At 41.9% G+C, this 270,000-nt stretch overlaps 2 protein-coding genes and 1 pseudogene across 7 annotated transcripts; 2 read left to right on the plus strand and 1 right to left on the minus strand.

Moving 5' to 3' along the window:
* Positions 1-21,106: 21,106 nt before the first annotated feature.
* Positions 21,107-160,854, minus strand: LOC139749163 (polycomb protein EED-like). Of its 5 annotated transcripts, XM_071662815.1 has the most exons (9): positions 159,829-159,950; positions 144,404-144,472; positions 139,703-139,839; positions 107,641-107,812; positions 88,689-88,824; positions 75,158-75,321; positions 50,753-50,992; positions 32,066-32,218; positions 21,107-21,563 (listed from the first exon to the last, which is right to left on the minus strand). In XM_071662815.1, exons 1-9 carry the CDS (start codon positions 159,883-159,885, stop codon positions 21,357-21,359), a joined length of 1,335 nt encoding a protein of 444 aa, XP_071518916.1. In that variant the 5' UTR covers positions 159,886-159,950; the 3' UTR covers positions 21,107-21,356. The 5 variants fall into 5 exon arrangements, with proteins under 5 accessions (XP_071518916.1, XP_071518918.1, XP_071518919.1 ...); XM_071662817.1 differs by lacking the exons at positions 144,404-144,472; positions 159,829-159,950 and adding an exon at positions 160,747-160,854; XM_071662818.1 differs by lacking the exons at positions 144,404-144,472; positions 159,829-159,950 and adding an exon at positions 160,751-160,770.
* Positions 71,095-72,288, plus strand: LOC139748950 (atrial natriuretic peptide receptor 2 pseudogene; annotated as a pseudogene).
* A 50,020-nt stretch (positions 160,855-210,874) lies between the features above and the next one.
* Positions 210,875-248,249, plus strand: LOC139749164 (multiple coagulation factor deficiency protein 2 homolog). Of its 2 annotated transcripts, none has more exons than XM_071662820.1 (3): positions 210,875-210,973; positions 244,933-245,111; positions 246,029-248,249. In XM_071662820.1, the coding sequence occupies exons 2-3, from the start codon at positions 244,955-244,957 to the stop codon at positions 246,148-246,150; spliced, it is 279 nt and encodes a 92-aa protein (XP_071518921.1). In that variant the 5' UTR covers positions 210,875-210,973; positions 244,933-244,954; the 3' UTR covers positions 246,151-248,249. The 2 variants fall into 2 exon arrangements, with proteins under 2 accessions (XP_071518921.1, XP_071518920.1); XM_071662819.1 differs by lacking the exon at positions 210,875-210,973 and adding an exon at positions 236,979-237,118.
* Positions 248,250-270,000: the final 21,751 nt, after the last annotated feature.

Below are 270,000 nucleotides of genomic sequence, written 5' to 3' on the forward strand. Positions count from 1 at the left end.
TTACGTCGCAAAATATATTCCTCTCTCTAGCTCTTACGTCGCAAAGTGAAGTATATCCCTCTCTATATTCCTCTCTCTAGTTCTTACGTCGCAAAATATATTCCTCTCTCTAGTTTTTACGTCGCAAAGTAAAGTATATCCCTCTCTATATTCCTCTCTCTAGTTCTTACGTCGCAAAATATATTCCTCTCTCTAGTTTTTACGTCGCAAAGTAAAGTATATCCCTCTCTATATTCCTCTCTCTAGTTTTTACGTCGCAAAGTATATTCCTCTCTCTAGTTCTTACGTCGCAAAGTGAAGTATATCCCTCTCTATATTCCTCTCTCTAGTTCTTACGTCGCAAAGTGAAGTATATCCCTCTCTATATTCCTCTCTCTAGTTCTTACGTCGCAAAGTATATTCCTCTCTCTAGTTCTTACGTCGCAAAGTGAAGTATATCCCTCTCTATATTCCTCTCTCTAGTTCTTACGTCGCAAAATATATTCCTCTCTCTAGTTCTTACGTCGCAAAGTGAAGTATATCCCTCTCTATATTCCTCTCTCTAGTTCTTACGTCGCAAAATATATTCCTCTCTCTAGTTCTTACGTCGCAAAATATATTCCTCTCTCTAGTTCTTACGTCGCAAAGTATATTCCTCTCTCTAGTTCTTACGTCGCAAAATATATTCCTCTCTCTAGTTCTTACGTCGCAAAATATATTCCTCTCTCTAGTTCTTACGTCGCAAAGTATATTCCTCTCTCTAGTTTTTACGTCGCAAAGTAAAGTATATCCCTCTCTATATTCCTCTCTCTAGTTCTTACGTCGCAAAATATATTCCTCTCTCTAGTTCTTACGTCGCAAAGTATATTCCTCTCTCTAGTTTTTACGTCGCAAAGTATATTCCTCTCTCTAGTTCTTACGTCGCAAAATATATTCCTCTCTCTAGTTCTTACGTCGCAAAATATATTCCTCTCTCTAGTTCTTACGTCGCAAAATATATTCCTCTCTCTAGTTCTTACGTCGCAAAGTGAAGTATATCCCTCTCTATATTCCTCTCTCTAGTTCTTACGTCGCAAAATATATTCCTCTCTCTAGTTTTTACGTCGCAAAGTATATTCCTCTCTCTAGTTCTTACGTCGCAAAATATATTCCTCTCTCTAGTTCTTACGTCGCAAAGTGAAGTATATCCCTCTCTATATTCCTCTCTCTAGTTTTTACGTCGCAAAGTAAAGTATATCCCTCTCTATATTCCTCTCTCTAGTTCTTACGTCGCAAAGTGAAGTATATCCCTCTCTATATTCCTCTCTCTAGTTCTTACGTCGCAAAGTGAAGTATATCCCTCTCTATATTCCTCTCTCTAGTTCTTACGTCGCAAAATATATTCCTCTCTCTAGTTCTTACGTCGCAAAATATATTCCTCTCTCTAGTTCTTACGTCGCAAAGTATATTCCTCTCTCTAGTTCTTACGTCGCAAAGTATATTCCTCTCTCTAGTTCTTACGTCGCAAAATATATTCCTCTCTCTAGTTCTTACGTCGCAAAATATATTCCTCTCTCTAGTTCTTACGTCGCAAAGTATATTCCTCTCTCTAGTTCTTACGTCGCAAAGTAAAGTATATCCCTCTCTATATTCCTCTCTCTAGTTCTTACGTCGCAAAGTAAAGTATATCCCTCTCTATATTCCTCTCTCTAGTTCTTACGTCGCAAAGTGAAGTATATCCCTCTCTATATTCCTCTCTCTAGTTCTTACGTCGCAAAGTAAAGTATATCCCTCTCTATATTCCTCTCTCTAGTTCTTACGTCGCAAAATATATTCCTCTCTCTAGTTCTTACGTCGCAAAATATATTCCTCTCTCTAGTTCTTACGTCGCAAAGTGAAGTATATCCCTCTCTATATTCCTCTCTCTAGTTCTTACGTCGCAAAGTAAAGTATATCCCTCTCTATATTCCTCTCTCTAGTTCTTACGTCGCAAAATATATTCCTCTCTCTAGTTCTTACGTCGCAAAGTGAAGTATATCCCTCTCTATATTCCTCTCTCTAGTTCTTACGTCGCAAAATATATTCCTCTCTCTAGTTCTTACGTCGCAAAGTATATTCCTCTCTCTAGTTCTTACGTCGCAAAGTAAAGTATATCCCTCTCTATATTCCTCTCTCTAGTTCTTACGTCGCAAAATATATTCCTCTCTCTAGTTTTTACGTCGCAAAGTAAAGTATATCCCTCTCTATATTCCTCTCTCTAGTTCTTACGTCGCAAAATATATTCCTCTCTCTAGTTCTTACGTCGCAAAGTATATTCCTCTCTCTAGTTCTTACGTCGCAAAGTATATTCCTCTCTCTAGTTTTTACGTCGCAAAGTATATTCCTCTCTCTAGTTCTTACGTCGCAAAATATATTCCTCTCTCTAGTTCTTACGTCGCAAAATATATTCCTCTCTCTAGTTCTTACGTCGCAAAGTAAAGTATATCCCTCTCTATATTCCTCTCTCTAGTTCTTACGTCGCAAAGTGAAGTATATCCCTCTCTATATTCCTCTCTCTAGTTTTTACGTCGCAAAGTATATTCCTCTCTCTAGTTCTTACGTCGCAAAGTATATTCCTCTCTCTAGTTCTTACGTCGCAAAGTAAAGTATATCCCTCTCTATATTCCTCTCTCTAGTTCTTACGTCGCAAAATATATTCCTCTCTCTAGTTTTTACGTCGCAAAGTATATTCCTCTCTCTAGTTCTTACGTCGCAAAGTGAAGTATATCCCTCTCTATATTCCTCTCTCTAGTTCTTACGTCGCAAAGTAAAGTATATCCCTCTCTATATTCCTCTCTCTAGTTCTTACGTCGCAAAGTATATTCCTCTCTCTAGTTTTTACGTCGCAAAGTAAAGTATATCCCTCTCTATATTCCTCTCTCTAGTTCTTACGTCGCAAAATATATTCCTCTCTCTAGTTTTTACGTCGCAAAGTATATTCCTCTCTCTAGTTCTTACGTCGCAAAGTGAAGTATATCCCTCTCTATATTCCTCTCTCTAGTTCTTACGTCGCAAAATATATTCCTCTCTCTAGTTCTTACGTCGCAAAGTAAAGTATATCCCTCTCTATATTCCTCTCTCTAGTTCTTACGTCGCAAAGTAAAGTATATCCCTCTCTATATTCCTCTCTCTAGTTCTTACGTCGCAAAATATATTCCTCTCTCTAGTTCTTACGTCGCAAAATATATTCCTCTCTCTAGTTTTTACGTCGCAAAGTAAAGTATATCCCTCTCTACTTACGTCGCAAAATATATTCCTCTCTCTAGTTCTTACGTCGCAAAGTGAAGTATATCCCTCTCTATATTCCTCTCTCTAGTTTTTACGTCGCAAAGTATATTCCTCTCTCTAGTTTTTACGTCGCAAAGTATATTCCTCTCTCTAGTTTTTACGTCGCAAAGTAAAGTATATCCCTCTCAATATTCCTCTCCCTAGTTCTTACGTCGCAAAGTAAAGTATATCCCTCTCTATATTCCTCTCTCTAGTTCTTACGTCGCAAAATATATTCCTCTCTCTAGTTTTTACGTCGCAAAGTATATTCCTCTCTCTAGCTCTTACGTCGCAAAGTAAAGTATATTCCTCTATATATTCCTCTCTCTAGTTCTTACGTCGCAAAGTGAAGTATATCCCTCTCTATATTCCCCTCCCTAGTTCTCACGCAGCCAATTATATTCCTCTATATACTCCTATATTCCTCTCTTTGCCTTAACACACACTCCATACCCCTCCTCACTTGCCTCACAGTCAAATGGAACACAGGCACACACTAGCTCACTGGACAAGCAAGATCTCACTAAATTACCTCATACTTTGACGAGCGAATATAATAAAGCTTAGGCGTTCGTCGCACGGGTCCAAAACTTGAGCTGCGTCAAACTGTATTGAAAGGAGCTGCGATGACAGTTAAGCTTAATGTGTTATCTGCCACTACCAGCACATATAAAGCTGACTTCTACTTCACAAGAAAGGCGAAAGTAACGGGTTGGTGGAGGAAACATCTTGGAAGCACAAAAAGTCACTCTACGCACGAAATCCGTCAACATTCCTAGTTAATCTCGAATTTCTTCTAGAAAAAAGAAAAAAATCTAAATGAAAATGTTTGATTTTTTTTCAAAGTTTTAACTCGGTCCATGTTAACTGTTTATGACTAGTTTCAAACTCAACCCAACAACTGTAAGTCTTAATTCAGTCTCTCCCATTCCCCAAGAGTCTCTCCCATTCTCAACACTCCCATTCCCTAAGAGTCTCTCCCATTCTCAACACTCCCATTCCCTAAGAGTCTCTCCCATTCCCCAACAGTCTCTACTATTATCTAACAGTCTCTCCATTCCCCAATAGTCTCTCCATCCCCAACAGTCTCTCCCATTCCCCAACAATCTCTCCCATTCCCCAAACAGTCTCTCCCATTCCCCAACAATCTCTCCCATTCCCCAACAGTCTCTCCCATTCCCCAACAGTCTCTCCCATCCCTATACAGTCTCTCCCATTCCCAACAGTCTCTCCCATCCCTATACAGTCTCTCCCATTCCCAATAGTCTCTCCCATTCCCCTAACAGTCTCTCCATCCCCACCCCCCCCCCCATCACCAAAAAAAATGGACCAATCCACATAATATAATCTCCCACGAGATCATTACAGAGAAAAAAGTATGTAATGAATGAATCAATCAACAATGGATATACAGGAGAAACTAACCTTGTACGATCGTAGCTGGTCAAGTCTCGAAACTTCCACCTGGGTTATGGACTTCATTGTGCCACTTCCAAACTCGGTTTCTATTCCGCCTCCATAAACGCACTGACGTCTCGCGCACCTGCGTCTTTTAATGCACTATTTCACATACATCACACTTGTGCAGAATTTCTCGCATGATACACAAAAATACGGATAAGTCATTCATAATGTTTTATTGTTATCCACGGGAACACTGGCATGGTGCAAGGGGATGTTTACGTACAGTTATTTAAACAAGTATGGAGTATTTACACTATCATTCATAAACACTTACACTAATAATCCGGTTCTACATCATCTATAGCATAATCATGTTCTGATAGTAAGTTAATATCCATGAAACCACTAAAAACCGAGGCCGGAACACACGCGATATCAGAGACCAATATGTCACATTATCACCTTGGTGTTGTACGGGTCACTAAAGACTCGTTTCTTGTCATTTTCATCACCGACGGTAATTATAGTTGCTTGTGACATTAGGCATCTCATCTACAAAATCCAAAAACTGCTACTTCATTTAAGATGGAGACGGTTAAAAGACGAACTATACAATTTCTTCACTAATAACGACATTGGTAATTTCAGTCCCATCACAAGAGAGATAATGTATAAAAAGAAGACAGTAATAAAGGCCATGTTGGTGTCTGCTTCGTTGCCATACATTACACTAATTTTGACTCCGCGAAATCGTATAGCCTAAAATACAAGTACGAATTGTGAAGTCCTCTTTACCGTATCTCTCTATAGACAAACTCAACATAAATCTACAATAATAATCCCATATTACAAAGTACAGTCAAGATACAAGTACATTTTCTCCTCTATGAAACGTCGGAAATATTAAAAAAGATGAAGGTTTGTATGTTTGATCAAATTTAAAGCGAGCATTGTTATTGTGTGGCTTTAAGATGTTACCAGGTTGTTAATAGCGAGGGAGGAGTAGATTGGCTGGCAGAAGAGAGGAGAATGTTACCTCTCATCACATACATCTTGTCTAGAAGACACAGACATACAGACATATACCACAGACTTTAATTCTGTGCCTGTTGACTGAATGTCAAGAGAGATTAAACGTGTTTGGTCACCTTGATAGTAATTATATATTGTAATGTAAGGTTATCCATCCTGGCACCTATAACCATTTGGTTATTGAATGTATAATCTGGTAAAAACAATTATCGTTTTTCAAGTTGCTATCATATGGTATTTTAGACTTTACGTGAAGTTTTATGATACAAGTTTAATCTTGCGAATCTTCCACGGTTGATGGTCGAATGCGACCACCACCGCACGTAAACAAACATTGTTAGGAATTGCTTTGAAGTAGTTCTATTTGAAGTTCAAACGCCTCTTCGTATCGAGTGGTGACATGATTTCATTTTTTATAGTCTCTGAACAATTGTATTTAAAGTAAAGGAAAATCTTACCTCATTATACAAGCAATAACACAAAAATTAGGTTCCCCGTCGTTTTTATTATGTCATTCGTTCTTGATTGCGTCTTACTATCAATCATATATATATATATATATATATATATATATATATATATATATATATATATATATATATTTTTTTTTTTTTTTCATACTATTCGCCATTTCCCGCATTAGCGAGGTAGCGCTAAGAACAGAGGACTGGGCCTTTGAGGGAATATCCTCACCTGGCCCCCTTCTCTGTTCCTTCTTTTGGAAAAAAAAAAAAAAAAACGAGAGGGAAGGATTTCCAGCCCCCCGCTCCCTTCCCTTTTAGTCGCCTTCTACGACACGCAGGGAATACGTGGGAAGTATTCTTTCTCCCCTATCCCCAGGGATAATATATATATATATAAATATATATAAATATATATATATTTATCCCTGGGGATAGGGGAGAAAGAATACTTCCCACGTATTCCCTGCGTGTCGTAGAAGGCGACTAAAAGGGAAGGGAGCGGGGGGCTGGAAATCCTCCCCTCTCAATTTTTTTTTTAATTTTCCAAAAGAAGGAACAGAGAAGGGGGCCAGGTGAGGATATTCCCTCAATGGCCCAGCTCTCTGTTCTTAACGCTACCTCGCTAACGCGGGAAATGGCGAATAGTTTGAAAAAAAAAAAAAAAAAAAAATATATATATATTATCCCTGGGGATAGGGGAGAAAGAATACTTCCCACGTATTCCTTGCGTGTCGTAGAAAGCGACTAAAAGGGAAGGGAGCGGGGGGCTGGAAATCCTCCCCTCTCAGTTTTTTTTTTTGTTTTTTTTTTCCGAGAAAGAACAGAGAAGGGGGCCAGGTGAGGATATTCCCTCAAAGGTCCAGTCCTCTGTTCTTAACGCTACCTTGCTAACGCGGGATATGGCGAATAGTGTGAAATATATATATATATATATATATATATATATATATATATATATATATATATATATATATATATATATATTATCCCTGGGGATAGGGGAGAAAGAATACTTCCCACATATTCCCTGCATGTCGTAGAAGGCGACTAAAAGGGGAGGGAGCGGGGGGCTGGATATCCTCCCCTCGTTTTTTTTTTTAATTTTCCAAAAGAAGGAACAGAGAAGGGGACCAGGTGAGGATATTCCCTCAGAGGCCCAGTCCTCTGTTCTTAACGCTACCTTGCTAATGCGGGAAATGGCGAATAGTTTGAAAGAAAAAAAAATACGTATGTGAGAAATACTTAGAAAAGCAAATGGATTTGTATGTAGCATTTATGGATCTGGAGAAGGCATATGATAGAGTTGATAGAGATGCTGTGTGGAAGGTATTAAGAATATATGGTGTGGGAGGCAAGTTGTTAGAAGCAGTGAAAAGTTTTTATCGAGGATGTAAGGCATGTGTACGTGTAGGAAGAGAGGAAAGTGATTGGTTCTCAGTGAATGTAGGTTTGCGGCAGGGGTGTGTGATGTCTCCATGGTTGTTTGATTTGTTTATGGATGGGGTTGTTAGGGAGGTGAATGCAAGAGTTTTGGAAAGAGGGGCAAGTATGAAGTCTGTTGGGGATGAGAGAGCTTGGGAAGTGAGTCAGTTGTTGTTCGCTGATGATACAGCGCTGGTGGCTGATTCATGTGAGAAACTGCAGAAGCTGGTGACTGAGTTTGGTAAAGTGTGTGAAAGAAGAAAGTTAAGAGTAAATGTGAATAAGAGCAAGGTAATTAGGTACAGTAGGGTTGAGGGTCAAGTCAACTGGCAGGTAAGTTTGAATGGAGAAAAACTGGAGGAAGTAAAGTGTTTTAGATATTTGGGAGTGGATCTGGCAGCGGATGGAACCATGGAAGCGGAAGTGGATCATAGGGTGGGGGAGGGGGCGAAAATCCTGGGAGCCTTGAAGAATGTGTGGAAGTCGAGAACATTATCTCGGAAAGCAAAAATGGGTATGTTTGAAGGAATAGTGGTTCCAACAATGTTGTATGGTTGCGAGGCGTGGGCTATGGATAGAGTTGTGCGCAGGAGGATGGATGTGCTGGAAATGAGATGTTTGAGGACAATGTGTGGTGTGAGGTGGTTTGATCGAGTAAGTAACGTAAGGGTAAGAGAGATGTGTGGAAATAAAAAGAGCGTGGTTGAGAGAGCAGAAGAGGGTGTTTTGAAATGGTTTGGGCACATGGAGAGAATGAGTGAGGAAAGATTGACCAAGAGGATATATGTGTCGGAGGTGGAGGGAACGAGGAGAAGTGGGAGACCAAATTGGAGGTGGAAAGATGGAGTGAAAAAGATTTTGTGTGATCGGGGCCTGAACATGCAGGAGGGTGAAAGGAGGGCAAGGAATAGAGTGAATTGGATCGATGTGGTATACCGGGGTTGACGTGCTGTCAGTGGATTGAATCAAGGCATGTGAAGCGTCTGGGGTAAACCATGGAAAGCTGTGTAGGTATGTATATTTGCGTGTGTGGACGTATGTATATATATGTGTATGGGGGTGGGTTGGGCCATTTCTTTCGTCTGTTTCCTTTCGCTACCTCGCAAACGCGGGAGACAGCGACAAAAAAAAAAAGAATATATATATATATATATATATATATATATATATATATATATATATATATATATGTGTGTGTGTGTGTGTGTGTGTGTGTGTGTGTCACTAGGCTACGCTCGAAAGAGGTTACACCGCAATTTGAATGCCACTTTGGCTCCCAGAATTTTCGCCCCCTCCCCCACCCTATGATCCACTTCCGCTTCCATGGTTCCATCCGCTGCCAGATCCACTCCCAGATATCTAAAACACTTCACTTCCTCCAGTTTTTCTCCATTCAAACTCACCTCCCAATTGACTTGACCCTCAACCCTACTGTACCTAATAACATTGCTCTTATTCACATTTACTCTCAACTTTCTTCTTTCATACACTTTATCCTTTAAAACTATATTCACTGTAAATTTTTCATATCACTATTGATGTACGAAACATGAAAAATTAAAAGTTCTGTTTCCATTTTATTACTGATGACAGATTTTTAATATTGAAATAACAACACCAATCACTTGTATTTCGGGAATAATACTTTTTTTATTTCTTTGTGAATGGAATTTGAACTTGACAAAGCAAAACAAACAGGGATTGAGACCTGGAATCAATACAAAACAAAAATGTAGATTAAATTGTCGTGTTTTCGAATGAATTTTTGATACAGTCATGCATGACCCAACCATTTGCCTTCTACCCTCAACCGACGATATTGTTAATTACTCTACGACCAACACCAGCCTCTTGCTCTCGTCGTAATCTCCATGTGACGTCTCGCCAGTCACCACAGTCTGGTCTCTCACTCCCCCATCTCTCATTGTCTCTCATTCTCCCATCTCGCATTGTCTCTCATTCTCCCATCTCTCATTGTTTCTCATTCTCCCATCTCTCATTGTCTCTCATTCTCCCATCTCGCATTGTCCCTCTTTCTTTCCCATCTCTCACCATCTCTCATTGTCTCTCATTCTTTCCCATCTCTTACCATCTCTCATTTCCCCATCTCTCACTGTCTCTCAATCTCCCCATCTCTCATTGTCTCTCATTCTCCCATCTCTCATTGTCTCTCATTCCCCCATCCCTCATTGTCTCTTATTCTCTCCCATCTCTCACCATCTCTCACTCGCTGGCCTCATCAAGCCGTCCGCGTTGGACATCATCAGAGACTCCGTCTTGCCGCCATCCATCAGTCTGAGCCTTGTGTCTGACCTTCATGATAAAGGAACTTGACGTCAACCAGTTCTTTAACCTTCCCTCTGATGACCTTTTCCCATCTCCTTCCCGCCTGAACTTTCCTCGTTTCTCTCAAGTCATTTTTTTTTCCTCTTCCTCTGCCAGACCTTCCCTCCCTCCTTCCCACCTCAGTGGGGAAAGCGTCATCGCTTCCCGCCGATCATTCTCCATCTAGGTCGCTCCTTCTTCATTTCCTTCCAGAGTTTTCTTGTGTTTCCTTCGTCACATTCCATCTTGTTCTTGGTCACATAGACGTCTTCCATCTTGTCTCCCGCCTCAGTGACCAGGAACCTTAGACTTTGTCATCGTTTTATTCCCTACTAAACATCTCGGATCCTCTGGCTCTCGTCTCCTCCTCCTCCTCCTCATCGTCTGTCATCTCCCTCCCTCCCCCTCAATACTGCCTGCCCCACCTTCACTCCCTCCTGCTCCACCCACACCACCACCACACACACACACACACACCCGCCAGCGCCCCTCCTCCTCGACACACACACACACACTCGCCCATCAAATGGATCATCATCGTCTGTCAGGCTTGACCCCAGTCCTGCGACCCTGACCTCTCCTCATCCTGACCTCTCCTCCTCATCTCCGTCCTTGCACCTCTTACCACTCCATTACCCCGAAGTGATTATGATTGCTACACCTTTCATCATGTCCTCTCACACTTTACAGTCTAGTGTGCGTCCGGTGATGTGTGTGTGTGTGTGTGTGTGTGTGTGTGTGTGTGTGTGCGCGCGTCCCTCACTTAGGGCTTGCCTCGTAGCTATCACAATAATGAGAAACCTGGAACTCACACAAGAATATGAGGGAGATGAGGTCACTCCCTCGCTCTAGGGGGATGAGTGTAAGTAGGAGGGACGAGTTGGACCAGAGGCGAGGGGGAAAGTGCTCAGGGTGTGGCTGGAGTCGGTCTTCCAGTCTCGCATCCACGTAGGATCAGTGAACACGGGAGGTCACACCAGCGTCAGAACACAGGAGAGAGCGCGTCAGAACATGGGAGAGAGGAGGAGGAGGAGGAGAAGGATTGGAAGATAGAGAGAAAGAGATTTGTCCAACGTCGGCAGATTGTGGTGATGATGGTGGAGGAAAATTGATAATATCTGGGATATATACACAAGGGAGAGGAGAGGAGAGGAGAGAGAGAGAGAGAGAGAGAGAGAGAGAGAGAGAGAGAGAGAGAGAGAGAGTTGTCTGGGAGAGGGATCGTGGGAAGGATGTGTGTGTGTGTGGTGATGGTGGGGGAAGGGGGTGGGATTACATGACAGATTTTGTGGCGAATTTATTGTGGTGTTGTGCCCAAGTGTAAGGAGCGGGACTGAAAGACTGGATGATGACAAGTTAGATAGTGAGAGAAATGGGTGCAAGAACTGAGCCATAAATCTTGATATCAAATAATCTACTGACTAAGTGAACTGTTCAATAAATTTAAAAAAAGAAGGTTGAACAACAGTGACTGGATCATATAACAAAGTATACGAAAAATAGTCTCTTTAGACAATCAGTAAATTTAGATTAGTTTTCATGTCACTGAGGTGGAACATTGTTAAGATGGCTACACACACACACACACACACACACACACACATATATCTTGTGATGTAAAGTATATCATGTGGCATGAGAGTGAGATTTAGTTTAGAGGCAAAGTTTACATTTTAGGTCTATTGACTTGCAACCGGAGGAGTAAACTCATATGAGTATCCACAACCCCATCTTACACATGCGTTAGCAATATCAAGGTTTCCATTTTTTTTTTTTTTTTTTTTTCCCAAAAGAAGGAACAGAGAAGAGGGCCAGGTGAGGATATTTCCTCAAAGGCCCAGTCCTCTGTTCTTAACGCTACCTCGCTGTCGCGGGAAATGGCGGATAGTATGAAAAAAAAAAAAAAAAAAAAAAAATATATATATATATATATATATATATATATATATATATATATATATATATATATCCCTGGGGATAGGGGATTAAGAATACTTCCCACGTATTCCCTGCGTGTCGTAGAAGGAGACTAAAAGGGGGGGGAGCGGGGGGGCTGGAAATCCTCCCCTCTCGTTTTTTTTTTTTAATTTTCCAAAAGAAGGAACAGAGGGGGCCAGGTGAGGATATTCCAAAAAAGGCCCAGTCCTCTGTTCTTAACGCTACCTCGCTAACGCGGGAAATGGCGAATAGTTTGAAAGAAAGAAAAAAGATATATATATATATATATATATATATATATATATATATATATATATATATATATATATATATATATTATCCCTGGGGATAGGGGAGGAAGAATACTTCCCATGTATTCCCTGCGTGTCGTAGAAGGCGACTAAAAGGGAAGGGAGCGGGGGGCTGGAAATCCTCCCCTCTCGTTTTTTTTTTTTTATTTTTTTTTTTTTTATTTTCCAAAAGAAGGAACAGAGAAGGGGGCCAGGTGAGGATATTCCCTTAAAGGTCCAGTCCTCTGTTCTTAACGCTACCTCGCTAACGCGGGAAATGGCGAATAGTATGAAAGAAAGAAATATATATATATATATATATATATATACATATATATATATATATATATATATATATATATATATATATATATATATATATATGTATATATATATATATATATATATATATATATATATATATATATATATATATATATATAATATTTCATTATTTATTATACTTTGTCGCTGTCTCCCGCGTTTGCGAGGTAGCGCAAGGAAACAGACGAAAGAAATGGCCCAACCCCCCCCCCCATACACATGTGTATACATACGTCCACACACGCAAATATACATACCTACACAGCTTTCCATGGTTTACCCCAGACGCTTCACATGCCTTGCTTCAATCCACTGACAGCACGTCAACCCCGGTATACCACATCGCTCCAATTCACTCTATTCCTTGCCCTCCTTTCACCCTCCTGCATGTTCAGGCCCCGATCACACAAAATCTTTTTCACTCCATCTTTCCACCTCCAATTTGGTCTCCCTCTTCTCCTTGTTCCCTCCACCTCCGACACATATATCCTCTTGGTCAATCTTTCCTCACTCATCCTCTCCATGTGCCCAAACCACTTCAAAACACCCTCTTCTGCTCTCTCAACCACGCTCTTTTTATTTCCACACATCTCTCTTACCCTTACGTTACTCACTCGATCAAACCACCTCACACCACACATTGTCCTCAAACATCTCATTTCCAGCACATCCATCCTCCTGCGCACAACTCTATCCATAGCCTACGCCTCGCAACCATACAACATTGTTGGAACCACTATTCCTTCAAACATACCCATTTTTGCTTTCCGAGATAATGTTCTCGACTTCCACACATTCTTCAAGGCCCCCAGGATTTTCGCCCCCTCCCCCACCCTATGATCCACTTCCGCTTCCATGGTTCCATCCGCTGCCAGATCCACTCCCAGATATCTAAAACACTTCACTTCCTCCAGTTTTTCTCCATTCAAACTCACCTCCCAATTGACTTGACCCTCAACCCTACTGTACCTAATAACCTTGCTCTTATTCACATTTACTCTTACCTTTCTTCTTCCACACACTTTTCCAAACTCAGTCACCAGCTTCTGCAGTTTCTCACATGAATCAGCCACCAGCGCTGTATCATCAGCGAACAACAACTGACTCACTTCCCAAGCTCTCTCATCCCCAACAGACTTCATACTTGCCCCTCTTTCCAAAACTCTTGCATTTACCTCCCTAACAACCCCATCCATAAACAAATTAAACAGCCATGGAGACATCACACACCCCTGCCGCAAACCTACATTCACTGAGAACCAATCACTTTCCTCTCTCCCTACACGTACACATGCCTTACATCCTCGATAAAAACTTTTCACTGCTTCTAACAACTTTCCTCCCACACCATATATTCTTAATACCTTCCACAGAGCATCTCTATCAACTCTATCATATGCCTTCTCCAGATCCATAAATGCTACATACAAATCCATTTGCTTTTCTAAGTATTTCTCACATACATTCTTCAAAGCAGACACCTGATCCACACATCCTCTACCACTTCTGAAACCACACTGCTCTTCCCCAATCTGATGTTCTGTACATCATATATATATATATATATATATATATATATATATATATATATATATATATATATATATATATATATATATATAAACAACTTGTGTGGAGATTATGTTCGCTCGTAATGGTGTCAGCTTGGCTTTGAGCTGAGTCGTATTTGGCTCACACACGCTAAGCTCAGGCTGTGATCTGAGGAAGGAATCTGTGGGTGGGGAGGCAAGGACTCTGGGGGAGGAGGAAGGGAGTGTGATATCAGGGGAACTAATTTCCCATGAGGGGCTGGGTGGGTGGGTGTAGAGGAGGAGGGTGTATGTTTTCTCGAGTGGTAAAGTTCATGCATGTGTTGCTATATCTATATCTATCTTACTATCTATCTATCTATTTATCTATCTATCTGTCTGCCTATCTATCTATCTGTCTGTCTGTCTGTCTATCTATCTATTTATATATCCAGATACCAATTTACCAACCAACCCCCGGGAGGAAGATGAACAGCAGGGCAGACTGCAGACAGACTGCCCGGGCCAGGGTTCGAACTCTTACGGGGCCCCGACCCTAGGTAGGCCTTAAGCATCCATCGCGCTCAGTAAACTCAGACAGCCACCTCTAGGATATCTCGTTTGTTTTAGTAGTGGGAAAAAAAGGGAGAGAGGAGACAGTGATGAACAGCTAGACCGGGCTGTGGGCGGAGTGGATGGTTCTCTTTGGCAAGAGAGACAGAGGAATAAACAGTGGTTGTGGTGGGGGTCTGAGACAGTGACAGACGGGTGACCTGAAATATCCCCATAATAGACAGACAATGACGTCATGTGTACAAATAGACAGACAGTGTCGTCATGTGTGCAAACAGACAGTGTAGTTATGTGTTGCAAACAGACAGACAGTGTAGTTATGTGTTGCAAACAGACAGACAGTGTAGTTATGTGCGCAAACAGACAGACAGTGTAGTTATATGTTGCAAACAGACAGACAGTGTAGTCACGTGTGCAAACAGACAGACAGTGTAGTCACATGTGCAAAGAGACAGACAGTATAGTTATGTGTTGCAAACAGACAGACAGTGTAGTTATGTGTTGCAAACAGACAGGTGCTGTTTTATGTGTTGCAAACAGACAGACAGTGTAGTCACATGTGCAAACAGACAGACAGTGTAGTTATGTGTTGCAAACAGACAGACAGTGTAGTTATGTGTTGCAAACAGACAGGCGGTGTTGTTATGTGTTGCAAACAGACAGATAGTGTAGTCACATGTGCAAACAGACAGACAGTGTAGCTATGTGTTGCAGACAGACAGGCAGTGTAGTTATGTGTTGCAGACAGACAGACAGTGTAGTCACGTGTGCAAAGAGACGGACAGTGTAGCAATGTGTTGCGGACAGACAGGCAGTGTAGCCACGTGTGCAAAGAGACGGACAGTGTAGCTATGTGTTGCAAACATACAGACAGTGTAGTCACGTGTGCAAACAGACAGACAATGTAGCTATGTGTTGCAGACAGACAGACAGTGTAGTTATGTGTTGCAAACAAACAGACAGTGTAGTCACGTGTGCAAACAGACAGACAGTGTAGTTATGTGTTGCAGACAGACAGACAGTGTAGTTATATGTTGCAAACAGACAGTGTAGTCACGTGTGCAAACAGACATACAGTGTAGTTGTGTGTTGCAAACAGACAGACAGTGTAGTCACGTGTGCAAACAGATGGACAATGTAGCTATGTGTTCCAAACAGACAGACAGTGTAGTCACGTATGCAAACAGACGGACAGTGTAGCTATGTGTTGCAAACAGACAGACAGTGTAGTCATGTGTGCAAACAGACAGTGTAGCTATGTGTTGCAGACAGACAGGCGGTGTTGTTATGTGTTGCATTCAGACAGACAGTGTAGCTATGTGTTGCAGACAGACAGGCAGTGTTGTTATGTGTTGCAGACACATAACATAACAACTCACCTTCAGTCCTCCTCTTTCAGGGATAATGGCAAAACAGTTGTAGCTTTCAACATCTCCAAAGCATTTGATAGGATGTGGCATCAGTCTTTGCTTCACATGGAACTACTCATTCTCCTCTCTTCCTACTCCTACACATGCTTTACAACCTTGATAAAAACCTATCACTGTTTTAAGCAGCTTTCCTCCTACACCATATAATACCTTCCACAAGGTCCCCCGAATCAACTATATCATATGCTTTCTCAAGATCCAGAAATGCCACATAAAAATCCTTCTTATTTCTCTAAGTATTTCTCACACTGTATTCAAAGCAAACAACTGATCCACACATTCACTACTTCTTCTGAAGCCACATTGTTTATCCCCAGTCTAGTGCTCTGTACATGCCCTCATCCTTCTAACCATCTCTCTCCCATACAACTTACCAGTTGCACTCAACAAAATTATACTTCTGTAGCTTGAACACTCACCTTTGTCCCCCTTGCCTTTGTGCAGTGGCACTATACATGCATTCTGCCAATCCTTGGGCACCACATCATGATCCATACATACAATGAAAATCCTAACTAACAAACCAACGACACACTCACCCACTTTCTGAGGACATTCAGGTGCAGTACCATGCCTTCCAGTTGCCTTACCATATACCTTCTTGCCCAAGGCTTTCACCACTTCTCTCTTCATGAAACCTCTTTTGATGACATTCTTCCATTTTGATTATTGTTTTACCTAGATTTTTATAACATTTTGCAGAAAAGCATATGAAATATAAGTGAAAGATGTACACTTTTATACATATAAAGTCACTATAATGTTAGGTGTGTGACTTAGCTCTTACAATAGCCAGTCATGACTGAACTCATCACGATCTCTTCTTTGATTACACAATGCTAATCTATTTTTCTTAGTATCTTAGTATTACTAAGTGTTTTATATACTGTTTTCTAACATTTAGCAGTAGATTACAGGAACCATAAGCATAAAGTAAGGCAAGTGAACTTGCTGTTACAATGGCTTACTGCAGCTGTACTTGTGAAGTGATTTCTTCTTCAATTATGCAAGTATTCTCTATTTTATGCCATTTCTCATTCTAATAATCATTTCATAAAGTCTTCTATTACATTTTACAGTAAATTATATGAACCGTATGTGTAAGTGAAAATGAAAGTGCACGTACGTATATACAAAAATAAGTCACTATACTGACCACGTGCCCATGCTGTTACAATGGCTGGCCACTGCTAAACTCTTCATGAGGAAGCAATCTCTTCTTGATTCTATTAAATTCTCTATCTTTAACATGCTTAGTTTCTTTGTTGTAAAAATTTCTCATACATTATTCTATTACATCTTGAAGTAAATTACATGAGCCTTAATTGTAAGATAAACACTTACATACAGAAATGTCTCTCTTTGTCAGGTGTGAACTCGTACAGTTAAAGTAGGCGACTGTGGCTGAACTCGTGAGGATGTAATCTCTTCTTTGATTTTTTACAATAATATTCGCTATTTTTCTTAGTTTTCTAGTCTATTATTTTGTATCTTGTTTTATTATATTTAGCAGTGAATCACTCAAAAATGATGCAAAAGTGTATGAATATGTACACATGTACTAGGTACAGTGAGTGACTGACAGCACCCGAGAATTTTCCAAACCATAAAAATTTTGTGAAGAAGGTTAAACTTTTTTCCAAACCATGGAAGTTTCTGAATTATAGGTCAACAGATTAAAGACACTTTGCTGTATACAAAATTTTCCTGTGACGAAACCTCTAGATTTACATGACAATTACACTCTTGAAAATAAATCAATAATGCGAAAATCAAATGATGTAACTAATGGAGATCAGGGAGTTTCATTACGAGTAAAGACAGTACTGAATATCACATCAATGAAGAACTTAAGTGTACATGTACCAGGAAATATAAAATACTATAATATATATGCTGTACTATGAATTCTATTAACAAAAACATAAAATAAACTTTGAATCCTAGCCTAGTCTTTTCTTCACTGGAAATGTATGCTCTCGAAGGCATTCTCTTTCAAGACGATCTAGTCACTGCCTTCCTCAATACGGGTTAGGAATCCAAAATCTCTGGGGCCAGATGTTTTGGAATTAGAATTTGTATACTTTTTTTTGATTTGATACAAATGTGGTAGCTCATCCAGCAGGATCTGGGCCAAATCTAACCCTACGATGGGTACAAATGCCTATTGCACACTTACCTTGGAAGGTTTGATGACCCATTCACTTGACCCCTATACCACTCCATCAACATCTACCTCAATCTCTCATCATCAGCATTCTTTGTAAAAAGTATTTCTATTTGAGTTATTAATGGAGAACTATACTTCAAGAAAACAACAGGCTCATAGCTGGGGAGACAGCAGTGTTCCTTGGAGGAAGCACTATTTCTTCATGGTAAGCAAAAAAGCATTCTCCACTCTGCAAACACTTAGTGTGTGTGATGACTGACGCCAAGGGGTAGGTAAAATCTATATAACTCAACAGAAAAAATAAATGAACGTCTTTCCAAGTTTCCTTCTACTTTCAAAGACCTCTTTAGGGGTAATAAGTATATTACATGAAGGTACATGAACAAATCTTAAAGGAACAGGGATCCTAGCCTGACCCACCTAGAAACATGGTACTCAACCTGAGGTCACATGAATTAAGTTCTAGACTACAGTGAGCTATGCTGCACATGAGTGAAGTGAGTTATGGTAATGTTGACAAAACAGCATCCATTTTTTCTCCAAAGCTTATGGATAAATTTACCATGAACATTATTGAAACATTGCAAACTTCGAGTTGTTAGCTGAAAATCATAATTCAGGAAAACAATGGACTCTGAGTAAGGGAGGAAGCTGTGTTCTCCATGACGAATAGTATTGTTTGAATGGGCCATCTTCCAGTACATCTTGTCCCTGCTTTATGTTGGGTAAGTGTTCCTAGAAACCACAACTACATGGAAACACAGCATAGAGGATCACATTTTACTGCAGGATTCATTGGAATAATGGGGTTACATTCCTGAAGAAGACTTCTCACTCTTATTCAGCCTTATAATGCTTTAGGACAGATACTTATAATAGCTGAGCAAAGCCTCTATAAAGATATCTATGCATCAAGTTTTATGCCCCAATTTCAAGGCCACACACTAAAACTGGTAGCAGAGAGCAATTTCTCCAAAGTCATCCTTCAGCCTTATCAATTAGAGCACATTTTCATGAGTTTTCTAAGAAAAAAACTGAGTGGCTTTTAGTTGGATTTGGTGGAACCGGCATAAGATTATCCTAAATAATTTTACAATATTCTGTTTTTGCATCATGAAGACTGATTTTATGGACATGGACTTTTCCAGCACTAACAGTTGTCTAAGATGAGGCAGGACATTCAACAGCAAAAGTGGAGATAGTGCTGTCTTTGTCCACCTGACTTTGACAACAACTTTTCTGACTTGTGCGGCTGGTAATTTTACAAACTTATATAGTTTTGCCGTTATGAAAGTGATATCAATGAGTCACTATAAGAAATCATTTATATAAAATCCCTGGGGATAGGGGAGAAAGAATACTTCCCACGTATTCCCTGCGCGTCGTAGAAGGCGACTAAAAGGGGAGGGAGCGGGTGGCTGGAAATCCTCCCCTCTCGCTTTTTTTTTTTTTTTTTCCAAAAGAGGGAACAGAGAAGGGGGCCAGGTGAGGATATTCCCTCAAAGGCCCAGTCCTCTGTTCTCAACGCTACCTCACTAATGCGGGAAATGGCGAATAGTGTGAAAGAAAAGAAAGATATAACGATAAACATTATATTTTTCAGTGGAGGTAAATTACATTATAATATGTGCAACAGCAACTCACTGGACACTTAGGCCTTTTTAATGTGTTGTGCTGAAAAACTACATATTTTTCAAATGAAAGTACTGGATAAAATGTATTTCAGAGTCAATGTTTTTCTCTGAAATTATATGGTTAGACACTTTTTTAAACAATTTGAAAATGAAATTTGAGGGCTAGAAAGGAAAACTTAGCGAGATGTTTCAGAGTTAAATGAAGGACATACAAACTGTATTACGGTACTGTAAAATACTGCAGGAATAACACTAGTGTGAAGTTGCTCTGGATTTGTCAAGTGGAGGCATTGTGATATCACCACTATGTTGACCAACATGGCAGAAAACTTCTAACTTTACCTCTGATCTTCTATTCTTCCCAGATGCACAAAACTCTGGTTGCTTTCCACTTTTGGGATGATGTAGATACAGAAGTTTATAAATGCAATATTACAATCTAGTGCAGGTTGTACATAAACACCAATTTGTAATCACTTGTATGTACTGTATTATATTCCCTACTGTCGTACAACTTCTCAAATCTGAATATGCTGTCTGGACTAACCATGTTTTCAGTTATTTCGTTACATTCATCCACCACTCTCTAGTACTATAAAAGTCCTTCTATACATTAATTTAACAAAATTTCTTGCTTAATTTCATATTGTTCTCTGGTTGCTCTATCCTTACATCTCTTGTAGAACTTTTTACTCTCTGCATCACTGATATGTTTTAAAAGTTCAATAGGTTGTGATCAGGTCACCTCTCACTCTGCTCTCTTCCAAGGTGAGCAAATTAAAAGCCTTTCCCTGTAACTCAGCTATCTTAATCATATTACTGTCTGTGTTGCCTTCCTCTGAAACTTCTCTTATAGCTCTTTGTGGCTCTGAAGTGCTGTAACCCACCTGGGGAAGCAGATTTTAGTTTTGGCCTTATGACATGAACAGCTTTCTAAATATTTCTTTATCCATATATTTGAAAACTATTCTGATATTTGCTATCAAAGTTTGGCTCCTTAACTATTCTCCTCATGTGGGGCTCTGGTGACAGGTTAGGGATGATGTCGACTCCCAAGTACTTCTAACACACACAATGCTGAAGTTTATTTCCAGCTTGATAATAATCAAGTTGAGTGCCTCTTTCACTTTGTCTCCTCATTATTTTGCCTTTGCTTGGGTTGAAGAATTGGGTGACATATATGAAATATAATGGCAAAGCTACAGAGGGCTGAGCAATTTTGAACCTTATAGTAATTTGTTTTCCTTTTTCTATCATTTGTATCTACAGAGAAACCAAATCATAGAGGATGTTAATGAAATTACTGATACTGTAGTAAAAACGTTTAATATGAATGCCATGACCACTGGTAAAAAACAGGACTTATGAACTAATTACAAAATACCACTTAATACACTTCTCGTAGATGATGGTAACTAAATGAACACCCAAATAAGAGTCTATGCATCATTTCTCCAACATGTCAAAGACATATGAAGGAACACACTATTGCTAAATAGAACTTTACAATAAAATACTTATCAGCCTTATCATTTCTTAACAATTCTAATATACTTTTTACTGTTGTGCTACTCTATCCCATCGCCAGATAGTAGCATCATCACATACTGTTATCAAAATATCTCCATTACGTGAAAAGGCTGTCTGTCTAATCGGTGCAACACACTTTGGATGAGTGAGAGTTGAACAACGGGCCTGGGCTGGATCAGAGATATCCAAATCCCAAACATAAGTGCGCCCTAATTGGTTCCCAACTGCTAGTACCTGAAACATTTCAAGCTGTTAATATTCATGTTTATGAAGAATAAAGGTGCATCATATATAAGGTGCAACTGGAGGGATGTCTGATCATTATCTTGTGGAGGCTAAGGTGAAGATTTGTATGGGTTTTCAGAAAAGAAGAGTGAATGTTGGGGTGAAGAGGGTGGTGAGAGTAAGTGAGCTTGGGAAGGAGACTTGTGTGAGGAAGTACCAGGAGAGACTGAGTACAGAAAGGAAAAAGGTGAGAACAAAGGAAGTAAGGGGAGTGGGGGAGGAATGGGATGTATTTAGGGAATCAGTGATGGATTGCGCAAAAGATGCTTGTGGCATGAGAAGCGTGGGAGGCGGGTTGATTAGAAAGGGTAGTGAGTGGTGGGATGAAGAAGTAAAATTATTAGTGAAAGAGAAGAGAGTGGCATTTGGACGATTTTTGCAGGGAAAAAATGCAATTGAGTGGGAGATGTATAAAAGAAAGAGACAGGAGGTCAAGAGAAAGGTGCAAGAGGTGAAAAAGAGGGCAAATGAGAGTTGGGGTGAGAGAGTATCATTAGATTTTAGGGAGAATAAAAAGATGTTCTGGAAGGAGGTAAATAAAGTGCGTAAGACAAGGGAGCAAATGGGAACTTCAGTGAAGGGCGCTAATGGGGAGGTGATAACAAGTAGTGATGATGTGAGAAAGAGATAAAGTGAGTATTTTTAAGGTTTGTTGAATGTGTTTGATGATAGAGTGGCAGATGTAGGGTGTCTTGGTCGAGGTGGTGTTCAAAGTGAGAGGGTTGGGGAAAATGATTTGGTAACAGAGAAGAGGTAGTAAAAGCTTTGCGGAAGATGAAAGCCGGCAAGGCAGCAGGTTTGGATGGTATTGCAGTGGAATTTATTAAAAAAGGGGGTGACTGTATTGTTGACTGGTTGGTAAGGTTATTTAATGTATGTATGACTCATGGTGAGGTACCTGAGGATTGGCGGAATGCGTGCATAGTGCCATTGTACAAAGGCAAAGGGGATAAGAGTGAGTGCTCAAATTACAGAGGTATAAGTTTGTTGAGTATTCCTGGTAAATTATATGGGAAGGTATTGATTGAGAGGGTGAAGGCATGTACAGAGCATCAGATTGGGGAAGAGCAGTGTGGTTTCAGAAGTGGTAGAGGATGTGTGGATCAGGTGTTTGCTTTGAAGAATGTATGTGAGAAATACTTAGAAAAGCAAATGGATTTGTATGTAGCATTTATGGATCTGGCGAAGGCATATGATAGAGTTGATAGGGATGCTCTGTGGAAGGTATCAAGAATATACGGTGTGGGTGGCAAGTTGTTAGAAGCAGTGAAAAGTTTTTATCGAGGATGTAAGGCATGTGTACGTGTAGGAAGAGAGGAAAGTGATTGGTTCTCAGTGAATGTAGGTTTGTGGCAGGGGTGTGTGATGTCTCCATGGTTGTTTAATTTGTTTATGGATGGGGTTGTTAGGGAGGTGAATGCAAGAGTTTTGGAAAGAGGGGCAAGAATGAAGTCTCTTGTGGATGAGAGAGCTTGGGAAGTGAGTCAGTTGTTGTTCGCTGATGATACAGCGCTGGTGGCTGATTCATGTGAGAAACTGCAGAAGCTGGTGACTGAGTTTGGTAAAGTGTGTGAAAGAAGAAAGTTAAGAGTAAATGTGAATAAGAGCAAGGTTATTAGGTACAGTAGGGTTGAGGGTCAAGTCAATTGGAGGTAAGTTTGAATGGAGAAAAACTGGAGGAAGTAAAGTGTTTTAGATATCTGGGAGTGGATCTGGCAGCGGATGGAACCATGGAAGCGGAGGTGAATCATAGGGTGGGGGAGGGGGTGAAAATCCTGGGAGCCTTGAAGAATGTGTGGAAGTCGAGAACATTATCTCGGAAAGCAAAAATGGGTATGTTTGAAGGAATAGTGGTTCCAACAATGTTGTATGGTTGCGAGGCGTGGGCTATGGATAGAGTTGTGCACAGGAGGGTGGATGTGCTGGAAATGAGATGTTTGAGGACAATGTGTGGTGTGAGGTGGTTTGATCGAGTAAGTAATGTAAGGGTAAGAGATATGTGTGGAAATAAAAAGAGCGTGGTTGAGAGAGCAGAAGAGGGTGTTTTGAAATGGTTTGGGCACATGGAGAGAATGAGTGAGGAAAGATTGACCAAGAGGATATATGTGTTGGAGGTGGAGGGAACGAGGAGAAGTGGGAGACCAAATTGGAGGTGGAAAGATGGAGTGAAAAAGATTTTGAGTGATCGGGGCCTGAACATGCAGGAGGGTGAAAGGCAGGCAAGGAATAGAGTGAATTGGATCGATGTGGTATACCGGGGTTGACGTGCTGTCAATGGATTGAATCGGGGCATGTGAAGCGTCTGGGGTAAACCATGGAAAGCTGTGTGGGGCTTGGATGTGGAAAGGGAGCTGTGGTTTCGGGCATTATTGCATGACAGCTAGAGACTGAGTGTGAATGAATGAGGCCTTTGTTGTCTTTTCCTAGCACTACCCCGCACACATGAGGGGGGAGGGGGATGGTATTCCATGTGTGGCGAGGTGGCGATGGGAATGAATAAAGGCAGACAGTGTGAATTGTGTGCATGGGTATATATGTATGTGTCTGTGTGTGTATATATATGTGTACATTGAGATGTATAGGTATGTATATTTACGTGTGTGGACGTGTGTGTATATTCATGTGTATGGGGGTGGGTTGGGCCATTTCTTTCGTCTGTTTCCTTGAGCTACCTCGCAAACGCGGGAGACAGCGACAAAGCAAAATAAATATAAATTTTTTTTTTTTTTTGCTTTGTCGCTGTCTCCCGCGTTTGCGAGGTAGCGCAAGGAAACAGACGAAAGAAATGGCCCAACCCACCCCCATACACATGTATATACATACGTCCACACACACAAATATACATACCTACACAGCTTTCCATGGTTTACCCGACGCTTCACATGCCCTGATTCAATCCACTGACAGCACGTCAACCCCGGTATACCACATTGATCCAATTCACTTTATTCCTTGCCTGCCTTTCACCCTCCTGCATGTTCAGGCCCCGATCACACAAAATCTTTTTCACTCCATCTTTCCACCTCCAATTTGGTCTCCCACTTCTCCTTGTTCCCTCCACCTCCGACACATATATCCTCTTGGTCAATCTTCCCTCACTCATTCTCTCCATGTGCCCAAACCATTTCAAAACACCCTCTTCTGCTCTCTCAACCACGCTCTTTTTATTTCTACACATCTCTCTTACCCTTATATTACTTACTCGATCAAACCACCTCACACCACATATTGTCCTCAAACATCTCATTTCCAGCACATCCATCCTCCTGCGCACAACTCTATCCATAGCCCACGCCTCGCAACCATACAACATTGTTTGAACCACTATTCCTTCAAACATAGCCATTTTTGCTTTCCGAGATAATGTTCTCGACTTCCACACATTCTTCAAGGCTCCCAGGATTTTCACCCCCTCCCCCACCCTATGATCCACTTCCGCTTCCATGGCTCCATCCGCTGCCAGATCCACTCCCAGATATCTAAAACACTTTACTTCCTCCAGTTTTTCTCCATTCACACTTACCTCCCAATTGACTTGACCCTCAACCCTACTGTACCTAATAACCTTGCTCTTATTCACATTTACTCTTAACTTTCTTCTTTCACACACTTTACCAAACTCAGTCACCAGCTTCTGCAGTTTCTCACATGAATCAGCCACCAGCGCTGTATCATCAGCGAACAACAACTGACTCACTTCCCAAGCTCTCTCATCCACAACAGACTTCATACTTGCCCCTCTTTCCAAAACTCTTGCATTTACCTCTCTAACAACCCCATCCATAAACAAATTAAACAACCATGGAGACATCACACACCCCTGCCGCAAACCTACATTCACTGAGAACCAATTACTTTCCTCTCTTCCTACACGTACACATGCCTTACATCCTCGATAAAAACTTTTCACTGCTTCTAACAACTTGCCTCCCACACCATATATTCTTAATACCTTCCACACAGCATCTCTATCAACTCTATCATATGACTTCGCCAGATCCATAAATGCTACATACAAATCCATTTGCTTTTCTAAGTATTTCTCACATACATTCTTCAAAACAAACACCTGATCCACACATCCTCTACCATTTCTGAAACCACACTGCTCTTCCCCAATCTGATGCTCTGTACATGCCTTCACCCTCTCAATCAATACCCTCCCATATAATTTACCAGGAATACTCAACAAACTTATACCTCTGTAATTTGAGCACTCACTCTCATCCCCTTTGTCTTTGTACAATGGCACTATGCACGCATTCCGCCAATCCTCAGGCACCTCACCATGAGTCATACATACATTAAATAACCTTACCAACCAGTCAATAATACAGTCACCCCCTTTTTTAATAAATTCCACTGCAATACCATCCAAACCTGCTGCCTTGCCGGCTTTCAACTTCTGCAAAGCTTTTACTACCTCTTCTCTGTTTACCAAATCATTTTCCCTAACCCTCTCACTCTGCACACCACCTTGACCAAAACACCCTATATCTGCCACTCTATCATCAAACACATTCAACAAACCTTCAAAATACTCACTCCATCTCCCTCTCACATCACCACTACTTGTTATCACCTCCCCATTTGCGCCCTTCACTGAAGTTCCCATTTGCTCCCTTGTCTTACGCACTTTATTTACCTCCTTCCAGAACATCTTTTTATTCTCCCTAAGATTTAATGATACTCTCTCACCCCAACTCTCATTTGCCCTCTTTTTCACCTCTTGCACCTTTCTCTTGACCTCCTGTCTCTTTCTTTTATACATCTCCCACTCAATTGCATTTTTTCCCCTGCAAAAATCGTCCAAATGCCTCTCTCTTCTCTTTCACTAATAATCTTACTTCTTCATCCCACCACTCACTACCCTTTCTAATCAACCCACCTCCCACTCTTCTCATGCCACAAGCATCTTTTGCGCAATCCATCACTGATTCCCTAAATACATCCCATTCCTCCCCCACTCCCCTTACTTCCACTGTTCTCACCTTTTTCCATTCTGTACTCAGTTTCTCCTGGTACTTCCTCACACAAGTCTCCTTCCCCAGCTCACTTATATAAATATAAATAAATATATAAGATATTAATATGACTGATTTCAAGCATTAAGATAAAAACGTTTTCTTTGTATGTACTCTTTGGACAAGTAGGTAGCAGTTGGTAGGCTGCCAACAATCAGGGAGGTACATTACCAGCACACCCCACCTATGTTAGTGACGGCTGCATAGCAAGCCATTACTTCAGTGACTTTCAAGTTGCACTCCTTTGACCCAGGCAGCTGTCTTTTCTTTCCAGCTCACCCACACATGGACTACTGGCATTCTGTCTACAAACATGCACTCTCTCCTCGAACATAATACGAAGATACTAAACTTACACAACACATTCATCGTAACTCTGGATTTTCCTGCAGGAAGCACCGCACTTGCCTTTTGACAAAATGGTAGGAGCACTAGATAAAAGTAGTATGCAGGAACATTTAGGGAGGAGTGTTAGGTAGAAAAAGGTAGTAGTAGTAGGTAAGAATGTTAGGCAGCAGTTATCACTGCACTAGAGTTGCCCTCTGCCAGTGCCCTGTTAAGGGTGAGACATGAAAGAAGCGGCAATGAAGTTCACTAGCTATGGAAACTCTATTGCCGTGGCCACTCCCTTAAGGGAGTTCCAATTGGGAACAGGCATCAGAGGTATAGACAGAGAGAACAGACTCTTTCAACAATTTCATCAACTATCTAGAACTGAATATTATAAAAAATTTTCATAAAAGGGAAATACTCCTGGGAAATCACAATGGCACTGGTGAACATGAAGGAAATGAAAAACAATCTGATCTATGAAAAAAGTGCGAGAGAGCACAAAAGTAATGTTTGCAACCATAAAATAGGTATGCAAAAGGGTTATCTGCAAGAGAATGGTTGCTGAATTAGTGTTTATATATCTATAAATAAACATCATTGTTTATTATATTATTATTATAACACATAATTGCTGTTTCCTGCATCAGCGAGTAAGCACCAGGAAACAGACGAAGAATGGCCTATCCATATATACATATATATAAACACCCACATACACACATATACATATCAACACATACATACATATACATGCACATACACAAACATTACATACATACACCTTAACAGTGCCCTGTTTAGGGTGAGATACGAAAGAAGCGGTAATGAAGTTCACTAGCTATGGAAACTCTATTGCCGTGGCCACTCCCTTAAGGGAGTTCCAATTGGGAACAGGCATCAGAGGTATAGACAGAGAGAACAGACCCTTTCAACAATTTCATCAACTATTTAGAACTCCTGAATATTGCAAAAAATTTTCATAAAAGGGAAATACTCCTGGGAAATTACAAATGGCACTGGTGATCATGAAGGAAATGAAAAACAATCTGATCTATGAAAAAGTGCGAGAGAGCACAAAAGTAATGTTTGCAACCATAAAATAGATATGCAAAAGGGTTATCTGCAAGAGAATGGTTGCTGAATCAGTGTTTATATATCTATAAATCAACATCATTGTTTATTATATTATTATTATAACACATAATTGCTGTTTCCTGCATCAGCGAGTAAGCACCAGGAAACAGACGAAGAATGGCCTATCCATATATACATATAAATAAACACCCACATACACACATATACATATCAACACATACATACATATACATGCACATACGCAAACATTACATACATACACATGTTCATAGTCATACTTGCTTGCCTTCATCCATTCCTGATGGTACCCAGCCACACAGGAAAACAGCATCGCTATCCCCTACTTCACCGAGGTAGTGCCAAGAAATCAGACAAAAAAAGGCCACATACATTCACACTCAGTCTCTAGCTGTCATGTGTAATGCACCAAAACTACAGCTCCCTATCCACATCCAGGCCCCACAGACCTTTCCATGGTTCACCCCAGATGCTTCACTTGCCCTGGTTCAGTCCACTGACAGCACATTGACCCTGGTATACCACATTGTTCCAATTCACTCTATTCTTTGCACGCCTCTCACCCACCTGTATGTTCAGGCTCTGATTGCTCCAAATCTTTTTCCTCCATCCTTCCACCTCCAATCTGGTCTCCTACCTCTCCTTTTCCATCCACCACTGACACATATATCCTCTTTATCAATCTTTTTTCACTCACTCTCTCCATAGGTCCAAACCATTTCAAGACACCCTCTTCTGCTCTCCTAACCACACACTTTTCATTTCCACACATCTCTCTTAATCTTACATTACTTACTTGATCAAACCATCTAACACCACATATTGTCCTCAAACATTTCATTTCCAACACATCCACCCTTTTCCGTACAACCCTATCTATAGCCCATGCCTCGCAACAGTATATCACTGTAGGAACTACTATTTCTTCAAACATACCCATTTTTGCTCTGAGATAACATTCCCTCCTTCCACTTATTCTTCATCGCTCCCAGAAACTTCACCCCTTCCCTCATCCTGTGACTCACTTCCGCTTCCATCCACAGATAAGTCCACTCCCAGATATCTAAAACACTTCACTTCCACCAATTTTCCTCCATTCAAACTTACATCCCAATTAACTTGTCCCTCAACACTACTGAACCTAATAACCTTGCTCATATCCACATTTACTTTCACCTTCCTCCTTTCACACACTTTTCCAAACTCGATCACCAACCTCTGCAGTTTCTCACATGAATTAACCACTAGACCTGTATCATCGGCAAACAACAACTGACTCACTTCCCATACCCTCTCATCCACAACAGACTGTATACTCACCCCTCTCTCCAAAACTCTTGGATTTACCTCCCTAACCACACCATCCATAAACAAATTAAACACCTACGGGGCATCACACACCCCTGCTGCAAACCAACATTTACTGGGAACCAATCACTCTCCTCTCTTACTACTCATACACATGCCTTATATTCTTGGTAAAAACTTTTCACTGCTTCTAGCAATTTACCTCCCACACCATATACTTTTAAAACCTTCCACAAAGCATCTCTATCAACCCTATCATATCCCTTCTCCAGATCCATAAATGCTACATACAAATCCATTTGATTTTCGAAGTATTTCTCACATACATTCTGAAACCCAATCTGATGCGCTGTACATGCCTTGACCCTCTCAATCAATACCCTCCCATACAAATTCCCAGGGATACTCAACAAACTTATGCCTCTGTAGTTTGAACACCCACCTCTATCCCATCTGCCTTTGTACAATGGCACTATGGATGCATTCTGCCAATCCTCAGGCACTTCACCATGGTCCATACATACACTGAATATCCTTACCAACCAATCAACAACACTCTTTTAATAAATTCCACTGCAATACCATCCAAACCCACTGCCTTGCTGGATTTCATCTTCTGCAAAGCTTTCACTACCTCTTCTCTCTTCACCAAATCATTCTTCCTAACCCTCTCACTTCACACACCACCTCAACCCAAACACCCTATATCTGCTACTCTATCATCATCAAACACATTCATCAAACCTTCAAAATACTTGAATAGTACCTGTCATCGCTTCCCATTTGTTCTCGTCTTACGCACGTTATTTCCCTCCTTCTAAAACATGTTTATTCTTCCTAAAATTTAATGATACTGCCTCACCCCTACTCTCATTTGCTCTCTTTTTAAACTCTTGCACCTTTTTCTTGACCTCTTGCCACTTTCTTTTATTCTTCTCCCAGTCAATTGCACTACTTCCCAGCAAATACCATCCAAATGCCTCTCTTTTCTCTTTCACTAACAATCTTTCTTCTTCATCCCACCACTCACTACCCTTTCCAATTTACCCACCTTCCACCATTCTCATACCACATGCATCTTTTGCGCAAGCCATCACTGCTTCGCTAAATGAATCCCATTCCTAATCCACTCCCCTCACGTCATTTGCTCTCAACTTTTGTCATTCTACACTCAATCTCTCTTGACACTTCCTCACACAAGTCTCCTTTCCAAGCTCTCTTACTGTCACCACTCTTACCCAAACATGCTCTTCACCTTCACCTCCTACAAGATATTGATCAGACATCCCTCCAGCTGCCCCTCTCAGCACGTGAACATCCAAAATTCTCACATTTATACGCCTATCAATTAACACGTAATCCAATTATGCCCTTTGACCATGATACCTACTCACATACGAATACTTATGTATATCTCTTTTTAAACCAAGTATTCCCGAACACTATTTTTTTTCAGCACACAAATCCATAAGCTCTTCACCATTTCCATTTACTTTTTTTTCAGCACACAATTCCACAAGCTCTTCACCATTTTCCATTTACAACACTGAACACACCATGTACACCAGTCATACCCTCAACTGCCACAATACTCACCTTCACACTTAAATCACCCATCACTATAACCAGGTCTCGTACATCAAAGCTGCTAATACACTCACTCAACTGCTCCCAAAACATTTGCCTCTCATGATCTTTCTTCTCATGACCAAGTGCATAGGCACTCATCTCTCTCCATCCACTTTCAGTTTTACCCACAACAATCTAGAAAGTACTTTCTTACACTCTATCACATACTCCCACAACTCCTGCTTCAGGAGTATTGCTACTCCTTCCTTAGCTCTTGTCCTCTCACCAACCCCTGACTTTACATCCAAGACTTTCCTAAACCACTCTTACCCTTAACCCTTGAGCTTTGTTTCACTCGGAGCCAGAGCATCCAGGTTTCTTTCCTCAAACATACTACCTATCTCTCCTTTCTTCTCATCTTGGTTTCATCCACACACATTCAGACATCCCAATCTGAGCCTTCGAGAAGGATGAGCACTTTCTGCTTGTCTTCTTCTTTCATTTCCCTTTATAGATATTCAAATACAAGGAGGAGGGAGGGGGGGAGGTTTCCAGCCCCCTGCTTCCATCCCCTTTAGTCGCCTTCCACAATATGCAAGGAATATGTGAGAAAATTCTTTCTCCCCTAACCCTTTTGTAAGGTCCTGATGTTACCCTAGGATCCCTTTTCCAGGGTCTCCTGCAGCCCAAGGATATACTACACTCAGCAGAAGTGACAAGATGGACTCCTCTGAAGAACTGTCCTTTACTGAAAATGTACTTTTGTCAGCTGACAATGATAAAGCCCTGCTAAAGGTGACTTTTCATTCAAATTGTAACCTCATGCAAGCACACTCTGACAACACCTGAAGAGAAATGAAGGAAAATATCAACTTAAATTAAGGTGTTTTAATTTGGTAATGGAGTATGTACAAAAAAGTGGACTGAAGTGCTCAAGATAAGGGTAATTTCATCAAAAATTTCTTCATGCAAATCTATACTTGCAAGTTACGGAAAGAAGAAATATACTACCAAACACCATTCCTCCCACATTAGTTGTCTAGGACAAATGAGAAATGAACATAGGAAAAAACAAAGGAATGTACATATACACACAATGATTACCTTCTGCCAGTAGTCCAAAGCAAACCTCATGAACCAGATTTCACATTCCTTGTAGTCAAACTTGTGTATAATTGTAACATTTGTGTCATTGTGCTTCAGCTCTGTCTGATTGAGAAGTCCAGGCTTCCAACACACTATGGTATTCTCACAGCTCTGCAATGGCAAAGATAATAAACAATAAGTTTAAAGCCCTGTACATTCACACACACACATACACATTCATAAAGCATGATAGAATAAGGAAAGAGAGCAGAAAAAGGAGATATGGTTAAAGGCCATAAAATGAGGATCAACCAAGCCTGTCAGTGTTGCAGAGAGGTCAGGAAATTTAGACAATGGTAAAGGGAGACAAAGAATTGTATACAAATGCTGATGGATTATCAGTACATGGTAAAGAGATGGAGTTTAAGGATTGGATAAGGGAATATGCACCGAATATTATAAGGGTTGTGGAAACAAAGTTAAAGAAAGAGATAACATCTTTTCTGTCCAGTATTACATGATAGTATGGAGAGAAAGATATGATAAAGGCTGAGGAGTTTCAGCTCTCCTAGTAAGAGATAGCTTTAAGTTTCAGAAGACAGTCATATATGGCCCATTCACGCAATGGGAAGGATAACTGTAGGAAAGAAGAGCAAAGTTGTGGTGATGATATATAATCCTCCAAAGGATCTTAAAAAATCCAAAACCAATATACGACAACATTGGAGGAACAACTAGGATGGTACACGAGGCAAAAAACAAATGACTGTGACTGTGCACAGTCACTTGTTTACCAAATGGCGTCCTAGCTAAGTCTCTTCGTTGTATATCAACTGACAATTCTTTCCTGTATCTCCCCTGATGATGTAATTATTATACGAAAGTGCAATTGGGAACTTATCGTGTTTCATTTCCCCAAGGACTCATAGGAATGTACATGTATCTATTATACTTTGTCGCTGTCTCCCGCGTTAGTGAGGTAGCGCAAGGAAACAGACGAAAGAATGGCCCAACCCACCCACATACACATGTATATACATACACGTCCACACACGCATATATTCATACCTATACATTTCAACGCACATATATATATACATACACAGACATATACATATATACACATGTACATAATTCATACTTGCTGCCTTCATTCATTCCTGTCACCACCGCGCCACACAAGAAATAGCATCCCCCTTCCCCCGAGAGGTAGTGCTAGGAAAGGACAAAAGACCATATCCATTCACACCTAGTGTCTAGCTGTCATGTGTAATGCACCGAAACTACAACTCCCTTTCCACATCAAGGCTCCACAAAACTCTCCATGGTTTACCCCAGATGCTCCACATGCCCTGGTTCAATCTACTGACAGCACGTCAACCCCGGTAAACCACATCATTCCAATTCAAGCTATTCCTTGCACGCCTTTCACCCTCCCGTATGTTCAGGACCCGATCGCTCAAAATCTTTTTCACTCCATCCTTCCACCTCCAATTTGGTCTCCCACTTATCCTCATTCCCTCCACCTTTGACACATATATCCTCTTTGTCTATATGTCTGTGTATGTATATATATGTACATGCTGAAATGTATAGGTATGTATGTGTGTGTGTGTGTGGGCATTTACGTATGTATACATGTGTACGTGGGTGGGTTGGGCCATTCTCTCATCTGTTCCCTTGTGCTACCTCGCTAACGCTGCGGGAGATGGAGATTAAGTACAATAAAAAAATAATATAAATGAAAGCATGAAATCATGTTCAGGAGTGATACAAAGTCAATGCGTAATGGTATTAGAAATTAACTGGTATGGAAAAGACCTCAGCTAGTCATGATGCACACAAAGTTAAAGAATTTTGCAATGACCTTAATGTTTTCTATGCAAGATTTGATACCTTTGTCTCTTCTACTTAACATTCTTGTATTATTGATTTTCACCATAAAAAACAATCATCATGCTGTTATCTCAAATGATGAGGTATTTAAAAGTTTGCAGTCTATCAAGACTGGTAAAAGCCTGATAAAATACATGGGAAAGTAGTGAAGTGTGGAGAACTATTAGTATCTATACAGTGTAAGATATTTTAAAAACTGCTAGATAATGCTCATATACCAACGTATGGGAAATTTTGGAACCATTACCAGTATCTAAGAAATCTTCACCTACTCACAAAATTAATCATTATTGTCTGGTAGCTCTGACTTTCATCAAGACGAAAAGTCCACTGAAAATTTTTCCTACATTTGTAATCAATGTGTTGAGGATGTAATGTTGTCTCTTACTGATTTGAAAAACATGTGGATGAACCTGATACTAGTGATTACATAAATTTTGTGAAGATACCTTTTTTTGAATGCAAAGGTGAGTAATGTGGCAGCTGAGGGTATAATTGGTGTACATGGGGTGTTCAGAGTTGTAAATGAAAATGAAGAGCTTTTAGATTTGTGTACTGAAAAAGGACTGGTGATTGGGAATACCTTTTTTGAAAAGAGAGATATACATGAGTATACGTATGTAAGCAGGAGAGATGGCCAAAGAGCATTATTGGATTATGTGTTAATTGATAGGCGTGTGAAAGAGAGACTTTTGGATGTTAATGTTCTAAGAGGGGCACCTGAAGGGATGTCTGATCATTATCTTGTGGAGGCGAAGGTGAGGATTTGTAAAAGGTTTTCAGAAAAGAAGACTTGTGTGAGGAAGTACCAGGAGCGATTGAGTGAAGAATGAAAAAATGTCAGAGCAAATGGCATAAGGGGAGTGGAGGAGGAATGGGAGGTATTTAGGGAACCAGTGATGGCTTATGCAAAAGATGCCTCAGCCATGAGAAAGGTGGGAGGTGGGCAGAGGAGAAAGGGTAGTGAGTTGTGGGATGAAGAAGTAAGAGTGTTAGTGAGAGAAGAGAGAGGCGTTTGGATGATTTTTGGACAGAAGTAGTGCAAATAATTGGGAGATGTATACAAGGAAGAGGCAGGAGGTCAAAAGAAACGTGCAAGAGGTGAAAAAGAGGGCAAATGAGAGTTGGGGTGAGAGAGTATCATTAAATTTTAGGGAGAATAAAAAGAAGTTTTGGAAGTACGCAAATAAAGTGTGTAAGAGAAGAAAACAAATGGGAACACTGGTGAAGGGGGCTAATGGGGAAGTAATAATAAGTAATGGCAAAGTGAGAAGGGAGATGAAGTGAGTGTTTTGAAGGTTTGTTGAATGTGTTTGATGATAGAGTGGCAGATATATTGAGTTTTGGTTGAGGTGGTGTGTGAAGTGAGAGTAAGGGAGAATGGTTTGGTGAACAGAGAAGAGGTAGTGAAAGCTTTGCAGAAGATAAAAGCTGGCAAGGCAGCGGGTTTGGATGGTAATGCGGTGAAATCTATTAAAAAAGGGGGTGACTGTGTTGTTGACTGGTTGGTGAGGATATTCAGTGTATGTAAGGTTCAACATGAAGTGCTTGAGGATTGGCAGAATGCATGTACAGTGCCACTGTACAAAGGCAAAGGGGATAAAGGTGAGTGTTCAAATTACAGAGGTATAAGTTTATTGAGTATTCCTGGGAAATTATATGGGAGGGTATTGATGAGAGGGTAAAAGCATGTACAGAGCATCAGATTGGGGAAGAGCAGTGTGGTTTCAGAAGTGGTAGAGGATGTGTGATTCAGATGTTGGCTTTGAAGAATGTTTGCGAGAAATACTTAGAAAAACAGATCGATTTGTATGTAGCATTTTTGGTTAAGTCAACTGGGAGGTAAGTTTGAATGGAGAAAAACTGGAGGAAGTAAAGTGTTTTAGATATCTGGGAAAGGATCTGGCAGCGGATGGAACCATGGAAGCGGAAGTGAATCATAGGGTGGGGGAGGGGGTGAAAATCCTGGGAGCCTTGAAGAATGTGTGGAAGTCGAGAAGATTATCTCGGAAAGCAAAAATGGGTATGTTTGAAGGAATAGTGGTTCCAACAATGTTGTGTGGTTGCGAGGCGTGGGCTATGGATAGAGTTGTGTGCAGGAGGGTGGATGTGCTGGAAATGAGATGTTTGAGGACAATGTGCGGTGTGAGGTGGTTTGATCAAGTAAGTAACGTAAGGGTAAGAGAGATGTGTGGAAATAAAAAGAGCGTGGTTGAGAGAGCAGAAGAGGGTGTTCTGAAATGGTTTGGGCACATGGAGAGAATGAGTGAGGAAAGATTGACCAAGAGGATATATGTGTCGGAGGTGGAGGGAACGAGGAGAAGTGGGAGACCAAATTGGAGGTGGAAAGATGGAGTGAAAAAGATTTTGAGTGATCGGGGCCTGAACTTGCAGGAGGGTGAAAGGCGGGCAAGGAATAGAGTGAATTGGATCGATGTGGTATACTCAGGTTGACGTGCGGTCAGTGGATTGAATCAGGGCATGTGAAGTGTCTGGGGTAAACCATGGAAAGCTGTGTAGGTATGTATATTTGCGTGTGTGGACGTATGCATATACAAGTGTATGGGGGTGGGTTGGGCCATTTCTTTCGTCTGTTTCCTTGCACTACCTCGCAAACGCAGGAGACAGCGACAAAGCAAAAAAAAAAAAAAATATATATGTATATATATATATGGATCTGGAGAAGGCATATGATAGAGTTGATAGAGATGCTCTGTGGAAGGTATTAAGAATATATGGTGTGGGAGGCAAGTTGTTAGAAGCAGTGAAAAGTTTTCATCGAGGATGTAAGGCATGTGTACATGTAGGAAGAGAGGAAAGTGATTGGTTCTCAGTGAATGTAGGTTTGCGGCAGGGGTGTGTGATGTCTCCATGGTTGTTTAATTTGTTTATGGATGGGGTTGTTAGGGAGGTGAATGCAAGAGTTTTGGAAAGAGGGGCAAGTATGAAGTCTGTTGGGGATGAGAGAACTTGGGAAGTGAGTCAGTTGTTGTTCGCTGATGATACAGCGCTGGTGGCTGATTCATGTGAGAAACTGCAGAAGCTGGTGACTGAGTTTGGTAAAGTGTGTGAAAGAAGAAAGTGGAGAGAAAATGTGAATAAGAGCAAGGTTATTAGGTACAGTAGGGTTGAGGGTCAAGTCAATTGGGAGGTGAGTTTGAATGGAGAAACACTGGAGGAAGTGAAGTGTGTTAGATATCTGGGAGTGGATCTGGCAGCAGATGGAACCATGGAAGCGGAAGTGGATCATAGAGTGGGGGAGGGGGCGAAAATTCTGGGAGCCTTAAAGAATGTGTGGAAGTCGAGAACATTATCTCGGAAAGCAAAAATGGGTATGTTTGAAGGAATAGTGGTTCCAACAATGTTGTATGGTTGCGAGGCGTGGGCTATGGATAGAGTTGTGCGCAGGAAGATGGATGTGCTGGAAATGAGATGTTTGAGGACAATGTGTGGTGTGAGGTGGTTTGATCGAGTAAGTAATGTAAGGGTAAGAGAGATGTGTGGAAATAAAAAGAGCATGGTTGAGAGAGCAGAAGAGGGTGTTTTGAAATGGTTTGGGCACATGGAGAGAATGAGTGAGGAAAGATTGACCAAGAGGATATATGTGTCGGAGGTGGAGGGAACGAGGAGAAGAGGGAGACCAAATTGGAGGTGGAAAGATGGAGTGAAAAAGATTTTGTGTGATCAGGGCCTGAACATGCAGGAGGGTGAAAGGAGGGCAAGGAATAGAGTGAATTGGAGCGATGTGGTATACCGGGGTTGACGTGCTGTCAGTGGATTGAATCAAGGCATGTGAAGCGTCTGGGGTAAACCATGGAAAGCTGTGTAGGTATGTATATTTGCGTGTGTGGACGTATGTATATACATGTGTATGGGGGTGGGTTGGGCCATTTCTTTCGTCTGTTTCCTTGCGCTACCTCGCAAACGCGGGAGACAGCGACAAAGCAAAAAAAAAAAAAAAAAAAAAAAAAATATATATATATATATTGCATGACAGCTGGAGACTGAGTGTGAGCGAATGGGGCCTTTGTTGTCTTTTCCTGGCGCTGCCTCGCGCACATGAGGGGGGAGGGGGATGTTATTCTGTGTGTGGTGGGGTGGGGATGGGGGTGAGTAGGGGCAGACAGCGTGAATTGTGTGCATGTGTGTATATGTGTGTGTCTCTGTGTATATATATGAGTGTATGTTGGGATGTGTGGGTGTGTATGTTTGCGTGTGTGGACGTGTGTGTGTGTGCATGTGTGTGGGGTTGGGTTTGGCCATTTCTTTTGTCTGTTTTCGTTGTGCTACCTCGCAGGTGCGGGAGACAGCGACAAAGCAAAATAAATAAATATAAATAATTTTTGGATCTGGAGAAGACATATGATAAGAGTTGATAGAGATGCTCTGTGGAAGATATTAAGAGTATATGGTGTAGGAGGTAACTTGCTAGAAGCAGTGAAAAGTTTTTAACATGGATGTAAGTCATGTGTAGGAGTAGGAAGAGAGGAAAGAGATTGGTTCCTAGTGAATGTCGGTTTGCAGCAGGGGTGCGTGATGTCTCCATGGCTGTTTAATCTGTTTATGGATGGGGTTGTTTGGGAGGTGAATGCACGAGTTTTGGAGAGAAGGGCAAGTTTGCAGTCTGATGTGGATGAGAGGGCTTGGGAAGCAAGTCAGTTGTTGTTTGCTGATGATACAGCACTGGTGGCTGATTTGGGTGAGAAACTGCAGAAGTTGGTGACTGAGTTTGGTACAGAGTGTAAAAGAAGAAAGTGGAGAGAAAATGTGAATAAGAGCAAGGTAATTATTTGGTTCAGTAGGGTTGAGGGACAAGTTAATTGGAAGGTAAGTTTGAATGGAGAAAAACCGGAGGAAGTGAAGTTTTAGATATCTGGGAGAGGATTTAGCAGCAGATGGAACCATGGAAGCAGAAGTGAGTCACAGGATGGGGGAGAGGGCGAAGGTACTGGGAGCGTTGAAGAATATGTGGAGGGCGAGAATGTTATCTCGGAGCAAAAATGGGTATGTCTGAAGGAATAGTGGTTCCAACAATGTTATATGGTTGCGAGGCATGGGCTATAGATAGGGTTGTGTGGAGGATGGTGGATGTGTTGGAAATGAAATGTTTGAGGACTACATGTGGTGTGAAGTGGTTTAAATCGATTAAGTAATGAAAGGGTAAGAGAGATGAATGTAATAAAAATAATGTGGTTGAGAGAGCAGAAGAGGGTGTATTGAAATGGTTTGGTCACATGGACAGAATAAGTGAGGATAGATTGACAAAGACTGGTGATTGGGAATACCTGTTTTTAAAAGGAGATATGCATCAGTATACGTATGTAAGCAGGAGAGATGGCCAAGAGCGTTATTGGATTACTGTTAATTGATAGGCGTGTAAAAGAGAGACTTTTGGATGTTAATGTTGCTAGAGGTGCACTGAGGGATGTCTGATCATTAGGGGCTAGTGGATTGAGGCGAAAAGGAGGATTTGGGTAAAAGGTGTGAGAAAAGGAAGACTTGTGTGAGGAAGTACCAGGAACGATTGAGTGAAGAATGGAAAAAGGTGAGAACAATGGAAGTAAGGGGAGTGGGGGAGGAATGGGATGTATTTAGGGAATCAGTGATGGATTGCGCAAAAGATGCTTGTGGCATGAGAAGAGTGGGAGGTGGGTTGATCAGAAAGGGTAGTGAGTGGTGGGATGAAGAAGTAAGATTATTAGTGAAAGAGAAGAGAGAGGCATTTGGACGATTTTTGCAGGGAAAAAATGCAATTGAGTGGGAGATGTATAAAAGAAAGAGACAGGAGGTCAATAGAAAGGTGCAAGAGGTGAAAAAGAGGGCAAATGAGAGTTGGGGTGAGAGAGTATCATTAAATTTTAGGGAGAATAAAAAGATGTTCTGGAAGGAGGTAAATAAAGTGCGTAAGACAAGGGAGCAAATGGGAACTTCAGTGAAGGGCGCAAATGGGGAGGTGATAACAAGTAGTGGTGATGTGAGAAGGAGATGGAGTGAGTATTTTGAAGGTTTGTTGAATGTGTTTGATGATAGAGTGGCAGATATATTGAGTTTTGGTTGAGGTGGTGTGTGAAGTGAGAGAGTAAGGGAGAATGGTTTGGTGAACAGAGAAGAGGTAGTGAAAGCTTTGCAGAAGATAAAAGCTGGCAAGGCAGCGGGTTTGGATGGTAATGCGGTGAAATCTATTAAAAAAGGGGGTGACTGTGTTGTTGACTGGTTGGTGAGGATATTCAATGTATGTAAGGTTCAACGTGAAGTGCTTGAGGATTGGCAGAATGCATGTACAGTGCCACTGTACAAAGGCAAAGGGGATAAAGGTGAGTGTTCAAATTACAGAGGTATAAGTTTATTGAGTATTCCTGGGAAATTATATGGGAGGGTATTGATGAGAGGGTAAAAGCATGTACAGAGCATCAGATTGGGGAAGAGCAGTGTGGTTTCAGAAGTGGTAGAGGATGTGTGATTCAGATGTTTGCTTTGAAGAATGTTTGCGAGAAATACTTAGAAAAACAGATCGATTTGTATGTAGCATTTTTGGTTAAGTCAATTGGGAGGTAAGTTTGAATGGAGAAAAACTGGAGGAAGTAAAGTGTTTTAGATATCTGGGAAAGGATCTGGCAGCGGATGGAACCATGGAAGTGGAAGTGAATCATAGGGTGGGGGAGGGGGTGAAAATCCTGGGAGCCTTGAAGAATGTGTGGAAGTCGAGAACATTATCTCGGAAAGCAAAAATGGGTATGTTTGAAGGAATAGTGGTTCCAACAATGTTGTGTGGTTGCGAGGCGTGGGCTATGGATAGAGTTGTGTGCAGGAGGGTGGATGTGCTGGAAATGAGATGTTTGAGGACAATGTGTGGTGTGAGGTGGTTTGATCAAGTAAGTAATGTAAGGGTAAGAGAGATGTGTGGAAATAAAAAGAGCGTGGTTGAGAGAGCAGAAGAGGGTGTTTTGAAATGGTTTGGGCACATGGAGAGAATGAGTGAGGAAAGATTGACCAAGAGGGTATATGTGTCGGAGGTGGAGGGAACGAGGAGAAGTGGGAGACCAAATTGGAGGTGGAAAGATGGAGTGAAAAAGATTTTGAGTGATCGGGGCCTGAACTTGCAGGAGGGTGAAAGGCGGGCAAGGAATAGAGTGAATTGGATCGATGTGGTATACTGGGGTTGACGTGCTGTCAGTGGATTGAATCAGGGCATGTGAAGCGTCTGGGGTAAACCATGGAAAGCTGTGTAGGTATGTATATTTGCGTGTGTGGACGTATGCATATACATGTGTATGGGGGTGGGTTGGGCCATTTCTTTCGTCTGTTTCCTTGCACTACCTCGCAAACGCGGGAGACAGCGACAAAGCAAAAAAAAAAATATATATATATGTATATATATATATGGATCTGGAGAAGGCATATGATAGAGTTGATAGAGATGCTCTGTGGAAGGTATTAAGAATATATGGTGTGGGAGGCAAGTTGTTAGAAGCAGTGAAAAGTTTTCATCGAGGATGTAAGGCATGTGTACATGTAGGAAGAGAGGAAAGTGATTGGTTCTCAGTGAATGTAGGTTTGCGGCAGGGGTGTGTGATGTCTCCATGGTTGTTTAATTTGTTTATGGATGGGGTTGTTAGGGAGGTGAATGCAAGAGTTTTGGAAAGAGGGGCAAGTATGAAGTCTGTTGGGGATGAGAGAGCTTGGGAAGTGAGTCAGTTGTTGTTCGCTGATGATACAGCGCTGGTGGCTGATTCATGTGAGAAACTGCAGAAGCTGGTGACTGAGTTTGGTAAAGTGTGTGAAAGAAGAAAGTTAAGAGTAAATGTGAATAAGAGCAAGGTTATTAGGTACAGTAGGTTGAGGGTCAAGTCAATTGGGAGGTGAGTTTGAATGGAGAAACACTGGAGGAAGTGAAGTGTGTTAGATATCTGGGAGTGGATCTGGCAGCAGATGGAACCATGGAAGCGAAGTGGATCATAGGGTGGGGGAGGGGGCGAAAATTCTGGGAGCCTTGAAGAATGTGTGGAAGTCGAGAACATTATCTCGGAAAGCAAAAATGGGTATGTTTGAAGGAATAGTGGTTCCAACAATGTTGTATGGTTGCGAGGCGTGGGCTATGGATAGAGTTGTGCGCAGGAGGATGGATGTGCTGGAAATGAGATGTTTGAGGACAATGTGTGGTGTGAGGTGGTTTGATCGAGTAAGTAATGTAAGGGTAAGAGAGATGTGTGGAAATAAAAAGAGCGTGGTTGAGAGAGCAGAAGAGGGTGTTTTGAAATGGTTTGGGCACATGGAGAGAATGAGTGAGGAAAGATTGACCAAGAGGATATATGTGTCGGAGGTGGAGGGAACGAGGAGAAGAGGGAGACCAAATTGGAGGTGGAAAGATGGAGTGAAAAAGATTTTGTGTGATCAGGGCCTGAACATGCAGGAGGGTGAAAGGAGGGCAAGGAATAGAGTGAATTGGAGCGATGTGGTATACCGGGGTCGACGTGCTGTCAGTGGATTGAATCAAGGCATGTGAAGCGTCTCGGGTAAACCATGGAAAGCTGTGTAGGTATGTATATTTGCGTGTGTGGACGTATGTATATACATGTGTATGGGGGTGGGTTGGGCCATTTCTTTCGTCTGTTTCCTTGCGCTACCTCGCAAACGCGGGAGACAGCGACAAAGCAAAAAAAGAAAAAAAAAAAATATATATATATATTGCATGACAGCTGGAGACTGAGTGTGAGCGAATGGGGCCTTTGTTGTCTTTTCCTGGCGCTGCCTCGCACACATGAGGGGGGAGGGGGATGTTATTCCGTGTGTGGTGGGGTGGGGATGGGGGCGAGTAGGGGCAGACAGTGTGAATTGTGTGCATGTGTGTATATGTGTGTGTCTGTGTGTGTATATATGTGTGTATGTTGGGATGTGTGGGTGTGTATGTTTGCGTGTGTGGACGTGTGTGTGTGTGTGAATGTGTGTGGGGTTGGGTTTGGACATTTCTTTTGTCTGTTTTCCTTGTGCTACCTCGCAGGCGCGGAAGACAGCGACAAAGCAAAATAAATAAATATAAATAATTTTTGGATCTGGAGAAGACATGATAGAGTTGATAGAGATGCTGTGTGGAAGATATTAAGAGTATATGGTGTAGGAGGTAACTTGCTAGAAGCAGTGAAAAGTTTTTAACTTGGATGTAAGTCATGTGTAGGAGTAGGAGGAGAGGAAAGTGATTGGTTCCTAGTGAATGTCGGTTTGCAGCAGGGGTGCGTGATGTCTCCATGGCTGTTTAATCTGTTTATGGATGGGGTTGTTTGGGAGGTGAATGCACGAGTTTTGGAGAGAAGGGCAAGTTTGCAGTCTGATGTGGATGAGAGGGCTTGGGAAGCAAGTCAGTTGTTGTTTGCTGATGATACAGCACTGGTGGCTGATTTGGGTGAGAAACTGCAGAAGTTGGTGACTGAGTTTGGTACAGAGTGTAAAAGAAGAAAGTGGAGAGAAAATGTGAATAAGAGCAAGGTAATTATTTGGTTCAGTAGGGTTGAGGGACAAGTTAATTGGAAGGTAAGTTTGAATGGAGAAAAACCGGAGGAAGTGAAGTTTTAGATATCTGGGAGAGGATTTAGCAGCAGATGGAACCATGGAAGCAGAAGTGAGTCACAGGATGGGGGAGAGGGCGAAGGTACTGGGAGCGTTGAAGAATATGTGGAGGGCGAGAATGTTATCTCGGAGCAAAAATGGGTATGTCTGAAGGAATAGTGGTTCCAACAATGTTATATGGTTGCGAGGCATGGGCTATAGATAGGGTTGTGTGGAGGATGGTGGATGTGTTGGAAATGAAATGTTTGAGGACTACATGTGGTGTGAAGTGGTTTAAATCGATTAAGTAATGAAAGGGTAAGAGAGATGAATGGTAATAAAAATAATGTGGTTGAGAGAGCAGAAGAGGGTGTATTGAAATGGTTTGGTCACATGGACAGAATAAGTGAGGATAGATTGACAAAGACTGGTGATTGGGAATACCTGGTTTAAAAGCGAGATATGCATCAGTATACGTATGTAAGTAGGAGAGATGGCCAGAGAGCGTTATTGGATTACATGTTAATCGACAGGCGCGCAAAAGAGAGACTTTTGGATGTGAATGTGCTGAGAGGTGCAACTGGAGGGATGTCTGATCATTAACTTGTGGAGGCTAAGGTGAAGATTTGTATGGGTTTTCAGAAAAGAAGAGTGAATGTTGGGGTAAAGAGGGTGGTGAGAGTAAGTGAGCTTGGGAAGGAGACTTGTGTGAGGAAGTACCAGGAGAGACTGAGTACAGAATGGAAAAAGGTGAGAACAATGGAAGTAAGGGGAGTGGGGGAGGAATGGGATGTATTTAGGGAATCAGTGATGGATTGCGCAAAAGATGCTTGTGGCATGAGAAGAGTGGGAGGTGGGTTGATCAGAAAGGGTAGTGAGTGGTGGGATGAAGAAGTAAGATTATTAGTGAAAGAGAAGAGAGAGGCATTTGGACGATTTTTGCAGGGAAAAAATGCAATTGAGTGGGAGATGTATAAAAGAAAGAGACAGGAGGTCAATAGAAAGGTGCAAGAGGTGAAAAAGAGGGCAAATGAGAGTTGGGGTGAGAGAGTATCATTAAATTTTAGGGAGAATAAAAAGATGTTCTGGAAGGAGGTAAATAAAGTGCGTAAGACAAGGGAGCAAATGGGAACTTCAGTGAAGGGCGCAAATGGGGAGGTGATAACAAGTAGTGGTGATGTGAGAAGGAGATGGAGTGAGTATTTTGAAGGTTTGTTGAATGTGTTTGATGATAGAGTGGCAGATATAGGGTGTTTTGGTCGAGGTGGTGTGCAAAGTGAGAGGGTTAGGGAAAATGATTTGGTAAACAGAGAAGAGGTAGTAAAAGCTTTGCGGAAGATGAAAGCCGGCAAGGCAGTGGGTTTGGATGGTATTGCAGTGGAATTTATTAAAAAAGGGGGTGACTGTATTACTGACTGGTTGGTAAGGTTATTCAATGTATGTATGACTCATGGTGAGGTGCCTGAGGATTGGCGGAAGGCGTGCATAGTGCCATTGTACAAAGGCAAAGGGGATAAGAGTGAGTGCTCAAATTACAAAGGTATAAGTTTGTTGAGTATTCCTGGTAAATTATATGGGAGGGTATTGATTGAGAGGGTGAAGGCATGTACAGAGCATCAGATTGGGGAAGAGCAGTGTGGTTTCAGAAGTGGTAGAGGATGTGTGGATCAGGTGTTTGCTTTGAAGAATGTATGTGAGAAATACTTAGAAAAGCAAATGGATTTGTATGTAGCATTTATGGATCTGGAGAAGGCATATGATAGAGTTGATAGAGATGCTGTGTGGAAGGTATTAAGAATATATGGTGTGGGAGGCAAGTTGTTAGAAGCAGTGAAAAGTTTTTATCGAGGATGTAAGGCATGTGTACGTGTAGGAAGAGAGGAGAGTGATTGGTTCTCAGTGAATGTAGGTTTGTGGCAGGGGTGTGTGATGTCTCCATGGTTGTTTAATTTGTTTATGGATGGGGTTGTTAGGCAGGTGAATGCAAGAGTTTTGGAAAGAGGGGCAAGTATGAAGTCTGTTGGGGATGAGAGAGCTTGGGAAGTGAGTCAGTTGTTGTTCGCTGATGATACAGCGCTGGTGGCTGATTCATGTGAGAAACTGCAGAAGCTGGTGACTGAGTTTGGTAAAGTGTGTGAAAGAAGAAAAATAAGAGTAAATGTGAATAAGAGCAGGGTTATTAGGTACAGTAGGGTTGAGGGTCAAGTCAATTGGGAGGTAAGTTTGAATGGAGAAAAACTGGAGGAAGTAAAGTGTTTTAGATATCTGGGAGTGGATCTGGCAGCGGATGGAACCATGGAAGCGGAAGTGGATCATAGGGTGGGGGAGGGGGCGAAAATCCTGGGAGCCTTGAAGAATGTGTGGAAGTCGAGAACATTATCTCGGAAAGCAAAAATGGGTATGTTTGAAGGAATAGTGGTTCTAACAATGTTGTATGGTTGCGAGGCGTGGGCTATGGATAGAGCTGTGCGCAGGAGGATGGATGTGCTGGAAATGAGATGTTTGAGGACAATGTGTGGTGTGAGGTGGTTTGATCGAGTAAGTAACGTAAGAGTAAGAGAGATGTGTGGAAATAAAAAGAGCGTGGTTGAGAGAGCAGAAGAGGGTGTTTTGAAATGGTTTGGGCACATGGAGAGAATGAGTGAAGAAAGATTGAAGAAAAGGATATATGTGTCGGAGGTGGAGGGAACGAGGAGAAGTGGGAGACCAAATTGGAGGTGGAAAGATGGAGTGAAAAAGATTTTGTGTGATCGGGGCCTGAACATGCAGGAGGGTGAAAGGAAGGCAAGGAATAGAGTGAATTGGTTCGATGTGGTATACTGGGGTTGACGTGCTGTCAGTGGATTGAATCAGGGCATGTGAAGCGTCTGGGGTAAACCATGGAAAGCTGTGTAGGTATGTATATTTGAGTGTGTGGACGTATGTATATATATGTGTATGGGGGTGGGTTGGGCCATTTCTTTCGTCTGTTTCCTGCCGCTACCTCGTAAACGCGGGAGACAGCGGCAAAAAAAAAAGAAAAAAAAAAAAAAAAGTGACAAAGAGGATATATGTGTCAGAGGTGGAGGGAATGAGGAGAAGTGGGAAACCAAACTGGAGGTGGAAGGATGGAATGAAAAAGATTTTGAGCGATCAGGGCCTGAACATGCAGGAAGGTGAAAGGCGTGCAAGGAATAGAATGAATTGGAACGATGTGGTATACCAGGGTCAACATGCCGTCAATGGATTGAACCAGGGCATGTGAAGTGTCTGGGGTAAACCATGAAATGTTTTGTGGGGCTTGGATGTGGAAAGGGAGCTGCAGTTTTGGTGCATTACACCTGACAGCGAGAAACTGAAAGTGAACAAATGTGGCCTTTCCTGAGACACTACCTCATGCGCACGCGGGGGGAGAGGACGCAGTTTCATGTGCGGTTGCGTGGCGATGGGGATGGATGGGGGCAGCAAGTATGAGTGTGTACATGTGTATAAATGTATATGTGCATGTATGTGTGCGTATGTGGGAGTTTATGTATATACATGTGTATGTGGGTGGGTTGGGCCATTCTTTTGTCTAATTCCTTGTGCTACCTCGCAAACACAGGAGACAGCGAACAAGTATAATAAAGAAAATAAAAAATACCTTTTGTAGATTTCTTGAGTATTTTCAATACCATCCAACCTAACACAATGATCCAAAATTAAGTAACATGAATGTAAATGCCAATCTACTCTTATGGATAAATGATTTTCTTAAATGTAGAGCACAACGTCAAATTTCTTGATGCTATACTATGTCAAATTTCTTGATGTTAAATCACATGTTAATATTAAAAACAAAGGCACTCCATAAAGCTTTATACTCACTTTATACACAAGTGACTGTCAAGAATATGCAAATAATTGTAAACTTTTCACCTATGCAGATGATACTGCTCTTGTCAGTCAGTGCATCAATCATGATGTCATTTGCAGAGAAGTGAAAAATTTTAGAGTAAGGTGTATCAATTACTACACCTATCTTAAATTCAATGTTAAGAAAACAAAAGAGATGGTTGTTGACTTTAGTTTTTTACCAGCAGTTCAATCCTCTTTGTATATGAATGGAGAACCTCTGGAACATGTCAAGGAATATAAATACTTATGTATGATTATTGATGACAATTTCTGTTTTACTCAGAATGTAGAGGCAGTGTATAAATAAAATCAACTCAAAAATGTGTTTTGTAAGGAAGGTATACAAAAAATAAAATCAACTCAAAAATGTGTTTTGTAAGGAAGCTATACAAACTTAGAATCAACACCAGAATTATGGATTTATTCTATATTGCTGTAATACAGTCAGTCATATCATTTCTTGTTACTTGCTGGTATGAAAATTGTATTTCAAACTTTAAGTGTAAATTGACCAAATTAATCAATAATTATGTAAAACTTGGGGTTAGGAATATCACATCATTGTTTGAACTATACTAAAATTATACTATTCAAAGATGTAAAGTAATTCAGAAAGACTCAACACATCCATTAAACCATAATTATCAAAGGTTACTAACTAAAAAACAATTAAAACCATCAAATTGTAGAACAAAGTATGCAAGATCTACACCAGCTAGCATACAACTTATCAATAATTTAGGACTGAACTTACATAACCCTAACTCCTTAAGGCCTGAAGACTTAAATAGTTATATTGAGTGGGAGATGTATAAAAGAAAGACACAGGAGGTCAAGAGAAAGGTGCTAGAGGTGAAAAAGAGGGCAAATGAGGGTTGGGGTGAGAGAGTATCATTAAATTTTAGGGAGAATAAAAAGATGTTCTGGAAGGAGGTAAATAAAGTGCGTAAGACAAGGGAGCAAATGGGAACTTCAGTGAAGGGCGCAAATGGGGAGGTGATAACAAGTAGTGGTGATGTGAGAAAGAGATAAAGTGAGTATTTTGAAGGTTTGTTGAATGTGTTTGATGATAGAGTGGCAGATATAGGGTGTTTTGGTCGAGGTGGTGTGCAAAGTGAGAGGGTTAGGGAAAATGATTTGGTAAACAGAGAAGAGGTGGTAAAAGCTTTGCGGAAGATGAAAGCCGGCAAGGCAGCAGGTTTGGATGGTATAGCAGTGGAATTTATTAAAAAAGGGGGTGACTGTATTACTGACTGGTTGGTAAGGTTATTTAATGTATGTATGACTCACAGTGAGGTGCCTGAGGATTGGCGGAATGCGTGCATAGTGCCATTGTACAAAGGCAAAGGGGATAAGAGTGAGTGCTCAAATTTCAGAGGTATAAGTTTGTTGAGTATTCCTGGTAAATTATATGGGAGGGTATTGACTGACAGGGTGAAGGCATGTACAGAGCATCAGATTGGGGAAGAGCAGTGTGGTTTCAGAAGTAGTAGAGGATGTGTGGATCAGGTGTTTGCTTTGAAGAATGTATGCGAGAAATACTTAGAAAAGCAAATGGATTTGTATGTAGCATTTATGGATCTGGAGAAGGCATATGATAGAGTTGATAGAGATGCTGTGTGGGAGGTATTAAGAATATATGGTGTGGGAGGCAAGTTGTTAGAAGCAGTGAAAAGTTTTTATCGAGGTTGTAAGGCATGTGTACGTGTAGGAAGAGAGGAAAGTGACTGGTTCTCAGTGAATGTAGGTTTGCGGCAGGGGTGTGTGATGTCTCCATGGTTGTTTAATTTGTTTATGGATGGGGTTGTTAGGCAGGTGAATGCAAGAGTTTTGGAGAGAGGGGCAAGTATGAAGTCTGTTGTGGATGAGAGAGCTTGGGAAGTGAGTCAGTTGTTGTTCGCTGATGATACAGCGCTGGTGGCTGATTCATGTGAGAAACTACAGAAGCTAGTGACTGAGTTTGGTAAAGTGTGTGAAAGAAGAACGGTAAGAGTAAATGTGAATAAGAGCAGGGTTATTAGGTACAGTAGGGTTGAGGGTCAAGTCAATTGGGAGGTAAGTTTGAATGGAGAAAAACTGGAGGAAGTGAAGTGTTTTAGATATCTGGGAGTGGATCAGGCAGCGGATGGAACCATGGAAGCGGAAGTGGATCATAGGGTGGGGGAGGGGGCGAAAATCCTGGGAGCCTTGAAGAATGTGTGGAAGTCGAGAACATTATCTCGGAAAGCAAAAGTGGGTATGTTTGAAGGAATAGTGGTTCCAACAATATTGTATGGTTGCGAGGCGTGGGCTATGGATAGAGTTGTGCGCAGGAGGGTGGATGTGCTGGAAATGAGATGTTTGAGGACAATGTGTGGTGTGAGGTAGTTTGATTGAGTAAGTAACGAAAGGGTAAGAGAGATGTGTGGAAATAAAAAGAGCATGGTTGAGAGAGCAGAAGAGGGTGTTTTGAAATGGTTTGGGCACATGGAGAGAATGAGTGAGGAAAGATTGACCAAGAGGATTTATGTGTCGGAGGTGGAGGGAATGAGGAGAAGAGGGAGACCAAATTGGAGGTGGAAAGATGGAGTGAAAAAGATTTTGTGTGATCGGGGCCTGAACATGCAGGAGGGTGAAAGGCAGGCAAGGAATAGAGTGAAGTGGATCGATGTGGTATACTGGGGTTGACGTGCTGTCAGTGGATTGAATCAGGGCATGTGAAGCATCTGGGGTAAACCATGGAAAGCTGTGTAGGTATGTATATTTGCATGTGTGGACGTGTATGTATATACATGCGTATGGGGGTGGGTTGGGCCATTTCTTTCGTTTGTTTCCTTGCGCTACCTCGCAAACGCGGGAGACAGTGACAAAGCAAAAAAAAAAAAAGAAAAAAAAATTACTTATATCTGTGATAATCTTATCCATTGAGGTATGTGATAAATAATGAAGATAACTATATGAATAAGATAATGCTGAATAAATTTTATTGAATATGTGCAAATGCTCAAAAAAAATTTCATGACCAATAAAGTATTATCATCATCATGATTATGATTATGATTATCATTTCTTTTTTCAAACATATTTGCCATTTCCCGCATTAGCGAGGTAGCGTTAAGAACAAAGGAAAGAGCCTTAGAGGGAATATCCTCCCTTGGCCTCTTTCTCTGCTCTTCTTTTGGAAAATTAAAAAAACGGGAGGGGAAGATTTCCAGCCCCCTGCACCCTACCCTTTTAGTCACCTTTTACGACACACAGGGAATACGTGGGAAGTATTCTTTCTCCCCTATCCCCAGGGATATCATTATCATTATTATTAGTTATTATCATGACAGTATTTGTGCCCCTAATTTTGTCCAAAATGATTAATCAAAACTAAAGAGAGATAAGAAAAGGCAAAAAGAACTAAAATACCTTGGAGAGGATGAATCTTCCCAACCAACGCACACAGTCAACATAATTTCTATGGATATCCCTTGTAGAGAAGTCTGGGAAATTTTGTTGTACAGTGGGAAATGGACGCACTGCACGGCTTGGATTGAATGTGTATGACTGGTTGATGGTTGAGACCATGATGTCTGTTGTTAGCTTCCATATCTTCAAAGAATGATCCATTCCACAAGATACAATACATGTACCTTCTACATCTATGTCCTATAAGAAGAACAAGTTACTAAATTACAATAATTTAGTGGTCGCTACCAAAATTTCAAAGAAAATTTATCTGCATGCCCTCAATTATGTAATTCTTCAGCAGATATATTAAGGTTTTCCTTGTTCAAATGACATAAATCTAATTCAAAAGTAATTGACCTAAAAGTAGCTATTACAGAGAGGTTTATTTTATCAGTGCGAGACCATCAGATGTTCAACTACAAATTTTTGCATGTCCAATGCTCATCTCTTGGATAAAATGCATCTAAATGCAAGAATTACAACATGGTAAAAATGTTTATGACAGAGTATGTACTGTCAGTGAGTGCAATGTACATGCAAAGCCCAGAATGTACCACTTCTCTCTCTATTCTGGAAAAAGAAAAACTTATGATCAAACAAATAGAATATGCATTATCCATAAAAGCTGTATTCCCACAGAAAAATTGGTTAGGAGCAAAGCAAATGGAATGAAATATCAAACATAAGACATAACAGCACTTGCAAAGGAACTGTCACTTCTTCCAAAACCTATTCACATATCCCAAACTGTCATGGTATACATCTAACCTACAATGTGACTATTCCAGGATCATGCTCCCTAATTCTAAGCTAGTAAGCTTAAACACTAAATGTGACAATATATAGTAAGATGCAGAAGTGATATCTCTTGCCTCCAATGACTTTGCACAGTGAGGTTAATCCTGCTAAGAAACCATAACACACTACTCAACAAGGACTCAGTGGAGTTCAAGAAAACATAAATATCAATCACTGGTTCTTAAAGGAAGAAAGGATATAAGAAGAGATAAAGAAGAAAGGAGTAAACGAATTCAACAACTTAGCTAGCAGGGAGGGAAGGTTTCATAACAGCCAATCCTCATGTGGTCCATCTCCACACAGAAACTATGGAAAGTAGCCAGATGAATGCCCCAGATCCAAGCCTCAGAGGCAAGGACATATACAAATAGCTCAAGATAACATTGATCAAAATAATTCCTCTAGAAAAGAGAGAAAACAGCAACATCATGGTGCACAGGAATGAATTGATGAAGAGAAAAGATGTTAAGCAAATTCATGATATGGAAACCTATAGAAAACCTATAGATTCCAATCTGGTTAATAAAGATGCAGAGGAGAGCCACCCCAGAAGTGTAACAAGCACTCCATACTAGGGCAAATAAAACCCCTGTAGATATGAAACAGCAGAATTTGTGATGATCGTGTGGGATTTCCCAACACTAGGTCTTACAGTGCACTAAGATATTGAGAAAAGACATTAAAAGAAGACTAAAGGGTTTTGATCCATACAAGGATGATGGCACTGATGAAATTGCATAATATGTGCCGCAGACGTGTGCAGATATAATTGATACACAACTTGAAATTCTGTTCAAGATATCGCTGGAGAAAGGAAAAGTGAGTTGGGAGTGAGAGAGGCCAAACATATACCTATCTAATACAAAGGAGACTGGGAAGAAGTGTTGAACTACAGATTGAACTCCGTGATGAGTATGGTCTGTAAGGTACTGGAAAAGATAATCAGAAACCAAACAGATGACTTCCTACAAAGGAAAAATTACCTACATGAGAGACAATATGGTCTTAAGGAAAGGAAGTTATATGCCACAAACCGCTTGGATTTCTCAGAGAGACTGAGCTATGTCTTAGACAAAAGAGAAGGTTAAGTGGATTGTTTGTATCTGGACTGTCAGAAAGCACTTGATTGGGAGGCCGATTAAAAAGCTGGGTCACCAGGCACGAATATGGAGGCTCCTTCAATGGGTAGAGGATTATCTCAATGGAACTGAATAAGGGATGCATGTCAGAGAAGCCTTTTTAAAATGGGAGGAAATCACAAGTGGAGGGCCAAAATGCTTTGTTTTGCGACTGTTACTCTTGTCTTACTTGCATATGTTTGCAGATGATGAAAAGATCATGGGGAAATGATAAAAGAGGACTGCATCAACTTACAAAATCTCCAAAGTTATGATGAAAAGATCATGAAGAAAGTGATACAGGAGAAGGACAGCACCAATTTACAAAAGCTCCAAAGCTATTCTGATTCAAGGTTGATGATATTCAACCCAAGTATATGTACAGTAATGAGGATGGGACACAGTGAAAGAAAGCCTCAGTATGAATATTCTCTAGCAGGATATTTGCTGTAAGAATCTGTGTTTTCTCCATTCAAACTTACATACCAACTTGTCCCTCAACCCTGATAAACCTAATAACCTTGCTTTTATTCACATTCACTCTCAAGTTTCTCCTTTCACACACTATCAAACAGTCACCAACTTCAGCAGTTTCTCACTCCAATCAACCACCAGTGCTGTTTAATTAGCAGACAACAATTGATACACTTCCCAGGCCCCTCAACCTCAACAGACTGCACACTGGCCACTTTCTCCAAGACTCTTGCATTTATTTCCATTAACACCCCATCTACAAACAAATTAAACAACCATGGTGACATCATACACCCCTACCACAGACTATCCTTCACTTGAAACTATTCACTCATCTCTCTTCCTACTTGTACACACAGCCTTACACACCTGATAAAAACTCACTGCTTCTAGTAGCTTACCTCCCACACCATATATTCTTACACATGACAACTTGCATTTCAATTTCTACAAGGGGAAACAGGAGGAGGAGTCAATTGGGGAGTGCTCATCCTCCTCAAAGGCACAGACTGTGGTGTCTGAATGCGTGTGGATGTAACAAAGATGAGAAGAAAGGAGAGATAGGTAGTATGTTTGAGGAAAGAAACCTGGATGTTCTGGCTCTAACTGAAGCAGGAGTTGTGGGCATATGTGATAGAGACTAAGAAAGTAAATTCTAGCCTGATGTGGGTAAAACAGATAAAGGATGAGGAGAGAGAGGTGATTATTGGCGCTTATGCAGCTCGTCATGAGAAAAAAGATCACGAGAGGCAATTGTTTTGTGAGCAGCTGAGTGAGTGCACAAGACCCGATGTTAGTGATGGGTGATTTAAATGCAAAGATGAGTAATGTGGCAGTTAAGGGTATAATTGGTGTACATGAGGTATTCAGTGTTGTGAATGGAAATGGTGAAGAGCTTGTGGATTTGTGTGGAAAAAAGGCTGGTGATTGGGAATACCTGGTTTAAAAAGAGAGATATACATAAGTTTACATATATGAGAAGGAGACATGGTTAAAGGGCATTATTAGATTAAATGTTAATTGATATGCATGAAAAAGAAGAGACTTTAGGATGTTAATGTGCTGAGAGGGGCAGTTCCTGGATGTCTGATAACTACTTTGTGGAGGTGAAGGTGAAGATTTATAGAGGTATTCAAAAAAGAAGGGAAAATGTCAGGGAGAAGAGAGTGGTGAGTAAATGATCTTGGAAAGGAGACTTGTATGAAGTACCAGGAGAGATCAAATGTAGAATAGCAAAAGGTGAGAGCAAATGACAAGAAGGGAGCGGGAGAGCAATGGGATCTATTTAGGGAAGCAGTGATGGCATGAGCAAAAGATGCATGTGGCTTGAGAAGGTGGGAGGAGGGCAGATTAGAAAGGGTAGCGAGTGGTGGAATGAAGAAGTTAACTTGTTAGTGAAAGAGAAAAGAGAGGCATTTGGATGATACTTACAACGAAAGAGTGCAAATGGCTGAGAGATGTATATAAGAATGCAGCAAGAGGTCAAGAAGGTGCAAGGGTAGAAAAAGAAGGCAAATGAGAAATAGGGTGAGAGAGTATAATTAAACTTCAGGGATAATATAAAGATGTTTTGGAAGGAGGTAAATAACGTGTGCTAAGCAAGACAAAAAATGAGAATTGTGCAGAGGTGCGTGGATGTGTTGGAAATGGAAAGGAAATGAAATGAAATGGAAATGAAATATATGAGGACAATATGTGGTGCGAGGTGGTTTGAAGGAGTAAATAATGAAAGGGTAAGAGAGACGTGTGGTGACAAAAATAGTGTGGTTGAGAGAGCAGAAGAGGGTGTGTTGAAATGGTTTGGACACATGGAGAGAATGAGTGAGGAAAGACTGACAAAGAGGATACATGTGTCAGAGGTTGAGGGAACAAAAAGAAGTGAGACACCAAACCAGAGGTAGAAGGATGGAGTGAAAAAGATTTTGAGCGAATGGGGTCTGAACATACAGGAGGGTGAAAGGCATGCAAGGAATAGAGTGAATTGAACAATGTGGTATACTGGGGTCGATGTACTTTCAATATCCGGATTGAACCAGAGCATGTAAAGCATTGGGGGTGAACCATGGAAAGATCTGTGGGTCCTGGATGTGGAGAGGGAGACGCTATTTCATGTGTGGCGGGGTGTCCCCCTCCCCCATCATGTGACTCACTTCCACCCACTTCCATGGTTCCATCTACTGCTAGGTCCACTCCCGGATATCAGAAACACTTCCTTCCAGTTTTTCTCCATATATATATATATATATATATATATATATATATATATATATATATATATATATATATATATATATATATATATATGGGGAGGTGATAACAAGTAGTGGTGATGTGAGAAGAAGATGGAGTGAGTATTTTGAAGGTTTGTTGAATGTGTTTGATGATAGAGTGGCAGATATAGGGTGTTTTGGTCGAGGTGGTGTGCAAAGTGAGAGGGTTAGGGAAAATGATTTGGTAAACAGAGAAGAGGTAGTGAAAGCTTTGCGGAAGATGAAAGCCGGCAAGGCAGCAGGTTTGGATGGTATTGCAGTGGAATTTATTAAAAAAGGGGGTGACTGTATTGTTGACTGGTTGGTAAGGTTATTTAATGTATGTATGACTCATGGTGAGGTGCCTGAGGATTGGCGGAATGCATGCATAGTGCCATTGTACAAAGGCAAAGGGGATAAGAGTGAGTGCTCAAATTACAGAGGTATAAGTTTGTTGAGTATTCCTGGTAAATTATATGGGAGGGTATTGATTGAGAGGGTGAAGGCATGTACAGAGCATCAGATTGGGGAAGAGCAGTGTGGTTTCAGAAGTGGTAGAGGATGTGTGGATCAGGTGTTTGCTTTGAAGAATGTATGTGAGAAATACTTAGAAAAGCAAATGGATTTGTATGTAGCATTTATGGATCTGGAGAAGGCATATGATAGAGTTGATAGAGATGCTCTGTGGAAAGTATTAAGAATATATGGTGTGGGAGGAAAGTTGTTAGAAGCAGTGAAAAGTTTTTATCGAGGATGTAAGGCATGTGTACGTGTAGGAAGAGAGGAAAGTGATTGGTTCTCAGTGAATGTAGGTTTGCGGCAGGGGTGTGTGATGTCTCCATGGTTGTTTAATTTGTTTATGGATGGGGTTGTTAGGGAGGTAAATGCAAGAGTTTTGGAAAGAGGGGCAAGTATGAAGTCTGTTGGGGATGAGAGAGCTTGGGAAGTGAGTCAGTTGTTGTTCGCTGATGATACAGCGCTGGTGGCTGATTCATGTGAGAAACTGCAGAAGCTGGTGACTGAGTTTGGTAAAGTGTGTGGAAGAAGAAAGTTAAGAGTAAATGTGAATAAGAGCAAGGTTATTAGGTACAGTAGGGTTGAGGGTCAAGTCAATTGGGAGGTGAGTTTGAATGGAGAAAAACTGGAGGAAGTGAAGTGTTTTAGATATCTGGGAGTGGATCTGGCAGCGGAAGTGGATCATAGGGTGGGGGAGGGGGCGAAAATTCTGGGGGCCTTGAAGAATGTGTGGAAGTCGAGAACATTATCTCGGAAAGCAAAAATGGGTATGTTTGAAGGAATAGTGGTTCCAACAATGTTGTATGGTTGCGAGGCGTGGGCTATGGATAGAGTTGTGCGCAGGAGGATGGATGTGCTGGAAATGAGATGTTTGAGGACAATGTGTGGTGTGAGGTGGTTTGATCGAGTGAGTAACGTAAGGGTAAGAGAGATGTGTGGAAATAAAAAGAGCGTGGTTAAGAGAGCAGAAGAGGGTGTTTTGAAGTGGTTTGGTCACATGGAGAGAATGAGTGAGGAAAGATTGACCAAGAGGATATATGTGTCGGAGGTGGAGGGAACGAGGAGAAGAGGGAGACCAAATTGGAGGTGGAAAGATGGAGTGAAAAAGATTTTGTGTGATCAGGGCCTGAACATGCAGGAGGGTGAAAGAAGGGCAAGGAATAGAGTGAATTGGAGCGATGTGGTATACCGGGGTTGATGTGCTGTCAGTGGATTGAATCAAGGCATGTGAAGCGTCTGGGGTAAACCATGGAAAGCTGTGTAAGTATGTATATTTGCGTGTGTGAACGTATGTATATACATGTGTATGGGGGGGTTGGGCCATTTCTTTCGTCTGTTTCCTTGCGCTACCTCGCAAACGCGGGAGACAGTGACAAAGTATAATAAATAAAATAAATAAATATATATATATATATATATATATATATATATATATATATATATATATATATATATATATATATATATATATATATATATATATATTTCTTTTCTTTCATACTATTCGCCATTTCCCGCATTAGCGAGGTAGCGTTAAGAACAGAGGACTGGGCCTTTGAGGGATTATCCTCACTTGACCCCCTTCTCTGTTCCTTCTTTTGGAAAATTAAAAAAAAAAAAAGAAAAAAAAAAAAATGAGAGGGGAGGATTTCCAGCCACCCGCTCCCTTCCCTTTTAGTCGCCTTCTACGACACGCAGGGAATACGTGGGAAGTATTCTTTCCCCTATCCCCAGGGATAATATATATATATATATGTATATATATATATATATAATATGTTATCCTGGGGATAGGGGAGAAAGAATACTTCCCACGTATTCCCTGCGTGTCGTAGAAGGCGACTAAAAGGGAAGGGAGCGGGGGGCTGAAAATCCTCCCCTCTCATTTTTTTTTTTTTTTTCCAAAAGAAGGAACAGAGAAGGGGGCCAGGTGAGGATATTTCCTCAAAGGCCCAGTCCTCTGTTCTTAACGCTACCTCGCTAATGCGGGAAATGGCGAATAGTACGAAAGAAAAAAGAATATATAATATGTATATATATTATCCCTGGGGATAGGGGAGAAAGAATACTTCTCACGTATTCCCTGCGTGTCGTAGAAGGCGACTAAAAGGGAAGGGAGCGGGGGGCTGGAAATCCTCCCCTCTCGTTTTTGATTTTCCAAAAGAAGGAACAGAGAAGGGGGCCAAGTGAGGATATTCCCTCAAAGTCTCAGTCCTCTGATCTTAATGTTACCTCACTAACGCGGGAGACAGCGACAAAGTAAAATAAATAGAATATATATATATATATATATATATATATATATATATATATATATATATATATATATATATATATATATATATATTTTTTTTTTTTTTTTTTGCTTTGTCGCTGTCTCCCGCGTTTGCGAGGTAGCGCAAGGAAACAGACGAAAGAAATGGCCCAACCCACACCCATACACATGCCTTGATTCAATCCACTGACAGCACGTCAACCCCGGTATACCACATCGCTCCAATTCACTCTATTCTTTGCCCTCCTTTCACCCTCCTGCATGTTCAGGCCCCGATCACACAAAATCTTTTTCACTCCATCTTTCCACCTCCAATTTGGTCTCCCTCTTCTCCTCGTTCCCTCCACCTCCGACACATATATCCTCTTGGTCAATCTTTCCTCACTCATTCTCTCCATGTGACCAAACCATTTCAAAACACCCTCTTCTGCTCTCTCAACCATGCTCTTTTATTTCCACACATCTCTCTTACCCTTTCGTTACTTACTCGATCAAACCACCTCACACCACACATTGTCCTCAAACCTCTCATTTCCAGCACATCCATCCTCCTGCGCACAGCTCTATCCATAGTCCACGCCTCGCAACCATACAACATTGTTGGAACCAATATTCCTTCAAACATACCCATTTTTGCTTTCCGAGATAATGTTCTCGACTTCCACACATTCTTCAAGGCTCCCAGAATTTTTGCCCCCTCCCCCACCCTATGATCCACTTCCGCTTCCATGGTTCCATCCGCTGCCAGATCCACTCCCAGATATCTAAAACACTTCACTTCCTCCAGTTTTTCTCCATTCAAACTCACCTCCCAATTGAATTGACCCTCAACCCTACTGTACCTAATAACCTTGCTCTTATTCACATTTACTCTTAACTTTCTTCTTTCACACACTTTACCAAACTCAGTCACCAGCTTCTGCAGTTTCTCACATGAATCAGCCACCAGCGCTGTATCATCAGCGAACAACAACTGACTCACTTCCCAAGCTCTCTCATCCCCAACAGACTTCATACTTGCCCCTCTCTCCAAAACTCTTGCATTCACCTCCCTAACAACCCCATCCATAAACAAATTAAACAACCATGGAGACATCACACACCCCTGCCGCAAACCTACATTCACTGAGAACCAATCACTTTCCTCTCTTCCTACACGTACACATGCCTTACATCCTCGATAAAAACTTTTCACTACTTCTAACAACTTGCCTCCCACACCATATATTCTTAATACCTTCCACAGAGCATCTCTATCAACTCTATCATATGCCTTCTCCAGATCCATAAATGCTACATACAAATCCATTTGCTTTTCTAAGTATTTCTCACATACATTTTTCAAAGCAAACACCTGATCCACACATCCTCTACCACTTCTGAAACCACACTGCTCTTCCCCAATCTGATGCTCTGTACATGCCTTCACCCTCTCAATCAATACCCTCCCATATAATTTGCCAGGAATACTCAACAAACTTATACCTCTGTAATTTGAGCACTCACTCTTATCCCCTTTGCCTTTGTACAATGGCACTATGCACGCATTCCGCCAATCCTCAGGCACCTCACCATGAGTCATACATACATTAAATAACCTTACCAACCAGTCAACAATACAGTCACCCCCTTTTTTAATAAATTCCACTGCTATACCATCCAAACCTGCTGCCTTGCCGGCTTTCATCTTCCGCAAAGCTTTTACTACCTCTTCTCTGTTTACCAACTCATTTTCCCTAACCCTCGCACTTTGCACACCACCTCGACCAAAACACCCTATATCTGCCACTCTATCATCAAACACATTCAACAAACCTTCAAAATACTCCATCTCCTTCTCACATCACCACTACTTGTTATCACCTCCCCATTTGCGCCCTTCACTGAAGTTCCCATTTGCTCCCTTGTCTTACGCACTTTATTTACCTCCTTCCAGAACGTCTTTTTATTCTCCCTAAAATTTAATGATACTCTCTCACCCCAACTCTCATTTGCCCTTTTTTCACCTCTTGCACCTTTCTCTTGACCTCCTGTCTCTTTCTTTTATACGTCTCCCACTCAATTTCATTTTTTCCCTGCAAAAATCGTCCAAATGCCTCTCTCTTCTCTTTCACTAATACTCTTACTTCTTCATCCCACCACTCACTACCCTTTCTAATCAACCCACCTCCCACTCTTCTCATGCCACATACATATATATATATGTATATGTATATATGGGTATGTTTGAAGGAATAGTGGTTCCAACAATGTTGTATGGTTGCGAGGCGTGGGCTATGGATAGAGTTGTGCGCAGGAGGATGGATGTGCTGGAAATGAGATGTTTGAGGACAATGTGTGGTGTGAGGTGGTTTGATCGAGTAAGTAATGTAAGGGTAAGAGAGATGTGTGGAAATAAAAAGAGCGTGGTTGAGAGAGCAGAAGAGGGTGTTTTGAAATGGTTTGGGCACATGGAGAGAATGAGTGAGGAAAGATTGACCAAGAGGATATATGTGTCGGAGGTGGAGGGAACGAGGAGAAGAGGGAGACCAAATTGGAGGTGGAAAGATGGAGTGAAAAAGATTTTGTGTGATCGGGGCCTGAACATGCAGGAGGGTGAAAGGAGGGCAAGGAATAGAGTGAATTGGAGCGATGTGGTATACCAGGGTTGACGTGCTGTCAGTGGATTGAATCAAGGCATGTGAAGCGTCTGGGGTAAACCATGGAAAGCTGTGTAGGTATGTATATTTGCGTGTGTGGACATATGTATATACATGTGTATGGGGGTGGGTTGGGCCATTTCTTTCGTCTGTTTCCTTGCGCTACCTCGCAAACGCGGGAGACAGCGACAAAGCAAAAAAAAAAAAAAAAAATATATATTTTCATATTTCATTTATCATACTTTGACGGTCTCCCGCATTAGCAAGGTAGTGCAATGAAACAGACAAAAGAATGACCCAACCCACCCACATACACATGTATATACATAAACACCTACACATGCAAATATACATACCTATACATTTCAATGTATACATATATATATACACACACAGACATATACATATATACATATGTACCTATTCATACATGCTACCTTCATCCGTTCCCGCCGCCATCCCACCCCACACGAAATGACACCCTCCTCCCCTGTGTGCGCGTGAAGTAGCGCTAGGAAAGGACAAAAAAGGCCACATTCGTTCACACTCAGTCTCTAGTTGTCATGTGCAATGTACCGAAACCATAGATCCCTTTCCAAATCAAGGCCTCACAAAACTTTCCATGGTTTACCACATACGCTTCACATGCCCTGGTTCAATCCACTGACAGCACGCTGACCCCGGCATACCACATCGTTTCAATTCACTTTATTCCTTGCACGCCCTTCACTCTCCTCTATGTTCAGGTCCCAATCGTTCAAAATCTTTTTCACTCCATCCTTCCGCCTCCAATTTGGTCTCACACTTACCCTCGTTCCCTCCACCTCTGACACATATATCCTCTTTGTCAACCTTTCCTCACTCATTCACTCCATGTGACCAAACCATTTCAAAACACCCTCTTCTACTCTCTCAACCACACTCTTTTTATTACCTCACATCTCTCTTACCCTTTCATTACTTACTCGATCAAACCATCTCACATCACATATTGTCCTGAAACATCTCATTTCCAATACATCCACCCTCCTCCGCACAAACCTATCTACTGCCCATGCCTCACAACCATATAACATTGTCTGAACCACTATTCCTTCAAACAAACACATTTTTGCTCTCTGAGATAACGTTCTTGCCTTCCACACATTCTTCAACACTCCCAGAACCTATGCCCCCTCCCCCACCCTGTGACTCACTTCTGCTTCCATGGTTACATCCACTGCCAAATCCACTCCCAGATATCTAAAACACTTCACTTCCTCCAGTTTTTCTCCATTCAAACTCACCTCCCAATTGAATTGACCCTCAACCCTACTGTACCTAATAACCTTGCTCTTATTCACATTTACTCTTAACTTTCTTCTTTCACACACTTTACCAAACTCAGTCACCAGCTTCTGCAGTTTCTCACATGAATCAGCCACCAGCGCTGTATCATCAGCGAACAACAACTGACTCACTTCCCAAGCTCTCTCATCCCCAACAGACTTCATACTTGCCCCTCTCTCCAAAACTCTTGCATTCACCTCCCTAACAACCCCATCTATAAACAAATTAAACAACCATGGAGACATCACACACCCCTGCCGCAAACCTACATTCACTGAGAACCAATCACTTTCCTCTCTTCCCACACGTACACATGCCTTACATCCTCGATAAAAACTTTTCACTACTTCTAACAACTTGCCTCCCACACCATATATTCTTAATACCTTCCACAGAGCATCTCTATCAACTCTATCATATGCCTTCTCCAGATCCATAAATGCTACATACAAATCCATTTGCTTTTCTAAGTATTTCTCACATACATTTTTCAAAGCAAACACCTGATCCACACATCCTCTACCACTTCTGAAACCACACTGCTCTTCCCCAATCTGATGCTCTGTACATGCCTTCACCCTCTCAATCAATACCCTCCCATATAATTTGCCAGGAATACTCAACAAACTTATACCTCTGTAATTTGAGCACTCACTCTTATCCCCTTTGCCTTTGTACAATGGCACTATGCACGCATTCCGCCAATCCTCAGGCACCTCACCATGAGTCATACATACATTAAATAACCTTACCAACCAGTCAACAATACAGTCACCCCCTTTTTTAATAAATTCCACTGCTATACCATCCAAACCTGCTGCCTTGCCGGCTTTCATCTTCCGCAAAGCTTTTACTACCTCTTCTCTGTTTACCAACTCATTTTCCCTAACCCTCGCACTTTGCACACCACCTCGACCAAAACACCCTATATCTGCCACTCTATCATCAAACACATTCAACAAACCTTCAAAATACTCCATCTCCTTCTCACATCACCACTACTTGTTATCACCTCCCCATTTGCGCCCTTCACTGAAGTTCCCATTTGCTCCCTTGTCTTACGCACTTTATTTACCTCCTTCCAGAACGTCTTTTTATTCTCCCTAAAATTTAATGATACTCTCTCACCCCAACTCTCATTTGCCCTTTTTTCACCTCTTGCACCTTTCTCTTGACCTCCTGTCTCTTTCTTTTATACGTCTCCCACTCAATTTCATTTTTTCCCTGCAAAAATCGTCCAAATGCCTCTCTCTTCTCTTTCACTAATACTCTTACTTCTTCATCCCACCACTCACTACCCTTTCTAATCAACCCACCTCCCACTCTTCTCATGCCACATACATATATATATATGTATATGTATATATGGGTATGTTTGAAGGAATAGTGGTTCCAACAATGTTGTATGGTTGCGAGGCGTGGGCTATGGATAGAGTTGTGCGCAGGAGGATGGATGTGCTGGAAATGAGATGTTTGAGGACAATGTGTGGTGTGAGGTGGTTTGATCGAGTAAGTAATGTAAGGGTAAGAGAGATGTGTGGAAATAAAAAGAGCGTGGTTGAGAGAGCAGAAGAGGGTGTTTTGAAATGGTTTGGGCACATGGAGAGAATGAGTGAGGAAAGATTGACCAAGAGGATATATGTGTCGGAGGTGGAGGGAACGAGGAGAAGAGGGAGACCAAATTGGAGGTGGAAAGATGGAGTGAAAAAGATTTTGTGTGATCGGGGCCTGAACATGCAGGAGGGTGAAAGGAGGGCAAGGAATAGAGTGAATTGGAGCGATGTGGTATACCAGGGTTGACGTGCTGTCAGTGGATTGAATCAAGGCATGTGAAGCGTCTGGGGTAAACCATGGAAAGCTGTGTAGGTATGTATATTTGCGTGTGTGGACATATGTATATACATGTGTATGGGGGTGGGTTGGGCCATTTCTTTCGTCTGTTTCCTTGCGCTACCTCGCAAACGCGGGAGACAGCGACAAAGCAAAAAAAAAAAAAAAAATATATATTTTCATATTTCATTTATCATACTTTGACGGTCTCCCGCATTAGCAAGGTAGTGCAATGAAACAGACAAAAGAATGACCCAACCCACCCACATACACATGTATATACATAAACACCTACACATGCAAATATACATACCTATACATTTCAATGTATACATATATATATACACACACAGACATATACATATATACATATGTACCTATTCATACATGCTACCTTCATCCGTTCCCGCCGCCATCCCACCCCACACGAAATGACACCCTCCTCCCCTGTGTGCGCGTGAAGTAGCGCTAGGAAAGGACAAAAAAGGCCACATTCGTTCACACTCAGTCTCTAGTTGTCATGTGCAATGTACCGAAACCATAGATCCCTTTCCAAATCAAGGCCTCACAAAACTTTCCATGGTTTACCACATACGCTTCACATGCCCTGGTTCAATCCACTGACAGCACGCTGACCCCGGCATACCACATCGTTTCAATTCACTTTATTCCTTGCACGCCCTTCACTCTCCTCTATGTTCAGGTCCCAATCGTTCAAAATCTTTTTCACTCCATCCTTCCGCCTCCAATTTGGTCTCACACTTACCCTCGTTCCCTCCACCTCTGACACATATATCCTCTTTGTCAACCTTTCCTCACTCATTCACTCCATGTGACCAAACCATTTCAAAACACCCTCTTCTACTCTCTCAACCACACTCTTTTTATTACCTCACATCTCTCTTACCCTTTCATTACTTACTCGATCAAACCATCTCACATCACATATTGTCCTGAAACATCTCATTTCCAATACATCCACCCTCCTCCGCACAAACCTATCTACTGCCCATGCCTCACAACCATATAACATTGTCTGAACCACTATTCCTTCAAACAAACACATTTTTGCTCTCTGAGATAACGTTCTTGCCTTCCACACATTCTTCAACACTCCCAGAACCTATGCCCCCTCCCCCACCCTGTGACTCACTTCTGCTTCCATGGTTACATCCACTGCCAAATCCACTCCCAGATATCTAAAACACTTCACTTCCTCCAGTTTTTCTCCATTCAAACTTGCCTCCCAACCTACTAACCTTGCTCTTATTCACATTTACTCTCGGCTTTCTTCTTTCACACACTTTACCAAGCTCAGTCACCAACTTCTGCAGTTTCTCACCCAAATCAGCCACCAGCACTGTATCATCAGCAAACAACAACTCACTCACTTCCCAAACCCTCTCATCTACAACAGACTGCATACATGCCCCTCTCTCCAAAACTCTTGCATTCACCTCCCTGACAACCCCATCCATAAACAAATCAAACAGCCATTGAGACATCACACACCCCTGCTGCAAACTGACCTTCACTGGATACCACTCACTTTCCTCTCTTCCTACTCATACAAATGCCTTACATCCTCAATAAAATCTTTTCACTGCTAATAGTAGCTTACCTCCCACACCACATACTCTTAATACCTTCCACAGAGCATCTCTATAAACTCTATCATATGCCTTCTCCAGATCCATAAATGCTACATACAAATCCATTTGCTTTTCTAAGTATTTCTCACATACGTTCTTCAAGGCAAACACCTGATCCACACATCCTCTACCTCTTCTGAAACCATATATATTCATTTATTCATTATACTTTGTCACTGTCTCCAGCGTTACTGCAGTAGCACAAGGAAACAGACGAAAGAATGGACCAACCTATCCACATACACATGTTTATACATACACATCCACACATGCACATATACATACCTATACATCTCATCGTATACATATATATTCACACAGAGACGTATACATATATACACATGTACATAATTCATACTGTCTGCTCTTATTCATACTCGTCGCCAACCCACCACACATGAAGTGACAAACCCCTCCCCCTGCAGGTGCGCGAGGTAGCGCTAGGAAAAGACAACAAAGGCCATATTCATTCACACTCAGTCTCTAGCTGTCATGTAATAATGAACTGAAGCCACACCTCCCTTTCCACATCCAGGCCCTACAGAACTTTCTATGGTTTACCCCAGACGCTTCACATGCTCTGGTTCAATCCATTGACAGCACATAGACCCCGATATACCACATCGTTCCAATTTACTCTATTCCTTGCACACCTTTCACCCTCCTGCATGTTCAGGCCCCGATCACTCAAAATCTTTTTCACTCCATCTTTCCACCTCCAATTTGGTCTCCCACTTCTCCTCGTTCCCTCCACCTCTGACACATATATCCTCTTGGTCAATCTTTCCTCACTCATTTCTCCATGTGCCCAAACCATTTCAAAACACCCTCTTCTTCTCTCTCAACCACACTCTTTTTATTACCACACATCTCTCTTACTTTTTCATTACTTACTCGAACAAACCACCTCACACCAGATATTGTCCTAAAACATCTAATTTCCAACACATCCACCCTCCTCCGCACAACTCTACCTATAGCCCATGCCTCGCAACCATATAACATTGTTGGAACCACTATTCCTTCGAACATACCCAGTTTTGCTCTCCGAGATAACGTTCTCACCTTCCACACGTTTTTCAACGCTCCCAGAACTTTTGCCCCCTCCCACCCTATGACTCACTTCCGCTTCCATGGTTCCATCCGCTGCCAAATCCACTCCCAGATATCTAAAACACTTCAGTTCCTCCAGTTTTTCTCCATTCAAACGTACCTCCCAATTGACTTGTCCCTCAACCCTACTCCCTACTGTACCTAATAACCTGTGCTGAAAAAGCACTGGTGATTTGGAATTCCTGGTTTAAAAAGAGATATACATAAGTATATGTATGTAAGTAGGAGATATGGCCAGAGAGCATTATTGGATTACGTGTTAATTGATAGGCGCGCAAAAGAGCGACTTTTGGATGTTAATGTGCCGAGAGGTGCAACTGGAGGGATGTCTGATCATTATCTTGTGGAGGCGAAGGTGAAGATTTGTAGAGGTTTTCAGAAAAGAAGATTGTTGGGGTGAAGAGAGTGGTGAGAGTAAGTGAGCCTGGGAAGGAGACTTGTGTGAGGAAGTACCAGGCGAGACTGAGTACAGACTGGAAAAAGGTGAGAACACAGGACATAAGGGGAGTGGGGGAGGAATGGGATGTATTTAGGGAAGCTGTGATGGCTTGCGCAAAAAATGCTTGTGGCATGAGAAGCGTGGGAGGTGGGCAGATTAGAAAGGGTAGAGTGGTGGAATGAAGAAATAAGTTCATTAGTGAAAGAGAAGACAGAGGCATTGGGACAATTTTTGCAGGGAAATAATGCAAATGACTGGGAGATGTATAAAAGAAAGAGGAAGGAGGTCAAGAGAAAGGTGCAAGAGGTGCAAAAGAGGGCAAATGAGAGTTGGGGTGTCAGAGTATCATTAAATTTTGGGGAGAATAAAAAGATGTTTTGGAGGGAGGTAAATAAAGTGCATAAGACAAGGGAACAAATGGGAACTTCAGTGAAGGGGGCTAATAGGGAGGTGATAACAAGTAGTGGTGATGTGAGGAGATGAAGTGAGTATTTTGAAGGTTTGTTGAATGTTTGATGATAGAGTGGCAGATGTAGGGTGTTTTGGTCGAGGTGGTGTGCAAAGTGAGAGGGTTAGGGAGAATGATTTGATAAACAGAGAAGAGGTACTAAAAGCTTTATGGAAGATGAAAGCCGGCAAGGCAGTGGGTTTGGATGGTATTGCAGTGGAATTTATTAAAAAAGGGGGTGACTGTATTGTTGACTGGTTGGTAAGGTTATTTAATGTATGTATGACTCAAGGTGAGGTGCCTGAAGAATGGCGGAATGCTTCCATAGTGCCATTGTACAAAGGCAAAGGGGATAAAAGTGAGTGCTTAAATTACAGAGGTATAAGTTTGTTGAATATTCCTGGGAAATTATATAGGAGGGTATTAACTGAAAGGGTGAAGGCATGTACAGAGCATCAGACTGGGGAAGAGTGGTAGAGGATGTGTGGATCAGGTGCTTGCTTTGAAGAATATATGCGAGAAATACTTAGAAAAGCAAATGTATTTGTATGTACCATTTATGGATCTGGAGAAGGCACACGACAGAGTTGACAGAGATGCTCTGTGGAAGGTATCAAGAATATATGGTGTGGGAGGCAAGTTGTTAGAAGCAGTGAAAAGTTTTTATCGAGGATGTAAGGCATGTGTACATGTAGGAAGAAAGAAAAGTGATTGGTTCTCAGTGAATGTTGGTTTGCAGCAGAGGTGTGTGATGTCTCCATGATTGTTTAATTTGTTTATGGATGGGGTTGTTAGGGAGGTGAATGCAAGAGTTTTGGAAAAAGGGGCAAGTATGCAGTCTGTTGTGGATGAGAGAGCTTGGGAAGTGATTCAGTTGTTGTTCGCTGATGGTACAGCGCTGGTGACTGATTCGTGTGAGAAACTGCAGAAGCTGGTGACTGACTTTGGTACAGCGAGTGAAAGAAGAAAGCTGAGAGTAAATGTGAATAAGAGCAAGGTTATTAGGTACAGTAGGGTTGAGGGACAAGTCAATTGGGAGGCAAGTTTAATTGGAGTAAAACTGGAGGAAGTGAAGTGTTTTAGATATCTGGGAGTGGATTTGGCAGTGGATGGAATCATGGAAGCGGAAGTGAATCATAAGGTGGGGGAGGGGGAGAAAATTCTGGACGCGTTGAAGAATGACTTCAGGGGGCAAATGGGGAGGTGATAAGTAGTGACAATGTTAGAAGGGGATGAAGTGAGCATTTTGAAGGTTTGTTGAATGTGTTTGATGATAGAGTGGCAGATATCGGGTGTTTTGGTCGAGGTGGTGTGCAAAGTGAGAGGGTTTGGGAGAATGACTTGGTAAACAGAGAAGAGGTAGTAAAAGCTTTACGGAAGATGAAAGCCGGCAAGGCAGCGGGTTTGGATGGTATTGCAGTGGAATTTATCAAAAAAGGGGGTGACTGTGTTGTTGACTGGTTGATAAGGTTATTTAATGTATGTATACCTCATGGTGAGGTGCCTGAGGATTGGCGGAATGCTTGCATAGTGCCATTGTACAAAGGCAACGGGGATAAAGGCGAGTGCTCAAACTACAAAGATATAAGTGTCGAGTATTCCTGGGAAATTATATTGGAGAGTACTGATTGACAGGTTGAAGGCATGTACACAGCATCAGACTGGGGAAGAGCAGTGTGGTTTCAGAAGTGGTAGAGGATGTGTGAATCAGGTGTTTGCTTTGAAGAATATATGTGAAAAATACTTAGAAAATCAATGGATTTAATTTGTTTATAGATGGGGTTGTTAGGGATGTGAATGCAAGAGTTTTGAAGAGAGGGGCAAGTATGCAGTCTGTTGTGGATGAGAGAGCTTGGGAAGTGAGTCAGTTGTTGTTTGCTGATGATACAGCGTTGGTGGCTGATTCGGTTGAGAAACTGAAGAAGCTGGTAACTGAGTTTGGTAAAGTGTGTGAAAGAAGAAAGCTGAGAGTAAATGTGAATAAGAGCAAGGTTATTAGGTACAGTAGGGTTGAGGGATGAGTCAATTGGGAGGTAAGTTTGAATGGAGAAAAACTGGAGGAAGTGAAGTGTTCTAGATATCTGGGAGTGGATTTGGCAGCGGATGGAAACATGGAAGTGAGTCATAGGATGGGAGAAGGGGCGAAAGTTCTGGGAGCGTTGAAAAATGTGTGGAAGGCGAGAATGTTATTCAGAAAGCAAAAATGGGTATGTTTGAAGGAATAGTGGCTACGACGATGTTATATGGTTGCGAAGCATGGGCTACAGATAGAGTTGTGCGGAGGAGGGTGAATGTGATGGAAAACAGATGTTTGAGGAAAATATGTGGTGTGATGTGGTTTGATCGAGTAAGTAATGAAAGGGTAAGAGATGTGTGGTAATAAAAAGAGTGTGGTTGAGAGAGCAGAAGAAGGTGTTTTGAAATGGTTTGGTCACAGAGAAAATGAGCGAGGAAAGATTGATTAAGAGGATATATGTGTGGAGGGAACGAGGAGAAGTGGGAGACCAAATTGGAGGTGGAAAGATGGAGTGAAAAAGATTTTGAGTGATTGGGGTCTAAACATGCAGGAGGGTGAAAGGCGTGCAAGGAATAGAGTGAACTGGAACGATGTGATATACTGGGGTCGATGTGCTGTCAATGGATTGAACCAGGGAATGTGAAGTGTCTGGGGTAAACCACTGAAAGTTTTGTGGGGCCTGGATGTGGAAAGGGAGCTGTGGTTTCGGTGCATTATAAATGACAGCTAGAGACTGACTGTGAACGAATGTGGCCTTTGTTGTCTTTTCCTAGCGCTACCTCAAGCACATGTGGGGGGAGGGGGGTTGTCATTTCATGTGTGGCGAGGTAACAACGGGAATGAATAAGGGCAGACAGTATGAATTATGTACATGTGTACATATGTATATGTCTGTGTGTATATATATGTACACATCGAGATGTATAGTTATGTATATGTGCTATGTGTGGATGTGTAAGTATATAAATGTGTATGTGGGTGGGTTGAGCCATTCTTTCGTCTGTTTCCTTGTGCTGCGTCGCTAATGCAGGAGACAGTGACAAAGTATAATAAATAAATAAATAATATATATATATATATATATATATATATATATATATATATATATATATATATATATATATATATATATATATATATATCTATTCTATTTTGCTTTGTCGCTGTCTCCCGCATTTTTGAGGTAGCGCAAGGAAACAGACGAAAGAAATGGCCCAACCCACCCCCATACACATGTATATACATACACGTCCCCACACGCAAATATACATACCCATACATCTCAATGTACACATACATATACACACATAGACATTTACATATATACACATGTACATAATGTACATAAATAAATAAATAAATATATATATATATATATATATATATATATATATCGTCAGCTGACGATAGCTGACACAGAGGAGGCCGTCAGCATCGCTGTCCTGGTGTTGGTCCTCTCCATCTCACCCATCATCATCCTTCTCGTCAGGAAGGCCACACACATGGTACAGATTTTCTTGGACACCCTGGCGGTGAAGATGGCACAACTGAAGACAGAGAAGAGGTGAAGTGATAGACTCCTGTACCAGATGTTGCCGATGGTTGTGGCCAAGCAACTGAGGCAGAAGAAACAAGTGCCAGCCGAGAGTTTTGAGAGCGCTACCATCTACTTCAGCGACATTGTGGGCTTCGAGGAGCTCTGTACGGAGAGCTCACCCCTGCAGATAGTGACCCTGCTCAACTCCCAGTACAAGGTGTTTGACTCCCGGCTCGAGCGTTACGACGTGTACAAGGTCGAGACGATTGGTGACGCGTACATGGTGGTGTCTGGAGTGCCCAAGAGGAACGGTCACAAGCACGCCACAGAGATCGGTTGTATGGCTCTGGACCTGCGTCACGCCGTGCAATCCATTCCCATACCACACAGACCAGGCTGCTTCCTGCAGCCATGAGGATCCAGATCTCCCTCAGTACACGTATAGCACTAATGTCTGCTGGAGGATTCATCATGGACTACCGTGGCTATATCAACGTCAAGGGTAAGGGTGAAATGGCCACGTACTGGCTAGAGGGCCGGGACGGCCTGCAGTTACACGACACAGAGATGGACATGCTTATTGACGGGGATGGAGGCGGGACCAGTAACCCAGCCTTCCTGCAGATGGTAGACGAGCTCGAAGACTCGCCGGAGGTCAAGAAGAAGAACCAGGGCTTCACCAAGTCTTCGTCTCGGTAGATGGGGGACGAGAGGAACCACACGGGACCACTGGCAGAGATAAGACCCAGACGAAGATATAGGGAAAAAGAGGCATTTTTATTCCATGTGGTCATCCAGGAACCTTCAAGATCTGTACGGGTTTGGAAGGTAAATGGAGTCTCTCTTGGCCATGTATTGCTGAATGCAGTTGTATATCATACATTGCAAAGCCCGCTTGACGTAGCAAGGGATTCTGTAGATAAAGTACGAAAACCGGAGTAGATAATTCAAGAATGGAGGGTCAGTGTCCATGGGGAGTGATGAACAGGTTATTTAATGTGTGAAACGCAATAATTGTGTAGTTTGCTTGTAGGTTGTGTTTATATGTATAGAAGAGTCAAAGAATTTATTTGATTATATATATATATATATATATATATATATATATATATATATATATATATATATATTATCCCTGGGGATAGGGGAGAAAGAATACTTCCCACGTATTCCCTGCGTGTCGTAGAAGGCGACTAAAAGGGGAGGGAAGGGGGGGCTGGAAATCCTCCCCTCTCTTTTTTTTTAATTTTCCAAAAGAGGGAACAGAGAAGGGGCCCAGGTGAGGATATTCCCTCAAGGGCCCAGTCCTCTGTTCTCAACGCTACCTCGCTAATGCGGGAAATGGCGAATAATATGAAAGAAAATATATATATATATATATATATATATATATATATATATATATATATATATATATATATATATATATATATATATTATTATTATTATTATTATACTTTGTCGCTGTCTCCCGCGTCTGCGAGGTAGCGCAAGGAAACAGACGAAAGAAATGGCCGAACCCACCCCCATACACATGTATATACATACGTCCACACACGCAAATATACATACCTACACAGCTTTCCATGGTTTACCCCAGACGCTTCACATGCCTTGATTCAATCCACCGACAGCACGTCAACCCCGGTATACCACATCGCTCCAATTCACTCTATTCCTTGCCCTCCTTTCACCCTCCTGCATGTTCAGGCCCTGATCACACAAAATCTTTTTCACTCCATCTTTCCACCTCCAATTTGGTCTCCCTCTTCTCCTCGTTCCCTCCACCTCCGACACATATATCCCCTTGGTCAATCTTTCCTCACTCATTCTCTCCATGTGCCCAAACCATTTCAAAACACCCTCTTCTGCTCTCTCAACCACGCTCTTTTTATTTCCACACATCTCTCTTACCCTTACGTTACTTACTCGATCAAACCACCTCACACCACACATTGTCCTCAAACATCTCATTTCCAGCACATCCATCCTCCTGCGCACAACTCTATCCATAGCCCACGCCTCGCAACCATACAATATTGTTGGAACCACTATTCCTTCAAACATACCCAAACATAACACATTTCACTTCCTCCAGTGTTTCTCCATTCAAACTCACCTCCCAATCGACTTGACCCTCAACCCTACTGTACCTAATAACCTTGCTCTTATTCACATTTACTCTTAACTTTCTTCTTTCACACACTTTACCAAACTCAGTCACCAGCTTCTGCAGTTTCTCACATGAATCAGCCACCAGCGCTGTATCATCAGCGAACAACAACTGACTCACTTCCCAAGCTCTCTCATCCCCAACAGACTTCATACTTGCCCCTCTTTCCAAAACTCTTGCATTCACCTCCCTAACAACCCCATCCATAAACAAATTAAACAACCATGGAGACATCACACACCCCTGCCGCAAACCTACATTCACTGAGAACCAATCACTTTCCTCTCTTCCTACATGTACACATGCCTTACATCCTCAATAAAAACTTTTCACTGCTTCTAACAACTTGCCTCCCACACCATATATTCTTAATACCTTCCACAGAGCATCTCTATCAACTCTATCATATGCCTTCTCCAGATCCATAAATGCTACATACAAATCCATTTGCTTTTCTAAGTATTTCTCACATACATTCTTCAAAGCAAACACCTGATCCACACATCCTCTACCACTTCTGAAACAGCGACAAAGCAAAATAGAATAGATATATATATATATATATCTATTCTATTTTGCTTTGTCGCTGTCTCCCGCGTTTGCATGGTAGCGCAAGGAAACAGACGAAAGAAATGGCCCAACCCACCCCCATACACATGTATATACATACACGTCCCCACACTTAAATATACATACCCATACATCTCAATGTACACATACATATACACACACAGACATATACATATATACACATGTACATAATTCATACTGTCTGCCTTTATTCTTTCCCATCGCCACCTCGCCACACATGGAATAACATCCCCCTCCCCCCCTCATGTGTGCGAGGTAATGCATGAGGGGGGAGGGGGATGTTATCCATGTGTGGCGAGGTGTGTGTATATGAGTGGATGGGCCATTCTTCGTCTGTTTCCCAGTGCTAGCTCACAATAAATGAGAACTAGAGAATGGATGTGAACAATTGCATCCTTTCTTTATCTGTTCCTCACAAGTATGAAAAAAAAAATCATAAGACTTCCAATTTAGTTTGGAGTTCTGTCATTTAGTTTCACAGTCATAAATATCAACCTTGATGGTTTCCTTATTGTATGCATTTTCTAGGGCTTTGCTCGAGTGTCATTATTTACATTTGCAGGGGTGTGTATCCTCTTATGTCTAATATTCCTGGTCTTGCTGCCCATTCCATCAGTTTCTTTTCATATTTGTTCCCTGTTACCTACATTTAAAAGGTATGGTTAGGAAGACACAATCAATGACCATCTACAAATACCCTCTCATGTTATGAAAATATCATCAATCCTGCACTTACCATCCGTAGCCAAGCTCCACACTATTTCATGGCTGCCATTATTGCTTCACACGTCCTGATTCATCCTACTAGTTCATATCAATGCCCCCCCCTCCCCATTCCTGAATCAATCCAAGTCATTCTGTTGTATGGACACCTCTCACCCTCCTGAGTAACAAGGGCATGATACCTCAAAGCTTATTCCACTAATCCTTCCATCACCCTCTTAGTATAATTGGCAGTGGCAAGTATGTCAAAGTAGAACTGTATCAGCACTAGGGCCATGCATACCACACACATCAAGACTCAGTCTTAAAGATGATTACAAACACATCACACATTTCTGATGCATCCATAAGGGTCAGGTCTAATAATCTGACAAGACTTCAAATAAATCTTATGCACAATTGTAGTTATAGATATATTTCAAAATTATAGCAATCTACTTACAGCACTTAGCACTTCATCTCTGTGTGCTTCTACACCACCGAAAGTTGCCACCAGAATGTCAGTACGAATATTCCACATCCTCAGAGCATGATCTTTGCTGACTGACAGAAGTAAATTGGGGTCACGAGGATGGAACTTCAGCTCGTTGATGGCATTCCCATGACCTTCATGAAAAAGTGAAAAAATCTGGTTTATAAAAATGGGAATATTGTGAAGTTGTGAGAGTTCCTCATCATAAACTCAATAATGACAGGCATAATTTTCATTAAAACTGCAACATAACCAAACTCTAAATAAAAATATTTTTAAGGAGCAATATGTGAGACATGATGTCAACAACTATCTAGAATACACTTAGTGTAATAAGGGAAGGAGTCAGATAATTAATCTTTTTTAAATCTTATCACAATGGATGTTAGCATAACATTGCTGTGAACTACACAACTGTATTCTATTTATAAAACTGGCTTGCATAACTGCTGCTAGCTAAATTTTCAGGATCCTTGGAAATGTTTACTCTCTCTACTCTGGAAAAATTGCTAGTCTGACAACAGCTTGTTTCTAACTATTCCATACTAAAGACATTCCCTGTACCAGCAAACTTCAGGGAAAACAACAATGTTTTTGAAGAAGGTTTATAATGCAAGCAAAAAAGTGGGAATATCAGTGAATAGGGCAAATGGGAAAACGGTAACAGGTGGAGATAAGGTGAAGACGAGATGGAGTGAGTTTGTTGAATGTTTGATAACAAGTTTGATGATGTAGTGTTTAGATCAGGGAAGTATGCAAAGTGAAAGTCATGGGAAGTGGTTAAGAGAAAAGATACAGGTAGTGGGTAAAGTCCTCCAGATATGAAATGTGGCAAGATTGCCAGAGAGGATATAGTGAAGCTAGCAAAGATTTTCAATGTATGTATGCATCATGGTAAGGTGCCTCAAGAATAGCTGTATAATGCCATGGGATAGAGGCAAGGGGAAGAAAGACGAGTGTTCAAAGTACAGAGGTATAAGTTTATTGAGAGTAGGTAGTAGCTGGTAGGTAGTCAATGATTAGGGAGGTATATTACTAGTACTACCTGCCTAGGTTTAGTGTCAGCTGCATGGTAAGCCAGCACTTTAGTGGATGTCAAGTTACACTAGTTTGACCCAGATAGCAGTCTTTTCTTTCTGCCTCACCCACACATGGACTAGCATTCTGTCCACAAACATGTGATCTCTTCTTGTCACATATTTGACAACACTTCAACTCACATAGCTTTCTTCTTAACTCTAGATTTTCCAGTGGTAAGCAATATGCGATATCCCTGCCTTTTGGCAATATGGTAGGAGCAATAGTACGGAAAACCTATGCAGGACCATTAAGCAGTAGTAGTAGATTGGAGCATTAGGTAGCAGTCAGTAAGAACATTAGGTAGGAGCCTCTGCAAACACTGCACTAAAGTTGCCCTCTGCCATTTGCATGTCAAGGATGAGGCACTAAACTGAGACCAAGAAGAAAACTGGAGTTCACTAGTTATGGAGACTATTGTCATGGACACCCCCTCGATGGAGTTCCAAGTGTGAGCAAGCATCAGAGATATAGATAGGATAGACAGAGTATCTTGAAAGTAGTAACGGAAAGTGGTAACTGACAGGGTGATGGAATGCACAGAGCATCAGAGTGGGGAGGACCAAAGTGATTTCAGGAGTGGCAGAGATTGTGTGGATCAGGTGTTTCCTTTGAAGAATGTGCATCAGAAATACTTATGAGAAACAGAAGGGCATGTATGTAGCATTTTTGGATCAGGAGAAAGCATGGGATAGGCTTGATAATTTTTTTTTTTTTTTTTTTTTTTTTTTTTATACTTTGTCGCTGTCTCCCGCGTTTGCGAGGTAGCGCAAGGAAACAGACGAAAGAAATGGCCCAACCCTCCCCATACACATGTATATACATACGTCCACACACGCAAATATACATACCTACACAGCTTTCCATGGTTTACCCCGGACGCTTCACATGCCTTGATTCAATCCACTGACAGCACGTCAACCCCTGTAAACCACATCGCTCCAATTCATTCTATTCCTTGCCCTCCTTTCACCCTCCTGCATGTTCAGGCCCCGATCACACAAAATCCTTTTCACTCCATCTTTCCACCTCCAATTTGGTCTCCCTCTTCTCCTCGTTCCCTCCACCTCCGACACATATATCCTCTTGGTCAATCTTTCCTCACTCATTCTCTCCATGTGCCCAAACCATTTCAAAACACCCTCTTCTGCTCTCTCAACCACGCTCTTTTTATTTCCACACATCTCTCTTACCCTTACGTTACTTACTCGATCAAACCACCTAACACCACACATTGTCCTCAAACATCTCATTTCCAGCACATCCATCCTCCTGCGCACAACTCTATCCATAGCCCACGCCTCGCAACCATACAACATTGTTGGAACTACTATTCCTTCAAACATACCCATTTTTGCTTTCCGGGATAATGTTCTCGACTTCCACACATTTTTCAAGGCTCCCAAAATTTTCGCCCCCTCCCCCACCCTATGATCCACTTCCGCTTCCATGGTTCCATCCGCTGACAGATCCACTCCCAGATATCTAAAACACTTCACTTCCTCCAGTTTTTCTCCATTCAAACTCACCTCCCAATCGACTTGACCCTCAACCCTACTGTACCTAATAACCTTGCTCTTATTCACATTTACTCTTAACTTTCTTCTTCCACACACTTTACCAAACTCCGTCACCAGCTTCTGCAGTTTCTCACATGAATCAGCCACCAGCGCTGTATCATCAGCGAACAACAACTGACTCACTTCCCAAGCTCTCTCATCCCCAACAGACTTCATACTTGCCCCTCTTTCCAAGACTCTTGCATTTACCTCCCTAACAACCCCATCCATAAACAAATTAAACAACCATGGAGACATCACACACCCCTGCCGCAAACCTACATTCACTGAGAACCAATCACTTTCCTCTCTTCCTACACGTACACATGCCTTACATCCTCGATAAAAACTTTTCACTGCTTCTAACAACTTTCCTCCCACACCATATATTCTTAGTACCTTCCACAGAGCATCTCTATCAACTCTATCATATGCCTTCTCCAGATCCATAAATGCTACATACAAATCCATTTGCTTTTCTAAGTATTTCTCACATACATTCTTCAAAGCAAACACCTGATCCACACATCCTCTACCACTTCTGAAACCACACTGCTCTTCCCCAATCTGATGCTCTGTACATGCCTTCACCCTCTCAATCAATACCCTCCCATATAATTTACCAGGAATACTCAACAAACTTATACCTCTGTAATTTGAGCACTCACTCTTATCCCCTTTGCCTTTGTACAATGGCACTATGCACGCATTCCGCCAATCCTCAGGCACCTCACCATGAGTCATACATACATTAAATAAACTTACCAACCAGTCAACAATACAGTCACCCCCTTTTTTAATAAATTCCACTGCAATACCATCCAAACCTGCTGCCTTGCCGGCTTTCATCTTCCGCAAAGCTTTTACTACCTCTTCTCTGTTTACCAAATCATTTTCCCTAACCCTCTCACTTTGCACACCACCTCGACCCAAACACCCTATATCTGCCACTCTGTCATCAGACACATTCAACAAACCTTCAAAATACTCATTCCATCTCCTTCTCACATCACCACTACTTGTTATCACCTCCCCATTTACGCCCTTCACTGAAGTTCCCATTTGCTCCCTTGTCTTACGCACCCTATTTACCTCCTTCCAGAACATCTTTTTATTCTCCCTAAAATTTACTGATAGTCTCTCACCCCAACTCTCATTTGCCCTTTTTTTCACCTCTTGCACCTTTCTCTTGACCTCCTGTCTCTTTCTTTTATACTTCTCCCACTCAATTGCATTTTTTCTCTGCAAAAATCGTCCAAATGCCTCTCTCTTCTCTTTCACTAATACTCTTACTTCTTCATCCCACCACTCACTACCCTTTCTAAACAGCCCACCTCCCACTCTTCTCATGCCACAAGCATCTTTTGCGCAATCCATCACTGATTCCCTAAATACATCCCATTCCTCCCCCACTCCCCTTACTTCCATTGTTCTCACCTTTTTCCATTCTGTACACAGTCTCTCCTGATACTTCTTCACACAGGTCTCCTTCCCAAGCTCACTTACTCTCACCACCTTCTTCACCCCAACATTCACTCTTCTTTTCTGAAAACCCATACTAATCTTCACCTTAGCCTCCACAAGATAATGATCAGACATCCCTCCAGTTGCACCTCTCAGCACATTGACATCCAAAAGTCTCTCTTTCGCACACCTGTCAATTAACACGTAATCCAATAACGCTCTCTGGCCATCTCTCCTACTTACATAAGTATACCTATGTATATCTCGCTTTTTAAACCAGGTATTCCCAATCATCAGTCCTTTTTTCAGCACATAAATCTACAAGCTCTTCACCATTTCCATTTACAACACTGAACACCCCATGCATACCAATTATTCCCTCAACTGCCACATTACTCACCTTTGCATTCAAATCACCCATCACTATAACCCGGTCTCGTGCACCAAAACCGCTAACACACTCATTTAGCTGCTCCCAAAACACTTGCCTCTCATGATCTTTCTTCTCATGCCCAGGTGCATATGCACCAATAATCACCCACCTCTCTCCATCAACTTTCAATTTTACCCATATGTGTTACAAATATGTAACACATTTTTATCAACAAAGAAAGGTGTGTGTTCATGTAAGTAAAAAAGGAGGGTGAGTGGATCCAGGTGAAGGCTGATTTGCAGCAGATTTGCAGCAAAGGTGTGTGATGTCACCATGACTGTTCAATCTATATATGGAGAGGGTGGCGAGGAGAAAGACTGTACGGTCTCTGGACAGGAAAAAAGAGAACCCCTAACTATCTTCCATGAATAATGTGTCTTGGTCAACCAAATACGTTAAACATGTCTATAGTGGGAAAAAAATGTGTTATGAAACACAAGATAAAACCCAAAGCTCAAGCTTTTAAAATTTCAAATGCTCTGAATGTGACTTGCTACTCAAGTGATGTAACAAAAAACATGAGAAGGCTTTTAAATGTCCGGACCAAAAACTAGATTCTAGTAACATGCCAGTAAACACAAAGATCAGTCTAGTAAATACTGAAGGATTGACAAAATCTCTGTTCATGAAATTTATTTATTTATTCAACCAAAACATAAGATTCATATCACATGTTCTTCAGTTTATTTTCATTATTTCCTGAGGCCAAACTTTTTTTTTTTTGGTGTATCTTCAGTTATATAATACACATGAGGGTGTTCATCATTAGAAACTTAATGGTCCTCATGTGGATCCACAGCAATGCTGGTTGCTTTCTGTTAATACACAAGAGTCAGGATGTTGTTGGTGTGCTTACAGCTCTTCATTTCAGGTAAGATCATCTAGTATATCCTTATCCTATCATTAGTGGGCTATGTGAAAACAAAACCCCTGCTTTTAGGCCCCATGCTCTGACCACTTTAACATGCTGATGACACAATTTTTGGAGTACACAGTTGAAGAAACTCTTCCCAGAGGAAATACCTTATGATAACATGATAACTTGGACATATTCCTCATTTAATTTACTAATTGGAATCTAAGCCCTCAAAACCTGTTTTGGCTACTGAATACCTCTCAACTTCTTGCTCTCATTACAAGATCTTACCTTCATAATCAGAATATATTGTGATAAATCAATTGAAAAAAGTGATCATGCAATGCTTTAGTTTGATCATGTGGTAACTGAATAAGTTAAAAGAGCCAAGATGAGACAGCATTTAAAGAGGAAATATTTAACTGTGGAAACTAACAGTTTCTATGTTAACATAAATTGGGAAATGATATTCATTTCAGTTACCTGAAACCTAAGTACTGGGGTGAAAAGTTGTGAAATGTATAATGAAGAGAGGAACCTGGGTACCTGTAGCCTTAAATATTCAGGGATAGTTAAAGACAGAGGAATGGATCAATAAAAGACGTCAACAAGCAAAGGAGCTTCAAAATGTGTTGCAGAAAAGATAAAGGCATCACTCCAGTCAGCCAAAGTTTGTAAGGCATAATACAGCAGGGAACAAGTATAGTACGACTTTTATGGAGGAACAAAAATTTTTGAAAAACCTATTGTGCTCAAAAAACAAAGAAACCCAAAAGTTTTCCATAAATTCAACATGAGTAAACTGTCGGTTAAAGAGAACGAGCGGTAAAGGATGACTGTAAGGATATGTAAGGATCTGAATGAAAAGATCGAAAGTGTTTTCTCAGTGAAAACCACTATAACCCTAACTCCAATGAAATGGAATGGGGGTCTTAGATATCTAGTAAAGACATCAACAAAATACTAAGAGGTCTTCACCCATGCATGGCTCACGAAATTTCATTTGCTGAAGATGTGTGTAGATACACTTTAAAAACCTTTTAAACTACTGCTCATGATGTCACTGAATAAAGGTGCAGTGCCAAGGAATTGGATAATAGCAAACTTTATACCCGTCTATAAGAAATGAGGTCAAGAGGAGGCACTGAACCACAGACCAGCCTCACTATTAAGTGTGCCTGTAAGGAACTGGTAAAAATAATCAGAAAGCATGTAGGCAATTTCTTGCAAAGGCAAAATTAACATTGTGAGAGAGAATATGGTTTCTGGGAAAGAAGGTCATGCATAATAAACATCTTAGATTTTTAAATTTTTTTTTTACACTGGAGGCTCCAATCACATGCAAAATCCACATCTAGGATGGGCCTTAATTGAAATACAGGGAAGATTATGAAAGGGAAAAAGAAGGGACAAGGGAAAGTATTTAAGAATTTTGGACGATGTGAAAAACCTGTGTTTTACAATATGCCAGGTAATAGTTACTGGGAAAGATAGGAGGAGGTAGAGTTCCAAAGCTTCGAGATGTTGGGAAGGAAACAGTTATCAAAATGGCCCACCCTTGAGTTGCCAACGGCCACAATCATATGATGCAGCAGAATGCCGAGTACGGTATGGTCTAGCTAAGGTAGGAGCATACAAGCAGTCAGCTCTTGGGAGAAATAACCAAAGTAATACCTATAGAAATGGGAAAGTTAACCAACACTGCTGCACAGGGTAAGAGGGTCAAGTTTTGACATGAGCCTGGGGGAACTTCTACGATGGACTGCTTTTGACTCGCCTCTGTCAAGTGAGGATGCAGAGCTAGAACCACCCCAGATGTGAATGAATCAATCCCTTGTATAAATGGAGCAACTGTTCAGAAGAAATTTCAACATCTAAACAGGACTCTCAGTTTCTCAAGAGCCAGACTTTGCCATTTCAGCAATGTGGGGTTTTTAAGAAAGCATGGACGTTACAGTAATACCAAGTATGTTCATCAAGTCAAGAAGTAGAATTACAGAGCTGTCAAAGAAGAGACAAAAGTTGAGGAATTTTTGATAGACATGGGTAGAAACTGGTCTTGAAGTCATTAAACTTAACTATATTTCATCTACCTCATTGAGATATCCTGTCTGGGTTTACTGAGGAAGTTGTGTCAAGATGATAAGCAGATCAAATGAGAGAAGGAGCAGAATTGAAGAATGTGGATGAATGCAATGTTGAGCCATAAGCATTCAAGTTCACCTGGTTATTTGTGGAAGAGAGGAAATCATTGAAAAAGAGAGTAAGGGATAGTACAGAACCTTGAGGGAGCTTAATATCAGACAAATGAAAAGGTTGAGGGTATTGTTTGCATATAAAATGCCAGAAAGCATTTGACATGGTACTGCAGGGGAAACTGATTAAGATGGATCTCCAGGCAGTGATAAAAGGGAGACTCCTTGCACAGAAATTTGTTGCAGCTGATGATAAACTAAACTTCTTCCTTGTGGAAATCAAAGATCAGTTTCATAAGAAAATAACAATAGTATTAATTTACAAGGAACAAATTAATCTATACGTTCCCTGCAAAAACACTTGAGATAGATGAAAGACTTAATCATCAGACAAGAGAAATTAGCAATGAAAATATTCTATCAAAGTTGGAAATTTTCACATAATGGCATCTATGTGGGGAGAATCCCTTTCTTGTAGCTTGGGGAATCAGCTTTACCTAGATCTGCTTGACAGTGCCCTAATACAATTAGTTGAGAAATCTACTCAATGAGAATATATCAAATTTAGTTCTAGGTATAAACGAGAATTTAATCATCAATGTTCAAGTTGGAGAGAAGTTTGATACAAGTGATTGCCAGCAAATTGCTTTTAAATTTCAACACTATCCATAATGCTGGTCATCACGATAGCTATGAAAATATACCAGATTTAGATTTGCAGATCTTATAGATTTTTGCATTGCTCTTGTCAGGCAAACTTGGAATGATATCATTAATGAAAGTTACGTGGGTATAGCTTGGAGAGCTTCAGCAAAATGTTTAAAGCAGTGAAGGAAATATACAGTGTCCACAAAAACCTTGTCCATCCCCATAAATTTTCAGCGGCGAAACATGGTTAAGGTTTATTGTGGGTAAAAGCATATGATGCTCTTAGGATGAAATCACTGTACATCTGGTTGCTGAGACTTAAGTTTCTAATGGTATGGGCACCAACAACCCACCTCAGTGTGCCCCAGGCTATATTTAAGGAAGGATGATCTTTCTTTACTCCTCCTGGCTGCCACTTTATTTTGGGAATTTTGTTTCTGGGTGCTGTATTTCTTCCACTTGTGCTTCAAGATGATTTATTCTTACCTGTAAGGAGGATTTAAGGATGGGAAAGGCTAAATTCTCACTTGTAAGCAAGAAAATGTGGGTACATGTGCTATTCATAAGCACACTGGGTACTCAGAATGCATGATCAGGTAGCCGTTTGCCAGTGCTCGTGGCCTCCCTGACAATGTCATCCAACTATCAAAACCTATCCCTGGTTGCCCAAAGAAAACTTATAGATCTACATATAACCTCCTACAATGAGAAATTTGGAGCAACCCTGCACCTCAGCCACTGAACTCAAGAAAAGCCATCAAAAACTTTAGGAAATGTCTCTCAAAGAATCATTCAACATTGCCAGCAAAAAGGACCATCCCATTCCCTCCTGCAAGCCATATGCCACACCCCTGCTTATGAAGCAATAAAATGCAAATGACTCAATTACAAAAATTACATAATAAGCAACAAAAGAGTAAGGCAGGGAAGGGTGAGGAGGCTGGAGGGTGCCACTTGGTATGACTCATTTAGAGCAAAGATGAAACCCTCAGATAGCATGATGATCTTGGGTTGCTTTGGTGGTGCTGTGAGTAGGAGAGGGTTGTACTTCTTATCTAAAAACACTAAAATGAACAGAGAGCAATACATCAAGGTACTAGAAGATCACCTGCTTACTTTCTATGAGGTTCCGAGTTGTGATCACTTTATGCAGGATAGAACACTCTGCTATAAGGCTTGAAAGGTGATGAAATGGTTATCAGAGGAAAATATTCAACTCTGCTGGAGTGGCCTGGGAACTATACAGACTTCAGCCCAACTGAAAACAGTAGGAATGATGAAAGTCGAGCTTCCTTCCTGCCTCATCTCATTAAGGAGATAAAGACCCTATGGACCCTAAACATGGACAAAAATATTTCAGGAACCTTGCCAATTCCATGCCCAGATGTTTGCAGATGGTAATCAAAGCCAAAGACGAGTGTGTGACATTGCCTTTGAAAATACATGGGGTGCAGATAAGGTTTTTTTGCAGACATTTTATGAGCCAACACATAGTACATGATCTTTTGCAATGCAAAGCTAAAATGGTGGTATGATAAAGAAATGTCCATTGTTTAAGAAAAGAGCACATATGAAACTCGGTGATAAAAACTAACATAGATAAAGCACATTAAGTAAGTCTGCTCTGACAAGAGACATACATCAAAGGAAACGTAAGTGTGAAGTTTTATGGGAGTTTTATGGATATTTTAGAAGCAAGGGAGTCATTAACCAGTCAACTGGTCCATTGATAGCTGAAAATCATTGGTTCAAGACAACAAATCCACAGAAAAGAACTTAATGATTTTTCACATTTTTACAGAAGATACAGCTCATGTTTCATATCCAATTTCACTGCAAGGAGAACAAAACGTTTTGAGACATACTGACATTGAGAATACACTATCAGCACTAAATGGAATGAAAATTTACAAGACAGTAAGCCCACAAGTTTTACATGATGATAATGTATGAGGCAAGATATGAGATAGCTACACCCTTGACTGCTCTTTTAAATATATTACTTGCCATGAGGAAAGTTCCAGAGGAATGAAAGCTTGCAAATGTAAAACCCTTTTTCAATAAAAGGCAATAAGTAACTGCTTTAGAAATTGTCTAATTAGAATAACATCTGTAGGTGGTACACTTATGGAAACCATGATTCAAGATAAGGTTGTAAACCATTTAGAAGACCACTGCTTAATAAAAGATCCTCAGCATGGCTTTGAATAAAATCATTCATGTTTAACAAATCTACTTGATTACTTTTATGAAAAAATCAATGTAAGAAGGTGATGTCATCGATCTAGATTCTCAAAAGGCATTCGATAAAGTTCCAATCAAAGGTTGTTAGCTAAAGTTAGGTCACAGGAAGGGGTGTATGAGAGATGTGATATGGCAGGGAATGCCAGGGTGAAACAATACTTTGAGGTGGTTTGGGCACGTGGAAAGAATGCAAGACTGGAAATTTACGAGAGCATTTGATAGTACAATTAAAGAGGTTGGTGTGAGAGGAAGACCACCTGTGACATGGGCAGATAGGGTGGAGGAATGCTGGAAAGAGAGAAATGGTGGAAGAATGCATGGAATGGTGTGTGCAAGGGAGGCATGTAAGGACATAGATAAGTGGAGACTCTTTTGCTGTGGCCACCCTTTTATGAGAGTTCCTGGAGGGAATGGGCATCAGAGATATAGAAAGACAAAATAGACCACATATGGAGTTATACTGAGGTGGTTAGGAAACTGGCTGACTGGCTATAAACAAAAGGTTGTTTTTAAAGGTCAAACCCTAGCATTGTTAAATGACAACAAAGATAAAAATTCTTAGTACCAGTTTTCTTTCTTATAAATATTAATGATATTGATGATGGGCTGTATTGTAAGATACTGAAATTTGCAGATGACACTAAGTTAGGATATAACTTGAACATTTGCAGATTCACACAGACACTCTGATGGACTAGGCTCACAGGTAGCAAATGGATTTTAATACTGATAAGTGCAAAGTTTTACTTCTCAGTAGCAAAAATGAAAAGGCAAGCTACAACAAAAGGTAACTGAGGAAAAAGGCTTGGGTGTAATAAGCTTTGGTGATCTAAAGCCAAGTAAGCATTGCACAGAGGCAGTTAAGAGGACAAATAAAATTCTTGGATTTATTGGATAGTGCTACTGAATTTAAATTCAAGAACATTATCCTTATTCTTTACAAGTTATTGGTGTGTCCCCATCTTGAAAATTGTGCTCAGTTTTGGTCACCCTAATTAAAAAAAAAAAAAAAAAAAAGACATAGGTAAACTGGAGAGAATATGGAGGCAAATGACCAAAATGATTCATGGACTGAAAAACAAATCCTATGAGAGCAGTCTAAATGACTTAAATACATTTAGCTCACAAATGAGAAGGATAAGAGGTAATCTAATACAGGCACTCACATTCATCAAAGGCTTTGATAATTCTTATATAACAAACTACTTAGGGAGAGACTTGCCTGCTTTCACTCGCAGTAATGGTTACAAACTTGTGGACAAATGTTTTACCTCAAACGAGGCAGAGTACTTTTTCTTCAACTGGAATGTTAATGTATATGGAATGATTTACCAATCACACTGATTGAAAGCAGTACTATAGATATATCTATGAACAGATGATAATCATTTTGCTTCAAATTCATGAATATTATTTGTGCCTGCTCAGCTACATAAAAAGCTAATAGCATTTTTCTATTTCAAATCTGTATGTCTTTCTACTCTTACCAAACTGATATATGTTTCAGATATCTTCCTCAAATAAAAAGAGCATCAAGGGTCCAAGTGGTCTGTTGCTATCTGAATTTCCTTCTATCTTCTCTCAAAAAAGAATTATAGCTTAAAGCCTATGATGACCTAATTAAAGGTGTTTGAAATTCAATAGAAAAAAATGTGCAACACTTCATTTGTATATCACCCTTGTATAGGGTCCCTCCTTCTTTATGTATTGTTCTTAGTACATGCAATGCTGAAATAAGTACTAGAAATATAAATACAACAAATCTCCAGTATTTCATGACTTATAAATCCTTATTTTGGGTTTAAAACATTTTATGTCATCAAAAGAGCAAAACATATTTTGTGATTGAAAATCACAAAATGACCCTAGCATAAATCTGGAAACTTCCTGCACAACTGTGTCTGGGAAAGCATCTCCAAACTTCAGGTATCTTACCACAACTAAGGTTACTTCTGAAAACAAAATTTATTAAGGTAAAATAAATCAAATGCTGGTAAGAATTGGAAAATAAATTTTGAAGGAAGTACTTACAAATGGCTGGGCTCGTTCAGGAAAATCTAAGGTTATGCACCGGTGAGAGTTATGAGTAAGATGAAGCACCTGTGTGTTTATGGAATGAAAGCTAGCAGCCCATGCATGGGTGAGGGCCAAAAGATTGAAACTTGGCAACTAATAAGGTGCAGAGTCACTGCACAGCTGTCACTAACCCTCCAAATACAGAGGTGGGGAGAACCAGTAACATACCTCCCTGGTTGGTGGCAGACTTTGCACTACTACGTAGAATAAATAAAAACAAATGAGTGAAGTGCAAGTTTAGAAGGAATGAGGAACTGTTAAAAGAAGTTCAAATATTTAAGTATTTGAGTTCAATACTATGTAAACATGGCACTTTGGAAAACATTAATGGGAAGTCAATTCAAAGACCTACAAAAGTGAAAAGTACGTTCATAAACGTAAGAAAAGGACTAAGGGACAGTACAGTTTGAAATTGAGAAAAACAGCTCAAAGAATCAAACTGGTGAAATAAGCCATCTGAGGGATGCCTGTGGTGTTAGCAGGATTAAGTAAGTTAATGCTGAAATGTAAAACAGACATGTATTGTGAGACAGTGGGAAAGACTTAGAGTGTAGTGTTGAAGCTTATCAAGCAAAATACCTTGAAGTGATTTGATCATGCGGATAGAATGTATAAGCTGGTAAAAAAAATGAGAAGGAGAAAGTGAGGGGATATATTGTGGAGAAGACCCAGGAAGGTATGAAGTGAATGAACCATACTAAAGGAAGTGTGTTTGGACATAGCAACCTGAAGACTTCTTCGATATGGCCAAAACCCACTCTAACACACCAGAACTATAGATTCATGTGTCTATTCATGCGGTGAAGTTAACCTCTAAACTCTTGACAGAATCAACAGACTATGAATCTTTCTTCATATGTTACTCCACTCATGTGATAGACTAGGATGGTGTGAACCCATTGTTATAATTACAATTACAGTAAGTTTAACTTTCCATGAATGCTCTTACCTGTAAAATGTTTAACACACTGCATTGTAGCAAGTGAAAATATTCGTATAACACCCCGAGAGCCAGCAGCAGCAAGGATTGGACGACCAGTTTCTGTGTCATAACTCCATGCCACAGTGTAGAAATTCTCTTCTGACTGATGACATAAATATTGACAATTAATTTCAGAGAAGTACTTTCAAGAGATAACCATTATCAAATTACACAATGAAAAGGAAACTTCCATAATGAGATAAAAATTCCATTTACATATATATTTATTTTGCTTTGTCACTGTCTCCCGCGTTAGCGAGGTAGCGCAAGGAAACAGACAAAAGAATGGCCCAACCCGCCCACATACACATGTATATACATACAAGTCTACACACGCAAATATACATACCTATACATCTCAATGTACACATATATATACACATCCAGACATATACATATATATACATGTACATAATTCATACTGTCTGCCTTTATTTATTCCCATCGCCACCTTGCCACATATGGAATAACAGCCCCGTCCCCCCTCATGTGTGCAAGGTAACGCTAGGAAAAGACAACAAAGGCCCCATTCGTTCACACTCAGTCTCTAGCTGTCATGTTATAATGTACCGAAGACACAGCTCCCTTTCCACATCCAGGCCCCACAGAACTTTCCATGGTTTACCCAAGATGCTTCACATGCCCTGGTTCAATCCACTGACAGCACGTCGACCATGGTATACCACATCGTTCCAATTCACTCTATTCCTTGCCCGCCTTTCACCTTCCTGCATGTTCAGGCCCCGATCACTCAAAATCTTTTTCACTCCATCTTTCCACCTCTAATTTGGTCTCCCACTTCTCCTCATTCCCTCCACCAATGACACATATATCCTCTTGGTCAATCTTTCCTCACTCATTCTCTCCATGTGACCAAACCATTTCAAAACACCCTCTTCTGCTCTCTCAACCACGCTCTTTTTATTTCCACACATCTCTCTTATCCTTACATTACTTACTCGATCAAACCACCTCACACCATACATTGTCCTCAAACATCTCATTTCCAGCACATCCACCCTTCTCCGCACAAATATATCCATAGCCCATGCCTCGCAACCATACAACAAATATACCCATTTTTGCTTTCCAAGCTAATGTTCTCGACTTCCAAACATTTTTAAGGCTCCCAGAACAAAAATGGGTATGTTTGAAGGAATAGATATGTATAGGTATGTATATTTACGTGTGTGGGCGTGTGTGTGTGTACCTTGTGTATGGGGGTGGGTTGTGCCATTTCTTTCGTCTGTTTCCTTGCGCTACCTTGCAAACGTGGGAGACAGCGACAAAGCAAACTGGGCCTTTGAGGGAATATCCTCACCTGGCCCCCTTCTCTGTTCCTTCTTTTGGAAAATTAAAGAAAACAAGAGGGGAGGATTTCCAGCCCCTCGCTCCCAATATATATATATATATATACATAAATATATATATATATATATATATATATATATATATATATATATATATATATATATATATATATATATATATATATATATATTTTTTATTTATTTTTTTTATTATACTTTGTCGGTCTCCCGCGTTTGCGAGGTAGCGCAAGGAAACAGACGAAAGAAATGGCCCAACCCCGCCCCATACACATGTATATACATACGTCCACACACGCAAATATACATACCTACACAGCTTTCCATGGTTTACCCCAGACGCTTCACATGCCTTGCTTCAATCCACTGACAGCACGTCAACCCCGGTATACCACATCGCTCCAATTCACTCTATTCCTTGCCCTCCTTTCACCCTCCTGCATGTTCAGGCCCCGATCACACAAAATCTTTTTCACTCCATCTTTCCACCTCCAATTTGGTCTCCCTCTTCTCCTCGTTCCCTCCACCTCCGACACATAAATCCTCTTGGTCAATCTTTCCTCACTCATTCTCTCCATGTGCCCAAACCACTTCAAAACACCCTCTTCTGCTCTCTCAACCACGCTCTTTTTATTTCCACACATCTCTCTTACCCTTACGTTACTCACTCGATCAAACCACCTCACACCACACATTGTCCTCAAACATCTCATTTCCAGCACATCCATCCTCCTGCGCACAACTCTATCCATAGCCCACGCCTCGCAACCATACAACATTGTTGGAACCACTATTCCTTCAAACATACCCATTTTTGCTTTCCGAGATAATGTTCTCGACTTCCACACATTCTTCAAGGCCCCCAGAATTTTCGCCCCCTCCCCCACCCTATGATCCACTTCCGCTTCCATGGTTCCATCCGCTGCCAGATCCACTCCCAGATATCTAAAACACTTCACTTCCTCAGTTTTTCTCCATTCAAACTCACCTCCCAATTGACTTGACCCTCAACCCTACTGTACCTAATAACCTTGCTCTTATTCACATTTACTCTTAACTTTCTTCTTTCACACACTTTACCAAACTCAGTCACCAGCTTCTGCAGTTTCTCACATGAATCAGCCACCAGCGCTGTATCATCAGCGAACAACAACTGACTTACTTCCCAAGCTCTCTCATCCCCAACAGACTTCATACTTGCCACTCTTTCCAAAACTCTTGCATTTACCTCCCTAACAACCCCATCCATAAACAAATTAAACAACCATGGAGACATCACACATCCCTGCCGCAAACCTACATTCACTGAGAACCAATCACTTTCCTCTCTTCCTACACGTACACATGCCTTACATCCTCGATAAAAACTTTTCACTGCTTCTAACAACTTGCCTCCCACACCATATATTCTTAATACCTTCCACAGAGCATCTCTATCAACTCTATCATATGCCTTCTCCAGATCCAAAAATGCTACATACAAATCCATTTACTTTTCTAAGTATTTCTCACATACATTCTTCAAAGCAAACACCTGATCCACACATCCTCTACCACTTCTGAAACCACACTGCTCTTCCCCAATCTGATGCTCTGTACATGCCTTCACCCTCTCAATCAATACCCTCCCATATAATTAACCAGGAATACTCAACAAACTTATACCTCTGTAATTTGAGCACTCACTCTTATCCCCTTTGCCTTTGTACAATGGCACTATGCACGCATTCCGCCAATCCTCAGGCACCTCACCATGAGTCATACATACATTAAATAACCTTACCAACCAGTCAACAATACAGTCACCCCCTTTTTAATGAATTCCACTGCAATACCATCCAAACCTGCTGCCTTGCCGGATTTCATCTTCCGCAAAGCTTTCACTACCTCTTCTCTGTTTACCAAATCATTTTCCCTAACCCTCTCACTTTGCACACCACCTCGACCAAAACACCCTATATCTGCCACTCTATCATCAAACACATTCAACAAACCTTCAAAATACTCACTCCATCTCCTTCCCACATCACCACTACTTGTTATCACCTCCCCATTTGCGCCCTTCACTGAAGTTCCCATTTGCTCCCTTGTCTTACGCACTTTATTTACCTCCTTCCAGAACATCTTTTTATTCTCCCTAAAATTTAATGATACTCTCTCACCCCAACTCTCATTTGCCCTCTTTTTCACCTCTTGCACCTTTGTCTTGACCTCCTGTCTCTTTCTTCTATACATCTCCCACTCAATTGCATTTTTTCCCTGCATAAATCGTCCAAATGCCTCTCTCTTCTCTTTCACTAATACTCTTACTTCTTCATCTCACCACTCACTACCCTTTCTAATCAACCCACCTCCCACTCTTCTCATGCCACAAGCATCTTTTGCGCAATCCATCACTGATTCCCTAAATACATCCCATTCCTCCCCACTCCCCTTACTTCCATTGTTCTCACCTTTTTCCATTCTGTACTCAGTCTCTCCTGGTACTTCCTCACACAAGTCTCCTTCCCAAGCTCACTTACTCTCACCACCCTCTTCACCCCAACATTCACTCTTCTTTTCTGAAAACCCATACAAATCTTCACCTTAGCCTCCACAAGATAATGATCAGACATCCCTCCAGTTGCACCTCTCAGCACATTAATATCCAAAAGTCTCTCTTTCGCACGCCTGTCAATTAACACGTAATCCAATAACGCTCTCTGGCCATCTCTCCTACTTACATAAGTATACTTATGTATATCTCGCTTTTTAAACCAGGTATTCCCAATCATCAGTCCTTTTTCAGCACATAAATCTACAAGATCTTCACCATTTCCATTTACAACACTGAACACCCCATGTATACCAATTATTCCCTCAACTGCCACATTACTCACCTTTGCATTCAAATCACCCATCACTATAACCCGGTCTCGTGCATCAAAACCACTAACACACTCATTCAGCTGCTCCCAAAACACTTGCCTCTCACGATCTTTCTTCTCATGCCCAGGTGCATATGCACCAATAATCATCCACCTCTCTCCATCAACTTTCAGTTTTACCCATATTAATCGAGAATTTACTTTCTTACATTCTATTACATACTCCCACAACTCCTGTATATATATATATATATATATATATATATATATATATATATATATATATATATATATATTTTTCTTTTTTGCTTTGTTGCTGTCTCCCGCATTTGCAAGGTAGCGCAAGGAAACAGATGAAAGAAATGGCCCAACCCACCCCCATACACATGTATATACATACGTCCACACATGCAAATATACATACCTACACAGCTTTCCATGGTTTACCGTTTACCCCAGACGCTTCACATGCCCTGATTCAATCCACTGACGGCACGTCAACCCAGGTATACCACATCGATCCAATTCACTCTATTCCTTGCCCTCCTTTCACCCTCCTGCATGTTCAGGCCCGATCACACAAAATCTTTTTCACTCCATCTTTCCACCTCCAATTTGGTCTCCCACTTCTCCTCGTTCCCTCCACCTCTGACACATATATCCTCTTGGTCAATCTTTCCTCACTCATTCTCTCCATGTGCCCAAACCATTTCAAAACACCCTCTTCTGCTCTCTCAACCATGCTCTTTTTATTTCCACTTATCTCTCTTACCCTTACGTTACTTACTCGATCAAACCACCTCACACCACACATTGTCCTCAAACATCTCATTTCCAGCACATCCATCCTCCTGCGCACAACTCTATCCATAGCACACGCCTCCCAACCATACAACATTGTTGGAACCATTATTCCTTCAAATATACCCATTTTTGCTTTCCGAGATAATGTTCTCATATTCCACACATTCTTCAAGGCTCCCAGGATTTTCGCCCCCTCCCCCACCCTATGATCCACTTCCGCTTCCATGGTTCCATCCGCTGCCAGATCCACTCCCAGATATCTAAAACACTTTACTTCCTCCAGTTTTTCTCCATTCAAACTTACCTCCCAATTGACTTGACCCTCAACCCTACTGTACCTAATTACCTTGCTCTTATTCACATTTACTCTTAACTTTCTTCTTTCACACACTTTACCAAACTCAGTCACCAGCTTCTGCAGTTTCTCACATGAATCAGCCACCAGCGCTGTATCATCAGCGAACAACAACTGACTCACTTCCCAAGCTCTCTCATCCCCAACAGACTTCATACTTGCCCCTCTTTCCAAAACTCTTGCATTCACCTCCCTAACAACCCCTTCCATAAACAAATTAAACAACCATGGAGACATCACACACCCCTGCCGCAAACCTACATTCACCAATCACTTTCCTCTCTTCCTACACGTACACATGCCTTACATCCTCGATAAAAACTTTTCACTTCTTCTAACAACTTGCCTCCCACACCATATATTCTTAATACCATCCACAGAGCATCTCTATCAACTCTATCATAAGCCTTATCCAGATCCATAAATACTAAATACAAATCCATTCGCTTTTCTAAGTATTTCTCACATACATTCTTCAAAGCAAACACCTGATCCACACATCCTCTACCACTTCTGAAACCACACTGCTCTTCCCAAATCTGATGCTCTGTACATGCCTTCACCCTCTCAATCAATACCCTCATATATAATTTACCAGGAATACGCAACAAACCTATAACTCTGTAATTTGAGCACTCACTCTTATCCCCTTTGCATTTGTACAATGGCACTATGCAAGCATTCCGCCAATCCTTAGGCACCTCACCATGAGTCATACATACATTAAATAACCTTACCAACCAGTCAATAATACAGTCACCCCCTTTTTTAATAAATTCCACTGCAATACCATCCAAACCTGCTGCCTTGATGGCTTTCATCTTCCGCAAAGCTTTTACTACCTCTTCTCGGTTTACCAAATCATTTTCCCTAACCCTCTCACTTTGCACACCACCTCGACCAAAACACCCTATATCTGCCACTCTATCATCAAACACATTCAACAAACCTTCAAAATACTCACTCCATCTCACTCCATACTCACTCCTTCTCATATCACCACTACTTGTTATCACCTCCCCATTTGCATCCTTCACTGAAGTTCCCATTTGCTCCCTTGTCTTACGCACTTTATTTACCTCCTTCCAGAACATCTTTTTATTCTCCCTAAAATTTAATGATACTCTCTCACCCCAACTCTCATTTGCCCTCTTTTTCACCTCTTGCACCATTCTCTTGACCTCCTGTCTCTTTCTTTTATATATCTCCCACTCAACTGCATTTTTTCCCAGCAAAAATCGTCCAAATGCCTCTCGCTTCTCTTTCACTAACAATCTTACTTCTTCATCCCACCATTCACTCCCCTTTCTAATCAACCCACCTCCCACTCTTATCATGCCACAAGCATCGTTTGCGCAATCCATCACTGATTCCCTAAATAATCCCATTCCTCCCCACTCCCCTTACTTCCATTGTTCTCACCTTTTTCCATTCTGTACTCAGTCTCTCCTGGTACTTCCTCACACAAGTCTCCTTCCCAAGCTCACTTACTCTCACCACCCTCTTCACCCCAACATTCACTCTTCTTTTCTGAAAACCCATACAAATCTTCACCTTAGCCTCCACAAGATAATGATCAGACATCCCTCCAGTTGCACCTCTCAGCACATTAACATCCAAAAGTCTCTCTTTCGCACGTCTGTCAATTAACACATAATCCAATAACGCTCTCTGGCCATCTCTCCTACTTACATACGTATACTTATATATATCTCGCTTTTTAAACCAGGTATTCCCAATCACCAGTCCTTTTTCAGCACATAAATCTACAAGCTCTTCACCATTTCCATTTACAACACTGAACACCCCATGTATACCAATTACTCCCTCAACTGCCACATTACTCACCTTTGCATTCAAATCACCCATCACTATAACCCGGTCTCGTGCATCAAAACCACTAACACACTCATTCAGCTGCTCCCAAAACACTTGCCTCTCATGATCTTTCTTCTCATGCCCAGGTGCATATGCACCAATAATCACCCATCTCTCTCCATCAACTTTCAGTTTTACCCATATCAAGGTACAGTAGGGTTGAGGGTCAAGTCAATTGGGAGGTGAGTTTGAATGGAGAAAAACTGGAGGAAGTGAAGTGTTTTAGATATCTGGGAGTGGATCTGGCAGCGGATGGAACCATGGAAGCGGAAGTGGATCTCAGGGTGGGGGAGGGGGCGAAAATTCTGGGAGCCTTGAAGAATGTGTGGAAGTCGAGAACATTATCTCGGGAAGCAAAAATGGGTATGTTTGAAGGAACAGTGGTTCCAACAATGTTGTATGGTTGCGAGGCGTGGGCTATGGATAGAGTTGTGCGCAGGAGGATGGATGTGCTGGAAATGAGATGTTTGAGGACAATGTGTGGTGTGAGGTGGTTTGATCGAGTGAGTAACGTAAGGGTAAGAGAGATGTGTGGAAATAAAAAGAGCGTGGTTGAGAGAGCAGAAGAGGGTGTTTTGAAGTGGTTTGGGCACATGGAGAGAATGAGTGAGGAAAGATTGACCAAGAGGATATATGTGTCGGAGGTGGAAGGAACGAGGAGAAGAGGGAGACCAAATTGGAGGTGGAAAGATGGAGTGAAAAAGATTTTGTGTGATCGGGGCCTGAACATGCAGGAGGGTGAAAGGAGGGCAAGGAATAGAGTGAATTGGAGCGATGTGGTATACCGGGGTTGACGTGCTGTCAGTGGATTAAATCAAGGCATGTGAAGCGTCTGGGGTAAACCATGGAAAGCTGTGTAGGTATGTATATCTGCGTGTGTGGACGTATGTCTATACATGTGTATGGGGGGGTTGGGCCATTTCTTTCGTCTGTTTCCTTGCGCTACCTCGCAAACGCGGGAGACAGCGACAAATTATAAAAAAAAAAATATATATATATATATATATATATATATATATATATATTATTTTATATTTATTATACTTTGTCGCTGTCTCCCACGTTTGCGAGGTAGCGCAAGGAAACAGACGAAAGAAATGGCCCAACCCCCCCCATACACATGTATATACATACGTCCACACACGCAAATATACATACCTACACAGCTTTCCATGGCTTACCCCAGACGCTTCACATGCCTTGATTCAATCCACTGACAGCACGTCAACCCCGGTATACCACATCGCTCCAATTCACTCTATTCCTTGCCCTCCTTTCACCCTCCTGCATGTTCAGGCCCCGATCACACAAAATCTTTTTCACTCCATCTTTCCACCTCCAATTTGGTCTCCCTCTTCTCCTTGTTCCCTCCACCTCCGACACATATATCCTCTTGGTCAATCTTTCCTCACCATAGCCCACGCCTCGCAACCATACAACATTGTTGGAACCACTATTCCTTCAAACATACCCATTTTTGCTTTCCGAGATACTGTTCTCGACTTCCACACATTGTTCAAGGCTTCCAGGATTTTTGCCCCCTCCCCCACCCTATGATCCACTTCCGCTTCCATGGCTCCATCCGCTGCCAGATCCACTCCCAGATATCTAAAACACTTTACTTCCTCCAGTTTTTCTCCATTCAAACTTACCTCCCAATTGACTTGACCCTCAACCCTACTGTACCTAATAACCTTGCTCTTATTCACATTTACTCTTAACTTTCTTCTTTCACACACTTTCCCAAAACTCCACATTTACTCTTAACTTTCTTCTTTCACACACTTTCCCAAACTCAGTCACCAGCTTCTGCAGTTTCTCACATGAATCAGCCACCAGCGCTGTATCATCAGCAAACAACAACTGACTCACTTCCCAAGCCCTCTCATCCACAACAGACTTCATACTTGCCCCTCTTTCCAAAACTCTTGCATTCACCTCCCTAACAACCCCTTCCATAAACAAATTAAACAACCATGGAGACATTACACACCCCTGCCGCAAACCTACATTCACTGAGAACCAATTACTTTCCTCTCTTCCTACACATACACATGCCTTACATCCTCGATAAAAACTTTTCACTGCTTCTAACAACTTGCCTCCCACACCATATATTCTTAATACCTTCCACAGAGCATCTCTATCAACTCTATCATATGCCTTCTCCAGATCCATAAATGCTACACACAAATCCATTTGCTTTTCTAAGTATTTCTCACATACATTCTTCAAAGCAAACACCTGATCCACACATCCTCTACCACTTCGGAAACCACACTGCTCTTCCCCAATCTGTTGTATGGTTGCGAGGCGTGGGCTATGGAGAGAGTTGTGCGCAGGAGGATGGATGTGCTGGAAATGAGATGTTTGAGGACAAAGTGTGGTGTGAGGTGGTTAGATCAAGTAAGTACGTAAAGGTAAGAGAGATGTGTGGAAATAAAAAGAGCGTGGTTAAGAGAGCAGAAGAGGGTGTTTTGAAGTGGTTTGGGCACATGGAGAGAATGAGTGAGGAAAGATTGACCAAGAGGATATATGTGTCGGAGGTGGAGGGAACGAGGAGAAGTGGGAGACCAAATTGGAGGTGGAAAGATGGAGTGAAAAAGATTTTGTGTGATCGGGGCCTGAACATGCAGGAGGGTGAAAGGAGAGCAAGGAATAGAGTGAATTGGATTGATGTGGTATACCAGGGTTGACGTGCTGTCAGTGGATTGAATCAGGGCATGTGAAGCGTCCGGGGTAAACCATGGAAAGCTGTGTAGGTATGTATATTTGCATGTGTGGAAGTATGTATATACATGTGTATGGGGGTGGGTTGGGCCATTTCTTTCGTCTGTTTCCTTGCGCTACCTCGCAAACGCGGGAGACAGCGACAAAAAAAAAAAAAAAAAGAAACCTTCAGACACAATTGAAAATGTGAAGGAAAATAGTGAAATTGGAGAAAAATGTAGCTTAGACATTGAAGCTTATTGATACAGTGGTTAAATTGATGAGAACTGCTATTGACGTTTGTGTAAATAAATTATACATTTCCTTTTTTCCATAGCCAGAGGTTGAACCATTATGTGACATTCATTTTTTTCATTCATTTCAAGCTAGAAGTTTCAGTTTTCTAAATTGTTTCTTACATTTTTCATATGTATATATATGTATGTGTGTGTGTGTGTATATGTGTATATGTATGTGTATGTGTGTGTATGTGTATATGTATATATATGTGTATATTATCCCTGGGGATAGGGGTGAAAGAATACTTCCCACCACGTATTCCTCGCGTGTCGTAGAAAGCGACTAGAGGGGACGGGAGCGGGGGGCCAGAAATCCTCCCCTCCTTGTATTAACTTTCTAAAATGGGAAACAGAAGGAGTCACGCGGGGAGTGCTCATCCTCCTCGAAGGCTCAGAGTGGGGTGCCTAAATGTGTGTGGATGTAACCAAGAAGTGAAAAAAGGAGAGATAGGTAGTATGTTTGAGGAAAGGAACCTGGATGTTTTGGCTCTGAGTGAAACGAAGCTCAAGGGTAAAGGGGAAGAGTGGTTTGGGAATGTCTGGGGAGTAAAGTCAGGGGTTAGTGAGAGGACAAGAGCAAGGGAAGGAGTAGCAATACTCCTGAAACAGGAGTTGTGGGAGTATGTGATAGAGTGTAAGAAAGTAAATTCTCGATTAATATGGGAAAAACTGAAAGTTGATGGAGAGAGGTGGGTGATTATTGGTGCATATGCACCTGGGCATGAGAAGAAAGATCAAGAGAGGCAAGTGTTTTGGGAGCAGCTGAATGAGTGTGTTGGTGGTTTTGATGCACGAGACCGGGTTATAGTGATGGGTGATTTGAATGCAAAGGTGAGTAATGTGGCAGTTGAGGGAATAATTGGTATACATGGGGTGTTCAGTGTTGTAAATGGAAATGGTGAAGAGCTTGTAGATTTATGTGCTGAAAAAGGACTGATGATTGGGAATACCTGGTTTAAAAAGCGAGAAATACATAAGTATACTTATGTAAGTAGGAGAGATGGCCAGAGAGCGTTATTGGATTACGTGTTAATTGACAGGCGTGCGAAAGAGAGACTTTTGGATGTTAATGTGCTGCGAGGTGCAACTGGAGGGATGTCTGATCATTATCTTGTGGAGGCTAAGGTGAAGATTTGTATGGGTTTTCAGAAAAGAAGAGTGAATGTTGGGGTGAAGAGGGTGGGGAGAGTAAGTGAGCTTGAGAAGGAGACCTGTGTGAGGAAGTACCAGGAGAGACTGAGTACAGAATGGAAAAAGGTGAGAACAATGGAAGCAAGGGGAGTGGGGGAGGAATGGGATGTATTTAGGGAATCAGTGATGGATTGCGCAAAAGATGCTTGTGGCATGAGAAGAGTGGGAGGTGGGTTGATTAGAAAGGGTAGTGAGTGGTGGGATGAAGAAGTAAGAGTATTAGTGAAAGAGAAGAGAGAGGCATTTGGACGATTTTTGCAGGGAAAAAATGCAATTGAGTGGGAGATGTATAAAAGAAAGAGACAGGAGGTCAAGAGAAAGGTGCAAGAGGTGAAAAAAAGGGCAAATGAGAGTTGGGGTGAGAGAGTATCATCAAATTTTAGGGAGAATAAAAAGATGTTCTGGAAGGAGGTAAATAAAGTGCGTAAGACAAGGGAGCAAATGGGAACTTCAGTGAAGGATGCAAATGGGGAGGTGATAACAAGTAGTGGTGATGTGAGAAGGAGATGGAGTGAGTATTTTGAAGGTTTGTTGAATGTGTTTGATGATAGAGTGGCAGATATAGGGTTTTTTGGTCGAGGTGGTGTGCAAAGTGAGAGGGTTAAGGAAAATGATTTGGTAAACAGAGAAGAGGTAGTGAGAGCTTTGCGGAAGATGAAAGCCGGCAAGGCAGCAGGTTTGGATGGTACTGCAGTGGAATTTATTAAAAAAGGGGGTGACTGTATTGTTGACTGGTTGGTAAGGTTATTTAATGTATGTATGACTCATGGTGAGGTGCCTGAGGATTGGCGGAATGCATGCATAGTGCCATTGTACAAAGGCAAAGGGGATAAGAGTGAATGCTCAAATTACAGAGGTATAAGTTTGTTGAGTATTCCTGGTAAATTATATGGGAGGGTATTGATTGAGAGGGTGAAGGCATGTACAGAGCATCAGATTGGGGAAGAGCAGTGTGGTTTCAGAAGTGGTAGAGGATGTGTGGATCAGGTGTTTGCTTTGAAGAATGTATGAGAAATACTTAGAAAAGCAAATGGATTTGTATGTAGCATTTATGGATCTGGAGAAGGCATATGATAGAGTTGATAGAGATGCTCTGTGGAAGGTATTAAGAATATATGGTGTGGGAGGAAAGTTGTTAGAAGCAGTGAAAAGTTTTTATCGAGGATGTAAGGCATGTGTACGTGTAGGAAGAGAGGAAAGTGATCGGTTCTCAGTGAATGTAGGTTTGCGGCAGGGGTGTGTGATGTCTCCATGGTTGTTTAATTTGTTTATGGATGGGGTTGTTAGGGAGGTAAATGCAAGAGTTTTGGAAAGAGGGGCAAGTATGAAGTCTGTTGGGGATGAGAGAGCTTGGGAAGTGAGTCAATTGTTGTTCGCTGATGATACAGCGCTGGTGGCTGATTCATGTGAGAAACTGCAGAAGCTGGTGACTGAGTTTGGTAAAGTGTGTGAAAGAAGAAAGTTAAGAGTAAATGTGAATAAGAGCAAGGTTATTAGGTACAGTAGGGTTGAGGGTCAAGTCAATTGGGAGGTGAGTATTGAATGGAGAAAAACTGGAGGAAGTGAGGTGTTTTAGATATCTGGGAGTGGATCTGGCAATGGATGGAACCATGGAAGCGGAAGTGGATCATAGGGTGGGGGAGGGGGCGAAAATTCTGGGGGCCTTGAAGAATGTGTGGAAGTCGAGAACATTATCTCGGAAAGCAAAAATGGGTATGTTTGAAGGAATAGTGGTTCCAACAATGTTGTATGGTTGCGAGGCGTGGGCTGTGGATAGAGTTGTGCGCAGGAGGATGGATGTGCTGGAAATGAGATGTTTGAGGACAATGTGTGGTGTGAGGTGGTTTGATCGAGTGAGTAATGTAAGGGTAAGAGAGATGTGTGGAAATAAAAAGAGCGTGGTTGAGAGAGCAGAAGAGGGTGTTTTGAAGTGGTTTGGGCACATGGAGAGGATGAGTGAGAAAAGATTGACCAAGAGGATATATGTGTCGGAGGTGGAGGGAGCAAGGAGAAGAGGGAGACCAAATTGGAGGTGGAAAGATGGAGTGAAAAAGATTTTGTGTGATCGGGGCCTGAACATGCAGGAGGGTGAAAGGAGGGCAAGGAATAGAGTGAATTGGAGCGATGTGGTATACCGGGGTTGACGTGCTGTCAGTGGATTGAATCAAGGCATGTGAAGCGTCTGGGGTAAACCATGGAAAGCTGTGTAGGTATGTATATTTGCGTGTGTGGACGTATGTATATACATGTGTATGGGGGGGGGGGGGTTTGGGCCATTTCTTTCGTCTGTTTCCTTGCGCTACCTCGCAAATGCGGGAGACAGCGACAAAGTATAAAAAAAAAAAAAATATATATATTCTTATATTATATATATATATATATATATATATATATATCGCTACCTCGCCAACGCGGGAAATGGCGAATAGTTTGAAAGAAAAAATATATATATATATTATCCCTGGGGATAGGGGAGAAAGAATACTTCCCACGTATTCCCTGCGTGTCGTAGAAGGCGACTAAAAGGGGAGGGAGCGGGGGGCTGGAAATCCTCCCCTCTCGTTTGTTTTTTTTTTCCCAAAAGAAGGAACAGAGAATTCGGCCAGGTGAGGGTATTCCCTGAAGGCCCAGTCCTCTGTTCTTAACGCTACCTCGCTAATGCAGGAAATGGCGAATAGTTTGAAAGAAAAAAGATATATATATATATATATATATATATATATATATATATATATATATATATATATATATATATTTTTTTTTTTTTATACTTTGTCGCTGTCTCCCGCGTTTGCGAGGTAGCGCAAGGAAACAGACAAAAGAAATGGCCCCACCCCCCCCCCCCATACACATGTACATACACACGTCCACACACGCAAACATACATACCTACACAGCTTTCCATGGTTTACCCCAGACGCTTCACATGCCTTGATTCAATCCACTGACAGCACGTCAACCCCTGTATACCACATCGCTCCAATTCACTCTATTCCTTGCCCTCCTTTCACCCTCCTGCATGTTCAGGCCCCGATCACACAAAATCTTTTTCACTCCATCTTTCTACCTCCAATTTGGTCTCCCTCTTCTCCTCGTTCCCTCCACCTCCGACACATATATCCTCTTGGTCAATCTTTCCTCACTCATTCTCTCCATGTGCCCAAACCATTTCAAAACACCCTCTTCTGCTCTCTCAACCACGCTCTTTTTATTTCCACACATCTCTCTTACCCTTACGTTACTTACTCGATCAAACCACCTCACACCACACATTTTCCTCAAACATCTCATTTCCAGCACGTCCATCCTCCTGCGCACAACTCTATCCATAGCCCACGCCTCGTAACCATACAACATTGTTGGAACCACTATTCCTTCAAACATACCCATTTTTGCTTTCCGAGATAATGTTCTCGACTTCCACACATTTTTTAAGGCTCCCAAAATTTTCGCCCCCTCCCCCACCCTATGATCCACTTCCGCTTCCATGGTTCCATCCGCTGACAGATCCACTCCCAGATATCTAAAACACTTCACTTCCTCCAGTTTTTCTCCATTCAAACTCACCTCCCAATTGACTTGACCCTCAACCCTACTGTACCTAATAACCTTGCTCTTATTCACATTTACTCTTAACTTTCTTCTTCCACACACTTTACCAAACTCAGTCACCAGCTTCTGCAGTTTCTCACATGAATCAGCCACCAGCGCTGTATCATCAGCGAACAACAACTGACTCACTTCCCAAGCTCTCTCATCCCCAACAGACTTCATACTTGCCCCTCTTTCCAGGACTCTTGCATTTACCTCCCTAACAACCCCATCCATAAACAAATTAAACAACCATGGAGACATCACACACCCCTGCCGCAAACCTACATTCACTGAGAACCAATCACTTTCCTCTCTTCCTACACGTACACATGCCTTACATCCTCGATAAAAACTTTTCACTGCTTCTAACAACTTGCCTCCCACACCATATATTCTTAATACCTTCCACAGAGCATCTCTATCAACTCTATCATATGCCTTCTCCAGATCCATAAATGCTACATACAAATCCCTTTGCTTTTCTAAGTATTTCTCACATACATTCTTCAAAGCAAACACCTGATCCACACATCCTCTACCACTTCTGAAACCGCACTGCTCTTCCCCAATCTGATGCTCTGTACATGCCTTCACCCTCTCAATCAACACCCTCCCATATAATTATATATTATATTATATATATATTATATATATATATATACCTGGTTTAAAAAGAGATATACACATAAGTATACATTCCTATGAGTCCACGGGTAAAATGAAACACGAAAAGTTCCCAAGTGCACTTTCGTGTAATAATCACATCATCAGGGGAGACACAAGAGAGAAATATAAGTCAGTTCTGGACAATCACATGTTTACCAAATGGCGTCCTAGCTTCGTCTCTTTGATGAGTATCAACTGACTGTTATGTTTCTCTCCTGTGCCTCCCCTGATGATGTGATTATTACACGAAAGTGCACTTGAGAACTTTCGTGTTTCATTTTCCCCGTGGACTCGTAGGAATATCTTGATCACGTGCAAAATTGTGATCCTTTCCAATAAGTATACATATGTAAGTAGGAGAGATGGCCAGAGAGTGTTATTGGATTACGTGTTGATAGGCGCGCAAAAGAGAGACTTTTGGATGTTAATGTCCTGAGAGGTGCAACTGGAGGGATGTCTGATCATTATCTTGTGGAGGCGAAGGTGAAGATTTGTAGAGGTTTTCAGAAAAGAAGAGAGAATGTTGAGGTGGAAAGAGTAGTGAGAGTAAGTGAGCTTGAGAAGGAGACTTGTGTGAGGAAGTACCAGGGGAGACTGAGTACAGAATGGAAAAAGGTGAGAACAAAGGACACAAGGGGAGTGGGGGAGGACTGGGATGTATTTAGGAATGCAGTGAGGGCTTGCGCAAAAGATGCTTGTGGCATGAGAAGCGTGTGAGGTGGGCAGATTAGAAAGGGTAGTGAGTGGTGGGATGAATAAGCAAGATCATTATTGAAAGAGAAGAGAGGTATTTGGACGATTTTTGCAGGGAAATAATGCAAATGAGTGGGAGATGTACAAAAGAAAGAGGCAGGAGGTCAAGAGAAAGGTGCAAGAGGTGAAAAAGAGGGCAAATGAGAGTTGGGGTGAGAGAGTATCATTAGATTTTAGGGAAAATAAAAAGATGTTTTGGAAGGAGGTAAATAAAGTGCGTAAGACAAGGGAACAAATGGGAACTTCAGTGAAAGGGGCTAGTGGGGAGGTGATGAGTAGTGGTGATGTGAGAAGGAGATGGAGTGAGTATTTTGAAGGTTTGTTGAATGTTTGATGATAGAGTGGCAGATAGAGGGTGTTATGGTGGAGGTGGTGTGCAAAGTGAGAGGGTTAGGGAGAATGATTTGGTAAACAGAGAAGAGGTAGTAAAAGCTTTGCAGAAGATGAAAGGCAGCAAGGCAGCAGGTTTGGATGGTATTGCAGTAGAATTTATTAAAAAAGGGGTGACTGTATTGTTGACTGGTTGGTAAGGTTATTTAATGTATATATGACTCACGGTGAGGTGCCTGAGGATTGGCGGAATGCTTGCATAGTGCCACTGTACAAATGCAAAGGGGATAAAAGTGAGTGCTCAAATTACAGAGGTATAGTATAAGTTTGTTGAGTATTCCTGGGAAATTATATGGGAAGGTATTGATTGAGAGGGTGAAGGAATGTACAGAGCATCAGATTGGGGAAGAGCAGTGTGGTTTCAGAAAAGGTAGAGGATGTGTGGATTAGGAGTTTTCTTTGAAGAATGTATGTGAGAAATACTTAGGAAAGCAAATGGATTTGTATGTAGCATTTATGGATCTGGAGAAGGCATATGATAGAGTTGATGGTGATGCTCTGTGGAAGGTGTTAAGAATATATGGTGTGGGGGCAAGTGGTTAGAAGCAGTGAAAAGTTTTTATCGAGGATATAAGGCATGTGTACGTGTAGGAAGAGAGGAAAGTGATTGGTTCTCAGTGAATGTAGGTTTGCGGCAGGGGTGTGTGATGTCTCCATGGTTGTTTAATTCGTTTATGGATGGGGTTGTTAGGGAGGTGAATGCAAGAGTTTTGGAAAGAGGGGCAAGTATGCAGTATGTTATGGATGAGAGAGCTTGGGAAGCGAGTCAGTTGTTGTTCGCTGATGATATAGCGCTGGCGGCTGATTCGTATGAGAAACTGCAGAAGCTGGTGACTGAGTTTGGTAAAGTGTGTGAAAGAAGAAAGTTAAGAGTTAATGTGAATAAGAGCAAGGTTATTAGGTACAGTAGGGTTGAGGGACAAGTCAATTGGGAGATGTTTGAATGGAGAAAAGCTGGAGGATGTTAAGTGTTTTAGATACCTGGGAGTGGATTTGGCAGCGGATGGAACCATGGAAGCAGAAGTGAATCATAGGTTTGGGGAGGGGGCGAAAGTTCTGGGAGTGTTGAAGAATGTGTGGAAGTCGAGATCATTATCTCGGAAAGCAAAAATGGGTTTGCTTGAAGGAATAGTGGTTCCAACAATGTTATATGGTTGCGAGGCGTGGGCTATAGATAGAGTTGTGCAGGGGAGCGTGGATGGGTTGGAAATGAGATGTCTGAGGACAATATGTGGTGTGAGGTGGTTTGATCGAGTAAGTAATAATAGGGTAAGAGAGATGTGTGGTAATAATAAGAGTGTGGTTGAGAGAGCAGAACGTGTTTTGAAATGGTTTGGTCACATGGAGAGAATGAGTGAGGAAAGACTGACCAAGAGGATATATGTGTCAGAGGTGGAGGGAACGATGAGAAGTGGGAGACCAAATTGGAGGTGGAAAGATGGAGGATGGAGTGAAAAAGATTTTGAGTGATCGGGGCCTGAACATGCAGGAGGGTGAAAGGCGTGCAAGGAATAGAGTGAATTGGAACAATGTGGTATACCGAGGTCGACGTGCTGTCAATGGATTGAACCAGGGCATGTGAACCGTCTTGGGTAAACCATGGAAAGTTCTGCGAGGCCTGGATGTGGAAAGGGAGCTGTGGTTTCGGTGCATTATACATGACAGCTAAAGACTGAGTGTGAACGAACATGGCCTTTGTTGTCTTTTCCTAGTGCTACCTCGCGCACATGAGGAGGGAGGGGGTTGTTATTTCATGTGTGGTGGAGTGGCGACGGGAATGAATAAAGGCAGCCAGTATGAATTATGTCCATGTGTATATATGTATATGTCTGTGTGTATATATATGTATACATTGAGATGTATAGGTATGTTTATTTGCGTGTGTAGATGTGTATGTATATACATGTGTATGTGGGTGGGTTGGGCCATTCTTTCGTCTGTTTTCTTGCGCTACCTCGCTAACGCAGGAGACAGCGACAAAGCAAAATAAATAATATGCAAATACTTGTAAACAATACAACAAAGAATCATTCACAAGTTTTCATATTCTGACTAAATTTCTAAAAGAAAGCCAAATATCCTCACATCTGGATCACTATAGCACTGGAGAAGTTTGATTGAGCCATCTTCCATACACTGATAAATGGAGACACGATTATTACCAGCTGTGGCGAAAACCAATGGTTGACTATCACGTAGGTGTTGATTAAACTGTACCCCAAATATAGGCTGCCCGTGATCTTCTTTTAAATAGCACCTGATGGGATAGTGAAAATTTTTCTTAACTGTTAAAACATCAAATAAATATGTAATAATCATTTCCATAAATCTAAATTCTGATGAAACAGTAAAGCTTGAAAATGTAAAACTCTTAATATAACATGTTTAATAATTAATGGCATATATCTTATAAACCTGAAAAAATAAGAAAATTTAGTTTTGTGGATATGAAAAAAACAACTCCAGGGTTTCAATTCACTTCTTTTTCACAACTGTTTGTTGTTTGCCAAGTTAGTAAGGTAGTGGTAAGAACAGGTGAACCACCACCACATTTCCTTATACTCACTGTCTAAATGTCATTTATCAACCAGTGAAGCCACATCCCTCTATCCAAAACCCAGCCCCACAGAACTTTGCACGATTTCATATGGCTGCTTAATATGCTCTTGTTCAGTCCACTGACAGCACATGGCCCCCAATATACCACATCTAATTTACTGTATCCTCTGCATGCCTTTCATTCATCTATATGTTTAGGGCCTAAGCACTCAAAAACCTTTTCCACTCAATCCTTCCATTTCAAATTTGGTTTCCCCTTCTCCCCATCCCATCCACTTTTGTCATGTACCCTCTTTGCTATCCCCTCCTCACTCACCCGCTCCACTACATCCAAAACATTTCAGCACATCATCTTAAGCCCTCTCAACCATACACTTTTTATTGCCACATTTCTCTCTTACCCTATCATTTGTTACTTGATCAACCCTCCTCACACCAAATACTGTCCTCAAACATTCTATTTCCAAAATATATCCTCTTCCTTATGTCCACATCTAAGGCCCTCACCCCACCCTAGGACTTACTTTATCTCCTATGGTTCTATTTGCTACCATGTCCACTATTCAAAACACCTCCCTTCCTCCAGCTTTTCTACATCCAAACTCACACCCCAACTAATCTGCCTCTCTGAATTGCTTTATCCAATAATCTTGCTCTTATTGACATTAACTCTCAACTTTCTCCTTTCACACATTATAGCAAACTCAGAATAAACTTATGCATTTTCTCATTCAAATATAAAACTAATGCCATATCATCAGTAAACATATCTAACTTACTTCCAGGGTCCCTCCCCTTCACCTATGACAGATTGCACAATGCCCCTCTCCTCAAAAACCTTGTTTTCATTTTCCTTACTACCCCATCGACAAACAGATTAAAGAGCCATGGTGACATCACACATCCTGGCCAAAAACTCCTTACTGCTTTAACAGCTTTCCTCCTGCACCAAAATTCATGACACCATCCACAAAGAATCTGTATAAACCTTATCATAGGCTTTCTCTAGGTTCACAAATGTTACATACAGATCCTTGTCTCTAATATTTTTCAAAATAAACACCTGATCCACACATTCTCTACCTCTCCTAAAAACACACTGTCCTACCTATTCTGACGCTCTGTGCATGCCATCATCCTTTCATATACAACTTACCATGTATATTCTACAAACTATAATTTCTGTAATTCGAACCCCCACCTTTACACAATGGCACAATACAGGCATTCCTACAATCTTCAGGCAGATCACTATGATCCATACATAAATTGAGAATCCGAACTACCCAACCATTAACACAGTCACATCCTTTCTTAAGAAATTCAACTGTAATACCATCCATTCCAGCAGCCTTGAAATATATCATCTTACCCAAGGCTTTCAGTACCTCTTCTCAGACAACCACTTGCCATGACTCTCAAGAAACTCTGCGCAACTACCTTGCCCAACACCCCTATCTGCCACACACTCATCATACACAATCAAAAATCCTTCAAATTACTTACCATCTCCTGCCCACCTCATCTCTGCCTGGTACCAATTCCTCTTTTGTTCCCTTCATCCATGTGTCCATTCCTTCAATTGTTTTTTTCTCTTCCTGAACATTTTCTCAATCTCCCTGAATCTGCTGATACTAACTCACCCCAACTCTCATTTGCCCTTTCTTTCAGCTTTTGCACCTTCCTCATGACCTCCTGTCACTTTCTCTTGTACATTTACCAATCAATTGCACTCCTCTGTAAATAATGCCCATTCACCCTTTTTCTCTTTCAATAACTTCATCATTCTACCAATTACTGCCCTTTCTCGCATGCCCACTTCCTACCTTCCATATGCCACACACCTCTTCTCACACATCAGCACAGCTTCCCTAAATAACACCTTTTCTAAACTACTCCCCTTGCTTCATTTACCCTCACTTTTTGCCATTCTGCACTTAATATCTCCTGGAATCTTTTCACACAAGCCTCTTTCCTAAGCTCACTTAATTTCAGCATGATCTTCTCATCCATGTCATTTTCTCTTTTCCAAAAGCCTCAATAAACCTTCACCCTTGCCTCCATCAACTAATGATCAGGTATGCTACCAGTTGCCCCTCTCAATATATTCATATCTAAGAGCCTCTCTTTTGCACTCCTACCAATTAGTACATAATCCAATTATGCCCACTTACCATCTTTCCTACTCCGCCTATACTTATGTATGTCTCATTTTTTTAACCAGGTACTGGGAGTCCCCAACTTCAAATGAGTTGAAGAAATGATAATTCTCATAAAATCACAGAAAATGCCTGTACCTGACTGTAATATGAATTAAACAATGTATTCCAAATACAATTCATAAAACGTTAAGTAACACAATGAAAAAATGCTCACTTAAGTAGTTTCATGGTTCATAAAATTGGGTTATCAACTATATGTGATACAAGGAATCATATGGTGTTTATTGGAACTTGTTTGTAAGGACAGATGTTTGTGAGTTTGCAATTTGGAGACCTAGAATTTCCAGTTACAGTCTATTTTCAGCACTCAACTGAACAAGCTGTTTGCCATTTCCATTCATCTTACTTAATTCCCCATGCCCCCACTTGTTCCCTCAACTACCACCTCACCTACTGTTCCTCCCACACAAGTCCCATAGGAGGAGAAACCAGTGAAAATAACTCGCGAGGTGGAGCAACACATGGGGGCTATCAAACAGCTCGAGTCTCGTGGTGTACCGAGTTTAATAACAGCGGTGAACCCAAACATCTCTTTCGCCTGCCGACGTGGCAAACCCACAGGCAACAATGATGTGTCAGGCACAGCTTATTTGTGCACCGACCTATGAACAAACATATAATTTATACCCAAATTAATGTAAATTCATATATAATAACAAATCAAATATCAACACCCTTTAAAGTCTCCATACAAATAATCTTGGAAATCCCATTCTCCCTCACAAACCGAGTGAACCAAGTTCAAACCCCTGGCGTCAACATCCCACCATAGGAGTACTTTTAATAACTCCTATCCTTACTCTTAACAACATGATCATGTCACCAGGATGTATAAATACAAATGTCTCACTAAGAGACAACTCAACCCTCACCCTGGGAAGCAAATGATACAATAAAACAATAAACAATACCCAAAGGGACTATATTGATCATCAACCTAAATCTACAATACATCTCAAACCCTCCAATCTCACATATTCAGCCTCTGAGGAGGCTTTACAGTTCGTCCTGTTCTAGACACATAAGTTGACGACGGTGTCATGGAGTGAGCCTCATCAGAACCTTGAGCATATGCTGGGAAGGCATCTGTTGGTGGTAAGGGACTATGAGCTTCATCTGTTGTAGCATCCTCCCCTGCAGATGAAAGCTCCAAGTTATGCAGTTTTTGCACTGGCCTACTAATTACTCCCTTTGCAGTCTTAACTTTGACACTACGAATTATTCCATTCTTCCCAGGGAATAGCTCAACAATCACTCCAAGGGGCCATTGCAAACGAGGAGAATTATTTTCCCGAACCAGCACAACAGATCCCTTCTCCAGTTTACATCTGGGTATGAAACCTGTAATGATAGGGGGTAAATTCAATAAATAGTCAGACACCCACACACTCCAAAACTTATCAAGTTGTTGATGTCTTCGGCTTTCTCGCTCACATAGGTCCTTATGTGACATTTCAGGAACCTGGCAATCACCTTTAAGCTCTCTATGAAATCCAGCAGTGCACCCAATTAAAAAATGAGAAGGTGTTAAAGGGCTTACTGAATTAGGATCATCTGTGGCAAAAGTTAAGGGTCTGGAATTTACACATGCCTCAATTTCATGTAAGGTAGTCTAGCTCACATCTTGTTATACATTTTATACCAAGAGTCTTTCTCAGAGGTAATTTAACAGATCGAACTAATCTTTCCTACCAGCCTCCCCACCATGGAGCATGGGATACAACAAACTTCCACTGGGGAGCAAAGGTGCCAAAACTGATGCATTTGTTTAGACATACTAATAAAAGTCTTGGCATTGTCAGAGTAAATAACTGATGGAAGGCCTCTTCTGGCAGAAAACCTATGAAACGCAAGTAAGCAATCATCATAAGACAGAGTTAGTCAACTCTAAGTGTACTACACGGACAACTCCACAAGTGAATAACAAAATGTGCAGCTTCTTGCATGGAAAATCAACACAAAACAGTGGTCCAGCATAATCTACACCTGTCACAGTGAAAGGAGGAGCAGAGCTAATTCTTAGTCCTGGGAGAGGAGCTACAGGCTGGCAGTAAGCTTGTGAGTGATGTCTACGACAAATCATACACTCTCTACAGACTACCTTAGCAAGCTTTCTTAATCCGACAATTAAGTAACAAGATCTTAATGTTGAAATTAAAGTGGAAACACCAGCATGTCTCAGAAATACATGTTGGAAACTAACTAACAGCTTGGCAATGTGACCTGCTGGAATAATCATAGGATACTTGCAATCATAACTTAATTCAGCCTGGTCCAGCCGACTCTTGCTTCTCAAAAGACCATTTTCATCCATAAAAGGATTGAATTTCCTAATGTCAGAACTCTTAGGGAGTGACTTTCCAAGCATTAAGGCATTGATCTCTTGGCTGTACCTTTCTCTCTGAACACAAATTATTAACTTTGTTTTAGCTTGATCTAACTCTGTACAAGACAAGGGCCCAAAACATTTAACAGCATGACGTTTACAATTGTTCACAAACCTTATTACCCAAGCTACACACTTAATAGCTTTTGTAAAATGACCCCCAGCGGGCATAGTCAATCCCTACTGATGGATGCTGGGACACTAAGCATGTCACTGGGCTGTCAGGGAATACCTCTTCTACAATGGGCAGTGCTGCTGGTACCTCATCCTGTTGCATGGGAGTAAAGTGTTCAGAGAGCCAAGCAGGACCATTCAGCCACAAGGTACAGGAAATTAAGTCTTCAGCAAAGGCACGTCTGGAAATAAGGTCTGCTGGATTATCTTTACCAGGAATATGCTTCCACTGAACTGGGGGGATTAAACTCTGAATCTCAGTTACTCTATTCGCTACAAAAGTCTTCCATCTATTAGGGTCTCCCTTTATCCATGACAATGCTACTTTAGAATCAGTCCAGCAGTACATTTGTACATCAATTAAGTGTAGGGAAGTCTTCACAAATACAGATAGCCTAGCACACAGAAGAGCACCCATTAATTCCAACCTCGGCACCAACAATTTCTTGATAGGTGCTACCCTTCCTTTGGCTAGAACTAAGATTACCTTAAATGACCTGTCATTATCAGGAACTCTCAAGTATGCACAGGCACCATACCCCTTCTCGGAAGCATCTCCAAAGGCATGCAGTTCTACATTTTGTAGCTTATTCCATACAAGTTCTGGAAAGTAACAACGATTAACTTGCCATGTGTTAAGAACTTTTATATTTTGAACCCACTTCTGAAACCGGTGTTGCAATTCTGTAGGCAATATCTCATCCCAAGAAAGTCCAAGTCTCCAAATATCTTGGAACATAATTTTTGCCATCAAGATTACTGGGCATAGAAGGCCAAGAGGATCAAATAATTTACTGATGACACTGAGAACTGCTCTCTTTGTGGATGCTACCTCAAGATCCTTCAATTCTAAACAATCAAATGAAAAACTATCTCTAGTCAAACACCACTGTAAACCAAGAATCTTTGTCTCTGCATGCTTGCTGGGCTCTAAGTAGACATCAAATCTGTCTTTTAAGGCATTGCAGTTCGAGCTCCACTTTGAAAGTGTCATACTGGCCTTGGATAGAACTGACCGTGCCTCATCAAACTTAGCAAAGGCTTCCTCTGCACTGTCAGCTCCTGACAACCAGTCATCCACATATAGGTTATCCTTTGGCTCTGCAATAACTTCAGAATCAGGAAAGCTTTTAAGATGATGTTTAACAGTTGCGTTCAACAGAAATGGACTACTTTTACTGCCAAATGGAACTCTAGTAAATCTCATTATCCGAATGTTACCATTATAGTTCCAAAGAAATCTATGCACATCCCTGTCTTCTTTCCTTACATTAATCTGGAGGAAAGCTTTAGTGATATCACCAGTTAAGGCAACCTTCCACCTTCTGAACCACATAAGTACCTCTACCAACTGTGGGTTAAGAGGGGGACCCACCTCAAGACAGTGATTTAATGAGACTCCATTATAGCTCACAGCAGATGCGTCAAAGACTGGTCTTACTTTACTTGTGGTGCTGACTTCCCTGACGACAGGATGATGAGGAAGGTAGAATGTGGGGTATGGGCTGTTCATCTCACCCTCAGGTACCTCTTCAATGATGCATTCCCATTCGTAACCCTCAAATACGGCATCATACTCCTGAAGTTTAGGATTGGATTTAAATTTATGCATCAAACATAACAACCTTTTTCTTGCAAGCCTTTCATTATTTTGGAGGCTACACTTATGCTCAGATTTCCAGGGAAGAGCAACCTCATATCTATCATCCTTAAACTTAACTGTCTCTGAAAAGGATTTTAACACAGGATGGTTGCTAACATCAGGATATACTTCCTTGTTACAAATTCCCACGGACTCTAAATCCCAAAACTTATGTAACTCATTCTCATTGAGATTGTTAATGCATAACATCTGAGACAACTTAGCATTTCCCTTAGATGCCGAAGCACAAATCCCAGACAGGATCCAACCAAACACCGTTTCTTGAGCCACTAGTCCCTCAACCTGCAAATTCTTGTTGGGGATTACAAATTTCCAATAGGCATCAAGTCCTATCAAAATGTCAACATTTACCTTCCTGTCCCACTCATACTCATCTGCTAACTGCACAGACTTAAAGGGCAGTATGGTTTCAGCTGGAACACAAGGATGTAATAATGGAGCACATATTGTGGGCACTTCAGCTGCAAGTAAACCCACTACTTCATTATTAACATCCACTAAATTCAGGTCATAAATACTACACTGGGTAGATCTAGAACTCTTATTTCCCCCAAAGGCTGAATAGGACATCTGTTCAGAAGATACCCATGTAGGCCTAACCTTCCTTACAAATTCACTCGACACATAGGATCGACCTGCCCCAGAGTCGAACAACAAGGTAGCTTCACTGTACTTGCCATGTCTTCCATACACTTTAAATTTTGCTGTCGGCAAGACACAACACCTTTGTTTAAAATGTGAAGAATGAGAAACACAAACTAGATCACCAGGCATTACATTGGTATCTCCCGTTTCACCTTCACTCTCCTTGGCCGGCTGACTAACAGCCCTGCCCTTAAGTGAAACATTATCCTTTGAGAAGAGAAGGACATTATGGTTGCCTTTACACTTAAAGCACTTTGCCTTGCAACCTCTAGCTACGTGCCCCCTTTTTAAGCACTTAAAACACAGCTCAGCAGAACGAATATTTTCCAGTCGTTCTGCATGTGGAAGTTTGATAACTTTAAAGCACTTTTCACTGGAATGGGACTTATCACAAAATCCACACCCACCTGAATATGTCTCTGAGACTGTCTGAAGAGCAAATGCAGAACTAGGAGACTTCTTTCTTCTCTCAGACTCCCTCACACTGCGGCCGTCTGTCCCTGCAGAAGTAGTCACGTCCTTAAAGGAGTATGAGCGTTCACGGCGCTCAATCTTCTTCCTAAGAAAATCCAGCAGCCGTGCGAGATCCCTTTCGTGGCCCGATCCTTCCCTCGACCACTCCAAATGGATTTCGCTCGGCAGACGAGACAAAATCACTGGGGTGAGGAAGAGGCCAAACTCACTGCCACTTACCCCCAGTGCCTCCAAACTCCTGATGTGGATCAGGAGGTCATCCTGCAGCTTCCTCAAGGCGGACACATAAGTCGTAGATCCTTGAGGCTTGAACAGCAGGCTCAAGCCAAGAAGAGCTTGAATGTGGGCGAAGATAATCCTCTCTGGCTTCCCATACTGCTCCTTCAACAGATTACAGGCCACAGCATAATTAACTGCAGTAAGTGACAAGCCTTGAATGACAGACTTGGCCTAACCTTCCAATAAGGCCTGCAGATAGGTGAACTTGCTGATGGCTGGTAGAGTAGAGTCGTCTACCATGGCCACGAACAAATCCCAGAATGACTGCCACTGGGTTAGTTCACCACTAAACTTCGGCAAGTCGAGCCGTGGAAGGTTCACACTGGCACTAGGACACACTGCGCTTGCACTTGCAGACTTATCTTCACTACTTCCCGACCCTTCATGGACGGCAGTCTTATCCAGTTTCGCCAACAGTTCACCAGCCTGCACCCAACAGCTCTAACACCACTGCGTAAACTATCTGCTTTGTCCAGGTCTGCTTCCAACAACTCTGGGTCACTTATTATCAGTTCATATTCCGCTTGAACTAGGTCCAAGGTGTCTAGACGCTTACCTAAATCCGTTATAGCCGTCTTCCAGCTGCACCCTGGACACAGTTGGCAGTTCAAGCAAAGTCTGCAAAGCCTTGGAGGCTCTCGTACACCACCCTCAAGCAGCCGCCCGCCCTCTTTCAAGCTGCTCCTTCTCCGCCATCACGAGTTATCACCACAGCTTGCTGCACGTATACATTAGTTCAGTTTGCTTCAGCACGTAAAGGCTGCTCCCGGGTCTGGACACCACTTGTTCCTCCCACACAAGTCCCATAGGAGGAGAAACCAGTGAAAATAACTCGCGAGGTGGAGCAACACATGGGGGCTATCAAACAGCTCGAGTCTCATGGTGTACTGACTTTAATAACAGCGGTGAACCCAAACATCTGTTTCGCCTCCCGACGTGGCAAACCGCAGGCAACAATGACGTGTCAGGCACAGCTTATTTGTGCACCGACCTATGAACAAACATATAATTTATACCCAAATTAATGTAAATTCATATATAATAATAAATTAAATATCAACACCCTTTAAAGTCTCAATACAAATAATCTTGGTAATCCCATTCTCCCTCACAAACCGAGTGAACCAAGTTCAAATCCCTGGCGTCAACATCATTCAAACCCCTGGCGTCAACATCATTCAAACCCCTGACGTCAACATCATTCAAACCCCTGGCGCCAACACCTATTGTTGCTTCAAATCATTTGTCACTAATGCCCAATCTCTTATATCAAAACAGCTGATACATTCACTCAAGTGCTCTCAAAACACTGGCCTCTCTTTGTCAAGCCTCTCAGACATGAGCAAAAGCACTAATAAAATTTTTCATTTCCTGTAATCCACTTTTACACACATCAGTCTGGGGCTCACTTCCTTGCACATTTTCACAAATTTTCGCAACTCCTCCTACAAAGGTGCTACCTCTTCTCTAGTTCTTGCCCTTATATTAACCCCCAACTTTTCTCATTAGATATACCCAAACCTTTCTTCCCCCTTCCAGAGGTGCTATGTTTCACTCAGAGTTAGAAAATTCCAAGTTCCTTTCCTCACACATACCACCTATCTCTCCCTTCTTATCAGTGCTTCTGTACCTGGCAATAAGAGGACAAGGAAGAGAGGGATGTGTTTTAGGAACAGCTGAGAGTGTGTCAGTAGTTTTGATGCAAAATATCAGATGCTAATGATGACTGATTTGAATGTGAAAATGAGTACTGTGTCAGTTGAGGGCATAACCAGGGGCATGAGGTATTCAATGATGTAAAAGAAAATGGTGAGCAGCTTGTGGAAGAATGTGCTGGAAAAGGACTGGTGATTGAGAATACCTGATTTAAAAAAGGGACATACACAAGTATATGAGAAATAGGCAAGCTGGTAAGTGGGCAGTATTGGACTATTGACCATATCACTAGTTTAAATGAATAAATAAATAAATCCTTCACTTTTGCATTTGTCTTTGCATGGTCGTATCTGTAGACAACTTTGGCCCTATGCACTTCATTGACATTACTGGAACTACTGTTTAAAACCTCTGTCAGGGGAGGCTTGGCAAAATTGCTTATGCTGAAAGATAAAATGTTGTTACCTATATGGAAACATTCTTAAGTCTACTTCATATCATATAATATAGAATAACAAATATGCTACTTATAAATGGCATAGTAATATTCACTAACTAGTTTATTACATTTTAAAAGAAGTCAAATGTTACACAGAGCTCAATAGACAACATCAACAACTTGAAGCACTGGCTGCCTTTAACGACTGCTCCTCAACGAGTATTGACACAATTATACAATCTTATGGTGTGTCAATACATTTGTTATAATCTTTTTTAAAGTTGCATGTAGATGTACTATGGAAAATTAGCCACCAAAAGTAAGGCAAAGTTTTTATGATACAATTACTATTTTTCTATCACAAAATCTCCAAGATATATCAAGATTTTGGATACTTCTAAGTATGAAACCACTAAGAGAACGTAACATGGGTAAATGTGTATAATAATCTGCAAAACACCAACTTCCTTCTACTCTTCTGCAAGAATTTATCATATTCTTTAGAATTATAGAGATTTGTAAACAATTACCTACTTTTATTATCATTATTATTACTATATGAAATTGTTGCCAATCTTTCATATACAGTAGAAGGCAATTTACTGTAGCGGTCCACAGAGAAACTTAGCTTATTGGTACAAACCAGAGAATTCAATTAGTATACAATTTTTAGTCTTGATTTGTTTTTGTTTGCAACAACACAGATGAAAATATGAAGTCGATGTTGACAGAGCACCTCTTAAAGTGGTTAAAGATATCAAAATTTGCAAGACTCATAATTATTTCATGTATATATGTTTATGTCTTTTACACCAAAAATTATTACAAGTACTAAACTAATGTGTGTATTTTCAGCAAGGATGACTATGAATATTATATCCATGAGTTAGAGGAAATTGCTGAATGGGAACAGTTAGATACTGGTAGACAGAGAAGGGCATATCACAAGCGACTGGATCCTTTGGAATACTATTCTGATCAGGAATTTATCCAGTGTTATTGTCTCTCAAAAGAAGCTGCAAATTACCTACTGAGAAGAATTTCTCAGTTTACCGAGATCAAGGGATAATAGAAGCAAAAAAATGCAGATGACTCATAAACAAGAATTTCTTTCTGTGATTTCCTTACCTTACATAATGTAATAATTTTAGGCTTGGTTGATTTTGTGCAACCTACTTTTTTTTGGTACCCATTCTTTCTCTTTTAGCTTTTTCATTTATCTTTGCAGGTCTTCCACTTCCCCAAGCTTGCAGCTCCTTGTGCACTCGGGTACATGGCAACTGGCAGCTTTCAGCTGTCTATGGCAGACAGTTCAGATCTGTCAAAGCCTAGTCTGTGCAAGTACCTCAAAATAATTCCAAACACCATTGCTATCCTTGCAGCCGAGTTTATCATTTTCCAGAACCAGGGATCGAAGAACATATAAAGAGTCAATTTTCCCCCATTGCTGGAATGCCAGGTGTAATTGGAGGCATTGATGAATGCCACATTCCTATTCTAAATTCAGGAGGCTGTAACCCAGAGTGATTCCGGAGCAGAAAAGGATGGTCGTCCATAAATGTGATGGCTGTGAGTGAGGCATCTTTGAATTCAAAGATTTGGTTATTGGTTGGCCTGAAAGTGGATGACTCAAGAATATTTCCATCGTCAAGACTCTGCCACATGCTTGAATCAGGTTCATGTTGAGGCTTCCTCTTAGGGGACAGTGGATACTCTTGCCAGCCATACCTTCTTACTCCAGCTTTATCCACAAATACAGGAAAAGAAGGTATAACAATTTCCATATCAAGACAAGGAACACAACAGAAAGAACTTTTGGCTCGTGGAAGAGGTGGTTTTGTATTTTAGCAGAAAAAAAAAAAAAAGAGGACAAAATTACCAAATTCAAAGAATATTACCATTGCCTGTGCAGTTTACATAATATTGCTATCAACAACAGCATACTTCTTGAAGAACCTTTAGGTGAAAATGACCACCTACATCTTTCAGTGATTGTAGAAGGGGATAATGTAAGGGGACAGATGCGAAGGGCTACCATTATTGAGAAGCACTTTTGACCTTTACATAAAATTTCATGTTACTTTATACATTATACTTCAAGAATAATGCAGGTATTTACATGGACAGAATTACATTTTTGTTATATAACATTTCTAGTGTGTATATCATAGGGGACATTTCTTTGATTTTGGCCGACTACCAAATAAAATATGACCTATTAATGTGACTGTTCTCTTTAAATATTCCCATCTTTCATTAAATTTTACTGCATGAGGTAGCACTAGGAAAAGAAAACGAAGGCCACATTCGTTCACACTCAGTCTCTTGCTGTCATGTAATGATGCACCGAAACAACAGCTCCCTTTCCATATCAAGGCCCCAGAGAACTTTCCATGGTTTACCCCAGATGCTTCACATGCCCTGGTTCAATCCACTGACAGCATGTCGACCCCGGTATGCCACATCATTCCAATTCACTCTATTCCCTGCACACCTTTCACCCTACTGCATATTCAGGCACCAATCACTCAAAATCTTTTTCACTCCACCTTTCCATCTCCTATTTGATCTCCCACTTCTCCTCGTTCCCTCCACCTCTGACACATGTATCCTCTTGGTCAATCTTTCCTCACTCATTCTCTTCATCTGACCAAACCATTTCAAAACACCCCCTTCTGCTCTCTCAACCACAGTCTTATATTTACAACACATCTCTCTTACCGTTACATTACTTACTCGATCAAACCACCTCACACCACATATTGTCCTCAAACATCTCATTTCCAGCACATCCACCCTCCTCCACACAACTCTATCTATAGCCCACGCCTCGCAACCATATAAAATTGTTGGAAGCACTATTCCTTCAAACATATCCATTTTTGCTTTCCGAGATAATGTTCTCGACTTCCACACATTCTTCAACGCTCCCAGAACTTTCGCCCCCTCCCCAACCCTATGATCCACTTCTGCTTCCATGGTTCCATCCGCTGCCAAATCCACTCCCAGATATCTAAAACACTTCACGTCCTCAAGTATTTCTCCATTCAAACTTACCTCCCAATTCATTTGTCCCTCAACTCTACTGTACCTAATAACCTTGCTCTTATTTGCATTTACTCTCAACTTTCTTATTTCACACACTTTACCAAACTCAGTCACCAGCTTCTGCAGTTTCTCACACGAATCAGCTACCAGCGCTGTATCATCAGCGAACAACAACCGACTCACTTCCCAAGCTCTCTCATCCACAACAGACTGCATACACGCCCCTCTTTCCAAAACTCTTGCATTCACCTCCCTAACAACCCCATCCATAAACAAATTAAACAACCATGGAGACATCACACACCCCTGCCGCAATGCCTACATTCAGTGAGAACCAATCACTTTCCTCTCTTCCTACACGTACACATGCCTTACATCCTCGATAAAAACTTTTCACTGCTTCTAACAATTTGCCTCCCACACCATATATTCTTAATAACTTCCACAGAGCATCTCTATCATATGCCTTCTCCAGATCATAAATGCTACATACAAATCCATTTGCTTTTCCAAGTATTTCTCACATACATTCTTCAAAGCAAACACCTGATCCACACATCCTCTACCACTTCTGAAACCACACTGCTCTTCCCCAATCTGATGCTCTGTACATGCCTTAACCCTCTCAATCAATACCCTCCCATATAATTTCCCAGGAATACTCAACAAACTTATACCTCTGAAATCTGAGCACTCATTTTTATCCCCTTTGCCTTTGTACAATGGCACTATGCAAGCATTCTGCCAATCCTCAGGCACCTCACCACGAGTCATACATACATTAAATAACCTTACCAACCAGTCAACAATACAGTCACCCCCTTTTTTAATAAATTTCACTGCAATACCATCCAAACCCGCTATCCCTAGGGATAGGGGAGAAAGAATACTCCCAACGTATTCCTCACATGTCGTAGAAGGCGACTAAAGGGGACGGGAGCAGGGGGGGGGGCTGGAAACCCTCCCCTCCTAGTATTTTAACTTTCTAAAAGGGGAAACAGAAGAAGGAGTCACACGGGGAGTGCGAATCCTCCTCGAAGGCTCAGATTGGGGTGTCTAAATTTTTGTGGATGTAACCAAGATGAGAAAAAAGGAGAGATAGGTAGTATGTTTGAGGAAAGAAACCTGGGTGCTTAGGCTCAAGGGCAAAGGGGAAGAGTGGTTTGGGAATGTCTTGGGAGTAAAGTCAGGGGTTAGTGAGAGGACAAGAGCAAGGAAGGAGTAGCACTACTCCTGAAACAGGAGTGGTGGGAGTATGTGATAGAATGTAAGAAAGTAAACTATAGATTGATATAGGTAAAACAAAGTGGATGGAGAGAGATGGGTGATTATTGGTGTATATGCACCTGGTCATGAGAAGAAAGATCATGAGAGGCAAGTGTTTTGGGAGCAGCTGAGTGAGTGTGTTAGTAGTTTTGATGCACGAGAACCGGGTTATAGTGATGGGTGATTTGAATGCAAAGGTGAGTAATGTGGCAGTTGAGGGAATAATTGGTGTACATGGGGTGTTCAGTGTTGTAAATGGAAATGGTGAAGAGCTTGTAGATTTATGTGCTGAAAAAGGACTGGTGATTGGGAATACCTGGTTTAAAAAGAGAGATATACATAAGTATACGTATGCAAGTAGGAGAGATGGCCAGAGAGCATTATTGAATTACGTGTTAATTGATAGGCACGTGGAAGAGAGACTTTTGGATGTTACTGTGCTGAGAGGTGCAACTGGAGGGATGTCTGATCATTATCTTGTGGAGGTGAAGGGGAAGATTTGTAGAGGTTTTCAGAAAAGAAGAGAGAATGTTGGGGTGAAGAGAGTGGTGAGAGTAAGTGAGCTTGGGAAGGAGACTTGTGTGAGGAAGTACCAGGAGAGAATGAGTACAGAATGGAAAAAGTTGAGAACAAAGGACATAATAAGGAGAGTGAGGGAGGAATGGGGTGTATTTAGGGAAGCAGTGATGGCTTGCGCAAAAGATGCTTGTGGCATGAGAAGTGTGGGAGGTGGGCAGATTAGAAAGGGTAGTGAGTGGTGGGATGAAGAAGTAAGATTGTTAGTGAAAGAGAAGAGAGAGGCATTTGGACGACTTTTGCAGGGAAATAATGCAAATGAGTAGATGTATAAAAGAAAGAGGCAGGAGGTCAAGAGAAAGGTGCAAGAGTTGAAGAAGAGGGCAAATGAGAGTTGGGGTGAGAGAGTATCATTAAATTCTAGGGAGAATAAAAAGATGTTTTGGTAGGAGGCAAATAATGTGCGTAAGACAAGGGAATCAATGGGAACTTCAGTGAAGGGCGCTAATGGGGAGGTGATAACAAGTAGTGGTAATGTGAGAAGGAGATGGAGTGAGTATTTTGAAGGTTTGTTGAATGTGTTTGATGATAGAGTGGCAAATATAGAGTGTTTTGGTCAAGGTGATGTGCAAAGTGAGAGGGTTAGGGAGAATGATTTGGTAAACAGGGAAGAGGTAGCAAAAGCTTTGCGGAAGATGAAAGCCGGCAAGGCAGCAGGTTTGGATGGTTTTGCAAGGGAATTTATTAAAAAAGGGGGTGACTGTATTATTGACTGGTTGGTGAGGTTATTTAATATGTGTATGATTCAGGGTGAGGTGCCTGAGGATTGGCGGAATGCTTGCATAGTGCCATTGTACAAAGGCAAAGGGGACAAAGGTGAGTGCTTAAATTACAAAGGTATAAGTTTGTTAAGTATTCCTGGGAAATTATATGGGAGGGTATTGATTGAGCGGGTGAAGGCATGTACAGAGCATCAGATTGGGGAAGAGCGGTGTGGTTTCAGAAGTGGTAGAGGATCAGGTGTTTGCTTTGAAGAATGTATGTGAGAAATACTTAGAAAAGCAAATGGATTTGTATGTAGCATTTATGGATCTGGAGAAGGCATATGATAGAGTTGATAGATATGCTCTGTGGAAGGTATTAAGAATATATGGTGTGGGAGGCAAGTTGTTAGAAGCAGTTAAAAGTTTTTATCAAGGATGTAAAGCATGTGTAGGAGTAGGAAGAGAGGAAAGTGATTGGTTCTCATCAAATGTAGGTTTGCGGCAGGGATGTGTGATGTCTCCATGGTTGTTTAATTTGTTTATGGATGGGGTTGTTAGGGAGATGAATGCAAGAGTTTTGGAAAGAGGGGCAAGTATAAAGTCTGTTGGGGATGAGAGAGCTTGGGAAGTGAGTCAGTTTTTGTTTGCTGATGATACAGCGCTGGTGGCTGATTCATGTGAGAAACTGCAAAAGCTGGTGACTGAGTTTGGTAAATTGTGTGAAAGAAGAAAGTTAAGAGTAAATGGGAATAAGAGCAAGGTTATTAGGTACAGTAGGGTTGAGGGTCAAGTTAATTGGGAAGTTTGAATGTAGAAAAACTGGAGGAAGTAAAGTGTTTTAGATATCTGGGAGTGGATCTGGCAGCGGATGGAACCATGGAAGCGGAAGTGAATCATACGGTGGGGGAGGGGGCGAAAATCCTGGGAGCCTTGAAGAATGTGTGGAAGTCGAGAACATTATCTCCGAAAGCAAAAATGAGTATGTTTGAAGGAATAGTTATCCCAACAATGTTGTATGGTTGCGAAGTGTGGGCTATGGATAGATTTGTGCGCAGGAGGGTGGATGTGCTGGAAATGAGATGTTTGAGGACAATATGTGGTGTGAGGTGATTTGATCGAGTAAGTAATGTAAGGGTAAGAGAGAGGTGTGGAAATAAAAAGAGCGTGGTTGAGAGCAGAAGAGCGTGTTTTGAAATGATTTGGGCACATGGAAAGAATGAGTGAGGAAAGATTGACCTAGAGGATATATGTGTCAGAGGTGGAGGGAACGAGGAGAAGTGGGAGACCAAATTGGACGTGGAAAGATGGAGTGAAAAAGATTTTGTGTGATCGGGGCCTGAACATGCAGGGGGGTGAAAGGCGGGCAAGGAATAGAGTGAATTGGATAGATGTGGTATACCGGGGTCGACGTGCTGTCAATGGATTGAATCAGGGCATGTGAAGCGTCTTGGGTAAACCATGGAAAGTTCTGTGGGGCCTGGATGCGGAAAGGGAGCTGTGGTTTCGGGCATTATTGCATGACAGCTAGAGACTGAGTGTGAACGAATGGGGCCTTTGTTGTCTTTTCCTAGCGCTACCTCGCACACATAAGGGGGGAGGGGGATGTTATTCCATGTGTGGCGAGGTTGCGATGGGAATGAATAAAGGCAGACAGTGTGAATTGTGTGCATGTGTATATATGTAGGTGTCTGTGTGTGTACATATATATGTGTACATTGATGTATTGGTATGTATATTTGCGTGTGTGGACGTGTATGTATATACATGTGTATGGGGGTGGGTTGGGCCATTTCTTTTGTCTGTTTCCTTGCGCTACCTCGCAAACGCAGGAGACAGCGACAAAGAAAAATAATAATAATAATAATTTATCTATTTATCTATTTTGCTTTGTTGCTGTCTCCCGCGTTAGCGAGGTAGCGCAAGGAAACAGACGAAAGAATGGCCCAACCCGCCAACATACACATGTATATACATACACGTCCACACATGCAAATATACATACCTATACATCTCAATGTACACATATATAAACAAACACAGACATATACATATATACACATATACATAATTCATACTGTCTGCCTTTATTTGTTCCCATCGCCACCTCGCCACACATGGAATAACAACCCCCTCCCCCCTCATGTGTGCGAGGTAGTGCTAGGAAAAGACACCAAAGGCCCCATTCGTTCACACTCAGTCTCTAGCTGTCATGTAATAATGCACTGAAACCACAGCTCCCTTTCAGCGTCCAGGCCCCACACACTTTCCATGGTTTACTCCAAACGCTTCAAATGCCCTGGTTCAATCCATTGACAGCACGTCGACCGCGGTATACCACATCGTTCCAATTCACTCAATTCCTTGCCCGCCTTTCACCCTCCTGCATGTTCAGGCCCCAATCACTCAAAATCTTTTTCACTCATCTTTCCACCTCCAATTTGGTCTCCCACTTCTCCTCGTTCCCTCCACCTCTGACACATATATCCTCTTGGTCAATCTTTCCTCACTCATTCTCTCCATGTGACCAAACCATTTCAAAACACCCTCCACTGCTCTCTCAACCACACTTTTTATTTCCACACATCTCTCTTACCCTTACATTACTTACTCGATCAAACCACCTCACACCACATTGTCCTCAAACATCTCATTTCCAGCACATCCACCCTCCTGTGCACAAATCTATCCATAGCTGATGCCTCGCAACCATACAACATTGTTGGAACCACTATTACTTCAAACATATCCATTTTTCCACTCCGAGATAATGTTCTCGACTTCCAAACATTCTTCAAGGCTCCCAGAATTTTCGCCCCCTCCCCCACCGTATGATTCACTTCCGCTTCCATGGTTCCATCTGCTGCCAGATCCACTCCCAGATATCTAAAACAATTTACTTCCTCCAGTTATTCTCCATTCAAACTTACCTCCCAATTAACTTGACCCTCAACCCTACTGTACCTAATAACCTTGCTCTTATTCACATTTACACTTAACTTCCTTCTTTCACACACTTCACCAAACTCAGTCACCAGCTTCTGCAGTTTCTCACATGAATCAGCCACCAGCGCTGTATCATCAGCGAACAACAACTGACTCACTTCCCAAGCTCTCTCTTCCACAACAGACTGCATACTTGCCCCTCCTTCCAAAACTCTTGCATTCACCTCCCTAACAACCCCATCCATAAACAAATTAAACAACCATGAAGACATCACACACCCCGCCGCAAACCTACATTCACTGAGAACCAATCACTTTCCTCTCTTCCTACCCGTACACATGCCTTACATCCTCGATAAAAACTTTTCACTGCTTCTAACAACTTGCCTCCCACACCATATATTCTTAAAACTTTCCACAGAGCATATCTATCAACTCTATCATATGCCTTCTCCAGATCCATAAATGCTACATACAAATCCATTTGCTTTTCTAAGTATTTCTCACATACATTCTTCAAAGCAAACACCTGATCCACAAATCCTCTACCACTTCTGAAACCACACTGCTCTTCCCCAATCTGATGCTCTGTACATGCCTTCACCCTCTCAATCAATACCCTCCCATATAATTTACCAGGAATACTCAACAAACTTATGCCTCTGTAATTTGAGCACTCACTCTTATCCCATTTCCCTTTGGACAATGGCACTATGCAAGCATTCCGCCAATCCTCAGGCACCTTACCATGAATCATACATACATTACATAACCTTACCAACCAGTCAACAATACAGTCACCCCCTTTTTTAATAAATTCCACTGCAATACCATCCAAACTTGCTGCCTTGCGGGCTTTCATCTTATATATATATATTTTTTTTTTTTGCTTTGTCGCTGTCTCCCGCGTTTGCGAGGTAGCGCAAGGAAACAGACGAAAGAAATGGCCCAACCCACCCCCATACACATGTATATAGATACGTCCACACACGAAAATATACATACCTACACAGCTTTCCATGGTTTACCCAAGACACTTCACATGCCCTGATTCAATCCACTGACAGCAAGTCAACCCCGGTATACCACATCGCTCCAATTCACTCTATTCCTTGCCCTTCTTTCACCCTCCTGCATGTTCAGGCCCCGATCACACAAAATCTTTTTCACTCCATCCATCCACCTCCAATTTGGTCTCCCTCTTCTCCTCGTTCCCTCCACCTCCGATACATATATCCTCTTGGTCAATCTTTCCTCACTCATTCTCTCCATGTGCCCAAACCATTTCAAAACACCCTCTTCTGCTCTCTCAACCACGCTCTTTTTATTTCCACACATCTCTCTTACCCTTACGTTACTTACTCGATCAAACTACCTCACACCACACATTGTCCTCAAACATCTCATTTCCAGCACATCCATCCTCCTGCGCATAACTCTATCCACTGCCCACGCCTCGCAACCATACAACATTGTTGGAACCACTATTCCTTCGAACATACCCATTTTTGCTTTCCGAGATAATGTTCTCGACTTCCACACATCCTTCAAGGCTCCCAGAATTTTCGCCCCCTCCCCCACCCTATGATCCACTTCCGCTTCCATGGTTCCATCCGCTGCCAGATCCACTCCCAGATATCTAAAACACTTCACTTCCTCCAGTTTTTCTCCATTCAAACTCACCTCCTAATTGACTTGACCCTCAACCCTACTGTACCTAATAACCTTGCTCTTATTCACATTTACTCTTAACTTTCTTCTTTCACACACTTTACCAAACTCAGTCACCAGCTTCTACAGTTTCTCACATGAATCAGCCACCAGCGCTGTATCATCAGCGAACAACAACTGACTCACTTCCCAAGCTCTCTCATCCCCAACAGACTTCATACTTGCCCCTCTTTCCAAAACTCTTGCATTCACCTCCCTAACAACCCCATCCATAAACAAATTAAACAACCAAGGAGACATCACACACCCCTGCCGCAAACCTACATTCACTGAGAACCAATCACTTTCCTCTCTTCCTACACGTACACATGCCTTACATCCTCGATAAAAACTTTTCACTGCTTCTAACAACTTGCCTCCCACACCATATATTCTTAATACCTTCCACAGAGCATCCCTATCAACTCTATCATATGCCTTCTCCAGATCCATAAATGCTACATACAAATCCATTTGCTTTTCTAGGTATTTCTCACATACATTCTTCAAAGCAAACACCTGATCCACACATCCTCTACCACTTCTGAAACCACACTGCTCTTCCCCAATCTGATGCTCTGTACATGCCTTCACCCTCTCAATCAATACTCTCCCATATAATTTGCCAGGAATACTCAACAAACTTATAACTCTGTAATTTGAGCACTCACTCTTATCCCCTTTGCCTTTGTACAATGGCATTATGCACACATTCCGCCAATCCTCAGGCACCTCACCATGAGTCATACATACATTAAATAACCTTACCAACCAGTCAACAATACAGTCACCCCCTTTTTTAATAAATTCCACTGCAATACCATCCAAACCTGCTGCCTTGCCAGCTTTCATCTTCCGCAAAGCTTTTACTACCTTTTCTCTGTTTACCAACTCATTTTCCCTAACCCTCTCACTTTGCACACCACCTCGACCAAAACACCCTATATCTGCCACTCTATCATCAAACACATTCAACAAACCTTCAAAATACTCACTCCATCTCCTTCTCACATCACCACTACTTGTTATCACCTCCCCATTTGCACCCTTCACTGAAGTTCCCATTTGCTTCCTTGTCTTACGCACTTTATTTACCTCCGTACAGAACATCTTTTTATTCTCCCTAAAATTTAATGATACTCTCTCACCCCAACTCTCATTTGCCCTCTTTTTCACCTCTTGCACCTTTCTCTTGACCTCCTGTCTCTTTCTTTTATACATCTCCCACTCAATTGCATTTTTTCCCTGCAAAAATCGTCCAAATGCCTCTCTCTTCTCTTTCACTAATAATCTTACTTCTTCATCCCACCACTCACTACCCTTTCTAATCAACCCACCTCCCACTCTTCTCATGCCACAAGCATCTTTTGCACAATCCATCACTGATTCCCTAAATACATCCCATTCCTCCCCCACTCCCCTTACTTCCATTGTTCTCACCTTTTTCCATTCTGTACTCAGTCTCTCTTGGTACTTCCTCACACAAGTCTCCTTCCCAAGCTCACTTACTCTCACCACCCTCTTCACCCCAACATTCACTCTTCTTTTCTGAAAACCCATACAAATCTTCACCTGAGGATTGGCAGAATGCGTGCATAGTGCCATTGTACAAAGGCAAAGGGGATAAGAGTGAGTGCTCAAATTACACAGGTATAAGTTTGTTGAGTATTCCTGGTAAATTATATGGGAGGGTATTGATTGAGAGGGTGAAGGCATGTACAGAGCATCAGATTGGGGAAGAGCAGTGTGGTTTCAGAAGTGGTAGAGGATGTGTGGATCAGGTGTTTGCTTTGAAGAATGTATGTGAGAAATACTTAGAAAAGCAAATGGATTTGTATGTAGCATCTATGGATCTGGAGAAGGCATATGATAGAGTTGATAGAGATGCTGTGTGGAAGGTATTAAGAATATATATATGGTGTGGGAGGCAAGTTGTTAGAAGCAGTGAAAAGTTTATATTGAGGATGTAAGGCATGTGTACGTGTAGGAAGAGAGGAAAGTGATTGGTCCTCAGTGAATGTAGGTTTGCGGCAGGGATGTGTGATGTCTCCATGGTTGTTTAATTTGTTTATGGATGGGGTTGTTAGGGAGGTGAATGCAAGAGTTTTGGAAAGAGGGGCAAGTATGAAGTCTGTTGTGGATGAGAGAGCTTGGGAAGTGAGTCAGTTGTTGTTTGCTGATGATACAGCGCTGGTGGCTGATTCATGTGAGAAACTGCAGAAGCTGGTGACTGAGTTTGGTAAAGTGTGTGAAAGAAGAAAGTTAAGAGTAAATGTGAATAAGAGCAAGGTTATTAGGTATAGTGGGGTCGAGGATCAAGTCAATTGGGAGGTAAGTTTGAATGGAGAAAAACTGGAGGAAGTAAAGTGTTTTAGATATCTGAGAGTGGATCTGGCAGCGGATGGAACCATGGAAGCGGAAGTGAATCATAGGGTGGGGGAGGGGGCAAAAATTCTGGGAGCCTTGAAGAATGTGTGGAAGTCAAGAACATTATCTTGGAAAGCAGAAATGGGTATGTTTGAAGGAATAGTGGTTCCAACAATGTTGTATGGTTGCGAGGCGTGGGCTATGGATAGAGTTGTGCGCAGGAGGATGGATGTGCTGGAAATGAGATGTTTGAGGACAATGTGTGGTGTGAGGTGGTTTGATCGAGTAAGTAACGTAAGGGTAAGAGAGATGTGTGGAAATAAAAAGAGCGTGGTTGAGAGAGCAGAAGAGGGTGTTTTGAAATGGTTTGGGCACATGGAGAGAATGAGTGAGGAAAGATTGACCAAGAGGATATATGTGTCGGAGGTGGAGGGAACGAGGAGAAGAGGGAGACCAAATTGGAGGTGGAAAGATGGAGTGAAAAAGATTTTGTGTGATCGGGGCCTGAACATGCAGGAGGGTGAAAGGAGGGCAAGGAATAGAGTGAATTGGAGCGATGTGGTATACCGGGGTTGACGTGCTGTCAGTGGATTGAATCGGGGCATGTGAAGCGTCTGGGGTAAACCATGGAAAGCTGTGTAGGTATGTATATTTTGCGTGTGTGGACGTATGTAATACATGTGTATGGGGGTGGGTTGGGCCATTTCTTTCGTCTGTTTCCTTGCACTACCTCGCAAGTGCGGGAGACAGCGACAAAGCAAAAAAAAAAAATATATATATATATATATATATATATATATATATATATATATATATATATATATATATATATATATATATATAACACAGCGACAAAGCAAAAAAAAAAAAATATATATATATATATATATTATCCCTGGGGATAGGGGAGAAAGAACACTTCCCACGTATTCCCTGTGTGTCTTAGAAGACGAATAAAAGGGAAGGGAGCGGGTGGCTGGAAATCCTCCCCTCTCGTTTTTTTCTTTTTTTTAATTTTCCAAAAGAAGGAACAGAGAAGGGGGCCAGGTGAAGATATTCCCTCAAAGGCCCAGTCCTCTGTTCTTAACGCAACCTCGCTAATGCGGGAAAGGGCGAATAGTACGAAAGAAAAAGAAAAAATATATATATATAAATGACTATATACATATAAATACATAACATACATCCACAGATATACATATATACACATGTACACATTCATACATGTTTGCCTTTATCCATTTCTGCCGCTACCCCACCCCACAGGAAAACAGTAAGGTAGTGCCAAGAAAAAACAAACAATAAAAGCCACATTCATTCACACTCAGTCTCTAGCTGTCATGTGTAGTTCACCGACACCAAAGCTCCCTATCCACATCCAGGCCCCACAGACATTTCCATGGTTAACCCTAGATGCTTCAAATGTCCTGGTTCAGTCCATTGACAGAAGGTCAATCCTGATATACCATATCATTCCAATTCACTCTATTCCTTGCATGCCTCTCACCCTCCTGTATGTTCAGGCCCCGATCTCTCAAAAGCTTCATCTGTTTCCTGACACAACCTTTCAGACAGAGGAAACAGTGATCAAGTATGATCTATAATACACATATATTTTTTCATACATATTCGCCATTTCCTGCGTTAGTGAAATAACGTTAAGAACAAAGGCCTGAGCATAAGAGGGTAAATCCTCACTTGCCTCCCTTCTCTGTTCCCTCTTCTAGAAAATTAAAAACTGGAGGGAAGGATTTCCAGCCCCCCACTCCCTCCCCTTTTATGACAGGACGGGAATACATGGAAAGTATTCTTTCTCCCCTATCCCCAGGGATAAATAAGAGGAGAGATGGGTCTGAACAAGACAAGATTTGACTGTGTATATAAAGTTATCGCACAGCCTTGTCGTTATCGAGCAAAACAAACACAGATGGAGTCAACAACTGAGCAGATGGTCGCCAGTACTGCCTACATCATTAGGCAAAGAGGCCACATATTGGCCTTGTTTACCTAGAAAGAAAAAAGTATCATATAGTAAGAATAATGTAAAATAACCCGTGGCATGTATCATGAGTATAGCTGTAGGTTAATCATAGAAATTAAATTGTACGGGACATGTCATCATAGCAGTTTCCATGTAGGATCACGCCATATGCAAAAGTTTATTATTTACGGTGCTCCATTAAGTACATACAGTGATACAGTTTCAAATAAGGTCATCACGAAAATGTATCGAGAGTGGAAGTGACAAAGGGAAGTGGGAAGTTGACAATGTGACATAGCAAAGTAATTAAGCAGGGAAACTGAAATAATCGCCTTGGCAACCCAATGTGATTTCAAGTCACACATACATTCTTCAAAGCAAACACCTGATCCACACATCCTCTACCACTTCTGAAACCACAGTGCTCTTGTCCCAACTGAGGCTCTGTACATGCCCTTACCCTCTCAATCAATACCCTCCCACAAAATTTCCCAACAATACTCAACAAACTTATACCTCTGTAATTTGAGCACTCACCTTTATCCACTTTGCCTTTGTACAATGGCACTATGCATGCATTCCGCCAATCCTCAGGTACCTCACCATGAGTCATACATACATTAAATAACCTTACCAACCAGTCAACAACACAGTCACCTCCTTTTTTAATAAATTCCAATGCAATACCATCCAAACCTACTGCCTAGCCGGCTTTCATCTTCCGCAAAGCCTTTACTACCTCTTCTCTGTTTACCAAATCATTCTCCCTAACCCTCCCACTTCGCACACCACCTTGACCAAAACACCCTATTACTGCCACTCTATCATCAAACACATTCAACAAACCTTCATAATACTCACTCCATCTCCTTCTCACATCACCACTACTTGCTATCACCTCCCTATTAGCCCCCTTCACCGATGCTCCCATTTGTTCCCTTGTCTTACGCACTTTATTTACCTCCTTTCAGAACATCTTTTTATTCTCCCTAAAATCTAATGATACTCTCTCACCCCAACTCTCATTTGCCCTCTTTTTCACCTCTTGCACCTTCCTCTTGACCTCCTGCCTCTTTCTTTTATACATCTCCCACTCCTTTGTATTATTTCCCTGCAAAAATTGTCCAAATGTCTCTCTCTTCTCTTTCACTAATAATCTTACTTCTTCATCCCACGACTCACTACCCTTTCTAATCTGCCCACCTCCCACGCTTCTCATGCCACAAGCATCTTTTGCGTAAGCCATCACTGCTTCCCTAAATACATCCCATTCCTCATCTACTCCCCTCACATCCTTTGTTCTCACCTTTTTCCATTCTGTACTCAGTCTCTCCAGGTACTTCCTCACACAAGTCTCCTTTCTAAACTCACTCACTCTCACCATTCTCTTCACCACAACATTCTCTCTTCTTTTCTGAAAACCTCTACAAATCTTCACCTTTGCCTCCACAAGATAATGATCAGACATCCCTCCAGTTGCACCTCTTTTATGATATCATTTTCATAATGCACTTCTATTTATGATCTCTCTCTTGGTACCTTCCATTTAGCAGTATTTTTCTTTTGTATTAGCTCAGTGATTATTTGTCCTAATCACTTTAAGTAAATTTCCATGTTTACTATTCAGTTATTGACTCTGAAGACCTCATTTCAATTTCAGTTCAAAATCCTTTCAATGATTTCTCACCAGCCTAATTTGTTGTGGTTAAATTTTCTGCCACTCAACCTGGTGCTGTCCTCTGTTGCTATATCATATTTGCATTCATTCATTCCCACATGATGTGATTTCTACAATACTGTGATTTGAAAGAATTGTGTCATTCATTTCAATAGAAGAAATGTGTCATACAATTACTAAAAATACAATCTAACATATTGTTTCCTCATGTAAATCCAAGGTTTATCTGGATTGGGCTCACTGATTAACACATTAAACATTCATCTGCTTAATCATTACTCTTTTCTTTGTTAAAGTATTTACATCCATACTCTAGCCCCTTTCCTGCTGGTTAATAAAATTGCAATTAAAGCCCCCAGCCCTTATAATCACCGAATCTGGTTTCTCTGTTCACCTCAACATCTTTTTCAACTTATGGTAGAATTTCTTGAGGCTCATTTAGATATGTTTTGGGGATGTGTATATTAGTTTACTGAATTTTAAGCTGGAACACTAACTACAATTAATTCACATTTATTCTGTCTCATCTTCATTTTCTGCTTTCCTTCTAGATTAATATGGACTTTTACTACACTTCCTTGTTTGAATGTGGTTCTACTTGCTCTGAACATTTCAAAATGTGTGAAGTTTACTTCATCTTTGACAAAGCTTCTGACAAGTTAATTAGGAATGTTTTGCTATCCCTCATCTATTTACCGATGATTAACTTTGATTTCAGAATTTTCACTTGTCAAACTTTGTATGTTTACAAAGTATACCATCAATTTAATGGACTAATGGGGGAAGGGCTGTCCATTACTGCTGACTGTCTTTTTAGTCAAGTTCTTATACACGTACAAGTGAAGACATATAGTGTATATATAGTACTGTATAATGTATAACTAGGTCAGTGAGCAGCCATCAACCAGGGAGGTATATTACCAGTATTACCTACCTGGGTACTAGGATGGTACATGACAACTACATGGCAAGTCAGCACTTCAGTAGTTGTAAAGCTGCACTGCTTTGGCCCAGGAAGCTGTCTTCTTTCTGCCTCACTCACATGGGGACTGCTGGCATTCTGTCCACAATCATACAGTCTCTCCTTGTCATACATAATACTTGACAACATTTACTTCACACAACTCATTTTTTGTGACTCTAGATTTTCCTGTGGCGAGTACTATGTGCCACCCCTGCCTTTTGGCAAAATGGTAGGAGCAATAGACAGTAATATGTAGGAACATCAAACTGGAGCATTAAGTAAACCTTCTAGGTAGAAATAGCTGGTAGGAGCATTAGCTGGGAGCATTAGGTAGAAGTAGTACGTAGGAATATTACACAAGAACATTAGGTACACAAATTAGGTAGTAGTTGGTAGGAATATTATGTGGGAAACTCTGAAAACACTGCAACAGAGTTGCCCTCTGCCAGTGGCCTGTTAAAGGTGAGGCACTAAAGGCTAAGAAAAGGCACTAGAGTTCAAAAGTTATGGAGACTTTTGCCACGGCCATGCCTTTGAGGGAGTTCTCAAAGGGAACAGGTGTCAGAGATACAGGTAGATGAAGAATGAAAAATAAATGAAATTACAGATTAAAGTACAGGAACAAAATAGATAATGAACTACTTAGTGTTTTGATCAACTAACCTGCTATGTCTGGAATATCTTGATGAAGTTGTAAATTGCCATGGGAACTATGAATAAAGATTATTCAGAGTCTGGGAAGTACAAAATGATTCTCCTCTTGCTGCTACTTACATCTTCCAAGCTTACTCACTGCAACATGCAGTTTTAGATGAATACTGACACCACTTGAGCACTGCTACATATGCTATGTATCAACAGCCTCTTCCAACTGCTCATTGCTAGCAACTATTATATGACTCCCAGCACCAACAGTTGATCTGCTTACTGCTGCACCAACTTCAAGCTTTAAAACAAATCATCAGTGTTTTCCTTTGCTTTTCCTTATACCCAAAAATTTGCCTCTAAAACCATACTTGTCACACATGCAGGCAATAGAAACGTCACACTAGACCTTCTTGAAAAGTTCTAATATCTGATTCAATGTCACATCTAAAATTCTTTTTTACTACCCCTAAGACCCATGATGGCTGTCACAAGTTCACAATAAGTGTGAAAAAGAATGCCAAAAAACTGTTTTGTAGCTCAAACAGGACACCAAAGGCACACACAAGAATACAAATGCTTCCAAGTGAATGCCTGTAAACAAACTGGGTCAGTCATGGGTTAAGCCTGGGCATGTGGATATGCCACACACATCTACTGTGCATACGTTGACCAAAAGCAAGTCTAGAAGATTCAAAAGGAATCAAGACAACCAGATCTTATTTTGACTTCAGGGACATAATTTGGCATTGTCGGACTTGGTCCGTTATTTCTGGAACTGTTAAATAAGGGGATTTATGGTATACATCATATTCTAAGGGTTTATCTCTTTAATCCTTTGTCCAAAGTATTTCTTATTAATTGTACCTTTACTCAAGCTGTCATCAGTCTTATGTGAAGCTAATTCATTTGTTTTTCAAAGTGGGTGTTCTTTACCTCAATCATTTGATTTCATGCTGTGCTATTCCCATTTCTACTTGGACTCTCCTTAACTGGTTCTCTAATGAAAAGAGTCCAACTATTCTAGTGGGTTCCTGTAGTACAGCAGTCATAATCTAGCAAGTAATTGTTGAGTTTCTCAATTCATCTCATTTTAATTTCTCATGTTTTCATGTGCTTGCTAATATTGATTCATGCTGTCATTCCATTCCACTTTTCTGTTCAATGCTTGTGAGTAATTTCTATTATATTTTGGCATGTCTTGGTTTCATTTTTGAGAGGCAATCTCCTCCATATCTTTTCTATACTGTGTTCTAGTACTTTCTCCTTTCATTAGTTATCAAACAGATTCCATCTTTGTTCAATTCTTCTTATAAATCTATTTCCATCTCTATGCTGATAACCTATTCCTTTCCTTCCTCCATTTTCATTGTTCTCTACTTTAACTCTTGTATTTTCCTCATACTGCACTGTTATTATGTTTATATCTACATTTCTCCTTTATCTTACATTCTTGATCATTCACTAGGGAAAAGCAAATATATGCTTAGACTGAGCTGTGAGTGCATAAACATACATTCATATCCCCATTTGCATAAACAGTATTTTTCTTATCTGCAGAAAACTGCTGGGAATGCATATATACAGTCTTTCTTATCACAACATTCTCTGATATCAACTCTGACATCAAAAGTTCCAAAACAAAGTGCTCTTACAAATCATTTTTTGAGAGGTGATTATACTTGCATTCACAAAAGTGTCCGCACCCATCTTTTAATTACTGTCTGTATGTATTACTGCCATTCATTCTATTTAATGGTGTCTCTTCATTTTCTTAATTTCCTGTTTTGTTTATACCATCTAGAACTTAATTCTTGTGTTCTTATTTCTCATACTATTATCATTTTCATCTGCACTTATTGTGTCTTCAAGACATTTCTCAATTTTCCTATGTTTCATGTCCTAAATCAATTTTGTCTTTCACCTAGACTGTCATTTCCTTCATCCTTGCCTAAACTGCATACTTTGTCTTTTACCTGCAAGAATGTAATACAGTGCCATAAATATCCACCATTTTCATCATATATTTCTTCTACTTGGCAGTCATTGTTTTCTTGTCCAATTCTACACACTTTGTTTCTGTTACCATGTTTGTCCACTATATATATCTTACACTACTTGTATATGCAAGGAAGACAGTTTTCAGTTTTTTGTACAAGTACTGCACACAGTTTGTGCCTCTTGGTTATCCTTGTTGGAATGCATGTTTTCTTTTCAGTATGCCTAAATGCCTTCTGAATTCATACTGAATACCCAAAACTACTTAGACTAATATTTCTTTATTTTCATAACATTCTAACAGTCCTGCAACTTCATGATCTTCACTAAAAACTGCTTACGAATCAATAATCCTCCCCTCTCTTTTTTTTTTTTTTTTATTTTCCAAAGGAAGGAACAGAGAAGGGGGCTGGATGAGGATGTTTCCTCAGAGGCCCAGTCCTCTGTTCTTAACGCTACCTCGCTGACGCGGGAAATGGCGAATAGTATGAAAGAAAAGAAAAGAATCAATAATCGCATCATTTACATTTGCAAGATCCCCCTCAATCATTTAGGTCCCATGCTGACTCAAATTTTCCCGTTTCAGTACAATTTTATAACACAGGAGGAGAAGGCACACATGAGTTCTGGAAGAATGTTTAATTGCAAAGATTCTAAGTGTTTCTTATAAAAAGAATGTTTAGATGATTGCAGGAGGATCTGATAATGGTCCTAATGAGTTCCTCCCAACTTACTTTAGCATTCAAAGTGAGAACAAGGCACTTTGTGACTAATTAACCTAGAGAAGCCTAGCTAAATAGTGAGTGGCATTGGGTCTCGAGTGAGGGTGATGTGCAATAGTGCAATCTTTGTAATGATGGTGGTGGTACAGTTTGGCAAACTGTTAAGGGTATTCTATGTTCTTAAGAGTGATGAATTTGGGAAATAACTGTCAACAGACAACAATGATGGGACACTGACATATTTCCATCATGCAAGTACATCCATCTGACAATTACATATGGATGAGAAACCACAAGGGTCCCATCCTTGTGCCTAGCAGGACACCATAAATGAGGGCTGGAAAAGAAGGAATGGCTCCTTAGAAGCACACTGCTTGCTGGTGCTAACTAATTAAGTCTAAGTCATAGAATCAAATTTCACTAAAGCCCATGGTTAATGTTTTTGATATACAAAGTCTTAAGATGACTAAGCAGTGAGTGGTAGAGGTTATCATATCAGCACATTGCTGAAATTCTATAAAATTTGCCATGTCCTTTTACACCCAACCAAATTAAATTTTCATCAGAGTAAGCTGAGAGTCAGGGTAATGGTATTATGTTATAACTCATGGCGAGATTGTGGGCTCGTTGGTTTTGGTAAGAAATATGATGTCTTCCAATAGCATGGCACTTTGACCGACGGAGGGGAGCACTGATGATGCAGCAGAGGGGTAGGATACTTATATGCACGTAATCATGTAAAATAATTATGATGCATCATATTACTTTTCATAAATTTGAACTATACAGTAATTCATGGAAATGTAAATAACAGAGGCACAAATTTTTCCTAATATCTCTCAAAGAAACCATAAAAAATAAAAGTTTCTGTACTGTAAAAAGGCAAAGTGTACTGCTAAATACATAGGCATTCATACATATGTAAAGCTGTCACATGATGAAATATTCAAAACTCTGATATACAATTATTGTGAAATATAGACCATCTTTGGTAATAAAGCATAAAACTAAACCTACATTATACATTTCTAACATCACTTGGGCTTACGTAAATTTGTATCCCATTTTGAGTGGTGCAGGTGCCTTCTTACGTCCACGCTTGTTACGACCCTTCCTACGTAAAGTTGGTGTGCCACTTCTTGAGTTATCAGCATTAGAACCACTTCCTACACTTGAAGTATCATCCTAGTAAAATGAAAATATCAGTGATGTAACATACATGTGTACAGGTAGAAAAATCTCAAAATACCAAAAATTCTGCCTCCTTAGGAGGACAGAGGTTAAATTTGACTCCACATGACCACATTCACTTCTCATTCCTTTCTACTTATATTTAGTACTTGTTTTTTCTTTATCCTATTTTCAGTCTTATCATTTCACACTGACAGTATCAAATGGGTATAAATCCTTTTTTCAGAAAATAAGCAGTAAATCTAATGGTAGAATTTATTTGAAAAATTTCACAAAGAACAATTGACAACAAAATCCATAAGACCAAATGCATGCTACAGCATAGCTTTCCATATATTCTGCACGTACAATACATGTAGACTTTTTATAAAGTTCCAACTGGCATTCACAATGCTTGCCAGGTTCTGTGTAGGCAACCCTAATTCATCAAGCTCCATTGCAGGGTCAACTAATGCAGCCTTTGGCTCGCACATCTTTCCTCAGATGAAGCACCAAGTCTTGGTAAGAAATTCTGGATCCACATACCATTCTTCAAAATATGCAAACCAAATTGAGGATTATGAAACAAATTCCCATTGGCCATTACCTGGTTTCATTTTCTTAATGTGGTATAAAGTCATTTTATCAAGAATGTCTACACCAACTTTCATGGCATTGTAGTACTTCACTGCTCAAGCAAGCTTTTTTGAATGGGATTCATTCATCTACTTAACTTACCCTATAACCAATTTCTATGAAAGATTTACAGTGTTGGATAAGACCTTTCTAAAGTCTCATGCAGCTCAAGGCTGTGCTACTTACAGTTAAGGGAAAGAGTAGGCTACTTTGGAGTAAGAGGTTCTTTGACAAGACTGTCTATCCAATGATACAGCGTTGCCAAAGAAGGGATGGGATCCATTTACTGCAACAGTCTTATGCATGGTACTGAGAAGATACACAATCTTTATTTTTAGCCTTGTAAATTATCAGATATTGGACAAATGGGAATTTGCAGACCAGAGTAAAGAGGCTTCCCTTTCATTATAGCCTCTCTGTCTTCTGATAGTCCCCTGAATAGTAATTTTCAAGTTTGAAATTCTCAGCTAATTGTAAGCTGGTGATCAGTGTGTTCACTGTCATATGGAAACTTTTTTAAAGTATGGTTTCATGAGTGTTAAGCATACATTAACTGGAAGAACATGCACAGAACTTCAACTGAGATCTTTACCCAGATAAGGTTCTTTATTGCTTAAAAAAAATCCAAAACTCCACTCCAAATTTTTCTGGCTTTGATATCATGTACCACTTAGATGCACATCACAATTTGCAAGGAAACAACTTTTTCATCAATGGTGAGATTAAAGTTTGCCTATGATAATTTTAGCAGTTCAGTAGGAGTTCCAGGTCTCAGATATAAGAATTTATTCAACTGCCCTCTATCTCTAGGGGTTGCAGATGGTTGAATCTCAGGTGCTTCACAACCAATTCAAACTTATTGTGTTCTAAAATATAGGTAGGCCCACTCTTGTTCCATAAATGTTCCTAGAGTATTCTTTCAACCAAAATTCCATCAGCAATTTGGAGTACTAAGAATATTTCTCTAACTTCAAGAGCAATGTCAAAATTGTTGCCATCAGGTTTTCCATGAATTTCAGTAACGTATCAAGTGGATCATAACATGCTCCATCTGGAAACAACCACATTGCACTCAAAAAGCCTGTTCACTTCAATAGTTTAGTATGAATATGGCATACAACCAGTTTTCTGCTCAAACACATTTTCTCTCAGTGATTTTGCCTTGTCTTTGTGTTAGCTGCGGTTCGAGTCTGAAAGGAGAAAAACTGGAGGAAGCGGACAAAACAGCTTATGAGAGAACTGAAGAAGGTTTACCGAAATGGTTTGGACACACAAAGAAAATGAGAGGAAAGTGGATAGAAGTGGAGAGAACAAGAAGGGGAAAACCAAACTGGAGACGGAAGGATGGAGTGAACAAGATTTGAGTGACTGGGGCCAGAACTTGGAGCTTGAATATGCATGAGGGTGAAAGGTGTGGACAGAATAGAGCAAGTTGGAATGACGTGGTTTACAGGGGTCAATGTGCTGTCAATGGACTAAACCAAGGAATGTGAAGCAGCCAGGGTAAACTATGGGGCCTGGTTGTAGATAAGGAGCTGTGGCTTCGGTGCATTGCACATGACACTAGAGAATGGAGGTTAGCAAATATGGCCCTAATTCAACTGCTCCTGGTGCTACCTAGCTAATGAGGGAAATGATGAAAAGTAAGAAAAAATTAATAAAATAGAAATTGTAAATAATACAAAGAAGTTACCTTCTAAATTTCAATCATTATCATCACCACTGTCACAATAAAGATCTTTCACATGCCACAAAAAATATCTTCTTGTGCCACTTATGGCATACATGCCCAGTGCTGCCAACACCTGGACTATCTTGATGTACTAACTCTGTATCTAAACTGAAAATGTATGATGCACTGTATAACAATGGAAATCTGTGCTTCACATTAAAACACTGGGCATGGACTAAGGATGTGTAAATGATAAATGGAGGTTGCATGGACCTGATCCAGACCAAGGAATTGGAAGCGCAGTGATGATGTTAGAATAAGTAAGGGCGAGAGGGGTGGGAGAGAGTTTGCTAAAAAAAAAATAATATTTCTTTCTCATTTTTTGTTAGGGAAATGAGTGGTTTAAACGTAAGACTCCTGGAAAAAATATATGAGAAAACAAAACATACATGACCTAACCTTTCTTTATCTTGCATAAGAATTCTCAATAGCAATCTTTAGATGGAATAAATGATATCTTAGTACTGTCATTTTTCAAACACAAAAGTGGGCCATGGTAATGAATGTTCAAACAATCCTAGTATCTCTGACATCATTTTCTGAAGAATTTTGACCAATATAATGGAAAAATGAATAAAGGTAATTAACTGAATAACCAGAAAAAAACATAAAAAGTTGATTTCTTAAATATCAGAAAAATAATCTCTTTGCTGGAATTAGATTCATGAATCTGGAGTACAACAAAAGAAACAACTCCCCTCATACAAACCCTCCAGAACAGAATCTTATCTACTTTTTCAAACCATCTGATAAAGGGACAGTGATGAGAAAAAAACTCTTCATTTATTGGTAAACCTGAATCTACAAAATGACAAAGGCAAGCATATAATTACCAAATCAACACATGAAAACAGTATAAACCTCCTCATACGACACCCACCGGAAACGAGTCTTGCCATTTTTTATGAATAACAGGAATTTTCAAAACTATCAAAATATCTTCTCCTGTACAGTAAAGGTAAAATAATAACCACATTCACCATTTAACCTGATCTATCTTAACAGAGGTAAAAAAATAAATCTCAAAAAGCAATTCAACTTTATCAAAATAAGTTGTAAGCATTACTAACTTGCAAAACCTTTTCAAACTTTATTTCTACTTTTCAAAAAAGGAAAAGTTACTGGAAATATTGTAAAATGGGCAAATTAGCAAAAAGAGAAAAATAATGATTCAGTTTAACTATAGAATTATGCAAGTCCTGCATGATAATGGTCTTGGATTCCACTGGTATTTATGACCAATACTCAAGCCCCGACAGCAGCAGCGGGTTTTTTCTTCTTCGCCTAATAGGGATTTCATGTTTTTGTCATATGTTATAAAAGACCTTTTGAATATTTTGTGTCATGGCTATATATGAGAACCTCACCTAACTTCCCCACATATCTGAAATCTAACTTCTTTATGATGGTGGGGGGGGGGGGGGATGTTATTCAGTGTGTGGCAGGGTGGCGTTGGGGGTGAGTAGGGGCAGACAGTGTGAATTGTGTGCATGTGTGTATATGAGTGTGTCTGTGTGTATATATATGTGTGTACGTTGGGATGTGTGGGTGTGTATGTTTGCGTGTGTGGACGTGTGTGTGTGCATGTGTGTGGGGGTGGGTTGGGCCATTTCTTTCGTCTGTTTCCTTGCGCTACCTTGCAGGCGCGGGAGACAGCGACAAAGCAAAATAAATAAAAAATAATATTGAAAGAAAAAATAATGTGGTTATTGTGGTCTCAAGTTTTGATCTAGTTCCTAGGTTGCTTGGAAGATGTGAAAGTTAGCTTCTGGTAGACTGCTCCATCCTACCACAGAAAATGTGGGCTCAATTACTTAAAAGCGAAACACTTAAAATAAAACTATGGAAATCCCATCTAAGACCCCACAGCAATGAACAATTACCTCATCTTTAATAGTACCTGAGGAATGTAATTAACAAACCAAGAGCAGTGCACATTCTCACCATGTGGTGGAAAAGAGCATAGGTCAATATCACTGATTTATAATATAAAACACTGAAGATAAGGTGAACCTTGGATGCCAGAACTTAAGTAGGGTTTTCATAGGTTGGCGAGTTTTGAAAATGGTTCTTCCACTGTAATATTATCAATCCCTAAACAATGGGTATGATCAAGCAATTTCAATATGGCAAAAAAAAATTCTTTTCCTGTATAAAATGACAGATTAGCATTTAATAGTAACAAAAAGTACATAATGTTATATCAAATACCTTTGCAACAGCCTGGTCCAGTGCTAACTGAGCATCCGGAAGGGGTGTGAATGACGTGTATGACAGCTCCTAATAAGACAGGAAGACAAAGGACATGAGGATTCTTTTTTCCTATTGAGCTGGTTTTCTGAGTATACTCTTATTCATACACAGGCACAGTGTTCGTGGAAAATAACATGAACAGATTTAGAAATATTACACCTTTCACACTAACATTCAGTGTAAGGGAAATTAGCTGGCAAGTATGGGGAGGAAGTTTCTTTATACTGGCCAATCTTCTCTAATTTCATACATACTCTTCCTAAATACACAGGCACCACACTGATAAATACTTGAATAAAAGTAACAATATTATACCTTTCACGCTTATAATCATAAGTGTATACCTGGTGCAGACTTCAGTAGTCTTCACCCCTACAGCTTGGGTTTAGCCCAAGCTGATCAGGCTGGAGTCATGGTCCACAGGCCAAATTATCCACCACAGTCTGGTTGTTACGGTACATCTTGTAAATACTTATCCAGGGACTTCTTAAATTTCTTCATTCTGTATGACCCAAAGTGTTTCTGATATCCACAGGCAATGTGTTGAATAGTCTTGGGCCCCAGTTACTTAGGGCATTTTCTCTTTTTGTGCCTACTGCATCTTTTGATTTTAGGCGTAACATTTTACAGTCCTCCATGCCTGTTATGCCAATAAAAAGTAATTCCCAAGTGAAAGTCTGGGTATATGCTTTCAGGGATTTTCCAAGTGCATATGAATATGTAACTGCTACCTAAGTTCCTGTGAGAAAAGTCTTGGTGTTTTCAGTCATCCACAGAAGTTCAGCACCTTTACAAGTCAATATGAGTCATGAAGGATCTCCAAATACTTTTTAACACCAAAATTTAATCCACCTTGTATGGTGATGTCCATGTTCTATTCATGGCAGTATCAATGGTCTGAAAAACATCACTGGTTTATCCACTTATCTTGAAGGTCCATATCCTAACCACCTTTGAAGCAGCTGTTGCCTTGTCTTGTTTAGTGAAGGTAAAGTTGTGAGACATTACTATTACAAAGTTTTTCACACTGTTCAACTGTAATACAAAAGTGCCTCTTATTCTGTATCGTTCTTTATGTCTTTGATTTCCAAGTACTGGAGGAGATGGAGCTTGTCCCCTTTGAAAACCACATTGTTTTCATTTGCATAGTGGAAGACTTTGATTCAACCAGTCTGTAAAGTACTTTCTCAATGTTTTTCTCTGGTGAGATTTTCATACAGGTACTTACTAAGCTCCCTGCCACACTAGATGCACTCCTATTCTAGCAAAAAACACCGAGGAAAAAGGAAAACTTTCAAGTATTTAGTGGTTTCCTCATAGTGCTTAGCCCAATTCAGTCGAAATTATAAGTTTTCCTGACAACATGAAAGAATGAACCCTTTAATTCATCTTTTCCTAGAGTAACCTAAAAATTGTGGGAAACAGCGAGCAAGTATGATATAAAGTAAAAATTTCATTTATATGATGGGGAATTACACTTTTAAGAAAAATTTTGAAATTTTTTGATGTTCTCAAAGGGTTACTAATCTATTACCATATATATCTTATAAGTTACCTGGGGGCCAAGTTCCAAACAAGGAAGTTTGGACTTAGTCTGGTACAGTACTGGTAAATGAATTTTCCTACGCTTAACTATAAACATATATGACATTCTAGTATCTTCTGTAAAGAATACAATACCATAATTCATGTGTCAACTAAAGATATAAAAAATGAGGAATGGAAGGGTTGCAAGTACTGATCCACGGGAGACTGATTTTTAATATGGAAACACTAGAAATAGCTTGGTTCACATGTTTTTAGCTTGGAGCAGTCTATGAAGGCCTTCTATCCCAACTGCCCAGGCTTGGCCAAGGATGCTTGGTTGGGGTGGTCGTCGACCTAGCTGTTGGAAGCCATGGCCTGTATACCTAAGGAATCATTGTAATCATTTGTCCAGATCCTTCTTAATTTTGTCTACCATGAATCCCACAGTGTTCTCTCTTTTCATGTATATACCAGCCTTTGGACTTTTGAGGCAAAACCCTTCATGTGTCATGGCAGCTAGGAATTATTTCTAGATACAAGTTGAGGGCCATGCCTTTTAAGATTTTCCCCAGAACAAAATCATGCAATATCCAGTGCTAACAATGATGCAGGGCTAAACTTACAGACTGTCGAAAAAGAACAAAGTTGTGCCCCTAAAACACTTGCAAACCTGAATTTTCTTAAATCACATGAAATGATGATACACTGCTATCCAGGGTTGCAGAAACTAATTCAATTGAAATGTAATCAATTCCAGAAGTATTGTAACTGTAATTAAAAATAAAACCTAAATAATTGTAATTAAGTGATCAAGTAATTGTGAAAGGGGAGGAAAGTGGAACTTGCAATCTTGTAAGAGCAAAGGTGGGCAAGCAGTACTTTTAAAATACCAGCAATAGCTGTTGCAGTACTGGTCCAAAAAAATATTGAGGGTAGCAGTACAATTTACGAGAAGTAAAGCCTGTAGCAGTAGCGGTACTCACTAGCAGTACTTTTTTATTATTAACAGTTTGAGTCCACCCTATTGATCCATGACCCTACCCAAACAAAATCATTAGTCCGATAATAACAAACACAAAACACTATATGAGCTTGAGAACCCTGCAGAGGTGAATAATGCAATTGATCTGTCCCAAAGAGAACAGAGGAGCAAGAAAATCATGCCAGAGTGGATTTCTGCCTTAAAGGAACTTGTGATTGTTCTTGAACCTTTTCATGGGGCCATGGAAGTTGTGAAGGGGCAGAAGAAGGTGACCATATCTCCTATTGCACCAGTGATTCAGGGACTTAAAACACTCCCTGGAGAATCTAGTTCATAAATCACAACACCTAATTACAATACTGTGAACAACTGGCCAAAGTCCTACTGGACTCTGTGAAGAAAAGGTTGGAACCATACAAGGAAATGAGTGATGTTTAAGAAGTGGACCAAGAGCTGGTATTTGTCAAAGAAATGCTTGAAGAATTGGAGGTAGTTCAAGAGGGGTCAACATCAACAACGGATAAAGAAAGTAACAAGGATGATCTCGAAGAAGGATTATCTGAATCAAAAAGACCCAAATTTTTTTCCTTAGTACCAAAATGTTCAACGAAATTCCAAAATCAATGGAGATCAGAGGGTAGCATAGTGTCAGCGAGTTTTTTGTTGCAGTAATACATAGAGGAAAGAACTCTGTCATTTCCAAGTGATCCAATGCCATACTGGAAAGAAGTGTCCCAAACTTTGCATCCACATAATAAACTTGCAAGAAATTGGGTGTACTACTACATCTGCTCCATCAGAGCGAGTTTTCAACATTGCTGGAAATTTTTTTCAATGCTATCAGAGCTCAACTTAGTGTCACTTCCTTCTGTTCAATGTTACTGATAAAGTGCAATAGCGAATTGTTTGAAAAATTACCAGCTTTTTGCTTACCATCTGCAACTTCTACTAAAATGAAGTTTTATATTTGTTTTCAAAATGGGTTGAGACACTTGTTTGAAAAGAAAGGAAAACCATACATTGCAAAAGTAGTGTTTTTTAATTTTTTTTTTTTTCCAAACTGGGGAAATTGTAATCATAACTAAGTGATTTTGTTTTGTAGTAATTGTAAACTAATTGTGTATCTTCCTTGAAGGCTCAGACTGAGGTGTCTGAATGTGTGTGGATGTATCCAAGATGAGATGAAAGGAGAGATAGGTAGTATGTTTGAGGAAAGAAACCTAGATGTTTTGGCTTTGAGTGAAACGAAGCTCAAGGGTAAAGGGGAAGAGTGGTTAGGAAATGTCTTGGGAGTAAAGTCAGGGGTTGGTGAGTGGACAAAAGCTAAGGAAGGAGTAGCACCACCGCTTAAGCAGGAGTTGTCGGAGTGTAAAAAAGTAAATTCTACACTGATGAGGGTAAAATTGGAAGAGGACAGAGAGAGATGGGTGATTATTGGTGCTTATGCACCTGGTCATGAGAAGAAAGATTATGAGAGGCAAGTATTTTGGAAGTAGCTGAGCGAGTATGTCAGCAGCTTTGGTGCATAGAGAAAGGGTATTAGTGATGGGTGATTTGAATGCGAAGGCGAGTAACGTGGCAGTTGAGGGTGTAACTGGTGTACATGGGGTATTCAGTGTTGTGAATGGAAATGGTGAAAAGTTTGTGGATTTGTGTGCTGAAAAAAGACTGGTGTCTGGGAATACAGGTACACCACCGAATTTCAGGCAACTGATGGCTTGGCACCTCCTTTAGTCCAGACACAATTATGCGAGGGAACTTGAAATTACTGTGGCCACCAGACTAGTTTACTGGGCGGCCACAGATAGCATTGTGTGTATGCCATACTTATTTACATTCTTTACACTGCACTTGTTAGTGATGATACCACAATTCTGTAAGATTCTTAGCTTATTTTGCTTAAATTTAACCCTATCTATGGCTTCTGAAACATATGACAGTGTCAGTCGTGGTGTCAAACGTAAACACCAGTCCATATCAATCCAAGATAAAGTAGAACTGTTGAAAAAATGGACCATGGTGTTTTGGTGCATAAGCCGTGTGACATCTAAAGTATTGGTTCATCAACTGTTTATGATATAAAGAAGCAAAGGGAGAAAATATTGATATTCTATGCAGAGTGCAATTCCAAAAAGCATATGATGATCAGAAAAACCATGAAAGATGGCAAGAGTACTGAGCACAATCAAGTGACGATGGAATGGTTTCGACAGCGCTGGAGTGGACTTGTCAGGTAGTATGATAATGGACCAGGCTAAGTTGTTCCATAAAGAACTTAAATCACAACATGAGCATGACTATGGTGAAAAATGGCATTCAAGAAGCCTCATGGAATTTCCATGAATAAAGTGTGTGGAGAAAAGCAGTCTGCAAACCACGAAGGAGCTGCCAAGTATGTGGACGAACTTGCAAAACTTGTTGCTGACGAGCACCTCAGTCCTGAGCAGGTGTATAATGCAGACGAAACTGCATTATTCTGGTGATGCACACCTTGGAAAACACTAACAACAGAAAATGAGGAAGACCCCACAGGATTCAAACAATCTAAGGACAGACTTACCATCTTATGAGTGCTCAAACATTTAATATTTGTTTAACTTAAATTTCTCACAGTCGATGGTACACTTTAGACACATGGAAAATGTACAATTAGTGGGTTAGAGGTGTGTTGATGAATCATTATTAAGTGACCACAGTTGGTCTGGCAAAATGTTAATTCAGTAAGGCTTTGGAACATGGAGTGCCGGAAAATCAGTGGTGTACATGTACCTGGTTTAAAAAGAGAGATATATACATAAGTATACTTATGTTAGTAGGAGAGATGGTCTAAGGGCATCACTAGATTAAGTGCTAATTGATAGGCATGTAAAGGAGAAACTTTTGGATGTTAATGTACTGGAGGGGGCGGCTGGAGAGATGTCTGATCACTATCTTGTGGAGGTACAGGTAAAGATTTGTACAGGTTTTCAAAAAGGAAGAGATTGTTGGGGAAAAGAGAGTGGTGAGAGTGAGCAAGCTTGGAAAGGACACATGTGTGAAGAAGTACTAGAAGAGAGTGAGTGTAGCATGGCAAAAGGCAAGAGCAAATGACATGAGGGGAGTGTGTAGGAATGGGATGTATTTAGATGATTTGGGGGATTCAAGTGAGAAACTGCAGAAGTTGGCGACTGAGTTCAGAAAAGTGTGTGAAAGGAGAAAGCCGAGGGTAAATGTGAATAAGAGAAAGGTCATTAAGTTCAGCAAGGTCGAGGGACAAGTTAATTGGGATGCAAGTTTGAAAGAAGAAAGGTTAAAGGAAGTGAAGCGTTTTAGATATCTGGAAGTGGATTTGGCAGCAAATGGAACCATGCAAGCCAAAACAAGTCACAGGGTGGGGGAGGGGGCAAAGGTTCCAGGAGAGTTGAAAAATGTGTGGACGGCGAGAACATTATCTCGGAGGGCAAAAATGGGTATGTTTGAAGGAATAGTGGTTACAACAATGTTATATGGTTGCAAGGAATGGGCTATAAATAGGGTTGTACACAGAACGGTGGATGTCTTGGAAATGAAATGTTTGAGGACAATAAGTGGTGCGAGCTGCTTTGATCGAGTAAGTAATGAAAGGGTAAAAGAGATTTTTTTTTTTTTTTTTTTATACTTTGTCGCTGTCTCCCGCGTTTGCGAGGTAGCGCAAGGAAACAGACGAAAGAAATGGCCCAACCCCCCCCCCCCATACACATGTACATACACACGTCCACACACGCAAATATACATACCTACACAGCTTTCCATGGTTTACCCCAGACGCTTCACATGCCTTGCTTCAATCCACTGACAGCACGTCAACCCCTGTATACCACATGACTCCAATTCACTCTATTTCTTGCCCTCCTTTCACCCTCCTGCATGTTCAGGCCCCGATCACACAAAATCTTTTTCACTCCATCTTTCCACCTCCAATTTGGTCTCCCTCTTCTCCTCGTTCCCTCCACCTCCGACACATATATCCTCTTGGTCAATCTCTCCTCACTCATTCTCTCCATGTGCCCAAACCATTTCAAAACACCCTCTTCTGCTCTCTCAACCACGCTCTTTTTATTTCCACACATCTCTCTTACCCTTACGTTACTTACTCGATCAAACCACCTCACACCACACATTGTCCTCAAACATCTCATTTCCAGCACATCCATCCTCCTGCGCACATCTCTATCCATAGCCCACGCCTCGCAACCATACAGCATTGTTGGAACCACTATTCCCTCAAACATACCCATTTTTGCTTTCCGAGATAATGTTCTCGACTTCCACACATTTTTCAAGGCTCCCAAAATTTTCGCCCCCTCCCCCACCCTATGATCCACTTCCGCTTCCATGGTTCCATCCGCTGACAGATCCACTCCCAGATATCTAAAACACTTCACTTCCTCCAGTTTTTCTCCATTCAAACTCACCTCCCAATTGACTTGACCCTCACCCCTACTGTACCTAATAACCTTGCTCTTATTCACATTTACTCTCAACTTTCTTCTTCCACACACTTTACCAAACTCAGTCACCAGCTTCTGCAGTTTCTCACATGAATCAGCCACCAGCGCTGTATCATCAGCGAACAACAATTGACTCACTTCCCAAGCTCTCTCATCCCCAACAGACTTCATACTTGCCCCTCTTTCCAGGACTCTTGCATTTACCTCCTTTACAACCCCATCCATAAACAAATTAAACAACCATGGAGACATCACACACCCCTGCCGCAAACCTACATTCACTGAGAACCAATCACTTTCCTCTCTTCCTACACGTACACATGCCTTACATCCTCGATAAAAACTTTTCACTGCTTCTAACAACTTGCCTCCCACACCATATATTCTTAATACCTTCCACAGAGCATCTCTATCAACTCTATCATATGCCTTCTCCAGATCCATAAATGCTACATACAAATCCATTTGCTTTTCTAAGTATTTCTCACATACATTCTTCAAAGCAAACACCTGATCCACACATCCTCTACCACTTCTGAAACCGCACTGCTCTTCCCCAATCTGATGCTCTGTACATGCCTTCACCCTCTCAATCAATACCCTCCCATATAATTTACCAGGAATACTCAACAAACTTATACCTCTGTAATTTGAGCACTCACTCTTATCCCCTTTGCCTTTGTACAATGGCACTATGCATGCATTCCGCCAATCCTCAGGCACCTCACCATGAGTCATACATACATTAAATAACCTTACCAACCAGTCAACAATACAGTCACCCCCTTTCTTAATAAATTCCACTGCAATACCATCCAAACCTGCTGCCTTGCCGGCTTTCATCTTCCGCAAAGCTTTTACTACCTCTTCTCTGTTTACCAAATCATTTTCCCTAACCCTCTCACTTTGCACACCACCTCGACCAAAACACCCTATATCTGCCACTCTGTCATCAGACACATTCAACAAACCTTCAAAATACTCATTCCATCTCCTTCTCACATCACCGCTACTTGTTATCACCTCCCCATTTACGCCCTTCACTGAAGTTCCCATTTGCTCCCTTGTCTTACGCACCCTATTTACCTCCTTCCAGAACATCTTTTTATTCTCCCTAAAATTTACTGATAGTCTCTCACCCCAACTCTCATTTGCCCTTTTTTTCACCTCTTGCACCTTTCTCTTGACCTCCTGTCTCTTTCTTTTATACTTCTCCCACTCAATTGCATTTTTTCCCTGCAAAAATCGTCCAAATGCCTCTCTCTTCTCTTTCACTAATACTCTTACTTCTTCATCCCACCACACACTACCCTTTCTAAACAGCCCACCTCCCACTCTTCTCATGCCACAAGCATCTTTTGCGCAATCCATCACTGATTCCCTAAATACATCCCATTCCTCCCCGACTCCCCTTACTTCCATTGTTCTCACCTTTTTCCATTCTGTACACAGTCTCTCCTGGTACTTCCCCACACAGGTCTCCTTCCCAAGCTCACTTACTCTCACCACCTTCTTCACCCCAACATTCACTCCTCTTTTCTGAAAACCCATACAAATCTTCACCTTAGCCTCCACAAGATAATGATCAGACATCCCTCCAGTTGCACCTCTCAGCACATTAACATCCAAAAGTCTCTCTTTCGCACGCCTGTCAATTAACACGTAATCCAATAACGCTCTCTGGCCATCTCTCCTACTTACATAAGTATACTTATGTATATCTCGCTTTTTAAACCAGGTATTCCCAATCATCAGTCCTTTTTCAGCACATAAATCTACAAGCTCTTCACCATTTCCATTTACAACACTGAACACCCCATGCATACCAATTATTCCCTCAACTGCCACATTACTCACCTTTGCATTCAAATCACCCATCACTATAACCCGGTCTCGTGCATCAAAACCGCTAACACACTCATTTAGCTGCTCCCAAAACACTTGCCTCTCATGATCTTTCTTCTCATGCCCAGGTGCATATGCACCAATAATCACCCACCTCTCTCCATCAACTTTCAATTTTACCCATATTAATCGAGAATTTACTTTCTTACATTCTATCACATACTCCCACAACTCCTGTTTCAGGAGTATTGCTACTCCTTCCCTTGCTCTTGTCCTCTCACTAACCCCTGACTTCACTCCCCAGACATTTCCAAACCACTCTTCCCCTTTACCCTTGTGGTAATAAAAAGTGTGTGGTTAAGAGAGCATAAAAGGGCATGTTAAAATGGTTTGGGCATATGGAGAGAATGAGTGAGGAAAGGTTGACAAAGAGGCTATATATGTCAGAAGTGGAGGGAACAATGGGAAGCAGAAGACCAAATTGGAGGTGGAAGGATGGTGTGAAAAAGATTTTGAATGAACAAGACCTGAATATAATGGAGGGCCAAAGGGGTGCAAGGAATAGAGTAAATTGGAACAATGTGGTATACCAGGGTCAACGTGCTGTCACTGGACTGAATCAGGGCATGTGAAGTGTCTAAGATAAACCATGGAAAGGTATGTGGGGACTGGATGTGGAAAGAGAGCTGTGGTTTCAGTGCATTACACATGACTGCTGGAGACGGAGTGCAAATGAATTTGGCCTTTTTTGTCTATTTTCCTGGCGCTACCTCACTGCAGCAGGGGGTAGTGATGACATTTCCTGTGAGGCAGGGCCGTGCTGGGAAAGGATTGGAGGCAACCAAGTATGAATATGTCATGTGTCTATATGTGTATGTCCATGTGTATGTATATATGTTGATATGCATGCAGTCTGTTGTGGACGAGAGAGCTTGGGAAGCGAGTCAGTTGTTGTTCGCTGATGATACAGTGCTGGTGGCTGATTCGGGTGAGAAACTGCAGAAGCTGGTGACTGAGTTTAGTAAAGTGTGTGAAAGAAGAAAGCTGAGAGTAAATGTGAATAACAGCAGTAGGGTTGAGGGACAAGTCAATTGGGAGGTAAGTTTGAATGGAGAAAAACTGGAGAAAGTGAAGTGTTTTAGATATCTGAGTTTGGAATTGGCAGCGGATGAAACCATGGAAGCGGAAGTGAATCATGGGGTGGGGGATGGGGCGAAAGTTCTGAGAGCGTTGAAGAATGTGTGGAAGTCGAGAACATTATCTCGGAAAGCAAAAATGGGTATGTTTGAAGGAATACAGATTCCAACAATGCTATATGGTTGCGAGGCGTGGGCTATAGATAGAGTTGTGCGGAGGAGGGTGGATGTGCTGGAAATGAGATGTTACTGACAAAGAGGATATATGTGTCAGAGGTGGAGGGAACGAGGAGAAGTGGGAGACCCAATTGGAGGTGGAACAATGGAGTGAAAAAGATTTTGAGTATTCGGGGCCTGAACATACAGAAGGGTGAAAGGCGTGCAAGGAATAGAGTGAATTGGAACGATGTGGTATACTGGGGTCGATGTGATATCAATGGATTGAACCAGGGCATGTGAAGCGTCTGAGGAAAACCATGGAAAGTTCTGTGGGGCCTGGATGTGGAAAGGGAGCTGTGGTTTCAGTGCATTATTGCATGACAGCTAGAGACTGGGTGTGAACAAATGTGGCCTTTGTTGTCTTTTCCTAGCACTACCTCGCGCACATGCGGGGGAGAGGGGGTTGTTATTTCATGCGTGGCGGGGTGGCAATGGGAATGAATAAAGGCAGACAGTATGAATTATGTACATGTGTATATATGTATGTGTGTGTGTGTGTGTATATATATGTATACGGTGAGACGTATAGGTATGTATATTTGCGTGTGTGGACATGTATGTATATACATGTGTATGTGGGTGGGTTGGGCCATTCTTTCGTCCATTTCCTTGCGCTACCTCGCTAACGCGGGAGACAGTGACAAAAGTAAAATAAATATAAAATGTATATGTATAAAAAGTGGTGAAGTGAGGAGATGAAGTGAGTATTTTGAAAGTTCGTTGAATGTGTTTGATGATAATGATAGAGTGGCACATATATGGTGTTCTGGTCGAGGTGGTGAGCAAAGTGAGAGGGTAAGGGAGAATGGTTTGGTGAACAGAGAAGTAGTGAAAGCATTGCAGAAGACAAAAGCCGGAAAGGCGGCAGGACTGGATGGTATTGGATGACTGTGTTGTTGACTGATTGGTAAGGATATTCAATGAATGTATGGTTCATGGAGAAGTGGCTGAGGATTGGTGGAATGCATGCATAGTGCCATTGTACAAAGGCAAAGGGGATAAAGGAGACTTCAAATTACAGAGGTATAAGTTTGTCAAGTATTCCTGGGAAATTATATGGGAGGGTATTCATTGAGAGGGTAAAGGCATGTTTAGAGCATCAGATTGGGGAAGAGCAGTGTGGTTTCAGAAGTGGTAGAGGATGTATGGATCAGGTGTTTGCTTTGAAGAATGTATGTGAGAAGTACTTAGAAAAATAGATAGACTTGTATGTAGCATTTACGGATATGGAGAAGGCATATGATAGGAGTTGATAGAGATAATTGCAGAAGGTATTAAGAGTATATGGTGTGGGAGGTAAGGTGCTAGAAGCAATGAAAAGTTTTCATCAAGGATGTAAGGCATGTGTACGAGTAAGAAAAGAGGAAAGTGAATGGTTCTCAGTGAATGTTGATTTGCAGCAGGGGTGCTTGGTGTTTCCATGGTTGTTTAATTTGTTTATGGATGGGGTGATTAGGGAGATGAATGCAAGAATTTTGGAGAGTGGGGCAAATATGCAGTCAGTTGTGGATGAGATGGCTTGGGAAGTGTCAGTTGTTGTGTGCTGATGATACAGAGCAGGTGGGTGACTCGGGTCAGAAACTGCAGAAGTTGGTGACTGAGTTTGGTAAAGTGTGTGAAAGAAGAAAGCCGAGAGTAAATGTGAATAAGAGCATGGTTATTAGGTTCAGTAGGGTTGAGGGATAAGTTAACTGGGAGGTAAATTTGAATGGAGAAAAACTGGAGGAAGTGGTGTTTTAGATATCTGGGAGTGGATTTAGCAGTGGATGGAACTATAGAAGCAGAAGAGAGTCACAGGGTGGGGGAGGGGGCAAAGGTTCTGGGAGCGTTGAAGAATGTATGGAAGGCGACAATGTTATCTCGGAGAGCAAAAATGGGTATGTTGAAGGAATAGTTGTTCCAACAATGGATTGCGAGACATAAGCTATAGATAGGGTTGTGCAGAGGAGGGTGGATGTGTTGGAAATAAATGTTTGAGTACAATGTGTGGTGTGAAATGGTTTGATCAAGTAAGTAATGAAAGGGTAAGAGAGATGTGTGGTAATAAAAAGAGCATGCTTGAGAGAGCAGAAGAGGGGGTATTGATATGGTATGGTTACATGGAGAGAATGAGTGAGGAAAGATTGACAAAGAGGATATATGTGTCAGAGGTGGAGGGAATGACGTTAAGTGGGAGACCAAATTGGAGGTGAAAGGATTGAGTGAAAAAGATTTTAAGCAATCGGGGCCTGAACATAGAGGAGGGTGAAACGCATGCAAGGAATAGAATGAACTGGAACGATGTGGTATATCAGGGTCGACATGTAGGCAATGGAGTGAACCAGGGCAAGTGAAACATCTGGGGTAAACCATGGAAAGTGGGGCCTGGATGTGGAAAGGGAGATGTGATTTCGGTGCATTACACATGACATCTAGAGACGGAGTGTGAACGAATGTGGTCTTTGTTGCCTCTTCCTCGCACTACTTCACATGCTCATGGGGGGGGGGGTGCCATTTCATGTGTGGCAGGGTGGTAATGGGTATGGATGAAGGAAGCAAGTATGAATATGTACATGTATACATGTATATGTCTGTGTATGTATATGTATGCATACATTGAAATGTATAGGTATGTATATGTGCATGTGTGGGTGTGTATGTATAGACATGTCTTTGTGGGTGGATTGAGCCATTCTTCTGTCTGTGTCCTTGCGCTACCTCGCTAACACGGGAGCGACAGTCTAATAAAATAAAATATAAAGAAAATTTATGAAATGATATCAAATAAGGTCTCAATAATTTTGTATATCTGGTAATACATTTCAAGTTATCACCAAACCAATAAAAACCTTGTGGCCAAAATGACAGAAATATATCAAAATGATAATCACCTATTTGCATAGTATGGGGAGGAAGTTTTTCACGAACAGGGCCCCATCTCTTAAACATACTCTACTATCATATATCTTAAATCAATGTATAATGTCTGTATAAACCATGTCTTCAAACTATTCCAGCCATATATTACCCTTATACAACAAAAGTACAACTTTACATCTTTTTTGACAAGTTTCTTATCAATTTCATGTTACGTCCTCTGGCTGCTGTACATTTACATCTTATTACGAACTGTTCCCAGTCCACATCATTGATCTACTTTAAAAACTTGAAGACTGTGATCAGGTCATCCCTCATTCTTCTCTATTTCAACAATTGCATCAAGAACTTCACCCTTTTCCTGTATCTTAGCCCGCTTAATGCTGGTACTGTTTTTCTTGCCCTCCTCTGGACCTTCTATTTTAACTATGGCTTCTTTGGGTGTGACCAAAACTGAGAAGAATATTCAAGTTTAGACTTTTTAGGATATAAACAGCTTGCTAAATATTTTCTTATCAATACACTTGAAAGCTATTCTGATATTTGCCAAAAGACAAGTTGTCTCTATACTGTTTTCCTAATGTGGAAATGTGGTACCAGAATATGGATGACAATAACTCCCAAGTCCTTCTCAAACACAGAATCCTGAAGCTGCTAATTTCTAAAAACTAGTAATCATTCAAATTTTCAGGAATGCAATGTTGCAATGTGTAGTTGATAAAGTGCAAGGGAATTATGATGTAGGATGTCTATTCCAAATCTTACAATTTTATGTGGTGGACAAGGCTTTGAAAAAATTAAAATTGTTGGGTTAAAAAACTCAAAAATCATTATGAACAATACAAGTGATGCAGTCAGTACAACTGCAATGAAATTGTAAAAACAGTAAAACAGGTGACCAAAAGCATTAACCTGGTACTTATTTAGATTCTGTAGAACTTTACTCAGATCATATGTCGATAAATGAAGTGAATGATACAGTAATAAAACATGAAAACTTGCTTGCAGAGTGCAGAAATACTTGTTATCCTTTATTATCTATGCATCAGAAATATGAAAGTCCTGCACACAGCTGACCAAGGGGTTTATTCAGCTTGTCGATATAGAAATTGGATGGTGGTGTAATAAAAAACAAAAACCTGCCTGTAGTGTAAAAATGCCTATTATCCTTTATGCATTCCACTGAATGTCACCATGTATTGTAATATCCGAATCCAATGTAACGCAAGTTTTGCAAATACACTGGTCAAGTTCAGATGTCTGCATTAATTTAGTGCACAAACTAATGCTTTCGAGAGCTCTCCTGCACGGGGTTAGAGTATCTGAAAACATCTGAACTCACCATCTACAATGACAACCAAGAGAAAGATGACAAAGGAAAGTGAAGTACTGAATATTTTTTCGAGAATACAAAATATTGAGAACTTCACAAAGTATTTCCCCAACAAAAGTGCAAGCTACTTAATTTCCATATTTTACAACATCTCGCATCATCTGCAGACATTGACAAATCATTCACAAAAATCAAGAGTAATGGTAACAAAACCGAAACCTGGGGCACTCCACCAGTGACCAAACATTTAGAGAAAGCTCCTCTGATATGCATCCTTTGATTCCTTCCATTTACTTGCTATCGAGAGCATGTTAGCAATGCACTTTCATGTGGGTATCTAATATATTCTGGCTACGCCAAAGAATATTAGGATAAAATTTGAGCACCAAGGAAGTTAAGTCAAGTTTTCGTAAGACCTATTGTTATTCATGAAATGCATGCATAACCTACTTACATAAACCCTATATTTTTCTAAATATATTGTCATATCTAATGTTTAATATAATAGAACATTCCAAACAATATTCTACCAGTATTTTAGCAATCACAACGATTTACAAATAATACCCAAGTAGCCAATTTTCAAATTCAGTTTTGATGAAGTTATGATAAACTACAATCGTCAAAAAATATTTTCTAACATTTCAGCCTCTACTGAAAATTTATTCACTCCCTTGAGCTAGTTAAGACGAGATTTACAGAAATGTTGGTATATAAAATTAGGGACAAAGTGTCAAATAATACTATAGGAAAATCTTGACAGGGTCCAAAGAATTTGGGATCCATGAAAAGAGAATAAACAATTCTAAATATCAAATCTAATAATGGCCCTAGTGTAGATCGTCTGCTAAGATACGTTGGTCCTACGGCGCCGTAAGTTTTAGTCAGGATAAAGCCTGACTAGTCAGGGAAACTCCAATGTTTGGTTCTACATAGAGCTGTGGGGGTCAACAGGAGCCCCACATTTATCAACAGTGTACATTACCCTCCCTCTAGCAAAGGTACTCTCTGCTCACCAGATCATCCCCGGAGTCTTCCACCAGCGAGTTACTGTCACCGTTGGGTAGCGTCATCTTCCAGAACAACAGAGACTGTACAAAAAGGCAAATTTCCTGCGATTGGGTGAACAGAACGACAGCGACCTTCCCGCGTCTCAACCGTAAATTAAATCAGGAATATGTACTTGTCTTTAATAACAAACAATGTCCCTTTATCCCTAAATTCATTCCCTTCTTTTCTTTTAGTCAATTTAATTTGTTGTTTTATAATTTTAGAATATCATTGACTATGAATTTGTTAGTCTATCAACTAGAAATAGATATTCTAAGTTAATACTACAAATACCGTAAATATGAGACAACGTACCAAACGGGTATTTAGTATTTACAAAGCGTGTTCTAACTGACAGCTGAAGGGATCATTTTGAGTCACATCATCCAATGAGAATACAGTTTGTAAACAAATAAAGGTTCCCATTCGCTTTTTCTTTGCAGGGAGTGATTAATCGAAGATGGGTATTGCTATCACAACATACTGGTTTATATCTTATTTGAAAGCGGTAACCTCATATTTCATGCATCTTTACTTCAGATAAATATTGGGTGAAATCCTAGCTATACTTATGCTCTTATGTATACTATGATATCTACACTGGTGTACAAATGCCATAAAAAAAGGTCGACTGACAGTACAAGTGACATCATAGATAAAGTCTTGATTAACAAACACAACACAGGAAACGAAAAATGCTAAATAAAAAACAAAATCTTACATCAAAACTGATATCAATGTAGTCTCTCGTCGATACACAGACCAAAAGTATTTGACCACTTCATGCAGGTAAAAATTGATATCATCAGCCATTACATCAAATCTGACCACACCATTAGAGAATCAGAAGCATTTAACATCGTCTAAATCTTTAGAGAATTTACCTACAGGTTCACCTTCGTGCGGCTGGCCTAGGGTTGGTCCTACATATATGGCCGGGATCAAAACTGGGAATACAATGGAACCTTACGCCTGGCGCAGGTCAAGTCCGGTCGATTGTTTCCATGTTATTTATCAGGAAAGAGTAGTATAACTGTTGCGTAAATATGTACAAATAGAACATAAAGAGCTAGATACAGTATCAATACTGCCTTGAAAATTTATTAAATGTTCAGGTTAATCATGTGAAGCGAAATAATGACAGTTTGCCTGGCAAGGTGCACAACGTGGCTGGCAATACTGTACAGAATTTCAAGAAGGATGTTTAAAAGTCTGGATTTCTGCGGGACATTTTCTCATTCGAAATGTTTATTCCACTTTCTTAAGAAGCTTTGGGGATGTGAAAATGTCCCACTTTTGGGTAAAATGAGCATAGTTGTCCACCATATTTTAGAATCAATACCAGTAGCTATAGAACTGCATCCATGCCTACTTGCAAAGGCCCATTTTGATTTTGATCTAAACATAATATATTTATTGATTATGTGCCGTGAGGAGGGGTAACATCTAGCCGACGGAAGCGTTATCATTTATAATGCTTCTCAATTTCATCGATTAACGTACAATTATGGAACTTCATAATCATGTTCTAATTGAGATGGATTATGAAGTCAGTTGTTGAGCATTGACTTATTAAGAAAGACAGCGACCCATTGGCCATTCTACTATAAATTGCGATATATATTGGCGTTCAGGAAGCATTAATACAATACTGCTATGCATAGGTGCTGTCCTATGTGAAATTGGATTTATATGTTTTGGGAGACGATCTACATTACTGACATATTTTCATATATTTCCTATTGTTACGTCTTTTGTTGTGATCATAGACTTGTTCACTTAGTTATCATCTTGGGCATAATTTTGTACTCCTTTTATGAAAAAATTTCCTGACAAAGATTAACTCTGTATGAAATTATAGCCTTAATTTCATAATTCCAGTCCCTACTGGTGGCAACTCAAGACTGGTTGGTCCAGATGCCTTGTTCAGTTGTGGGTACCACTCAACCGAAATTATTCTCGACGAAATCGAAATAATTCTCACCCGTATCACTTTGTGCACATTATGAAATCTGATCAGTCTATATATAATTAACCACGCAAATTAAGCAACTTAAACGCTAGAAATTTTTAAAACAGTTTCGTTAGGCTGCTTCCTCAAACGTCGTGTATGAAAGCCATAACACAACACAGCCAGTGTTCTTCCCCTTTTTTTTTCCATCATAGTACAACGTGGAATAGATTTGTTGCATACGAATTTTATTTCTAGCTACTTATAAATGGTGTTACAGACGTGAATATTTTGAGAGGAGGTGGTTATGGCACTGATGGTTGCAAAATTTCATGCCAAAAAAAACTACCTGGAAATGTCTGTTTATTTCTATGAATATTAAACCAAGATATGAAAGCTGTTTCAGATAGAATATCTATTAAGAGCCATTTCATGTAACCGATTGTCATGATCGGTACTGAAGTTTATACAAATTAATAGAATAAGATATAAGGATTCTTCATTAACTTTTTTTCTACTTCATTTCCAGTGTATATCTATTTGGTACTGCCCTTTGTGAGAAGACAGCGGTAGTGGCTAGTTAAATACATTTGACCAGTAAGAATGAGGGGTCCATAGACGTTGTGGTGTTTTCTTAAGGTATTGGGTCATAGCAAAACATAATGGACACAAACCACTACTGGATATTGACGAAATTCACCCGAAAACTCCACTCCTGGTGTCCTCTTATCATGGAAAGTGTCGAGACCTCTTCACAATGTCAAAAACATTGTTGAATTCAACTGAAAAACAAAATAAGGTCAGTAAAGTAATGGCACTTAGGTCATCACAAAGGGTAACATTCAGTCACTGATATAACCAAGAGAGTCACGTACATACAAACAAGTGAACATACATGAGAAGATTGTGTCAAATGTGTTACTGTACGTCATATAAGAACCCCGCAGAGGACAAATTAGATTCCAAGACGATTTCTTGAACTTGAGCCAATAGCAGTAGAGGCTTGCTGCCATAAGTCTTGTTCTTGTGATCATACAAGAAAGAATGATCCACACACACGCACATGTACATACCTATACATTTCAATATATACATATAGATACATACATAGACACATACATATATATACACATGTACATAATTGATACTTGCTGCCTTTATTCATTCCCGTCGCCATCCCGCCACACATGAAATAGCTTCCCCCTCCCCCCGCGAAGTAACGCTAGGAAAGGACAAAAGGCCACATTCGTCCACCCTCAGACCCTAGCTGTTATGTGTAATGCACCGAAACCACAGCTCCCTTTCCGAATCCAGGCCCGACACAACTTTCCATGGTGTACCCCAGACGCTTCACATGCCCTGGTTCAATCCATTGACAGCACGTCGATCCCGGTATACCACATCGTTCCAATTCACTCTATTCCTTACGCGCCTTTCACCCTCCTGCATGTTCAGGCCCCGATCGCTCAAAATCATTTTCACTTTATCCTTCCACCTCCAATTTGATCTCCCACTTCTCTTTCCCTCCACCTCTGACACATATATCCTTTTTGTCAATCTTTCCCCATTCATTCTCTCAATGTGACCAAACCATTTCGATAAACCCGCTTCTGCACTCTCAACCACACTCTTTTTATTACCACACATCCCTTTCACCCTTTCATTGCTTACCCCATCAAACCACCTCACAACACATATTGTCCCTCAAACATCTCACTTCCAACACATCCACCCTCCTCCGCACAGCCCTATCTATAGCACATGCCTCACAATCATTTAACATTGTTGGAACCACTATTCCTTCAAACATACCCATTTATGCTCTCAGATATAGCATTCTAATCTTCCACACATTCTTCAACGCTTCCAGAACGTTCGCCCCCTTCCCCACCCTGCGACTCACTTTCGCTTTCATGGTTCCATCCGCTGCCAAATCCACTCCCAGATATCTAAAACACTTCACTTCCTCCGGTTTTTCTCCATCCAAACTCACCTCCCAATTTGCTTGTCCCTCAACCATACTGAACCTAATAACCTTGCTCTTATTCACATTTACTCTCAGCTTTCTTCTTTCACATATTCTACCAAACTCAGTCACCAGCTTCTGCAGTTTCTCACCCGAATGAGCCACCAGCACTGTATCATCAGCGAACAACAACTGACTCACTTCTCAAGCCCTCTCATCTACAACAGACAGCATACTTGCTCCTCTCTCCAAAACTCTTGCATTCACCTCCCTAACGAACCCATCCATAAACAAATTAAACAACTATGGAGACATCACGCATCCTAGCCGCAAACTGACATCTACTGGGAACCAGTCACTTTCCTCTCTTCTTACTCTTACAAATGCTTTACATCCTCGATTAAAACTTTTCACTGCTTCTAGCAACTTACCTCCCACACCATATATTCTTAATACCTTCCACAGTGCATCTCTATCAACTCTTATCATATGCCTTCTACAGATCCATAAATGCTATATACAAATCCATCTGTTTTTCTAAGTATTTCTCAAATATATTCTTCAAAGCATACACCTGATCCAAACATCCTCTACAACTTCTGAAACCACACTGCTCTTCCCCAATCTGATGCTCTGTACATGCCTTCACCCTCTCAATCAATACCCTCCCATATAATTTACCAGGAATACTCGACAAAACTATGCTTCTGTAATTCGAACACTCACCTTTATCCCATTTGCCTTTGTATAATGGCACATGTATATATATATATATATATATATATATATATATATATATGTATGTATGTATGACTCATGGTGAGGTGCCTGAGGATTGGCGGAATGCGTGCATAGTGCCATTGTACAAAGGCAAAGGGATAAGAGTGAGTGCTCAAATTACAGAGGTATAAGTTTGTTGAGTATTCCTGGTAAATTATATGGGAGGGTATTGATTGAGAGGGTGAAGGCATGTACAGAGCATCAGATTGGGGAAGAGCAGTGTGGTTTCAGAAGTGGTAGAGGATGTGTGGATCAGGTGTTTGCTTTGAAGAATGTATGTGAGAAATACTTAGAAAAGCAAATGGATTTGTATGTAGCATTTATGGATCTGGAGAAGGCATATGATAGAGTTGATAGAGATGCTCTGTGGAAGGTATTAAGAATATATGGTGTGGGAGGAAAGTTGTTAGAAGCAGTGAAAAGTTTTTATCGAGGATGTAAGGCATGTGTACGTGTAGGAAGAGAGGAAAGTGATTGGTTCTCGGTGAATGTAGGTTTGCGGCAGGGGTGTGTGATGTCTCCATGGTTGTTTAATTTGTTTATGGATGGGGTTGTTAGGGAGGTAAATGCAAGAGTTTTGGAAAGAGGGGCAAGTATGAAGTCTGTTGTGGATGATAGAGCTTGGGAAGTGAGTCAGTTGTTGTTCGCTGATGATACAGCGCTTGTGGCTGATTCATGTGAGAAACTGCAGAAGCTGGTGACTGAGTTTGGTAAAGTGTGTGGAAGAAGAAAGTTAAGAGTAAATGTGAATAAGAGCAAGGTTATTAGGTACAGTAGGGTTGAGGGTCAAGTCAATTGGGAGGTGAGTTTGAATGGAGAAAAACTGGAGGAAGTGAAGTGTTTTAGATATCTGGGAGTGGATCTGGCAGCGGATGGAACCATGGAAGCGGAAGTGGATCATAGGGTGGGGGAGGGGGCGAAAATTCTGGGGCCTTGAAGAATGTGTGGAAGTCGAGAACATTATCTCGGAAAGCAAAAATGGGTATGTTTGAAGGAATAGTGGTTCCAACAATGTTGTATGGTTGCGAGGCGTGGGCTATGGATAGAGTTGTGCGCAGGAGGATGGATATGCTGGAAATGAGATGTTTGAGGACAATGTGTGGTGTGAGGTGGTTTGATCGAGTGAGTAACGTAAGGGTAAGAGAGATGTGTGGAAATAAAAAGAGCGTGGTTGAGAGAGCAGAAGAGGGTGTTTTGAAGTGGTTTGGGCACATGGAGAGGATGAGTGAGGAAAGATTGACCAAGAGGATATATGTGTCGGAGGTGGAGGGAGCAAGGAGAAGAGGGAGACCAAATTGGAGGTGGAAAGATGGAGTGAAAAAGATTTTGTGTGATCGGGGCCTGAACATGCAGGAGGGTGAAAGGAGGGCAAGGAATAGAGTGAATTGGAGCGATGTGGTATACCGGGGTTGGCGTGCTGTCAGTGGATTGAATCAAGGCATGTGAAGCGTCTGGGGTAAACCATGGAAAGCTGTGTAGGTATGTATATTTGCGTGTGTGGACGTATGTATATACATGTGTATGGGGGGTGGGGGTTGGGCCATTTCTTTCGTCTGTTTCCTTGCGCTACCTCGCAAACGCGGGAGACAGCGACAAAGTATATAAAAAAATATATATATATATATATATATATATATATATATATATATATATATATATATATATATATATATATATTCATTTTTATATTTATTTTGCTTTGTCGCTGTCTCCCGCGTTTGCGAGGTAGCGCAAGGAAACAGACGAAAGAAATGGCCCAACCCACCCCCATACACAAATGTATACACACACACATCCACACACGCAAATATACATACCTATACATCTCAATGTACACATATATATACATACACAGACACAATACAGATATACCCATGCACACAATTCACACTGTCTGCCCCCATTCACTCCCATCGCCACCTCGCCACACATGGAATACCATCCCCCTCCCCCCTCATGTGTGCGAGGTAGCACTATGAAAAGACAACAAAGGCCCCATCCGTTCACACTCAGTCTCTAGCTACCACGCAATAATGCCCGAAACCACAGCTCCCTTTCCAAATCCAGGCTCCACACAACTTTCCATGGTTTACCCCAGACGCTTCACATGCCCTGATTCAATCCACTGACAGCACGTCAACCCCGGTATACCACATCGATCCAATTCACTCTATTCCTTGCCCTCCTTTCACCTTCCTGCATGTTAAGGCCCCGATCACACAAAATCTTTTTCACTCCATCTTTCCACCTCCAATTTGGTCTCCCACTTCTCCTCGTTCCCTCCACCTCCGACACATATATCCTCTTGGTCAATCTTTCCTCACTCATTCTCTCCATGTGCCCAAAACACTTTACTTCCTCCAGTTTTTCTCCATTCAAACTGACCTCCCAACTGACTTGACCCTCAACCCTACTCTACCTAATAACCTTGCTATTATTCACATTTACTCTTAACTTTCTTCTTTCACACACTTTACCAAACTCAGTCACCAGCATCTGCAGTTTCTCACATGAATCAGCCACCAGCGCTGTATCATCAGCGAACAACAACTGACTCACTTCCCAAGCTCTCTCATCCACAACAGACTTCATACTTGGTCCTCTTTCCAAAACTCTTGCATTCACCTCCCTAACAACCCCATCCATAAACAAATTAAACAACCATGGAGACATCACACACCCCTGCCGCAAGCCTATATATATATATATATATATATATATATATATATATATATATATATATATATATATATATATATATATATCATTTATTTATATTGCTTTGTCGCTGTCTCCATGGTTACTAGGTAGCGCAAGGAAACAGACAAAAGAATGGCCCAACCCACCCACATACACATGTACATACATACACGTCCACACACGCAAATATACATACCTATACATCTCAATGTACATATATATATATATATATATATATATATATATATATATATATATATATATATATATATATATATATATATATATATATATATATATATACACACACACATATACATACATACACATGTACATAATTCATACTGTTTGCCTCTATATTAATTCCCATCGCCACCTCGCCGCACATGGAATAACAACCCCCATCCCCCCTCATGTGTGCGAGGTAGCGATAGGAAAAGACAACTAAGGCCCCATTGATTCACACTCAGTCTCTAGCTGTCATGTAATAATGCACCGAAACCACAGCTCCCTTTCCACATCCAGGCCCAGCAGAACTTTCCATGGTTTACCCCAGACGTTTCATATGCCCTGTTTCAATCTATTGACAGCACGTCGACCCCGGTATACCACATCGTTCCAATTCACTCTATTCCTTGCACGCCTTTCACCCTCCTGCATGTTCAGGCCCCGATCACTCAAAATCTTTTTCAATCCATCTTTCCACCTCCAATTTGGTCTCCCACTTCTCCTCGTTCCCTCCACCTCCGACACATATATCCTCTTGGTCAATCTTTCCTCACTCATTCTCTTTATGTGACCAAACCATTTCAAAACACCCTCTTCTGCTCTCTCAACCACATTCTTACCCTATTATTACTTACTCGATCAAACCACCTCACACCACATATTGTCCTCAAACATCTCATTTCCAGCACATCCACCCTCCTGCGCACAACTCTATCCATAGCCCACGCCTCGCAGCCATACAATATTGTTGGAACCACTATTCCTTCAAACATACCTATTTTTGCTTTCCGAGATAATGTTCTCGACTTCCAAACATTCTTCAAGGCTCCCAGAATTTTCGCCCCTTCTCCCACCCTATGATTCACTTCCGCTTCCATTGTTCCATCCGCTGCCAAATCCACTCCCAGATATCTAAAACACTTTACTTCCTCCAGTTTTTCTCCATTCAAACTTACCTCCCAGTTGACTTGACCTTCAACCCTACTGTACCTAATAAGCTTGCTCTTATTCACATTCACTCTTAACTTTCTTCTTTCACACACTTTACCAAACTCAGTCACCAGCTTCTGCAGTTTCTCACATGAATCAGCCACCAGCGCTGTATCATCAGCGAACAATATATGTATATATATATATATATATATATATATATATATATATATATATATATATATATATATATATATATATATATATATATATATATATATATGTTTTATTATTTTTATTATACTTTGTCGCTGTCTCCCGCGTTTGCGAGGTAGCGCAAGGAAACAGACGAAAGAAATGGCCCAACCCCCCCCCCCATACACATGTATATACATACGTCCACACACGCAAATATTCATACCTACACAGCTTTCCATGGTTTACCCCAGACGCTTCACATGCCTTGATTCAATCCACTGACAGCACGTCAACCCCGGTATACCACATCGCTCCAATTCACTCTATTCCTTGCCCTCCTTTCACCCTCCTGCATGTTCAGGCCCCGATCACACAAAATCTTTTTCACTCCATCTTTCCACCTCCAATTTGGTCTCCCTCTTCTCCTCGTTCCCTCCACCTCCGACACATATATCCTCTTGGTCAATCTTTCCTCACTCATTCTCTCCATGTGCCCAAACCACTTCAAAACACCCTCTTCTGCTCTCTCAACCACGCTCTTTTTATTTCCACACATCTCTCTTACCCTTACGTTACTCACTCGATCAAACCACCTCACACCACACATTGTCCTCAAACATCTCATTTCCAGCACATCCATCCTCCTGCGCACAACTCTGACAGCGACAAAGTATAATAAAAAAAAAAGAAAAAAAAAAAAAAAAAAAAAAAAATATATATATATATATATATATATATATATATATATATATATATATATATATATATATATATATATATATATATATATATGTATATGTATATATATGTATATATATATATATATATATATATATATATATATATATATATATATATATATATATATATATCCCTGGGGGTAGGGGAGAAAGAATACGTCCCACGTATTCCCTGCGTGTCGTAGAAGGCGACTAAAAGGGAAGGGAGCGGGGGGGGGGGGCTGGAAATCCTCCCCTCTCGTTTTTTTTTTTTTTTTTCCAAAAGAAGGAACAGAGAAGGGGGCCAGGTGAGGATATTCCCTCAAAGGCCCAGTCCTCTGTTCTTAGCGCTACCTCGCTAATGCGGGAAATGGCGAATAGTATGAAAAAAAAAAAAAAATATTATATATATTGGAAGGGATCACAATTTTGCGCGTGATCAAGATATTCCTATGAGTCCACGGGGAAAATGAAACATGAAAAGTTCCCAAGTGCACTTTCGTGTAATAATCACATCATCAGGGGAGACACAAGGGAGAAATATAACAGTCAGTTGATATACATCGAAGAGACGAAGCTAGGACGCCATTTGGTAAACATGTGATTGTCCAAAACATACAACAAGCGTTCATAAAGTTATCATTTTACAAATTCTATCAACAATAAAGTTATCTAATTTGTATAGACCATCACTGATATTAAGATTATAATTCTTTGTGTATTTGATAATAGAAGATTCAATGATATTTCTCTTGGTAATAGAGTTAGAGTTAATAACTGAGATGGCGTTACTCCAGTCAATACAATGATCATTGTTTTTAACGTGATTAAACAAAACATTTGATTTTTGTCCCGTTCGTATACTATATCTATGTTGCTTTAGTCAAACAGAAAGATCCTTGCCAGTCTGACCAACATAAAATTTATCACAGTTTCCACAAGGCACTTTATAGATGCATCTAAGAGTATTTTCTGGTGAATTCCTGATTAAGATATTCTTTATAGTATTATTGTTTCTAAAGGCAACATTTACATTAAAACATTTAAGCAACATGGGAAGCAAAGTGAAATTATTATTAAAAGGGAGAACTAAAAGATTCTTGGTGTCAATGGGAGGTTAGGGCTCAACTCTATAAAATGATTTCTTTGCTAACTTAAGGGATTTATCAATGAAAGATCTAGGGTACTTTACCTTAGATCCAGTAGAATATATCTTCTCAAATTCATCATCAATAAACTATAGACTGCAAATACGTAATGCCCTAAGGAACATAGATTGAAATGATTTAACTCTGTCATGTTGAGATGAGTAATAATGGATATATGAGCATACATTGGTGGGTTTTCTGTATATGCTAAACTTAAACTTGTTTCCTTGTCTATGGATCATGCAATCTAAAAATGGTAACATACCATTATTTTCATTTTCTACAGTAAATTTGATGGAAGGGGAGAAATATTTGTAAATTTTCATTTGTTGGCCAAACACAAAGAACATCATCTACATACCTAAACCAAATTGCATTAGAAGGTAAGATATCCTTTAGTAATTTTGTTTAAAAAAAATCCATATAAAGATTACTTAGTACAGGTGAAAGAGGGTTACCTATTGCCATACCAAATTTTTGAGCATAATAATCTCCATCAAATTGAAATACATAGTCTTTTATACACAATTTTATCAGTTCAATGAAATTAGACTTTGAAACAGGTAAATGAATATCATCCAAGACATCAAATGAATATTCTAAAAGATCATCAACTGGAACTTTATTGAAAAGTGAGGAAACATCAAAGCTAACTAGTTTGAAATCAAAACTAACATTGATATTGTTTAGCTAGTTGACTAAATCTACATTGTTCATGATATTAGAATTTGATACCTTACCCACTAAAGGGCTTGAAAAAGAAACTAACTATTTTGACAATTTATATGTGATGGAGCCAACTGAACCCACTATAGGTATTGCTGGAAAATTCTGTTTATGTGTTTTGATAAGTCCATACATACATGGCAATGAAGGGGACAAAGATGACAATCTTTTGATAAGAGAAATGTTACCTTTCAACAACAGCTTCATTTCTTTATTGAAATGAGAATTAACTGCTTCTAAGGGATTTTTACTTAGTTCTCCCTTTTAATAATAATTTCACTTTGCTTCCCATGTTGCTTAAATCCTTTTATGTTATTGTTGCCTTTAGCAACAATAATACTATAAAGAATATATTAATCAGGAATTCAACAGAAAATTCTCTTGGATGCATCTATAAAGTGCCTTGTGGAAACTGTGATAAATTTTATGTTGGTCAGACTGGTAAGGATCTTTCTGTTAGACTAAAGCAACATAAATATAGTACAAGAACGGGACAAGAATCAAATGCTGTTTAATCACGTTAAAAACTATGATCATTGTATTGACTGGAGTAACGCCACCTCAGTTATTAACTCTAACTCTATTACCAAGAGAAATATCATTGAATCTTCTATTATCAAATACACAAAGAATTATAATCTTAATAGTGATGGTCTAAACAAATTAGATAACTTTATTGTTGATAGAATTTGTAAAATGATAAGTTTATGAACGCTTGTTGTATGTTTTGGACAATCACATGTTTACCAAATGGCGTCCTAGCTTCATCTCTTCGATGTATATCAACTGACTGTTATATTTCTCTCTTCTGTCTCCCCTGATGATGTGATTATTACACGAAAGTGCACTTGGGAAGTTTTCGTGTTTCATTTTCCCCGTGGACTCATAGGAATATATATATATATATATATATACATATATATATATATATATATATATATATATATATATATATATATATATATATATATATATATATATATATATATATTTTTTTTTTTGCCGCTGTCTCCCGCGTTTGCGAGGTAACGCAAGGAAACAGACGAAAGAAATGGCCCAACCCACCCCCATACACATGTATATACATACGTCCACACACGCAAATATACATACCTACACAGCTTTCCATGGTTTACCCCAGACGCTTCACATGCCCTGATTCAATCCACTGACAGCACGTCAACCCCGGTATACCACATCGATCCAATTCACTCTATTCCTTGCCCTCCTTTCACCCTCCTGCATGTTCAGGCCCCGATCACACAAAATCTTTTTCACTCCATCTTTCCACCTCCAATTTGGTCTCCCACTTCTCCTCGTTCTCTCCACCTCCGACACATATATCCTCTTGGTCAATCTTTCCTCACTCATTCTCTCCATGTGCCCAAACCATTTCAAAACACCCTCCTCTGCTCTCTCAACCACGCTCTTTTTATTTCCACACATCTCTCTTACCCTTACGTTACTTACTCGATCAAACCACCTCACACACACATTGTCCTCAAACATCTCATTTCCAGCACATCCACCCTCCTGCGCACAACTCTATCCATAGCCCACGCCTCGCAACCATACAACATTGTTGGAACCACTATTCCTTCAAACATACCCATTTTTGCTTTCCGAGATAATGTTCTCGACTTCCACACATTCTTCAAGGCTCCCAGGATTTTCGCCCCCTCCCCCACCCTATGATCCACTTCCGCTTCCATGGTTCCATCCGCTGCCAGATCCACTCCCAGATATCAAAAAACACTTTACTTCCTCCAGTTTTTCTCCATTCAAACTTACCTCCCAATTGACTTGACCCTCAACCCTACTGTACCTAATAACCTTGCTCTTATTCACATTTACTCTTAACTTTCTTCTTTCACACACTTTACCAAACTCAGTCACCAGCTTCTGCAGTTTCTCACATGAATCAGCCACCAGCGCTGTATCATCAGCGAACAACAACTGACTCGCTTCCCAAGCTCTCTCATCCACAACAGACTGCATACTTGCCCCTCTTTCTAAAACTCTTGCATTCACCTCCCTAACAACCCCATCCATAAACAAATTAAACAACCATGGAGACATCACACACCCCTGCCGCAAACCTACATTCACTGAGAACCAATCACTTTCCTCTCTTCCTACACGTACACATGCCTTACATCCTCGATGAAAACTTTTCACTGCTTCCAACAACTTGCCTCCCACACCATATATTCTTAATACCTTCCACAGAGCATCTCTATCAACTCTATCATATGCCTTCTCCAGATCCATAAATGCTACATACAAATCCATATGTTTTTCTAAGTATTTCTCACATACATTCTTCAAAGCAAACACCTGATCCACACATCCTCTACCACTTCTGAAACCACAGTGCTCTTCCCCAGTCTGATGCTCTGTACATGCCCTCACCCTCTCAATCAATACCCTCCCATATAATTTACCAGGAATACTCAAAAAACTTATACCTGTGTAATTTGAGCACTCACTCTTATCCCCTTTGCCTTTGTACAATGGCACTATGCACGCATTCCGTCAATCCTCAGGCACCTCACCATGAGTCATACATACATTAAATAACCTTACCAACCAGTCAATAATACAGTCACCCCCTTTTTTAATAAATTCCACTGCAATACCATCCAAACCTGCTGCCTTGCCGGCTTTCATCTTCCGCAAAGCTTTTACTACCTCTTCTCTGTTTACCAAATCATTTTCCCTAACCCTCTCACTTTGCACACCACCTCGACCAAAACACCCTATATCTGCCACTCTATCATCAAACACATTCAACAAACCTTCAAAATACTCACTCCATCTCCTTCTCACATCACCACTATTTGTTATACCTCCTCATTTGCGCCCTTCACTGAAGTTCCCATTTGCTCTCTTGTCTTACGCACTGTATTTACCTCCATCCAGAACATCTTTTTATTCTCCCTAAAATTTAATGATACTCTCTCACCCCAACTCTCATTTGCCCTCTTTTTCACCTCTTGCACCTTTCTCTTGACCTCCTGTCTCTTTCTTTTATACATCTCCCATTCAATTGCATTTTTTTCCCTGCAAAAATCGTCCAAATGCCTCTCTCTTCTCCTTCAATAATAATCTTACTTCTTCATCCCACCACTCACTACCCTTTCTAATCAACCCACCTCCCACTCTTCTCATGCCACAAGCATCTTTTGCGCAATCCATCACTGATTCCCTAAATACATCCCATTCCTCCCCCATTCCCCTTACTTCCATTGTTCTCACCTTTTTCCATTCTGTACTCAGTCTCTCTTGGTACTTCCTCACACAAGTCTCCTTCCCAAGCTCACTTACTCTCACCACCCTCTTCACCCCAACATTTACTCTTCTTTTCTGAAAACCCATACAAATCTTCACCTTAGCCTCCACAAGATAATGATCAGACATCCCTCCCGTTGCACCTCTCAGCACATTAACATCCAAAAGTCTCTCTTTCGCGCGCCTGTCAATTAACACGTAATCCAATAACGCTCTCTGGCCATATATATGTATATATGTATATATATATATATATATATATATATATATATATATATATATATATATATATATATATATATATATATATATATATATATATATATATATATATATATGTATATATATATATATATATATATATATATATATATATATATATATATATATATATATATATATATATATATATATATATATATATATATATATATATATATATATATATATATATATATATATATATATATATATATATATATATATATATATATATATATATATATATATATATTATATTATATTATATTATATTATACTTTGTCACCGTCTCCCGCGCCAGCGAGGTAGCGCAAGAAAACAGACAAAAGAATGGCCCAACCCACCCACATCCACATGTATATACATACACGTCCAGACACACACATATACTTACCTATACATCTCAACGTATACATATATATACGCACACAGATATATACATATATACATATGTACATAATTCATACTGTCTGCCCTTATTCATTCCCGTCGCCACCCCGGCACACATGAAATGACAACCCCCTCCCCCGCATTTGCGCGAGGTAGCGCTAGGAAATGACAACAAAGACCACATTCGTTCACACTCAGTCTCTAGCTGTTATGTATAATGCACCGAAACCACATCTCCCTTTCCACATCCAAGCCCAGCAGAACTTTCCATGGTTTACCCCAGACGCTTCACATGCCCTGGTTCAATCCATTGACAGCACGTCCACCCCGGTATACCACATCGTTCCAAGTCACTCTATTCCTTGAACGTCTTTCACCCTCCTGCATGTTCAGTCCACGATCACTCAAAATCTTTTTCACTCCATCTTTCCGCCTCCTATTTGGTCTCCCACTACTCCTCGTTCCCTCCACCTCTGACACATATATCCTCTTTGTCAATCTTTCCTCACTCATTCTCTCCATGTGACCAAACCATTTTAAAACACCCTCTTCTGCTCTCTCAACCACACTCTTTTTATCACCACACATCTCTCTTACCCTTTCATTACTTGCTCGATCGAACCATCTCACACCACATATTGTCCTCAGACATTTCCAGCACATCCACCCTCCTCCGCACAACTCTATCTATAGCCCACGCCTCGCACCCATATAACATTGTTGGAACCACTATTCCTTCAAACATACCCATTTTTGCTTTACGAGATAATGTTCTCGACTTCCACACATTTTTCAACGCTCCCAGACCTTTCGCCCCCTACCCCACTCTGTGACTCACTTCCGCTTCTATGGTTCCATCCGCTGCCAAATCCACTCCCAGGTATCTAAAACTCTTCATTTCCTCAAATTTTTCTCCATTCAAACTTACCTCCCAATTGACTTGTCCCTCAACACTACTGTACCTAATAACCTTGCTCTTATTCACATTAAGTCTCAGCTTTCTTCTTTCACAAACTTTACCAAACTCAGTCACCAGCTTCTGCAGTTTCTCACCCGAAACAGTCACTAGCGCTGTATCATCAGCGAACAACAATTGACTCACTTCCCTAAGCTCTCTCATCCCCAACAGACTGCATACTTGCCCCTCTCTCCACAACTCTTGCATTCACCTCCCTAACAACCCCATCCATAAACAAGTTAAACAACCATGGAGACATCACGCACCCCTGCCGCAAACCAACATTCACTGAGAACCAATCACTTTCCTCTCTTCCCAATCGCACACATGCCTTGCATCCTCGTTAAAAACTTTTCACTGCTGCTGACAACTTGCCTCCCACACCATATATTCTTAATACCTTCCACAGAGCATCTCTATCAACTCTATCATATGCCTTCTCCAGATCCATAAATGCTTCATACAAATCCATTTGCTTTTCTAAGTATTTCTCACATACATTCTTCAAAGCAAACACCTTGATCCACACATCCTCTACCACTTCTGAAACCACACTGCTCTTCCCCAATCTGATGCTCTGTACATGCCTTTACCCTTTCAATTAGCACCCTCCTATATAATTTTCCAGGAATACTCAACAAACTTATAACTGTAATTTGAGCACTCACCTTTATCCCCTTTGCCTTTGTACAATGGCACTATGCATGCATTCCGCCAATCCTCATGCACCTCACCATGAGTCATACATACATCAAATATCCTTAACAACCAGTCAACAACACAGTCATCCACTTTTTAAATAAATTCCACTGCAATACTATCCAAACCCGCTGTCTTGCCGGCTTCCATCTTTCGCAAAGCTTTTACTACCTCTTCTCTGTTTGCCGAATAATTCTCCCTAACCCTCTCACTTCGCACACCACCTCGTCCAAAACAACTTACATCTGCCACTCTATCCTCTAACACATTCAACAAACCTTCAAAATACTCACCCATCTCCTTGTCACATCACCGCTACTTGTTATCACCTCTCCATTAGTCCCATTCACCGATATTCCCGTTTGTACTCTTGTCTTACGCACTTTATTTACATCCTTCCAAAACATCTTTTCTTTCTCCCTAAAACTTAATGATACTCTCTCACCCCAACTCTCCTTTGCCCTCTTTTTCACCCCTTGAACCTTTCTCTTGACCTCCTGCCTCTTTCTTTTATACATCTCCCATTCATTTGCACTATTTCCTTGCAAGAATCATCCAAATGCCTCTCTCTTTTCTTTCACTAATAATCTTACTTCTTCAACCCACCACTCACTACCCTTTCTAATCTGCCCATCTCTCACGCCTCTCATGCCGTAAGCATCTTTTGTGCAAGCCATCACTGATTCCCTAAATACATCCCATTCTTTCCCCTTTCCACTTACTTTCTTTGTTCTCACCTTTTTCCATGCACTTCACCTTTTTCTGCACTCAGTCTCTCCTGGTACTTCCTCACACAAGACTCCTTCCCAAGCTCATTTACTCTCACCACTCTCTTCACCACAACATTCTCTCTTCTTTTCTGAAAACCTCTACAAATCCTTACCTTCGCCTCCACAAGATAATGATCAGACATCCCTCCAGTTGCACCTCTCAGCACATTAACATCCAAAAGTCTCTTTTGCGCGTCTATCAATTAACACGTAATCCAATAACGCTTTCTGGCCATCTCTCCTACTTACATACGTATACTCATTTATATCTCTCTTTTCAAACCAGTTATTCCCTATCACCAGTCCTTTTTCAGCACACAAATCTACAAGCTCTTCATTATTTCCATTTACAACACTGAACACCCCATGTACACCAATTATTCCCTCAACTGCCACATTACTTACCTTTGCATTCAAATCACCCATCACTATAACCAGGTCTCGTGCATCAAAACTACTAACACACTCACTCAGCTGCTCCCAAAACACTTGCCTCTCATATATATATATATATATATATATATATATATATATATATATATATATATATATATATATATATATATATATATATATATATATTAAGATTAGTATGGGTTTTCAGAAAAGAAGAGTGAATGTTGGGGTGAAGAAGGTGGTGAGAGTAGGTGAGCTTGGGAAGGAGACCTGTGTGAAGAAGTATCAGGAGAGACTGTGTACAGAATGGAAAAAGGTGAGAACAATGGAAGTAAGGGGAGTGGGGGAGGAATGGGATGTATTTAGGGAATCAGTGATGGATTGCGCAAAAGATGCTTGTGGCATGAGAAGAGTGGGAGGTGGGCTGTTTAGAAAGGGTAGTGAGTGGTGGGATGAAGAAGTAAGAGTATTAGTGAAAGAGAAGAGAGAGGCATTTGGACGATTTTTGCAGGGAAAAAATGCAATTGAGTGGGAGAAGTATAAAAGAAAGAGACAGGAGGTCAAGAGAAAGGTGCAAGAGGTGAAAAAAAGGGCAAATGAGAGTTGGGGTGAGAGACTATCAGTAAATTTTAGGGAGAATAAAAAGATGTTCTGGAAGGAGGTAAATAGGGTGCGTAAGACAAGGGAGCAAATGGGAACTTCAGTGAAGGGCGTAAATGGGGAGGTGATAACAAGTAGTGGTGATGTGAGAAGGAGATGGAATGAGTATTTTGAAGGTTTGTTGAATGTGTCTGATGACAGAGTGGCAGATATAGGGTGTTTGGGTCGAGGTGGTGTGCAAAGTGAGAGGGTTAGGGAAAATGATTTGGTAAACAGAGAAGAGGTAGTAAAAGCTTTGCGGAAGATGAAAGCCGGCAAGGCAGCAGGTTTGGATGGTATTGCAGTGGAATTTATTAAAAAAGGGGGTGACTGTATTGTTGACTGGTTGGTAAGGTTATTTAATGTATGTATGACTCATGGTGAGGTGCCTGAGGATTGGCGGAATGCGTGCATAGTGCCATTGTACAAAGGCAAAGGGGATAAGAGTGAGTGCTCAAATTACAGAGGTATAAGTTTGTTGAGTATTCCTGGTAAATTATATGGGAGGGTATTGATTGAGAGGGTGAAGGCATGTACAGAGCATCAGATTGGGGAAGAGCACTGTGGTTTCAGAAGTGGTAGAGGATGTGTGGATCAGGTGTTTGCTTTGAAGAATGTATGTGAGAAATACTTAGAAAAGCAAATGGATTTGTATGTAGCATTTATGGATCTGGAGAAGGCATATGATAGAGTTGATAGAGATGCTCTGTGGAAGGTATTAAGAATATATGGTGTGGGAGGCAAGTTGTTAGAAGCAGTGAAAAGTTTTTATCGAGGATGTAAGGCATGTGTACGTGTAGGAAGAGAGGAAAGTGATTGGTTCTCAGTGAATGTAGGTTTGCGGCAGGGGTGTGTGATGTCTCCATGGTTGTTTAATTTGTTTATGGATGGTGTTGTTAGGGAGGTAAATGCAAGAGTCTTGGAAAGAGGGGCAAGTATGAAGTCTGTTGGGGATGAGAGAGCTTGGGAAGTGAGTCAGTTGTTGTTCGCTGATGATACAGCGCTTGTGGCTGATTCATGTGAGAAACTGCAGAAGCTGGTGACTGAGTTTGGTAAAGTGTGTGGAAGAAGAAAGTTAAGAGTAAATGTGAATAAGAGCAAGGTTATTAGGTACAGTAGGGTTGAGGGTCAAGTCCATTGGGCGAGTGCGTATGAAAGGCGCCCACAGGCGGCGTGACGTGATTTTCGCACACAGGGAGGTGGAATCAGTCCGCCGGAATGGAACCATGAAGCGGAAGTGGATCATAGGGTGGGGGAGGGGGAAACCATATGGGTGCGCCCTAGAACCTGAGTGGCAGACGAGCAACACAAATCCCGGAACGCCCCCCTGGGTAAGATAGAAGGACTAGACGTTCCCCAATTATGTCTGGTTGCGAGGCGTGGGCTCAGTAAAGAGAATAGCCGCCGGCGTTCGGCTGGCAGTGCAGGCCCAGCGCATATTAGTCTGCCCCAGGAGAGGGGTGAGTAAGTTTATGTCGGTTTTATTTGTGTTATATTTGTGCTATTAGTGTGCGTTTAGGTTTTAGTTGTGTTTTATGATGTTGATAGTTTTTGGTTTTTTTTTTGTGAGGTTTTTTGTGTTTGTGGTAGTTTTTGAGATTTTTCTTGTTTTTGTTTTTATGTTGATGGTTGGTGTTTTTGTTGTTTGTTTGTATTTTGTTGTTTTTGTTGTGGGTTTATTGGTGTGTGTGTTTTTTGTTGGTTGGTTGGTATTGTGTGTTTGTTTTGGTGGTTGTGTTTGTTTGGTTTGGTTTGGGTGGGTGTGTCGTTTTTTTTTTTGCTTGTTTGGTGTTTTGGTTGGGTCTTTTTTGTGTGTTTTGTTCGTTTCCGGTGTTGTGGTTCCTGTTGTGGTGTGTGTTTTTTTATGGTTTTTGGTCGTTTTGTTGTTTTGGGTTTCTTTGGTTGTGTGTGATTTGTGTGTTGTGCTGTTGTGCGTTTTTGTTTTGTGTTTTTTTTTTTTTTTTTTTGGTTCGTTTGTTTCTTGGTTTGTGGTTTTGTTTGTAAGTTTGTGTTGTGTTTGTTGTTTGCTTTGGGTTTGTTTTTTGTGTATTTTTGTTTTGTTGTTTGTTGTTATGTTTTTTGGTTGTGAGTGGTGTGCGTTGATTTTGTGTTGTTTATTTTTGATTTTTTGTTGTGTGTTTGTGTTGTATTATTTTTGGTTTTTATGTGTGTGATTTTGTGGTGGTTGTTTTTTGTTGGGTTGTTTGTGTTGTGGTGTTTATGTGGGTGTGTTGTGTTGTTGTTGTTTTCGTTTGGTGTTCATTTGGTGTTGTATGGGGCAGGTGTTACTTTCTTGTTTGTTTGTTGTGATGTTGTGTGTTTGTTTTTTGTTTAGGTGGGTGGTTGTTTTTCTTTTTGGTTTTTGGGTATGTTTTGGTTTTTGGGGGGGGGTGGTTTTTTGTGGTTTTTGTATTTTTTGATTAGTTTGTTTGGTGATGTTTTGTTGTTTGTTTGTGACGGGTGTGTATTGTGTTAGTGTTGTTTTTCGGTTGTTGTTGTTTGTATTTTGTGTATTGTTTTTTGAGTTTTAGTTTTATTATTTTGGGGTGGGTGTTTTTGTGTTTTATGGGGTTGCTGTTCTGTTGTTGTTTGTGTTTAGTTGTTTTGTTTGTTACTTGGGTTTAGTTGGGTTTATGTTTGTTGGTTTATTGTTGTGATGTTTTTGGTTGTGGTTATTTTTTGTTGTGTGTTGATTTTTTGAGTGGGTTTTTCCTTTTTTCTTTTTGGTGGGGTTGTTTGTTTGAGTTTTTTTGTGTTGTTTATTTTCGGGTTCGTTTTGGGTTTTTTTGTTGTGTTTTGTGTTTGTTTTGTTGTATGTTTTTTTTTGGTGTGTGTTTTGTACTGACTGTGTATTTTGTTGTTTGTAGTTTGTGTAGTTATGTTGTGTGTTTTATTTTTGTTTTTTCGTGGTTTGTTTGTTAGTTTAGTTGTTGTTTAGAAGGATTGTGAGTTGTTTTAGTGATTGACTTGATTTAAGGTTTAATGGTTATATTTTCCTGGTTGTGATGTAGGATTTATTTTTGGAGTTGTGTTGGTTTGGTTTGTGTGTGTTTTTTGTTTTGTTGCGTCTTTGGATGTTATGTGTTTTAAGTATGTTTGGTTTTATATTCGTGTATTGTGTTTGCGTTAGTCCATTGTGGTGTAGTTTAGTAGTTGGTTGTTTTTATCTATTGAGTTTTGTGGTTTGTGTTGGGTGGTTGAGTTGACTTGTATTTTGGTTGTTTTTGTCTGTGTTTATTTTTGCGTGTGTTTGTCTTGTTTTGGTGGTGTGCTGGTTTGTTTGGTTTTTTGGTTTTTTTGTGTGTGTATTGTGGTTGATCTCGTGTTGTTTTTTGCGGTTTGGTTTGGTGTTTTGATTGTTGTGTATGGGTAGTTTTATAATAGTGTTCTATGTATTTTTACTGGTGTATGATGGAAGTAAATATAAAGTATATTGATAAAATACATACAATTATAAAATGAAAAATATAATTTAATACAAATCAATAAAAAGTTATCAGTAATCTTAAAGTAAAAAATGGTTGCACCACTGAATATATATAAGCACCACAAAATATTGGGTGTTGTTTTGAATTTTTATTTGTTTTGGTTTTGTTTCGTGAGGGTTTGTTTTGTGTGGTGTGGTTGTTTATTCTATTTTTGGTGTGATTTTTTTTTGCCTTAGTTTTGAGGTTTGGTGTTTTTTTGTTTTTTTTTTTTTTGTGGTGTGGTTTATTGGTGATGTTTGGGCTGGCTTGTTTGTTTTGAGGGGTTTGTGTTGTTGGTGGTTTTTGTGAGTCGTTTTTGTTGTGTTCTGTCTTGTGTGGTTTTGGTTGTGTTTGTTGTGTTTGTGTTTGATTGTTTGTGTTGTTTTTTTCGTTTTGTTTTTGGTTTGTGTGTGTGTGTGTTTTTTTTTTATTGTAGTGGTGGTTGTTGGCTTGTGTTGTTTTTTTGCCCTCCCTAACCTAATTGTTTTTTTTGGTGTTTGTTTTTTGCTTTTATTTGTGTGCTGTGTGCGTTTTGTTTGTGGTGTTTTGTGGTGTGTTGTGTTGTGTTTCTTTGTACTGTTAGTAGTTTTGTGTGAGTTTTTTGTTTTGTTGATTTGGGTTTTTGGTCTTTGTATCTTGTCTGTTTTGTTGTTTGGGTTTGGCGTTTTTTTTGATTTTTAATGTTTTGATTGTTGATTTTTTATTGCTGTTTGTGTTTCGCTTTGTTTTGGGTCTTGGGGGTTGGTTTGTGTTATTTTGAGTTTGGGTTTTTCCTTGTCTATTTGTGTTTCTGATTTGTGTGGTGTGGTGTTGTTCTTTTTGTTCTGTTGTGTTTCGTTTTGACTGTTGTGTGGTCGTTGTTTGTGTTGTTTCGTTGGTTGTATTGTTGTATTTTTGTGTTTTTTGTTGGTGGTTGGGTTGTTGTTGTGGTTCTTTGGGGTTGTTTTGTTTTTGTGGTGTGATGGTGCGTTGGTGGTTTGTATTTTGCGTTGATTTGTGGTTGTATGTGCTTATGGTTGTGTGTTGTATTTGGGGTGTCTTGTTTTGTAGTGTGGGGTGCGTTTTTGTGTTGTTTTATGTGTTGGATTTGTGTGCTAATGTTGTTTGTGTGTTATTTGATGAGGTGGTTAGATCGAGGTTAAGAAAGTACGGGTAAGAGAGATGTTGTGGAAACAAAAAAGAGCGTGGTTGTGGCGAGCAGAAGCGGGTTGTTTTGAATGGTTTGGGCCATGGAGAGCAATGAGTGCGGAACGGAATTGACCAGCGGTTATATGTGTCGGAGGTGGACGGGAACGAGGAGAAGTGGGAGACCAAATTGGAGGTGAAAAGATGGAGTGACAAGGATTTTGTGTGCTTCGGGGCCTGAACATGGCAGGGAGGGTGATGAAAGGCGGGCAAGAATAGATTGGGAATTGGAGCGTGTTGTTGGTATACAGGGGTTGACGTGCTTATGTCAGTGGATGAATCAAGGCATGTGAAGCTCCGGGTTAAACCACGGAAAAGCTGTGTAAGGTCATGTATATTTGCGTGTGTGGCGTGTGTATGTACATGTGTAGGGGGGGGGTTGGGCATTTCTTTCGTCTGTTTCCTTGCGCTACCTGCAAACGCGGGAGACATGCGACAACGTAATAAAAAAAAAAAACAATATATTAATATCTAATTTTTATTATATTATATTATCTTTAAATATATATTATATTTGTTTATGGTTGGGGTTATTAGTGAGGTGAATGAAAGATTTTTGGGAAAGAGGGGAAGTTTGAAGTCTGTTGGGGAGGAGAGGGTTTGGGGGAAGGGGATTTCAGTTGTTGTTCGCTGTGTTTAACACCCTGGTGGCTGATTCTGTGAGAACTGCAGAGTGGTGATGAGTTTGGAAAAAGTGTGTGAAAGAAGAAAGTTAAAAAAAAAATGTGAATAGAGCAGGTTATTAGGTAGTGGGGGGTTGGGGGTCAAGCCCAATTTGGGGAAAGGGGGGTTTGATGGAGAAAAAATGGAGGAAGTAAGTGTTTTAGTTTGGGAGTGGATCTAGCGCGGATGGAAACATGGAGCGAAGGGGTCATAGGGGGGAGGGGCGAAAATTCTGGGGCTGAAGAATGTGGGAAGTCGAAAAACCCTTATCTGGGGGAAAGAAAAAAAGGGTAGGTTTGAAGGATTTTGGTTTCCCAAAACAATGTTGTATGGTTGCGAGGTGGGTATGGATAGAGTGGTGCGCAGGAGGATGGGTGTGCGGGGGAAAATGAGATGTTGAGGAACAATGTGTGGGGGTGGGGGTGGTTTGATCGGGAAGAAAGGGAAAATAAAGGGAAAAGAGAAAGGAAAAATGGGTTGGTTGGGGAAACAAAAAGGGAAGGGGGTTGGTTTTTGAAAAAAGTGGGGTTGAAAAAAGGTTTGGTTTTGGGGTTTTTTTTTTGGTTTTTTTGGGGGGCACATGGAAGAGAAGGGGGTGGGAAAAAAAAAATTTAACCAAGGGGGAAAATAAAAAAAATGGGGGGTCGGAGGGGGGAAAAGGGGACGGAGGGAAGAGGGAAAAGGACCAAAATTAGGTGGAGGTGGAGGGAAAAAAAAAATAAAAAAAAAGATTTTTGTTGTGGGGGCCCCTGACCATGAAAAGGAGGGGAAAAGGAGGGCAAGGAAAGAGTGAATTGGGCGATGTGGTATTCCGGGTTGACGTGCTGTCAGTGGTTAAATTTTAAAAAGGCATGTGAAGGTTGGGGAAACCATGGAAAGCGTGTAGGTATGTATATTTGCGTGTGGGGGAGTTTGTATAACATGTGTTTGGGGTTGGGTTGGGCATTTCTTTCGTCTTTTTCCCTTGCGTTTACCTCGCAAACGCGGGAGACAGCGACAAAGCAAAAAAAAAAAAAAAAAAAAAAAAAAAAAAAAAAAAAAAAAAAAAAAAAAAAAAAAAAAAAAAAAAAAAAAAAAAAAAAAAAAAAAAAAAAAAAAAAAAAAAAAAAAAAAAAATAAAAAAAAAAAAAAAAAAAAAAAAAAAAATAAAAAAAAAAAAAAAAAAAAAAAAAAAAAAAAATCTCATTTTACAAATTTTGTCAAAAATAATAAAATAACTATTTTGGTAAAAAATTATAAATGATTATTTATGAGCCTTGTCTGTCTTGAAAAATTGGATGTTTCCCAAAAAGGGGGTTTCCCAGGTCGTCTCTTCGATGATATCAACCCAATGTTATATTTCCTCTTGTGTCTCCCTTGATGATGTGATTATTACACGAAAATGCACTTAAGAAATTTTTCGTTTTTATTTTCCCCTGCGGACTCCGGGGAAAAATGTACAAAATCAGATTGGGGAGAGCCGTGTGGTTTCAAAAAATGGTTAGGGGATTGGGGGTGGAAAAAAAGGGGGTTTGCTTTGAAGAATGTTGTGGGGAATACTTAGAAAAGCAATGATTGTATGTAGCATTTATGATCTGGAGAAGGGGGATATGATAGGTTGATAGAGATGGGTCTGTGGAAGGTATTAAGAATTATGGGGTGGGGGCAAGTTGTTGAAGAGTGAAAGTTTACGAGGATGTAAGCTGTGTACGTGTAGGGAAAGGGGGAAAGTTATTGGTTCTCAGTAATGTAGGTTTCGGCAGGGGGGTGTGATGTCTCATGGTGTTTTTTAAATTTTTTTAGGATGGGGTTGTTGGGAAGTGAATGCAAGAGTTTTGGAAAGAGGGGGGAATTGAAGTTGTGTGGGAGAGGAGCTTGGGGGGTGAGGTTGGGTTTTTTTTGTGTGATACAGCGCTGGTGGCTGATTTTATGTGAGAAACTTTCCGAAGTGGTTGACTTTAGGGGGTTTTGGGTTTAAAATGTTTGTGAAGAAGAAAAATTAAGGAAAGTAATAGAGCAAGGTAAAAGGTACAGTAGGGTTGAGGGTCAAGTTTAATTCGGGGGTGGTTTGAAAGGAGAAAAATGGGGGGAGTGAGTGTTTAGTATCTGGGGGTGGGTGGCAGCGGATGGCCTTTGGGAAACGGAAAATGAATCATGGGTGGGGAGGGGGCGAAAAAAATTTTGGGAGCCTTGAAGAATGTGTGGAAGGGGAGGAACATAAACTTTGGGAAAAAAAAAAAACAAAAAAAAAAAGAGTATGTTTTTAGGGGAAAGGGGGTTCCAACATGTTGTTTGGTTTTTCGAGGGGGTGGGGGTAAGGATAGGTTGTGCGCAGGAGGGGATGGGCTGGGAAATGGATGTTTGAGGACCATGTGTGGTGTGAGGTGGTTTGATCGAGTAAGAAAAGGGAAGGGTAAGAGAGATGGTGGAAATAAAAGAGCGTGGTTGAGAGAGCAGAGGGTGTTTTGAAATGGTTTGGTACCTGGAGAGAATGAGTGAGGAAAGATTTGACAAGAGGATATATGTGCGGAGGTTTGGGGGGACGAGGAGAAGAGGGGGGACCAAAAATTGGGGGGTGGAAAGGGGGAGTGAAAAAAAATTTTTTTTTTGTGATCGGGGCCTGACATGCGGAGGGTGAAAAAGGGGGGCAAGGAATAGGGGTGATTGGAGGGATTGGTTACCGGGGTTGACGTGGTCAGTGGGATTAAATCGGGGCTGTGAGCGTTGGGGTAAACCATGGAAAGTGTGTAGGTATGTATTTTTGCGCGTGGGACGTATGTTATACAGTTTTATGGGGGTGGGGGGGGCCCCTTTCTTTCGTCTGTTTCCTTGCGCTACCTCGCAAGCGGGGGGAGCAGCGACAAATTATATATATATATATATTTTATATATATATTATATATATTAATATTATATTATATTATATATTTTTTTTTATTTTTTAAATGGTGCTGGCGCTGTCTCCCGCGATGCGAGGAGCCAGGAAACGACGAAAGAATGCCCAACCCACCCCCATACACCATGATTACTTTTACACGTCCACACACGCAAATATACATACCTATACATTCAATGTACACTTAATTACACACCCCCGACACATACTATTTTTACCAGGGCCAAAATTCCACTGTTGCCTTTTTCTTTCCCATCGCCCCCCTCGCCACCCCTGGAATACCATCCCCCCCCCTCATGGGTGCGAGGTGCCTAGGAAAAGAAAAACAAAGGCCCCATTCGTTCACACTCAGTCTCTAGCTGACATGCAATAATGCCCCGAAACCACAGCCCCCTTTCCAATCAGGCCCCAACACTTCCATGGTTACCCCAGACGCTTCACATGCCCTGATTCAATCACTGACAGCACGTCAACCCCGGTTTACCACATCGATCCAATTCACTCTTTTTCCTTGCCCGCCTATCACCTCCTGCATTTTCAGGCCCGTACACAAAATCTTTTTCACCCCATCTTTCCCCCCTCCAATTTGGTCTCCCACTTTCCTCGTTCCCTCCCCCCGGGACACATTTTATCCTCTGGTCAATCTTTCTACTCATTCTCTCCATGTGCCCAACCCTTTCAAAACACCCCCCTCGCTTTTCTAAAACCACCCCTCTTTTTTATTTCACCATCTCTCTTACCTTTAATACTTACTTTGATCAAAACCACCTCCACTACCATTGTCTCAAACAAACTTTTTCCAGCACATCCACCCTCTGCGCACAACTCTATCCATAGCCCAGCCTCGCACCATAAACATTGTTGGGGGCCCCCTTTCCTTCAAACAACCCAAATTTTTTCTTTCGGGGATAATGTTTCGACTTCCCACAATCTTCAAGGCTTCCGGATTTCGCCCTCCCCTACCCCATATCACTTCCCCTTCCATGGTTCCATCCGCTGAGATCCACTCCAGATTTCTAAAACACTTTACTTCCTCAGTTTTTCTCCATCCCAAAAATTTTCCTCCAACTGTTGACCTCATCCCTACTTCCAATAATTACCGGGGTCTTATTACATTTTATATATATAAAATATATATTATAAATTATATAAAATATATAAACACATCCAAAAACTCCATCAAACCAGGTCGAACCTGGGCCCCTTGGGGCAAGCGGCAGTCATGTAAACCGCTAGGCTAGGGAGTTTTAAAAGAAACAACTATCGAAATACAAAATACTCGAATACCTTCGTCTTTACTATGGTGGGGACGGTCTATCGGTTGTCCCCAAAGAAAAAGGGCCCGCTTGGCGGGTTTTTCCGACCTGGCCCGTACAACGCGGGGTTTTGAATACGAATAAGTGTATATGAACGCGCCCTCATAGACATACCCAAGCTCCAACACAGTCGACCTGGGCCCCTGGCAAGGGCAGGCCTGTAACCGTTAGGCTAGGGACTGTATAATCGGAACACCGAGACCCCGTTGTCCCATAGTGGACGAGGGTATTCGAGTACTTAGTATTTCGAATATTTTTTTCCTTCATACAGTCCCCTTTGCTGCGTTAGCATTTCCCGCCTCTTGCCCCAAAGGGGTCCCAGGTTCGATCTGGCTGATGGAGCTTGTATGTTCTTTGAAAGTGCGCGTTCATTTACCTTAATTGTTTATATATATATATATATATATATATATATATTCTTTCTTTCATACTTTGCCATTTCCCGCATTAGCGGGGGTAGCGTTAAAGAACAGGGACTGGGACCTTAGAGGGGAATATCCTCACTGGCACCCTTCTCTGTTCCTTCCATTGGACACTTCAATTAAAAAAGAAAAAAGAACGAGAGGGGGGATTTCCCGCCCCCCGCTCCCTTGCCCTTCGTCGCCTTCTACGACGCGCGGGCATACGTGGACGTATTCTTTCACCCTATCCCCCGGGCTTGATATAACTATACAATTATACATATATATCTATATATATATCTTATATAAAATATATATTAATATATCTATATATATATATTTCTATATCTATATATCTATTATCCCTGGGGAGTCTAGTGGGGATTCAAGACTACCTTCCCAGAATACCCTGCGTGGTCGTAGGAAGGCGACTAAAAGGGGAGGGAAGCGGGGGGACTGGAATCCTCCCTCTCGTTGTTTTTTTTTTTTTTTTCAATTTTCCAAAAGAAGGAACAGCGAATTGGCCAGGTGAGGGTACTTCCTCAAAGGCCAGTCCATCTGTTCTTACCGCTACCTCGCTCATGCGGGAAAATGGCGAATAGTTTGAAAGAAAAGTAAAGTATGAAGTCTGTTGGGGATGGAGAGCTTGTAGGAAGTGAGTCAGTTGTTGTTCGCTGATGATTTGATTTCTTGGATGATACGAATGGTGAATTTCAGCGTCTGGTGGGCTTGTGTGATTCCATTTGATGCTTGAGATGTTTTGCTTGAGATTCATGTGAGAGGGAGGGAGGGAAAGGAGGGAGTGTGAGAAAATAGAAGAGAGAGGAGAGGGGGGGGTGAAGAAAGAAAGAAGAGAGTAAGGAAAGAAGAATCCCATCCCTACACCCCGGGGTGGGAGAAGGGGGAAGGGGGGAAAGAGGGAGGAAGGAGAGGGAAAGGGAGTGAGAAGGGAGAGAAAAGGGGAGAAGTAGGGGAGGAAGAGGGGAAGAAGAAGAAAGAAGGAAGAGAAGGGAAGAGGGGGAAGGAAGAGGAAGGAGGGAGAGGGAAGAAAGAGGATGTCGAGGGAAACTGCAGAAAGAAAGCTAGAAAAGGAAAGCTGGTTTTTTTCTGGTGTTTTTGATTTTGACCGTGGGTTTTTGTTGTTTTTGCGATTTTTGCAGAAGAAATGATGCAGTGGTGATCTGAGACGTTTGGTGTTTTTTTTTTTTTGTTTTTTTGTTTTGTTGTTTTGACTGTCTTTTGACTCGCTTTTTGACATTTTTTTTTTTGAGGTTTTGCTGGTTTTTGTGAAGGAAGAAAAGGTAAAAGTAGTAAGAAGCTGTGGTGGGGTGGCTGGTGGATTTTTTTTGGACTAGAAGTTTGTGAGATTTTGGTCTGTGTACGGTTTTTTTGTTGTTTTGTTTTGAAAAAAAGCCAGAAGAAGCTAGAATGAAGCTAGCCTGAGAAGAAGGAAGAGCCTGGTGATCTTGTGTGTTTGTTTGGTGTTTTGTTTGTGACCTGCTGAAGAGAAGCATCGTGTGGGTGCTTTGTTTGGTTGTGTGGTTTTGTTGTTTTTTTGACGGTTGAATGCTTATGTGGATTTGGCGTTTTGAGCTGGAGTTAGTTTTGGTTTTACCTCTGAGCTGCTCGATTTTTGCTATGAAGCAGAAGAGTAGCTGGTTTGGAGTTTTGGCGGTGTTTTTTGGGAAAGCTGGTTTGTTTTTTTTGTTTTGGATTGAGTGTTTGTTTTGATGATGATTTGTCGCTGAGTTCTCCTGTGGTGTTTTGGGTATAATTTAAAGTAATTATTAAAGGTTTATGTTGTGGGTGGTGAAGAAAGTTTAATTAAGTAAAAATGATTAGGGAAAAAGAAGAAAGAAAGTTAAAAAGTTTTATTAGAGTTGTGTTGGTATTTAAAAAAAGGTGAATTTAAGCAGCAAAGGTTATTAGGTTACAGTAGGGGTGTTGTGTGAGGGTCACTAAGTCAATTGGGAGGGTTGAGGCGGTGTGGTTGAGGTTTGAATGGAGAAAAACTTGGAGGAAAAGTAATGGATGGTGAATTAGTAGTGTGAGGTGAAGTAGGGTAGTGGAATGAGTTTTGGATAAACAGAGGAAGTGAAAAAATAAAAAATAGGGAGTAGGAAGTGTGGGGAAAGTTGATGAGTGTGTGAGGAAAAGGGGGAAACGGAGTGATGTGAAGTGATAATGTGGAAGGAAGTGGATAGTGTTTTAGACTATCTGGGGCGTGGAAGTGGATCTTGGGATTCTGGAGTGGGGGTTGGGGTGGAGATGTGGATTGTTCCAGCGGATGGAACCATGGACGCGGACGAAAAAAAAAAAAAAAGGAAAAAAGCGGAATGGAAAGTGGGAAACCAAAGGACGGGAAGAAGGGAACAAAAAGAAATAAGCAATGGAGGAAAAGATTAAGTGGACGTGGCAAGGGAGTACGCACCCGTGGAATCCTAGGGTGGGAGCGGGGGGGCGGAGGGAGTTTGGGGGGGTGTGTTGGGGGAGATATGGGTGGGGGGAGGGTTGGGGGGCGAAAAATTTTGGGGAGCTTTTGTGATGTGATTGGAAAAACTTGAAAAAAAAAAAATCTATGAAAAAAAAAATGTGTGGAAGTCGAGAAGAGAAGGGAGAAGGAGAAGGAGAGAGAACAGGAGAGAGGAGGAGGAAGAGGAGGGAGGAAAGCAAAAAGGAGGATAGGAAATTTAGGATGGAGGAAACGAAGAACATTATACTCGAGGAAAGGAAGAAAAGCAAAAAAAACAAAAAAAAAAAAAAAAAAAAAAACAAAAAAAAAAAAAACAAAAAAAAAAAAAAAATGGAAAAAAAAAAAAAAAAAAACAAACAAAAATAAAAAAAAAAAAAAAAAAAAAAAAAAAAAAAAAAAAAAAAAAACTGGGTTTGTTTTTGAAGAAGGAAAAGAAATAGTGGGGTTAATAATAAAATAGTGGTTCCACAAGGTTGTATGGTTTTTATTTTTTTGCGAGGGAGTGGGTATTGGGGGATCAGGATTAGAGTGTGCGCAGAGGAGAAAAGGAGGGATGCTGGATAAGGAGGATAGGATGGACTGAGGAGGATGGATGTGCTGGAAATGAGAAATGTTAGAGGGAAACAAATGATGTGGAGTTGCGAGGTGGGTTTGCACGATCGTCAGAAACGACACGTAAGGGTAAGAGAGATGTGTGGAAATTATAAAAAGCGCGTGGATGGCGCAGAGCAGCGAAGAGGGTTTGTAAATGATACTGTTTTGTTTTGAAAAAATGGTTTTGGGCACCGGAGAGAATATGAGTGAGGAAAGATTGACCAAGAGGGATTTTATATGTTGTCGGAGTGGAGGGAACGAAGGGAGAAGAGGGAGACCCAAATTGGAGGTGGAAAGAAAGATGGGAGTGAAAAAGATTTTGGTGTGATCGGTGGCCCTTTGCTCTGAACATGCAGGTATCGGAGGGTGAAAGGAGGGGCAAGGAATAGAGTGAATTGGAGCGATGTGGTATACAGGGGTTGACGTGCTGTCAGTGGATTGAATCAAGGCATGTGAAGCGTCTGGGGTAAACCATGGAAAGCTGTGTAGGTATGTATATTTGCGTGTGTGGACGTGTGTATGTACATGTGTATGGGGGGGGGGGGGTTGGGCCATTTCTTTCGTCTGTTTCCTTGCGCTACCTCGCAAACGCGGGAGACAGCGACAAAGTATAAATAAAAAAAAAAAAAAAAAAAAGAATATATATATATATATATATATATATATATATATATATATATATATATATATATATATATATATATATATATATATATATATATATATATATATATATATATATATATATATATATATATATATATATATGTATATATATATATCCTGAAACACCTCACTCTCCTCTCTCCCCACGCACACACACACGTCGTACATCTGATAAAAGACTCACTGCTTCTAGCAGCATACCTCCCACACAATATATTCTTATGACCTTCCACAAGGCATCTCTATCAACCGGATCATATGCCATTTCCAGATCCATAAATGCTACATACAAATCCATGTATTTCTGTTAGTATTTCTCGCACACATTCTTCAAAGCAAACACCTGATCCACACATCCTCTACCACTTCTGTAACAACATTTCCCCCCGAGTCTGATGCTCTGTACATGCCTTCATCCTTTCAGTCACTACTCTCTCGTCCAATTGACCAGGTACACTCACTTAACTTATGTCTCCAGCAATTCCCAGGAACTCGCCATATACTGAAATTGAAAATCTCAACAAACCAGTGAAGAACACAGTCACTCCCTTTCCTAAGAAATTCAGCTGCAATGCCATCCACTCCACCCGCCTTGCCACATTTCATCTTACACAAGGCTTTCACCATCTCTTCTCCCTTCACCAAACCACTCTCCAAGACTCTCTCACTTCATATACTACCCAAACCAAAACACCCCACATCTGCTACTCTCTCATCAAATATATTCAACAATCCATCAGAATGCTCACCCTCCCTCCTCACTTCATCACTACCTGTCACCACTTCCCCATGTGTCCCCTCCATCAGTGTTCCTATTTGTTCTCTTGTTTTTCACATACTCTTAACTTCCTTCCAAAACATCTTATTCTCCCTAAAGTTTACTGATACTCTCTCACCCCAACTCTCATGCTTTAGAGACTAAATATTAATGTTCCAGAGGCAGAAGTCACTCATGGTCCTCCTCCCTGGATGATTCCCACTCCAGCAGTCTTACTACACTCCCCTCACTTCGAAGGCGGACCCCTCCCTCCTCCTATAGAAGCAGCTGGCCCTGGAGACCACTGCAACAATGTCCTCCTCAGTCCCTTCACCCCACCGACGGCTCCCTGCAGCCAGATGGGAGAGCGGCGAGTGCGGTATTCTCACCTGATGTAGACCCGCCAGAGGGTGGCTGGGTCGGCCACTGCTCCAGCCCTACTTTGTCTGAACTGTATGGCATCCTGGATGTAGTTAGCCTTCTCAGTCAGAGACAACTAAACGGAATAGTCATATGTGATTCACAATCCGCCCTTGAGACTCTTTCATCCACTAAACCTATCTGCCATCTTGAAGTTCGAAGAATATTGTCTTACTTAGCACTGGTACACGAGCGTAGTTTAGGTATTGATTTTTTTGTGGATACCCTCGCATATAGGAATCACACACACACACACTGACCACTTAGCCCAAACTGCCTCCTTGTGGTGCTGGTCCCTCATCCTTACTCACCTGCTGCTATCGCTCGAGAATTTGCTCAGTGGTACTCCTTCCCACAGGCCATTGTCTGGACAGACCGAGACCCGACAGTGTACCAGGACAACACTATGACATGCTCCATCTCCACTGTTACAAATACCGTCGTCGGGGCCTTATGGTCAAATGTAGTTTCAGTTAGACTAAAACTGGGCTACAGGTGTACCTGTGAGGCACGTTGCACGGGTAGGGGACAAGTCTCACTTCTCCTCTTGCCCCCCACACTGTGTAACTGACCCAATCAAACACATTACAACTCTACTGCCTGGACGGTCCCGTGGTGGGTGATATGCTGCCGCTGGAACACTGCCTCACCACAATATGTCACCTTCTCTTAATACACGAAAACCCACGTAGATCTGATTCTCATTCGCCACCGGCACTTTGGCTGGTGTTAAATCTGGGTGCCGTGCACAAGCACACTTTAAGTTCCTTGCATGGCACTAGGTCATTCAAAATTTCATTATTATGTACTATATTGTAGTTGTATCGGGTTGACGCCCTAGGGTGCAATAAACTGATCAAAACAAAAAATACCCCAACTCTTATTTGCCATCTATTTCAACCCTTGCACCTTCCTCTTGATCTCCTGCCGCTTTCTCTTATACATCTCCCAATCTTTTTCACTCCTTCCCTTTAGGTACCTTCCATATTCCTCTCTTTTCTCTTTCGCTAGCAACCTTACCTGGCCATACCAACACTCACTATCCTTTCAGACCTGCCACCCTCCCACCTCACGCATGTCACACGCTTCTTTCGCACATACCAGCAGTACTTCCATCAATATCCCCCTCCCCCATGCCTCACCCACTCCTATGGCTTCGTTTATTCTCACCTTTTACCTTTCGACGCTCAATCTCTTCTGGTATCTATTTACACAAATCTCTTTTCCAAACGCATATACTTTCACCACTCCCTTCACACACATATTATTTACTTTTCGAATACCTTCATAAATCTTCACCCTCGCCTCCTAACAACCACCTGTAGGTAATGACTACCCTACCCCTAACAACCACCCGCACGTAATGACTCTCTTGCTACCAACAATCACCTAATTGTAATAACTACTTGTCTATATAGACACCGGTGACCTCAAAAAACACCTCGCCCACTCATCTTCATCTCGTTCCACTCACCATCACCTCGTCCCACTCACCACCACTTTGCTCTGTTTACCACCATCTTGCCATACTCACCACCACTTAGCCCCACTCACCACCACATTGCCCCACTCACCACCACCTAGCCCTACCCATCACCTACTCGTCCAACTCACCACCACTTAGCCCTACCCATCACCTATTCGTCTACCTCACCACTACCTCGGTACACTACCCACTAACTCGTCCCACTCATCACCAACTCGGCCCACTCACCATCACTTTGTTACTTTCACGCCACCTCGTCCCACTCATCACCTTGGCCCCCTTACCACCACATGGCCTTACTCATTAGGCGTTCAAGTGAGTGGTAGTGGGAACGCGCGCCTCGTGTAAGGTATATCTACTTCGTCTCTAGTTTGGTGTGACTTCCTTCTGGCTCTTGTTGCAGACCATCAGATCGTCTGGTGAGTTTGTCCTTCACATATACTGCTGACCTGACTTGATTATGAACACTGGAACCAAAACAGAATAGCAATCCCTTTAGCATTGTTTAACCAGGACTTGATCTGTTCAGTCGTGATCACTTTTATCCAAATATTTTCACCTACTCACTCGGGATTAGCTTAAGCCATATAGTTTCTTAATCCACAATTAACAGAAGGCCTGAATTATTAAAAGATTATGATGAGCATGAACTATTTTTTCGTTGGTGTAAGATGGTGCTACTATATATAAGTCTGGCCTTAAAACTTATTCGATGCTGTTTTCTATAAATGAGAGACGCACGACAGGAACTTTTGTTTACGTTCTATAGTTTTAGGGGAGCCTCAAATGATTTGATTTTGTGCCACTCCTTGCATGACACGATTGGCCTATATGACGGTAAACAGGATTTTCTTTCAATAAATCTAAATAATGATCCTTCCAAGCAAGTACTGGGGTATTTGAGGTATTCCAATTTCTGTCTATTCATACTCCGTTACCGCTTACTACCAGTGGTTAATTCCTGGGCAGTCCAGCCATTTCTGCTCAACGAGTCATCCAGTTAGAGAGTCAAACCTGACACCAATCGACCAACCACACAGCCAGCTAGGAAGCACACTCGAACCTAACAGACCAATCAGTCAGCCAGTTACTCAACCAGTGAACCACACCAGCTGTCAGTCAACCAACCACCTAACCAGCTAGTGAGTCACACAAACAGCCATCCAACTAATCATCCAGTCAGCCAGTAAGCAATGAGCTACTATTGCAAACAATCAACCACTTAGCCAGCCTAACAAACAGCCAATGGTAAACTAGTCAACCAAACAAAGACCTGACCAACCAATCAGAGTTAGTCAGCCAGCCTGTCATTCAACTAACCACCAGCTGATGATACAGCCAAATAGTCAATGACAGCCAATCATCAAGATAGTCAACCAACCAACCAACCACCCAACGACACCTCAAGGTGACCTGTCAGTCAACCAATCAACCAGTCAGCAAGGATGTGATACAAACTGTCAGGCAATCAACATTCCAGCCAACCACTGATCTAGACACCCAACTAAGCAACAAATCGGGCTACCACCCAACCGACCACCAATCAGTTGATCAATCAGCCAGCCAAACAACCAACCTCCAAATAACTAACCAGCCAATTAACCAATTAATGAGCTGACCAAACAACATTCCGTCCAAATGACTAACCATCCAACCAGTGTGAGTGATGGCTCTGTCAATAAGTAGTTAACAAGCTAATCGTCCAATAAACAGAAATGACCCTCTCAGACAGCCCCCCGCCCTCCTCCTCCATCAAACTAACCAACGGATTAAGCCAGCCAAGTGGCTAATTATTTTCCCATCTGTTCGGCCGTAATCCAAGTTTGCGTGTTATCCCGCCCCATAGGAAGAGCAGCATCCTCTCCCCCTCATCTACTGACAGGTCATTTTGGACTTTGACCAAAAGCATCTCTAACAACTGTCGCACTATCTGTCCTTCACTTTCCCATTCTGACGGTACTATAGCTGTCTCTCTCATCGAGAAAACAACACTTTTCGGTTCTCTTATCTCCTCTAACTCCATCTTGGATGACTAACTTTCCCTCACTCCCCCTGATGCTGCTCTTACTAATCCTAAGACCCCTCCTTGTGGTCTCTTTTCGTGGAGTCCAGGAAACACCTCTCTCCCAGGACAACAGCAAGGCCTGATCAGTGGTCCAGGTGGCAATCGTCTTGCCGTACATAAGTGTGTCTCTGAACTTGCATCTGGGGTTGCTCGTCTCTTTCAAAAATGTAAAACCTCCTTCTTACAAACATGCATTGGTATGTCCCATTCCAAAATAAGGGGTACCGTTCTAATCCTTCTAACTATCGTCATCTTGCTTTGACTTAAGGTTTACTAAAGTTTTGGAACCATTCCTCAACTCTCATATCCTCAGACATCTTAAATGTCACTGTCCATCACCACCGTGGCTTCCGTAAGGCGAGATGCAATGGTGGTATTCTTTCGTATCTTACTAATGTCTGGTCATCACCCCTGGGGAACTTAGGGAAATCTTGTGTTGTAACCCTTGATATGTTAAATCCTTTTGACAGGGTATGACACCAGGTTTACATTGCCAGGTCTCCTTTTTTGACTTCTCTTCCTTTTTTTTTTTTTTGTATTATCCCTACCTCTCCCTATCTTCCTCTGGTCGATGTAGTTGTTGATGGATCAACCTCTCCCTCTTTCCCTATCAACTGTGGCGTCCTCAGAGTCCTGTTCTGTCTCCTCCACCTCCCTCCTCTCTCTCTCTCTCTCTCTCTCTCTCTCTCTCTCTCTCTCTCTCTCTCTCTCTCTCTCTCTCTCTCTCTCTCTCTCTCTCCATCTATCTATCTATCTCTATCTCTCTCTTGTATCAATGATTTCCTTTCTTCAGTTGATAACGAGATGCACTCATAGGCTGACGACTCAATACTGTATTCCTATACCTCCCCCAAAAGCTGGTCTATCACTCTCTTCAAATCTGCTTCACGGTCTCATGCTCGGTCAGCGTCTCATCTTGACATAACTCCATCTCTACACTTAGATTTAGACAGGATATTCCAGTGGAGACGACCTGATTAAGTTTAATTCCTTCAAAACTCAGTTTCTTCTCATCTTTCTAAAATCCCCTCAAATCCTTTCCGTCTTTTTTGATGGATCTTTGATTTCACCACTCAGCTCTGTGAACATACATGGTAGCATTGTAACATCTGACGTATCTGGTAAACTTCACATTACGCACGTAACTATAAGTCTGCATCTGTGAAACGGTTTAGATGTCGTAAATCTTTTCTTTTGAACAGTTGCTCCGATTCCACAAACGAGTGATGCGTCATTGCTACATACCTAATAAAGAGACTTGATTTTAAACCTTTCCAATTCATCAACTCGCTCTCAGTCTGACCTCGCAATATGATACCCTTTTTTTTTTTTTTTACTTTTGCAATGTTAGTTCTCTTTCCGTCTTCTGTAGATATAACTTTGATTTTTGCTCTTGAGAGCTGACTGTAATGTATCCCCTACCATTAGCTAGGCCACGAAAACTCGGCAAGTCACTGCACCTCATGTTTACAGTCAGGTCATTGGCAACTTAAGGGTGGGCCGTTTTGATATCTCTTTCCTTCTTTACACTTCGAAGCTTTGGAACTCTCCGCCCTCCCTAACAACTATGACCTGCCCCTGTTTCAAAGGCAGGTTTTCCACTTCTTAAATCTTTTTAAAGATATCTTTCCTCTTTTATTGGTCCGTCTCACCAATTCTTTTCCCATTTCAATTAAGCCCCGGCCTTGATGTGGACATCTGTCCGTGACTGGAATCTCCAACATTAAAGAAAAGGTCAGCTACACAGCTATATTTGAGCTACCAGTCAGCTAACCACTCAGCTAGTTGTACTGGCTAGTCAGTAAGACAACTTGCCAGGTAAGTAGTCAGCTAAGAAACTAGTCAATCAGCTAATGAGCATACTTGTCAGACAACCAATTAGCGACTCAGTCAGTAGCCAACTAGGCCGAACCAGTCGGCTAACCAATCAGCCAGCCCAACAACCAGTCATACAAAAAGCCAGTCAGTCATACAACCAGCAATCCTCCAGTCAGTAAGCTCGGCAACTTTTAAGCCAGTCAGCCAGTCGGATCGCAAACCATTCAGACAGCTACTCAGTAAAGTCGCACAACCAGTCTGTCAACCAGACAACCAGTCAGCTAGTCATTCAGCTAGTCACATAAACCATCCACCACAGGGGGTAACACAACCAGTCCTCCACAGTGGATAACACAACCAGTCCACCACAGAGGGCAATACAACCAGTTCACCATAGGGGATAACACAACCAGTCCACCGCAGAGGGCAATACAACCAGTTCACCACAGGGGGCAACATAACCAGTCCACCAAAAGGGGGCAAAACAACCAGTCCACCACAGAGGGCAACACAACCAGTCCACCACAGGCAGTAACACATCTAGTCCACCACAGGGGGCAACACAACCAGTCCACCACAGAGGGCAATACAACCAGTTCACCATAGGGGATAACACAACCAGTCCACCACAGGGGGTAACACAACCAGTCCACCACAGGGGGTAACACAACCAGTCCACCACAGGGGGCAACACAACCAGTCCACCACAGGGGGTAACACAACCAGTCCACCACAGGGGGCAACACAACTAGTCCACCACAGAGGGCAACACAACCAGTCCACCACAGGGGGCAATACAACCAGTCCACCACAGGGGGTAACACAACTAGTCCACCACAGAGGGCAACACAACCAGTCCACCACAGAGGGCAACACAACTAGTCCACACAGGGAGTAACACAACTAGTCCACCACAGGGGGGTAACACAACCAGTCCACCACAGGGAGCAACACAACCAGTCCACCACAGAGGGCAACACAACCAGTCCACCACAGGGGGTAACACAACCAGTCCACCACAGAGGGCAACACAACCAGTCCACCACAGGGGGGCAATACAACCAGTCCACCACAGGGGGTAACACAACTAGTCCACCACAGAGGGCAACACAACCAGTCCACCACACAGGGCAACACAACTAGTCCACCACAGATGGCAACACAACCAGTCCACCACAGGGGGCAATACAACCAGTCCACCACAGGGGGTAACACAACTAGTCCACCACAGAGGGCAACACAACCAGTCCACCACAGGGGGTAACACAACCAGTCCACCACAGGGGGTAACACAACTAGTCCACCACAAAGGGCAACACAACCAGTCCACCACAGGGGGGCAATACAACCAGTCCACCACAGAGGGCAACACAACTAGTCCACCACAGGGGTAACACAACCAGTCCACCACAGGGGGCAACACAACCAGTCCACCACAGGGGCAACACAACCAGTCCACCACAGGGGGCAACACAACTAGTCCACCACAGGGGCAACACAACTAGTCCACCACAGGGGGCAACACAACCAGTCCACCACAGGGGGTAACACAACCAGTCAACCACAGGGGCAACACAATCAGACTACCACAGGGGCTAACACAACCAATCCACTACAGGGAGGCAACAACCATTCCACTAGGGGGGGGGGGCAACATAACCAGTCTAACCACAGGGGGGTAACAACCAATCTACCACAGGGGGCTACACAACCAGTCCACCACAGGGGTAACATAACCAGTCCACTACAGGGGATAATATAACCAGTCTACACAGGGGGGCAACACAACCAGTCTACCACAGGGGTAACACAACCAGTCTATCACGTGGGGCAATACAACCAGTACACCACAGGGGGCAACACAACAAGACCACCACAGGGGGCAACACAACCAGTCCACCACAGGGGCAAACACAAACCAGTCTACCCACAGGGGGCAACACAACCAGTCTATCACGTGGGGCAATACAACCAGTACACCACAGGAGGCAACACAACAAGACCACCACAGGGGGCAACACAACCAGTCCACCACAGGGGGCAACACAACCAGTCTACCACAGGGGTAACACAACCAGTCTATCACGTGGGGCAATACAACCAGTACACCACAGGAGGCAACACAACAAGACCACCACAGGGGGCAACACAACCAGTCCACCACAGGGGGCAACACAACCAGTCTACCACAGGGGGCAACACAACCAGTCTACCACAGGGAGGCCACACAACCAGTCCACCACAGGGACAACACAACCAGTCTACCACAGGGGCAACGCAACCAGTCCACGACAGGGGGCAACACGACCAGTCTACCACAGGGGGGCAACACAACCAGTCCACCACAGGGGGGCAACACAAATAGTCTACCACAGGGGGGCAACACAACCAGTCCACCACAGGGGGCAACACAACCAGTCCACCACAGGGGTTAAACAACCAGTCTACCACAGGGGGCAACACAACCAGTCCACCACAGGGGGCAACACAACCAGTCCACCACAGGGGGAACACAACCAGTCTATCACAGTGGGGTAACACAACCAGTCCACCACAGGGGGCAACACAACCAGTCCACCACAGGGGTAACACAACTAGTCCACCACAGGGGGAAACATAACCAGTCCACCACAGGAGGCAATACAACCAGTTCACCACAAGGGGCAACACAACCAGTCCACCACAGGGGGCAATACAACCAGTCCACCACAGGGGGTAACACAACCAGTTCACCACAAGGGGCAACACAACCAGTCCACCACAGGGGGCAATACAACCAGTCCACCACAGGGGGTAACACAACCAGTTTACCACAGGGGGCAATACAACTAGTCCACCACAGGGGGTAACACAACCAGTCCACCACAGGGGGTAACACAACCAGTCTACCACAGGGGGCAATACAACCAGTCCACCACAGGGGGCAACACAACCAATCCACCACAGGGGGTAACACAACCAGTCCACCACAGGGGGCAACACAACCAGTCCACCACAGAGGGTAACACAACCAGTCCACCACAGGGGGCAACACAACCAGTCCACCACAGGGGGTAACACAACCAGTCCACCACAGAGGGTAACACAACCAGTCCACCACAGGGGGCAACACAACCAGTCCACCACAGGGGGGTAACACAACCAGTCCACCAAAGGGGGTAACACAACCAGTCCACCACAGAGGGCAACACAACCAGTCCACCACAGGGGGCAACACAACCAGTCCACCACAGAGGGCAACACAACCAGTCCACCACAGGGGGTAACACAACCAGTCCACCACAGGGGGTAACACAACCAGTCCACCACAGAGGGTAACACAACCAGTCCACCACAGGGGGCAACACAACCAGTCCACCACAGGGGGGTAACACAACCAGTCCACCACAGGGGGTAACACAACCAGTCCACCACAGAGGGCAACACAACCAGTCCACCACAGGGGGCAACACAACCAGTCCACCACAGAGGGCAACACAACCAGTCCACCACAGGGGGTAACACAACCAGTCCACCACAGGGGGTAACACAACCAGTCCACCACAGGGGGTAACACAACCAGTCCACCACAGGGGGTAACACAACCAGTCCACCACAGGGGGCAACACAACCAGTCCACCACAGGGGTAACACAACCAGTCCACCACAGGGGGTAACACAACCAGTCCACCACAGGGGGTAACACAACCAGTCCACCACAGGGGGTAACACAACCAGTCCACCACAGGGGGCAACACAACCAGTCCACCACAGGGGGTAACACAACCAGTCCACCACAGGGGGGGCAACACAACCAGTCCACCACAGGGGGTAACACAACCAGTCCACCACAGAGGGTAACACAACCAGTCCACCACAGAGGGTAACACAACCAGTCCACCACAGAGGGTAACACAACCAGTCCACCACAGGGGGCAACACAACCAGTCCACCACAGGGGGTAACACAACTAGTCTACCACAAGGGGCAACACAACCAGTCCACCACAGGGGGTAACACAACTAGTCTACCACAGGGGGCAACACAACCAGTCCACCACAGGGGGCAACACAACCAGTCCACCACAGGGGGCAACACAACCAGTCCACCACAGGGGGCAACACAACCAGTCCACCACAGGGGGTAACACAACCAGTCCACCACAGGGGGCAAAACAACCAGTCCACCACAGGAGGCAACACAACCAGTCCACCACAGAGGGCAACACAACCAATCCACCACAGGGGGTAACACAATTAGTCCACCACAGGGGGCAAAACAACCAGTCCACCACAGGGGGCAACACAACCAGTCCACCACATGGGGCAACACAACCAGTCCACCACAGGGGGCAAAACAACCAGTCCACCACAGGGGGTAACACAACCAGTCCACCACAGGGGGCAACACAACCAGTCCACCACAGGGGGCAACACAACCAGTCCACCACAGGGGGCAACACAACCAGTCCACCACAGGGGGCAACACAACCAGTCCACCGCAGGGGGTAACACAACCAGTCCACCACAGGGGGGGCAACACAACCAGTCCACCACAGAGGGCAACACAACCAGTCCACCACAGGGGGTAACACAACCAGTCCACCACAGGGGGTAAGACAACCAGTCCACCACAGGGGGGTAACACAACCAGTCCACCACAGGGGGTAACACAACTAGTCTACCACAGGGGGCAACACAACCAGTCCACCACAGGGGGCAACACAACCAGTCCACCACAGGGGGCAACACAACCAGTCCACCACAGGGGGTAACACAACTAGTCTACCACAAGGGGCAACACAACCAGTCCACCACAGGGGGTAACACAACTAGTCTACCACAGGGGGCAACACAACCAGTCCACCACAGGGGGCAACACAACCAGTCCACCACAGGGGGCAACACAACCAGTCCACCACAGGGGGCAAAACAACCAGTCCACCACAGGGGGCAACACAACCAGTCCACCACAGGGGGCAACACAACCAGTCCATTACAGGGGGTAACACAACAAGTCTACCACAAGGGGCAACACAACCAGTCCACCACAGAGGGTAACACAACTAGTCTACCACAGGGGGTAACACAACCAGTTCACCACAGGGGGCAAAACAACCAGTCCACCACAGGGGGCAAAACAACCAGTCCACCACAGGGGGTAACACAAACAGTCCACCACAGGGGGTAACACAAACAGTCCACCACAGGGGGTAACACAAACAGTCCACCACAGGGGGTAACACAACCAGTCCACCACAGAGGGCAACACAACCAGTCCACCACAGGGAGTAACTCAACTAGTCCACCACAGGGAGTAACACAACTAGTCCACCACAGGGGGTAACACAACCAGTCCACCACAGGGGGTAACACAACCAGTTCACCACAGGGGGCAAAACAACCAGTCCACCACAGAGGGCAACACAACCAGTCCACCACAGGGAGTAACACAACTAGTCGACCACAGGGGGCAACACAACCAGTCCACCACAGGGGGCAACACAACCAGTCCACCACAGGGGGTAACACAACCAGTCCACCACAGAGGGCAACACAACCAGTCCACCACAGGGAGCAACACTACCAGTCCACCACAGGGGGTAACACAACTAGTCCACCACAGGGGGCAACACAACCAGTCCACCACAGGGGGTAACACAACTAGTCCACCACAGGGGGCAACACAACCAGTCCACCACAGGGAGCAACACTACCAGTCCACCACAGGGGGGTAACACAAACAGTCCACCACAGGGAGTAACACAACTAGTCCACCACAGGGAGTAACACAACTAGTCCAGCACAGGGGGCAACACAACCAGTCCAGCACAGGGGGTAACACAACCAGTCCACCACAGGGAGTAACACAACTAGTCCTCCACAGGGGGCAACGCAACCAGTCCACCACAGGGGGTAACACAACCAGTCCACCACAGGGGGCAACACAACTAGTCCACCACAGGGGGCAACGCAACCAGTCCACCACAGGGGGCAACACAACCAGTCCACCACAGGGGCAACACAACCAGTCCACCACAGGGGGCAACACAACTAGTCCACCACAGGGGCAACACAACTAGTCCACCACAGGGGGCAACACAACCAGTCCACCACAGGGGGTAACACAACCAGTCAACCACAGGGGCAACACAATCAGACTACCACAGGGGCTAACACAACCAATCCACCACAGGGGGCAACAACCATTCCACTACGGGGGGGGGCAACATAACCAGTCTAACCACAGGGGGGTAAGAACCAATCTACCACAGGGGGGTAACACAACCAGTCCACCACAGGGGGCAACACAACCAGTCCACCACAGGGGGCAACACAACCAGTCCACCACAGGGGGCAACACAACCAGTCCACCACAGGGGGTAACACAACCAGTCCACCACAGGGGGCAACACAACCAGTCCACCACAGGGGGTAACACAACCAGTCCACCACAGGGGGCAACACAACCAGTCCACCGCAGGGGGTAACACAACCAGTCCACCACAGGGGGGGGCAACACAACCAGTCCACCACAGAGGGCAACACAACCAGTCCACCACAGGGGGTAACACAACCAGTCCACCACAGGGGGTAACACAACCAGTCCACCACAGGGGGTAAGACAACCAGTCCACCACAGGGGGTAACACAACCAGTCCACCACAGGCGGTAACACAACCAGTCCACCACAGGGGCAACACAACCAGTCCACCACAGGGGGGTAACACAACCAGTCCACCACAGGGGGTAACACAACCAGTCCACCACAGGGGGCAACACAACCAGTCCACCACAGGGGGCAATACAACCAGTCCACCACAGGGGGGCAACACAACCAGTCCACCACAGGGGGTAACACAACCAGTCCACCACAGGGGGCAACACAACCAGTCCACCACAGGGGGCAACACAACCAGTCCACCACAGGGGGGGCAACACTGCCCTCCCGTAATTCTTCAATTGATTGTCTCGCACACTACTAACAAGCGGTGTTGCCAACTCAGGAGTTCCAGTAACAAATATCCAATTTTCTCCTTTCATGAATATCTCAGAAGTTATAGATTCAGTCCATAGTCTTACATCCTTCCTTAGTGGATATTCTAGTCTGCTGGAACGTTCGAAAAGCTATGGAAAATAACTGGAAAAAAGGGAGGAAAGAATATGGTAGTCGGTAAGTGGCCGCTATTGGATTGCCACGACCTCTAATTGTTATTATTCGATAATTGATCCTCGCCTCATGGTTAAAAGTGGATTGGGGAGAGAGAGAGAGAGAGAGAGAGAGAGAGAGAGAGAGAGAGAGAGAGAGAGAGAGAGAGAGAGAGACGGGTAAGGGAAGGCAGAGGGGGGGAAAGAGACAGAGGGAGTGGCAGGAGAGTGTTGACAGGCAGGGGCCCAGTAAATAAATTAACAACTAATGGCCTTTTAGAAAAGCCATTTATCCGGCGTTATTTAATCTGGTCTTAATGAATTGTTGGGCTGTTGTCGTAGACTATATCATTCTGGCCTCACTCACTCTCACGCCTGGCCTCACACACTGTGCAGCCACCGCTCAGGGAGGGGAAGGCCTTCACTGTTTCACAAACTCCGCTCCGGCAGACGACGCAGACGTCAGCGAACTGGCATATGTCTGGCTGTTGGTCTGTCTGTCAAGATGAAGATCATAACCAATTGTCGAATGCTAGTGAGACTCTTGTCTTAAGAGCGTCATACGACGAAGGATGATATCTCTAGTATCATTCGTGAACTTTTTTATAAAGTAAATGTTTCTTTATAATCATCAGTCTTACAATCAAAATGGTGGTTGATAAACTGTGCCCCCTGGCTGGAGTTTATTCTCTTCTTTTGTTCCACAATTATGATGGTCAGCTGTCAGTACGACCTGACATGTACATATAATGATCGTTACGTTTCGTTCATGTCTGTCATTCATTCATAACGACATAACCACCATACACTTCTTGACCAAATCTAATTTAGCATATGAGACAAATTTTAGCCACGCATTTGGTAACTTAATATTGTTATGATACAGATGGTATACACATCACCCGCTTCCTAACCTGATGTACGAGACAGATAGGATGCTCACACGCTTAGTAACCTAATGTATCCTAGCACATGATGCAGCTATACTCACCACACACTCTTATCTAGCGTATAGATATACTCACCACACACACTTCCTAACGTAATCTGACCAAAAGATACAGATATACTCACCACACTCCTCTTAATCTAATACAGTATATGAGATGAATATACTAACACATCCTTCGTAGCCTACTCTAGCCTAGCCAATGTGATACATATACTCAACACACACACACACACACACACACACACACACACACACTTCCTAACCTAACCTAGTATATTAGACAAGAATATTCATCACACGCTGCCTAACCTTAGTATATAATACAGATATACTTAACGCACCCACCTCCTAGCCTAGCCTAATCTAACTTAACCTAGCCTCTGAGACAGATACACCTAGCATACACTTCCTAACCGAAGCCAGCGGTTCCTTCCCCGGTGCTTGGGTTCACGTCATTCAAATCGCCAGACTTGAAGTGTTAAGTCTCAGTGAAAGAATCTTGCTTGAGTTAGTGTTAGGTTATATTGGCTGGCACGAACGTGGACGGAAATTTTACCATGATGACACACACACACACACACACACACATACACACACACATTAAGTTAACGAATGCAGAAGAACTCTCGAGGTCTTTGCACCTCAGTGATATGGCAACGGTAGAATTAGGAATGTGTAGGTTTACCATCCGTCATTGCTGGTCGTGAGTCACCTGTGTCAGGAAGGATACATACCTTGCATTCCAGGGAACATCTAACATATTGATGTGTCTACATTTCTTCTAAAGCGTGAGACACTGAAAGTTCTTGCAATGTTAGGAGAAATACACAAATGAAAGTCCATTTTCATTTATGAATGTCTATATGAATCTGAAAAGTAGGCAAGAGCAAGGTTGACGACAGAACATTTGAAAAACTATAGTCGATTGGCTCTTCACAAGGCATGCAAAGGTATATACAAGACTACAAACAACAACAGACCACTGGGTCCTTTCGAGGTTGTTTGTGACAGTGGAAGATATCAGAAACTCACAACTTAGGGGGGTAAAAGTTAGAAGGTATACATATAATTCATTGTCACTATGGAGGTGCAAATATTGTAAGTCGTGGACTCGAAGCAAAGTAATCATTGAGTCTATTCTTAACCACTCTAACTGGCTATTCTTTCCATATTTTAACAATCCTATTGAAGAAACAGTACCTCGCCTCATTCGAGGTAGAATGAGTTTGTATTCATTACTACAAGTAAAATCAGACGAATCAAGTCTTAACTAACTTGATAGATCAAGATCATCAAAACCTCTGATAATTCTGATACTTGTATCAGATCACCTTTTAACCTTCTTTTTTCTAAGCAAAATAGGATTTGTTTCTCAGTCTGGGAATCATCGCGGTAGCGCGACGCTGTACTCTCTCCATTCTGTCTGTCATTTTTTTTCTAGGTAGGAAGACCAAAACTGAACACAGTATTCTACATGTGGACGAACAGTGAACTGTAATGAGTAAGGATAATTTTCCTGGACATAGATTCGAAGGCCCTTCTTCTGTGCACTGCTTACTTGGTTTTAGGTCACCAAAGATTACTAAATCCCAGTCGTTTTCCTTTTGCAGTTCGACAGAATTCATGCTGTAGCTCGCCTTTCCATATTTATTACCGGTATGTACAACTTAACACTTTCCCACTTATGAGTACAGTCCATCAGTTTGACTACGTCACTTTGTAGCTGCACATGTTCAAGTTGAAGCCAATTATCAATATCATTAACATATATCAGAAAGAGACCTGGTCCCAAGACTGAACCTTGTGGCACTCCACTTGTTACATCTAACCATACTGAGGCTTGACCATTAATTACTATTCTTTGTTTACGGTCAGTCAACCAGTTTCCTATCCACTGAAGTACAACCCCATCAATACCATGTGACTTAATTTTTGCTCGTAACCTTTGATGCCGAACCTTACCGAAAGCTTCTTGAAGATCTGGGAAGATAACATCAACAGCTTCACTTTCGTCTTACATGTTGATTATGTCATACGAGAAATCAAGCAGATTTATCAAACACGAGCGATTACATCGAACACCATTCTGAGAATCGTTTATCAAGTGGTGGTCCTCTAAATGGTTTACAATCTTATCTCGAATGATGGTTTCCATAAGTTTTCCAACTACAGACGATAAACTAATAGGACGATAATTTCCGGGCAGTGACTTTATTACCTTTTTTGATTAACGGTGTTACTTTGGCAAACTATCATTCATCAGGAACTTTTCCCGTGGTAAATGACTCATTGGAAAAGGCATTTAAAGGCTTAACTATCTAATTTTCGCCTCATTGTTTTCGGATAAAACTTTTCAACGTCTGCTTTTTTACTTATTTTCATTTCGTTTATTGCTGAAAGTATGTCTTGAGATTTTATGTTCATTTGTTGAAGAATTTCCTCTTTTTATTACTGAAACTGGATTCGGGACATTGGTTGTGTCTTTGATCATAAACACAGATACAAAAAATTTATTTCATATTTCTGCCATGGCTTCGTTGTCTTGAATCAAGTCACCGTTTTCTGTAATCAATGGACATTATTATCTGGGTAATGACTCTCTTGTTTCCAACACAACTGTAAAACTCCTTAGGGTTCCTTGTGCTATGTTCAGCAATAAACGCTTCATATTGATGTAAACTTTGTTGTAAAAATCTCTTACTATCTCTACGCAAATTGACATATATTACTCTATCATGTTGGCTAGTGAATACTCGAGTTTGTGGTGGGCTACTTACTGTATGTGGACGTTGTGGTGGAGAACTCGTCTGTCCTTCCGTCTCGCACTCTTGGGTCAATTGCAACTGTGGTGCTGTGCCGACTGGGCGGTGTTTGCCAACGCGTTGGCTCAATACCCACAAAATCTTTTCCTTCCATTATCTACTTTTAGTTACTATCTATCTTTATTATCATGATATGATCAGAACTATAAGTTGTTTTTTTCTTCAGATAGGTATTTAGGGATGATGACTTTAGTCGTATATCAAATAGGGTTGCAGGCCTAATGGCCTTACTCATAGGTCGATGGCCGTAAAACCTTACAAACAACAAGCAACAACAAACATTCACACCTTAGTTGCGTTCTACACAGACCGTCTACATACTGGCATGCATGTTCCTTCTTCTGCTTTGAGAGTTTTTCTGAAGCTTTTCCAAGGTACGTATGTTAGATATGAAGAAACTAATGAATGCTGTTCAAATCCAAACATTACAGACTGTTTGTTAGCAGAGCAAATATCTAGTAATTTCTATCACTGGGTCTTCCGAGTTGTGATTCTAACATTTATACAATTTTGATTTATACAGTAAATGAAAACAACTGCATCATGTATAATCATATCTATGTCTGTCACAGTGAATAACGTAATTGATGATAAGACTTCATTCATCTGGTTTTCCCAGTGTTCCATGATCAAACGTTGACAACATCTGACTTTGTGACACCGTACACGACGGTGTTGATACGCTGGCCATACGCTCGCTGACCTGACCCCATGATGCTGATGCAACAACATACACGCCCAAGCCTAACCTGCCGTGCACACCACCTACAGTAAGGGGGACCGGGATCACACAGCTGTGGAATGACAACAATTACCCCCTCCTTCCCCCACCTCCTGCCAACGACCTGAACATGAACTCCTCCCCTGCCCACCACCTCAACATTCCCCACCTCCCCGCTCACCACCCCAACATTCACCCCTCTCACCACCTCAACAGAATACAGACTTCATCACGGTCACGAACGTTACGCTCAATATGTGAGGGAAAATCATCTGACATCTCTATATCTATTGGTGAGTTCCTGCTCTCTCTCTCTCTCTCTCTCTCTCTCTCTCTCTCTCTCTCTCTCTCTCTCTCACACACAGATACATACACAACTGTTCCGTCACTACCGCACACTTGCGGATCATGGACATATAACTGTTAGCCAAACAGCTGCCGTGTCAGTTCGCGAGGTGAGGTGAAGCTGTGTTACGCCTTACGGAGGGAGGAGTGAGGACGTGTGTGTGTCATCCTACCGGGAGGAAGTGGTGAAGATCTGGGGAAAACACTGGTAAATCTAGAGTCAGTGAGAGCAGGACAACCACACATACGAAACCAGCAGTTGGTGTGTTTTGTACAAATTCAAAAGCGTGGTTGACGAATCAGGTGTTGCCACGTAGAGCCACACACACACACACACACACACACATAGATCCAGCCCTTAGTTGCCGGATGGTGCCATGTTGTTAACACTGTGATAATATTAAGTAATTCTTAAGCTCTTAAAGGAAAATAATTGACAGATACCACTACTGGTGGCCTGTAATGATGTATTTAATTCCATAAGTTCTGGAGAGTTGCGAGTTAGGAAGTAGAACTGAAGACGTGAAAAGTCGACGAAAAGAAATGAAACATGGTTAATTCCCCTCTACTGACACTTGCAAATCAGAACTTATGATGAATTTATTACTCCCAGCCAGTAATTAACTTTCTTAAAATCACTGTGTAATTATATATATATATATATATATATATATATATATATATATATATATGTAATATATATATATATATATATATATATATATATATATATATATATATATATATATATATATATATATATACATATATATATATATATATATATATATATATATATATATATATATATATATATATATATATATATATACATATATATATATATATATATATATATATATATATATATATATATATATATATATATATATATATATATATATATATATATATATGTATATATATATATATATATGTATATATATATATATATATATATATATATATATATATATATATATATATATATATATATATATATATATATATATCCCTGGGGATAGGGGAGAAAGAATACTTCCCACGTATTCCCTGGGTGTCGTAGAAGGCGTCTAAAGGGGACGGGAGCGGGGGACTAGAAACCCTCCTCTCCTTGTATTTCAACTTTCTAAGAAGGGAAACGGTAGAAGGAGTCACGTGGGGAGTGCTCATTCTCCTCGAAGGCTCAGACTGGAGTGTCTAAATGTGTGTGGATGTAACCGAGATGAGAAAAAAGGAGAGATAGGTAGTATGTTTGAGGAAAGAAACCTGAATGTTTTGGCTCTGAGTAAAACGAAGCTCAAGGGTAAAGGGGAAGAGTGGTTTGGGAATGTTTTGAGAGTAAAGTCAGGGGTTGGTGAGAGATCAAGGGCAATGGAAGGAGTAGCACTACTCCTGAAACAGGAGTGGTGGGAATATGTGATAGAGTGTAAGAAAGTAAACTCTAGATTGATATGGGTAAAACTGAAAGTTGATGGAGAGAGATGGGTGATTTTTGGTGCCTATGCACCTGGGCATGAGAAGAAAGATTATGAGAGGCAAGTGTTTTGGGAGCAGCTGAATGAGTGTGTTAGCAGTTTTGATGCACGAGTCCGAGTTATAGTGATAGGTGATTTGAATGCAAAGGTGAGTAATGTGGCACTTGAGGGAATAAATGGTGTACATGGGGTGTTCAGTGTTGTAAATGGAAATGGTGAAGAGCTTGTAGATTTATGTGCTGAAAAAGGACTGATGATTGGGAATACCTGGCTGAAAAAGAGAGATATACATAAGTATACGTATGTAAGTAGGAGAGATGGCCAGAGAGCATTATTGGATTACGTATTAATTGATAGGCGTGCGAAAGAGAGACTTTTGGATGTTAATGTGCTGAGAGGTGCAACTGGAGGGATGTCTGATCATTACCTTGTGGAGGTGAAGGTTAAGATTTGTAGAGGTTTTCAGAAAAGAAGAGAGAATGTTGGGGTGAAGAGAGTAGTAAGAGTAAGTGAGCTTGGGAAGGAAACTTGTGCGAGGAAGTACCAGGAGAGACTGAGCGCAGAAAGGAAAAAGGTGTGAGCAAAGGACGTAAGGGGTGTGGGCGAGGAATGAGATATATTTAGGAAAGCAGTGATGGCTTGCGCAAAATATGCTTGTGGCATGAGAAGCGTGGGAGGTGGGCAGATTAGAAAGGGTAGTGAGTGGTGGGATGAAGAAGTAAGGTTATTAGTGAAAGAGAAGAGAAAGGCTTTTGAACGAGTTTTGCAGGGAAACAATGCAAATGACTGGGGGATGTATAAAAGAAAGAGGCAGGAGGTCAAGAGAAAGGTGCAAGAGGTGAAAAAGAAGGAAATGAGAGTTGGGGTGAGAGAGTATCATAAATCGTAGGGAGAAAAAAAGATGTGTTGGAAGGAGGTAAATGAAGTGCGTAAGACAAGAGAACAGTTGGGAACATCGGTGAAGGGGGCTAATGGAGAGGTGGTAACAAGCAGCGGTGATGTGAGAAGGAGATGGAGTGAGTATTTTGAAGGCTTGTTGAATGTTTTAGATGATGGTGTAGCAGATATAGGATGTTTTGGTCGAGGTGGTGTGCGAAGTGAGAGGGTTAGGGAGAATGATTTGGTTAACAGAGAAGAGGTATTAAAAGCTTTGTGGAAGATGAAAGCCGGGAAGGCAGTGGGTTTGGATGGTATTCCAGTGAATTTATTAAAAAAGAGGGAGACTGTGTTGTTGACTGGTTGATTAGGTTATCTAATGCATGTTTGACATGATGAGGTGCCTGAAGATTGGCGGAATGCATGTATAGTGCCATTGTATTAAGGAAAAGGGGATAAAGGTGAGTGCTCAAATTACAGAGGTATAAGTTTGTTGAGTATTCCTGGGAAATTATATGGGAGGGTATTGATTGAGAGGGCAAAGGCATAAACAGAGCATCAGATTGGGGAAAAGCAGCGTGGTTTCAGAAATGATAGAGGATGTGTGGTTCAGGTGTTTGCTTTGAAGAATGTGTGTGAGAAATACTTAGAAAAGCATGTGGATTTGTATGTAGCATTTATGGATCTGGAGAAGGCGTATGATAGAGTTGATAGAGGTGCTCTGCGGAAGGTATTAAGAATATAAGGTGTGGGAGGCAAGGTGTTAGAAGCAGTAAAAAGTTTTTATCGAGGATGTAAGGCATGTGTACGAGTAGGAAGAGAGGAAAGTGATTGGTTCTCAGTGAATGTCGGTTTGCGGCAGGGGTGCGTGATGTCTCCATGGTTGTTTAATTTGTTTATGGATGGGGTTGTTAGGGAGGTGAATGCAAGAGTTTTGGAAAGAGAGGCAAGTATGCAATCTGTTGTGGATGAGAAAGTTGGGAAGTGAGTCAGTTGCTGTTTGCTGATGATACAGCGCTGGTGGCTGATTCGGGTGAGAAACTGCAGAAGCTGGTGACTGAGTTTGGTAAAGTGTGTGAAAGAAGAAAGCTGAGAGTAAACGTGAGAAAGAGCAAGGTTATTAGGTACTGTAGGGTTGATGGACAAGTCAACTGGGAGGTAAGTTTGAATTGAGAAAAACTGGAGGAAGTCAAGTGTTTTAGATATCTGGGAGTGGATTTGGTAGCGGATGGAACCATGGAAGCGGAATTGAGTCACAGGGTGGGGGAGGGGGCGAAGGTTCTGAGAGCGTTAAAACATGTGTGGAAGGCGAGAACATTATCTCGGAAATCAAAAATGGGTATGTTTGAAGGAATAGTGGTTCCAACAATGTTATATGGTTGTGAGGCGTGGGCTATAGATAGAGTTGTGCGAAGGAGGATGGATGTGTTGGAAATGAGATGTTTGAGGACAATATGTGTTGTGAGGTGGTTTGATCGAGTGAGTAATGTAAGGGTAAGAGAGATGTGTAGTAATAAAAAGAGTGTGGTTGAGAGAGCAGAAGAGTGTTTTGAAATTATTTGGTCACATGGAGAGAATGAGTGAGGAAAGATTGACAAAGAGGATATATGTGTCAGAGGTGGAGGGAACGAGGAGAAGTGGGAGACCAAAATAGAGGTGGAAAGATGGGGTGAAAAAGGTTTTGAGGGTGAAAGGCGTGCGAGGAATAGAGTGAATTGGAACGATGTGGTATACCGGGGTCGACGTGCCGTCAATGGATTGAACCAGGGCATTTGAAGCGTCTGGGGTAAACCATGGAAAGTTCTGTGGGGCCTGGATGTCGAAAGGAGCTGTGGTTTCGGTGAATTATACATGGCAGCTAGAGACTGAGTGTGAACGAATGTGGCCTTTGTTGTCTTTTCCTAGCGCGGCCTTGCGCGCGTGCGGGGGGAAGGGGCTGTCATGTAGGGAGGGGTGGCGACGGGAATTAATAAAGGGAGGATGTATGAAGTATATACATGTGTATATTTGTATATATCTGTGTATGTATGTATATGTATACGTTGAAATGTATAGGTATGTATATTTGCGTGTGTGGACATGTATGTATATAAATGTGTATGTGGGTGGGTTGGGCCATTCTTTCGTCTGTTTCCTTGCGCTACCTCGCTAACGCAGGAGACAGCGACAAAGTGTATATATATATATATATATATATATATATATATATATATATATATATATATATATATATATATATATATATATAGGGTGCGTAAGACAAGGGAGCAAATGGGAACTTCAGTGAAGGGCGTAAATGGGGAGGTGATAACAAGTAGTGGTGATGTGAGAAGGAGATGGAATGAGTATTTTGAAGGTTTGTTGAATGTGTCTGATGACAGAGTGGCAGATATAGGGTGTTTTGGTCGAGGTGGTGTGCAAAGTGAGAGGGTTAGGGAAAATGATTTGGTAAACAGAGAAGAGGTACTAAAAGCTTTGCGGAAGATGAAAGCCGGCAAGGCAGCAGGTTTGGATGGTATTGCAGTGGAATTTATTAAAAAAGGGGGTGACTGTATTGTTGACTGGTTGGTAAGGTTATTTAATGTATGTATGACTCATGGTGAGGTGCCTGAGGATTGGCGGAATGCGTGCATAGTGCCATTGTACAAAGGCAAAGGGGATAAGAGTGAGTGCTCAAATTACAGAGGTATAAGTTTGTTGAGTATTCCTGGTAAATTATATGGGAGGGTATTGATTGAGAGGGTGAAGGCATGTACAGAGCATCAGATTGGGGAAGAGCAGTGCGGTTTCAGAAGTGGTAGAGGATGTGTGGATCAGGTGTTTGCTTTGAAGAATGTATGTGAGAAATACTTAGAAAAGCAAATGGATTTGTATGTAGCATTTATGGATCTGGAGAAGGCATATGATAGAGTTGATAGAGATGCTCTGTGGAAGGTATTAAGAATATATGGTGTGGGAGGCAAGTTGTTAGAAGCAGTGAAAAGTTTTTATCGAGGATGTAAGGCATGTGTACGTGTAGGAAGAGAGGAAAGTGATTGGTTCTCAGTGAATGTAGGTTTGCGGCAGGGGTGTGTGATGTCTCCATGGTTGTTTAATTTGTTTATGGATGGGGTTGTTAGGGAGGTAAATGCAAGAGTCCTGGAAAGAGGGGCAAGTATGAAGTCTGTTGGGGATGAGAGAGCTTGGGAAGTGAGTCAGTTGTTGTTCGCTGATGATACAGCGCTGGTGGCTGATTCATGTGAGAAACTGCAGAAGCTGGTGACTGAGTTTGGTAAAGTGTGTGGAAGAAGAAAGTTAAGAGTAAATGTGAATAAGAGCAAGGTTATTAGGTACAGTAGGGTTGAGGGTCAAGTCAATTGGGAGGTGAGTTTGAATGGAGAAAAACTGGAGGAAGTGAGGTGTTTTAGATATCTGGGAGTGGATCTGTCAGCGGATGGAACCATGGAAGCGGAAGTGGATCATAGGGTGGGGGAGGGGGCGAAAATTTTGGGAGCCTTGAAAAATGTGTGGAAGTCGAGAACAGTATCTCGGAAAGCAAAAATGGGTATGTTTGAAGGAATAGTGGTTCCAACAATGTTGTATGGTTGCGAGGCGTGGCCTATGGATAGAGTTGTGCGCAGGAGGATGGATGTGCTGGAAATGAGATGTTTGAGGACAATGTGTGGTGTGAGGTGGTTTGATCGAGTAAGTAACGTAAGGGTAAGAGAGATGTGTGGAAATAAAAAGAGCGTGGTTGAGAGAGCAGAAGAGGGTGTTTTGAAATGGTTTGGTCACATGGAGAGAATGAGTGAGGAAAGATTGACCAAGAGGATATATGTGTCGGAGGTGGAGGGAACGAGGAGAAGAGGGAGACCAAATTGGAGGTGGAAAGATGGAGTGAAAAAGATTTTGTGTGATCGGGGCCTGAACATGCAGGAGGGTGTAAGGAGGGCAAGGAATAGAGTGAATTGGAGCGATGTGGTATACAGGGGTTGACGTGCTGTCAGTGGAGTGAATCAGGGCATGTGAAGCGTCTGGGGTAAACCATGGAAAGGTGTGTAGGTATGTATATTTGCGTGTGTGGACGTGTGTATGTACATGTGTATGGGGGGGGGGGTTGGGCCATTTCTTTCGTCTGTTTCCTTGCGCTACCTCGCAAACGCGGGAGACAGCGACAAAGTATAAAAAAAAAAAAAAAAAAAAAAAAAAAAAAAAAAAAAATATATATATATATATATATATGAATGTTGGTTTGCGGCAGGGGTGTGTGATGTCTCCATGGTTGTTTAATTAGTTTATGGATGGGGTTGTTAGGGAGGTGGATGCATGAGTTTTGGAAAGAGGGGCAAGTATGCAGTCTGTTGTGGATGAGAGAGTTTGGGAAGTGAGTCAGTTGTTGTTCGCTGATGATACAGCGCTGGTGGCTGATTCGGGTGATAAACTGCAGAAGCTGGTGACTGAGTTTGGTAAAGTGTGTGAAAGAAGAAAGCTGAGAGTAAACGTGAATAAGAGCAAGGTTATTAGGTACAGTAGGGTTGAGGGACAAGTCAACTGGGAGGTAAGTTTGAATGGAGGAAAACTGGACGACGTGAAGTGTTTTAGGTATCTAGGAGTCGATTTGGCAGCGGATGGAACCATGGAAGCGAAATTGAATCATAGGGTGGGGGAGGGGGCGAAGGTTCTGGGAAAGTTGAAGAATGTGTGGAAGTCGAGAACATTATCTCGGAAAGCAAAAATGGGTATGTTTGAAGGAATAGTGGTTCCAACAATGTTATATGGTTGCAAGGCGTGGGCTATAGATACAGTTGTGCGGAGGAGGGTGGATGTGTTGGAAATGAGATGTTTGAGGACAATCTGTGGTGTGAGGTGGTTTGATCGAGTAAGTAATGTAAGGGTAAGAGAGATGTGTGGTAATAAAAAGAGTGTGATTGAGAGAGCGGAGAGGGTGTTTTGAAATGGTTTGGTCACATGGAGAGAATGAGTGAGGAAAGTTTGACCAAGAGGATATATGTGTCAGAGGTGGAGGGAACGAGAAGTGGGAGACCAAAATGGAGGTGGAAAGATGCAGTGAAGAAGATTTTGAGTGATCGGGGCCTGAACATGCAGGAGAGTGAAAGGCTTGCAAGGAATAGAGTGAACTGGAACTATGTGGTATACCGGGGTCGACCTGCTGTCAATTGATTGAGCCAGAGCGTGTGAAGCGTCTGGGGTAAACCATGAAAAGTTCTGTTGGGCCTGGATGTGGAAAGGGAACTGTGGTTTAATTGCATTATACATGACAGATAGAGACTGAGTGTGAACGAATGTGGCCTTTGTTGTCATCCTAGTGCTACCTCGCACACATGCGGGGGGAGGGGGTTGTTATTTCATGTTTGGCGGGGTGGCGATGGGCATGAATAAAGGCAGACAGTATGAATTATGAACATGTGTATAAATGGATATGTCTGTGTGTGTATATATATGTATACGTTGAGATGTATAGGTATGTATATTTGCGTGTGTGGACGTGTATGTATATACATGTGTATGTGGGTGCGTTGGGCCATTCTATCGTCTGTTTCCTTGCGCTACCTCGCTAACGCGGGTGACAGCGACAAAGCAAAAGAACTAAAATAAAATGAATAATATATATATATCAGTGATGGATTGCGCAAAAGATGCTTGTGGCATGAGAAGAGTGGGAGGTGGGTTGATTAGAAAGGGTAGTGAGTGGTGGGAAGAAGAAGTAAGAGTATTAGTGAAAGAGAAGAGAGAGGCATTTGGACGATTTTTGCAGGGAAAAAATGCAACTGAGTGGGAGATGTATAAAAGAAAGAGACAGGAGGTCAAGAGAAAGGTGCAAGAGGCGAAAAAAAGGGCAAATGAGAGTTGGGGTGAGAGAGTATCATTAAATTTTAGGGAGAATAAAAAGATGTTCTGGAAGGAGGTAAATAAAGTGCGTAAGACAAGGGAGCAAATGGGAACTTCAGTGAAGGGCGCAAATGGGGAGGTGATAACAAGTAGTGGTGATGTGAGAAGGAGATGGAGTGAGTATTTTGAAGGTTTGTTGAATGTGTTTGATGATAGAGTGGCAGATATAGGGTGTTTTGGTCGAGATGGTGTGCAAAGTGAGAGGGTTAGGGAAAATGATTTGGTAAACAGAGAAGAGGTAGTGAAAGCTTTGCGGAAGATGAAAGCCGGCAAGGCAGCAGGTTTGGATGGTATTGCAGTGGAATTTATTAAAAAAGGGGGTGACTGTATTGTTGACTGGTTGGTAAGGTTATTTAATGTATGTATGACGCATGGTGAGGTGCCTGAGGATTGGCGGAATGCGTCCATAGAGGCCATTGTACAAAGGCAAAGGGGATAAGAGTGAGTGCTCAAATTACAGAGGTATAAGTTTGTTGAGTATTCCTGGTAAATTATATGGGAGGGTATTGATTGAGAGGGTGAAGGCATGTACAGAGCATCAGATTGGGGAAGAGCAGTGTGGTTTCAGAAGTGGTAGAGGATGTGTGGATCAGGTGTTTGCTTTGAAGAATGTATGTGAGAAATACTTAGAAAAGCAAATGGATTTGTATGTAGCATTTATGGATCTGGAGAAGGCATATGATAGAGTTGATAGAGATGCTCTGTGGAAGGTATTAAGAATATATGGTGTGGGAGGAAAGTTGTTAGAAGCAGTGAAAAGTTTTTATCGAGGATGTAAGGCGTGTGTACGTGTAGGAAGAGAGGAAAGTGATTGGTTCTCAGTGAATGTAGGTTTGCGGCAGGGGTGTGTGATGTCTCCATGGTTGTTTAATTTGTTTATGGATGGGGTTGTTAGGGAGGTAAATGCAAGAGTTTTGGAAAGAGGGGCAAGTATGAAGTCTGTTGGGGATGAGAGAGCCTGGGAAGTGAGTCAGTTGTTGTTCGCTGATGATACAGCGCTGGTGGCTGATTCATGTGAGAAACTGCAGAAGCTGGTGACTGAGTTTGGTAAAGTGTGTGGAAGAAGAAAGTTAAGAGTAAATGTGAAAAAGAGCAAGGTTATTAGGTATAGTAGGGTTGAGGGTCAAGTCAATTGGGAGGTGAGTTTGAATGGAGAAAAACTGGAGGAAGTGAAGTGTTTTAGATATCTGGGAGTGGATCTGGCAGCGGATGGAACCATGGAAGCGGAAGTGGATCATAGGGTGGGGGAGGGGGGCGAAAATTCTGGGGGCCTTGAAGAATGTGTGGAAGTCGAGAGCATTATCTCGGAAAGCAAAAATGGGTATGTTTGAAGGAATAGTGGTTCCAACAATGTTGTATGGTTGCGAGGCGTGGGCTATGGATAGAGTTGTGCGCAGGAGGATGGATGTGCTGGAAATGAGATGTTTGAGGACAATGTGTGGTGTGAGGTGGTTTGATCGAGTGAGTAACGTAAGGGTGAGAGAGATGTGTGGAAATAAAAAGAGCGTGGTTGAGAGAGCAGAAGAGGGTGTTTTGAAGTGGTTTGGGCACATGGAGAGAATGAGTGAGGAAAGATTGACCAAGAGGATATATGTGTCGGAGGTGGAGGGAACGAGGAGAAGAGGGAGACCAAATTGGAGGTGGAAAGATGGAGTGAAAAAGATTTTGTGTGATCGGGGCCTGAACATGCAGGAGGGTGAAAGGAGGGCAAGGAATAGAGTGAATTGGAGCGATGTGGTATACCGTGGTTGACGTGCTGTCAGTGGATTGAATCAGGGCATGTGAAGCGTCTGGGGTAAACCATGGAAAGCTGTGTAGGTGTGTATATTTGCGTGTGTGGACGTATGTATATACATGTGTATGGGGGGGGGCTGGGCCATTTCTTTCGTCTGTTTCCTTGCGCTACCTCGCAAACGCGGGAGACAGCGACAAAGTATAATAAAAAAAATGATAATATATATATATATATATATATATATATATATATATATATATATATATATATATATATATATATATATATATATATATATATATATATATATATATATATATATACATATATATATATATATATATATATATATATATATATATATATATATATATATATATATATATATATATATATACTCCTACGAGTCCACGGGGAAAATGAAACACGATAAGTTCCCAAGTGCACTTTCGTGTAATAATCGCATCATCAGGGGAGACGCAACAGAGAAATATAACAGTCAGTTGATATACAACGAAGAGACGTAGCTAGAACGCCATTTGGTAAACATGCGATTGTCCAAGACAGACAACGAGCATACTTATCGTTTTACAAATTTTATCAACAATAAATTTATCTGATCTATATAGACCATTACTAATATCAAGATTATAATTCTCTGTGTATTTAATGATAGACAATAAAAGTCGTAAAAGGCGACTTAGAAGGGACGGTGGCGTGGGGCTGGAAACCCTTCCCTCCTTGTATATTAATTTCTAAAAGGTGAAACAAAAGAGGGAGGCACGAGGGGAGTGCTCATCCTCCTCAAAGGCTCAGATTAGGGTGTCTGAATGTGTGTGGATGTAACCAAGATGAGAAGAAAGAAGAGACAGGTAGTATGTTTGAGGAAAGAAACCTGGATGTTCTGGCTCTGAATGAAACGAAGCTCAAGGAAAAAGGGGAAGAATGGTTTGGAAAGGTCTTGGGAGTAAAGTCAGAGGTTGGTGAGAGAACAAGAGCTAAGGAAGGAGTAGCACTACTCCTGAAGTAGGAGTTGTGGGAGTGTGTGATAGAGTGTAAGAAAGTGAATTCTAGATTGATGTGGGTAAAAATGAAAGTGGATGGAGAGAGATTGGTGATTAATGGTTCTTATGCACCTGGGCATGAGAAGAAAGATCATGAGAGGAAAGTGTTTTGGGAGCAGCTGAGTGAGTGTGTTAGCAGCTTTAGTGCACGAGACCGGGTTATAGTGATGGGTGATTAAAATGCGAAGATGAGTAATGTGGCAGTGGAGAGTATAATTAGTGTACATGGGGTATTCAGTGTTGTGAATGGAAATGGTGAAGAGCTTGTGGATTTGTGTGCTGTTAAAGGATTGGTGACTGGGAATACCTGGTTTAGAAAGAGAGATATACATAAGCATACGTATGTGAATAGGAGAGATGGTCAAACGGCGTTACAGGATTAAGTATTAATTGATAGGCGTGTAAAAGAGAGACTTTTGGGTGTTAATGTGCTAAGAGGGGCAGCTGGAGGGATGTCTGATCACTATCTTGTGGAGGCGAAGGTGATAATTTGTAGAGGTTTTCAAAGAGAAAGAGAGATTGTTGGGGAGAAAAGACCGGTGAGAGTAAGTGAGCTTGGAAAGGAGACTTGTGTGAGGGAGTACCGGGACAGATTGAATGTAGAATGGCAAAAAGTAAGAGCAAAGGACGTGAAGGGGTGTGTGACGAATGGGATGTATTTAGGGAAGCATTGATGGCATGTGCAAAATGTGCATGTGGCATGAGAAAGGTGGAGGATGTGCATATTAGAAAGAAGAGTGAGTAGTAGGATGAAGAAGTAAAGTTGTTAGTGAAAGAGAAAAGAGAGGCGTTTGGACGATTTTTACAGTGAATTAGTGCAAATGAATGGGAGATGTATAAGAGAAAGCGGTAGGTCAAGAGGAGGGTGGAAGGGTTGAAGAGGAGGGAGAATGAGAGTTGGGGTGAGAGAATATCATTAAACTTTAGGGAGAATCAAAAGATGTTATGAAAGGAGGTAAATAATGTGCGAGAGGCAAAAGAACAAATGGGAACATCGGTGAAGGGGGCAAGGGGGTAAGTGATAACAGGTAATGATGAAGTGAGGAGATGGATGAGTATTCTGAAGGTTTGCTGAATGTGTTTGATGACAGAATGGCAGATGTAAGGTGTTTTGCTCGAGATGGTGTGCGAAGTGAGAGGGTCGGGGAGAATCCTTTGGTTAAGCGAGAAGAGGTAGTGTAAGCTTTGCGGAAGATGAAAGCTGGGCAAGGCGGCGAGTTTGGATGGTATTGCAGTAGAAAAGATTAAGAAAAGGGGTGACTGTGTTGTTGACTGGTTGGTACGGATATTCAATGTATGTATGGATCATGAAGTGCCTGAGGATTGGCGGTAAAGCACTGTACATGCGTACAGTGCTATTGTACAAAGGCAAAGGGATAAAGGTGAGTGTTCAAACTACAGAGGAATGTCTATTGAGTATTCCTAGGAAATCATATGGGAGAGTATTGATTGAAAGGGAAAAGGCATGTACAGAGCAGCAGATTGGGGAGGAGCAGTGTGGTTTTAGAACTGGATCAGTTGCTTGCTTTGAAGAATGATTGTGAGAAACATTTAGAAAAAGAGATGGATTTGTATGTAGCATTCATGGATCTGGAGAAGGCATATGGATGGGTGGTTGGGGGGGGGGGGGGTGAATGCAAGAGTTTTCGAGAGAGGGGCAAATATGCAATTTTTTGTGGACGAGAGAGCTTGAGTAGGGAGTCAATTGTTGTTCGCTGGTGATACAGCACTGGTGGCTGAATCGGGAGAGAAACTGCAGGAGTTGGTGATTGAGTTTAGTAAAGTGTTTGACAGAAGAAAGCTGCGAGTAAATGTAAATGATAGCCAGGTTATTAGGTTCAGTAGAGTTGAGAGACAAGCAAATTGGGAGGTAAGTTTGAATGGAGAAAAAGTGAAGGAAGTAAAGTGCTTTAGATATCTTGGAGCGAATTTAGCTTCGGATGGAACCATGGAAGCGGAGGTGAGTCACAAGGTGGGGAGGAGGCGAGGGTTCTGGGAGCGTTGAAGAATGTGTGGAAGGCGAGCACGTAATCTCAGAGAGCAAAAATGGGTATGTTTGAAGGAATAGTGATTCCAGCAATGTTATATGGTTGCAAGGCATGGGCTATAGATAGGGGTGTGTAGAGGAGCGTGGATATGTTGGAAATGAGACGCTTGAGGACAATATGTGGTGTGAGGTGGTTTGATCGTGTAAGTAAAGAAAGGGTAAGAGAGATGTGTGACATTAAAAAGAGTGTGTTTGAGAGAGCAGAGGAGGGTGTGTTGAAATGGAGAGAATGAGTGAGGATATATGTGTCAGAGGTGGAGGGAACGAGAAGTGGGAGACCAAATTGGAAGTGGAAGGATGGAGTGAAAAAGATTTTGAGGGTTCAGGGCCTGAATACACAGGAAGGTGAGAGGTGGGCAAGGCGATTCTAGCGGGGGGCTAGAAACCCTCCCCTCCTTTTCTAAATGTGTGTGGATGTAACCAAGATGAGAAAAAAAGGAGAGATAGGTAGTATGTTTGAGGAAAGGAACCCGGATGTTTTGGCTCCGAGTGAAACGAAGCTCAAGGGTAAAGGGGATGAGTGGTTTGGGAATGTCTTGGGAGTAAAGTCAGGGGTTAGTGAGAGGACAAGAGCAAGGGAAGGAGTAGCACTACTCCTGAAACAGGAGTGGTGGGAGTATGTGATAGAGTGTAAGAAAGTAAACTCTAGATTGATATGGGTAAAACTGAAAGTGGATGGAGAGAGATGGGTGAATATTGGTGCATATGCACCTGGTCATGAGAAGAAAGATCATGAGAGGCAAGTGTTTTGGGAGCAGCTGAGTGAGAGTTAGTAGTTTTGATGCGCGAGATCGATTTATAGTGATGGGTGATTTGAATGCAAAGGTGAGTAATGTCGCAGTTGAGGGAATAATTGGTGTACATGGGGTGTTCAGTGTTGTAAATGGTAATGGTGAAGAGCTAGTAGATTTGTGTACTGAAAAAGGACTGGTGATTGGGAATACCTAGTTTAAAATGGGAGATATACATAAGTATTCGTATGTAAGTAGGGGAGATGGCCATAAAGCGTTATTGGATTACGTGTCAATTGATAGGCGCGCGAAAGAGAGACTTTTGGATGTTAATGTGCTGAGAGGTGCAACTGGAGGTGAAGATCAGTAGAGGTTTTCAGAAAAGAAGAGAGAATGTTGGGATGAAGAGAGTGGTGAGAGTAAGTGAGCTTGGGAGGGAGACTTGTGTGAGGAAGTACCAAGAGAGATTGAGTACAGAATGGAAAATAAGTGAGAACAAAGAACGTAAGGGGAATGGGGGAGGAATGGGATGTATTTAGGGAAGCAGTGATGGCTTGCGCAAAAGATGCTTGTGGCATGAGAAGCGTGGGAGGTGGGTTGATTAGAAAGGGTAGTGAGTGGTGGGATGAAGAAGTAAGATTATTAGTGAAAGAGAAGAGGGAGGCATTTGGACAATTTTTGCAGGGAAATAATGCAAGTGAGTGGGAGATGTATGAAAGAAAGAGGCAGGAGGTCAAGAGAAAGGTGCAAGAGGTGAAAAAGAGTGCAAATGACAGTTGGGGTGAGAGAGTATCATTAGATTTTAGGGAGAATAAAAAGATGTTTTGGAAGGAGGTAAATAAAGTGAGTAAGACAAGAGAACAAATGGGAACATCAGTGAGGGGGCTAATGGGGAGGTAATAACAAGTAGTGGTGTTGTGAGGAGATGAAGTGAGTATTTTGAAGGTTTGTTGAATGTGTTTGATGATAGAGTGGCAGATATAGGGTGTTTTGGTTGAGGTGGTGTGCAAAGTGAGAGGGTATGGGAGAATGATTTGGTAAACAGAGAAGAGGTAGTATAAGCTTCGTGGAAGATGAAAGCCGGCAAGGCAGCGGGTTTGGATGGTATTGTAGTGGAATTTATTAAAAAAGGGGGTGACTGTATTGTTGCCTGGTTGGTAAGGTTATTTAATGTATGTATGACACATGGTGAGGTGCCTGAGGATTGGGGGAATGCTTGCATAGTGCCATTGTACAAAGGCAAAGGGGATAAGAGTGAGTGCTCAAATTACAGAGGTATAAGTTTGTTGAGTATTCCTGGTAAATTATATGGGAGGGTATTGATTGAGAGGGTGAAGGCATGTACAGAGCATCAGATTGGGGAAGAGCAGTGTGGTTTCAGAAGTAGTAGAGGATGTGTGGATCAGGTGTTTGCTTTGAAGAATGTATGTGAGAAATACTTAGAAAAGCAAATGGATTTGTATGTAGCATTTATGGATCTGGAGAAGTCACATGAAAGAATTGACAGAGATGCTCTGTGGAAGGTATTAAGAATATATGGTGTGGGAGGTAAGTTGTTAGAAGCAGTGAAAAGTTTTTATCGAGAATGTAAGGCATGTGTACGAGTAGTAAGAGAGGAAAGTGATTGGTTTTCAGTGAATGTTGGTTTACGGCAGGGGTGCGTGATGTCTCCATGGTTGTTTAATTTGTTTATGGATGGGGTTGTTAGGGAGGTGAATGCAAGATTTTTGAAAAGAGGAGCAAGTATGCAGTCTGTTGCGGACTAGAGAGCTTGGGAAGTGAGTCAGTTGTTGTTCGCTGATGATACAGAGCTGGTGGCTGATTCGGGTGAGAAACTGCAGAAGCTGGTGACTGAGTTTGGTAAAGTGTGTGAAAGAAGAGAGCTGAGAGTAAATGTGAATAAGAGCAAGGTTATTAGGTACAGTAGGGTTGAGGGACAAGTCAATTGGGAGGTAAGTTTGAATGGAGAAAAACTGGAGGAAGTGAAATGTTTTAGATATCTGGGAGTGGATTTGGCAGCGGATGGAACCATGGAAGCGGAAGTGAATCATAGGGTGGGGGAGGGGGCGAAAGTTCTGGGAGCGTTGAAAAATGTGTGGAAGTCGAGAACGTTATCTTGGAAAGCAAAAATGGGTATGTTTGAAGGAATAGTGGTTCCAAAAATGCTATATGGTTGCGAGGCGTGGATTATAGACAGAGTTGTGCGGAGGATGGTGGATGTGCTGGAAATGAGATGTTTGAGGACAATATATGGTGTGAGGTGGTTTGATCGAGTAAGTAATGAAAGGATAAAAGAGATGTGTGGTAGTAAAAAGAGTGTGGTTGAGAGAGCAGAAGAGGATGTTTTGAAATTGTTTGGTCACATGGAGAGAATGAGTGAGGAAAGTTTGACCAAGAGGATATATGTGTCAGAGGTGGAGGGAACGAGGAAAATTGGGAGACCAAATTGGAGGTGGAAAGATTGAGTGAAAAAGATTTTGAGTGATCGGGGCCTGAACATGCAGGAGGATGAAAGGCGTGCAAGGAATAGAGTGAATTGGAACGATGTGGTATACCGGGGTGGACGTGCTGTCAATGGATTGAACCAGGGCATGTGAAGCGTCTTGGGTAAACCATGGAAAGTTTTTTGGGGCCTGGATGAAGTCTTGGCAAGGCCGTAACATCGGCAAGACTTCATATATGAGAGTAGAGTCTCATCATCAATTCACCCCAAAGGCGCCTGCATATTCCTGCTTCTGGAAGTTGGGCGGCCTGGGTATGCAGGAGCCTGGGTTATATCAAGACTCATTCATAGAAATTGATTCTGAGGAACATATACATACACACACACACACACACACACACACACACACACACATATATATATATATATATATATATATATATATATATATATATATATATATATATTATATATATATATATATATATATATATATATATATATATATATATATATGTATATATATATATATATATATATATATATATATATATATATATATATATATATATATATATATATATATATATATATATATATATATATATATATATATGTGTGTGTGTGTGTGTGTGTGTGTGTGTGTGTGTGTGTGTGACTGTGTGTGTCTGTGTGGGGGTGAGGGGGGGGGGAGCTGGAAACCCTCCCGTTTTTCTTTTTCATTATACAAAAGATGGAACGGAAGATGGAGCCAAGTGGATAGTGCTCATTCTCCTCGAAGGCTCAGACTAGGGCGCCAGAATTTGTGTGGATGTAATCAAGATGAGATGGGAGTAGAGTTAGGTAGTATGTTTGAGGAAAGAAACCTGGATGGTCTGGCTATCAGTGAAACGAAGCGCAAGGGTAAAGGGTAAGAATGAATTGGAAAAGTCTTGGGAGTAAAGTCAGGGGTTGGTGTGAGAACGAGAGTCAAGGAAAGGGTAACAAGCATTACAGCTGAAGCAGATGTTGGAATAAGAGGAAGAGTGTAAGGAAGTGGGTTCCAGACTGAGGTGGGTAAAAATGAATATGGGTCGAAAGAGATGGTTGATTAAAAGGAATTATGCACCTGGCCATGAATGGAAAGATGAAGATAGGCAAATGATTTGGAGCAGTTCAGTGAGTGTGTCAGCAGTTTTGATGGGTGACTTATATTCGAAATTGAGTACTGTGACAATTGAGGTTATAATAAGGGGACATATAGTACTCAATAAGGTAGATTGAAGTGGAGTTGTGTTCTGAAAAAGGACAAAGGATTAGGAATACATGGGTGTATAGGAAAGACGGTCAGCGAGCATTATTGGATTACATACTAACTGTCAAAAGTGCAAAAGAGAGACTCTTGGATGTGAATGTGTTGAGAGGGACAGATGGTGTAATGTCTGATCACTCTCTTGTGGTGGCGAGGATGAAGATTGGTGGCGGTTTTCGGAAAAGAGGAAATAACGGGTGAGAAGAGAGTGGTGAAAATAAGTGAGTCTGGAAAGGAGACTTGGGTGAAGAAACATCAAGAGGGAATGAGTGTAGAATGGCATATGCGAAAGAAGTCTGCGGCATCGGGAAAGTGTTAAGTAGGCAGACGAGGAAGAGCAGTGAGTTATGGAGTGACGAAGTAAAGTTGCTGGTGAAAGAGAAAAGAAATATGTGTGGGCGACACACACAAGGAAGGAGTTCGAATGATTAGATGTACAAGAGAAAGCAGCAGGAGGCCATGAGGAAGGTGCAGGGGTTGAAAAAGAGGGCAAATGAGAGTTGGAGTGAGAGAGTATCAACCAACTTCAGGGCGGAGGGGAAACAAGATGTTATAAAAGGAAGTTGATCACGTGAGAAAAACATGAGAACAAGCTTGAACATCGGTGAAGGGGGCAAGTGGAGAAGTGGCTACAGGTTATGAAGAGGAGAAAGATTGAGTACTTTGAAGGACTGTTGAGTGTGTTTGATGATAGAGTGGTAGATGCAGGGTGTTTGGGTTGGGAAGTTATTCGAAGTGAGAGAGTCATGAAGAGTGGTTTGGTGAGTGGAGAGAGGTGATGCGTAATATGTGGCAAGGCGGCTGGAGTGGACAGTATTGCAGTTGAATTTCTTATGTAAGTAGGTGGTTGTGTTGCTGACTGATTGGTTAGAAATTTCATTGTATATATGGATCGGTATATGTACGCCTGAGGATTGGTAGAATGTACAATGCCACTGTATAAGGGCATAGGGTACAAAGGTGAGTGATAGATTTACAGAGGTATATGTTTGTTGAGCGTACTTGGTGAGCTCAATGGACGAATGTCGATTGAGAGGGGCAGTGGCATGTACCGAGCATCATACTGGGTGGGAACAATGTAGTGTCAGGTATGATAGAGGACGTGGAGATCAGGTGCTTTGCTTTGAAGGATGTATGTGAGAAATATTTGGGAAAAACAGAAGGATGTGATGGAGTTGATAGAGAAACCTTGTGGAAGGTGCTACGAATATAAGATTTCTGTGTGTGTGTGTGTGTGTGTGTGTGTGTGTGTGTGTGTGTGTGTGTGTGTGTGTGGGAGGGGGGGAGGGGGGTGAAGCTACTAGAGGCAGTGAGGAAATTTTCCTCAAGAGAGTAAGAGGTGGGAAGAGAGGAAGGTGAGTGTTTCCAAGTGGAGGTGACACTGCAGCAGGGATGTGTGATGTCACAACGGCTTTTTATCATGTTTATTCATGGATGGGGTGGTGAGGGAGGTAAATGCGAGGGTCTTGGCGAAAGGGGTGATATACAGTCTGAAGGGGGTGAGGTGACCTGGGAATTGAGTTCATTGTTGTATATTGATAATACAGCACTGGTGGCAGATTCGGGTGAGAAACTGCAGAAGGTGTTGATTGAGTTTGGGAGAATGTGGGTGACGGGAGAAAGCTGAGAGTAAATGTGAATGAAATTAAAGTTATTAGGTTCAGCGGTGCAAAAGGAGAGGTTAGTTGGGGGTGTAAACCTAGATGGAGAAAACTTGGAGGAGGTGAAGAGTTTGAGGTACCTGTGATTGGACATGGCAACGAATGGAACCACTGTCTGAGAGGGCGATAATGAGTGTGTCTGAAGGTATAGTAATACTAACGACGTTGCATGGATGCTAAACATGGGCTAAAGGTGAACGCGTTGGAAATTAAATGTTTAATAACAATACGTGGTACGAGAAAGGTTGATCGGGTAAGTAATGATAGTGTAAGACGAGTATGGTTGTGGTAGTAAAAAAGGGTGTGCTGAAATAGTTTGGACGTGTGGAAAGAGTGAGTGAGGAAAGGTTGACAAAGAGGATATATGTGTCCGAAATGGAGTTTACAAGAAGGGAAGACCAAATAGGAGATGGAAGAAAGGAGTGGCAAAGACTTCGAGTGGTCTGGTCTTGAACATGCAGGAGGGTGTAAGGCGTGCAAAGGATGGAGTGAATTGGAACGAAGTAATATACAGGGAGCGACGTGCTGTCAGTGGACTGAATCAGGACATGTGCAGCAGACGGAAGAAACCACAGAAAGATCCATAGGGTCCTAGTTGTGGATAATGAGCTGTGGTTTAGCTGTAATACACATAAATGACGGCTGGAGAATGCATATAAATAAATGAGGCCTTTCTTTGTTAGTTCCTGGTGTTGCCTAGTGAACGCGGGAAAAAGCGAACATGTATGATATACGTGTACCACTTGTACAACTCTCAATCATTTGCACTCTTGCCCTGTAAACCCATGCAATTATCTTTTTGATTTCACTTACGACCTTACGTCGTCATCCCATCACTGATTACCCTTTTTCTCACCTTCTGCATGCCAGCACTGCTGGCTCAGAATACTTTTCGTTCCTCATCCACTTCCCCGGCTTCGTATACTCTTACCCTTTTCCACTATACACCCAGTCTCTTCTGGTATTTCTTCACACAAGTCTCTTTTCCCAGCTTACATCCACCATCCTCTTCTCACTCATATCGATTCCTCTTTCCAAAAATCTCTACAAATCTTCACTTTTGTCTTCACCAGGTATCGACCAGACATTCCTCCAGCTGCCCCTCTCAACACATTCATATCCAAGATCCTCTCTTTAGTACGCCTGTCAATTAGTATGTATTCCAGTTACGCCCTTTTACTATCTTTCCTGCTTACCCACGTATACTTATGTATGTCCTCCTTTTTAAACCAGTTACACCCGACCACGATACGTGGTGAAGTCTTTGAGGACTTTCGCTCCCGCAGTCCGGCACACGCTCTTGGGTTTGGTTGTTGGTCGACCAAGCTGTTGGACACTGCAACGTCCAGACCCACATAGCCCCCATAGCCTGGCTGGTCGGTTGCATATTATAAGGTCTTGTCCAGTGCACTCTTAAACTTCTCTACCGTGCATTCCATCCTGTAGTCTGATGGTAGATGGCAAGGTGTTGATGAGTCTTGGGCCCCGGATGATTAAGGTGTTCTTTCTTTCCGTGCTTTTGGCATCTTATGATTTCAGAGGTACTATTTTACAGTCTTCCATGTCTGTCGTGACAGTAGGATGATATTTCCGAATATAAGTTGGGAACTATACCTTCTAGGATTTTCCAGCTGTAGATGATGATATTCCTCTCCAGTCTGCGCTCTAAGGGAATATAGACTCAGAGATTTCAGCTGTTTTAAGTAATTCAGTTCCTTTACTGCAGTGATATGGGCTTTGAAAGATCTCTGGACATTTTCTTATTCCACAGCTTCGCCCACCATGCAGAGTGATGTTAGGGCACAACAATACTCACGTCATGAAAGAATTAGTGACTTGACTATCATCACTGGTGTTTTCCTCTTACCTCGAAGGTACGCAGGATCCAACCGGCCATCCATCTGCATGAAGCAACCGTTGTTGTGTTGTGTTCGTGAAGGGTTAGGTCTTATCTGAGGTCTTTCGCATCATCCAATTATTTCATGGTAGCATCTGTGTATCCGTTATTCTGTGTTGTTTTTGATCTCTTCATTTTACCCCATACTGGAGGAGTTGAAACTTATCTCCATTGAAAGCATGTTGTTCTCGGTTGCCCAAGTTAAAGACTTCATCTATATATCTTAGTAGTCTTTCCACATCTTCTGTTGATGTGATTTTTATACTTATTCTCGTATCATCTGCTACGGATGATGTAAAACTATGGCTCGTGTTGGCGTCAGTGTCAGATATAAGAATGAGGAACAGGAGGGATACAAGTACAGTTCCTTGATGGACTGAGCTTTTACCGTTAAGGCACTGGAGACGGCATGGTGGACAACTACGTCATGTGATCTGTTAGTTAGAAACTATACATCCAACTCCCCATTTTTCCGGTTATTCTCATCTTTCGTATTTTCCGTACTATGACACCATGGTCTCATGTGTCAAATGTTTCTTCAAAGTCTGTATAAATCACGTGACGTCATCATTTTGTCAGTTTTTCAGAGCTTCAGCAACCCTTCTCGTAGTGGTCAAGCAGCAAGATCTCCTCGGCCTGAAACCATGTTGTCCTCGGTTATGCAGATGGTTCACTTTCATAAATTCAGTCATCTTGTCTCTTAGAATTCTTTAGATTCTAATGACGTGCAATAATTTGTTGGGACTGCTTTGCTTCCATCTTTATAGAGTGTGGCGACGTGGGACAGTTTCAGACTCTCTGGAATAATGCCGAAATCTAGACATATTCTCAGTGGGTATTCAGTGCACCTGTTAAAGGTGTCTGACATTTCTTTATAAAAACTGAGTTCCATGAGTCCGGGTCTGAGTGTATAGGCATGTTCTCATGGACCTCTTAAACCTTGTGTTGAGGTGATGATATCTGCCATGTGTACACTTGAGGGACTACTGTTTTGAAAGAAGTCCATCAGCTCATTTATCTTTAATATGGTTTTTGGCTCAGGTAAATTCCGATTCATATTGCCTTTCCATCCGTCAGTCGTCTTTGAAATACCCTCTGTTTTAAGAGGGCTAATGGAGTTTGTGGTTCTGGATTTTAGTTTCGCGTACGATTTTTTTTGTTTGCGTTATTTACAATTTCATTACTGTCTTCCTTCTTCTCTTATGTTTTATATGAAATTCATATAATTGTCCTATAATTCACTTGATAGGTCATCCTTCCTCTTTGATGGGTGAGCTGTGGCTTCTTTACGTCTGCAATTCTTTTTCGTCTCCTGCCAACTGTACGTCTGTCTTCCACGTTGTGACCTAAACCTTTCGTGCTTTCTTCTCGCTCGTGGTATACGTCTGTTGCATGTCTGGAGCACCGAAGTACTTTACACAAGTCGTCTTCATATTTATCCTCTGTTGTGGTATTTAGTAAGGTTTCTCAGCTGTGCTGCAGACATCTCACTCATCATATCCTTATTTACGAGACTGTTACTTAAATTCTCGTTCTATCCTCTGGTTGTTCTGTCTCTTCTTCTCTCACAGAGCTGTGTGCTGTCGTCTCTTAAAGACTTAATGGTTGTGATCAAGTCACCCGTCAGTTTTCTCTCTTCTAAGGTTGGTAAAATTTAAAACCTGCCGTTCCCGGTAGACTAGCTGTCTTAACCATCTTTGTTCTCCTCCTATGGACCTTTTTTGATATCTTTTTGCTTCTTTAACTGCGGTGACCAAACTTGAAAAACATTTTCTAGTTTTGGCCTTATGTGGTATATGAGTAACTTGCTAGATATTTCCTTACCCATATACTTGAAAGCTAAACTGGTATTTGCTAGAAGACACTTTGTCTCAAACTGTTCTACTGATATGGGACTCTGGCGACAGATTAGGCACTTTTTTTACCCCCAAGTCCAACTCATAAATAGTTTTGAAGCTTACTTCCTGCAAGGTAATGACCATATTGATACGCCTTCCTCTACTTTCTTCCATCCTCATTACTTTACATTTACTCGGGTTGAATTTCATTAATCGTTCCTGTCCAAATTTGGAGTCTGTTTAGGTCTCCTTGTAAGGTGATGCAATCCTCCTCGCCTTTACTTACCTTATGACTTTTGCATCATCTGCAAACCTATTCAGACAGGATTCCACACCTTCAAGTAAGTCATTAATATACATCACGAAGAGTAATGGTCTCTGAACCGAATCCCTATGGCACTCCTCTGGTCACCTCAACCGATTTGAAGGAGGCTCTTCTGACATGCGTCCTTTGTTTCCTTCCACTGACATAATCTTTTGTCCATCATCGGAGTTTTTCCCGTATTCCAGCTTCTTAATCATCTTCCTATGTGGTACAGTGTCAAATGCCATATACAGACAGTCTACTCATCCTTCTCGTTTGTCCAGGACTGAACTCACTCTCTCGTAAAACTTTACGAAGTTAGTTACACATGACCTCCTTTCCCTAAACCATACCGTCTCTCACTTAGGAAATTTCTCCTCCGAAGAGAGTTATCCAATTGCTGTTTAATAATCTTTTACCAGAATCATCCACTCGTTAGCAAGACTAGTCTGTAGTTCAGCGTTTGTTCCCGGTTTCCTTTCTTATAAAAAGGCATGATGTTTGCTCTTTTCCACATCCTTGAAACTATTCCTCTCTCTTGTGACATCTTGAACTGTAATTCAACTGGTTTATCTAGCATATCTGCACACCTCTTTAGTTCATATGATGAAATTTCATCCTGTCCATTGACTTTGCATCGGTTAAAGTTCTCTTTCCCTTATACGATCCTTGAATTACTATTCTTTACCACCCATCAAGATTTGAATACATTATCTTATGTTTGATACAACTCCTACCATTCCTGTCCTCTCTGCATTCTAACGAGGCTGTTCCATCCTCTTACCATATGTAGCTACGTCTTCATTTTTTTTTCTCTATTGACTTCGCTTCGCTTTCTGTCCCTCTCTTCCTTAGATATATCACTGACTTCCACTATGCCTTTAAGTTAGTTAGTTCTTCTAAGTACTTCCTGGCTTGATGGCTCCAAGTCAAACGTAACCCTAATTGGTCGTTCCCCTCGAGTCTGGGTTATAACCTATTCTTCTTTCCTCTGTCGCGGAGAAACGCTTCTGGCAGTCCCATAGCCTCCAGCAGTATTCTAATACCCATTTCCTCGTCTTCTCTCTCATCCTTATCTGGTATACAATCTTCCTCTTATCCAAAAACAACCAGTTATTTACGTTTATCAATATTTTGCTCTTATAGTCCATGTAACTTTGGTTCCTCCCACTTTTCAGCTCGACCCCACAGTGTGGCAGTGTTAACCTGTGTGTGTCTCTAACTTCATACCTCTCTTTTGGCCATTAAGCACCGGTCCTGTATTCTCTGTACATTTCTAAACCTTCCATCAGCTGGCCCTTATACTTCCTTGATGGCTTCATCTGTAACACAGCATATCATTTTTTTTCAATCATATCGCTCAGTTTCTTGTGTGAATCTGTTTGTGTCACACTAGATGCATGTTTCTCTCCCTCACTCTTCACGCTCTGTTGATCTGCTTCTGAATTAACTCCTTGTAACTTTCCCTGCCCTCTCCTTTCACCAGTGTGTGTGTGTGTGTGTGTGTGTGTGTGTGTGTGTGTGTGTGTGTGTGTGTGTACAGAAAAGGACTAACACACACACACACACACACACACACACACACACACACAAGGTAAGACATCCTTACTTTGTCTAAAGACAGTGCTAGTGTGCCCTACTTCAAACAGACACCTCACACTGCTTGGCAAAAAGATGTGTACACAGTTACTTCTTATAACCGAAGCATACATTCTCTACCTATGCATACACACACATATATGTGTATCTACATACATACATACATACATGTCACACCTCAGATGGTTCGGTTACATGCTTAATATGTTATCATTACTATATATAGTCGTCATACCGGGCCAGAGCATGGGTCACCCATGACGTCACATCCGGTTGACGAAAGAGCAGCTCGACCAATGACGTTGCTTTGTTTCCCAGGCCCCTGCCATGCTGCTGACGTCACTGCGGGTCCTGACCCTCCTCGTGGTCGCCGTCGCTGCCCAAGGGCAAGAGCAGGAGGGCGTCCCCCAGGATACCCAGCACTACGGTCAGGGACAGGAGGGCCATGTACAGGGTGACCAAGGACAGGAAGGCCACGTACAGGGTGACCAAGGACAGGAAGGCCACGTACAGGGTGACCAAGGACAGGAAGGCCACGTACAGAGTGACCAAGGACAGGAAGGCCACGTACAGAGTGACCAAGGACAGGAGGGCCACGTACAGGGTGACCAAGGACAGGAAGGCCACGTACAGGGTGACCAAGGACAGGAAGGCCACGTACAGAGTGACCAAGGACAGGAAGGCCACGTACAGGGTGACCAAGGACAGGAGGGCCACGTACAGGGTGACCAAGGACAGGAAGGCCACGTACAGGGTGACCAAGGACAGGAGGGCCACGTACAGGGTGACCAAGGACAGGAAGGCCACGTACAGGGTGACCAAGGACAGGAAGGCCACGTACAGAGTGACCAAGGACAGGAAGGCCACGTACAGGGTGACCAAGGACAGGAGGGCCACGTACAGGGTGACCAAGGACAGGAAGGCCACGTACAGGGTGACCAAGGACAGGAAGGCCACGTACAGGGTGACCAAGGACAGGAGGGCCACGTACAGGGTGACCAAGGACAGGAAGGCCACGTACAGGGTGAACAGTGGCAAGATGGCCACGTACAGGGTGACCAAGGACAGGAAGGCCACGTCCAGGGTGACCAAGGACAGGAAGGCCACGTCCAGGGTGACCAAGGACAGGAAGGCCACGTACAGGGTGAACAATGGCAAGATGGCCACGTACAGGGTGACCAAGGACAGGAAGGCCACGTCCAGGGTGACCAAGGACAGGAAGGCCACGTACAGGGCGAACAGTGGCAAGATGGCCACGTCCAGGGTGACCAAGGACAGGAAGGCCACGTACAGGGCGAACAGTGGCAAGATGGCCACGTCCAGGGTGACCAAGGACAGGAAGGCCACGTACAGGGTGAACAATGGCAAGATGGCCACGTACAGGGTGACCAAGGACAGGATGGTCACGTAGAGGGTGACCGAATGGCAGTGGCATGAGGTCAAGGACCAGGGTGACCAGTGGCAACATGATCACGGACAAGCACATCATGAAGGACTCACGTAAGTTGACAGTGACCATTGTGGAACTCCCTCTGTCTTTGCCTCTATCCGTCTCCTTGTGTCCTTCCTTGTCTTTTCGTCTCCACCCGTCTCGTGTCTCGCACTGCCTTCATCGTCACGGACATCTCTCCCAGTTATGTAAAGACTTTCACTTGTGATGTGTCTTTTTCCTATAGCTCAGACAGCACAAACAAATGAATACCCTGATCATGAGTACGTCATATGAGATACATATGTATCTTAATTTCTAAAAGATGAAACAGAAGAAGGAGCCAAGCGAGGAGTGTCCATCTTCCTCGAAAGCTCAGTCTCAGGTGTCTGAATGTGTGTGGATGTAACCAAGATGAGAAAAAAGGAGAGTCAAATAGTGTGAGCAAAGGAACCTTGATGTTCTGCTTTGAGTGAAACAAACTTCAAAGGTAAAGGTGAATGATTTTTTGGAAATGTCTGCAGGATAAGTGAGGGGTTGGTGCGAGGGCAAGAGCTAAGGAAGGGGTAACACTACAGCTGAGGGAAGAGTTGTGGGAGTGAGTGCGAGAGTGTTGGGAGGTGAGTCTTAGACTGATTTGGATAAAAATGAATGTGCGTTGCGTGAGACTGGTGATTACTGGTGTTTATGCACCTGGCCATGAGAAGAATGATGAGGAGCAAGAGTTTTAGGGACAGCTGACAGAGCTGCTGGAGATCGGGTATTAGAGATGAGTGATCTGACATCTATAAGTATCATCATGTCAGAGTCCATCATGTCTATGGCTCTTAGTCTCTGGCATCATAGGGTGCTAAGAATCTCCGGGTTTCTGCCTTACTCTACCGCCCATGAGGAGGAGGGCTCTGGCAATAGTAGTACCGGCCCCTCCCATGACCTCTCCATCTCTGTTAGACCTTTCCCTCTCTGTTCTATTCACTATACCAACATTTGTGGTCTGTCTAGTAACCTCTCCTCTGTTGAACACCATCTGTCTAATATCTCTCCTCCTAATATCTTACTTCTTTCCGAGATACAGTTGTCTAATGATGTTTTCACTGGTCCCTTTTTCATTTCTAACTCTAACTTCCACTCACGTTTCCGGTTCAAAGGTGGTGATTGTGCTTATTCCAACATCAACACGCTTCAAGGACCTTGACTCTCCAAACTTTGATGTTATGCAGCTCAAGGTCTGTCTCCCGACTACCACACTTTTTCCCTGTTTCTCATATTGCTCTCCTAATTCTACAAGCTTTATATCCTTCTTCGACAATGCAAACTCCTGCTATGAGACTGTGACATCCTCTTACCCGCAAGTCGAGATCCTCTACCTCGGGAATTTCAACGTTCACCGTAGGGAATGGTTGAATTCCTCCCATACCGATGGTGGAGGGATTAAACCCCTCTCATTCTCCATTCTCAATGATCTAGAGCAAATTATCTACCACCCTAACCGCTGTGACCACTCCTAATATTCTGGATTTGTTTTTCTCCTCTAGTCCATCCCGCTGTAAATACACAGTATCACCCCTAATTGGTTCATCTGATCACACTTCCCCCTCCAGCAGCCCCTTCTGAGCGTGAATACTGGCACCTCAACAAAGCTGACTGGAATAATTTACGTAACTATTTTTTCTGACTTTCCATGGGTAAATTACCGTCTCTTATGTAGTGATATTTCTGTCTCCGCTAAACGCAAATGGGATAGAAGTATTTATCACCTCCTCCACGACGACCTCTTCATCCACTCCATGGTTCAACCGTTCCTCTTCTGAGGAAATTCAGACAAGGGATCAGGCATATTGAGCTTGGAAAAACTCTCCTTCCTCTGGGTTCCATTCAGCTTTTATCACTGTCTCTCCCGTAGACAAAGCAACTCTCTTTGGTTCCCATTTTTCTCTCTAACTTCACTTGGATGACTCTGACATTCCTTCACCCTCTGATGCTTCTCTTACTATTTCTGTGCCCTTTCCCTAATCTTTTTTTCAGACTGTCCGAAAAGCGCTTCATTCTCTGGACAGAAGCAAGGCTTATGGTCCTGATGGCATCTATCCCCGTGTACTGAGTGCGCCTCTGAACTTGCACATGTACTTGCTCGTCTGTTCCGTCTCTGATTAAAAACCAAAACTTTTCCTTCTCCTTGGAAACATGCATTGATACATCCCATTCCTAAGAAGGGTGACTGTTCCGACCTCTCTAACTATCGTCCTATTGCCTTGAAGTCTACTATTTCCAAAGTCTTTGAATCCCTCCTCAACTCCCTTATCCTTAAATATCTCGAAAATCAGTCTTCCTGCTGATTATCAGTATGGCTTCCTATCTCACTAATGTCTAATGTCTGGTTATCATCCCTGAAAGATTTCGGTGAGACATTTCTAAGACTTTTGACAAGGTGGGGCATCAGGTGTCATCTCTAAGCTCCCCTCCCTCACTTTGCTCCTTCATATCTAGCTTCCTCTCCGGCCGATCTATCTCTGTGGTTGTTGATGGATCAGCGTTCCCCCTTTTTCTCTATCAACAGCGGTTTCCCTCAAGGTTCTCTCCTGTCCCCTACACCTTTTCTCCTTATTTTTCAACGATTTTTTCTCCTCTACAAAAAATTCAATGCACTCATTTTCTGACGACTATACACTACATTCATCCACGTCCTTCAATTCTGTTCCCTTTTCTCTCGCTCTATCTGCATTTCGTCTTGTCACAGCTTCCTCACTAAACTCTGACGGACAGGATATCTCAGTGGAGTAGACAAAATCTTGTTAAGTTTGATGCCTCTAAGACCCAATCTTTACCTATTTCTCTATCGAAAACTCCTCAATGAACGCACTTGGTATTACTGTAACATCCACTTTTTCTTGGAAACCCCACATTAAAGTAATAGCTAAACCAACCTCTAAGAAACTGCGTGTCCAGTATAGGTGTCGAAAATGCTTTGTTTATACAAGGGACTCATTCGTCCTTGTATGGAGTACTGCTTTCACATTTGGGTTGGTTCTAGCTCTCTTATTAGGAAGGCCAGTCCTCCTTCTCCTCTTTCCCTTCTTACTATCACATATCCTGTAAAATAAATGTTGCCTTCAGCAACAATAATACTACAAAAAATATCTTAGTCAGGAACTCACCAGAAAATTTTCCTGGATGCATCTATAAAGTGCCATGTAGAAATTTTGATAACTTTCATGTTGGGCAGACTAGTAAGGATCTTTCTGTTAGACTTAAGCAACATGAATATAGTATAAGAGCAGAACAAGAATCAAATGCCTTGTTTAATCACATTAAAAACTATGATCATTGTACTGACTGGAGTAATGGCATCTCAGTTATTAACTCTAACTCCAGTACCACGAGAAATATTATTGAATCTTCTAATATTCAATACACCAAGAATTATGATCTTAATATTAGTGATGGTCTATACAGATTGGATAGCTTCATTGTTGATAAAATTTGTAAACAATTCCCCTTCTTGTCCACACAATAAGTTGATGATACGCTCGTTATCTGTCTTGGACAATCACGTGCTTACCAAATGGCGTCCTAGCTTCGTCTCTTAGCTGTATATCAACTGACTTATATTTCTTTCTTGTATCTCCCCTGATGATGTGATTATTACACGAAAGTGCACTTAGGAACGTATCGTGGACTCATAGGAATACACTTGATCACGCGCGCAATTGTGATCCTTTCCTCTCTCTCTCTCTCTCTCTCTCTCTCTCTCTCTCTCTCTCTCTCTCTCTCTCTCTCTCTCTCTCTCTCTCTCTCTCTCTCTCTCTCTCTATATATATATATATATATATATATATATATATCCCTGGGGATAGGGGAGAAAGAACACTTCCCACGTATTCCCTGCGTGTCGTAGAAGGCGACTAATAGGGGAAGGAGCGAGAGGCTGGAAATCATCCCCTCTCGTTTTTTGATTTTCCAAAAGAGGAACAGAAAAGGGGGCCAAGTGAGGATATTCCCTCAAAGGCTCAGTCCTCTGTTCTCAGTGCTAACTCGCTTATGCGGGAAATGGCGAATGTTAAAAAAAAAAAAAAAAAAAAAAAAAAAAAATATATATATATATATATATATATATATATATATATATATATATATATATATATATATATATATGTATATATATGTATATATATATATATATATATATATATATATATATATATATATATATATATATATATATATATATATATATATATATATATATATGTATATATATATATATATATGTACATATTCATACTTGCTTGCCTTCATCCATTCCTAACGCCACCCCTCCCCACTGGAAACAGCATCGCTACCGCCTGCTTTAGCGAGGCAGCGCCAGGATATCAGACGAAAAAGGCCACATTCGTTTACATTCAGTCTCTAGATGTCATGTGTAATGACCGAGACCACAGCTCCCCAACCACATCCAGGCCCCACAGACGTTTCACATGCCCTGGTTCAGTCCATTGACAGCAAGTCGACCCCTGTATATAACGTCGTTCCAATTCACTCTATTCCTTTCACCTTCCTGTATGTTCAGGCCCCGATCGCTCAAAATCTTTTTCACTCCATCCCTCCACCACCAATTTGGTCTCCTTCTTCTTCTTCCCTCAACCTCTGACACATACATCCTCTTTGTCAATTTTTCCGCACTCATTCGCTCCATATGTCCAAACCTTTCAACGCACCCTTTTCTGCTCTCTCAACCACACTCTTTTTTTTTTTTTTATTTCCACACATCTCTCTTATCCTTTCATTACTTACTCGATCAAACCACCTCACACTACATATTGCCCTCAAGCATCTTACTTCCAACACATTCACCCTCCTCCGTAAAATCGTATCCATAGCCCATGCCTCACAACCATATAACATTATTGGAACCACTATTCCTTCAAACCTACCCATTTTTGCCCTCCGAGATAACATTCTCTCCTTTCCTACATTCTTCATTGCTCCCAGAACCTTCGCCACTTCCCCCACCATATGATTCACTTCTGCTTCCATGGATCTATTCTCTGCCATGTCCACTCCCAGATATCTAAGACATTTCACTGCCTCCATTTTTTCTCCATTTAAACTTATATTTCAGTTAAGCTGTCCCTCAACCCTGCTCTTATATACATTTACTCTAAACTTTCTCTTTTCACACACTTTTCTAAACCCAGTCACCAACTTCTGCAGTTTCTCACTCAAATCAGCCACCAGTGCTGTATCATCAGTGAACAACAACTGACTCACTTCCCAGGTCCTCTCATCCCTAGCGGACTACATATTCAACCCTCTCTCTAAAACTCTTGCATGCACTTCCTTAACCACCCTATCCATAAACAAATTACACAACCAAGGGGACATCACGCACTCCTGTCACAGACCGACCTTCACTGGGAACCAAGCACTATCCTCTCTTCCTACACGTACACATGCCTTACATCCTTGATCAAAGCCTTTAACTGTGTCTAGCAGCTTACCTCCTACACCATATACTCATCTCTACCAACCCTATCATGTGCCTTCTCCAGATCCATACATGCTACATACAAATCCATCTGTTTTTCTAGGTATTTCTGACATACATTCTTCAAAGCAAACACCTGATCAACACATCTTCTACCACTTCTGAAACCACACTGCTCTGCCCCAATCTATACTCTGTACATGCCCTCACCCTCTCAATCAATACCCTCCCATACAATTTCCTAGGAATACTCAACAAACTCATACTTCTGTTGTTTGAACACTCACCTTTATCCCCTTTGCCTTTGTACCATGGCACTATACATGCATTTCGCGAATAATCGGGCACCTTTCCATGATCCACACATATACACTGAAAATCCATTCCAACCAACCAGGTTTCCCCAGTTTTTTAAGAATGTCAGTTTCGACACCTTTCACTCCAGGCACCTTGACGGATTTTATCTTTCGCAAGGCTTTCACTACCTCTTCTTTCTCTCCACCAAACCACTCTCCTGACTCGCTCTCTTTGCATACCACCCTGAACCAAGCACCCTACATATGCCACTCTATCATCAAACACATTTACCAATCCTTCAACATACTCACTCCGTCTCCTCCTCACTTCATCACTACCTGTTATCACTTCCCCTTTTGCACCCTTTACCGATGTTTGCATTTGTTGTCTTGTTTTTCGCATATCATTTACTCCTTCTAAAACATCTCTTTGTTCTTCCAAAAGTTTACTGATGCTCGCTCATCCCAACTCTCCATAGCCCTCTTTTTCAAGCACCACACCTTTCTTTTGACTTCCTACCACTTTCTCATATAAATCCCCCAATCATTTGGACTCCTTCCCTGTAAGTGCTGCCCAATTGCACCTTTTTTCTCTTTCATGGACGAATTTACTTTTTCATCTCAACACTTACTACCCTTTCTTATCTGCCCACCTCCCACCTTTGACATGCGAGATGCACATGCCATCACTGCTTCCCTAAATACCTCCCGCTCCTCAACCACTCCCTTTGCTTCATTGACTCTCAACTTTTGCCATTCTACACTCAATCTTTCTTGGTATTTCTTTGCGTAAGTCCCTTATTCAAGCTCATTTACTCTCGCCACTCTCTTCTTCTCGACACTGTTTCCTCTTTTTCGAGAACCTCTAAAGATCTTCACTCTCGCCTCCACAAGATAATAATCGACATCACTACCAGCTGCCCCTCTCAGCACAGTTACATCCAAAAGTTTCTCTTCTGCACACCTATCAATTGATATGTAATCAGATAATGCACACTGACCATTTTCCATACTTACATACGTGTCCTTGTGTCTCCCTCTTTTTGAACCAGGTATTACCAAGCACCAGTTCTTTTTTGCAGACCAAATCCACAAGCTCTTCACCATTTCCATTCATAACACTGAATACCCCACGTCTCCTCACTATACCCTCAAATGCAACATTACTTACCTTAGCATTGAAATCTCTCGTCACTAATACCCGGTCATGTACATCAAAATTGCTGACACATTCACTTAGCTGCTCCCAGAACACTAGCCTCTCATGTCCTTTTTTCTCTCGCCCATGTGTACAAATACTAATAATGACACATCACCAGCCATCCACTTTCATTTTTACCCACACCAAACTCTTCCACCTGCTTCCACAACTCTTGCTTCAGGAGCAGTGCTACTCTTTCCTTAGCTCTTGTCCTTTCACCAACCCCTGACTTTATTCTTAAGACGTTTCCAAACTATTCTTTCCCTTTACCCTAGAGCTTTGTTTCACTCAGTCAGATCATCCAGATTTTTTCCTCAAACATACTACCTATCTCTCCTCTCTTCTCATCTTGGTTACGTCCACTTATATTCAGGCACCCCCAGCTTGGGCCTTCGAGGAGGATGAGCACTCCCCGCCTGGCTCTTTCTTCTGTTCCCTCTTGTAGAAACAAAAAACCAGTAAGAGATATATCAAACTGTTCAGGATGATATTAAGGATATATGGATCATATTGTGGTAAACGGCGTAGGAATAGCAAGGGACCAAGGGATGTTCCCTGATGTACACCTGGAGTAGTCAAAACACATTTTTGTTATGGTATGATTCAAAGCTGCACACGGCCCCCTGCTGCTGCACACGGCCCCCTGCTGCTGCACACGGCCACCTGTGGCACGGATGAGAGCTGTTGCGTCCATCAGTACCGCTACGGAAGCTGCAGTGAAGCGAGGTTTTAGTAGAATGTTTTATCATCCTGGCAAAAGCAATGCGTTACCTCACTAGATTTTCTTATAGGAAGATCATTAGGTAAATGTGATTGAAGAGGAAAATATATTTAGGATCAAAATTACACGTGAGATAGACGAGAGAGTTCTTCGTAAGGTCAGTGAGCGTTTCCCTACTGCAGGAGGAGCGTGGATAAGGAGCGAATGATGAACCACCTGAAGGAGCACCTGCAGGATCAGGCTCATCTGAACCCGGAGTCTATGTCCATGACCGAGAGGCAGTTCCACCTGTTCCTGGCGCATGACTTCGACAACGACCTCCTGCTGGACGGCATCGAACTCATGCAGTCCATCATCCATGGTGAGACTCCGCGCCCACGTCACCATTTCCTCATCCTCCATACACTACATTTCTCGCCAGTCTCACGTGCCTTGGCCCACGCCATAGCACGTGCTCTGGTACTGTATATAAAGTGATGAATCAATTCTTCCTCTCTCTCCTCCTGTTCTCTCTCTCCTTCTCTCTCTCCTTCTCTTTATCTCTCTCTTTCATCCCTCGGTCCACTCACTATGCTGTTCCCATGACCAACATCTCTCCATGTCTCTTTCGTTGCGCCAGTGTTCAGGCCTCTGGTCCCCTCTTGACTATAGCTACTCTACTCGCTCTAACTTTTGTAGCATCACCTGTGTACCTGTCTCTCCTGATTCCGATTCTCCCTCTGTCTCCACTCTCATTCATCGTCCCACTAATCGTCCCTCTTTCTGAGTCTTTCCAGATTCCTAAGACGCGAACGACAGAAATAGAGTGATCATTCTTTTAGTTATTTCGATATCATGATAATAATCTTCCTTCACGCAAACGACAGAAATAGAATGATCATTCTTTTTTTTAGTTATTTTGATATTATGATAATAATCTCCCTTCATTGTAGCACAAGATATTTATCGCATGTTTAAAGCTTTCTTTAGTCACCACATGTTTAAAGCTTTCTTTATTCACCACATGTTTAAAGCTTTCTTTATTCACCACATGTTTAAATCTTTCTTTATTCACCACATGTTTAAAGCTTTCTTTATTCACCACATGTTTAAAGCTTTCTTTATTCACCACATGTTTAAAGCTTTCTTTATTCACCACATGTTTAAAGCTTTCTTATCTGATCGTGAGGATCTGGATTTCATCAGACACTAACAGTCGTGGTTGGTGTAGATGTGTAGATGCTCTGGCCTGGTTGTGTGTGTGTGGCGTCTCTCACGGTTTCCCTCCGTCTGCCGCAGAGGAGGGAGGGCGCGTCTTCAGCGACCGTGAGGTGTCGCAGATGCTGGACCCGCTGCTGGACCGGTTCGACACAGACCGGGATGGCAAACTCTCCTTCGCTGAGTACATGATGTCCCTCTGACCCGACTTGACCTGACCGCTCCGGAGGTCATGATGCGTCCATAGGCAAGAGGGGTCAGGTGGTCCTGACCCTACGTGAACTGACTAGTCATGACGTCCACAACTGGGAAGGTCAGGTGGTCCTTATTCTAACTACCTTGACCTGGCCTCACCTGACCTTCTCCCATCACCGAGTGCCACGTTTGCTGATGACTTTTCTGTTGTTTTTGTTTATCTCACTTCAATAGATGACCTTTCCTCCTGGGCATCAATTTGAGTAGAATTTCTAAGATGAGAATGTAGCTAGTGGTACGACTGCCCACGTAAAACAGGTCGATCATAAATAAACTGAATGAATATACAGATAAAAAAACTGTGTGTGTATGTGTGTGTGTGTGTGTGTGTGTGTGTGTGTGTGTGTGTGTGTGTGTGTGTGTGTGTGTGTGTGTGTGTGGAACGTGGAGAGTTCCACACTCGCGTTGCCCCGTCTCTTAACCTTGTATATACGTAACTTTCTTTATCTTCCCCCCCCTCTCTCTCTCTCTCTCTCTCTCTCTCTCTCTCTCTATATATATATATATATATATATATATATATATATATATATATATATATATATATATATATATATATATATATATATATATATATATATGTGTATATATCCTAGCCTAAATCAATTACCCAATTATCAACCATCCCCAAGGAGAAGATGAACAGCTGTATTGACCGTGGACCGACTGCCGCGCCTAGGATTCGAACCTAGGCGAGAATCGTGCTCACCGACTCTAACCAGGGCACCGCGGTATCCCTTGTGTGTGTGTGTGTGTGTGTGTGTGTGTGTGTGTTTGTGTGTGTTGATTTTCCATCATTCATTTTCAAGCAGTTTACTTCTTTTGTTATTCACATTATCCCACTCAGGGGTTTCTTTAAACGATCTTTTCTGTAGGACTGTCGGGAAAACATCTATAATGAGAGAGAGAGAGAGAGAGAGAGAGAGAGAGAGAGAGAGAGAGAGAGAGAGAGAGAGAGAGAGAGAGAGAGAGAGAGAGAGAGAGAGAGAGAGGCAACCCACATAGACCACAAGCGACGTGGTCTGGCCTGAGTGGTAGTAGAAGCCATGCAGTCCCCTTCAAAGCAGGAGAAGAACAGGATAGAAAAGCAAAGGTTTTCCCCCTCATCCTCCACACCCTCAGTAACACGCCGGATGGAAAACAAGTAAAGAAAATACCTTGTAGGACTAGTATGCCTGAAAGAAAATACCTTGTAGGACTAGTATGCCTGAAAGAAAATACCTTGTAGGACTAGTATGCCTGAAGGAAATTCTTTACAGGAAAGTCAGTAGGCAGAATGAACGTGAATATGTTATGTACCCTATTACCAAAGACATACATCCCTTCACTTTTTGTCATAAAGACATTAGTAAGAATAAACTTTGAGTTCCAGCCTTGCGACTTACCATATCTGTATTGTTCTTGATGTGGAGAGATAATATGATAATTCCTTCTTGTTCCGTACTGCTGGCAACACGGGTTGATCATTGTTGATAAGTTATCACAGCATTGCCAGGGCGAGATCAGTGGATGAGACAGAGTATAATGTACTACCACATTATAAATGATTTAAAGAACTATGCAGCACTGGATATTAAAAAGTCGGTATTAGTCCATATCAACTCGGTAACCTCTAACTTTTAGTCCATTTTCTCTCGTTAGTAGTAGCGGCGCGACCGTAATTTTCAATATCGATAGTGTTGAATTCTTTCAGTATTCTAAAACATTCAGTTAACTTGCTTCAGAGCCGCCATCTGCATAGAATGAACAATTTCAAATTTTGTAGTCTGTCCTTGTATGGTTTGTTCCGTAAGGAAGGAATCAAGTTAGATGCTTTACGCTGCACGGCTTCTAATTTAAGGATATCCTTACTAAGAGAGAGAGAGAGAGAGAGAGAGAGAGAGAGAGAGAGAGAGAGAGAGAGAGAGAGAGAGAGAGAGAGAGAGAGAGAGAGAGAGAGAGAGAGAGGCTGTGCCTATGTGGGGGTCATGAGAGAGAAAGTGTACTTTTGTACGGGTCATAAGGTGACCCACTAAGCGTTTGTTACTAATAAATCCTCCACACTTGGGCTGCCTCTGTCATTGACCATCCACATCCTGCCCTTGTGAGGCCTTACAAGGGCACCCAGCCAATCACGTAGGTGTACCACCAATACCAGGGCAGTCACAGTGGGAGCCAGGAAGCTGTGCCCTCCGCCCCAGACAAGCCACACGCGCCCAACAGAGGTGGGAGGAGGAAGCGACGCACTCATCGTATAAATATGGTACACGTCAGACCGAGTGATCCCACATACTGCCCACATGTTTAGAACATCGTCAGAACTTTCACATGATACTCTCCTCCGCCAACAGGCCTGTCGTATACCCCGCCAAGTGAATATTTAGTGAGGTTCTCCAGTAGTTTGGTGAGAAGGTCACGGCTCCAGGCCGCGCCGACCTTCCTCAAGGTCACAGGTACTGGCTCCGCTCCCTCCACGTCAGTCGGGTTCAGTGGTTGCCCAGGATTCAGGTGCTGTGGCTTCAAGCACAAGTTGTCGTGGTTTGAATGCTGTCTTTTGACGAGGTACTGTGTCTTGCTTGAAGGGTGCAACTGAAGTAAGCTGAGGACAACGCAATGCTGCTCCAGGCTAAGCTGGAGTGTGATGGGGGGAGTGGTGGCGTCAGTTGTGGAGAAGTCGGTGGTCAGAGTTCGGGCGAGCCCCGGGTGGAGTTCAAGGGTTTCAAGATTAACATAGCGAAAGGCAGAGGCACATCGTAGGAACCTGTTCTGCCAGTTGAAGGATGTGTTGTGTGTGTGTGTGTGTGTGTGTGTGTGTGTGTGTGTGTGAGTGTCATGGCCGTGTGGTCGGCAATTAGGACCATGAGACGTGGGGTAAGTCGGGTAGGCAGCTTCAGAGAGGTACATCTGGATTAGTCGTCCGGGATCTTCTGATCAAACCTTTAAACAGAAGGAGGTTGTCTGCCATGGGCCAGGGTTGGGAATTTCATGAGCAGGTCAGATAGCACTCTGTCAGGTATTGGAGGCCACCCGTTTTCTTCATCAGTGTCGCGGGGAACGATATCGGACAGCGCAAAGCTGAGGATTTCTTGGGTAAGCATAGGAAGCTGCAGACGCAGTCAAGAGGAAGGCCAGGATCCCAGGACTGCATACCATACCTCCCTGTCAACACTAGATCGGTATCACCCGTCAACTACCCAAGTGTGGCAAGAAAAAACGCAGTTTCCTACGTACGCTGAGGATGGACTTACACCCTCTTACGGTCGAGGGAGTCGCGTTCAGTTGATTAGCTGAAGGGGTTGTGGCTAGACCGTCTGTAAACAGTTAGATGATAGGTATTTAGCGGGTGACCTTATGGGGAAAAGTTCTTTTGTAATAGAAGAAGTGACTGGACTGAAAGGGTAACAATGCAGTCCTTTGCTGGGTAAATAAAAAGTTGATGTAGTTCAGGGCGAGCTACTGCAAGTGGTGGAGACACAATTAAGAGGAGGAAGTGAGTTGAGGTAAAGTGAGATGATGTAAGCAGTGTTCCCATGGCGCTAGTGCAGGGTAAGTGCCAAGTGGGAGTGATGCGGGCTGCAGGTATGGTCCCGAGGTTGTGCAGCACAAGGATGGGGGAGTTGCCGAGGGCGCGCTGTAGTACTGCCGGTGTGGCAGAAGTGATGTGGTTGGCTGGGGTTCCATAGTTTGGGAAGCGTGAGGCTGTTGCCGGGTTTATGCTTATGCTGCAGGAGTAGAGAGGCAGTCAAGATACCTCGGGAACTACTGCAGCAGATGGCCATCAGCGATGTCCCATGAGGCTCCTGCGGGAGAAATCAGTGGGAGACGAGACATCAAAGAGTACTGAGCTGCGAGTCACATGGTGGATGTTTCCCGGTGGAGATGACGCCTCGGTGTCTCACAGTCAGGGAATGCTTGGCTAAGTCACTGACTGACAACTTGGCTGATGCAGATGGAAAAACTCTGATTACGTGTAGGAGGGTGGATCACTTCATGCTGAGGTGTTACATGTGTGTGTGAGGTAGTCAACATGTTGAAGTTTGAGCCTCGTGGATCAAATGTCAGGCAAGGTGGGTCGTGTGTTGGTCAGTCCTGGGAAGGATGAATCATCATTGTGTTATCAGGTCGCAAAGTGATAAGATTAGTAGATTACAAGATGATGTATTGTTAACTAGGGCTCAGCTATAGGTACTATTAGCGCTTTGACATATCTTGGAAGGTTAACCATGTGAATTGTTCATTTTGTGGCTAGAATGTCACAACACCTTATTGTAAATAACGATACTTGAAATTCTAATATTGTATCCATTTTTTCATCTAGTCGGTAAACCTACCTAATGAGAGACTGTTAGCTTTCGTAATGAACCAACAATTTACAGTTTGTAATGATTATCTATTCACTGGGGTCTAACACAACGAGGCCACCTTTTGTTACCTCTGCAGTCCTTTACCACAACTGCCCACAGGATGATCATGAGGTGCACAATAAACCCGCCAGTGACAGCGGCACAAACCAATCAAATCAAGGTCGTCGTCACACAGTCAATACAGGACATCTGTGAAGTGGAGCTGAGGGGGACAGCTACGCTGCTGCTGCCCTTCCCATCGTGAAGAAAACTTAGACGATGATGACGAGGCCGATGCTGGGCTTGACTTGGACGTTCGGTGTTGGTGGGTAGTGGAGCAGCGGGAGATCAGGTCATGTCAGGAACGTTCATGCAGTTCGCGCTGGTGGCTGGCGAGTGCAGAGGGGCTGTTGGATCAGCAGGCAGGCTTGGCTGCGGCATCCTGTAAGGTTGATGCTACCTCGACAACTGGGGTAGGGAAGCAGGTGTGGGATGCAGCAGGGCAGGGAAGGTACGGGGTAGGGAGGGGAGGAGGTAGGTAGGTAGGTAGGTAGCAGGTAGGTAGGTAGGTAGAATTATGACCGCTTGGGATGGTATGGTCGGGTCGAGTATGGAAGCTTGACACAGCGCCCTGTGCTCTGAGTTCGACTGTTTGCCTCGGACACTCTGAAGGTCGCCAGTGCAGCAGGTGATTGTATAATCCTAATGCCTTTGGTAACGGAGGCAACTGGACTGAGCGGTCAAGAAACACGAGTAACAACACAAAGTTTTACCGAGTAAGTTTAAAGGTGAAGTGGCTTAGGGTTAGCTGCTGCAGTTGGTGCAAGAACTAGTAAGGTGAGGTGAGTTGACTTATTGTAAGATTATGTAGTTAGGATTCCTATGTCGCTGGTGCATGGACAGATGTCCCGTGGGAAAAGTGCCTTATTGTTAAGTCTCGTGGGGCAGCTATAGGAGATGTGGCAGACGACGGATCCGAGTTGATCCTTTAGGGTTAAGGAGCGGTCGTGCAAGGTCACATGTCATACTCATCTAGATGACAGCAGGTCATGAGACGACCATGTGAGGATGATTGAAAATTGTGAAAGAATCAGATTTAATCAGTGATGACAATCACAATAAATGTTCACATCAAAGATTCTTTAATGCAAATGACAGGAGACCTAGAAACAGATGAATGAATGAATCATTTTTTATATATATGTATCATTGATTATATGGAAACAGATGAAACTAGAATCTTAACATCCCTTGGCGAACATCACACAGGAGGCTGCCGATTATTTCATACAGACAGATGAAACAGAAAGATAATAAAGGTAAAATAATGAACTAACTCAAAGTGTAAGATAAAGTAAAAAATGTTAAATCCGAGGTAGGTACAGAAACAATCCGGATAATATTCAGTGAAGGAAAAGAAAAACTATCTATAGGAGTAATTCATGGTCATCTGAACCTGGATGTAAGTGAGACGAAACTCTTTGTGGAAAGAGTGTTGGTATGTCAGGACACCATGGTAGTTGTATCTGAGGAAATTTCAGTGTGAATGAAACAGACTCAATGAATCCAACCGGTAACTTGGAATCCGAATCTTTTCTAGAGATGTATACGTATGTGAATAAGAGAGATGGTCAACAGACAGTATTAGATTACATATTAATTGATAGGCGTGTAAAAGAGAGACGTTTGGATGTAAATGTGCAGAAGGGGCAGGTGGTGGGATGTCTGATCACTACCTTGTGGAAGCGAGAGTGAAGATTTGTGGAGGTTTTGGAAAAAAAATGGAGACAATGTAGGGAAGAAGAGAGTGGTGAGAGTACGTGAGCTTGGAAAGGAGACATGTGTGAAGAAATACCAAGAAAGATTGCGTGTAGAGCGGCAAACAGTGAGTGGGTGAGGAATGGAAGGTATTCAAGGAAGCAGTGATGGCATATGCAAGAGATGCATGTCGCATGCGAAAGGTGGGAGGTGGGCAGATTAAAAAGGGTAGTGAGTATTGGGATGAAGAAGCAGATTGCTAGTGAAAGAGGAGAGGTGTTTGAACGGTACTTATAAGGAAGGAATGCAAATAATTAGGAGATGTATAAGAGAAAGCGGCAGGAGGTCAAGAAAAATGTGTTATTGGTTGAAAAAGAGGTCAAATGAGAGCTGGGTTGAGAGAGTATGATTAAACTTTAGGGAGAATAAAAAGATGCTTTGAAAGGAGGTGGATAATGTGAGAAAGACAAGAGAACATATGGGGACATCGGTGAAGGGAGCAAAAGGGGAAGTGATAATCAGTAGCAATGGAACGAGGAAGATATGGAGTGACTATCTTAAAGGATTGTTAAATATTTTTGATGATAGACTGGCAGATGTTGGGTGTATGGGTCGGGGTGGTATGCGAAGCGAGAGGGTCAGGGAGAGTGGTTTGGTGAAAAGAGAAGAGGTGGTTAAAGCCTTGCGGAAGATGAAATCCGGCAAGGCGGTGGGATTGGATGGTATTGGAATTAAATTCATTAAGAAAGGGGATGACTGTGTTGTTGTTTGGCTCGTAAGGATATTCAATGCAAGTATGAATATTGTCCAATATTTAGCTGATGTAATAGAGAGTATTCATTTACCTGTTTCAAAGTCTCTTTTCTTACTGGATTGACTAAATTGTGTATAAAAGGCTGTGTATTTCAGCTTAATGGAGAATATTATGCTCAGAAATTTGATATGGAAATAGATAATATTAAGTAATCTTTCTATGGAACTCTTTGAAACAAGTTACTAAAGGATATCTTACCTTCTAATGCAATTTGGTTTAGATATGTAGGTGAAGTTCTTTGTGTTTGGCCAACAAATGAAAATTTATAAACATTTCTCCCTTTACAATTTAGTACCTTCCATCACGTTTACTGTAGAAATTGAAAATAATGGTGTTACCATTTTTTAGATTCCATGATCCACAGGGATGGAAACATGTTTAAATTTAGTATATACAGAAAATCTACCAATGTATGCTCATATATCCATTATTACTCAGCTCAACATGACTATAGAGTTAAACTATCATCCTTCCGGTCCATGTTCCTCAGGGTATTATGTATTTTCAGTACAGAGTTTATTGATGATGAGTTTGAGAAGATATATTCTATTGGATCCAAGCTAAAGTATCCTAGATCTTTCATTGATAAATCCCTTAAGTTAGAAAAGAAATTATTTTATAGAGTTGAACCCAAACCTCCACTTGACACCAAGAACCTTTAGTTCTCCTTTCAATGATAATTTTACTTTATTTCTCATGTTGCTCAAATCCTATAATGTAAATGTTGCCTTCAGCAACAATAATACTATAAAGAATATATTAATCAGGAATTCACCTGAAAGTTCTACAGGAAGCGTTTATAGAGTACCATGTAGAAATTGTGGTAAGTTTTATGTTGGTCAGACCAGTAAAGATCTTTCTGTTAGACTTAAGCAATATAGCATAAAAACAGGACAAGAATGATATGCCTTGTTTAAACATGTTAAAAATTATGACCATTGTACTGACTGGAGTAATGCCATCTCAGTTATTAACTAACTCCAGTAACACGAGAAATATCATTGAATCTTCAATTACTATATACACAAAGAATTATATATCATTATCAGTGAAGGTCTAAATAAATTGGATAGCTTTATTGCTGAAATTTGTAAACAGTTCCCTTTCTTGTCCTCATAATGAATTTTATGATACGCCATTCGTATAGTCACTTGTTTACCAAATGGCGTCCTAGCTACGTCTCTTCATTGTATATCAACTGACACGAAAATGCACTTGGGAGCTTTTCGTGTTTCATATCCCCATGGACAAAGAGGAATATATATATATATATATATATATATATATATATATATATATATATATATATATATATATATATATATATATATATATATATATATATATATATATATATATATATATATATATATATATATATGTATGTATGTATGACTCATGGTGAGGTGCCTGAGGATTGGCGGAATGCGTGCATAGTGCCATTGTACAAAGGCAAAGGGGATAAGAGTGAGTGCTCAAATTACAGAGGTATAAGTTTGTTGAGTATTCCTGGTAAATTATATGGGAGGGTATTGATTGAGAGGGTGAAGGCATGTACAGAGCATCAGATTGGGGAAGAGCAGTGTGGTTTCAGAAGTGGTAGAGGATGTGTGGATCAGGTGTTCGCTTTGAAAAATGTATTTGAGAAATACTTAGAAAAGCAAATGGATTTGTATGTAGCATTTATGGATCTGGAGAAGGCATATGATAGAGTTGATAGAGATGCTCTGTGGAAGGTATTAAGAATATATGGTGTGGGAGGCAAGTTGTTAGAAGCAGTGAAAAGTTTTTATCGAGGATGTAAGGCATGTGTACGTGTAGGAAGAGAGGAAAGTGATTGGTTCTCAGTGAATGTAGGTTTGCGGCAGGGGTGTGTGATGTCTCCATGGTTGTTTAATTTGTTTATGGATGGGGTTGTTAGGGAGGTGAATGCAAGAGTTTTGGAAAGAGGGGCAAGTATGAAGTCTGTTGGGGATGAGAGAGCTTGGGAAGTGAGTCAGTTGTTGTTGGCTGATGATACAGCGCTGGTGGCTGATTCATGTGAGAAACTGCAGAAGCTGGTGACTGAGTTTGGTAAAGTGTGTGAAAGAAGAAAGTTAAGAGTAAATGTGAATAAGAGCAAGGTTATTAGGTACAGTAGGGTTGAGGGTCAAGTCAATTGGGAGGTGAGTTTGAATGGAGAAAAACTGTAGGAAGTGAAGTGTTTTAGATATCTGGGAGTGGATCTGGCAGCGGATGGAACCATGGAAGCGGAAGTGGATCATAGGGTGGGGGAGGGGGCGAAAATTCTGGGAGCCTTGAGGAATGTGTGGAAGTCGAGAACATTATCTCGGAGAGCAAAAATGGATATGTTTGAAGGAATAGTGGTTCCAACAATGTTGTATGGTTGCGAGGCGTGGGCTATGGATAGAGTTGTGCGCAGGAGGATGGATGTGCTGGAAATGAGATGTTTGAGGACAATGTGTGGTGTGAGGTGGTTTGATCGAGTAAGTAACGTAAGGGTAAGAGAGATGTGTGGAAATAGAAAGAGCGTGGTTGAGAGAGCAGAAGAGGGTGTTTTTGAAATGGTTTGGACACATGGAGAGAATGAGTGAGGAAAGATTGACCAAGAGGATATATGTGTCGGAGGTGGAGGGAACGAGGAGAAGAGGGAGACCAAATTGGAGGTGGAAAGATGGAGTGAAAAAGATTTTGTGTGATCGGGGCCTGAACATGCAGGAGGGTGAAAGGAGGGCAAGGAATAGAGTGAATTGGGGCGATGTGGTATACCGGGGTTGACGTGCTGTCAGTGGATTGAATCAGGGCTTGTGAAGCGTCTGGGGTAAACCATGGAAAGCTGTGTAGGTATGTATATTTGCGTGTGTGGACGTATGTATATACATGTATATGGGGGTGGGTCGGGCCATTTCTTTCGTCTGTTTCCTTGCGCTACCTCGCAAACGCGGGAGACAGCGGAAAAAAGAAATATATATATATATATATATATATATATATATATATATATATATATATATATATATATATATATATATATATACATATATATATATATATATATATATATATATATATATATATATATATATATATATATATATATATATATATATATATATATATATATATATATATATGAACAATATATACGCCTCTCCAGAGCAGAGTGGACCGACGTCCTTCACACATCAGAAGCCACTACGATGTAGTATTGGGTCTGGCGCATCAGGCAAACGACTTGGCGCGTCGTCTGAGGGACGGTCGTCATGGGCGAACGCACAGCACCAAGAATGAATTGTACAGCAAGGTATGACCTTCTACGATGTCACTGACGGCCGCACTGATGCCAAGGGATCCCATAGGATGAGGAAATGTCCCAGTTGCCAACGGGACTACCTTGGCCCACCAGTGATGCTACTACGTTTGTGAATCAAGAACCATTGCAACACAAACCTCGCCAGGTGGTAGAGTGTCCCGCAGTGTATCGAGACAGACTTCCCCAGAACTTTTTTTAAAGGGGAAGTAAATGTTTATAGTTGTGTTACTGGAGTGATAGTTTTCATACATGGTGCTTTGACAAGAAAATAGTGAAATTGAAAAAATGTAGCTTAGACATTGAAGCTTATTGATACAGTGGTTAAATTGATGAGAACTACTATTGACGTTTGTGTAAATAAATCAAACATTTCCTTTTTCCATAGCCAGAGGTTGAACCATTATGTGACATTCATTTTTTCATTTCATTTCAAGCTAGAAGTTTCAGTTTTCTAAATTGTTTCTTACATTTTTCACATGTATATATATGTATGTGTGTGTGTGTGTATGTGTGCGTGTGTGTGTGTATGTGTGTGTATGTGTATATATATATGTATATTATCCCTGGGGATAGGGGTGAAAGAATACTTCCCACGCATTCCTCGCGTGTCGTAGAAAGCGACTAGAGGGGACGGGAGCGGGGGGCCAGAAATCCTCCCCTCCTTGTATTTTTTTAACTTTCTAAAATGGGAAACAGAAGAAGGAGTCACGCGGGGAGTGCTCATCCTCCTCGAAGGCTCAGATTGGGGTGCCTAAATGTGTGTGGATGTAACCAAGATGTGAAAGAAGGAGAGATAGGTAGTATGTTTGAGGAAAGGAACCTGGATGTTTTGGCTCTGAGTGAAACGAAGCTCAAGGGTAAAGGGGAAGAGTGGTTTGGGAATGTCTTGGGAGTAAAGTCAGGGGTTAGTGAGAGGACAAGAGCAAGGGAAGGAGTAGCAGTACTCCTGAAACAGGAGTTGTGGAAGTATGTGATAGAATGTAAGAAAGTAAATTCTCGATTAATATGGGTAAAACTGAAAGTTGATGGAGAGAGATGGGTGATTATTGGTGCATATGCACCTGGGCATGAGAAGAAAGATCATGAGAGGCAAGTGTTTTGGGAGCAGCTGAATGAGTGTGTTAGTGGTTTTGATGCACGAGACCGGGTTATAGTGTTGGGTGATTTGAATGCAAAGGTGAGTAATGTGGCAGTTGAGGGAATAATTGGTATACATGGGGTGTTCAGTGTTGTAAATGGAAATGGTGAAGAGCTTGTAGATTTATGTGCTGAAAAAGGACTGATGATTGGGAATACCTGGTTTAAAAAGCGAGATATACATAAGTATACTTATGTAAGTAGGAGAGATGGCCAGAGAGCGTTATTGGATTACGTGTTAATTGACAGGCGCGCGAAAGAGAGACTTTTGGATGTTAATGTGCTGAGTGGTGCAACTGGAGGGATGTCTGATCATTATCTTGTGGAGGCTAAGGTGAAGATTTGTATGGGTTTCCAGAAAAGAGTGAATGTTGGGGTGAAGAGGGTGTTGAGAGTAAGTGAGCTTGGGAAGGAGACTTGTGTGAGGAAGTACCAGGAGAGACTGAGTACAGAATGGAAAAAGGTGAGAACAATGGAAGTAAGGGGAGTGGGGGAGGAATGGGATGTATTTAGGGAATCAGTGATGGATTGCGCAAAAGATGCTTGTGGCATGAGAAGAGTGGGAGGTGGGTTGATTAGAAAGGGTAGTGAGTGGTGGGATGAAGAAGTAAGAGTATTAGTGAAAGAGAAGAGAGAGGCATTTGGACGATTTTTGCAGGGAAAAAATGAAATTGAGTGGGAGACGTATAAAAGAAAGAGACAGGAGGTCAAGAGAAAGGTGCAAGAGGTGAAAAAAAGGGCAAATGAGAGTTGGGGTGAGAGAGTATCATTAGATTTTAGGGAGAATAAAAAGATGTTCTGGAAGGAGGTAAATAAATTGCGTAAGACAAGGGAGCAAATGGGAACTTCAGTGAAGGGCGCAAATGGGGAGGTGATAACAAGTAGTGGTGATGTGAGAAGGAGATGGAGTGAGTATTTTGAAGGTTTGTTGAATGTGTTTGATGATAGAGTGGCAGATATAGGGTGTTTTGGTCGAGGTGGTGTGCAAAGTGCGAGGGTTAGGGAAAATGATTTGGTAAACAGAGAAGAGGTAGTAAAAGCTTTGCGGAAGATGAAAGCCGGCAAGGCAGCAGGTTTGGATGGTATTGCAGTGGAATTTATTAAAAAAGGGGGTGACTGTATTGTTGACTGGTTGGTAAGGTTATTTAATGTATGTATGACTCATGGTGAGGTGCCTGAGGATTGGCGGAATGCGTGCATAGTGCCAATGTACAAAGGCAAAGGTATAAGAGTGAGTGCTCAAATTACAGAGGTATAAGTTTGTTGAGTATTCCTGGCAAATTGTATGGGAGGGTACTGATTGAGAGGGTGAAGGCATGTACAGAGCATCAGATTGGGGATGAGCAGTGTGGTTTCAGAAGTGGTAGAGGATGTGTGGATCAGGTGTTTGCTTTGAAGAATGTATGTGAGAAATACTTAGAAATGCAAATGGATTTGTATGTAGCATTTATGGATCTGGAGAAGGCATATGATAGAGTTGATAGAGATGCTCTGTGGAAGGTATTAAGAATATATGGTGTGGGAGGCAAGTTGTTAGAAGCAGTGAAAAGTTTTTATCGAGGATGTAAGGCATGTGTACGTGTAGGAAGAGAGGAAAGTGATTGGTTCTCAGTGAATGTAGGTTTGCGGCAGGGGTGTGTGATGTCTCCATGGTTGTTTAATTTGTTTATGGATGGGGTTGTTAGGGAGGTGAATGCAAGAGTTTTGGAAAGAGGGGCAAGGATGAAGTCTGTTGGGGATGAGAGAGCTTGGGAAGTGAGTCAGTTGTTGTTCGCTGATGATACAGCGCTGGTGGCTGATTCATGTGAGAAACTGCAGAAGCTGGTGACTGAGTTTGGTAAAGTGTGTGAAAGAAGAAAGTTAAGAGTAAATGTGAATAAGAGCAAGGTTATTAGGTACAGTAGGGTTGAGGGTCAAGTTAATTGGGAGGTGAGTTTGAATGGAGAAAAACTGGAGGAAGTGAAGTGTTTTAGATATCTGGGAGTGGATCTGGCAGCGGATGGAACCATGGAAGCGGAAGTGGATCATAGGGTGGGGGAGGGGGCGAAAATTCTGGGAGCCTTGAAGAATGTGTGGAAGTCGAGAACATTATCTCGGAAAGCAAAAATGGGTATGTTTTAAGGAATAGTGGTTCCAACAATGTTGTATGGTTGCGAGGCGTGGACTATGGATAGAGTTGTGCGCAGGAGGATGGATGTGCTGGAAATGAGATGTTTGAGGACAATGTGTGGTGTGAGGTGGTTTGATCGAGTAAGTAACGTAAGGGTAAGAGAGATGTGTGGAAATAAAAAGAGCGTGGTTGAGAGAGCAGAAGAGGGTGTTTTGAAATGGTTTGGTCACATGGAGAGAATGAGTGAGGAAAGATTGACCAAGAGGATATATGTGTCGGAGGTGGAGGGAACGAGGAGAAGAGGGAGACCAAATTGGAGGTGGAAAGATGGAGTGAAAAAGATTTTGTGTGATCGGGGCCTGAACATGCAGGAGGGTGAAAGGAGGGCAAGGAATAGAGTGAATTGGAGCGATGTGGTATACCGTGTTTGACGTGCTGTCAGTGGATTGAATCAAGGCATGTGAAGCGTCTTGGGTAAACCATGGAAAACTGTGTAGGTATGTATATTTGCGTGTGTGGATGTATGTATATACATGTGTATGGGGGTGGGTTGGGCCATTTCTTTCGTCTGTTTCCTTGCGCTACCTCGCAAACGCGGGAGACAGCGACAAAGCAAAAAAAAAAAAAAAAAAAATATATATATATATATATATATATATATATATATATATATATATATATTCATATTAATTTTCTTTTTATACTTTGTCGCTGTCTCGCGCGTTAGCGAGGTAGCGCAAGGAAACAGACGAAAGAATGGCCCAACCCACCCACATGCATATGTATATACATACACGTCCTCACGCTAAATTACATACCTATACATTTCAACGTATACATATATATTGTTACGAACATGTGTGTGTGTGTGCCCACATGTTGTGTATATGTATGTGTGTGTCTTTGTGTATGGTGTTGCTTCTATTTCTTGATAGGACGAGGACTAGGGTCTTCCTCTGCTATCGGCTCGGACCTCACTTCCCTGACCGAGCCATTAGTCTTGATAATCCTGTTTTGAAACCAGATGACGTCCAGTCCTTCAACACTTGGACCCTCACCCGAGGCATCAGGTCAAGTTGTGAGTTCAGCCTACGGGGATTATCAAGACGATTATCAAGCGACGTCATCGTCGCTGTCATAACAAGATAACAAGAGGAGTTTGAGCTTTAGGCAAGATGTGGAACGGACTTAGGATTCTCCAAATCACCCAGCAGTTTCACGGATAGCACCCTCCTCCAATCACAATTGGACCTTAGGCCCATAGCCAATCAAGGGTAACATTGTAGGGTAACAGGGCGGACGCAAGTCGTTCCTACTTGTAATAAATACCTCTGACACCAGCTGAGCCTCGATTTTCCATCTCAAGCCCAGCGAGGTAAGTGGTTTTTCCCTCTGTCCCAAAGCCCGTACCCGAGTGAAGTGCGCGATATAGACTCTACGGTGTTGTACTGCCTCCGTCTTTTAATTTCGAGTGTCATAGAGTATTGTAACTTGTCATAGTAGTGTCTAACAATAAGTGTATCTTGAATAATGTTATCGAAGATAAATTGTCATAAAGGAAAGAAATCTCCTGGTTTGAAATCTTACCTGGAATGTTAAACACATGTTCAGTGTTAACGTAAATGATTTGTGCCAGATTCATGTGTTTATTTTGTGCTCTTTAGTTCTTTCATTATAAGTAGTTTTAATGCTGGTGTTTGATTTAATCCCATGACTTTAAGATAGTGTTATTCTGTGTTGTGTAACATAACAAATCTAACGTTTTTGCAAAGACAAGGATCAGTATAGTATTTGTAACATATATATGTAATTGGCGACCTCGCTAGAATAAGTATAGAGTTCGTAACGATATACATACACAGACATATACATATATACGCATGTACATAATTCATTATTGCTGCCTTTATTCATTCCCGTCCCCACCCCGCCACACATGAAATGACAAGCCCATCCCCCAGCACGCGCGCGAGGTAGCACTAGGAAAAGACAACAAAGGCCACATTCGTTCACACTCAATCTCTAGCTGTCATGTATAATGCACCGAAACCACAGCTCCCTTTCCACATCCAGGCCCCACACAACTTTCTATGGTTTACCCCAGACACTTCACATTCCCTGGTTCAATCCATTAACAGCACGTCGACCCCAGTATACCACACCGTTCCAATTCACTCTATTATATATACCACATCGATCCAATTCACTCTTTTCCTTGCCCTCCTTTCACCCTCCTGCATGTTCAGGCCCCGATCACAAAAAATCTTTTTCACTCCATCTTTCCACCTCCAATTTGGTCTCCCACTTCTCCTCGTTCCCTCCACCTCCGACACATATATCCTCTTGGTCAATCTTTCCTCTCTCATTCTCTCCATGTGACCAAACCATTTCAAAACACCCTCTTCTGCTCTCTCAACCACGCTCTTTTCATTTCCACACATCTCTCTTACCCTTACGTTACTTACTCGATCAAACCACCTCACACCACACATTGTCCTCAAACATCTCATTTCCAGCACATCCATCCTCCTGCGCACAACTCTATCCATAGCCCACGCCTCGCAACCATACAACATGGTTGGAACCACTATTCCTTCAAACATAGCCATTTTTGCTTTCCGAGATAATGTTCTCGACTTCCACACATTCTTCAAGGTTCCCTGGATTTTCGCCCCCTCCCCCACCCTATGATCCACTTCCGCTTCCATGGTTCCATCCGCTGCCAGATCCACTCCCAGATATCTGAAACACTTAACTTCCTCCAGTTTTTCTCCATTCAAACTTACCTCCCCAATTGACTTGACCCTCAACCCTACTGTACCTAATAACCTTGCTCTTATTCACATTTACTCTTAATTTTCTTCTTTCACACACTTTACCAAACTCAGTCACCAGCTTCTGCAGTTTCTCACATGAATCAGCCACCAGCGCTGTATCATCAGCCAACAACAACTGACTCACTTCCCAAGCTCTCTCATCCCCAACAGACCTCATACTTGCCCCTCTTTCCAAAACTCTTGCATTCACCTCCCTAACAACCACATCCATAAACAAATTTAACAACCATGGAGACATCACACACCCCTGCCGCAAACCTACATTCACTGAGAACCAATCACTTTCCTCTCTTCCTACACGTACACATGCCTTACATCCTCGATAAAAACTTTTCACTGCTTCTAACAACTTGCCTCCCACACCATATATTCTTAATACCTTCCACAGAGCATCTCTATCAACTCTATCATATGCCTTCTCCAGATCCATAAATGCTACATACAAATCCATTTGCATTTCTAAGTATTTCTCACATACATTCTTCAAAGCAAACACCTGATCCACACATCCTCTACCACTTCTGAAACCACACTGCTCATCCCCAATCTGATGCTCTGTACATGCCTTCACCCTCTCAATCAATACCCTCCCATATAATTTACCAGGAATACTCAACAAACTTATACCTCTGTAATTTGAGCACTCACTCTTATCCCCTTTGCCTTTGTACAAAGGCACTATGCACGCATTCCGCCAATCTTCAGGCATCTCACCATGAGTCATACATACATTAAATAACCTTACCAACCAGTCAATAATACAGTTACCCCCTTTTTTAATAAATTCCACTGCAATACCATCCAAACCTGCTGCCTTGCCGGCTTTCATCTTCCGCAAAGCTTTTACTACCTCTTCTCTGTTTACCAAATCATTTTCCCTAACCCTCTCACTTTGCACACCACCTCGACCAAAACACCCTATATCTGCCACTCTATCATCAAACACATTCAACAAACCTTCAAAATACTCACTCCATCTCCTTATCACATCACCACTACTTGATATCACCTCCCCATTTGCGCCCTTCACTGAAGTTCCCATTTGCTCCCTTGTCTTACGCACTTTATTTATCTCCTTCCAGAACATCTTTTTTGTCATCATACTCAAGGGGTATATATATATATATATATATATATATATATATATATATATATATATATTTTTTTTTTTAATTTTCCAAAAGAAGGAACAGAGAAGGGGGCCAGGTGAGGATATTCTCTCAATGGCCCAGTTCTCTGTTCTTAACGCTACCTCGCTAACGCGGGAAATGGCGAATAGTTTGAAAAAAAAAAAAAAAAAAATATATATATATATATATATATATAGGACAAGAGCAAGGGAAGGAGTAGCAATACTCCTGAAACAGGAGTTGTGGGAGTATGTGATAGAATGTAAGAAAGTAAATTCTCGATTAATATGGGTAAAATTGAAAGTTGATGGAGAGAGGTGGGTGATTATTGGTGCATATGCACCTGGGCATGAGAAGAAAGATCATGAGAGGCAAGTGTTTTGGGAGCAGCTGAATGAGTGTGTTAGCGGTTTTGATGCACGAGACCGGGTTATAGTGATGGGTGATTTGAATGCAAAGGTGAGTAATGTGGCAGTTGAGGGAATAATTGGTATGCATGGGGTGTTCAGTGTTGTAAATGGAAATGGTGAAGAGCTTGTAGATTTATGTGCTGAAAAAGGACTGATGATTGGGAATACCTGGTTTAAAAAGCGAGATATACATAAGTATACTTATGTAAGTAGGAGAGATGGCCAGAGAGCGTTATTGGATTACGTGTTAATTGACAGGCGTGCGAAAGAGAGACTTTTGGATGTTAATGTGCTGAGAGGTGCAACTGGAGGGATGTCTGATCATTATCTTGTGGAGGCTAAGGTGAAGTTAGTATGGGTTTTCAGAAAAGAGGAGTGAATGTTGGGGTGAAGAAGGTGGTGAGAGTAAGTGAGCTTGGGAAGGAGACCTGTGTGGGGAAGTACCAGGAGAGACTGTGTACAGAATGGAAAAAGGTGAGAACAATGGAAGTAAGGGGAGTGGGGGAGGAATGGGATGTATTTAGGGAATCAGTGATGGATTGCGCAAAAGATGCTTGTGGCATGAGAAGAGTGGGAGGTGGGCTGTTTAGAAAGGGTAGTGAGTGGTGGGATGAAGAAGTAAGAGTATTAGTGAAAGAGAAGAGAGAGGCATTTGGACGATTTTTGCAGGAAAAAAATGCAATTGAGTGGGAGAAGTATAAAAGAAAGAGACAGGAGGTCAAGAGAAAGGTGCAAGAGGTGAAAAAAAGGGCAAATGAGAGTTGGGGTGAGAGACTATCAGTAAATTTTAGGGAGAATAAAAAGATGTTCTGGAAGGAGGTAAATAGGGTGCGTAAGACAAGGGAGCAAATGGGAACTTCAATGAAGGGCGTAAATGGGGAGGTGATAACAAGTAGTGGTGATGTGAGAAGGAGATGGAATGAGTATTTTGAAGGTTTGTTGAATGTGTCTGATGACAGAGTGGCAGATATAGGGTGTTTTGGTCGAGGTGGTGTGCAAAGTGAGAGGGTTGGGGAAAATGATTTGGTAAACAGAGAAGAGGTAGTAAAAGCTTTGCGGAAGATGAAAGCCGGCAAGGCAGCAGGTTTGGATGGTATTGCAGTGGAATTTATTAAAAAAGGGGGTGACTGTATTGTTGACTGGTTGGTAAGGTTATTTAATGTATGTATGACTCATGGTGAGGTGCCTGAGGATTGGCGGAATGCGTGCATAGTGCCATTGTACAAAGGCAAAGGGGATAAGAGTGAGTGCTCAAATTACAGAGGTATAAGTTTGTTGAGTATTCCTGGTAAATTATATGGGAGGGTATTGATTGAGAGGGTGAAGGCATGTACAGAGCATCAGATTGGGGAAGAGCAGTGCGGTTTCAGAAGTGGTAGAGGATGTGTGGATCAGGTGTTTGCTTTGAAGAATGTATGTGAGAAATACTTAGAAAAGCAAATGGATTTGTATGTAGCATTTATGGATCTGGAGAAGGCATATGATAGAGTTGATAGAGATGCTCTGTGGAAGGTATTAAGAATATATGGTGTGGGAGGCAAGTTGTTAGAAGCAGTGAAAAGTTTTTATCGAGGATGTAAGGCATGTGTACGTGTAGGAAGAGAGGAAAGTGATTGGTTCTCAGTGAATGTAGGTTTGCGGCAGGGGTGTGTGATATCTCCATGGTTGTTTAATTTGTTTATGGATGGGGTTGTTAGGGAGGTAAATGCAAGAGTCCTGGAAAGAGGGGCAAGTATGAAGTCTGTTGGGGATGAGAGAGCTTGGGAAGTGAGTCAGTTGTTGTTGGCTGATGATACAGCGCTGGTGGCTGATTCATGTGAGAAACTGCAGAAGCTGGTGACTGAGTTTGGTAAAGTGTGTGAAAGAAGAAAGTTAAGAGTAAATGTGAATAAGAGCAAGGTTATTAGGTACAGTAGGGTTGAGGGTCAAGTCAATTGGGAGGTGAGTTTGAATGGAGAAAAACTGGAGGAAGTGAAGTGTTTTAGATATCTGGGAGTGGATCTGTCAGCGGATGGAACCATGGAAGCGGAAGTGGATCATAGGGTGGGGGAGGGGGCGAAAATTTTGGGAGCCTTGAAAAATGTGTGGAAGTCGAGAACATTATCTCGGAAAGCAAAAATGGGTATGTTTGAAGGAATAGTGGTTCCAACAATGTTGTATGGTTGCGAGGCGTGGGCTATGGATAGAGTTGTGCGCAGGAGGATGGATGTGCTGGAAATGAGATGTTTGAGGACAATGTGTGGTGTGAGGTGGTTTGATCGAGTAAGTAACGTAAGGGTAAGAGAGATGTGTGGAAATAAAAAGAGCGTGGTTGAGAGAGCAGAAGAGGGTGTTTTGAAATGGTTTGGGCACATGGAGAGAATGAGTGAGGAAAGATTGACCAAGAGGATATATGTGTCGGAGGTGGAGGGAACGAGGAGAAGAGGGAGACCAAATTGGAGGTGGAAAGATGGAGTGAAAAAGATTTTGTGTGATCGGGGCCTGAACATGCAGGAGGGTGAAAGGAGGGCAAGGAATAGAGTGAATTGGAGCGATGTGGTATACAGGGGTTGACGTGCTGTCAGTGGATTGAATCAAGGCATGTGAAGCGTCTGGGGTAAACCATGGAAAGCTGTGTAGGTATGTATATTTGCGTGTGTGGACGTGTGTATGTACGTGTGTATGGGGGTTGGGCCATTTCTTTCGTCTGTTTCCTTGCGCTACCTCGCAAACGCGGGAGACAGCGACAAAGTATAAAAAAAAAGAAAAAAAATATATATATATATATACCCCTTGAGTATGATGACAAAAATTCTTGAGTACGACGAATTAACCATTGAGAACTCTTGGACTAAGAGTAATTAACCCGTTGGCTTGTGTGACGTAACCCGCTGAGCACCAGGTCTCCCGCCACAGCCGCTAGGAAACTCGGCTTCATCTGTACGAGAGGAACTTCCTCCTGCTGGCCTTCCTCACACCCCACCCAAGGGCGCCCGGCTCCTGTACGTATCCCGGAGGTGTTCCGGGACTTGCGTAGTCCAGGGTAGTGTCATGGTCCGTGACGCAAGGGACAACATCACCGTGGTCCGTGACCCATAGTACAGTGTCATGGTCCGTGATCCAGGGTACAGGTGTCATGGTATGCGATCCAGGGTACAGAGTGTCATGGTCCGTGACCCAGGGTACAGTGTCATGGTCCGTGACGCAGGATACAGTGTCATGGTCCGCGATCCAGGGTACAGTGTCATGGTCCGTGACCCAGGGTACAGAGTGTCATGGTCCGTGACCCAAGGCACAAAGTGTCATGGTCCATGGCCCATGGCACAGTGTCATGGTCCGTGAGCCAGGGTAGAATGCCATCATCCGTGGCCCATGGTACGGTGTCATGGTCCGTGACCTAGTGTACAGTGTCATGGTCCGTGACCCATGGTATATAGTGTCATGGTTCGTGACCTATGGTACATAGTGTCATGGTCCGTGACCAGGATACAGAGTGTCATGGTCCGTGACCCAGGGTAGAGTATTATGGTCTATGATCCATGGTACAGTGTCATGGTCCGTGACCCATGGTACAGTGTCATGGTCTGTGACCCAGTACACAGTGTCATGGTCCGTGACCCATGGTACAGGGTCGTGGTCCGTGACCCATGGTACAATGTTATGGTACGTGACCCATGGCACAGTGTCATGGTCCGTGACTATAGGTACAGTGTCATGGTCCGAGACAAAGAGTACAGTGTGGTGGTCCGTGCCTCATAGTACAGTGTCATGGTCCGTGACCGAGGTACAGTGACATGATCCGTCACTATGGGTAGAGTATCATGGTCCGTTACCCAGGGTACAACGTAATGGTCCGTGACCCAAGGTTGAGTGATATGGTCCGTGACCCATGGTACAGTGTCATGGTCCATGACTATGGGTAAAGTTTCATGGACCATGACTCAGGGCACAGTGTCATGGCCCGTGACCCAAGGTAGAGTATCATGGTCTGTGACCCAGCACACAGTGTCATGGTCCGTGACCCATGGTACAGTGTCATGTTCCACGACCCATGGTACAGTGTCATGGTCCGTAACCCAGTACACAGTGTCATGGCCCGTGACCCAGTACACAGTGTCATGGTCCATGACCCAGTACACAGTGTCATGGTCCGTGACAGGGCACAGTGTCATCATGGTCCATGGTCTGGGTCAGGTGCGGGGCAGGTCGGGAGTCCGGCAGCAGAAGGGGAAGTGGGGCGGTGGCCGTGGCTCACCTTGAAGCCCCTAGGTCGACACCACCTCCTACATCATAGAAAATGGGGTGCCTGCGACCTTCCCTCACTCTCCGTTGTAATGTTCTTGTCTCTGTTTTTCGTACGAAAGGGTTGGTAAGGCTGAACGAACCAGCCATTAACAACATACAATCAATTTATGATAAATCATCGACGATGTATTATACAACAGCCCTTAACAACATACAATCATCGACGATGTATTATACAACAGCCCTTAACAACATACAATCATCGACGATGTATTATACAACAGCCCTTAACAACATACAATCATCGACGATGTATTATACAACAGCCCTTAACAACATACAATCATCGACGATGTATTATACAACAGAGCGGATGTCGCCATTTTCCTGGGCATCAAGGTCATAGATGACGAGGGTCGTGTGGACGTGAGGGAGGGAGGGTCGGGGCACAACACCGCCTGGCTGCAGGAGGGAGGGAGTGAGGGAGGGAGGGTCGGGGCACAACACCGCCTGGCTGCAGGAGGGAGGGAGTGAGGGAGGGAGGGTCGGGGCACAACACAGCTTGGCTGCAGGAGGGAGTGAGGGAGGGAAGGAGGGAGGCTCGGGGCACAACACCGCCTGGCTGCAGGAGGGAGTGAGTGAGGAAGGGAGGGAGGCTCGGGGCACAACACAGCCTGGCTGCAGGAGGGAGGGCGTGAGTGAGGGAGGCTAGGGTTGTATGTCCCTCACCAACAGACTGACGGTAGACAACCACAGCATCACAGTGGAAATCCTCAACTCACCATTTCCCAGGTTAGAATCATGGGTCTACGCAAAGATGAAATGGCGTTAGGATATGATATCATTCATATCTAAGAACAAATTATGAACTTTTATCTCTTCAACTTACTCTTAAGTGATTGAGTGGCTACTAAAAGTATAAGTAACTTATTGTGAAGTGATACACGATTGATCAACCCATTTCATGCTGTCATCTTGCTCCATCTATAACTTTTTTTCAGACGTTTTGCATGATAATAGTTTTTGATTTGATGACCTTTTTTGGTGTGTTGTTGCTGCTGACCTGACCTGACCTGACCTGACCTGACCTTGTCTCAGGGAGAAGCCAGTAAGTCAGCGTCAGGTGGATCCTTCATGTTTGTGCAGATATCCTTCAAGTATTGTCCTCCTGGCTCGTCATGACCCAGACCTATAATCTCTGGATCATCATCATCATCATCATCATCACCCTCGTATAATCGACACTCCACCATGACAGAAATTACCTATAATCCTCCAGGTATCGTCGGCTGGAAGGCTTCGTCCACTCCTCCCACCGCGTCATGTCCGCCTCTTCTTAACATGGCAACAGTTCCGTGTTGCTCTGGTGTGCTGCAAGCGCTGTGTTGAGCTCGCCCTCCAGGGCCCAGTGAGACTTGATCAGTTGACGTCATGGATGGGGTACATCAGCAGGTGACGTCATGGATAGGGTACATCAGCAGGTGACGTCGTGGATGGGGTACATCAGCAGGTGACGTCGTGGATGGGGTACATCAGCAGGTGACGTCGTGGATGGGGTACATCAGCAGGTGACGTCGTGGATGGGGTACATCAGCAGGTGACGTCGTGGATGGGGTACATCAGCAGGTGACGTCGTGGATGGGGTACATCAGCAGGTGACGTCGTGGATGGGGTACATCGGCAAGTGACGTCACGGATGGGGGGACACACCGCTGGGTCGGGGACATGACAGTAGTGTTTCTT

The sequence above is a fragment of the Panulirus ornatus genome, chromosome 6 (genome assembly GCF_036320965.1).
Source record: "Panulirus ornatus isolate Po-2019 chromosome 6, ASM3632096v1, whole genome shotgun sequence".
Lineage (NCBI taxonomy): Eukaryota > Metazoa > Arthropoda > Malacostraca > Decapoda > Palinuridae > Panulirus > Panulirus ornatus.

Excerpts from the sequence above, each read along its gene's own strand:
- LOC139749163 (XM_071662814.1), bottom strand. The coding sequence starts at position 114,409 with ATGAACAGCCCATACCCCACATTCTACCTTCCTCATCATCCTGTCGTC.
- LOC139749164 (XM_071662820.1), top strand. The coding sequence starts at position 244,955 with ATGATGAACCACCTGAAGGAGCACCTGCAGGATCAGGCTCATCTGAAC. Across the intron at positions 245,112-246,028 it reads CATGCAGTCCATCATCCATG|AGGAGGGAGGGCGCGTCTTC; the intron begins GTGAGACTCCGC and ends CGTCTGCCGCAG.